General features: G+C 41.3%; 4 protein-coding genes and 1 long non-coding RNA gene across 10 annotated transcripts in view; 2 read left to right on the top strand and 3 right to left on the bottom strand.

The window, feature by feature from the left end:
- Positions 1-91,591: 91,591 nt before the first annotated feature.
- JAG1 (jagged canonical Notch ligand 1) lies at positions 91,592-127,501 on the top strand. Its single transcript, XM_042049295.1, has 26 exons — positions 91,592-91,695; positions 92,527-92,832; positions 103,600-103,651; positions 109,092-109,346; positions 110,346-110,406; positions 114,184-114,314; positions 114,620-114,739; positions 115,176-115,289; positions 115,843-115,956; positions 116,707-116,820; positions 117,225-117,271; positions 117,778-117,951; positions 118,437-118,587; positions 119,111-119,275; positions 119,785-119,898; positions 120,522-120,635; positions 120,741-120,854; positions 120,979-121,095; positions 121,603-121,630; positions 121,741-121,826; positions 122,624-122,737; positions 122,962-123,071; positions 123,153-123,389; positions 123,723-123,854; positions 124,309-124,459; positions 124,831-127,501. The coding sequence occupies exons 1-26, from the start codon at positions 91,624-91,626 to the stop codon at positions 125,286-125,288; spliced, it is 3,651 nt and encodes a 1,216-aa protein (XP_041905229.1). The 5' UTR covers positions 91,592-91,623; the 3' UTR covers positions 125,289-127,501.
- Positions 121,741-134,358, bottom strand: LOC121674732. The gene is made up of 2 exons (XR_006019806.1): positions 133,908-134,358; positions 121,741-121,992 (listed from the first exon to the last, which is right to left on the bottom strand). It is a non-coding gene; the product is annotated as an uncharacterized LOC121674732 (long non-coding RNA).
- A 1,097-nt stretch (positions 134,359-135,455) lies between these two features.
- On the bottom strand, positions 135,456-207,575 carry LOC121674725 (SLX4 interacting protein). 5 transcript variants are annotated; one of them, XM_042049276.1, is made up of 9 exons: positions 207,546-207,575; positions 206,135-206,295; positions 203,209-203,257; positions 171,634-171,723; positions 168,459-168,582; positions 152,819-152,896; positions 150,842-150,930; positions 138,271-138,380; positions 135,456-136,792 (listed from the first exon to the last, which is right to left on the bottom strand). In XM_042049276.1, the coding sequence occupies exons 3-9, from the start codon at positions 203,233-203,235 to the stop codon at positions 135,964-135,966; spliced, it is 1,347 nt and encodes a 448-aa protein (XP_041905210.1). In that variant the 5' UTR covers positions 203,236-203,257; positions 206,135-206,295; positions 207,546-207,575; the 3' UTR covers positions 135,456-135,963. The 5 variants fall into 5 exon arrangements, with proteins under 5 accessions (XP_041905210.1, XP_041905209.1, XP_041905208.1 ...); XM_042049275.1 differs by having other exon boundaries at positions 207,502-207,566; XM_042049274.1 differs by lacking the exon at positions 207,546-207,575 and adding an exon at positions 207,068-207,154.
- Positions 207,576-210,957: 3,382 nt separating this feature from the next.
- On the top strand, positions 210,958-215,807 carry LOC121674724 (McKusick-Kaufman/Bardet-Biedl syndromes putative chaperonin-like). Its single transcript, XM_042049273.1, has 4 exons — positions 210,958-211,948; positions 212,433-212,608; positions 213,254-213,364; positions 213,810-215,807. Exons 1-4 carry the CDS (start codon positions 210,958-210,960, stop codon positions 214,248-214,250), a joined length of 1,719 nt encoding a protein of 572 aa, XP_041905207.1. The 3' UTR covers positions 214,251-215,807.
- Positions 215,808-244,948: 29,141 nt separating this feature from the next.
- SNAP25 (synaptosome associated protein 25) overlaps positions 244,949-288,358 on the bottom strand; it is a 61,994-nt gene continuing 18,584 nt past the window's right edge. The window contains exons 2-8 of one of the 2 annotated variants that reach the window (XM_042049236.1): positions 273,956-274,090; positions 273,277-273,318; positions 265,019-265,067; positions 256,599-256,716; positions 252,714-252,839; positions 250,452-250,596; positions 244,949-246,270 (exon numbers count right to left, since the gene is read on the bottom strand). In XM_042049236.1, the coding sequence (XP_041905170.1) occupies positions 246,202-246,270; positions 250,452-250,596; positions 252,714-252,839; positions 256,599-256,716; positions 265,019-265,067; positions 273,277-273,318; positions 273,956-274,027 (621 nt within the window). In that variant the 5' untranslated portion in view covers positions 274,028-274,090 and the 3' untranslated portion in view covers positions 244,949-246,201. Of the gene's footprint in view, positions 246,271-250,451; positions 250,597-252,713; positions 252,840-256,598; positions 256,717-256,853; positions 256,972-265,018; positions 265,068-273,276; positions 273,319-273,955; positions 274,091-288,358 lie in introns of both variants that reach the window. The other variant, XM_042049237.1, reaches the window with a different exon arrangement.

The following is a 288,358-nucleotide window of genomic DNA, read 5'->3' on the forward strand; positions in this document are numbered from 1 at the left end:
AAAAGAGCTGGCTTGACTTTCCCCCAGCTAACTGGAAACATGGCCCAGGATCCCAAATCAGAGACATTCAACCAATCTTTAGGTAACATCTGTAGTGCCGTTGACAGCCCTGCTGATTGACAGAGCTCCCTGTCCCTGACAAGCAGGGAGGGATATCCTTTTAGAACACACAGGCCAGCAAAGCCATGATTAGCATAGCGTGGATTCCAGAGAATAAAGAGCATGATGTTCACCACTAGGCTTTGGTCTGCACACCACAGACTGCATTTGTGAGAACCAAATATTGCCCCCATGCCAGCATTTGTGTGCAGAACACCAGTGCAATTTTGAAGCAAATCCACCACCATCATCCGCATGGATGATAAGGTGGTGTTAGGTTGGACTTGATGATCTCCAAGGTCTTTTCCAACCTAGTTGATCCTGTGATTCTGGATCACACCCAGGTTTGCTTCAGTGTGGTTTAGTGTGGCACCTTCTCTCAAAGGTTTTAGACCACAGGCATTGAGATATATTTGATCCAGAGCACATTGCCCCAGCAGCACACACAGCTACAGGGGCTCCTGTAGCACCAACTGCTTTCATCTACTGATACTGCACCAGATTAACCACCAACAAAGTCACAGTCAACACAGCATGGAAATTACTGAGAATTAATTGCCCTGTTGATGTGAGCATTTTAATAAGAAATAATCACCATGAGCAAAGAGATAAAAGTGAAAAGCAAACTACAAAACAATTCCTGTGGTCAGAGCAGAACAGCAATATGTACAAACTGAAAATGTAAAATCTAAGTCACAGCGCTCAAGTCTTGTCTGAACTACTATGAAAATAGTTTTCACCAAGAAGGTGGTCTTCGGGCAACAGCAGTGTTCTGTTCATAAAACAGAACCTAGTTCTCCCTCTGAAAAACAGGTTCTAAATGGATGTTTCCTCCAGAAACACAAATTTCAACTAGTTTTGTATTTTGTTCTTCAAAAATAGAAGAACCACTGAAGTCATGAAGAGTCTGAAGTCAGAAGATGAACACTGAAACACAGTTTTCATTCTATCTAGATCAAATGTCAGACTGCTTGAATTTCTGCTTTACTAACTTTTCAAGTTTTTGTTCCATCTTACTGCCAACTCAGCCTAAGATAATTAACCTCTTACAGGAGGAAAGATTATCACTTACACTCATAGGAGAAACAGAGAGCAGGTATCACTCCTTATAAAAGTGTCAGCTGGTTCAGAACTTGTCAATAAGCACAAGATCCTCACACACATCTTTCCCCTATGTAATTGACCCAAAATCTGCAAAACGAAATAAATGTATACCTTAATAATTGCCTCAAATTTTTGCCAGGCAGCAGTTTGTCACTATCAGCCTCTTAAATAACAGTCCCACAAAAAGCAAGATAAGGAGAAATTCTGACTTTTGCATCAGTAGCCACAGTAATGAAGAAGGCAGAGTACAACTCAAGAAAATAAAAATTTAAAAATCTCAGCATCAAACTCCATGCCTACACTTCAGCCAAGGAGAAGGGAGGGTATACTGCTGCCCAGTAATCCATGATTCCACTGAATACTGTAAACACAGACATAAAAATCTCCATTTCAAAGATCCCTGGGTACAGTACATATGTGTAGTGGGACACGATAGCACTCCTGAGGCTTTCAGTCCAAGCTTTTCACAGGCTGTAATAAAAACCAAAAGTTTCTTCCATTGCCCAAAACAATAGACATGCCTTTAACCCACTGGCAAATAACAGACCGAGGAGAGATTCACAATGATGAATCAATTTTTTTTCCTGGCAGTTTAATGGGATCACAGGAGTGCCATGTTAGCCCCCAGAACACCGGTAGGGCTCCTCTTTGTACCTGTTTAGCAGTGAGAAGTTTGGATAGGTTTGGGGTTAAAACAGACACATGAGCAATTCCAACTCTACTGAACAGAAGAGTTACCTCTGCATTTTCAGGCTGAACAGAAGTTCCAACCCAGGAAAGAAACACCAAATGTTAGAACAGCACCAACTTGATCTAACACAAGTGGCATGGCATTATATTGCTTTCTCAGGAAGGGGAAAGAGTTTTCTCTCATGTCCCATTAATCTTTGCGGAGAGCCCAGTCTAGAGGTGACAAGGAGCAAAATGAGTAACAGTCAGCCATGCGAGGCAGAGCTTCCCGCCAAAATCTGCTTGCTTAGAGACAGATGGCAAATACAGCCAGTGCTCAGCAACTACAGCTGCGTGCCTCAGCTCCCTCAGATCTATGTGTGTGATCATTAAAGATTTTCAAATTATCTAATAGACCAGAGTCTCCTGGAGATTTGGGTTCCCAGTCTCTTGTTTCCTTTACAGAGGACCACATTAAACTCACCCAGAACAAAGTCAAAAGAAAACAGTTCTCAAGCTTTTCCATTTAAAAGTGTTATGCACACACAAACACTCTGAGTGGGCTTAATTTTGTCCTGTGAGTGCCATTTGCTTGCACTCTGCATGAGTGGGAACAGCTGGGAACAACTTCCAGCAAGAAGATCGAAGAGTTCTCACTGCACATTTCCAGCCTGGACACCACAGGTGGGCATCACCCTCTTCCTTCTCCTCTTGCTCTGGAGGACAGCTCCAGCCTTCCTGGATGCTCAGGGGCTCAGCACATGGACATCTACCTGCCTGTACATCTGGAGAGCTCCACAGAGCCCCTGAACACATTCCCAGCCTGCTGCATGCACACAATTATTGCTGGTCAGGTTCTGTTTAGCTCGGTGCAGGCACCAACGCCTTACGGCCAAGTGTAGAACGTGTCCACAGGCAGGGCTCACGGGGCTCACAGGTCACAGTAACTGCACTGAGACTGAGAAAGCTTGTGCTTCTTGTGCTTGTCTTGTGCTTCTTCAGTGGTGGAGGGGATCTCTCTCACCATCCCTCCTAAATACTGCAAATATCCCTTATTTTGCTCTAATAATATCTTTTTTTCCTTATGTAAATGCAAGTTCCTCAGGGCTAAAAGCCTGACCAGCATCCAGTCCCCAAGGTTGGGGAATCCCACCACAGCTCCTTATTGCAACCAGGCTGGCAAAAACCTGGCAGCACACCAGGATAAGACTGAACATTTCCTATTAAATCTCATCGAGCATCTTAAGAAGAAATACGTCTCTGGAACAAAAAACTTTCCTCTCTCAGGGTGGGAAGTTCCCATTCTGACCATGTTTAATAACAAAAACTTTGTTTTATTTCAGTTGTATCCTCCTGACTTCTTATTTAAAGATATTCTTTCAATAAATCAAAGTAAACCAAGCTTTGGCTGTTAGTTGCACAAAACAAAGTAAAATCACTTTATTTCTGCAATAAAGAGCTTCAGCACTTTGGAATCAATATTTTTACTGAAATATATACAGCAAGAGTTAAAAAATATTCATTTGGAGAAAGAACTTTTATTTTTCAAGTCCATATTACCCATGGTATGAAAATCACACTTCCTGTATGGATACCTGCGCTTCCATTACTTACTACTGGTTCCATCTATGAGGGTTTTTTGTTTGTTTGTTTATCTTTAAGTGCATAAAATCCACATGAAGGCTGTTGAAGGTGTGTTTTTAAAATGGCTTGAGACCCTAACTTCCCTAAAAGATCCCCACCAAAATCTTGCTTCAAAACATGCTCCATAAAAAATACTACAAATAAATGCAAATACGGAGTGATTTTCTCTTTTTACCTGATTTGTGACCATGATTGACTCTCTTAAGTGACTGGTATCCAGACCATAAGCCAAATTTTCCAGGCAAAAACAAATCTGAAAACAAACAGTACAAAAAGAAATAGTTGAGTTTGATACCTGGACAACCAGTTCAAACAAAAATGAATTTTCAAACAATGACATTCGGCTGTGTGAAGTCCCTGCCATCTTCTAGCCTGACAACAGAATAAACTCAGAGATATTTATATACACATGACCACAAACAGAGAAGGTCAGTGTGTCCCACACAATGAAAGTCTTGGGCAAGGAGTCCCTAGGAAAAGGTGTGTTCACTGCACAGAAACAGAACAAGTCAGTGAGATTGCAAAGCAACTTCTCTTTCTGGCTACGACTGATAAAAACTCATATGCATGCAAATCGAGGGAGGGCAACAACAACAAAACCCCTGCCTTTGCCAAGCTGCATTAACCTGTTTATTCAGAAACTCCTCCAGATCCAGAGCGTCACTCCATTCGATAGCTTTGTTCTGCAAAATTTCTGAGCCATGTAAACTACAGACACCCTATCAGAGCAGCTTGCAAAGTGAATCACTTGTATGTAAAGTTTATGCAAACAAGAAAACCAAAACAATCCATCTCATTATTTTCTTCAACCAATTATGTCAAATACAAACAAACAAAGATATCACTTATGTGCAGAGAACAGCCCAATGCTGGTTTCACACAGGAGTGACCGACTCCAGTAAATTAAATGCCCAGGGCTTCAGAGACTTCATCTGGTCCTAATTTTCAATCGGTAGTAAAATGATATGTTTTTTTCACTTTCATTGTGGCTTGTTTTCATCTAGGTTGAGTTCCAAGACGTCCTGTTTTGCAAGCTCGGATCTGCTACATTCAAAAAAAAAGGACTTGAAAAATGTGCAATAGCCGACGCAGCGGCACTGCCAAGGCAGCTGAGCTGCTGCTCTCTCAGCTGACTGAAGAATCCAGGTTCATGAGGCCAGCAAAAGTCTGGAGCAGAGCATTATAGGTGGAGGGAAGGATTTGGCATGTGTGGAAAGCACCCAAACTGCTTCACCTTCCCCAAAGATCATGAAAGCACCACCTCCTCCCATTCTCTGCCGGACTGGACTCCCCTGCACTGCATTTTGGGCATTCTGGGTTTGCCTAACACTGATCAACTGCAGAGAGCCTTGGGATCTATCCTGATACACTGTGCTATGGCAACACAGTGGGAGAGGATGGGAGAAGAGAAGAATGGTGTTGTCATCACCCCCAAGCCCTCCCTCTCAACCTCAGTGCTTCATCCTCTACCTTTCCTAGTGCCAGCAGCCTGCAGGAATCAATCCACTGCAAGCCTGTGGAGATGAGTCCATAACAGCAATTAACAGCACACAGTGTCACACACAACATCAGTTCCTGTGACCTGCATAAGGACAGCTACTCCTCTCACACCACCAGGAAGGACAAGCCTTAGCCAACCTCCCCAGTGGAACATCAGTAGATGATACGATCGTGTGTGCTCAGAACACCACTGTGGCTGAAGAACAGCTGCAAGATGGAGCTTGGTGTCAACTACAAAACCTTCCCAAAGAGGATAAACATATAGTGCTCAGGCTGAGCTCCATGTTGGTCCAGGAATACTGTCACCAGTGCCAGAGGGAGATGGAGTTACACACTCACAGCACCACGTTTAACTGTGGCAGAGAAGTATTCCAAGGATCGATTTGTTGCTCATAAAATCAAATCACAGTTTTACTGGTCCCATCCAGATTAAATTAGAACATTTCTAAAAGTCAATTTTGCAGATATTTCCCAAGCACCCTGTCTCTGTGCAACAGGCCAGGCACAAGGACACTCATCCAACCTTTCCCAGGAGATGCAAACTACTCCTCTACACCCAGTTAATTGAAAGGTCTTCACTGAAATAGGTGGACACAAACCACGTGCATGTGTATTTCATAAGAAAGATTCCACTCGATCAAATGAACACTATTATTCTTCAGCTTTCCCACTTCCCCTTTGAAATAAGGCCGTCTAATTTCACATCTTCTGGTCTGAAAAAAACAAATAATTAAGAAAGCAGTTTGCAGCCCCTCAGTCAGACAGATTTCCCAGGGTAGGATTGCTCAGCCTCAGCACTCCCATCACAGCTTTGCCTCCCACCATTTCTAACTTTAAATCCTGCTGCCAAAACATCTCTCACTGCCCCTCCATATATCCCTCGTTTTCTTTCTTCACTTGCAGGATCACATATCTGCAGCTCTCTCAAGACCCTGCAGGACCTTTCTTGGCTGGTCTAAATCAGAAGAAACTTTTTTTATCCAAGTAACAGCAATTTCAGCCTACAGCAGCAAAGAACTTGGCCTCTCCCTCAGCCCTTCTAGTCCCGTGTTCATTTCATGAGCCCATGCCTCTCTTTCCCTCTAGGAATTCAGTATCAGGACTCAGATTTTCTTTATTCACCATAGACCCCCAAATACACTGAAAATAACTGTGAAGTCTAAATCTGATCAGTTTCCAAGAGTCACATTTTAGGTTTCATTTGGTTTTATTTTTTTAATTCTGGCTACCTTTATTCTTCTCATCATCAGCATATATGATGGACAAGATAAAGTCCACAGGAAGAAGCTGGTAAAATTGTCCTTTTTTGTAACTATTGCCAGGCACAGTGAGACTGGAAAGAAAAAAAAAAGCTGTAATATCTGGCACTAAGAGTCTTTATACTGCTTCTAGACGGATCTACATGTTTTAGGAAAGTTCTGTCTCATCTAAAGATACATCCTTCCATTTATCTACCCTAATGGACACAACTTAATTTTTGAGGGAAAAAAATCCCAAAGGTTGCTGCAGGTTCACTTAATCCTATTTTGTCTCAGCTCTCACTGTGAAGATTTTGCTGCTCATTTTAATAGTAGCTAAAAAAGGCAAATTTAAAAAAAAAAAAGCTTTAGCATCACTGTATATGAATACTGTATGTAGAAGGGAGGAGAAAAAAAAGTGACATTACGTAAATTTCCCAAAGAATTCACAACATAGAACTCTAAGAAAGTTGTCTCATCTCTAGCAGTGCTATGCTTCAGTCACTTAAAAATATTTGCCTTAATTATTTTTTACAAGGACTCCTCTGTACATTAGCAGGTACACCTACTTAAGGTGCTAAGTTTTGTACTTTAAAAAGGGATGTAAGAACAGCTGCTCCATTTGTACCATGTTCTTCCTCTCTTTGCATACAATCTGATGGGTGAAAGAGACAGGGGGTGGGGAAGAATTCCACAACATAATCATTTGGCAACTTATATTATTTTCTTTCAAAGGGCATTACAATACAATTCTCTCACTTGGGGAACTTCAAGAGAAGATAATTATTCTTGTCTGCCTTGTAATATATATTAAAAATGTTCAAATGTGGCTTTCCAGGGAATTCTGCCAAATATTTTTAGGCACCAGACCCAGCTTTACTTAATTTTATGTTGCCTTCTTAGTCTATTATAAAATACCCTTCCATGCAGTTTGAATTTGGTAAAAAGGCTGAAGCATACTCATTTATATTAGAAACATAAAAATCCCTCTTTCCTTGAAATAGAGATCTTTAACTCCTAATGTGACAGCCATTCAGATGTACAGTAACTAAAGAGCTTAACACACATCAGTGAGCTTTTACTGCCACAAAAACCAAGAAGAAACAGAGAGAGCTGTTGGGGTTTTTTTAGGAGACAACACACCAAGAACAGAAAGTAGTTTTAAATAATTTTGTTTTATAAGCCCTTTATTAGTAGTATGACAGTAGCACCTTGAGACTCCAAAAAAAGACCACATCCCTGCTGCATGAAGCATTATAAAAGCTTCAAAGATGCAAATCCTAAATCTTTAGTGTTGTCATCAGCTATAGGAAAATATGGGATTATATGGTAGTTGGGGTAAAAAAGAGAAGCTGTTTGAGGTAGTAAGAGATTATTGTTACCTCAAATATTAGCAATGATGTTTATTATAAAGGATAAAACAATGACTGTGGGCGAAGCAATCTGCTCCAAGGACTTTACAGCCTAGACAAACAAGAAAGCCAAGCACAGACATACAGGCACAGCTCATGATACAAGAGTAGAATATGTAGAGTTGGGAAAAGATAAGTAACAGAGAGGGAGGGATAAAACAGATAAACAAATAAAAAATACTGAGCTGGCGGTCTCAGGCCAAAGAGCAAATGGGAAACAGAGGCAGAGAGACTTGCTCCGAACCACACAGAGCAACTTGCAGTCAGAGAAGCCTGACAACCAGATCCTCACTTGAGCATCCACCCAGTGAATTCTCACATCTCACTTTATAAAAATTCAAGTCTAGCCTAATATAGCCTGGGGAGAAAGGCCAGGCAACCCTCATCCTGAATTTCTAAAGAGTCAGACGTGATTTACACTGCTGCTCAGGATAAACCCCACACGATTTCCATCAACTTTCTGGATATGTCACTGTCTTCCCCCCACCCTTTTAAAAATCAGCATCAGAAACTGTAGATAATTAGCACAAAAGTCCCTGTGAAATGTTGTATTTGTTTCAGTGTTTATTTTGGCTTTCTAAAGTGGGCTGGAATCCAGCTCTTTTGCTCAGCCCCACCTCAGTTATATTTGTCCTGCTCATGCAACAAACGTGGAGCCACATTTAAATATGAAACACTTTGAAACTGTAATAATGCTACCTCTTTATCATTATTATACACTTTACCTCCCCTCACAACTGTCCAGAAGTTCATTGGTTGACCTAACTTGTTGGTTTCACTTCTTAGCTTCCCTGATAATCAAAAGGAAGCCAGCCCAGACTGCAAGTTGAAAATTGAAACAGCTGAGTGGACTCCTCCTACCTCCCCTCTCTTGTGTTTTCGTCTTTATGGTGGCAGGCCAGTCTGTGCCAGACAAACTAGGATTTCTTCTACTCTTCAGTCGTTTGGCTGTTCTTTCCCATAAATATTCCAACAGCAGATTAATGTCAAGCCATGCTGAGCCAAACACATGAATCTCTGAAGATTTCAGTCAAGCAGGAATGCTGCTGGATAGGCTTTTTTTGCTGTTAAACCAAGAGATCACAACTGAACATGGTCTGGTGTGTGTGAGTGAAGAGGAACTCTCACCAACATCAACTAACTGAGGTGTTTGGGAGGTCAAAATAGGGTCTCTTAAGTAGTGCCTAAAGAAACAGAGTTCCACAGGGAAGTGAAGTTTTCCCTCCTTAGTGTGTAGACACCGGCTCCACAATTTCAAAGTGCTGGACTTCACAAATACAAGGAAACAAATGACTGCCCCATCCCAGGAAAGCCAAGGGCCAGAGGTGCTGCTTCCCAGTGCCCCAAGGACCACGTCTGTTCCCTGCTCCCAGCATGCCCAGTGACTCCGTCCACAGCACACATACTTGGAGGACAGAGACAGCACACAAATGAAGCATCCAAATTCACAAGCTGGTGGGGAGCCCTCAGGATGCTTATTTAGGGCCTTGCCTTGCCTGGGAAATTGATTGGGTCAGTTTGCAACAAGCCTTGCATCCCTCAGGGCAGGATCAGCGGCCCAGGACACAGGGGCCCAAGTAGGCATCATTATTTGCAGGCTCAAGGATACCAGAGAGGAAGTAGTGATTCAGGAGAATGTTCCCCTTCCCACCAGCTCCAAACTCAGCGGCATCTGCCGTGTCTTGCAGAAATAACATTTTGGCATGTTCTTACCTCTGGAAGGGGTAGCAGCCCCCACTGGGTTTCTTCCCTCATGCTTAGTCTCTAATATGGGAAGGAAAACTCTGAGACTTCCCTGACCCCCTCAAAACGGTGATAATCCCTTGTTCAAACACCTCTAAATCCATCGCAGACACAGATGGGGGAGGAATTTCCCCTCCTCACAACAGTTACAGAGGAATAATGGAAAGGGGGAATAAACACAGCAGAGCAGCATGCTCCTCTTAATGCAGTTTCTATCCTAGAGTACCTGGGAATGAAGCACTCAGGAGGCACCTGTTGCATCTTTTTGCAAGAAGACCCAAACATTCTCTTTAAAATGAGCAAAAACCTTGTTAACTGTTGAGCATTTCTGTCAAGGCTGTTTACCTGGAGTTATCTTGCACGCTGCACTAGCACAGCCAGGCAGCAATACCATGACCTCCCCAGCCTGTGTGTAGAGTCTTTGCAGATCCGCTCCTGATGCTCACAAGACCACTGTGAGGAGCACACCGATCCCACTAAGGAGTCAGGGACACTCCTCAGAGGGTCAGTCCAAATCCAGCACCTTTCCTGCCAGCATCCCAGGCTTTGGAGAAGGTATTGAAGACCAACTCCTTGCAGTTCCAGACCAATCTGATCCCAGCCTGCCAACAGCCACTTCCCCAGGTCTACCCTAGTCGGCCTCTCTGCAGCTCAGCCCTCCAGCCAGCACAGAACCCACAGCTTCAGTGTAAACCACACAAGGAAAAACAAACAAACAAACAAACAAACAACACACAAAACCACAAAACAATAGATCGTCAGCAATTCCAGACACAGTACATCCAGGCTTTCAGCTTCTCTCCCCCACAGGTCAGTGAAACTACAAGACATTTGCTATCTATTCCAGCCATGGAAACTGCAGCCTCATATAGATTCATCTTAAAAAAACTTTCTTGTGCAAGAAAATACCAGGCTGAAGATTACTAAATGAGAATAAATTCTAATTTTCTTCAGGAGAAAAGGTCAGTCTATCATTAAAGGAAAGCAACACTGATAGGCAACTGATGGAAGAGATCACATGGAGGGTTTTTTGACTAGAGACATTAGAACCCACTAGCAGCTAAACATGATTGACAGAAAGTCATGAATTATTTGTGCCATCAGGAAGGGGGGAAAGAACCTCCAAGCTCATATAGCTCAAACTATGGAATGCAAGTGCTTGAGTAGGTCCATAATCAGCCCACAAAAACGCATGAAAGAACAAAATCTATAAATTCATTTCTGTGCAGTTGTGCAGGGGGTCTGCAAGACGGATCAAAGGTTGACAGTGGTTTGCTCTCCAAAAAGTTTGGAATCCAGGGCTCCAAGCAGTACAACTTATGCTCTTCATCTATCAGCAGCTTATGTTTCTAAAAAAATTATCCAAAAATTTAAATGCCAAATTACAAACTCCTCAGAAGACATTCTTAAAGAACTAAAGGAGAATTGGATACCAATGTTTTGCAGTTAAAAGTGCTGGCACTTTATAAAGAGAAGCCTTTTGTTAGAGACAGGAAGTTTAGTTTATTGCCTGGTGTATACAGTTCACCCACCACATTATTTTGGGCTATTTTCATTCCTCACACAGTAAAGAGGAAATTCTAAGAACGTTTCATTACTTTTCTTTGTTTGATGAACAGCAAAGGTTTGCAGTTTGCTGACCACTGTATTGCTTTGCTACTTTTGATACACAATTTCACTTCACGTAGATCCTCGGGAGGATAAAACATTTGTTCTCTATAAAAATCAATTGTTTCTGTCCCATTCACTTTAAGTCCATCTCTCACCCTCATATTTCATTACTTCATAGAGAGAATTCCTGAATACAAAACTAGGGGAAAAAAAACTTAGGTTGACTTTTTTTTTTTTATGTGAGCAAAACTTCAGGCTCAGAAACTACCAAGAGGCAAACTATGAAAACTTTTCTCCTCCTTGCAGTTTCCACAGATCTTTTCCAGTACGCAATTTGTAGCAGAGGAATAAAACCACATCTATAGTACAGCACTACTATTTAATAATATGGCTGCTCTTCTGAAGAGCATTAATTTTCACCCAGATAGTGTATCTTATATAATTGTCTCGGTTTTGGAGACAAAACTTCAGGAGGAAACACTCCGGAGTGAGTGTCTCCTCCAAAGGGAAAAGGGCCTCCCCTTTTCCTCCACCAATAAGACAAGTGGGTCACAGCAAGTGAAAGTGGAAAAAACCAAACTCTTTATTAACACCCAAACAAAACCGGGTAGAACAGGGAAAAAAAACACCTCAAAATACAACAAATTCCCAGAGAGGGAACAGACACACGGGCTTGGACCAGCCAGGGCCACCCCGCAGGCCCGCTGGCGCCACCCCCACAGGCTGCCTGGACCAGCGAGGAGGGAAGGGAGGCAGTGAGGCAAGGGGAAGGAAAGGGCAAAAAGAACAAGAAAAACCAACAGAACCTTTTTCCCGCTAGCCAGAACACAAAAGAAACCCAAAGAGCAGCACAGGGCTCCTGGCGCATCCCTCCCGAGCCCTGCCGAGCCCCCGAACCATTGGGCTGAGCCGTTCAACCGCCCCCTTGGGTCCGTGGCTCCGGCCCCAACCCCATCGTAAAGGCACAGCGTCCTTGGGCATTGAGCAGATGGTTAAGGAATAAAGCAGCCTCATAACATCACCCCAGGACAATAATGTTGTGATTCTCTTTGCACAACGTGGTTCTGTATAGCTGAAATCATAAAACAAAGAGCTAGAATACATGCTTGCCCATTTGTTCTCCCCCTTCTCATCAATTCACAAGGTTATCCCAAATGTTTTTTTTACTATTCTGGTCTAAAAGAAAAAAAAGGATTCCTTATAAAAGGCTTGGTTTCTAAAAATGCTAAGCATTTAAACATTTATTAGAAACAGTTTTAGTTCCTCATTAATCTGAAGATGAAGTATTATTGATCTACAATGAGCAATTCATCCGATATCCATCAGCAGCATATAAAAACAGAGCCTGAGAATTAAAAAATGGGTGATGCCTGTTTGGCAGCAGTTTCCTGTGTCCTGCCAATGGCACAACCTGTCCAACTGGATGGAAAACAGCCCTGCTCTTTCTGTGTGTGTTCTGCATGCTTGGATGTATATGTCCCACAGATCATAGGCTAACCTACATTTATTTTTATATTACAGGATCAGCAAGTATATATTAGATCAAGGCTTTGGGGACTTTACATATTGCTTAACCTCAGTCACCCAGGCTCTTAGTCACTGCAGCGAGGAGCACGGCAAAAATAGATAAATTGCACAGATAGATTGACACAGAGACATACACACATCTGTGCACATAGACATACATATCCCTAGGGCCTGATGGAACCACTCCAGTGCAGCACAGTGAGCTTTGGATCAGGCCCAGCACCAGTATACGATATGGACTAACTGCCTCTGATCTTTAAAACCAGTTTTAAAAAGCTTATACGGGGGGTGAGCCTCTATTCTGGGATGCTAGTTTTCTACCAGTGGAACTCTATTGGCTTTAGTGGAGTGTAAAACCAATGTAATGAAGTGGAGAATTATGCTCACATTATGTTTTTTAAGTAGCTTATTAGCCTGCATATTACACCCTTTTTAGTGAGTTGGCAGCTGTGCAAAGGACTCCAAGGACCTAATTCACTGCAGCTGATATGACTCTTCCCACTGGCTTTGGGTCAGGACCCTAAATCATTCTGAAAATTCTGGGGAGAGATATTATAAAGCAGTGCAGTAAAGGTAAAAGGGTGTTAATGAAAGTCCCTTGAGGAGGTCATGGCTTTTATTAGTTTGGAGGAGCTTTCCACAAGCAAAAGGGGTTTAAAATAATTTTCAAAGTATGCCAAATGTCCCCGTACGTGACTTTTTCTTCCTTTTTACCAATAAAAAAAATTAATAAAACCCATTCCCATCTCAGAATGGAAAAAAAAAATCTATTTCAGTCTAAATAGATTTGTTTATACCTTGTAACATGCAGTGAGTGTATGAGGTGGGAGTGGAAGGTAGAGAAAAACATGTCTGTGCCACCCCCACCTCCTTTGCTGCATGTTTGGCCCTCGGGGGGAATTTCCTGCCAATGTTGCTTGATCTTAACTCTTTGCTCTTGTTCCTTTCAAGGCTGCCTACCTCTCAGGAGTGCCAGAATCACATCTCTCAGCCTTTAGGGCTGCACCTGCTTTTCCCCTCTCTGCTGCCATTGGCCTTGCATGTCTCCCCCAGCAGCCTCCTGTCACACCCAGCCCTATGCCTGCCCTGGCTTCCCACACACACGCACTTAATGAGCAGGTACAGTAATTGTTTTCATAACATTTTTCCCACAATGACAATTCTTAGTTTGCTCAGGCAGGATTTAGTGCTATTGTGCCAGTTTCTCGAGTCCTGTCTCAGCCCAAGTTCCCTCAACACTATTAATAACTGCTATGGAGACAGGCAGAGAGAGCTGGGGTGGTTCAGCCTGGAGAAGGGAAGGCTCTGGGAAGACCCTAGAGCACCTTCCAGTACTAAAGGAGGACTTTAGAAAAAGAAGGAGAGTAACTTTTTACATTTGCAGATAGTGATAGGACAAGGAAGGACGGTATTAAACTAAAAGCAGAGAGATTTAGATAGGATGTTAGGAAGAAATACTTCACTGTGAGGGTCCTGAGGCACTATCACAGGTTGTCCAGAGAAGCTATGGATGCCCTATCCCTGGAAGTTTTCAAGGCCAGACTGGATGGAGCTTTAAGCAACCTGGTCCAGTGGAAACTGTCCCTGTACATGTCAGGGACATTGGAACAAGATGATCTTTAGGGTCCCCTCCATCCCAAGCCATTCTTTGATTCTGTGAATTACCAAATCCCGGTGCTTTGTCCCAGGAATGACTCCTGGAGCCTCTGCTACAAAGGGAACTGTCAAAGATTGTGTGTGAACCCCGGCTCCTGCACCATCTCCCACCACCTCTTTGTCCCCCAGATTTTGCAGAATGGGAACTAACAGAACTTGACCCTGCAGAACAAATATGGAAACAAATGCATCAAAGATATGTGACAACCAATGCTCAGGTCTATCCAAAACACCGCTAAAATACAAAAGACTGTAACCAACAACTTTCTGAAATTAGGTCAGCCCTAGGCCAAGGGATCGAAATAAGTCCTTCAAAAGAAGATGGGCCAGGTTCCATTCATCTGATATGTCAGGATCAATGTGGAGGCCAGGGGGAAACCATGGATTTCAAGCAGGATCTACTCAGAGCCTCTAAGCCATGACAAACTATTGTTACTGAACAGATGACTTTGCAATGGACCTGAAGATTCAGTGCTGCTGATCTGACTCTTCCCTCCTGGCAGCAGGTTGGGGCCCTCAGTTACTGGGAGGTGAGAGGCCACTTCCGGAGGCACAGCATGCCTGGTTATTTCCTGAGCTAGCAGCAGCTAGCCAGCAGCACAAACAGCCCTTGGAATAATGTAACCTAAAGCAGGGGGCAAGCAACATCCAGCTCAGGTCTCTGCCCCTCACTGCTCTCCATGCCTGAAATTAAAGTTACCTCGAGTGATCACTCTTGGTACAATTTCTTACTGATATCTGGATAAGTTCTTACTGAAAACCCCCTTTTCTTCTAATTTTCCATTTCTCCTATTACTTTTTTTTATGACCTTACACATTATTTTCTTTTCAAAGGATTGAGTATTAATCTACTACTCCATTGCCATACCTCTGTGACTCAGAATAATTTGCAAATGTTTAAAATTTTGACTGCATGATTTTGAACAGAGATTAATAGAAGGAATATAGCTATCCAAAATGGTTTTTTTCAGAATACTTATTGGATTCACCAGAGGAAAATATTTTCAAATTAGAAGATCTAGTCCAGAAATGCCAAAATATTTCATAGATATACTTATGAAAAAAGAAAGTAATGAAATTTCAATGTATTTTCATTTCAAGACAGTACCTTTTGTTTCAAAATATTCGTAGAACAAAAAGAAAGTGAAGGGTAAAGTCATACTTTAATCCAAAATATATATTCCACTTCATGCCAAAATATGGATGTAATTTGGGAGGTTCACATATTCTTGAAAGACATGGAAAATGTCTGCTTCAGTTCCTGCTCAATCAAATTGTTTTCTAATAGTTTGGAGTTTGGTTCAGTTAGCAAAATACGAAGCAGAGAGGTGTCCATTCCTTCACCTCTAAAAAAGAGATTTATGTCCCTAGAAAGTGATGATCCGAAAGCAGCAGCCTCATGGTCGTTGGAGCAACGAGGGAATTGCACACGACAGACATGTTCTGACAGCACACACTGGAAATGTGTTCTTTTTATGTGGAGCTGAAGTAAGTAAATCAGTAGTTGTTTCTGTCTATAAGAGTCAATGCTTGTCTCGTGTCACCAATGCCACCTAAATCATCGACCATATGCCCATTTGTTAAATGAAGATACACTGAGGGATGGAGAATTATCTCTCTGTTGGACTGAAAAAAAGTGACTAATCCCACATAATAATATGCCCATGTACTAATATCAAAATACTTAACAAAACCCTCCACGCTTCTCAGATTGATGTGCTAAAAATCAGAAAAAACATTTCCCTTGGAATGCCAAAGCCTCAGTTGCCGTATTTTCTTCATGAATCTCCAGGAGTGCAAAATTCATGAGGGTCTTCATTAGGAAAAGAAAAATTATATGTCCAAGAAATATTTATTGATAATATTTCGTGCATGTTTGCAACTTCAGGACTCTCTGCAACAATTTTAGGTGAAATTTGTCTTAATGAAATTTATGTTAATGAAGATGTTCCTGCACAAGCTTTTATAACTCAGCATTTGAGTCCTTCTCCTTTCAGGCATATGTCACTCTTCACGTGGTGAAAAGCAAGGGATAACCGTGCTTAGCTGTACCAGTAACATATGAAACAACTGGTGAATGAAAAGCTTGTGCTCCTGAGTTGGTATTATTTCGAATCAACTGCTGCCATTACTCACTCACTCAATAATAACGTTGCTGCGGAGGCTTAGTGAAGACAAGGGGAAGGAATTCAGCATTGAAAAGTGAGTCTGAAACACTGCCAGCCCTCACTGAATTTTCTTGAGTTAATGATACAGAACACACCACGACATGTCTTGACCACGCCGTGGATGACTTTCCATGGAGCACAAACGTCCAATCAGCATCACCAGACCCTGGGCCTTGCGTCACCCGTGAGAATGCAGATTGCTCCCATCCATGAGGGATTTAGGCTTCACTCAGCACGGCGGCTGGAGACCCTGGCGACGCAACACAGGATATGGAAGTGAAGCCATTAAAAGCCAGCACTGAGCACAGTTAGCACACTGGCATTTGAGGCATTATTGGGATGGAGGTCAGAATTTTCCAGCTGGGGTGGGAAGGAAACACACTGTCCTAATGCAGCTGTGTTTTAACTATGAAAATGCTGGGGTTCCTTGAAAATGACCCCTGGACAGTGCTGCTGCTGCAGGGTGAAGTTTATTGCAATGCAAAATTTTAACTGGCAGGATAATTATGAAGCAGGCCCAGAGGTCAGTTTAGACTGCTTTCACAAAAAAGGATTAGGCATTTTTCTAGGTCCAAGGTTTGGCATCCAGTTATTACTACTGAAATTATTATGAAGCATGAACCTACAGGCCGAACACAAGACCCACTGTGGGTGTTCCTACCATTCCTATCAGACTTTTCAAAGCAAATCAAAATGAAAAACTAGCTGAAAATAATCTGTGGCAGAGTTATACATTGCATCCATCAGTTCAGGTCTGATGTTTGATTTTCATCTATTGAATCACCCCAGATTTTTGTTTCCAGATGCATTTCCCAGTGGTACTGCATTGTTTCAAAGGTGGCTTAGGGAGTCTAATGGTCTCTTTGCTTCTGAATGATGCAGTGTCCTGTTCTTAGGCCTGCTAAGAACTGCTTTCCCATTAGGCAGTCAATTCTGGAGGGGAAAGCCTCCTTCTTTCTCTGTACACTGCTGTTGAACTACTAACTTCATCTTCCATCACAGCAAGTAAAAAGAGATTCTGTGACAAACATAAAACAGGCTTGAGTTATCATAAAATTAAATCCTTAAATCCCACTTAATCCTTGAGCTCAGAAGGGCAATCAGAAGAAGAAACTGAAATTATTTTCATATTGACCAGTATTGAAGCAAATGACATCCTCTCCTATTTTGTTTTTATTTTGAGCAGAGTAACCTGGAGATATGTTCGTTCTTTTGCAATGTGCCAACACTGTATTAGGCACTGTGTAACACAGAATATGCATTCCCCACTGCTGGTCTTATCTAGCATCCACTTTGTTTCTGTTAGCTCATTCCTTTCTCACAGGGGTCACCAAAGTAGTGGTACTTGAGCAGGACTCAGCAGCTGCGAAGTCTGGACGGGCACACTTTCTCATTCACTAACCAATTACAATTTAAATTGAGAGCCTGAGTGACCCAGTTTTCTCTCAGTGTTCTCAGTGGGTCTTCCAGATTATTTCCACTACATCCACCTGAAATTCCAAAATGGCTCACAAAGTTGGAGGTCACTGGCAGCAATGGATGCCTGGCTGTCCACCCTGAGGGACAGGGCAGGCAGGGGCAGTGCAAGCCTTTTTCCCCATGCCATGGTGTCCCCTCTGCTCTTTGAGAGGCTCCAGCTCTCCCTGACAATGTTACGTTCATCCCACTGAGCCAAAACATGGGCAGCGAAGTGCTCTAGGTTGTCCTCCATGAGGACCAATGGTCTGATCCTCCCAGAACATTTCAAATTTTGTTGTTGTTATTAAAATGAACAGTTGCAGGCCTGTAAGCCAAGCAGTTTACTCACTGTTCTATGTAGTTCTCTTATTTCCTGGCTAATATAATCCGTAAGTCCCCCAATATGTGTTAATGTGCACACCAAAATGTTGATTTTGCACTCAGTCAGCCTTTTTAGCTTGTTTAGACTTACATTGAAGACATCATAAATTTGACACAGCAAATAGTGCTTTACTTCAAATATCTTGGATAAGAGTGTGTCTCAGCAAGGCAGTTTTCTCTTAATAGGGAGAATTTGAGAAACTTTTTTTTCTTTCTGTGACATTAATCATTAAACTTCAAAAATGGAACAGACTAAGCAGTTTCCTCTTTGGTGGTGACTATCCTTTTCATGATCCATGGTATTTTACACCACCTATTCTTCCTCCCTGCTGAAAACATCCTTTATTTGGAAGACTTCCTACATGTTGCTTTTTCCATTTTACAACCAGTTGCTTGCCTGTTGGACAATCAGAGCAAACAGTAAATATTTTCAGCTTTGAACAAGCATCTGGGGAGTAGTCACTACAACTGTCTGAATTACCTCAAATTGATTGGCAATCAATTTACCTGAGGGAAAACTATCTAGCACAGAGTATCTGAAGAGGAAGAGCTGAACTCCCTAATGGTCCCAAGTGGTTTAGTAGTCAACAATCACAACCACTCAGGAGAACAACGGGAATTAGACCTGCTCGGTCTGTTAAAGCCGATTTGCCACCTCTTAAACAACTGGGCTTTAAGCGTCTTTAAAATGCCTGTGACAAGTTCAGATATTCTGATAGAGACATTTTTGAAAAGATGAGTCAGTTGTTCTGTTGGGAGAGTTGCTAATAACACCGAGATCACAGATTTCTGAGTCAGGCACATGCATAGGCAATAACGCTCCTTACCGGAAGCACAGCACTGATGGGTGCAGATAGAGCCAGATATAGATGCAGAAAAATGATGGCATGGGATGGCATAAAGGCTTCGTTGGCAAGGGTTTGGGAAAGCTGAATTGCTCACAATTAGTGAGTTATGCAAAATGTCCTCAAGGAGTGATGATGCTTTGTATTTCAGAAAAATTGTTACACGCTTACTTCAGACCTCTACTCTTCCCCTCACCTCTGCCTTTCAAGCCAAACACAGACTTGGCAGATAAGCAGTGAGGTTCAAACTCTTCCTACCATAATCTCAGGGCTTCCAGTTCCAGAAAACTCCTCTATCAACATCAGCAAATTGCTTATTTTTATGGGTTTTTTTAATTAAAAGTAAATTTTGGAATTAGAGGTACAATTTGGTGGCCAAAGTAGGAAGAGATCATTCCAGGAACAGGAAGTGCTCTTTGGAAGAAAAGGAATGGGGGAATGCAGAATTCTCTCCTAATTCAGTTGCTGGAAAATCTAATGTGCTCAGTGCCACTGAAATTATCACAAACTAATTTCCAATGCTGAAAAATTAAAAACTTGCCAAAATTTTTTAAATAGACTTGCAGGGGATTAAGAATAATTACAGCTGTATTGTTCAGGGGGCTCCACTTAAGTGCAATCAATTTGATTAGCTTATGTTTAACCTCACCATCATTTTACCATCAGTTTTTATGTCCTGCAGATTCTAGATGCTGATAGATCATCCCAGCTCCCCACTTTTTCCATTACCAAGGTTTCATTATGCACGTTAAGCATGTTTCCATTTGCCTGAGGTACATCAGGGGCAGGGAAGCATTTTTCAAAGATAACTCATTTAATATTAAATGTCAAAATACTACTCACTTCTTTAGCAAGATCATGCAGCTGCAACCTGGAGAATTAATTTGGGATGGTGTCTCTGTGGAGTTCAGGGCGTTGGTCTAAGCATACCTTTAGCTAAACAAAAAATCATTGACTTACCCAGAATTTAAAACATTGTATGGAACTGACTAAAGGGCAATAATGAACAACTAAACATATGAAGGAAGTGGTTTATAAGCCAGAAATGCTGTGATTAATTATGGGTAAAACAGCCAGGGGAAACTTCTCATTACACAAAGTAATGAAATAAGTTCATTAACATGATAACAAAAAAAGTGGAAATGGCTGTAGGCTTTGTTTTGAAGATTATCACCATAGCATTTTCCTTCTGCACAAGCAATCAAGAACCCATTCAATAAAGGATCATGAATAACCCCCACTTTACAGACAGAAAATCGATGTAGGAGAAGAAGACAGGCTGTTTATACAACACTTGCTTCCTGTGTTTCGTTGGAGGCAATTCTTGATTCACATTCATGTAAAGCAGCTTCCAGACAGCCCTTAAATGACATGTCCAAGGATCTGTGTCAACAGAGGGAACTGTCACCTGATCCTCCCCATCTCAGCTCTGACATTATGCAGCAAAGGCTTCCTCTTCATGGGAAGACTGAAATGATAATCTGACTTCCAAGACGAAGGGTTTCCCATGCCTGCACAGGTAACTGTTCCAGGAGCAACATACATCCATCCCTGAACTGTACATTTGTCAAAAGACTAAAACAGAGATAATAACTGATCAGTCTTTATGTGGACTTCAATGTTTATATTGTTATTTGGCGTGTAAGTCTTGACTATTGTGGGGTTTATTTCTAAGTTTTTCATTATGTGTTTTGCTAACTCCTTCCTTCTACATAGTATCAAACTAGGAAACAAATCTTTCAGGGTGGATTTTTTGAACTCACACTTTTTTAGGGATTTTGTACACATAAAAACTTTTTCACAGAAAAGGCAGAGTGAATTTTAAATACATATTGGTGAACAAAACCATATACAGATACTTTGATTTTGTATTAAAAATGTCCAAACTGGATGTCAGTCAAAAGCAATAATACTTGTTCCAAATTACATCCTCTTTTACCTTGAAAAGTTCCAAGAGTCTTTAAACCCAAACTAACTAAGCTCTCCACACTGCAGAGTGTCAGTACAGTTTGTAGTAGTCAAAACAGTCAATCTTTACTGACTCACTCCAGCTCATTCACTACAGAAGCCATATGAAAATAGTTTTGCTAAAAAAGCAATGAAAAGGAGATAAATTGAGTTTTTCCATGTTTCTTAAAAATGGCATTTGAATGTGGTAACAGCCACTCTTTTGCTTGTAAAACAAGACAAAGCCAAATTACTCTTTAAAATTATATGCCAGTCTGAAAGCCAAAGAATTTTAGTCCCTCTGCTTAGTTCTCTTATTTAGCAAAACAGTTGAAGTCAGCCAGGCTTACTCACAGGACCTGAAGTTACCTCCTGAAAGCCAAGACTTGCAATATGGCTTTTCAAAATGTTCTGTTCAGTCTTCCCTGCAAGTGTCTTCTACCAGATCACCTTTCTGCATGGGACTAAAACCCCAAGATTTCCTCTCAGGATCTGTATTTTGAAAATTGCTGCCTTTGAGCCATTAGGTAATTTTTGGTGCCCCAAACCAGCCTTCAACACATTCTTTTGGGTTCCTGTATATTTATTTCTTTGACCCTCTGCCTGCAAAGAAAAATAGACACCTCAAGAAGGCTCTTGAGGTTTTCTCTACAGCTCTCCTCTAGCACTGGCCATAGGCCAGACTTCTTAGGTGGGGCCTTATAACCCCAAGATGAACCAAGATAAATCTGTGGCACTAGCAAGAAGCTGGGAATGCAATACTTGCCTCCGTTTCAGAAAACGGCAAGCAAAAATAAAAACGGCTTTCTTGTGGCTACATGCAAATCCAAGATCTGAAGCTGTACCTAGTAACTGCCTGGTCTCAGCTGCTGTTACTGCACAATCCTACATGATAAGGTCTTTAGGCATCACAGTAATGGCTACAATAGAAATGCTTTTCCTGCAAAAATCATAACCTTTGGGTTGTACATCACAGACATCATACATGTAGGCACAATCACTTCCATACAAGAAATTACTTTCCTGCTTTTGAAAGGTCTCTGTTTTGTCTTTTACCATGATTTGGCTCTTGAATATTGCCATTAGATGCTCCAAGTCATAAAAATTTTTTACCAAAAGTGTCCCATTTCCAGAGAATCCTTTTCCCTAGTACACACTAATGATGAAATACAGAGACTCCTCTAGTTCCTCTGTAAAGACTAGGAAAGGAAATTGAGCAGAGGAGAACTGCTCTTAACACAGCAGAAACATTTCCACACTCTCCTTTCCTCTGTCCAACTGGCAGTGTTCTCATTTATGTCCAGTCCACAGATGCTTCTATAGGAACTGATTGCAAAATCCCTGAAGTTGAGACATATCTGTTTAACTTTAGTAATAAAATTAACATACTTTGGGGACAGGCACATAGAGAAAATGTTTGGTCTGAAGCACTGGCTACAGAGCTGTGGGTGTATCATCAGTCCAGCTTTCCAGGAAAAAAAGCTACATTTCCCAAAAGCCAACACAATCAAAACAGATTTTCCCTTTGAAATGGTTCAGTACTTCTTTATGCTGATCTTTCACACAGTTTTTCAGGTCATGTAAGGAGTGGAGAAAACGTAACTCTTTACTAGTTCCAACACTGTTAGGTGGCTGCTCATGCTGGCATTGCTCTTCTGGCTGACAAGAAATATCACCACGCCCTAGAAAATGCATTACACAGTACAATGATTATGCATGTTAAAGAAAGAATTATTGCTGCAGGAAAAAGTAAGCCTTAATTAGAGACGAGCAAATAAATTCATAATAGCGTCTCTCCCTTTAAACTTTCAAATACTGTTTATTTCCAATTTTTAATGCATCTTTCTCAGTAGGATGTGGAAATTTCTAAGTTTCTCTGACAAACACTTCTTTGTGATACTTCACCTTACTTCACCAGTAGCTGGCAATGCCCAGAATTACCTGGGACACTGTTTGTTTCCAAAGAGAATTTTTTAAGAACAGTTCTGCTGCCCCATAGGATTCGACCCAATCTGCTTGGAGTCATATGTTGTCTCTTAGAGGGGTCAGCATCACATCTTCCTGAGGAACTGATAAGGTCTCAGTTGCTGCCACATGAAGCAGTTTAATCGCCACAGAGGACTCATCCTTGTCTTTACAGTCAGATATTTCCTATTAAGCCTGGAAGCTCAGTATTCCTTCTCTAATGTTGTCATGATCCACAGACATCCTCTTTGTCTGTTTAGATAAGCAATGTGCATTTAAGCTGAAAACTCCACATGAGGAATATTAAAATTAAATAGAAGTGCTGGTTGGATTTTGATTCAAATTTTTTAGTTTAAAAATTTTAATTTAAAAACGAACATTTTTTGTTTTATTTGCTTCTGATAAATATTTTCCCTGGCAAACACTGGGCACTAAATATTGTCAGAACACAAATACAAATGAATTGTGGATATCACTCAACTCAAACTCAGTTTTGCATATGTAAACTAGTTTTTAATAAATTTCCTTCCCTTTTCTACTGATTGTCTAATAACACCATGTTTTTATTGTATTTCTTGGGATTTTGATTTATACCTTTCACCGTTTGACACTTCATGGCAAATCTGTCTACTATATTTTGACAAGGTGGTTCCACTGAGAATCTAGAGCTTAAACAATAGGATTTTATTCCAGCCACCATTTTATTTAATCAAGAATTAACACGACTTTCCAGCTTTTGCCAATTCAATGCTGTACACACCTTCCCAAAGACTTTTGCTAGGTTAATGAACATGTGGTTTGGCCTGAAGTACTGTGATACTGTGATTGTGTTTTTTGACATGCCTTAAGTTTTCTGTCATGTGTTGCACAAGCCTCTTCTAATATAAGGGCTCTTGCCGTCACAAAGATTGATAGCTTAAGATGATAAAACAATTACTGGGATAAGAATACCAGCTTTATATTTTCTGTATCTTAATAAAACTTGAACAGTTTAAGCAGAAAATTACACTGCAGAAGCTAAATTCTCCTTCAAATTCCATTACACAAATCACAGTTGTTTATTACCCACAGAAGTGTAGTGGAGAGATCTTTGTTTTGTAAAAGATTTAATATATTTCTGACACTTCCAATCCTTTTAATTAAAACTGTTCTCATGACTCATTGAAGTCACTTTAAAATGTAGACGTATATCAAACTAGGTTGTGGGCGTGCACTGATACCGTGATTTACTCTCAATTGCTGGCCAGACTTATCAGTTAAAACAATTTAAAACACATGGGAGTTTTGTTTTTCTCAACCACAGACTAACAGGCAAAAGCAAAATGGATTTAACCCCTCCAGTTTGAGAGTTGCGTGGGATTTAGCCACACAGCTGTCATTAAAGTCAAGAGAAGTTCAGTTCCATGGGTGTGGCATGGCACCCTTCCACCTAACTCCTGTAAAGCTGGAGGCTTTGTGTGTCTGTGGGGCAGGATGGTGGGCAAAAATACCTTATCTAGTGGGGTCACTGCCTTTACGCTGACTTCAGTGGAGCATCTGACTGGATACCTCGGCCAGGTACCACAAGGTGGACAAGCTGGTGGGCCAATATCCAAACGCTGATTTCCCACTGAAAATATGGAGCAAGCAGAGTTTATGCCACTTCAGAATAACCCACTGCTCGTACCTATCCTCAATAACAGGCCACCTGTGACACATGAAACCTGTGAGAGATCAATGTCACCCCTTTACAGCAGTGACAATCAGAGACTCAGATTAACTTCTTGAGGTCAGTAACACAGTGCCAGCAAAGCACAGGAATCAGTGAGACAATTTAGTTGGCCAGCTTGGCCGTAACAGCTGCTATGTTTATGCTCTGTAGAAGATCTGCTCCTGTTTTACATTTGAATGCAACTCGAGGTGTTGGTTGTTGCTCCTTAAAAGCCACAGATGGAATCCTGAGCCCATGGAAGAACATGGGAATGCTGCCATGGAAGACTTCACCCCACATGTGGTGGTGAAGATTCCTAAAACAAACTTTCCTAGAGGGCAAAGACATTTTGAACTGTTTAAAAGGCTTGCAGCAATGTTTCAACTTGTCCCAAGCTCTATTGCCTTTTGCATATTTTCTCAGTTTTGAAGAGAGCTTGGGAAAGACTTCCAGGAACTGATATGTAAAAACAGGCTCTGGCTCCTGCATTTCAGCATCTCCAGCAGTTCCTGCTGAGTTATCGGAGCATAGTTCTGGGCTCTGCCTCAAATCCTCTCTGTGACCTGGGGTAAAGTTGCTTATTCTCTCTCTTCCTTAGTTTTCCAATCTTGAAGCCCAGCTGATAATGCTTCCTTTCTTCTGTGCCATGTCCTGTCCGTAGAGACCGTCAGCTCCAAGAGAGGGTCTCTGCTACAAGGCAGTGTTTGTTCTGTGCCTACAACACAGGGCTGGGATCCCACTGAAGGCTCTGGGGGTACCCGGCTGCAGGCCAAGATTCGGATAAGCTTGGCTTTTGGTTCAAACAAAGGTTCTCTCTCCTCGCAGGCCATCACATTCATTTATTTTGCCCCGTGGTGAAGTTAACGCTCCATCTGTGATGTCACAGTTGTTCCCATGACAACAGGTTTATGACTTCAATGTAAAGTCAAATGGAAGGAGAAGCTCAGGGACATGAAGGAAAGCTCTTATTCAAATCAGAAACATCTGACACAATAACAGAGAAGAGAAATGGCCAAGAAGGTACATTTCTTTTATTGTTATACATGCCTGTGGTTTCTTCTTAAGTTTTCAACAACATGTACTCCTTCCATCACATTTTAATAGCTTCTCTTCCACTTACGTTTCTTCAGTTAAAGATGTCTTCTTTTTTCTCTTAAATAAAAAAGTAAATTTAATACCGTTTGTTTAACTAGTTAATGAATGTCTTTGCCTTTTTTCAATTATGTTTAATTTAATAGGAGTAAATTTGGGCTTCAGTGTAGTCTTCCTTCTGATGCCAAATAGGAACGATACTATTTCTGAACAAACAGGAGAACTGTTAAAACTGTGGCTTTCCATACTTAGCAGAATAGGCTTTCAAAGAAGAAAATTAAAAAAAAAAAAAAACACCACATCAAAGATTTTCAAAACATGGATTAAAAAAAAAATAAAGATGCAAGAAGGCAAAGCTATTATGGAATAGAAGTAAGTATTGGGCAGGGTAATGTGCAGACTCAGAAGCTTTTCATTCCATGGTTTTTCTTTGTTTGCTGTTTGCTTTTTGCTTGAACACCAATCTACTCAAACACAAACGTCTCCGCATGGATTAAGGTGCCACCAAGGTACAGACCACTAAGTGCCACTGATACGGCTCAGTGTTTGTCCAGTGTGGGAACTTTCACAGGAGCTATCCCTCCTGTAGTCTCAATAAGAATTCCCAGGAGCATCTAAAGGTGGAGATGATGCCTGAAGAAAGCCTGTGAGGTTACCATCCACCCTTGTTAGCAAGTCTAAATACATAAAGCAGTCAAAGACCCTGTGAGCAACACTAAAAAGAGGATGGATAGCAAAGCTGAAGTTACACATTGCAGTTTGCTTCACTGAAATTACTGGATAATGTTTGCCAATAATGAAACCTTTAAAGTTTCAGTTGAAAAGTGTTCAGGTAGCTCCTGTGCAACCCAAACTGACTGGATTTAGCATGTTATGTCTCTGCTTGGTTCACAGATAGTTGATTGAATTAGTTAATTAAGGCTGGAATTTTCAAAGAAGCCACAGGAATTAGGTAACCAAATTCAATGAGATTTGGGTACTTAACTCCCTTAGACTCCTTTGAAAAGGCCAGCTATAAATGTTCACCTCTTTAGTTGCAATTATTTGTACTTGCAGGATTATGAGTGCAGCTGTTTATAAATGCAGAACCAAGGTTGCAAAAGCAGACATGGCATGAGAACAGAGATCTGTCCATGCATAGCACAGTACATAAATGTTTACAGGCAGTGGCCATACATTTAAACCATCCTTAATGTGAAAATACCAGTAGAGCTAGTAATAACTCTGAAGCCAGTGAGAGCTTCTTAAGCTTACCTAATTAAAATCACCTAGATATACACACTCAAATATACATGTGCACAAACTTATAATATATATATATATATACATATGCACATATAAAAGTATATGCATGTCTACAAAGAGCCAGATGTGAACATGGGTGCAGACAGTTGTTTGTTTCTGTGTGCAATTTTTTCTTTGCAAAACAGTAAATTGTAATAGTATTTGCTCCTGGGAAAAGGGGTGGCTCATCTGCTGTGGCCATGTCCATGATCTTATCCAAGTATATGAGGAAACGCCTTTCTAACAGGTATAATACCAGCAGGATGGAGGCAACTCTTCTTTAGGCAACACAGGAGGAAGCAGAAGTATCAGCTGGAACGGTAACCATCTGATTAAGAAGTAAAAATAACAACCTACAAATACTGTAACAAAATGACCCTTTAATCAACAGAAGCAGTCATCCTGCTGTTGTACCTGGCTGCAAGGCCAAAGGACAAAACCACGGGCTGTTTGGTAAAGGCTCGGGGCGCTAATAACCAAATTATGGCACAGCCAACCAATACACCCTTGGTGCTGGCGCCCGCTAAAGCCATTGCCCGGTGGCATTTTGAGGTGAGCAGGTAGACCTTGACCTTGCTGAGGAGAATGACACAACGTGGGATTGCTTTTTCTGAATAGAGTCCAGGGCTTTCATCCCATGTCTGCGGCCTCCCTCCAAGGCCGCTGCCATCACCATTGCTGCCAAAGGAAAGGTCCATTTGGCTTAAATGAGGTAGATGAGCTTCTTATCCAGCAAAATACCCTCAGATGTGAGTAACCTTAGGCCTACAAATGATGTTGGGACTACCCATGAGCTCAGGGATACACATAGGCTTAGGATCTTTGCAATGAAGGGAGTCTCAAAAAGGAGGATATATCCTGAGACCAAACAAGTGGGAATGAGGAGCATCCAGCCAGATCCTATTCATTAGTGGACAGCAATTGTTGTTCTACTAAAAGTTGCCAGGACTTTAATTCCATGTGTTCACAGCAAGAGTGTTGGCCCATAAACAAATCCAAAATATACAGAAGATCAATTTCTTCGTATAAGGAGGGTCGGTGACTTTCCATTAGAGTGAGTCACTGAGTTCTCCAAACCCTTAAGGTGTAGTAGAGCAAATAAAAATGTGGTTAGCTGAGGAATGCAAACAGATATATACAGCACATATAGAACTTTAGCTTCCCTCCAGCATCCATATGTGGCCATAAAATAAGGCCTCTTAAATGTAAAATGTATAGATTTCCCTCTGCAACAAAGGCATAAAATATTTCACTCCCAAACAAGTATTTGAGCATACGAACATGATCTTTCACTTCATCTAGGACTACCCACCCAGTAAACCAAGCTGTATTCTTTCTGGGTGGCTCAGAGAATAGCATATTACAGTGGAAACACCCATTTATTTCATTTACTGCCATTTATAATATTTTCCACTATTTGCAGATAATGAATTCATCTACTTTTTGCCAAGATTATGCAGCCTGTTTTATAGCCAAAATTATCCAGAATCCTTCTAAAAATGTGTTACCCTTCATTTTCCATGATTGCTTAGTGGTTCTCTTGGAGCAGGACCAAGATCAACCATATTAACAATGCACAGCAATAACTGAACTGTCATGCTCCTACTCTCCTAGCAGCAGGAAGAGTGCCATCGAGCTGGTCCCTGAAGTACACACGGCTCCACAGCATAACTGTTCAGGTTAATTAAAGCCATTAGATGAGAAATGAGGAATTACTTTTGGAGTTCTTTCCTCTGCATATCCTACACTGGTCTTCTCATAAAGGTAGATACATTTCAGATTATCTGATGTCTTCTTGGCGCCGCTGCCTCTTTGGTTCTCCAGGATAAATTGTGCTTGCAGAACAGAGCACAGCACAGACCTGCGGTGTGTAGCAGCCCTGCACAGACCCAGCTGCTGGCCCTAGGAAGATGGACACACATCTGGAACATCACACACCACGAGGAGCCTTTTCCAATCCAACAGAGGATGGAACAGGCACACCACGACCAAGCCCATGCACAGGGCACTGCACCAAGGCACAAGCAAGGCAAGCAGGAAAAGGTGGAAAGGGACAAGTCCTTTGTGAAATGATGTGCATTGGGTTAGTGCTGATTTCTTAGCAGAGAACTTCCCGCTCCCTCCACTGGCTCAGCAGTGCTGGCATGCTATGGAGGGTGGAGCTGCAGCAACATTCCCTTCCCACTCCGCGAGGGAAGAGGAGAAACAGGCCGGCCACATCTGCTCTTCCCTTGTGCAGTGTCTGGCAGCCTGCAAATCCCATGCAGGGGAGAGAGAGGGCTCCTTGCCATCACCAGGCTCAACAGCTGGGCCCAGCATGTAAGATGAAGCACATGCAAATCTTTGCAGGAATTCCTTACTGCTCAGCCTGAGGGTTTGATCTTGGAGTCAAGGAAATCTAGCTCAGGACCTTGCATGAAAGAAGCAGTGCCTGCCCAGAGGTTCCAGTGGTCAGTGTTAGCAGTGATAACAGGAGGAATCACACTAAAATTAGAAAAAAAAGAAAAAAAGCTAAACAAAACAAACTTGTCTTCATTTTTTATAGTTTTGCTCAAAAGGAAAATGAGTGCAATAAATATCCTAACAGCCAAACAGTCCTTGTTTCTTAACATTATCACTATTTTCTTTGGCACCTCTGGGAATCTCTTAGCTACAGGGAAGGAGAAACTGTCTCAGCAAGAGGCTCTGTAGCAGGCAAAACATGTTCTTCACCCAAATCAGCTGCAAGACTGAAGCCGAGCAGCCAGTGCTGAACAAGTTAACCAGCCACCACGTGTGACTTGGGAACCAGGGAGGCAGGGGAACCTCACAGCAGGTTGAGTTACGGCCACTGGAACAAAAACAGGTTGTCATGGCATAACTGAAGATTTCTCAGCACTGACAACTGACAGCACTGCAATAAATATTAATGCTCCAAACTCCTACTTGGATTCTCATAAATACTCCAGACTTTGCCAGAAACTCCTTTCCCTTTGGCCACTCCATTGTTCAGTTTTACCACACGTAGATGGTTGGGGCCTTTATAATTTCTCCCTTCCTCCACAGGCAGCACCACTTTACCTCTTCATCCAGAGCAGGCTCTGCCACATCACCCAATTTGGCTTGGCTGAGACTTCTCCAGCCAACCCAAAACACACAGATTTTTTGGGCTCACTCCCAGTTACATCTTGAGGGTGAATACTCATCCAGTTGATCTCAATGGAGCAGGATCTCAGCTGATTAGCTTTATCCAGACAGGTTTGTTTAATCCTAATCTCTCTCCCTCCTTCTCTTGCCTTATTCTTTTTTTTTTTTTTTTCCAGGCACTTTGATTCCCTCTCTGGCTCTTCTCAGGGTCTCCAAGTTTCAGGCACTTCTCTAAACACCCTCTAATGTTTTGATTTTTGATGGTTAAATTTAAACAAAACTTAAAAGCTTTTTCCAGCTATTTTTACTCATTGTCTTAGTCATTTATCAATCCCATAGAAAGCCTAGATTCCCCCTATATAAATGGATCACCCTCTTCATGTGTAGCTAATGTGTAACCTCCTTTATTCCACAAAGACAAGAGTCTGGCCTCTTCCTTCTGGGTAAAGCAACTAGGAGGCCACTGAATCCTTCCTGCTCAAAACATGACCACTTCTAGGATAAGTCCTGCCAGACCTACCACTAAGGTTACAACCAGCCCAGCTCCAGGTTTTTGAGGCAGTTAGGGTGCCCTAAAGGATGTTGCAATGTATTCTGGCTGCAAAGGTAACCATCTGATTTGTCCTGGCACAAAAAACCCTGTGTGGTTGACACTGCAGTCAGGACAGCTGCATTCCGGCTCTTCCCATGTCCAAGGTGTACTTCCTTTCAAAGCCCAGCCACAGACTATCCATGCTGCTCCCCTCGTTGGTCCAGTTCCCCTGGCAGGGATTCTGACTTGCACTTCTTGCACTTACGGGAATCGCAGAGGCACATGAGAAGGAAATGTGTGGCCTCTCAAATCCTCTAAACATTGTCCAGCTGCCACTAAAAAGGTACCCTGACTTGAAATATTTTTTTATTTTATTTTTTAATAGACAACTACTCCGTGCTTTTGTACGAAGCCATAGGAATTTTATTCTTGGACCAGCAGATAACCACAGCACATCTCTCCCAAGTTTCCAACCCCACAACCATTTCTCTTAATTTTGAAACTTTAAAGGAAGAATGCTACTTTGGCTTCACAATTTTGCACAACTTGTTAGAACCAGGGGAGAATGTTACAATACCAAGCCACATGAAATGGAAACATTTGAACAGACCTTTGGGCTGGATCTCTTGCTTCCACCAAGCTGCATTCAACCCATGACTGAAGAGTGTCTGGCTTGAGTAAAAGACAGTTTTCAGCCTCAAGTCCTGGTGGCCAGCAGGAATGGTTTGACCTCCCAGTGCAATTAAGAACTGCCTCAAATCTACTCAGAATTTTGTCCCTGACTCAGGAGCTCCTAGGGACTTCCTGAGAACTGAAGATAGCTGAAGCCCTTACATGCTGTGCTGTACTCAGGGCCCTTGCTGCCATGAACAGCTCTTTCCTAACACCTTTGGCAGGAGGCTCCCGAATCTGGCTCCATGGGGTTCACTGCCAGCATAGCAATGCAAGGAGGCCACAACAGTTCCAAGGAACCATTTCCCCTAAGAGGAAATGAAACGAGAAACTGAAGGCACTGGCAAGCCATACATTAGACATTTTGGTTAAAGCAGCTAGACTGCACTTTGGAACAAATACTTTTTGCAGAGAGCTTTGTTCTCCTCCTGCATCCATTGTATCCCCATTATTCATTGCTCCAGCTATAGACAGTGCTTTTAGTTTAATCCTCCAAATTGTACTTTTCTATCATAAATTTCCACACCACAACAGGGCTAAAAATACAAAAGAGGCATTTAAGTGATGTTCTTCTCCTGTAGACCAGCTGGCTCAGACATCGCATTTCAGAAGGACACAGCCCAGTTATGAGAACAATATAGGAATGTGTATGGAGAAAATCATGGTGAGCAAGAATCAAAACCAGAGATTCAAGAGAGATGGACTTCCACATGACAAAACTGTATTGGCTTGTACACAGCTCAGATACTCTTATAGTGGAGTTGTTTTTGTGGGCACAGCCCTTGGCAACCTGAGCTACCCCATCTCAGGCTGATCCTTCCTTAGGCTGGGCTGCTCTGCTTCCCAGAGCAGAACGAGCCATTCCCTGGTCCCTCCTCCCTTGAGAGGAGTAGGCAGAAACAGACCAGTATTAGTTAGGTCAGGAGCTCATGCCATTGTGCTAATCCTCCAACATCACTCCAAATAAAATCCCCCAGGCCTGGATTTGAAAACACTTGACAACACAAATGCTATAAATACAGAGAGAAGCCAAGAGCAGGAGCAGAATGAACCTATGAAATGGAGGCAAGGAAAGACAGATATGATTTCAACTGAGATGGAGAATTGATGTGTAGATAAAGAAAGACTTCACAGGTGGCTGGAGCTGTAAGAAGCCTCTTGCTCTGAAGCTGGTCATACTGGATAAAAAGAGAAAAGGTTTGGGATGGTGATTGGGCTTCACAAGGACTCAGAAAAAAGTTCTTTGCAGCAGATCAGAGATTTCTCTCATGGAGAGGCAGACTGCAGGTGAGCCCTTAGATGATGCTGAAAGTGAGAAAGACCCTGCCTTTAAACCCTATTGGAAGTTGCTTCATAAAATACTGACAGTCACACAAACCACCCTGCAGGATCAGTGCCTGAGCACTTACTCAGCCATCTCAAGTGGGTTTGCAGCCTTGGCTGAATCTGTGTGGCCTCTGCTTTGTTGTGATCAGTACCCCAGACTGACCTCAGAAGTGTCCCCATGGTTGCAGTCACATCTATAAGTCACAGCACAGATGTACCAGTGACTTGGCAAATCCCCCCCAACAGTTACTTTGTCTTCCTTAGCTTTGCACGCTTGGAAATGGCTGAGAAAAACCTACAGAACAATGCCTTCTGCAATGGCTTTTAAGGGTTCCCTTTTGTCAGATTCCTCACCTGCTCTGTCAGGATGTTCTTTCAATGCCTTTCATATTTCCCATGAAAGACCATAAGCTCCCAAAGCCCCAGCATATCTGCCATCTCAGCGCTATCAGGAAAGAGCTGATGAGAAGATGATTGTCAGGGATGATTACAAGGACTTTACAAACACAGGAAAGCATGTTCTGCATTAATTGCTAATCTATTTCAGCCAATTTGGCACCATGACAAATGCAACTGGTTGTATCTAACAAGCCGGGGGATCGGGAATAATTCTGTTTCAGTACAGTATGTCCAGGGAGAAGAATCAACCACTAATCCCAGGTGACTAGTTCCTTTATAAATATATTAGCAACATAATGGAGGGCTTTTTAATGGGATTATAACCACACAAGCAGACCCCAAGCAGCTGCTCTACTACTCAAAAGGAACATGGCTGACAATAAGATTTAAGAAACTGAAAGAGGGGAAAAGGAAAAACCTCTGGCATGGCACTCTTAAATGACCTTGCTGCTTAAAAGGAATTGGAACATGTTGCATACATGAAAAGAAAATCAAATATGCTTAAAGCAATCTCTTTGGACATGCTCATCACTACTTTCTTCCACTGATCCTCTGTCAAAAGCAGAGAAAATGGCCAAATCAAGGAGAACTCATCTTTTCATATACTAGGGACAGATTTTAAAGCCAAAAAGATTTTGCTCACGCACAGAGTAACCAAGGGGGCATTGTCAAGGATGGCAGGGCCCCTATATTGTGAGACAACCTTTGTGTTATACCCTGTGCAGAGCTGAAATAACTCTTCATTCTGAGTACAATTTATCAGCTCAGTGCTGTGGAAATATGAGTGTGCAAGAAGACCTTTGGGGGTCAATGTGAGTATGTGTACATGGGTTGGACTCTGTGATCTTCATGACTGGACTAGACAATCTTTAAAGGTATCTTCCAAGTCCACTCATTCTATAGATAAATATATATAAACGTGTGTACAAAAAAAGGGACAGCCACGACGCAGCCGCTGGGAATACCCCTGTAACGGCAAGAGCAAGAGAAGATGCAAATGTCATTCAGAAATCCCTCTTGATATATTTTACAGGACTGTCAAAATCACAGCTCTAGATTCTATTCATGGTAACACCTGGATTGCCTTTATTACTGTCTCTTTAACAGAGAGGTATAAAGATGGCATTGAAACTTACTAAAGAAATCTTTATTTTTTTTAAAGTCGATGAAATAATGAAAGACAACTGTGTCTGTGTAAATGGCACATGCACCACAAAGTATAATACGTATCTATTTTTCTGAGTCCTCACTTGTTTGCAGTTCAATGGCTTGAAGCTGAGGCTGGAATTTGGCTCTGTGGCTTTGAAAGGAACACAGTATGGTACAAAACATAACTGTTATGGAGTACAAGCACTTGCAGCATGTAGTTGCTATGGAGTACAAGCACTTGCAGCATGTAGTTGCTCTAGCAGTGACTATTTAGGCAGCTTAACCTTAGCATGACAGAAGTCACTTCTGAAGTCCAGATATAATTTTTGCAGCTTGTAAATTCTGTTACCAGAGGCCCTTAGTCAGGGTGGCAAAATGACCTGCAAGAGTATTTAAGAATTCCTTTACCACCAAAGTACACCTTACATCCCTCTCAAATGCTTTTGTTAGAAGCAGCTAAAACAAAGGCCACTGGTACTTACAAAATATCCCCAGTGATTTCAGTGGCTTAACTGAAATCAACCACATGCTATTCTTGAACACCTCTTAAACTTTCGGGGCTTGACCTTGGGATGCCCTGGCACCAGTCCAGGTGACACTGTACCTCCTTTCAAAGAGTTGCATGGAGCACTGACCTTGATCTCCTGTTCCCGACACTGCTGAGCCCATCATGATGGCACAGGGATTGTTTAAGATACGTATTTCTGTCCATGTGCATCATTAGCATGGATACCAAGGCATGTAAGGGTCCAACTGGCTTCAATTTTCATGGGTCTGATGGCGAGTTAACAAGGTTCAATGAACTCTTTCTGTGCTCTGTGGATTCTTCATGTAACACCAAATATTGGCAAGTACCTAACTGTGTCTTCCAAAACAATTTCCAACTGTGTAAGTGCATCACTTCCAGCCAAGTAACCTGAGTGCCTTCCTGCCTTTTCTGTAGGACATTAATCACAGTTATGAAAGCGCCTCATCTTGAGTCTAGCGGGTGACAATGCTTCTGTAGTGCCCATCCACGATCCCCTGACACATTTACATTTTGCTAATGATAAGCTCTGACTGCCATGTGCTAAAAATACCGTGACTGTGGAGAGAATTAAGTGTATCTCTAGTGCCTGATTCAGGAGAGCAGTTAATGCTGTGATTAAGTCCATGGCTAGTCAGGACAAGACAGCTTATGTTAAAGAGAGCTAAGTATGTCCGGTGGTGCCATCCTGTAACACCAACTTCCAGAACTGGGTCTGTACTAAGACTGTGGAAGGATATCCTTAAGGAGCTAAAAGCTGCCAAAAACCCAGCTGTCTGGTACTCAAAGGATAAGAAGTGCTTCATCAAAAAATGTACCAACCCGTGTAATTTTAAATTTATATAATTTTTTAAAAATCTAAACACAAGGAGTACACTCTACGCATTTCTCCTCCTAAAGAAAGAATGAAAAAGTCTGCATGAGCTATTAGGCACACTGAATAACACAGCTGGCAGGACACTCAGAGAGGAGTTATAGGTGCCTATTAGAATCCATACAAAACCAACTAACAAATGTTGGAATTAAAAATGAAGGCTTGCAGGGAGACAGGGGCTTTGAGCAGTACAGTATTTCAGATCATCTTACTGAAAGCTTCAAAATGTCATCGGCTTTCAGTCTGAAATGCGTCAGCAATCGTTTCATTTTTATCAAAACACAATTAGGCTGTGGTAAATGACAGCATAAATCTTAAATAGGAAAGATACAGGATGAAAGACCACCAGGGTGGAACATAACTGTAAACCTCTCCATAAAACTGCATTTGAGTTCTGATCATATACACAGGAACTCCTTTAAATGATCCAGCAAGAGTCTTAACTCACTGACTTCCAAAGAAAGTGTTACCAATTAAGCGAGAGAAACTTTAACAGTCAATTTTAATTATGCTAAGAGATTCACCAATCAATTCCCAGCTCAAGCTGAAGTTTTTACTAGCAACGACTGGAACCAATTTACGTGCTTTTATGTTGCGTCTAGACTTTAATAAATGGTCTAAGCACAGCGCAATTCTATGCCAGTATTGAACAGTTTTCATGTACACTGAGAAATACACCAGGTTCTCTAAAATTCTCCAGTCCTTGTGCCTTGAAACATTCCCCTGAGGAATGGGTGCAGAGCTCACCAGCACCGTACATAAACACCACTGTGGGCATTGCTTACCATGCAGAGCAAGGTAGCGATGCCACAGAGTGTCCTGCAGCTCGTGGCTTCCACGTAACAGGCACGAAGTGTGCAGAGCTCTTCTCTTCGGAGTGAAATAGAATAGCTGTGCTATTGCTACAGGAACAAGACGTTGTTCCTGTTAGTATGAACCCACATTTATTAGACTGAAAAATATCTAAACAATATGGAGGCACCCAGTACAGCGACAAGTACTTAACTGATGGCCCAGAAAGGTACATCCAGGCAATCCTTTGAACACCAACAAACCTTATCCTTCTGTTCTGTCATCCCTTCTCTGGACCTCTCATGATCCTGATTAAGCTGTGGGCTGCTGTGCTGAGGGACCTGAGCATCCAGTCATCCCAGGAGCTCTGATACAGGAGAATAAAGCACCTGGTTGAGAGATGAAATGTTTAAGCACGGCAGAGCCTGCTGCAGCACACTCAGTAGTGCTCTGGCTGTAGGAGACTCACCACTGTGGCACCACTTTGATCATTGCTGTAGGTCATAGAATCACTCTGAAGCCAAAACAGGCTTGTTAAAAAATTAAGTTGAATTACCATTTAGGGAGCTCTGTTGCTTTTTTTTCCCCCCTTCCCTCCCTTCCTTCTTTTTAAACATGCCTGTCAGGAGTGTGAAATAGTATGCATTTATCACTACCCTGCTGAGCAAAGCTTGTTAAATTAAGAAAGACTTATTTAATTAAAAGGATTGATAAACATTCCTATACTTGTATTCAGAAGCCACTGTATGTAATTTTAATTTTTAGAAACTGAGAGGTTGCTGTAGTTATGCAGAGACTCTTAGGTTGTTTCCTAATGAATGAATGATGATGTCAGACTAATAAACCTCTAGACAGTCCTGCATGCCAGAGTTCTGACAAAGCTGGGCATCCTGTCTTCAAGAAGCAACACAATGATTTACCTGCTACTGTATTTTAGGAAGAGGAAGAAAACAGCTCTGAAAGTGCTGCACCAACTCAGCTGCCCCCAGGGGTAACAGCCATGACACCCAGGAAGGGCTGTTTTCCATTTTGCAGTAGCACAGAGCTCATGTGCAGCAATGGGCAGAGGGAGCCCCATCTCTGGTGGTTCTCCCAGCAGCTGGACAAAGAGATCCAGCCTGCGGGACCACATGCACCAACACAGCAGGCACCTGCATACAGGGCTGGGCATGCTCTGGAGGCCACTGCTTTGGCCAGCATGTCTTGAGCATTGTCTCTGAAGCTATTCTGAATCTGTGACATGAAGTAGGACTCTTCTCTTAAGTACAGTAAAAAGATACAGGAAAACCTCTATTTCGGGAACAGGACAGTGTGGGCAAACAGGACTAAAGAAAGGAAGGGAAGGAAAAAACTAATGAATGAGGTTACACATCTAAGATTAGCCAGCAGGCTGGTGCCAGAGCTCAGACCAGCACCTGCCAGCTTGGTTCCCTACTCTGTTCTCAAGAGTGGTTTATCCAAGGTGTTGTTCATGACTGCTGCCAGAATGAGCAAAGCAGACTTGTACTTAGGCAGCCGAAGTCTTGACTTGACAAGACACTCTTTGCTCTCAAGGATTAATTTTGCTGAATGGCAATAATAGCTTGTAAAAACCAAATAAACCCCAATGCACCGCATGTTGCAGGGTGCTGGGATTGGACGGGGAACTGTAAGCAGTGCTTTTTGCAAAGACAGGGAATGTTATTCATCGTGGCTGTCTGTGGTGGGCAACTTGGTCGCCTTTCAGGGAACTCACTCTAACACAGGATCCCTGCCAGCATAAAGAGCTGGCCAAAGCATTGTGCTTTTCGAAGTGGAAGGATTTTCTTTCCTTCTGTCTCCTTCAGAAAACATACCAAACTCTGGGCAGTCACAGCGTTCCTGTTGCTGAAAATAAATTACTAGCAATTAAAAATCTTCTGCTTCTTGCACACTTCCACAACACAGAATAATATACAATGTGAAGATTCACAGCCTTTTGAGGAAGCATCATGATCTACAGCCCTGACCTTCCGAATACCATAGGCCAAAGCACTTCGCTTCGTGGTCACTGCCCCCAGCCCAGATCCTGAGGCTGAACTGTAGCAAGTCATTCAGAAAGACATTCATCTTGATTTATGGCTACCAGTCCTGATGGGAGAATGCCACACAAAGCAGTTCCTGTCTTGAGCTTTGTGGAATGAATTGTAGAGTTAAACTGGTTCATGGGTTTGAAATGCCTGTAATCCAGAAAGATTCTCTCTCCGATTCCAGGCGGAAATAGTGTGTAGGTGGCTTATAAAACTTCCTTTCCACAGTGACCCCAAATCTAAGAAAATGCTCAGAATCCCTTGTGTTGCTTCAAAGGATCAGTTGTTACTCAGGCCAGCTAGTTAGCCATGGAAAAACTATATTCAGTTCTTCAGTCTCTGACATAGCTAAGATAAACATGGTGAAAAATTGTGATTGTTTACTCAAATTCTTCCTCTGCTGAGAGAAATTGTAACGCCACTTTTCAGTGCATTGATTGCTATGGTTCCCGTGCTACAGTTTTTAAATCCTAGGTGCTAGTTTTGCTGCCAGATACATACATGGGTAATAGATTCTCTTTATAGGAGTCACAAAACAGGTGGAGGATGTCCCGGTCCCAGTGAAGTTACCAGGAGTTTTGCCAGTCTGTATCCAGCAGGGCAGTCAATCCCCTGTGGGAACAATACCCATTCCAGTGCCAGCACAGGTACCAATTCCAGCACTGATTCAGGAGAGAAAATTAATCCTTCTACTAGCATGAGGAAGTTTTCTGTTTCATGACTGTAAATCCCTGTCAAGTACAACCTCTGAGATGTTCCAGTTGTATTTAGGAGAGGCTACATAAGCCTGCAGCCCCATACAGCCCCGGCATGCGGCTGCTGCTGTGTATGTGCACATGCCTGTGTCTAACAGCCCATCTCCTCACACTGCTATGTTATACGAGATACAAAGCGTTAATCATGCAAATGCCAGAAGGTCATTTATTAAGTTACAAGGCCCTTCAGATTCAGTCAACAGCCCTTCCATTTCAACATGGGGTGTACCTACCAAGCACATATATGCTCCATGGAAGTGTTCTTTACAATGCAAAGCATTGGCTGCAGCCTCATGTTTACCCTTCCAAGTGATGTAAACCTGAGAATAAATCCACCTGTTGCCCTATCTTCAATGAGGTCACCAGAAAACCTCCCTTCTATTTGCAAACAGCTTAGTGGCTACCAAGGAGCAGTCACCTATAAACTTATTCCAAACAAAGATTAAATCCTGATTAATCACTGAGAAGGGTTAAATCTAAGGAGAGTGCCAGCCACTGAAAAGTCAGATTATTCTGTAGTAATTATTGCAAACTTCCACGCTGGGGCTAACTAGAATTGAACACAAGAAGATTTAAAAAGTTGTAAAAAATAAAGTGAAAGGCTATAAAATTGAAGAAAGAAAATAATAAAGAGCAACAAGATAGGGAAGCAGGAAAGATAACAATAATGACTTAATCAAACAAAGTATGTATTTAGGTGATAACCTGGGGATGGGAAAAAAGATCAGGTCTGAATAAATCCTTTGAATAAAGATGAACACTATTAGAGATGAAGTCTTGTGGGTTTTTTTAAAATTAACAGTGTATCAAACTGCCAAGGTCCAGTTGAATTGAGAGCACACAGCTTACTCTGGGCTAAAATCTTCTGGTTTGAGGGAGTAAAAATGGATCCAAGGAAGCAGATGTTGCAAGAAGAAAGACTTCTTCCCAAATTCTCATGGGAAAGCCCAACTCCTCAGTAGGCAACAGCCTGGATGCTTTTGACTGGGCTAGTCCTAACCAGAGCTGGGTATGAAGTTCTCTTCTCTCTCCTGCCAAACTTCAGAAATGCCGCCTTTAATAAAGTCTAAGGAATATAAACCAGCACAGATTTTAATGAAAAACCAAAACAACTGTTGCCCTAGTCCAGTAGCTTTGAGCTACACATTCTACAGAAGTAACTCAATAGAATTATGCTTCTTGATCTTATTATTTGATCAGAATCAAACTTTTTTAAAGTTAAAAAAAAAAAAAAAAAGGCAAACACAAACTAAAGAAAGAAGGAAAAATAACCCAACACAAGTGATCCCTATGTTGACCAAGCACCATGAGCTGAGCTCTGGGTCTTTTTGGTAAAGCAGTTCCATGAGCAATCTTGGGGTCTTTCGCATTGTGCTGCACCACTGTAAATTGAATTGTTGGTGAACGACATAATACAACAAGGTGTTTGCAAAGCCACTGAGACCTGGATTTACGCCACTTCTATTACATCAGTAAGAGCTTGACAACTAAATTCAATAGTAGAAAAGGTGAACTACAGAGTCTGGTGGTTTTTTCGGTAGGATTTCCTAAATAAGACTGGCTAACACTGTAGGGACATGTTGTTTGCTGGAGCAGTTACAGTGACAATCTTTTTTATGATTTGACCATAATGATAAACACATCTGTCTTAGGCAGGGACTGTTATTTAAGGATTGGAGAATGATGCTTTTTGCTTGAAGCATTTGCTCAAACGATGTGTTTTTCTTTGACTTTTTCTTTCTATTTTTGATAAGGCAAGATCAGGAAGAGGAGAGAGAGAAGAGGGAGAGAGAGAAAGAGGGAAGAGGAGGGGGGGAAGAAAGAGAGGATGACAAAGAAAGCAAGCAAGTGCTAAAGAGAAAAAGAAAGACAAAAAAAGGAAGAAAGAAAAAGGAAAGAAGACAAGCAAAGCAAGCAGCTGGTGCTGAAAGTGAGCAAGACTCTTTCTCCCTCATTTTCTTCTGTCTTTTAATAAATCATTGTAGCAGCTTTGTGACACGTCTCTGTTAACCATAATGCCCAAGCAAACAGCTTTTCTTTCAGCCTCTATTCAGCTGGCTGCCAGGGAAGCAGGACTGCAGGCAGGAAACTTCAGTGGCTCAGCCTGCTCCCCTGTAATTCAATTAGAAAAGCAAGCATGAAGTCAATATTCATTGCGCCCGACCAGAACTGAGCAGCACAATGAAATGATAATGAGAAAGTTCACAAAGGAGACGGGCTTAATGATAAGTTTTTAAAGAGGTGCTGCAGCGGGTGACCCTCTGTACGACCGGTAAACATACACAGGCATATGGGTCTTTACCCTCAGGGATTTACCCTCATCCCTCACCATCTGGATCCAGGGCAGACGGCTGATTGCGAATCCAAGGGAATCTCATGATATACTGTCTTAGGTCACCCCATTCAGCTACTTTGCATCTCTGAAGGGAAAGAAGATGTGTTTCTTAAACACCCAGGCCCCAGAGGAACACATACAACTTGCTGGATCACAGGCAACGCAGTTTCAAGTAACACAGAGCTGGGACTCCCAAGCCCAGCAGGGGTGCTGGACCTGTGGAGCACAGACCAAGGAAATCACAAGAGAGAACTTCCAACACTTCATGGAAGTACAGGAGATGAAGAACTGCACCCTTGTGCTTTCAGAACAAGGCAGCACTGGGTCCTACAACTGTGAGAACTTGGAGCATTTGTGCTTTAAACTGATCAGGACTGCGTAAATAAATGCTGGACTTAATTCTGCAGCTCCCTCTCAAAGAGATCTCCCACTGGAGAAGGTGTCTACAGGATTTCCTTTCTTCTCCTTTTAGCACTTTTCTGGTGACTATAAAACATGTAGTTATTTATTTTGTAAACATCAGTGTATTTAGTTTTAAAAATAATGAATGATTGAAGTAGTAATTTAAAAACAGCATTGTGTGTACAAGCCCAGAACTGCCTTGTTCTAATTTTGCTTTGAGATTCAGCATTCCAGATATCACTGAATTTGTTTCTTTTAAAATTGCTTCTGTGGTAAAGCCCAGGGCCCCTCACAAAGAGACTTGGGTCTCATTCTTCTCAGTGCTCTACAGAAAGAACCAGTGGCCCCAACTCTAAGCAGGCAAACATGAGAAACAGAAAGTTTTTCTTTTCTTCTCCTTTAACAAAAGGCAAATAGGGCACACACAGCTTATATAAGTTCCCTGAGGTCACACAGGGTGTCAGTGACAGAGTCACAAATTGAATTCAGATTCTCAGGCTTTCAGTCCCAGTTCGTGTCATATTGTAGTTCAGGGCACTCCAAACTTTTAATGTAATTTTCAGAAACGTTGTAATTTCCCTAAATTAATCTCTCATCCTAATGCATGTTAACATTCCACACACCCCCAACATCTGTAACGGCTGCTTAATATGCTGGTAAATAATTAGTACAATTCAACAGCAGGATGTTTTCTCAAAATCAGGCGGTATTTTTCAACATTGCTGATGACAACACCCCATTTTTTACTTCGGAGCCCAACAAAAAGGAAGTCAATTTTGCCATTCTTCCTGATTCAAAAAGCCTCCAACTGCTAATAATAGAAGTGAATTGCTTCGTCTGCAGTAGGAAGCTCTTCATGTCCTATTGGGCCAGATCTTCAGCTGCTACAAACCCACAGAGCTTCACTGGAGGCAGTTTGGCTTTGTCAAGTCACACGAGCTGAGGGCAGATGTGTTTGTGTTTCACTGCCCACTGAATCTTCCTCTGAGACTGATCCAATCTCTGCATCTCAAAGGGAGGATGGAGCACTCCCCACAACTGGAGCTGTACCCAGGGATGGAACAGGTAGAACAGGTTGGCTGGATGCCTCTTACAGCCATCACTCTTCTCCAGAAATCCCCATGGGGAAAGGCAGAGGTAAATACCAGAAGTGGCGAGCCTGTCCCAACAAGCCATGCCAATGTCCTGGCCTAAACACCCACCCCTCTTGGGAATATTACACGGGATAACAGCAAAGCATCTTGGAACAAGCTGCTTTCTTCTGACACAGATCAAGACGTGAGAAAAAAGGGAAGAGTTTTAACTCTAAAGCTGCACACACTTAGAGCTGCTTCTGCTATTGACAATTTACAACAATTTTCTTGCCCCAACAGCAATTTTTTGGGTTTTGCCAGTATTTTGAAGGGTTAAAGACCCTTGGTGGACATGAACTCCTTCTCCCGGCAGAAGAGATCTGATGCACAGAACAGATCAGATCAGAAGAGAACGGATGTACATTCATTTCTCTAAGGAATTATGTCAACAAAGGGCCAGATCCCAGGACTTTTCCTTTTGGTTAATGTGCAACTGTCTAATAGACTAGAGAAAAAGGGGAAGGATAGCCACATCTTTCCTAGGTGTTTGTGTTCATTCTTACTGTTATGTAGAAGGCCAGATAAGATAAGAAAAGCTGGGCACTTTAGATATCTATTCATAACATAATTATACTCTCACTATGTTTTACCAAGCATATAAACATCAATTTTCACAAACAAGTGCAAATTTTGGGTACTCTCCGAAGGCCCAGTATATAGGATGGAGCCCTCACTCCTCAAAACAACTGGAGGTCAAATGCCCCTGTGTAACTCCTGCATGTAGCTGGTAGAAGCAAACACAAAAACTTCCCTTTTCTTATTTTAGAGGCAACACTCTCACTCTTATGTAACGAAGGCAGAAACTGTTGAGGTCAGGGATTCAGAGTCACCAACTTCATCCACTAAACAGCCTTTGCCTCTCGGTGACAGCCCTGGGAAGTTCACAAAACACTGCAGGAATATCTCTCCCCTCAGTTATCACTCATCCATGTCAGACCCCGCAATCCTGTTTTGTGCTCTGTGCTTTGACGGGAGACGTCGCCTGCACAGTATCCTCAGCTGAGAATTGGGTTTTGCTGGAGACATTAATGCATGTAATTGGCACATGCTTTTCTGGAGTATTTCTATCGCCTTTCAAAGATAGAGGCAGCCAAATCTCTCCTCCACTCATCAAGGAAATGCTTAAACCATCAAGTGGGGAATTCCAGGCCAGCTTAGAGATGGTACTTACTTTACATTTTCTCAGGCAGCAAGGTAATGTGGGACTAGGACTGTCATAGTGTTTATTTTGAGTTCCCTGGTGAGAAAAACATTTTACACTTGTCCTGTATGGTTGAAGCCTCCCTCCCCTCCTGGGGAACTCCGGCTATCTCTGCCACTTGTGCAGCTGCTGATACTTCACTTGGTCCATCCGCAGTGAACACAAAACTGAAGCCAGTTATCCCAGGCCAGGGGTCTAACTTTCACAAGGGTAAGGTAAAATCACGCTCTTTTCTCCCCGTAGGTCATAGTACTCATTAGAGCTCAAAACTCATAAGCTCGGCTCCAAGAAAAGTATTTGGTAAAGAGAGAAATCCTTCTCAAAGTTCTGCATCTCTCTAGTTCCTGACATACTGACTTCAGTCCTGAACAAGGTAATCTCAAAATGGAAGAAGTGAGAAAAATATATTCAAAAGAGAAAACGTTGTTGTTATGACCGCGGTTATGTAATTAAGTGATTAGCCTGACCAGGGTTTAATTTCAAACACTGACAGACATAAGACTGCTTTGCCTACGTGGGCAGGTGGAGCTGTGAGCTCTCTTCATTGTGCCATTTTAAGAATAAATGAGAGTTGATAACACTTTTCTCCCATTCTTTGCTTTGATTGTCTGTGTTTAGAGGCAGATGTTTTTTATTTGATCAGCAAGTAGCTTGCACAACAGCCCTTTCATCTTCAGAGAGATCGCTGTGCTGTGATACACCTTTTATTTGAGCACTGCAGAACACACCCAGATGACAAGGAATGTAACAAACCTCTAGGCTCCGTGCAACCTTCCAGCAAAAAGGATTGAATTTGGAGGTGGAGACAAGATGATCTAGGCACAGGTTATAGTTAAAGACCAACAAAATTGCATGCTGAAGTCAGTCCAGCAGAGAAATCACAGAAACACAGAATGGAGAGTCTATTTATGTTATTAATAATAAAGGTACTGCAACCAGTGAGCCCAGAGCTATGCAATTACAAGGAGACATGCAGTGTACACAATCAGGAATCCTTATCAGATTGTTTGGTCTATCTTTTCCATTTAAAAGTGATGTTTAAACTGTGTTTACAGACAAAAGAACTGATCAATGAACCTGTCATTTGGTCATGAGTAACATGGAAAAAAGTAATCAGGTGATGAAAATATTGCTAGTTCTCCATTTGAGGAATAGAATGAAGATACTTCAAAAAGATTTTGACAAAACTTTGTGCATCAGCAAAGTCAAATGTTACAGCTTTGAAAATTTCTCAAAAACAAACATCTCTAAAGTTATTCAGAAATGAGATTTTATGAAGGTAAAATAACTGGAAAAAAACAAAACAAAAGATTTACTATTATTTAAGCTTTTCAGCTGCTCCCTAAGAAAATAAACTTGGAGTTAAACAAAAACTTCGCTGTTTTTCTACAAAACAAATAACAGTAACATTATACCTACAAAACAGGAATCAGCTGTATAAACAGTTTACCTGCCTCTGACAGTATCAACTATAGAAAGAATTTCTGGGCAACTATATTCAAAGGAGAAATAGCCCAAGTCGTGGTTCTTTGTGTCTCAACGCATAATAAATGTGGTGCAGTAAGTATGAGGGGAAATCACTTTAAAAAGTTGTCATCTTGACAATCTTCCCATTTTATAATTGGTAACGATGATAATCGCCATGCTTTTCTCCTGTTTGTCACTTTAAACTTGTCCAGTAGTTGCTGTCATGAGCCTATGATTCAAAATTTGAGTGTCTTTAGCCAGATAATTTCAGTTCATTTATTTCTGAAACATGGGTGTCTGATTTTCCATTTCATTCCTTTCACCCGCAAATAGACAGATGTTACATGCCAACTGAAAAAATTTTGCAGCTTGGAAACAAACCCCTGTTTCTGTCATTTAGTCCCCCTGGATTCTTTGATTAATTTCCATAAATTAAATCTGACAAGCTCACGGGCCTCACATCAACCAAGCAAGTGAAGAAGATAAAAAAATTAATCAATCATATTCACTGTATCATTCTCTGCAAAGTTGAGCTCTAACAACTCCATGATCAAACAATTTGCAGTTGTGAACAGTAAGAAATGGGAGCCTTTGAAATATGTCAGCATGGCAGAAATCTATCTGCCCCCTACTCTCGTCCTTCCCACCAGCTCAGCATATGTAAAGTTTTAGGCAGGGCATGTTCAACTTGTTCCCACAATATAGAACTAAAAAATGTATGCTGCTGCAGAACGGAGGCATGTGGAATAAATATTTTATGTGCTCAATATGTGTATTACAGACTCGTGACAGCATAGCTGGATCCATCAGGTGCACGAGGGGAAATGATCCTGACGGACATGGGCGGCTTTCAGGAGCTGCGTCTACAGGCTTATTTATAGCAGCCAACCTGTTGGTGCTCTGGTTCAGCTCCTGACAAAAGGATATATGACCATCTCTGCTAACGGGGCTGCAGCTACAGCAGGAGCTGGACAGCAAATGATATTTGCAACTGAGAGAAATCGCCCAGCACAAATCTGGCATGAGATCTAGGGATAGAGGCTGGATGTGCAGCGATTACTTCCATTACTCTCTAAGGCAGTACTCTATGAAGAATGAAAAGGGCTTGACTCTACCTTGCCCCAAATTTTCTGCTGTCATCCTCATAAAAGCAACCACAATGAAAAACCTTCTCTCTTCAGTCTTGGATACTGATAGGTTTCACACTACTTTGAGAACAGCTTTGTTTAGTAAACAACTCCCTGGAAATAACAAACTTGCTTCCTCTCATACAATTTCACCTTTATCAACCAGTAGTCACTTGTCCTTTAGAGGATTTGCAATATGAACCGAATGCTGAATTCCTGTTCATGCTTCTTTGGACCAGACCCCCAACTAATAGAAACTAACTTAACACCCATGTCACAAAATATTCCCACACTTGTGCCAGCTGAAGATCCAGGATTCGTTTGCCAGTGTGCGTGTTGCTCTACAGTAACACTATTTCTGGTCCAAGTAATTCCTAACATTATGGTCATTTACCACACTACCAGGCACAAAAGGGAGAGAGTAACCACCAAGAGCAAATCTTTTTTTGTGATTCTCTAGAACATGTGCATGTAGCTAATATATAGTCAACAGAAAAAAACCAAAACCAACAGGGATTTGTCCATAAATATATCCTATAATTATCTTAACCTGCTGCTTTGGGACAGACTTCAATGTGCACTTCCCTCAGATGCTCTCCTGCCTCCTTTCTCACACCCTGAGCGCTGTCAGTTTGCTGTCAGCTTTACAGTATCAGGAGTGTGATCTCTCCATGGGTACCCTGCTCAGTGTCATTTAAACTGGCCAATCTGCAAGGCCACCAAGGTCAAGGAACTATCAGGAGTAAGGTTTCCTAAGTGCAACGTGTGAGACACCATCTGACACTGTTTATAGATAGACTTAGCCTCTTATTGACCACAAGATAGAAGTTAAAAGCATTGCTTTGGGAGTTCAAATGTGTTAACCTCTGAAGTGATGTTTGAATTAGGGTTATAAAGGGCCTAAAGTTTTGATCAGAGGTTTGGAGAATAAAAAGGATTTGGAAAAATGTTAGAGTGGGATCAGAGTAGCTACACTGAGTGTGCCAACTACTACATTATTGTTGATTTAATTGAGTCCATCTATCAGGTCTGTGCATTATGTGATCCAGTTCCAAAGATGTTTCCCTGCTGCAGCTGACAAAATACAGACTATTCACTTCAAATGCAGTTGTCGGTCTTTAAAACAGGCAGTTACAAAACATGCTGGCTGCTCCAGCAATCAATAATGGGAAGGGCAGTGTACGTTGGACTAACTCCCAAACAATTAAATACTTGCCAGTGTAAAGTAAAAAACGACGCGAGGCCAGGCCAAGAGCTTGTTCACTGTTTGGCAGCGTCACAGCATTACAAACACTGATGGTTTAATAATCGGGGGAAATTAACAGAGCTGGAACAGCAAAAGCATTTTCTGAGAGGTTTTCTGATGAACACACTGAAGAGATAACAAATACACCTTGCCTTGAATTTTATCCACACGACACCTGGAATTCCTGATGCAGTTTTCCTGGAAGATGACTCACAAAGGAGGAGGTTAGATACTTGTCATGGATTGCGTATACAGACTATGAAGACACCTCACCACCTTCTGCAAAAGAAGAAGTGCCTCTTACCCAGAGAGGAGGCACTTAACAGCTTAAATATTTTGGAACACTGGCCTTGAATTGAGAATGAACAATCCAGCCCAGCCCTGAGAAGAAGGGAAGGAAAGTGTAATGTCAGAGTGCAGCAAAGGCCAGTTGCTCCCTAAGGGACTGAGCCTGATGACACAGCCAGGGATGGGCCAGAGAGCTGAGCAGGGCAGATACAGGGTGACAGCCCAGGGTCAGTCCTGAGCCCAGACCACCAGCCAAGTACAGGGAGAGCTGAGGCCAGCCCAGGCCAGCAGACTGCAGGTAAGGCCTGGCACAGCAGTGCCAGAGGCCAGTGAGGGCACAGCTGTGACAAAGCCAAAGAGCAGCATCCTACGGCATCACAGGGGCAACAAGTGGCAGCCCCAGCTGGGCTGAACTGCAGCCCTGAACCATGTACAGGAATGTTAGTGGAAGCCTCAGGAAAGGCAGGCAGGGCCAATAAAGCCCATTAATGCAATTTTTTGCTGAAGAATTACACCATTTTTCAATACGAAACTACCTCTCTACCCATTCCTTGCTTTTACGAGAACCAAGTGTTAAACGTGTTGACACTGTTATTACCGAAGCACAGAAAATGCTGTGTTGGAAGGGACCCACAAGGATCATTGAGTCCAACTCTCAGCCCTGTGCAGGACACCTCAAGAGTCACACCATGTGCCTGAGAGCATTTTTCAAATACTTCTTGAACTTTCTCAGGTTGGTGCTGTGACCACGTCTCTGGGAAGCCTGTTCCAGTGCCCAACCACTCTCTGGGTGAAGAACCTTTTCCTAATACCCAGCCTAAACCTCTCTGGACACAACTTTAGGCCATCCCCACAGGTCTTGTCACCGGCCACCTCAGAGAAGAGATCAGTGTCTGCTCCTATGAATCTTTCCACACTTGTGATCTGTCTTATAGACATAGAAAAGAGACAGAGTATGAAAACTGCAGAGAAGCACTGGTAGAAAGGTCCATGCTCGATGCTGCTTCACTTGTTGTTCATGAATGAACATGAGAGTAACTGGATATAGAAATACCTATTACACCTATTATTTTTCATGCCTCTGGTAAAACATGGTAATGTGTGATTTCTAGGCATGTACAGAGAAAGAAGAAACAAAGCAAAGCATCACTCTCAATACACCAAACTCTCATTTCAGAGTGCCACGGAACATAGTTCCCTTTCTGTAACCCTGCAATAAAATGTGTGTCAAATCTCTGTAGACCAGACCCCAAATAGTTCAAGTTCAAGGCTGTGCAACCCTTCCATTTCCCACTCAGCTATCAGTCAGAGAACTGCCCCAGGCACGATGCATAAACAAATTGTCAAAGTACACCAAAGTCTCTGACTGATGAAAGAAAAAACTGATGTCAGTCAAACCAGGGAGTTCTAGACCTGGAGAGGACACCATAGGTATATCAAACAAAATCCCAGTCAACAGTGAAGAAAGAAGGCAGTGGCAGTGCAATGAGTGCTTCAGCAGTGTCAGGAGGTAGACTCTTAAGCTTAGTCCTGCAGCTGTTCAGGTGAGGCATGCGAGGAGCTCAGGCTGCCTAAGGAACTTTGACCACCTCACTGGAACATAAAACCAGTGTTATCTTCTTTTTTCATCCTTAATTTTCACTCAGAGGAAAAGGAAATGCTGCTAGAAAATGGTTAGGGCATAATAGTTTGCAGCAGAAGATACAACATTTTACTCAGTGCTTTATAAGGTAATATGCTGATTTGCAGTACAGTCTAACTCAAACTGCCTGCTGGCAAAGAGTCTGATGAAACCCTGGGAAAACCAGACCAACACTATGTACCCTGTAATAGAAAATCAAAATATACCTCTAGAGGCTAATTCTGACCCCAAAAGTTTTTTTGAGCTCTCTCATAATGCTAACAATTTTTTCTAAGCCAGGACCCTTTCAGATGGACATACAACCTGATCTGCAATTTGCAGTTATTCAGAGGACTTGCAATATGTCACTGACATTAAAATGGATACTTCAGCTGAGTGTTCCACCCTATCAGGAAAGAGCAAATATTTAGAAGAGAAACCTCAGATCCTGCTCATTACTAGTTTGCAGAAATTATGTTAAAAATCACACAGAAAAATTCGGTCTTGAAAATTTTTAAAAGTGCAATCTTGACTTCACATATTTTAAGAGCAGACTGAAACATTAGTTGGTTGACTTAAGGTAATATTTTAACCAGAAACCACAAGAAAAGAAACATCCTAATTGACTGAAAATCCAGCTGTGGACTTAAAATAGAAATTTAAAAAGTCACATTTTTCATGTTACTAAGTTCAGCACTGTCTAGTCTTTGAAGAAATGGATTGGCTCAGCAGAGTGAGCTGGAGCACTCAGCATTCACACGGGAACTCTCTTCTGCTGTCAAATGGCCCAAAAGCAGGGCTGTGAGACTGACCATGTCCTGGCTGCTCAATATTAAATGTATCTGCTCAGGCCACCTTCGTGCTTGAGGGAGTGGTTTAGAGATGAAGCTTTTTAAGCTTTTTGTGGATGCTTTGTTCTGTTTAAAAACATCTTTTCCTTTACTGGAGAGATTTTCAAAGCTGGGGAAAGAATCTGTGGGCTGGACTCATTACGTTTGAGTAGTAATTAAACTTTGTCTTCCTAAAGGCCCAGTGTCTTAATGAAATAAACAGCATAGCTCCCACTGTATGCTAGGGAGGCAGGATCCACTTCCATCTACTTAGGGATCTTCACAGGAATGCTCCTAACTGAGCGAGACAGCAGCAGATAGAAATCAAAGTGGAGCAAAGTGTTTGAAATTGGTACCTCTAGCACAGTGGTTAGTCTGTGTCACATTTTCCACTATCAGCCCCTTAATGGAAAGTCCAAAAACCATACCCGCTGTGTGTTACATTGGCATTCTGCACTCACACCAACCACCACCCTCGCTGATTTCCACGTAACACCCACCTCGCAGCCATACGCATTAAACCCCTGCAGTGCCAAGTGTTCCAGGGATCCTGAAATGAGTCCCTGCTAGCACTGACTTTTCCATCCTGCAGGCCTTTACCCTACCCACTGAACTCTCCCCTGTTTCCCTGCTGCCTCATGACTCACCGCTGAGCCATGCTGCCTGTGCAATGCAAAGAACCAATCTCTAGCTGTCGGGTCCCCAAACCCTCCTCACTCCAAAGCAGCACAGTAGCAGTGTTCTAAAATTCAGCTGAACTCGCAGGGCCTCTGGCTTCTCTTAGAACCAATACTCCTTGGAAAAAATGCTGATTTGGTGAAATCAAGACATTCCACAGAATCATTTTTACTTCTTTTTTCTTTATGAAGGGAAAAACCCAAGAAATGTTTCAATTTGAAACCTCTTTCGTTTCCCGACAGCTCATCTATCCAGCACATTGACAGCTCATCAGGTGGAGAGAGGCATCCAGCATCTGCACTTTATTACCCAGATGGAGCCAGGGGACCTCAGGCTTCCAGCTGATCACTGGAAAGCTCTGTAGTAAGACAGCATTTATCTCAATTTAGAAGCTTGAGGGACAAGGTTCTTCAGAGAGTGAAAAATCAGTGCAGCCTGACGGAAACTGGCAAGTGCCAGGGCATTTTCAGGAGCTGCAGATTTGGCCCTTGTTTTCTAATATTTGATTAAAAGAGACTTCCACATCCCAAACACTACACTGCCAAAGTTGAACATCAACTGCATGAACAGCTATGAGGCAGGATGTGGAAAACTACTTTGTGTTAATGATTCTGTGCTCTGATCAATATTCTACAGCATCCCCATAAACAAGTTAGTGTTTCACAGAAGACAACACAGTGGAAGCAACAAGTGTGGAATCTCTAGGTCACCGCCAGGTTTCATGCTGCTACTATCCCCTCCTGCAAGCATTTGGAAGGCTGTCTGGAGAAAAATAATAAAACAATTGCACAAAATATGGGGTCAAGAATCACACTGCTCTATGAAATGGAGCATCTGATCACATGGGGGGTTGCTGTTTGGAAGATGAGAGAGGGAAAGGACCCCAACCAATCTCTTCAATCACTGTATGGTTGTTTGTATCACATCAGGACATGATCATATGTCTGACCCTCATTTGGTATTTTTAAAAGATGCAAAGGTGTATAAATCCCATTATTAAAATCATTGCAGGGTGTTTGATAGTTGTAGGTTGTCTTTATAAATTATAAGTTTATTATGTGACCTAAATCTATGTTTTACAATAATTTTTTATTCAGTTGCCAAGAAAATCAACAGGCAATGCTTGCCTAATGGTCTGCCTTTGCAACTAGAAGGTTTCAAGGCTTTCTCTTATTTAAACCTTTCTGTCCGCCTTCCTTGGAATTCTGTGATGCTCTGCTGATAAGCCAGACAGGCCTCCACCTTGAACAGCCTGTCCCATCCATGATTACAAACGTGTTGCTCTCTCTACTGGGGCTTCACCGAGGCACTCACTCATAGGCTGAAAGTGCCAAACCCAAGCCCACAGTGGCCACAGATCTATACAGGCACCCTCTGCTTACCCACCAATCACATATGATTTTCCCCATTCATTTTCCAAATCCCACAAGCCTGTTCTGGGTGTCTGAGCAGTTAGTCTGCACCTCCTTAGTTTAGGAGGTCTGGAAGAGAATTAAGAACTGAGTGTGGGAAATATCTTTGGCACTGTCAAAACCACCTGTTAAAATGAATATATTTAACAAAACTTTATCTTTCTTGATGGCATGAAACACTAAGCACTACATCCCAAAGGTTTTCTCTGCTTTCATTTTTTTTTTTTCCTGGATCAATTTTCTATTCTACTATTTAAAGATGGTTTCAAACTGTTTCTGTCTGAAAAGTACCACCTAATTTTTCTTCCCAAAGACAGGAAGTATTCTGCTCCAGAAACTTCTTCTGCTTATGTGTTGTTGGAAATTGAAAAGGGTTAAATATCTGGGCAGGAGCCTATGACCAGCATAGGCCCAACAAGTCAGCAAAGCCCAGTCTTTTTTTAAATTTTACACAGGCAATACAGGAAGAGACTGATAATTAGAAGAAAAACAATGAAATTACTGTCACACTGCAGGAATAGAGATGCCTATGAAGGCAATCATGAATTAAAAGTTCAGAGCCCAGGTTCTTAATTCTTAATCTAGAAGACAGCTGGGGGACAAGGGACATCTGTTCCTAGAACAAAAGGCCAAGAGGGACAGGACGGGGCAAGTTCAGCTTGTTGCTGCACCTCCCCCTGAGCTGCCACGTAAGTCTGTTTTAGCCTGATGATTTTTAGCTCTCTTTGGAAGATGCATTTGACACTGTGCTTGTTCTACTTACTGTCACTACTAAAACCTTTTTATTCCTCTGCAGGGAAAGCTCAGTTACCAGATCTGTCTACTCCTTCTCCCATCTCCTTCCCTTCCCTCTGACCCTCAAAGCCAAGACATGAAGTTACATTTCTCTATTTCTTCCATCAGCTATTGTGGTATGAGAGTTCCACTAAGACATGGGCATGTTCCAAAAATAACATTAGAATAAGGACTTCTGTGTTTTTAAGACCTGACCCAAAATATTTATTTATCCAGAAGTTGAAATTCTCACGAGCAATGGGTGAAATTCTGAGGAGAGGAGATCTGCAGCAAGCCTGGACATAACTCTGAATCCCAGGGCAACAAGTGCTATAATAGAGGCAATGAAAGATAAGCCATAAACGAAGAGTCAGCAGAAATCCATATATTAACGCAATTTCATAACTCGCATCAGTTACTTTTATATTAGAAGTGAGAATGAAAACATAGATACACTTAAATAATAATAGAGATTCCTACAAATCCTGGAATGACTTGCTACTGCCAGGGAAGTAATGGATGGCTTATGGCAAATAGGAGATCCACAGTTTCCCAGGAGGCTTATTCCTGCCCCCCACTGCAGGATACAAATAATTCCCATTGACTTTAGTGCCTTTCCTGCCGTGAAGGACTAGGAATTTATTGGTTTCAGTGGGAGTTATCAATAACTTGCATGAGGAAAATGAAGCTCTAAAGAAACAAATTAAGAATGACTCTGTCTAGTTCTGAAAACTATCTCAAATATTTCTCTCTATGTCGGCTGGAAAAAAACAACAAACAGTCAGCTCAAACATCCCCATCTATAGAAACTAAAAATTCTAGCAACACTGATAAACAAATGTACATGGTCAGGGTAGAGCAGAAGTAGCAACAAAGGCCATAAGAAGCTGAAAGGTTTCTCATGGAAGAAGTTCTCTGTGAAGCATTTGTCTCCTGGGGAGGTCTCAGCAGCCAACAGCCAAGATGCCTTCACCCTGCAGATGTGACAGGATTCGCTCACTAACACTGTGTAGTCATCTCACTGTGGCTCTGTGCTTTGTTTCATTTGCCACTGAAGAGAATTACATTTAAAAATCAACACAAATAATAGGCTCTACTTTTTGGCAGTTGTGTGCTTACATTCCCCCGCTGCCCATCTGTATCACTTATCTCACGGAATATCTGGTGCAGAAGAAGAGAAGGAAGAAAAGCTCTTCTTTGAGAACTGCAGTCAGAGAAAATTCATTGCTTTGGAGGAGACATGAGGGCTAATATTTAATCTGGAGAAGCAGCAGATGGACAATCACACAGCTGTTGGCCTACCTAGTCAGGCGTATCACATTTCCACAGCAGGAAAGTGCTCTCAAGAAAGCAGTGAAATGTGCATATTTGGCAGCCAAGTGAGTGAGCACAGGACTGCTGTGCATTTCTTCCCACCTCCTCACAGCCATCTAGCTGGGACAACTCCCAGCAACAGGAACCAGTGCCAAAGGATCCAGTGTAGCAACTGGGATGGAAGGAGACCCTGCCACAATCTCCACTGGTATGGCAGCACTGAAGGAATCACTCCTGGAAAGGGGAATTAATGTATTACTCTCAGACACCCTAGGAAGTCTCCCACTGGTGTCAGTGAAACCTTGGGTATAGGCTGGGGAACAAACAACACCAAAAGGCAGGGCTTTCCAACAAAAGGAACACAAGACTAGAAGCAACATATTTGCTAGAACTGATTTGCCTTTGCTGTTGAAGAAAGTGTGGACAGCCTGTATGACTAAGTAATACAGGTTCTGCTGGTAGAGGATGAACTAAAGATGTAGTTTAGCAAAGGATTTAGAAGGAAGCACAAAAAAAGGGAGGCTTCTTTCTCTATTTAACTTTTTTTTTTTTTAAACCACCTGCCATGCAGTCATTCCCTAAAGCTGAAAAAGAAAGTATCCTTCCAGAGTATTTTCGTGGGCCCTGGGGCCAGGCAGTTGCTAATCTGGAGGAGACAAGAGCATCCACTAAGGAGGAAACAACAGCAGGAAGCATGGAAATCATCTCAGACTTTCCTGGGCTTTACTGACTTACCAGGGAGACCCCACCTACACATTTAATGGGGTCAGAGCCATAACCTGAGGCTATAGGGTACACAGACTCCTGATCATTCCCGTACAGTAATGAGGTACATTTCCAGTTAAACTCACAAACAATGCTGAATAGCTACAGAAGTTTAACAGGACCTCCCACTTCATGGAAACAGTGACTGTTTACATAATATGTAATGACAGTAAATCATAACAAATCCTAGGAGAAAACTCCAGTGAGAGATAAAACAACATGACCTTCTGATTTTTCTTCTTTTCTCAGTCTTACAATCCCTGCCTTTATTCCCCCAACCTGTAAGGAGTTTTGCAAATGCTTAATTTTCAGCACATCATTAGGCCCACAGGTTTTAATTAGCCTAATTAGGTGCAAAAAAAAAAGTGCACTCATAAGAGAATGTCCTTTTCCCCTTTGCTTATTGAACTCCCTACCACTGTGGTATCAAAAATGTAATTGTTCCACTTGGCAAGGTTAAACAATTAGCACTCTAAATTCAGGACTGCTATTGAGTAGCTCCACTATTGATCCCATTACTGTGCTGAGCCAGGCCAGCTGAGGAGCAGACCCTGCCTAAGGTGCTGAGTAGTTTGCAATTTGCAAAGGAATTAAACAAACTTCTGCAGGAGGTGGGATGAAATTTGCAACAGGACAACTGGTTTCTGAAACTCAACTGTTGGTTGAATTTTATTCCTGAAGAATGTCCCACATGAGAAGTTCTTGTGCTATTATTTGCTATATTATACAACACAGCTTTTGCAAGACAAACAGACTTCATTACTTTTCCCCTGGGAACTCCTCCACTTTTTTTTTTTTTTTGGTGCATGTTCATGTGAGCAGATCCATAATTACACAACCAGAACTCAGATTTGCTTAAAATGAACCAGTCTAGTTTTTATTCCCTGACAGGACACTCTTGTGAAAAAAATTACATATTTTCTGCAAAGACAACAGTGTCAAGGCAAGAAAAAATAAAAAGAAAATGTGTTTCTCTTCATATCTAATATTTACTTGTGATGCAGTTGCATCGGGAAGCTTAACATGTCAGGCCTGAAAGCCAGTCTGGTAGGAGTGGTACCAACACGTGGAAAACCAAACAGAATCTACTCCTGGAGCTTTCCATCAGGATGTGTCTGCATTACATTACAACACAGGACTTTTAAGCAAAGGAATTCCTAGAATCATAGAGTCACTGAGTGGCTTGGAAGGGACCTTAAAGATCATCTGGTTCCAATCCCACTGCCATGGGCAGGGACACCTCCCACTAGGCCAGGTTGCTCAGAGCTCTATCCAGCCAGGCCTTGGACACTTCCAGGGATGGAGCAGTCACAGCTTCTCCAGGCAACCTGTGCCAGGGCCTCATCACCCTCACAGGAAAGAATTTCTTTCTAAGATCTAATCCAAACCTACTCTCTGTCAGTTTGAAGCCACTGCCCCTTGTCCTGTCACCACACGCTCTTGTATTTGCTACAAGCTCTTGAATTGCCTGTAGCAGATGTGCAAGGCTTGGTACAAAAGCTCTGCCTGCCTGCCAGGGGCTGCAGGAATGCAAACCCTTCCAGTGTGAGAGGAGCTGATGTACATCCTGGGAGCACCATCTGCAGCCTTCTCCCAGCCCAGGGTGTCCAACATGGACAGACTGGAGAGTCCTCCTGCAGAGTGTCCCCACCTGGGCAGGGGTCGGGAGAGACTTCTGGATACTCTTTTCACATCATCAGTGATTTCATCATCCAACAAGGAAAAAATTCAAAACAAGGACTCTCACATGTGAATTCATTACATTTCAGGACTTGCCCAGCTCCCATTCATGAAGCAGCTAAAAGATCTTGTGGAAAAGAACAGCCTTTAATGACCATGCGTCCTTGTGCTCTGGAGTGTGGGCTACAGCAACTAATAATAGAGAAGGTTTACATGTTTTTCTTGTGTTTCTGCTGGGCCTGCTGTGTCATTAATTCAGCTTGTGCCTGGCTCCTTATGTTAAACATTCCCTTTGTGGCTTTCTCTAAATCTTAAATTTTGCATGTGACCACACGTAAATGTAAATGTGTATTTTTATGGTCCTGTAATCTCAGTGCTTTTAAATCCCGGTTGCCTGAAGGCATACAAGGAGCTGAAGCAGAAAAGCTTGGTCAGTTTGTGATCATTTAGAGCCAGTTTATTTGCTCTTTCTGAGTGGATTCAGTTCCTGTAGAGGTTTTTGCCTTTAGTGTAATAGAGTAAAGATAAGATCTAGAAACCTAATTAACCCTGCAGGGCCTGTGAACAAGGCTCATTAGAAATCAGTCAAACACGTTTATGCTTAAATACCTTATTTACAGGAATTCATATCGTATTTCTGAATGGCAGATATACATGCCACACTCTCATACCTTTAACCACTGCAAGCTATTTCCTCAAATACAGCTGAAAAATGTACGAAGTTGGAGCTCTGTCTGCAGGACACTGTAAGATAGAGTGTCCTTTCACCTGCACCCCAAAACCAGTGCAAGTGTTCCACAAAACCAGTGTCATTGCAGCCCACATCCTGATCAGTAAACACCACTCTGAAGCAATTTCTCTGGGGACTTTCCCATCTGTCCAAGGCGGTGACAATAAGATACATGTGATCACAGGCATCTCTGGAGGCTTCTGGAAAGACTTCATAAGGACTCAGAATGAGGTTATTACAAAGTTGCTTCACATCTCTGTAAATATCCTGGGTCTGACAGCAACAAATACTCAGTGTCCATGAATATACATGTAGTTGTCATACAAGTTCCAGTTATCTGAGAACAAAAGTATCCTCAAAACCTCTGAATTCTCCTTCTTTCCTAACCCTTCACTCCTTCTACCCCTGCCCCTCATCACAGAGAGACCAGAAAAGCTAAGCCAAGAGAGCTCTGATATGTTGGCGCATTAATGGGTGCAGCTCTACCTATGTGTACATAGTGGCTAAAAGCCAGAAGAATTAGTTATTCTTGCTTCTCATGACATCTTGAAGGACAGCCTGGATTCAGAATTAGGTCTGCTCAGTACTTAACTTTGTTGTGAGTGACTGCCTGAGCAGTGAGTAGGATAAATGATGCCACTGGGACTGAAATGTATCTTAAAATGAATCATTTGCTTAATGGTTGTCCTGGAGAAGGATGGGTTTAAATAAAAATTTAAGGGCATTTTCTGCTTCAAGGCTTGTGGGATTGAATATCCCATCAAAGAGAGATTCTAAGCAAGACAGACCTGCTGTGTCACCAATGTTTTAAAATCACAGGCATTATAAATTAAGTTTATTTTAAATCCTACATCCAAGAACAATTGGTAAATGCAAGCAAATCTGTAGGCTATAAATTTTTCAGGGAAAGGATAACTTTTGTTTGGGATTTATTGGCATTTAATACATCATGAACAAGTCTAGAACTGGGGCAACTGTGCTCTAATGCTATATGAATGAAAATAATTGTGGTTTTTAAAAAACCCTTAGCTTTAAGTTCTGCTTCATAGGCCTGAAATAATTATTTTATTGGCCAGTTTAAAAGCATGCTGTTTTTAAAAAGGCAAAACCTCTACCACTTCTATAAGTAGATCCATAACTTATACTGTGAATCACTTTGACAAGAGGAAAATCCCAAATCAAGTTACTCTTCAACCTGAACTAATAAATCCTGTCTTGACATGAATTCTTTTTTCAGTGCTTCATTTTCAAGGAGTCATGTGGTTTTTTAATAATCAGTCTCGTTGTTTCCTCTTCATCCTATTCAACAAAGCAGTGATAACTGCAAAAGCATCTCAGGCAACTCACAGCAACTCAGATGCAGCACTGAGAAATATCCCTGTGAAATCAGGTTTAATGACATATCAAAATATTACATCTGCAAGTCTTGGCAGCTGGACAGTACTTTGGAAAGCAAAGCCAGTTTCCCTAGTCCAGATTAGTCAACACCAGGTCTAACATTTCACAAAATATTTTCCCACATACGTCCGACTGCATTTTGAAGGGTGTAGCTGACAACATAAATGTGCCCTAAGGTGAAAATCCCAAAACATTTCCCCGGGCGATCTTTGCGTCTGGACATTACCAATGCAGATGTCTGTAATCAAGAGATCTCTGTGGACCCACTAATTATTCCCCAGGCTTTTCTACTGGCAATAAAAATCCCATTTGTCGCAGCTTGTTTGCAGAACTGCTTCCATTTCCACAGTGGTGGCATTAATTAGCAAAAACCTGTGAAAATTGTTGGAGTTAATAGGTTCAAAAAAACCCCAATAAGCATTGCTCCTAAATATTCCTATAAATTCAACCATGGCAACAAGTCCTGAAAGTCCAGCTTTCTCAGTTGGAACAATTTTTCATGCTTGTAGCAATAAGTGGGAAATAATGGGGGTCTCAGATTCACATTAGGAAAGTTGCTTCTGTGACCTCTTCATGCAGATGGATGGTGAATTTCTCAGATAATAAATCAAAGTTTCCTGATGGTGCAGTGGCATCTCTTGCTGAGGCCCGTAGAGCTGCTGGCTGCCTTCTATTCAAAGGCAGCAGGCCTCTGCCCGGCAGGAAGCTTTCCCTACAAATCCTTCCGTCACCATAAGGAGATATTAGGGCCTCTATAAACTGCCCAGGCATTTTGGGGAACAGCCAGCACCCTGCTGGGAAACGGACACTTTTCAACTTCATTGACATCTGTCACACATACAAAGAATAGAAAGCCATCAGGAAAAAAAGCCACATTATGACTTTCCCATCAGCGGGGCCAGTTAAGTCTTTGTCCTTAAAAGGTATTTAAAAGGTTCATCAGAGCTACCTTGCTTAATGCTATATTTAGGAAGAGAATCTTACCTTTGGGTTTTAAGGACCATGGAATGCTTCTCTGTTTTTTGATACTTTTTGCATTCGGCTAACTTTCCTGCAGGAATTTCGGACCAAAAAAAAAAAAAAAAAATAGCTGTGATGCTGGTTTTTCCATGCAGTTTTTATTAACTTTCTTCCGAATAAGTCCCTGCAAGGAAAATGACACCAATTTTTATTATCAGAAATATATTTATTAAGTGACAGTCTAACTCCCAGAATAGCAATGCATTCATTTTTTTTGGAGTTAAAGCTTTTTTCCCAAATGACCCTAAAATAAGCATGGGAAAGCAGCATTGTAAATACAGTAATGAATTTCAAGTGAATATACTTTTTTCCCTCAATGTATTGCCTATATTAAACACTGTGGGGGGGATAGTGCTGTCAATGATTAACATAAAGATAAAACTTAAAGGTGATGCTCTCCTGCTAACTGAAATAATTTTGAAGTTTCTTAAACATAGGTGGGAAATCTTCAATAGGAATTTCTCCCGCTCTGTCTGTGGCAGATATACATAACTAATTTTTCCTTCTTTATGCAAGTATTTCCCTCAAAAAGCAATAGGATCCAGTAGGTAAATGCACCCTTAGGGAAAGAGGAATTTTTAACTGTAGCTTTGACATGTTATGGGAGCATCGACACACTTTCGGCACTTGGTTTCTTCAAAAGCTGATGATGCCTAATGTAAGAGCTTCTATATGGCATTATAATAACTAATGGTAAAAAGGATTTTTAATTGCTCTTGCACTTATCCCAGAAGTCAATATAAACTATTCATTCTGGGTTTTCTCTGCTGACTTCAGTGGAGTCAGTGTAGTTTATGTAATGGTGACTGAAAACAGGATTTGGCCAACTGGCTTCAGTCTTTTTCCTTGTTCGACCAAGGCAACTCAATTCTACACTGAGGTAGTTGAAGGAGGCAGGACTGGGCCTTATTTACTACACAGATGTTGAGCTTGATGCAACAGAAGTATGGGAGACAATGTACTTACCCGAATAAAAACTGGGAGACAAACTCACTGGTCAGGCAGTCACTTGTCAACACACCTGCCCAGCAACAATGACAAAGCCCTGGCACTGCAGAGGCTCCAGGGGAAAGGGATTTAGCTGCTGGTGGCTGGACAAAGAGGAGAAGTGACAGGCTGGGCTCATCAGTCACTGCATGATGACCATGGTGTAATGGATGCAATTTAAGATGAGATGAGTAAAGGATAAGGTGGGCTTAGAAATGGGTCCTGGTGAGGCTCAGAGCTGAGCTCTAAGCCCAAAGCCAGCTGGTTCCCCAAAGCAGCGGGAGAGCCAAAGTCATACAAATGAGTCACACCTGCTTAAAGCCATTGCAACAGAGCCATGAGGGGCAACCCTGTAATGGAAAGCAGTCAGGATCCCTCCTTCTGGTGACAGATTTTTAATAGGCTTTTTTCTAAAGGCTGAGCCTGACTGAGCAAACCGAGCAGCAATGTCAAATTTAGCAGTCTTCAAAATTTTGATGGAAAACACTATCAAATTCTGTTGGGCAGAAAATGTGCTTTCCATGAAGAAAACCTCTTTGTTAAAAATTAACATGCTGCAAGCATTAACACAGTGTTTAAAAGACTAGCTCATTCTGAACACCTTAAAACAAAAGTAACTACAACATTCCAGAAACAGGTCTCCATCGAGTCAGGAGTTTAACAGTTAAATACCTTTAAAGGTCCAAAGTTTAATGATGCAGACTCTAGAATGAGTCTTTTAAACTGCCTAATTCTACTAAAGCATGTAAATTTTTATGGCAAATGGACTTTTCTGAAATAAAGCTGCAAATTTCATCTTTCTTATTATGAGTTCCTGAACTGCTCAGAGAATGTAGTTCACTGAACATTTCAGTTTTGGGTGTCTGTGAGCAGGCATGAGGCTGATGGAGCTCAGCTTATCACCATCAGTCCTACCTGTGCTCAGAGCTCAGGTGTGGAGTACAGGACTGCCCAATGAAGTATTTAAGCGTACACTTCATGCTCTAAGAGTCAAACAGTGAAACCAAAGCCAAAGAGACTGTTTGGATGCTTAAAAATACTCAGCCTCAAGCATTTCGATGGAAGAGCCTAAAGTACTCCCTGGTTTCCTGGATCAGACTCTAGTGTAAGGACAAAGGTGTAAAATCACAAAATCAAGGCAAAGGCAGCACTGAAGGCAGTCATTGGACTTCCCAGTTCATCCTAGAGATATTCCATACAAAACACTAAAAATGTCAACGCTTTTTTTGTGTACAGACTCTGCTTTCAAAAAGGGAAATGGTCCAAAACAATTTGAAAAATATCTTTCTATTTTTGAACAAGTTTAAATAATGCGAAACTGAGATTTGCAAAGTACTGTTTTATTTTTTGTTCATTTTCTGGGAACTGTCAAATAAACCATTGTCCTTCTCTCAGGCTGTACCTTTCGCTGAACATCTGCACATATACAATTCTATGTAGAGGGAATTTTATCACTGAGATTTGAAATAATCAAGATTTTATGGAATATAAATGTTCTAGAAGTGTCCTTAACAATCTGCAAGCACTTATATACAGTAGAGAAGCACATTTAATACTGACAATCAGTGCGCAGCTAAAGGAAAGCACCACAAATTCTGAAACACGGGCACTTGTGGTTTTTACCCTTACATCATCAGGTTCTCTTTTGAGCATTATAATAGAGCTTCAGAAATAATCTGACACAATTTTTCCCTTGTGACCTATCTATAAGAAACTCCCATCCTTCTCTTACCTATTGTCTTATTTCACAGAGAGTCTTCTGGGCTCTTGTTTCCTATAGGAAAATCCTACTGAATGCTGGACGTGCCTCACTGTCATTCAAGCACATTTAAAAGCTAACGGATGTCTCTCCTCTGTCTGGATCAAATAATTTCTCCTGTGTAAACATGTCTAACATTTTAATACTCCTGTTAAATGAGAAAAAATCTGGCAATCTTTCCCCAGGATTTTCTGAGGAACATGTGAATACTTCATCTTCCAGTGCTGTAAAGGGGAAAATTCCTTCATCCTCTGACATTTATCCATAGCAGTTACTGCAGAAGATAAGCTAATGATCCAAGATTTGCAAGGGGACTGCCCCATGCTGTGACTTTCAGCTTTGCAAAGGCCACACAGAAGGTTTCATTTGTCTCATTAACTTTCCCACTGTACCAATCTGAAGTTTATTATAGAGTATTTTTCTCTTTTAACTTTTACAGTCCATATACCTCGGCAGGAGCTGGGACACACTGACCCAGGACGCCCCTTCCAGTCCTGGCTTCCTATGAGATGCAGGAAAACAAATCACAAAGGTCCAAAGCAGTATTTTTGCAAACTCTAGATTAGATGAAGCACAACAATGGAACATATGATTACAACAACAACAACCTTCAAGGTAATATGACGGACACAAACCATATTGTGCTGTATATAAACTATACAAACATTTCCACTTGATTTCCTAGGGAAATGAGGCTTATGCAGTCATGCCTTCTGCCTGTTCATGTCTGCCCCTAATAACATTCAAACCCACTGCCACATTTCAATGCAAGTTGTCAGGGGAGAAGCAAAAGATTTGGAGATAATTATGTTCCTACAGCTCTTGTCATTGCACAGAAGAAAGAGACCTAAATTAGTGCCCCCAGCTGAGGAAAAACTCCTGGAAGGAGTGGGATCAATGGCTCCTTGTCCGGTCAGTACAAACAGCTTATTTCCAGCCTTCCAATCAGCCCAGTGTGGGGCTCCACAGCAGATGCAGCAGGACTTGCCTTTTGCCCTTCTGCTTATGAGTGGTCCTGGGATCTGGGGGTCTCACAAAGGTCCCTACAAGGTGCATGGGAGACCAAGGATATGGTTCCCTAGAAAACTGAGCTTTGGTTGCTCCAGGAACAGCCCCTGATCGTTTTCTCACAAAATGAACCGGGTAGTTTTGGATTTTAATTCCTTGGCTGGACAATTTCTGCTCTGTTCATTCTTACAGCGGCCTCAAAGGGCCAGGAATCCAGCACACAGGCATTCAAGAATGCTTGGTCATATTAGTGGCTACATTTTTCATCTGAGATTGAGAAAATTTTTACTGGGCTCAGGATTCCCTCAGGCCTTCCAAAGACTCTTCTAGAGAGGACATGTCTCACTGTCCTAACCTTCCAGTAATTTATTAAACAATAGGAGTCCCTGCTGACATGCAAGGTTTGCTCTCTCTCACACTGAAGTTCAATCTACCTGATTTGATTCTTTTGCCACGTTGCTGCATTAGCTGCTCTACTTGACATTCTCAGTGGCTTGGAAACCGTGTCAAATGTTTTTCAGAGAGTTAGTCCTTTTCTTCAGGGTGATTTTTCTTGAGGGTGTCCTTTGGAACCAGTTCATCTTCCACTGTTCCCTTCCTTCCCCCCACACCCCACCACCTTTTCTTTTTATTCTCAGATCAGAGGCCTGCCCTGCTCAGAGGCATTCCGAGACACCTGTTAAAGTCATGCTAAGTGGAAATCAAAATGAGAATACACTCCTTGAAGCTGTGCTGCTGACATGCATCATATGGAAAAGCTTTGTGAAAGCGGCTGACTTCAGCATCCTGTGGAGAATTCTAAATCCTGTCGCTGTACTTTGGGAAAAAAAAAACAAACCCTAAATATTTTAAATTAATACGTCTGGGTGCAAGAAAAGTCACCCTGAAGAAAAGGACTAACTCTCTGAAAAACATTTGACACGGTTTCCAAGCCACTGAGAATGTCAAGTAGAGCAGGTAATGCAGCAACGTGAGATCTGAGCAGAAGAAAAAGAAAACTTCAATCCAAATGTACCTTGAAGTATAATACTTATGGATCCAGAAAGGTCTGACCTTTTAAGTTAACAGTTATTAAGTAGTTACACACAGGGAGGAAGAGGAGATTCATTGCTTGTGAGATAAACAGAATACTGATGCCAAACCAGGGAGTCTTTTAAAAGTCAGATCAATTCAGTCAATAAATTAATGACTGCAACGCTTTACACACTTGGGATGGAAAGCTTCCTCCCCTGCCAAGTTATCTGACGCTTTTTGAGGAATTATTATGTGCATAAAGCACTTCTAGAGATTGTGATTTTGAAAAAGATTTACACTTTTATTCTTCACTGAAAGAGAGTTACTTCCTGGGGATGTAGTCATATTTTTAAAGGATTCACCAGCAGACCTTATTTTTAGCAACTAGTTAACCATTCTGCCAACAGAGCATTATTCTTAAGAATTAATGAATGAGTACTGTTGTTAAAATATTTTTTTTTCAAGAAGAATCCAGCAAAAATGAAACTGCAATCAGGGCAACTGAACAAACAACACAACAGCTTCCAAACCCACTGTTCTAACTCAGCTGGGCACTGCTGCTGAAGTCAGCCTGTTTATTTGCATGGTTATGAATTGTGAGAATTGAGCTTTTTTCTTTTTAATGAGTTATTGATTTTAGAAAATCACTCAAGGCAGAAAATCCATACGTTAACAGGCTGGCTTCACTCGCCAAGACGTGTTATTTTATAGCACTTCTGAGAAAATTCAATGCATAAAGTCCTTTGAGCCACCGCAGACAAGACAAATCGATGTGGCTCCGAGACAGAGATCAGCGCTTTACGGGACTGATCCATACGGAAATACCTGGGAGACTCCTCCCTCAGGGGGATTAAGTTGTTCTTCAAGACAACAAAGACCTGAGATCCAGAACTCGAGGGTGAAGTAGGTCTCCTGTTTATTGTACACAGAGTTTTTATGGATTTCCGGCAGATTTTCTTGAATAAGGAATTCCAGGTTTCAGAAACTGTGACTTGTGAGACTGTAAAGGAATATACTTTCAAACTCAACAGAGGGGTTTTTGAAGGGAAAAAAGGAGAAAAGCAACAAGATCCCAGAAAATAGATCCCTTAAACTAATTGAAGCACACAAGCTGTATTTCCAGTTCAGGAAAGCATCCCTAAACAGAACAGGGGTTTATGTACACAGTTACATGTTGTCCATAAGAAGGATGGATTTCAGTATGTGTGTAAGTGTGGTCAGAGTCTGGATAGTCAGCCTTCTCCAAAATAAATGTGCTCAAGTACATTTAGAGAATATTCCTGAACTTAGGAAATTCAACGGTAACAAAGCTCAAAAGGAAGATTTTTTTGTCTGTGTTCACTTTTTTTGAATACACTCCCCACTCAAAAAAAGAGTAGAAATTAAGCATAAAATAAATTCCTACTAGGTGCTAGAGGCACTCACTTCCTTGTGACTTGTTAACTGACAAATATTTCCAAGTTAAACATTGATTTTCCTTTGCTTCATTTCATTCCTGTCTTGAGCAATCCCTCGGATTGTGGGATTACGAGAGGAGTACATACATACAGCTCTCACTTCATGTTTCATGGACTTCGGAACCATTAGGCCTTTCTACAGTAAAGCTGCTACAGCCCAGTCAGAGAACATCTCTGGAGAGTGCTTTGAGACTGAAGTGGTTAAAGTTAGCAGAGGTGAGATCTGGCCCACTATCTGGCAGGAAATAATTTTGCAGAGATAATTGAGTGGAATTCTATGGCATGCAAAATACATATGGTAATATTAGATAGTCTTAAGTTTCCTTCTCCTCTAAAATCCATTAATTTAGTGAAGTTTCCTTGGTAAATGAAGGAGTAACTTTTGACAGGACCCAGATCTACTAGCATCTTCGCTAAATTTCTGCTGTACCCCTTGAACTCAATATTGTCCCAACTTTGGACTAACTTCACTGTGATTTACTTCTTTCCATATACGAAAGCAATCAAAAAAATGAATAAGTACTACTTCTCATGAAAAACATTTAAAAAGTAAAATGTCAGCGCCCTAGACAAAGCCCAGAACAAAAATCTTCTGAATTTTGGGTCTGCTTTGCTACTTGCTCCCAGGAGCTGAGATACTTCATTTTTCTGCCTCTTTTTTTTCCTAACAGTAGGAAAAAAGCTGTTTGCTTGCTTTTCTCTCAAGCGTATTGTAAAAACTGGTTCTTTTGTGCTTGTTCTGTTTATTTAGTTTACTCAAATTTAGTAAGGCCCTCATCCAGCAAAGTTCCTTAGCATATATTCCACAAACACAAGCATAGCCTTCTGTAAGAACAGAACACCTTGAACCTGACCTTCACAAGTATGACTTTTTGTCTTGCTTTCTGTGCACTCCCTAAGGTTTTCCAGTACATTTAGGGTTTCCTAAATGGATTTCCTCTTCTACACTTGCAAGGAAACCACCTCTAAGAGCAAACCTGCCCTTCAGTTTGGTTTCTCTGGGTAGAGTGGAAACTGCACCAATGGATGCAGGGAAGAGAAGAGCTTGTTCAGAGAGATGTAAGGCAGATGAACAGGGCTTTATGTTTCTTCTTCTTCACTGTTTCTTCTTCAATGAGAAGAGTAATAGAATGACAGAATCATAGAACAATTTGGGTTGGAGGGACCTTAAAGATGACCCAGTTCCAACCCCCTTGCCATGAGTAGGGACGCTTTCCATTAGACCAGGTTGCTCAAAGCCCCATCCAACCTGGCCTTGAAAATGTCCAGGGATGGGGCAGCTACAGCAATAACAAAGACAATATTCTGTGTGGAAGAAAGAAGAAGTTAAAAATCCCACCAAAGTCAAAGCCCTTCAGAGAGACAGAGTAGGGGTAAGAGACGCTTAAGCAGCAACTTTCCTTCCCAGCTAACAGGATCATGTTCTCCTTCCAGGGAATGTCTGATTCTGAAGCCAAAGATGATTTATATAGTTTGGTTAGCCGAGGCAGGGGAGGCAGACTATTAAACGTGCAGGAGTACTAGACTGAACCAGGATAGACAAAAAAAGATGGAAATACTCTGTTATTAATTGATAGCTGAAAACATAAGCTGGTATGAGGGTCAAGCTGATAATGTAGCATAGGGGTGGAGGAAGAGACAGAGAAATACTGCTAGAAGATTTAGGAACAACCCTACTAGAACTTGCCAAGAAAAGAAAGCCACTTTACCCAAAGTGAAACTTAGAGTGCAGGGACAGCTCTGACAGATATAAGAGACAAGACATCAACAAAGAGAGATCTGCAACAAAAATATCAGAGTCTGCAAAAACAAGACATAGTTTGGGAACAAGAGAAGCCAAGACAACATCTGGTATTTGCGAAAAGATACCAGAACTGCAATGGCTCACATCATCTTGGCATTTGCAAGCTCTTGAAGGGAGATACTGGAGAACCTCCAGTACAAAGTCAATGGCCAGTGCATGACAAGCCTGGAGAGGTTGTAGGACATGAGATAATGCTGCAGAGGATCCGCTGGTGGCTGAGAAAATTGATCGTTTCGTTCAAGTTGGACAGAAATGTGCGAGACAGCTCAATGCCAGAAAAAGCAATATTAGTTCTACTAATATTGCCACTCAATATTAGAAATATACACAGAAAACAGCTGACAAAAAGACAAAACTCTCCTTTTTACTACGGAAATGTAAATTAAGCATTGAGGTAGACAAAGTAGAAAGATATATTGTAGTACCAAGAGAAAGTAACTGCTGCAGTAAAAAACATGTTCCCCGCTCTTCTTAAGAGTGTAAATTCACCGCAAGGTTATGGGACAGGAATAAATAAAGACTTTGATGCAAACTTTTCAGGACAAGCAACTTCTCTGAGTACACAAAACTTAGAGAGCTCAAACGCGTGATATTGTACATTCCCTGGAAGCTAGTAGAACATTTGAATATTATTGTTTGAGAATAAGCAGAAGAGCCAAGAGTCAGTTCAGCCGTCAGTTCAGCCATCAGTTCAGATTGAGGGGGAAAATAGTTTTTCAGCTGTGTATGGGCACCTCCTTTTTCCTCCAACAAAAAAAACCAAAAACCCAACCTTCAAAGGTGCTCACTCAAGCACTGGAAGAGATGAAATCCATTGGGAGAGAAGTGTGTGATGTGAAGATAATGCTCAGTCAAACCATCCAACCCTGATCTGCGAGGACAATGGCAGGGAACAGACACAAGGGCAAAACAACAGTTAAAAAACAGGAAAAACTGAAGGGACAAGTTAGAGGTGCCAGATCCAAGGTGTGACCACAAACTTAAATCTGATTTCCCTTGGAAATTTCTAAAGCGGGCACCTCCATGGCCTTGACAGCTGGATGCTGAGGTTTTTGAAGACTCACAGAATGCTGCAGAGGCACAGAACATCCTGAGCACTGAATGAATATTACTGATTAGCTAATAGGTATTTAGACAAACACACACGCACAAAAGTTGCTATGTTAGGTCAATGTTTTGTGGTAAATAAACATGATTTCTTATGAACAAGTTGGAATTTCATATGTCACACAGTCTCATGTGAAGAAAAGCTGAGTCTGTCAAGGCGCTGGCTCCAAGCAGTTTCTGCATGGCAGAGGACTGGATGCTGCTCTTGTGTTTTACATGTTTCTCAGGGATGAGAGTCCTCTGCCAAAACTTGCAAGGTTGTATCTATCTCAAGTTCATAGTGGATGAGGTAAGGCCCTGCTCACTCTGATGTAATCTGAAATAAACGGGATGGACAAGGGATCAGATTAAAGAAGTGGGTCAGATCTGCTGCTGACGCTGCTCCACTGACGTCAATGGAACTAAGCTGATTTACACCAGCTGAGTATCTGTCCTGGAGGTTTCCATGCATTTGGACAAAATAAATAAAAATGCACATTAAAATCTCCCCTTGGTAGATCCCATGTCCAAACCCGTCATTCCTAAATAGAGTAAATAAATTACAAGAAACCAGTTACTGTAGACATCACTTGTTACAAGTCAACAATGACCAGAATAAAGGTCAGGCCACGCTAAATCTTTAATTGGTCCTTACACCCCTCAGTGAGCGGGAAACTGAAAATTCAGCACAAAATCACCTTAACTCCAACCCAAAACAAATATCTTAGCAGTAACTGCTCCTGGAATGAACAGGTGCTTTCCTTTGCCTCATAAAACATTAACTTCAATCCCCATCAGGCAACTGAGGCTACAAAATAAAGTTTAGCTTCAGTCCAGAACTGGGTCATACCTTCATTGCTGAAGAAAATCAGTGTTCGTGTTCTATAGACAGGAACGCAAACACTTTCTGAAAATAAACCTAAATGCACAGATAATTTTTCAGGTGTTCCTCAGACTTACATTCACACCCCCACAATCCTTATCCTAACTCAAATACAATTTCCTTTGGAAAATGTCTTTATAATTGCTGTTCTTCTAAATAATACTTTGGAAATGTTACAGCCAGACAACACGTGTGCATTGGCAACACTTTGTAACTTTGTCCCCAAGGAGGAAATATTTAGCTGTTGATAGTGTAAAACCATCCTAAGAAATGGAAAATCAGCCTTATTATAATGAAATTACAAATCATACAATTTTTTGCATCCAGAAAAAATAGGCTATATCCTCAGACTGTTGGACATTGGTGTTGTCCTTTGGAAATTACGTTGCTTTGCCATTCACACCAAGTGAGTGTTTGCTTTGGTGCATTTATCATACCAAAAAGTAAACCATACCTTATTTAGGGAGAGTGACCTACACAGGTGGAATTTCAGACAAGTTTAGAAATCCTTGTGTTCATGAATGACCCCAAGTTGTGTGTATTCCATACAGAAGCACTCTAATCTGTGTTTCCAGTTTACTTCAACCTCAGCAATTCTGAGGTGCTTCTGGTCACACTATGTTGACTTAAAGCACAGATGTTTCTGCTGAGGCCTGAAAGAGAGCTGAAGAGTTTTATCGCATTTTAAAAGTCCATCAGAAATCCTACATTCAAGCAGCCAAATTGACTAGTTGGATATACAAATTCAGTCTGGCATCTCCCAAGTTTCTACTGCTTGTGTTTCACACAATAAACTTAGGTGTAATCTACATATAAAATCTCAAAAAGAAAAAAATTTACTAAGTAGATAGATTTATTTGTTGTTTATTCTCATGGTAAAATAACTTTTCTCCACTTCTACTATCCAGGCTCAGTTTTGAGGTCTTGCTGACGTTCCAGCTCCAGCTTTCTGCTATCCTGGGGTTCAATCCATACCTGCTTTGTGCTACAGAGAGATGAGTGAGGATGCAAACCTGACAAGGTTGACTTGCTGCTCTAATCCTTCCTCCTCTACCTGCAGTTATAAAAGCCTTCTGTGTGTTTGTGCACTAGAAACCCCTCCTCTCCAAACACCCACCCTGGGCAGTTGTATGCAAATAAGCCTTGTGTTGAATCCATGCCTCCAGCATTCCTAAAATGATACAGCTAAGCACAGAATTTGACCTATAGCACAGTGGAGGAAAAGTTCAAACATAAAATGTCATATCCATTCCACAATCTGAATTCCAATAAGTAATTTCCTTTTCCCAGTGCAGCACAGATTCTCAACAGATAGGGAACAGTAGACAGAAACTTTGCCAGTTTTTATTTTATTTTTTTACAACTGGTAAAATTTCTAAAAGCAATTGTACAGATTTCAGGCTTCCCTTTGATCACTCTTTGCAACAATGACTCCAGGCCTTTGCCTAGGTATGATTCCTCAATCCCAACACATACAATGGAAGTGTCCTAGCCCACAGAAAGCCTTCTCATTAAAGCTCTAATCTGTTCCACTACATTCTTGCAAGACAGAATTATCCAGCTTTAAAGCATGCCTCAATAGTGAGCCGTAATAAGACTGATAGAAACAGCTTAAGTAATTGGATTGCTATATGGTATTGAATGTCTGACAACAAAAGATATCAATCTCTATTCTACTACTGAATCTTTGTTCCAGCAATGAATTCATTTAGTAATGCACTTGGAGGCTTGCAGTCCCTGCAGGAGAAATAACAGACTGCAGACACAAAGGCAGGGCCATCTGATGAGCACAGAGAAAGCGACTGTGCCATTCCAAGAAGTTAATTACAGTGAACAAAAGCACAAGACTATGACTTGTTGACCATTACCATAATCACATTACTACAGTCTTCTTCTATTCCCAGCAGCAGAGGGTCTATTCTTTCTTTCCATTTGGCACTGTGCATCATATTTGTGTTTTGTCACCTGAAATGTATTGTTGAACAGATCTCCCTCTAAAGATAGCTGGAAATGTTGCACAGTTTCTTTTACAATTAATTCTTTGGAGGCTGATTTATAAATGCTCTAAGTTGATTACTTTTTTTTTTAAAACTTTGAACAAACACAACGGCTCCCGAGGTTTTCTGCAAATGAAAATTTGTAAGAATATTTTTGCCTATGAAACCTGGTGCTTGTGACACACGATACTTGTATGATTTCTGTATATTCTGGTAACGCAGACACAATAAAACGATTCATGACATAGTGTTTACAACCTCACCACTTTTGGAGTTAAACCTATCCCATGCTCACATATAAAGTAAAAGAGAGTAGATTCAGACTGGATAAAAAGAAGACATTTTTTTACAATGAGGTGGTGAAATACTGGCATGGTTTGTCCAGAGAAACTGTGCTTGCCCTACCCCTGGAAACATTCAAGATGAGGTTGGATGGGGCTCTGAGCAACCTGATCTGGTTGAAGATGTCCCTGCTCATAGCAAGAGGGTTGGGCTATGTGACCTTTAAGGTCCCCCCAACCCAAACCATTCTATGATATTTAGCAATTTAACAAACCTGATTTACTCCACAGCAAGGCCCTGTCTAATAACACGTAACAAATATTTTGCTTCAGACAAAAACAAGTTCTAAGGCTTGATGACTTGATGGAAACGGCACTGGGACCCGGTGTTTCCATATCTATTACACACAGTAACAAACCCAGGGGCTGGGGTACCTAGAATTGAGGGGGCTTGGTGGAATCTGTTCCTGAGAAAACCCTCAGCTTTCAATCCCATGTGCCAGGGGGCACATTTTTAACCAGTGTACATCAGCCTAGCTCAAAATTAATATATCTGGTTCCAGTAACTCCACACATTTCATACAAAATACAACCAAAATAAAACGTAGCTAGATCTCTTCTTCTTCAAAGTAGCTTAAATGGCACAGTGAATTAATTTCCAACCACTTAAAACTATTCAAATGCTGCTGTGCCAAATGCTGTATGAATTTATTTTTTAGCACTACAATCAGCTTCAAAGGAACAGTAAGTACTTCCCAGTTTAGAAGACAGGGAGAAATGGGATTATTTGCAATGGAAAAGACTGGACCAGTGTCCATTCCTCCTAGATTTTCTCCCAGAGACAAAATCTTCAAGTGAACTCCAAGAAAACAAAAAAAACCAAAACCCAACAAAAATATGGGAAAATATCAGGATCACCAACTTTCTCTGGCGTTCAACTACTGGACAGGAGAAAAATGGTTAAGTAGCAGGAACTTGCCTGCAATCCATAATGGATTAATGCACAAATGGCCCAAATTCCCTGCTATTAAACTTAAGTATCATAAATTAGCAGGACACCTTTTAACTAGCCAGCCAGGGAATCAAGAGTGCAGTCATAGGAGCAACTGAATTGCCAAGAGCTAATTGAACCCTCAAGCCTCGAAAGAAGCTGTAGTGTATCCAAATCCTACCTCACCCGTCGTTGGAACACCTTAGCTAGTCATTCCAGCCCACATCCTGCCTCTGCAGTGAACCACCTCTGCCCCAGCACAGCTCCCAGATGAAGGACAGAGAGGTTTAGTGAAGCACGACTCTGCAGACTTCAGCTGACCAGTGTAATTTCTGCTTTGCTAGAATGCGTCTCACCCAAACTGATCCTTTTCCACCCTCAAAAAAAAAATCCCCTGTGGACCAGCCAAACCCTGAAAAATTTCAACCAAAGCAGGACATGCTATAGAGGAGCAACTGCCCAGCAGAGCCCTGGGGAACCCATGGGGTGACCACAGGGCAGTCTGATAAAAATCACCCACCATTGACTGGAATTGCTCTCTGTGGTACAGCCTGACACACCACAGCACATTTCCTGTCATACGCAACCCATATTCCAGCAGCATCCCAGCAACACCAAAAAAACCCAAATATCCATCTTTCCTGGAGCACGTCTCCCCTCCAGAATGCCAGTGCACTGCAGAGTGCTGGCCACAGAACCTCGTGTTCGGACACGGTAACTGAGGCACCAAGTGGCAGTGCAGCTCCCCAGTGAGTTAAACCCAGAGAGAGAAGGGGGGTCTCTGCTCACCAAGCCACTTCTCTTTCAGCTGTGAATCCAGGAATCCCCAAAAAAGCTTAGTTTGAGTTGGGACAGCTTCTAAATCCAGGCCTGACTTTTTAATAGCAGTACTGCTGGTTTGGAAACACTAAGCAGTATAGACACTTCCCTATGCAGAGTAATGATTAAAATCAGCAGTGCTGTAGGCTCTCTTGAAACTTGCTGAAGATTTATTCTTTAAACCAAAGAATGATTTATTTCAACAATTATCTTCAGGCGGATTAAATTATGTGCTTTCAGGGCTCTTATTCACCACAAAATTAAGAACACTGGGTGCCAGCCATGGAAGCCCCATGATTCTTTGAGACTCGGCACTGACGGAGACTCATCCCGACCCAGGAGAAAGAGCTGTCTCTTTCCCATGGCCACAAAATGCCATCCCTGACCTTCTGCTTGGCTCCACCATTTGCACAAATCCTTTGGCTTCCCCCTACTTGACCTCCTGCAAGTTGCAATGGACATATAAGGCACATGGCTCCCTAGGACCTCACCAGGCATGCTCTGGGTCGGTGTCATGACGGAAGAGTTAGACTGAAAGGATTGACTGATTACAAGCCAGATGCCCCACAGCAATTCAGCATTTCCTAAGAGTATGTTTTAAAATGCTCTTAAAGACTAAAGGTTTTTCAAGAAAGCAGTAGCTTCCAATAAGTGGGAAGTCTCCACCAGGAATGTTGAGTGCATTTTTTTTAAGAATAAAATTTAAGAAAGCTTTTCCTGCAATGGAGTTTTTCCTCTTACAACAGAGAGCCCTGGCTTCAGCTGGCAGGCTGAGAGAATATTTATCATCATGTAAAGATACTTTTTGGCTTTGATGAACTGGGCTGAAAGTTGAGAGGGAGGGAAGGTGTTGGGGAATACTTGCTGATAATTTTCTCCCCTCCAAGAGTCTCAAATCCAAACTTAAAACAAGGGGTCCTTGCATCAAAAAGTTTTGGAAGAATGATTTGTGTCTTTCCCCCACCTCTGGAACCCAGATCTATGCTTTGTACAGAAGAACCCTCAAATGTTGATTCTCCTTTTCCATTCCCACTCCATTATTTCTACGTCCCTTGATTTCAGCTTTTGCTCCCTTTATGGTTTTACAGCTTTGACTCAGTAAACAAAAGCCAGCTGTTCTGTGTGTACTGGACTTGTTCCTGTTCTTTCACCACAGACCAAGATCCCTTGACATGAGCCATTCACACTGCTCAGTGCTCAGTGTCAGCAGCAAGACACTCTGAAATATGGAGAGTGAAAGCCTTCCTAAAACACGTACTCCAGAATTAAAGATACCCAAATGTACAGGAAACTTTTAAATTGTAATGTGATCATCCTGCAGAAGACCACAGGCCCCTGAACCAACAGATTTTCAGTACCACCATGCTATGACTCACTGTGAACTTACCTCCAGCAGCAATATGAAAGATCGTGCTCAGGCTGAAAAGTCACGCTCAGTGCTGCAGCTCTTCTGTCATTTCAATACCTGTATTTTTCACTCAGACATAAGTATTAAGTAGTAGCAGCATAAAACACCTGCCTGGCTCAGCCAAGCCACTGCATTCCTAGCAACAGAATTCACTATATTTGTACTTTGATAGTCTAAAACCTAAAAAAATAAGAGCCATGGATGAGAAAAGTGTTGTAAAGTCTTGTCTAGACAGTTGTTTATAATATGTGGGCATTTAGTGTACATTTTATTACTCTCCTAGTACAGTAGTGTCCATATATAAGCTCCTTGTCTGAAATCCTGAATCCACAGGAAGGGGAGAAGAGCAGAAAAAAGAAGGGTCCAGAGATGGGCAAGTGAAGTTCCTAGGAAGCTTAAAGAAATGTCTGGGAATAAAAGCCTGAAAACACCAATATTATCACTATTAAAGAAAATTAGATGAGAGTGGCATAACAGATCAAACATACAGAAAGTGAGCTGTGTCCTCTTCAGCCTCTCTACTAACAAAAGACAAAGGTTCTGTCAGTGGAGTAGAAAGATAATATTTTAAAATGATTTCAGGAAAGTCTCAATATGAATAATTAATCCATGGAACTTTCTGCCAGAAAAACAACCAGGAAACCACAAATGCTGCATTTCAAAATGAATTAGTGTTATTTATGACAAGGTACAACTACAGGGTTATCAAGCTCTGTGATTCTCATCCAAATTACTAACAAAAGGCTTGGGATCCTTTTCTCATTTAGGAAGATAATTAATTGTTTTCTAATTTCTTTTCTCCTTATACTGACCAATAGCAAATAACAAATGTTATCACACTGGATATCTTATCTGGTATGTCAGTGTTTGTGTTTCCCTACTGCTTTCCTCCTCATGTCATTGACTTCTCTATAGTATGGTGATATTAACAGCATTTTCCTTGTTTAAAAACTGTCCCTTTCAAGCTAGGAGTTGTCAGAAATCCCTTGAATGCAGGACTTGAATTGTGAAAACTGCTTGTACAAAATTTTTTATGATTATACCTTTTTGTTGCCAAAAACCCAATGACTATTTTGAGTGAGAATATGATTCTTGTGCTAACATAAGTAAGCATAAGAGACACTGTGCAGGAACCACACTGTAATAAAAGAACAGCTATATTAACACTTCTGTAAAAGCAGCTGTTCCTAATTCTTAGGGATCTTCTTTATGGACTTCTGAGCTTCTGGAAGTTTGGGGGAAACTGTTTACTTACTTTATAAAAACCTTGAATTAAAGACTAATCAGTTTTAATCGTGGTCAAAGTCATCAAATATTTAATCATGTGTTTTAGAAAGCCGGGTGCTGATGAAAAGTGTGTAAAACAAAGACCCCACAGGTCCTTTTGGATCAGTTTTCAAGCTATGTTTATCAACACTGTTTGAGTCACCAGAATGAAAGACCAGCCTTGAAAGCCTTGCACACAGCAAGGTATTTCAGCAAAAGAACCTCAGACAATTGATGTCTTCAGTTTCATGTCGAAGTATATATTTCATTTCCTGCCTGTTTTTGTGTAAGGTCCAGGTTAAGTGCTTATTCCTAAGCAGGTTTTCTTACTCACTTTGGTTCACTTTATCTCTCTATGCCACTTTTCTGCCTCAAGAACTTAAATTCAGTTTTAAGGACTAAGGATTATCTCCTGATTGATGTAGTTGATTTCTGATCCCAGTTATCAGTGCAAAACACAACCATCATAGTCTTACTGGAAGCTGTTTGTTTGCTGTCCTTAAAAAAATTCCAAGGTGACTTCCCATACATCTGAGGCCAGCTAAACACTAGGACAGTATAAAACCTCTTGGACTCAGTGAGAGATTTCCTAGCAACTTTGAAATACTCTGTATAAAATTACTCAGAAACTGTCCAGTCTGCTTTAGAGCTGGTCTACTCCACGCCTTTCATCACGGTCTCTTCAACTTTCTCCCACCAATGAACTTCCTCACAAAACTGGGCAGGCCCAGCCTTTTCTCTTCTGGTGACCAGGATCACTCAGCCACGGAGTTCTGCCCAAATTTCAGATCTGCTGTACATATAACTACCAAGAACGAAGCAAGTCACACATGGGAATTTATTCTGTGTTTGGAAGGCATCAAAGGGAATAAATTTTTAAAAGCTAACTTGGGCTTGGGATAATCCTCTTTCAACAAAACAACCCACATTTTTTGTTACCTGAAGTCACAAATATAAAGACCACATTTGAACAGAGTAACAGAAGTCACTGTATGGACATGCTCTTTTTGGAATGCCAGCTCCATTTTGCCAGGTCAGGTCTGACAGCTTTGCATTTTGTCACTTGATGTGGATAGGTTTAAACAACCTAAAACCAACCCATGCACAAACTTCTGGACAGCAACAAATTTTCCCAATCCCTTGCTATCGATGACTGCAGTGCACTCACAGCACCACAGGCACTCTTTCTCAGGGAAACATCATGCTTAGAATCACAGCACAGTGAACTGTCAAGTCTTATTTCCTTTCTTGATGGGTTAGCAAACGGGCTGATGGTTTTTTACAAGCATCTAACTTGTGAATTGATAGTGTTTACCCCTGGCTATTATTTTTAAGGAAGCTTACTCTGGCCACAGTACAAACATCCCTTTTGCTGCAGGCTGTCCCTTTGTCTGGCAGTCCTAGACTTGGAGCCTATTGATTGGTCCAGGGCTCATGCAGAGAGGAGCTTCCCTGGACACAGAGCTCAAACTTTCACTGGTCTCCATTCAGGCTAAAAGTGGCCACTTTAAAAAAAGTTCAAAGAACGGGCAAACAATTCCGGAGTCCTGGAGAAATAAAAAATTGCTAGAGGAAATCTCTGTCTGGTGCAAACAAGGCTCAATTGGTACAGTGGGAAAGCATTGTTTTCCATCCACCCTCAAGCAATCTCAGTGAGAGCCTTCAGAAGAGCAGCATTCCACCAGTTCCTCTCCACAAGGAGCAGGCATCATTTGTGCACAGCCCAGGGGAAGATGGGAGGGTGAAATGTATATCCCATGACCTGCACAGGATGGGTGCAGCGGGGCCAGCCCTTCCTGATGAACGGCCACTCTGCAAAGCAGAGAGAAAAGGGGCTGTCTACCTAAAAATTAAAAAAAAAAAAAAAGAAAAGAAGAAAGAAATCAAATCTTTCCAACTACCAGGCAATGTCAGTCCAGCTTGTGTCCTGTCCTTGCATCTCCAGAGCTCTAGGAACTCATTCTACTCCAGCAATATGGACCAGGGTGCTTTCAAAATGTGTGTGGCTGCAGAAGTAAGAAAGGGGGGTGAGAGGTAAGAGACACATTTAGCTCTGTGTAAAAAAATGTGGCTCATGAAGAATGATTGCCTTTCCACTTGCTGGCCTAGATGAAATAAATTACGTCCTGCACAAGAAAAGAGCTGTTTCCTACCAAAGGTGAGGTAGGTGCAGCACTTGCAGCTTCTTCAGCTGGAGAGGCACATGGAAGAGCTGGCAATACAAAAGGGAAATGGACATGTCTGCAGGATCCACAGGAGGGAACACAGTTAGCCCAAAAATCCCAGCTCCTCTTGGCTGTTAGACAAAAGACCCTTCTCCCTTCTGCAAGGTGCTTCGTCTTGCGTGGAGAATTCTGTGAATCAAAACCCTGAGGAGTTCAGGAATTATATGCCCATCACTTCATGAAGATGCATCCAAGAAAGGACTGGACCAGTCATTCAGCTAAAGAATGACTTCACTACGACAATTACCAAATCCCTATCAATTCTATTTTTACAATTGATTATTGAAGCAACATAGTCATTTATATGTAAGTGAAACAACGAGTTTAAAAATATTCAGCAGTATTATATTTTCTATTAGAAACAGCTCTGAGGTAGATTTGTACTCTCATACATTAAATCTTAAACAAATGCATTCTAATTGAAACAGCTAATAGTAGATACATTCAGAATTGTTCTGTTCAGCAAGTATGAAAGCTAAACTACCTAAATAGTGAAAGTTTAGTCATGGAGGATGACCTGATGATGTGCTTTAAGAGTGTTATGGGTGAACAGTGAAACAAACAAGTTTTGCCACAGACTTCGGCAGAGGGAGGCTCAGGGAAAACTAGGGAGAGAAGTAAAGTAAGAGATAAGGTAGGGTGGTGAAAGGCAAAAGTTGGTATCAGTGAGATCTGCTGCTGAGTATGCCCCTTATTTGTTACTTTGCAAATACAATGGAGATGCAAAAATAGGCTGGAAAATTCCTCTGAGGAGAAAAATCTATACCCTTATATACCCCTCTCCAGTATCTTCTTTAGCAATCTTGCCTTTGGTTTCAGTGAAATATGAACAGACCTATCTACTTACAAAAGCTCCCCTCTTCCCACCAGTCTTGTTTGTTATTTTATGTGTTTCTGCATCATTTGCAGAGTTTGCTTTGATCTACATTCCTCCTGGATGTGCGGTTTCCTTTTCGGCTACCAAAAGGAAAACTGTTTGGTTTGAGAATTTGCTTATTTTGAAGCTCTGCTGGCCCAAAATACCTATTTTTAATCCAAATGAACACAACTCAGTGCTTTTAGCTCTTCAGCACTGGTTGCCTTCCTTTCAGGAAAAATCTCTTTGAACAATAAGTGACCTCTTCGTACTCTAATAAAATGTCCAAATTGTAATCTCAGCTGGCATAAATGAGAGCATTCTGTTTGCTAGAGCTGGGTTATGGATATACACTCATACCTAATCTGATCCTTGAATTGCTTTTATTTTAGCATCATCCTGAAATGGTCAATATTTTGTTCCACATCAGATGCCAAATAATATATACCATGCTGCTCTAAAACATCATCAGAGCAGGTAATTAGGAATTCTCTCAATATTTCTTTATTACAGACTCAATCTGTCTTCCACCAGTGGCAGAATTCCTGCAGCCTCCACGGGTTGACTGGACTTCGGTGCAATTGTAAAATGACTGTAAATCCTTCTGCATAGATTATGTGATGTTGAAAGTAAAGTCTGTGCCGTTTTAATCCTTCCTCCTTCTCTAACAAGCATCACAATGCCACTGCACTAGGAATAGTCCATAGACAAAACACAGTTCATAAATAACAGGTAAACAATCTTCAAATGAGAAGAGAAGACAGAACACATCCTTGGATTGACTCTTTGACTGGGAAACAGGATATATTCTTCAAGGACCTTGCAGGGATGGTCCCAGAGGACAATCAGAGATTAGATCTTCTCCTCTTTGGGGTTAGGCCACAGGAGTTAACTTGGGAAACAATTCACATAAACAAAGTGCTAGCAAGAGGAAGGGCACTGTCAGATTTCGCTTCTGTGTCTTTACTAGACACGGGCCTTCATGTCAAGCTCCACATTAAGAACTTGGTTTCAAATGGTAACAGAGCATTAACTGACATCACCAGTACTGGAAAGGAGCAACCCCCTGTGATTCTGGAGATTAGTTAACTATTTTTGGAAGATTCTTAATGAGATAGCCTAGAATTAGAGTATCCTGATCCACTGACCGAAAGTACGGAAGTAAAATGTGCTTAGTATCACTCAACGGATACTGAGCTCCTTCCAGAAGAGCAAGTGCAGAACCTTGGAGATTCATGATCTTTTCATCTGCAGCCTGGTCTATTATATGCAGTCAAAGCCAGAATTGCTCTCTATGGGTAATTTTTGTTTTAAGAAAAAAGTGGTGAGGGAAATTTGTATTTGAATGCCTGTGTACACACAGGCACCACCAGAGCTACATAAGCAGTGGGGGAAAGTGTAGTCCTACTTTGCAAGAAGAAAAACATTCCTCATAAAAACACAGCCATGCCCGTTGTACCAGAGTAAATACTAAGGAAACTGTTATCAGGGATAAATAACTGAAATATCTGAGAATACCTTCCCTTTTTCACACAAATACATATATATATATATATATATATATAGATGGAGAAAAAAGCATATACATGGAGCAATGTATATGACCACCTTTGTATACGAATTATGAAGTCTAAATACAAAGTCTATATGAATTATGAACAAGCTTTGCTGGAAGAGGAGACACATATATGGGACTTGTAAACTGCTCTGTATTCAATCTAAAATTAAGCAAATGGAAGTTGTTTCCTGCTAGGTATATGTGGATGAGGCTATTGCTGATTCTAATGAGAAATGTGGTTGTCTGTACACACTCTCTTGAAACACATTTTTCTGTATCTTTAAGATATAAGACTTTAATAATAAAGATACATTAGAACACAGTGATGGTGCTCTGCATAGTTCTTTCTGCAAAGCCAAATCCTCATCTAGGAAAGTAAGAAGATTAAAATATCACAGAAGGAAATTATTACTTGCACCCATAAAGCAATGCCAATGGACAATCCAGGAAAACAGTTTCTTTTTTTTACTGTTACTTATTTAAAGTATCTAGAAACATATAAAAATTGTAAATCTCAGATAAATAAGCTAAAGGCAGGAAACACCCCATATCCCAGCTGGCAATGCATTGCAAAAGCAGCACATCAGGGTTACCCCAAAGCAGAGCCCCCAGAGCAGTGCCTGCCTCAGCTGTGCTGCCTGCCATCTTCTGCATTGTCAGGACCACAGCTTGCATCATTAAGGCTTGAAACTGATCCACTTCACTGATTAGGCTGATCCAAGGACACAGACAGAAGAGCAGGATTTAATGGGCAGGCAGGCAGGAAAAGTCTTTTAACACTTTGGAAAACATTGACTTGGTGGAAGGAATTGGCTAGCTCAAGGGATTAGTAATGAGATACTGAGCCCCTTAGCTCTAGGTCACCACACTGAATCTGGTCCAGGTCAGTAGAAATCAAAAGCTGTTGCTGTTCAGTGGCCTTCGGGAATCAGTTGGTGGTCCCACCCCAGCCACCTCTGGCAAGATATCTGTACCAACACTAATGATAACAGTTGGCAGCACTCACAGGAAAGGTTCAGGGCTGGCACAGTACAGGAAAAGTCTGAGCAGAGAAAGATGTCCCTGCAAACACACTAGGCTGGGACTCAAGAAAAATGAGAAAACAAGTTCCCTCATCTTCTGTAGATTTCCAGTGTGACTTGGGGCATGAAATTGAATATCCTGTTCAAGAAAACTTTATTTGCTCACTGCTACGGTCTTCAAAAGGCATTTAAGGCCTAAAAATCTCTGAAACTCAGACCCCCACCTTTTAAACGAGAGTCATTATCTTACAGGGCCACTGCAGGGAGATCCTCAGTAAAGGCGATACAAAAGCTGAACAAGAAACCAAGACAAGGGGCAAACCCTTTCCAAGTAAAATCAGCTCCCCTACCTCCAAAGAAAGGCATTTTCTGAATATGCTCCCATTCACAAAGCTCTGTGCTTCAGGTGCTTTAAAAAAAGAAAAAAACCAAATTCCCCTTGTAGCAAAGAGTGCCCCCAAAAACCCCCAAATTTCCACTGCTGCCTAGCAGAGCGGCATCAAAGAATCCAGCTGCTCACAGCTTTTATCCCACCTAGGATGAAATTCTAATGCATTGTGCAGGAGGTCAAATAGATTATCATAATAGTCCCTCTGGCCTTAAAAACTATGAAATTGGAGAGTGAATCACAAGACATCAGTCACTATTGAAGGCAGGACGGTAGGCGGCAGTGACAGGGTATGATATGGCAGAGTAAATCCAATGTTCTTAGGCCCTGTGAAGCTGGGAAACTGACATTTTGCCTTCTTTGTTGCCCCTTTGGGACACGAGAGAGATGCAGGTTATTATAATAATAAGCCCAGTCCGCTGTCAATGCAGCCTAAGAATATTGCCTCTTACGAGAGTGAGTGCGTGAAGGATTGAGAAACACTAGTTATTTTCAAACTGGATTAAGTCTTTCAAAAGCTAATAGGTTTCCAATGAGCTGTGGTGTTGCTGCTGCAGCTGCTCTAATTTGAGAATAAAAGAATGCAGGCTTTGTGCCTAGGGACCTGTTATTGATCTGAGCATGAAGGATGGGAAGGAAGGGGGTAGAGGAGGGTTATCCTCCTTTCAGCTGGGGCAGGGGCGTTCTTTTCAAAGTCACATTATCTGCTAGTAACAACAAAACCTAACCCCATGACATGCTGCTCTATACAGGATTGCACTTGTTGAGAACTAAAAGCATTAGAGAAAAAAACCTCCACTGGCAACCTCGTGCAGCAAACTTCATTGAGGACCCACGAGACTCAACAGATGGGTCTCGAGACTCCCTCATTAGGAAACGTGCCTGTCCCTTTGCATCTGCTGCCCCACTCTGCTCTGTGCCACACACTCATTAGCATTGCAGGCTCACAGATTCCTTAGCACGTGCTTCCAATAAATATTGGAGAGAAAGGAGGGGATGGAAGCCACAGCTCGGAGCAGCAAGATGAGGAGTCACCCACTAGGCTGGGAAATCCTGACATGCACACACACACACACACACACTGCCCTGCAGCCCCAGTGAGGGGAGGACAATAAAAGACAGCCAACCACAAATGTGCAGTTAAAGGGACAGGCGTGGAATTGCTTCTATTCAAGTTGTGGCAGATCCTAATTCGTTCCTCTCTGCCACAGTAAAGAAAAATCATCATTATATTTAGGAAAAACCCCAACAATTCAGGGCAACACACAGACTGTGGATCTGTGAGAATCTGTGGCCCCTTTCAGACATAAAGCTGGGTAATGCCATTACCTTCAAAGAAATTAATAGGTTTTAGGGGTCCAATTCTACAGCCACGCTCTTTTTCTTTCAGATCTTCACCAAGCTGTCTTGCTGCCACAGTGCCACAAATCAGGGATGTCCTTCACCACACTTGGAGTGGTCCATGACTCAAGGCTGATATCAGGAGCAATTGAAGAGAAAATCGTCTCCCATGTGTTTGAAAATGTTGTGAGACAAAACAGCTGTCAGGGAGGCAGGAACGTAAAACCTTCCAGGTACTGTGGAAAGAGAAAAGACAAACCTTTAACCAGAGTGGCAGAGTGACAGGGAGCTCTATCATGCTCAGACTCCCAAGGATAAGTCCCTTTATTTGCCACCTCTCCATGATGCCCTCGACTATTCTTATTCCAGTCCTTCTCATTTGCTCTATTTTCCACTACCCTGCTGGAAATTAAGGCATTTTGATGACAGCTAACTCCAGAGTGGGACGGGAAGAGTCTCAAGTGATGAACTGTGGGAGTCAATACGAATCTTGTCCAAAAAGCAGAGTTTTCAACACCAAAACTCCCAAATCAGTGCGGAGTCTGATTCTTCCAGATGCTGTTGGCTCTAACACCCAGTCCTGTCACATCTCTCACTGCATGATCAGTGACAGAAAAGTCCTCAATGTACATCTGCATGCCAGTGGCACTGCTGTGACATGCAGAATGGTCAAGAGGCTTTTTACATTCTTGTGTAAAGGATGAACACAGAAAAAGCAATTTTTATCTCCTTTAGGGCCTTGTCTTTATCTGTACCACCAAGGATGCCAGCCACTCTCTCTGGCCTGTGCTTTATCTAAAAACATATTCTGATACAAAAAGGTTCCTTCCGCCAGGGAGTCGGCAGTGCCAAGGGACCAGATAAAACCAGGCCACTGTGCACATCCCTAACTCCCTGGAGAAAGGTTTTCCCTTGCAGATCAGCAGCATCACTCCCATGCACTCAACTTTGGGGCCCAAACTCACTGGCAACTCCAGCAAGTTACCTGAACATATCCCTAACCTAAAGTTTTTTGTTCCTTGATTTAGGCACATTTATATTTTGGGCTGAATCTGGATTTTAGCAATCTTAATGTCTCTAAAAGTTTATTCAGGCCAAATGAAGCAACTCCCTTTATATACCACATGCAGGAATAAGTAAAGTCAAGGCCCAGAATATTAGATCAGCCATGGAATTATGGCAGGCAAAGGCAAGAAGTCACTGTACACTCAAATTTAAGTCTGCTAATCGCAGGTCTCTTCTTTTTAGTCATTTCCTTAGCTAAATGACACCCCTGTGTACTTCAGTCTTGCACCCTCAGGATAATTTGTGATTGAGAATGTATTGAACACATACTCTCATATGCAATTGACAATGAAAACAATCTGCTTGAGAAGTTCAGGCATTTTGATGCTGTCACAACAAGAAAATGAAACTTGGTCTGAGCAATTCCTCAACAAAATTGGCTCAAAGAAGCACCTTTGCAGTGAGCTGTGAGGAAAACCCTACTCAAAACTTGGAGCTCTCTTAAAAGCACCCGTTGCTCATTAGAGATAGGGCTCAGCCCAGGTTTCAGCGCAGCCTCTTCGACAAGAATAGCCGAGGTTGCTGCTTATCAAAGGAAAGTGTCATCTTGTCTGTGACAGACGTGCCAGCACTGCTCAGTGTCACAGTCTTTGCACCTACTGGAAGCTACTCCACCTTGATAAGCTGTACCCCTACCCAGATCTAAAACTGTAGTCTCAGCTCTTCCCTGTTTTTAGAAAGCAGGGATTTGAGATCAAATCACTGGTGCGGAGGAATCCCACCCCTGGGGGGGATAAGTGAAGGGCAAAGCAGTTGGGTTCACAGGTTAATGTGGAGGCATCTGATCCTTGAAGGGTTAACAGAGAAACAGCCAGAGAGCAGGTTCTATGTGCATATAAAAGAAACTGAAGGAGAAACAGCACTATTTTCTGGACTGGAGTAAAGTCTCAATTTTAAGCTGTGACAGAAAGCAATAATGTTATGGATTCACTTAATTACAGCTGGATAAAACTTAAAGGCTCTACAATAGACATGTTTTTTGGTTCTACAGCTTTAACTCTTTCAGGGAGTTTACTGGTTCTCACTGCAATAATTTCTGAGTACCCCAGAACCTTTTTTTTTTTTTTTAAATTGTTCTCAGAGTATCCTCTGAAATAGATTTAGTGCCTCACTTTCATTCTGGGGAGCTAACATACAGAAAAAGTAAGGTAGGAATTTCAAAGTGACAAAATGCACATGCACAATAAACACAGCGCAGCCTTGAAATTTTAGTTCTCTTCAGCAACACACTCCAGGGAAAGGGGATAGTAAGGGCTTGTGGCAACAAACTGGATTTGGGGCTCTGGTTACTAGAGCATCTTCTGCTCCAAAATCTTTTGTCACATTTGGAAAGCTTGCCTGAACACACAGCTTTAAGAAATTGCCTGACTGGGAAGAACTGAAGCTTACATGGAAGCAGGAATGCACTGCATTGGGTGAACTGTGCTCTTTCTCCTAACCTCTGCCACTTGCTCAACTTTCTCATCAGTGGTAGTTTTCTCCCCTGCTCCATTTGTGAAATAGTCTAACCCTGGGTGTGGCTTCCCCACAAAACGCTTCCTAATTAGCTTCTAAACATTAAATGATTATGGAAGCGCAATTCCTATTCCACTCAGGTGATGAAAAGCTTTACAGGAGTTCAGTCTCACTTTGTAATTAGAGAAATTAGCTTTCCAAGTTTAGATCACTCAACTGTGCAAATGGGTTCATCTGCTGGAATGTGTTGCTCCGAAATGTGTGTCAGCCAAGCAGCACAGCGCGCTCCCTATCTCTGCTCCGCGACACTCGCCCAAGTGGGGAGGTCACTTCCAGAACAGCGAGAGGAAAATAAAGTGTTGTGGGTGTATTATAGGAAAGGCCTTATCTAAAAGCTCACTCATCCGTGATTGACTGTGGCGATATGTCCTTCTCCTTGCAACAGGGAAGCTTAACTCCTAGATAAAGGATTATCCACGTGGATGAAATTTCACTCTTCCACTCAGATTGTCCAGACTTATATCTAAAACTGCAGGAAATTTATTTTATTGGCTAATTTCGAGGAGCAAAACTACTTTTATAAAAATCTGGAGGAACAAAGGGCTCCTTTTGCCTCTTCATTTGCTGTGAAAAGAGGTCACTGAGCTGTATGAATGCTTTATGATCACAGATTCCACATGTCAACAGATTCTTCTCTGGTAGTACCTTTAAGTGGTTTATTGAAGGCTGATGCAGGATCGGTCCCCTATGATTACGCAACTTTCTTGGTCTGCATTACAGTAGTAAACAAAAGTTTAGGTACCGTCTTGAAAATGAGATGCATCAGGTCCCCGAAAGAAGAATTTTTCCAGGGGCGCCATTCCAAGCTTACCTTCAGGTATCACAAATCTAAGGAAATCCTGTGGGATTGTTCACAGCCATGGCTCAATGAGTCACCGAGCTTTAAAAGGAAATTACAACTTTCCTCACACAAAGAATTGACTTCACGACACCTGACCCTCGTAAGCCAGGCACTCCCTCTAAACGCTGTGATCCTCGTCCCACCGAGGTCCTGGGCAACCTCCCAGCGGCCTCAATGAACAGCTCTATATTAGGGAACTGATTCAGGCCCAAAGCGAAGCACTGCCTGTAATGCTGGACTTTGGCACACTCGATGTCTGTAACGGCTTCTAATGTGGATGTGATCTAATTATGTCGGAATAGGAAGATTAGCAGGAAGTAACTTTACGCAATGTAAAAAGCCCAGTGCCAGACGCCGAAAAGTTCTTCACCAGCCACAGAGGAAGACACGTCGGCTCCACACCTCAGGAGACGTGCAGGCAGAGCCTTGCAGCAGGGATTTTATGTGTACCAGTCTCGGGCTACTCAAAGCAACTGCAGTTCAGGCCCCCGCGCACACACAGCAATTTGCACGTTGCTGTATCCGCAGTGAAAGCAGCATCTTGAAAAGATGCTCAGGCTGCAGGCAATGCGCTCAGCTGGCTTTCAGTGCTGCTGTGCACTGCTTCAAGATCTGGCCTTGACAGCCTAGTGAAAAAAGGCAAGAGACAGGACTTCAAGGGTGAAATTGTGGACTAAATAAGTTAAAGGAGATTTTACTGCTGTCTTCTATGAGATCAAAATTTCTTTCAGGGCTGCAAGGGTTTGCAATGCACTTCTGCACATGACTCATGCTCTGCCTTGCTTTACCTATCACTAATACTCTCCATCTCAAGACACTGGAAGATTAATTCATTAATGCTTGCAAAGCATTTTAAGTTGTTGGGCAAGTAATTCTGTTTGAGGGCAGCTACACTGCTGAGTCACAAGCACTGTGGGAAACAGAACTCTGGATTTCCTAAGCAATGGAGTCAAACAGGTGGAGTAACCTTCTACAGAAAGGCCAACTCCAGACCTGCCCTAAAGGTACGGAGCATAGCAGCAAGCAGCAGGGTATTTAAAGGCCCAGAGGAGCAGATGTGCGGCACTTGGGAATGAGTAACGCTTAACCAGGCTGTGGAAGCTGACCAACACCCACTGGAAGAAAAAGAAGAGAGGCACTGCTATCACCAAACTGCAGCCACGTTGTGGGTTAAACACCATGAAGGTTTACCAGCCTTCGAAAAGTTAATGACTCCAATAAGGTACAACCAATGCTGCTGGAACCTGGGGCTGAGCAAGGCTGGAAGGAGTATTTGGCAGCTGCGCACCTCACAGGCATGCAGAAGTGTGCAGTCCAAGTCGTGAACTCACAAATGGGAACTGATCTGCAGGAGTCTAGTGGAAGTCTGAGCACAGTTCCAAGGTGAGGGGCACAAACATCACCAGCTTTCCAGCCTGGGGAACTCCAGAACGGGACAGACCTCACCACAGCCAAGAACAGGCATATGTTTTGCTTTTGCCATAGGAAATGAAAACAAAGGATATAAAATTAGGTCAGAAATCTTGTTTTCCTCTGTACCACTGACTCTGGTGTATAAAATAGACATTCACACATCTACTCTGTTAGATCAGGGTGGAATAGATCAGGACATAAGAATAGCCGTTCTGGGTCAGACCAAACGTCATGTAGGCCAAGTTCCTGTCGCCAGCGCCTCAGGAAGAAAGGGACAGTGATGCAGCGAGTTCCCAGCACAGTTACCCAACTTCTAGACCCACAGCCCAGGGACTTCCCAAACCAGACACAAAGTTAGGGGTGGGGTGGTTTTGGTTTTCTTTTTTTGTTCAATACGCTTTGATGTGTGGGTCTTCCTCTGGGAACCAGTCTGAACTCTTTTTGCTACAGTGCAAACTTTTGGGCTTCTCAGTAGCCTGTGACAGGGAGTCTCTTAAGTAATCACCTGTCTGTGTGGCTCTGGAGCTTGCTCCTGAGAGGATGTGCGGCAGAACAACCCCAGCACCCACTTGAAAGCTGGGAGGAGCCTCTCCAGCCGGGGGACGGGGTCCCTGATGGTCTCAGCACTCCGCCAGGATTGTGATACCGGGACTGATCAACTGAGGGATCTTTCCTCCCACTTGAAGCGCGGGAGGCCCTCGGCGGCACGACCTCGTGTTGAGGAGGGCACAAGGAATCACACGGTGGCGACTGCCACCTCCGCTTCCCTGAGGAGAGCCGCTGGCCGGGGCTCCCTCAGAGTCCCGGGCCGGCCGTGCCTCTCGTCCCCTCAGGGCGCGCCGACCCGCTCCCGGCAGCACTCCCACTCCGTCCCGCCTCTGGTACTGAGGAGCGGGAAGGGCGGGCGGCCGTAGCCGGCCAGTGGCAGGGGAAAGGTTTCACGCCGCAAAAAGTGTCCCCCAAAAGGCTTCGTTCTTCCTTCCACCAGCGGCGAGGAGGAACAGGCTGCGGCTCCCGGGCAGGCAGGACCCGCGCGTCCCCTCAGCGAGCGGCGGCGCGGGAAAAACTCTCAGCCGGGAGCGCCGCTGAGAGAGCGCGGGAGCCTCCGAGGGAGCACCGGGGCCGCCTCAGCGCGGCTCCTCCTGCTCCAGGTAGCGCTGGAAGCACCTGCGGAGCGGCGCTTCCCGAGGGACGGACCCTCGGGGCGGCCGGGGCGCACCACCTCCCTCAGGCAGAGGAGCCGCCAACCGGCAGCTCACTCCATCCCTGCCGCCGCCTCCTCCTGCCGGTACCTGCCTTCCCCTGCCCGTGCCATTCCCCTCCTCTGCTCCCTCCTCCTGCTGTCCCCCTCATGCATATGGATGAGCGCATGCGCCTGCCGCCCTGGGCTAGATGAAGCGGAGCGGCGGCGGCGCCGCTCCCAGACGGGCGGGCGGCTGCGGGGCGGTGCGTGTGCTGCATGTGCGTGCGTGTGTGAGTGAGTGAGTGAGTGAGTGTGTGTGCGTGTGTGTGTGTCTCGGGGGGGGCGAGGGGCTCCGCCGCAAGAAATAAAAGGATTGGGATAATAATCGCCATAATAAAACAAAAAAAAAAGGAGAGAGAGAAAAGAAAAGGGAAAGAAAAGAGGGGAGGCGAGAGAATAAGGCGCATAAAAGGAGGCCGGGCTGCTTTGCATTGAAGAGCGGGGCGCTATTGAAAGCGCTTGAAAAGCGGCGTTGTCCGGCGCGGGTGCGCCGCGGTATATTAGAGCGGGGCGGCGGCGGCGGCAGCGGCAGCAGCAGCAGCAGCAGCAGCAGCGGCGGCGGCGGCGGCGGCGGCACCTCCTCCTCCTCCTCCTCCACCACCATCACCACCACCTCCTCCTCCTCCTCCTTCTTCTCCTCCTCCCTCCTGGCCCTCCCCGTCCCGTCCCGACCCGGAGCGAGCGGCAGCGGCGGCGGCGGCCCTGCAGGCGGGCGGGCGGGCGGGCAGCGCGGCGGCGGCGGCATGCGTGCGCCCCGGCGGGCAGCCGCGGCGGCGTGCTCCATCCTCACCCTGCTCCTGGCGCTGCGGGCCGAGGTACGTACCTGGGCACGGCACGGGGGACGCGGCGGCTCCGGCCGCCCGGAGCGCGCTGCGGGCGTTTTGGCGCTTTTCTGTAGTGCTTGCGGAAGATGGGTTTGGAAGATCCCGGACGGGCACTTCTGCACAGCCTCTCCAGCCGGAGCGGAGCTGCTGCCCTTAACTTCTCGGAGATGGCAAACGCGGGAGTGCTCTTTGCAGCAAGGCTTAATTACTGCAAGCCGCTTTTATCTCGCCCCCACCGCCCCCCGAAATTACTTTCCCCCCCCCCTTTTTTTTTTTTTAATAAACTTAGTTGCAGCACTGCTGGGGTGATTAATGAGCGGGGTCTGAGTCTCAGTTGGGCAGCTCCAGCCTTCCCCGGCGCAGCTGCACCCCGGAGGAGGCAGACGGGTGATTGGGTGCCTTTCCCGGCAGTGCATTATTAGCTACATCGTTTTGCTGGCTTTGCCTCTCGCGTGTGCACTCTTGGTTTGGTTTAGTTTTATTTCCTAACCATTTGGAAGCCTTCCTCACGCTGTTTTTTCGGAGCTGGCACTTAAGGTTCTTTTTTGGCATTAATGGCGTTATTTAGTTGGGCTGATTTATGAGCTCTTCTCATGGATGTCTGATAGGGAAAAGCTTGGAGTGGTTGGCTTTGTTTTAATATTATGCATGTGCTTCTTGAAAGCACACTTAAAATGACTTTTTCCTGTCTTCAGAGTTGTTGTAGATTGTGTTTGGGGAAAAAAGTTAGGTAACTGTCTGTCTCTTGGTTTTTTTTTTTTTTTTTCCCCCTTCTTGTTTGTTTTGGTTTTTTTCCCTTCGGTTCTTTTTTGGGATTAACAGGTGACTTTAGCGTCGGGACAGTTCGAGTTGGAGATCTTATCCATGCAAAATGTGAATGGTGAACTGCAAAATGGAAATTGCTGCGATGGCACCCGAAACCCAGGAGATAAAAAATGCACCAAAGACGAGTGTGACACCTATTTTAAAGTTTGCCTGAAGGAGTATCAATCGCGGGTCACTGCTGGCGGTCCTTGCAGCTTCGGATCCAAATCCACTCCTGTCATCGGTGGAAATACCTTCAATTTAAAGTACAGCCGGAATAATGAAAAGAACCGGATCGTTATCCCTTTCAGCTTCGCCTGGCCGGTGAGTTGCTTGAGCTGCTCTGGCTCTGTTGGATGTTGCTTGAGATGTCCTTAGTGAGCTGAACTCTAACTTCTTGTGCCAGGGGAAAAGGGATCAGGATTTGGGAGGGAGCAGGCATCTTGGCAAGAGCGCCGGGAATCCGCAGCACAGAAATGAGTAAAATGTAGTGGTGTTTTTGTTTTTGTTCCCTGGGGCTCACAATGCACAGCCTGTTAAATTTGAAAGTCAGATGTGCAGTGAGGGGGATCTAAATGGGTCAGGGAAGCAAACCCAGTATCTCTGCACTTTACAGCATGAATAAGTCTCTTGAGACTTAGAAGGTCAGAAGTTCATTTTTTTTTCTTTTTTTTCTTAACCAGTGAAGTCTTGGGCTTATGCCAAAAGAGCAGTGGGTTAGGGGCTGTAGAGGGATCCCGTGTGAAAAGTGTGTGTCATAGCTGGCCTCCTTCCCTGGAGCGTGTTTGGGAAGGCTTCCTGCTTCTCCCAAGGGGAAATCTCACTGCACTGCTTGGTGTGGATGGGAGCTGCTGTTGCTGTTCTTGGTGAAGTAGTTGCCAGCTTCCCTGGGAAGTTGGCTGTGTTTGGGGGTGCTTGTGGGCTCAAGAAGCTAAAGACTGGGAAAAGTCTGGCTTTAGCTTTTGGTGCACTTCCCTCACTCCTCCCCACAGCACACCTTTTCCTGGCTACCTGCCTCTGTGGTCCAGAGATTCTGGCTTCCCTCTAGTTGTGTGCAAAACTCGGTGGCTCAAGGAGGTGGGGCTTTTTGCCAGGAACTTTTCCAGTGTTGTCCACTCTAGTAAATACTGGTCAGCCCTGTAGAGCGGAGAGATGGAGGATGGGTGATCCCTTCTTTCATCAGTGATCCTGCTTTGTTGTTGGCCGTGGAAAAAACACTCAGACATCACTGCTGCTTGTTTCTTCTGGGCTGCTTGGGAGGGTTGACGCTTTGGCAGCTCTGCAGGGGAACCCTCAGCTCCCTGCACAGAAAGTGAGGACCATCTTTCCATAATCGCTATCATGCAGGACAGACCCACAGAGACAGGCTCTAGGGCCACAGGATCTGTGGAGATGGAAGAGTGCCATGGCCTCGGATGGCAGGAGGTGCATGGTTTTTGTGCCCGGCAGTGCTGTGTGCAGGCGAGCTGAAGCGGGGGGTGACTGATCTGGGGGACTCCTGTCTGGCTTTTAAGGTGCGTCTCTGGGATGCTGTGGTATGAGCGCTGAAAGCTCCCAAATTTCTTCTCCTAAAACTTTTATTTTGAGATCACCTAGGAAACACAACTGTTCCCCCCCACACCCCTTCTCCAAAGGCGCTGAGCAGACAATTTCCTACCAACTGCCTTGGGGTATGTTGATGCTCAGCAGTTTTGTAAATCCAGTCAGGCTAACCTAGATGCCTAAGGTCATTTTTGGGAGGGGAGGAGGGCCCTGAATGTGCATGCAGGGGAGGGGTGAATCTTGTTTCCTATCCTCTGCCACTGTCGCTGCTGGTGAGGTGGAAGCATATCTAGACCCTCCAAAGCTTGGCCCTTCCTAGTCAGATAAGGGCCGGTTACTGGGACAGCCTGGACTTTTTCTGAGGGGAGGAAAGCCCGCCCCAAAACCATTCCTTCTCTAGTGTAGACACCCACTTTGTAGTCCTGCCGCCAAGTGCTGCAGGCAGCCATGTGTTCTTGAAATGTCCTGTGCTGCCTCCTACCTGCCTCCTCCGTCATTTGGGACTTCTGGAATATCGAGGGCTGAAGAGGCACAAGGGAGAAATTAAGTCTCCATTTTTAAGGAGATAGTATTACAAAGTACAATAGCAGAGTTAACAAAAGTATTCTCTGTTGGAAGTACAAGTCTGTCCTTTCTTTCTTTCTCTTTTCTTTCTTTTTTTTTTTTTCCCTAACATGAAATGAGATAAAACTGTTATCAAATATGCCATCAAAGGGATAAAGGGCTTTGTAAAAATCTGAGGTATTTGAAGCTCTGCCAATGGCTGTAGTGCTTGTGTTGCAGATTTTGACTTTTGTCAGAGAAGTCAGGTACATCAAGGATTTTTTTAAACTAGCTCCCAGTAATTTGAGTGCCTTGAATCTATATGTGTGCATATAAAAATGGTGTGAGAACTAAACGTGTTTCTTCTAACAGCCTCTCTCTTCATAGGGTTGGGAAGGGAAATCTGTGTGTAGAGGGTGGTTTGGGGGGGGGGGGGTGGGGACCCTGGGAGAAGTCTCTTAAGCTTGCCTGCATCTTAGTAAAAGAAATGCTTCTATTGTCCTGCTGAATCTCATTCAGTACTGGAATCCTTGAGCAGCAGCAGCAAAACTCCAGTGCAGCCTTTGAAATGGGTAAAACTCGACAACTTGAGACACTCAGTTCATAAGCCTGGAATTTTGGAGTAATCTCTTGCATTTTCCCAGGCAAAAATGCACTTTTTGAGACTCTGATGATAGTCTGTGTGCAATTATCAAGCCTGCCTCCCAGCTTTAGCTTCCACAGGACACAGCTTTTATGCTAGCTATTGTGACTTCAAAATGGCATTTGAACAAAAGAATATCTAATGTGGCAAAGCTCTTATTCGTACTAAAATTGTGTACACAAATCATTTCAGGCATTTTCAAAGCTCTGTGGATAAAGTCGTAAACTTAATTTAGTCAGCTCAAATCTGATGCTGAAATTTCAGAACTTGAAAAACTCTTTAGGTGGATGAATACTGTTGACTTCAGTAAGAGCTTGCAATTAGCATTGCATTTACTCGTGGCTAATCATGAGAGATACCTTTGAATACATTCAGCTGAAAATTACAAGAGGTAATAAGAGCTAGACTAAAATGTTAATCATATTGCACTTGAAAATTCATGCCCTTCTCTGAATTGTGCTTTGCTCTCTGAGGGAGGCTTTTCTTGGATGTTCCAGCTTGAGTCAGTAACATTAAGAAGTCTTGTTGCCTTGACTACTTAAAAAAAAATAATTGAAAAGCAAAAGCCTCTTCCCATGTCAAGCTGCCCCCTTATGCCATTTGTGAAAAATAGTTGGATTGCATTAGAGGCCTTTATTCATCATGCAGGAGAGGAAGGAGAGAGAATGAGGTGCTTGAAAAGTATTGTTAGAGGTAGCTTGCAGTTGTAACGTAGATTTGAAGTGTCAGAGTCTTATTAATAACTCATGTGGTTTGCTCTTGTCAGTTTTGATACGTACCCCTGTGAGTAATGGGTGTGGAGACGGTGGGTCATAAATTAATTTAAGTGATGGGAGGCTTGAGTAAGTTGCTAGGAAACGGGGCAGCAGACCAGCATAAAGGAACTGGAGTGGATCAGAAAGCTGCCCCTGCAGTAGCTGGTAATTCTTCAGTAAATCGAAACAGTAGTGATGATGATTAAAAAAAATAAAATGCACCTAGGCTTGCTTCTTACATTCATTTTGAGACTTCATTGACTTTCTTGACAGGCAAGCTTAGCTTTATGAAGCCATATAAAAAAGTATGGAACAAAAGCATTTCCATGTTCCACTTGTCAAAGTCTGTCTGAACAAGTTTTGTTTCAAGGCAGACACATGCTCTTCTCTCACATGAATCAAATCTCTGGCCTTTCTTAAAGAACCCCGAGTGTGATGTGTGCTCTACCTTAAGGGAGCTGAGCATCAATTAACTAAGCAAAAATTAATACTAAACTTTGCTTTTATGTAAAGAAAAATCTTTTGGGGGTTTGGCAAGACTGAGTAAGAAGGTCAAACTTGGCAATTCCTTTGGTATGCATAGCTCCAATTTCAAACAGCTTGTTTATCCCGATATTATGCCCGTTGTAATTATTTAATATTGGGGCCAATTGCACCAACACCCCAGGAAACTACTGAGGTGGAACTAAACCCTCCAGCATCTCAATGCGTTTAACATAAAATACAATTAAAAAGAGTTTTGAACATCTTATTTCAACCTTAAAATAGAAATAGTCAACCTTAAAAAATAGTCAGCCTTGCCCCTGTTTAACAACAAATCTTAGTGCTGCTGATTCCTGAAGATGTAAAATATGTTTTCTAGGTAGGCATTGTTTTCTGTGGCTAGAGAGGGATAGTAAAAGAGCTTTAGTGTTTTTTAAGCTTTGTGAACTTTTTCTCTCTCTCAACACAAAAGGCTTCCAAAATACTAATCTGCAGCTGATATTAAAGTAACAGCCTTTTGAATCTGAGGAAAAAAAAAAAAACACTTCATTCATCTGCTTTTTTTCTCTTAAGCCCAGTATGTCACAGTCATAAGACTAAAATTTATCTTTTGATTTTGTTTCTTGTCTCCCTCCAGTTAGCTTCTTGAAAACTTGTAGAAGCAAATGCTAGATATTGTTCAAGATTTTCTTGAACAATGCATGATAAGTCATCTTGGAGGATGGGCAGATCAGAAGAAATCTTTATAATAACAAAATGCATATTAATCAAATCCATACTCTGTCATTTATTGTTGAATTAATAATATAAGAATAAATCTTCACTCAAAGTGCAATGTTTGGCCTAGGATTACTATGCAAACGGAGCTGGAGGTATTAAGTGACGTCTGAAGCATAATTAGCATCACAAGGCTGTTTTTTTTCCCAGGGCTGGAGAGAAGTGATGCAGCCATTCAGAGATTTTGAATTTCTTACATGTTTAAATTAGAGTTTTTTATGTTCTAGCCAGTTCAGAACTTCATCTTCCTGGTAAATCCATTTGACTATATTAACATGTCTAAAAATAAACCCTCATCTTGCCTGCTCCCAGAATTTTTGTTCTTGTTATAATAAAAGCCTACTCCAGTTTAGCTTCAGTGGCAGCTGGATTGGGCCTGGCACTGAAGCTTATTCCTAAACTTTCTCAGACTACACACATCCAGTACTGTCAGCTTGTTTATGCAGCTGGAAGTCAGCATGGCTGAAAATGAGTTACATAAAATTGGTGCTTTATGCTTAAAGTTGTAGTTCAGTCAAGGAAACATCGCTCCACTGTGGGCTGGAGGCTGGAGTAGATGTCAGCTGGTTCTAAAGCTGGTGAACTCGGGTCTAAACTGTTTATTCCAACTTCAGTCCTAATGGAGTTGTGATGCCCTGCAAAGCAAAAGCCTTAAGCTACAATTCTTAAAAGTACTTCTCTGTAGATAAGGAGAAGTATCTCTCTAGATAACACAAATGACAGGATTGGTTTTGAAAACTAAACTAAGCTTGCCTTTGAATTTCTCTTGATGAACAGAAGTTTTGTATGGTAATTGACTCAGTTCTAATAATTTAACTGGTAACCCCTGTGTCTTAACACAGGGAAAGATGTCAAAACTAGAAGCTGTTGCATTTGTTTCTTGTTAGTCTTTGGAGCTCATGGTTCTGTGGTCACTATTCTGCAGCATAAATTACACTCATTATTCTTGTAGTGTTCAGAAGAAACTGCAAAAAGTGGATAGAAGTGGTTAAAGTGGTTTGTAAATAGTCAAACATCCAGAGTCCTTTACCAGCTCAACCCAGTTCTTAGGCACTTAGGTAAATAAGTAGAAAGGCTTCTTGTTCGGGCTTGCTCCATGTGAACCTGACTGTTTTGCTTGGCTGGCTACTAGGTATTCTGTCTATTAACCTTGCCACCCTTTTGTAACTGGTGCATTTAATTATCAGTGGGATGCTTTAAACAGGTAGGGGGACTGATAAGGGCAGGTAATCTGCTTGTTGGGGAAGGTTGAAAGCAGCCATTGACATTTTGGCCTATCTGCTGCTCTTTGACAAGTGGGGCTCCGTGAGAAAGTAACTCTGTAACTAGATAAGCTGCTGATTAAAATACTGCTGTTGTGTGAAGCACCCTGGTAGCTGAGATCACTTAAAATCGTTAGTTTAAAAAGAGAGAGAAAAAAAAGGGTGGGGGGGGGAAGAAGCTGCTATACTTTTTTAAATTTTTTTTTTTTAAAGGAGGGGAGGAGGGAAGACCCCAAGTCTCCCCCCTGTGCCCAGTACATTGTCTCGTTAATGCATGCTAGTTTTATGATTGGAATACATTGTAGTCCGGCCACCCAGACAGAGGCATTGACTGCTAATATTAACCAAGAACAATAGTGTGGCCATACTGACTGCAGTGAGGATTACAGAACATAATGGGGCCTATCCAAAAATAATGCTAATACAGGACAAGCAACAGGAAGCAGCAGTAGACTCAGCATTGCTCTGCTCTCAGACAAACCATGGACTTACTTCACACAATGGCAACTTCAGCACATTATGTATTCACAGGATACTCATTATTCCAGCAGGCTTGCCAGATCAGAGATCAGCCTGGTTTACTGGATGCTTAAGCGTATGCATGGTTTGGATAGCGGTACTTTTGTGTCCTGCATCATTTGGCAGGAGGGTGGCCGTTGTAGTGCAATGAAAGTCTTGACTTCGGCTGCTGCCTTCCCTGTGCCAAGGCAAAATGGGGGGCAAGTCTCTCCTGGAAGCTGCTAATATGGTTAAATTTGTTTTCATGTCTCCTTTCTGTGGCAGTGCAGAGTTTACTGGCACTAACAGCAGCGAAGGAGCTACTCAGAATGAAGCCTAAAGGAGCAGCGTGCTGTGTTTTCATGTGGGCATGTTCTGATGAGGCTCTTGGCTGGGCTGCCTGCTTGGGGTTCAGCTGAGCTCTTGGCCATGGGCTTTGAGGTGTGAGATTGCCATGGCTTGGGCTGTGTTTATATACATGGGCTGGAGGGAGTAGCAGCTTTGTAGGGTGTTGCCTTGTCCTTACATAGGCTATCCCAAAGAGGAGCTTCCTGATGATGTTCCATTTCAAAAAAGGTTAAGAGGGTTAGGTGGTTTTCCTCCTTTTCCGGAGTACGTTCACATGTCCTCTGGGTGAGGAACCAGTGCCTTTAACTCCTTTGAAGGCTATTTAGTTGTCAAAGCTGACTGACCACAGCACGATGTTGTGAGGCACCTGTATGGTGTCATCGTGGAGTGGCAGGGTACCCCAGTGACAGTCCTGGTGATGTTCAGAGGAAGTGGGTTTGTGACTAGCATTAACCCTGCTCAGAGATATCCTCCTCCTGGCCCTTGGGCATGCTGAAACATGCCTCAGTTTGCCTCTTCCATGTCTCACCCCCTTCCCAGCTGTTGCTGGACCCCTTGGTAGTGAGCTGTGGCCTGCTGTGCCAGTGTCCTCACCACCCTCCCTGGATGCAGACAGGGTGTGAGCACTGTTCTCAAACTGGTCTTCACAGCTGTGCAGAGCGTGAGGAGAAGGTTGCTGGGCTCAACCTGCTCTCCTTGTTTGGCAGAGGAGGAGCGGGCGCAGCACTCTGAATGCAAAACTTCCCACTGCATTTGTCTAGTCATGGTTTCACATGCTCAGCAAAGCTCTTGCATGCTTTAACCACAAGGATAGGAGGGAAAGGAGTTTGACAAGTTGCAAGCCCTTTGAAAACGGAGGCAGTGCTTTCGCTAAGGAGCCGGATGTTTTAATCTTGCTCTGGCCCACTGACTTGCAGAGTGCCTTTAGAAGCCAAAGTACAAAAGCGCCTCTTTTGGGTGGATGTCTGGATGAAGGGAGGGAAGAAGGTAATCAAGCAGAGAGCTTTAAACACCTGTTTACCCGCAGCTGCCAGGATTCATTTAAATAACCAGAAAGCAGGTTGCATTGCCTGTTCAGACCCTTAAAAGGGACAGTTTCTGATGGGTTTTGGGTCTTCACAGTCACTTGAGCTGTATTATAAATGGATCAAGACACGGTGTCTTGTTATTGAGGGAAACAGCTCTTGCACTCTGGTGCTGGCTTTGTTTTTTGGAATGTGGACTTGACTATTTCTATCCTGTCCTAGCTTAACTCAAAGAAGTTTTGCTTAAATTTGGCCGTGCTGCCTTTCAGTCCTCTGGGCTGTTCTGCAAAGTGTAAGGACTTGCTGTTCCTTTCAAGCTGCCTTTCCTCTCAAGCCAGAATCCCTGCCTTCTGGTCAAGCTCAGGTTTACAGTGGCTAATTGGGTGTGACTCTGGAAAGTTCACTTCTGCCTTGTTGCCTAGGACATTGCTTTGATGGAATAAGGTGCATGATGTGGAATTCTTGTGTCTGGATATATATATTTATTCAAAGATGGGCAGAGGTCATCTATGGGCATGGGAAAACTTAAACCTCCACACTGCAAGCAGTCATTCCTGAGATATCTGAATCCTTGATCTATAGAGTGGGGATGATACGCACTTCTAAAAAATCTCAACAGTGCAGCTTTGCACAGAGCTGCTTTTTGGGGGGGGCTGAGGGAATTGGCTAGAGGTATGTGATAGTTGGATTGTTGAGGGGGCTTGCTACTGGTGTGAGGCTCTGGGTGTCTGTGTGGCTTTTGTTTAAAAGTGTCCCATCTTGAACACAAAGTCTTGGGTTTTTTTGGTTTTTTTCCCCATGCTGAGAGAGACAGAGCCAAGCGTTCAAATGGCATTCTTTGTATCATGCCTTTTCAGGACAGGGATTCTTCATTTAAAATACTCAGACGAGATGAGAGGGGGCACTTAGAAACAAGGGACTTGCCAGGGTAGGTCTGTTCCCCCTGCATTTTTTTTTCCATCCAGTTATGCAGAAGCATCTCCTCTCTTCTAAGCAAACTCTGGTGTGGTAGTGTAAAGTGGTCACACAAGTATCTAGCAACAGTAGCACTCATAGCTAGGATTCAGCCTTTCCTTTCCTTAAGGGCTAGGTGTGTTGGTAAACAGTCCTGAGAACCAGCAGGGAACTGTTGCTATGAGTTTAGACAAAATATCTTCCAAAACAATTATGCAAGGCCGAAAGGAAAACATCCTTAACTTTATTGGAAGTAGTGTCAGTTGCCATAATTCATTCTCTATATCATAATATTTTTTTTCAAGCTTGCAGTAACATGTTGAGCTTGTGCTGCTTAATGTTGGTAATTAAACCAGTGAGGAGGCACCCAAGATAGTGCAATCTGCATCTGTAATGTGGCTCAGGAGTTCTATTCTGGTTTTGTTTGTTTGTTTTGATTCTTTTTTTTTTTTTACCACTGACTTCTGCAAAGACTTCTTGAATCTGTTTTAAGCAGTGTTAGATGTCTGAGTTGCACTTTGGTTTATTTTATTTTCAGAGTTTCTTTCAAGTTGTCACACTTGGTCTAGAATAGAAACCAATAACATAAAACTTTTCATGAAATATTAACCAAAAATGGTTTGGGCCAATAGAGTCTCTGCATAGAAGTTTGGGTGCATGTCTTGGCTTGCCCAGCTTTGCTTACTTTTGGAAGCATTTTCCCACAGTTATCAGTGAACAGAATGGAATCCTGGTCTGCTTTGAATATGAAACATATTTAGGCTATACAGCAAGCCGGTGTCCATCACAAACTGGGTTTTCATTCAGAGGCTCATGCTGTGTCCAGTCGTGAGAAAGCAGTCTGCTCCAATTCTTGTTCTCCTTTTTTTTTTTTTTTTTTTTTTTTTTCCTCCTTTTCTGTTTCCTCTCCTCTTCAGGAATCTGAGGTCTGCCTTACCCCCTTGCACCTTGTAGCAGCTCACTCTCGGAACTGCATTTTGGTTTCTGTTACAGAGAGTGTGTGAAGCGCTGAGACCACAAATGAGCAGCCTGTGACTGAGCATGGACATAATTTAGGAGAAATAAACCTTGCAGTGCACAGCTGCTATGGCAAAGCATCAAAACTCTTCACAGAGTTTTTATTTGTACTATATTTGTTCTACTCTCCAGAAAGATGTTACATTTGTTGCCTTATCTGTAGTTATTAGTATATATCTTACTTTGCAAGTCATATTTTTTGCTTATTTTTCCTCAGCCTTTTTTTTTTTCCTTCTGGAGAGAAGGTGTTTTGTTTTGGTTTTTAATCATTGTGTAAGTTTGGATATGGCTGGCTAAATGGCAATTTTGAAAGATACAGCCTGGATAATACTATCTCAGGGTAGAGCTGGAGGAGGAGATGTTTTAATGGGTCTTGTTCTCAAGTTAGGGTTGAAGATAAAGGTGGCTTAGATGTAATAGCTGGCATCTTTCCAACCCATGGAGTCACTTCAGTCAGTTTATGCTTATGATTATTATTGCTGGAGTGCTACAGAGCTCATTGGCAGCTTCGAGCATCTGTAAAAGTGACACGGGGTGGATAGCGCGGCTTCCCTTTCCCTGCTCTTCCAAAGAGGCTGATCTTAGCCTTTGTTTTACAATGCTTCTCTCTCACCCCACCCCCTTCCCATATCCATCAGTTCTTCCCTCCGTTACCTGATACTTGTGGGAGCTGCGATGGCCCTCATGCAGACAAAGCTTTCAAAGGGGGTGCTGAAAAGCAAAGTCCCTGGAGATTGCGCTGTCAAGGCAGGGCACAGTAATCTTAGCAACACTTCTTGCTTTCAGGATGGCTGGGGGAAGGGACATCAAGACTATTTTTCTGTAACTAAAATTCTTTTGAAGCAGTTTTTGAGAGCGGGGGTTTGGTTTTGGGTTTTTTGATGCTGCTGTGCTATCCCGGTGCTTTCTGTCTTCCATGTGCAGTTGTTCCACACGTGCTTTATTTCGGCTGCAGTGCAGTGTCAAAGGCTGTACTTCCTGGTTAAGTACATAAGATACTTTAATGATGACAAAGATGAGCTATCCAAGGTGAAAGGTCTTCTAAGTCAGACTGGATAAGGTAGCTTACGGGGTTTCAAGAAGATCATGTTTGTCTCAACCATAATCTTTTACCTATTTCTGTTTTCAAGTATTCTGCTTTGGGGCAGAGACCAGAATTTTTCTTTCTAATTAAAATCGTTTTCAGGTTTTTTTTTCCTTAGACATGTGTGGCTTTGAAACTAACTCCTGTTTCTCTTTTGCAGAGATCCTACACACTGCTTGTTGAGGCGTGGGATTACAATGATAACTCCACGAGTAAGTATTCCTTCTGCTGGCTTATTTACTTCGGACACCTCTGTGTCCTGGGTGTTGAAAGGCCTCTGGGAACCTCACCAGCTTGCTGTGAGTTAGAGCACGAGGAGAGAGAAAAGCTGTCCCCCAAACAATTTGAAGCAATTCCTCCAGGCTCTGCAGCAGCCTGTCTCACTCACATTGCCTGCAGAGGATGAGTAGCTTGCTCACCTAGGCACCAACAGTTTGATGCCTAAAAATAGATGCTGTTAATTCCTTCTTTCTCCTTTGGGAGAGTAAAAGCCAAGGGATTTCTTCAGGTGTCTTTGTTTGGTTTTTTGGTCTTGTTTTGTTCTTTTTAATTAGGAGCAATATTCAGAAGCCTAAGTCTTGTCCACCTGAAACCTCTCTACAAACTACTTCTCAAAACAGAATGTACTGCTTTAAAAAAAGAAAAAAAACTTAAAATCTGCATAAAACTTGATATCAATATCTGTCTAATGACTGTAGGTGAGAAATAGGAGTGACTGGAAGCTCTTGGGAGTTGGATGTCGGGGGGTTTATATGCAGGGGCTGAAAAAATATTTACCAGACACCACCTGGTAGAGCTGGCTGGAAATCGAGGGTGGGGATCTTTCTCCTGGCATGTTTTTGGTTTCAGAAACATTCTGCTAAGCTTTTCCTGTGGCTAGAGGAAGCTGTACAGGGTCTCCTGGCACATGAACTGTTCTGCTTTTTGCCTACTGTTACTGAAGGAGGTGGGCAAAATTAGCTCTATTTCAACCTAGGGCTTTAACAGTGTGTGTGGTAAAAGCCACAGGAGAGAGTGTGAATCTGAACTCATAAAGCTTTTGTTGACACAACAGGCCTTTTCCTTCAGCTAGGAAACAGCAGCACTGTGGTCCATCTTACAGAAATCTTACAGCAGCTCCTTGCAGTCTGCTTTGGAATGCCAAGGCGGCAGCCATGCAGGAATGAAATGGGCTTCATGCCTCACGAGAGAAGGGCCTTGTAGAAGTGTGCACAGTGCTGTGCTTTTATGTTTTAATTGGTGAAGAGTGCACGGCTTGGGAACTTCTCTGCACAGATCTGCTCCTTATATTTTTTAAAATATACATGAGATATCCTGTTAATTCTTCATTCCAGAAAAGCAGCTGTCCCTTGAGGTGAATCATGTAGCCTGTCAGGGGTAGCCACAACCAACCTCATTCGGCATTGTTGCAGTACCTGTGATTTCAGGCCCTATTCCAGCACAGTCATGGAGCAGTGGCAGGGGGATTTCTTGGATATAGAGTGTTCTATGGAGGAGAAGAAAGTAGATGCTGCAGCAGCAGTGTTGTATTAAAAATGGAAGATGCCTGAATTCAAAATGAAGGTCTTGTTTTATAGTAGGATCTGAGAGTTTTTTCAGACTGAGTCTCTGCCACTTCTTCTATTATTAGAGCTCATCTTTTTTCATGAAACAACTGCATTTCCAAAGCTACACAATGAACCCTTTCTTTGCTTTCATGTTCTGGAAGTATAATTGTCTTCAGACAAAATTGCCTCATTTCTCAGCAGTGCATTTGACCAAGTGCAGACATGTTCTTGCATATGTTCCTGATCTGCATTCCTGCTCCAGCTTTGCTGTCACTTATCCATCTGTAGGTCACTTCAGTCACTGCACTGCACAAAACTTTTCCTTTGTGTGCTGCGTGGCTTGACTTAGTCAGCTTTCCCAGAGATGAAGAGTAAGGCTTGAAGAACTAGTTAAGAAAACAATTAGAACTACACAATTGTTGTCATATAATGTGAAGAGTGGGGGGTTTTTGATGTCCAGGATTTTCTTTTGCCCTAATTGCCACTGAATTGTGAGGACCCTGTGAGAGCTCTCCACAATAAAAGTGGGTTTAGTAGGCCTTGTGTGACTTTTCAATAGCTTTGAAAGCATCCTCTGATCAATGCAGTTGTTAGAAGATCCTGGAGTGGATGCTTCCTTCCCCTCTCTACATTCCGCTCCTCCTACGTTCCCTTTACCACATACTCTCTCTTGTCTCACTTCCAAGAGTGGCTTGCAGTTAAGTTCTGGCCCTGTTGAAGTTGATGAGAATCGTGCTTTGTTGGAGCCAAGATTCAACTCAAATGGTTTTCTTACTCTGGTTCTTGTCTGGTTGCCATCTTGCTACTGTTGCTTCATACATAAAGCTAATGGGCTGACATTGCATCTCAAACTATGTCAAAGAGCAATTGTAAATTACTGGTATCAGTTGCATGTGAATTCTAGGCAGGCATAAAAGACTTCAGCACAATGTAAACCAAGCCATAGCTGGAAGTTGTCTGAAACAAAGACTTTCAAAAATAACTGTGCTGTCCTTGGCCACCCAAACTGCTCAGAGAAGTCTGGACTTTTTCTGTTGTTGTTTTTGCTTCCTGATGCTGCATAGTTATAATTTCCAGACATTGGAGCACTGAAAGGCAAAGGTGGGCAGTCAAAATAGCTCATTTCCATGTGTCTAAAACCTTTGATACAGTTGCCCACTGAATAAAAAGAGAGATTCATAGCTTTGAAGTGTAGGCACAAGAAGTGAATGAAACCAAGAGTTTCTGACAGCGAAGTGCGAGCGGAAGCTTGAGATGTACAGAAAGCCTCTCTCTTCCACTTCATCAATTTCTAATGGGTTAATGCTTCCTCTAACCTTTCTATCAAAGCATGGGGTTCTGAGTCAGATGAAGGCAGGGGAGTTCAGAAGATCCCTTTGTCTCAAGCTTGGCCGACTGCTGCTTTTTTATTTGCTTAACCATTCTGCTGTGTTGGGATTGCTTCCTATAAAACTGAAACTGTGGTTGGTGCAGGCTAAGAAGGGCAGAGTTGTTGCAATGCCTCCCCTGGAGTCTGGGTCAGCACCCTTGTGTAAGTGCACACTGACAGGTGGGAATAAGCAAGGGTGGAGGAGTTTTTGTACAAGAAGGAACATGCCAGCGCTTCATTGTGAAAACTCTGGGTGATGGCTAATGGAAAGGAAGCCTAAACCTGTGAGACCACGCTTGCATTTAGGTGGATGGGGGTAGCTTTATAACGTGTATCCAATGGAAGACATTTTATCCATGATCCAGAGTGAAATTGCAGCTGGATTTCATCTGAGCCCCTGAAAGAAATGAAATGCAGTGGATTTAAAAGGGTGTTTCTGTTTGAGTTCAGCCTGTGGTTAAGGTCTCCAAAGAGCTGATGGCTTGAGTGAGAGGTCATAGACAAACAGCAAGGACAAGCTTCCTAATGAGCTGGCACATAGGAGAAATGATAGAGCAGAGGCAAAAGGAAGGCTCACTTTTCCAAGGCAGCTCCTTTTCTGGTGCCAAGCTCCGAAATAGCTGTCAGTGGTATGTTCCCAATGGGGAGCAGGAAAAGGCTGGAAAAGCAAGAATGAGTGTGGGGGTGGAGGTGGGGGGCTGGTTTGCAATACTAAATTGAGTGTCGTTCTCCTTTTCTTCTGCCACTTACAGGAGAGGATAAAAGTTGTTTTACTCACGAGGAGCAGTATGTCTTTATGCACACTCGGTGTTTGGGGAAGTGCCTTTGCTTTCCAGCTGTGCTGTGGATGGAGTGCAATCTTGGCAAGTGCAGCAGAGCCATCTCCAGCATGCATGAGTGGAACTATAATTGCCAGACTAGCCCCATTCAAGACCAGCAGATATGCATCTGCTTCAGTACCTCTTAGAATTAGTCAATAACCTTGCTGATGAGATCTAAGAGCCTTACACCTGCACAGCACAGAACATGATATTGCTCTGGATGTACCAGTATGGAAAGGTCCTTAGGCATCCACATTACCTGTGAATGGGATTTAAATTAATAAAGGCCTGCATGCATTTGAAAGTCTGACACATAGTTGTGGGGTTGGGGGCTTAGTGCCAATGAATAATAAAAACTGATTGAAATGGAAAATATTATAGAACCAGAAATACCAGAAGGTGAATAAGAAATTGTTCCCCTTAATTTCACACTGTAAACATGTAATGAATGCTGTAGTCTCAAGTCACAAATACCCCCAAAAATGGGCAAATGCTCACAATGTCTGAGTATTGACACTCTTATGTGGTTGTGCAGTAAGAGCTTTGACTTCATTCCAAACTGCAGACAAGCAGGCACGACCTAGTGGTGGATCCATAATGGGTATCCGAGGCTTGAGAAGCCTGTTGGGAAATTTCTTTTTTGAAAGCTGCAAATCAAAGGTCCTTAGCAATACATTTAAAAGCATTTTAGATTAAAAATTGCCCATGTGTCATCTTAAGGCTTTAGTAGCGACTTCATTAGTCTTCAACTCTGCCTCATGTATAATCCCAGAAGGTTCTTTTGTAGTTGTTGGAAGGACAAGCAGCACATCAGTACATTTTAATTCTTAGCACTCAGAGGTGCCAATACTTCACACGCTGCTAACACACCATTGGCAAACTGCCTTCCTACCTAAAATTCTCCTGCTGCTGGATTATGCTCCCGTGTGCTCACTGTTGGTTTTGAACTCTGTCTGCAAGGATATTTTGGCTGTTTTACGATAAACTTTCACTCAGCAGTCAAGTGCTGGGTAGCAGCAGGTCGTAAGGCAGTGTCAGATCGTTTGAGTCACAAGACCTGGACTACAAAGTGAAATACCACAGATATATACAATGTTCCAAGCAAATGTGAAATATTATTTCAAGCCATAATTTAGACGGTTGTATGGCTCTGGAAGCCAGAAGACTTTACTTTTGCTAGAGCTAAATGTCAAGTGCAAACCTAAACTTTGAAATGCTCTGTAGAGAGGAAGGGGATCTATAGCACATATATGCAGTAGTTTGGGTCTTCTGCTTTGAGCTCTGGTAGTTTTGACTTTGTATTCTCAGCTGCCGTCTGAAGACAGAGCTTCCATGGTATTTCTCAGCCAAAATCTGGTGAGATTGCTGATGTCATCTGAATGTTGGAGTTGATAGTTTTCAATTTAGTGTTTGCACATAAGGAAAAGGCTGCAAACCTTTTGCAGTGTCTTGTGTTCAGTTTGTAGACATGGCTTTATTAGGCTGTTGTAGTATGTTGTTTTTGTAAATGCTCCAGTTGAAAACAAGACTAGTGCCATTAATGGAGAAGCAGGGGAAAACACATTTTGTACCAATCTGTTGGAGCTGGAAGTAAAAGCAGCTGAATTTTCTTTAGTCATGAACTGTATGAATTCTTAGTGGATGCCCTTACACTGCAAAAGGGATAAGTGATTGGCAGTAACTGAACAGTCCCTTTTGATTTCAAGCTTTGTTCTGTTTGATAATGCTGCATGCGTGTTTCAGTTAATGGTTTGTAGCTCCAGGGCAGCCTTATCTGACTGTCTAAAACAGAAAATTAATAAAACCAGCTGGCTGCCTCAGATAGTCTTGCCTGTGAAGCTGGAGAGCTGTGATGTGGCAGTCAATGATGAGACCCAAATGAACTTTTAACTCTGACATCTCTTGTGCCTTGCAGACCCCGATCGCATTATTGAGAAGGCTTCCCACTCCGGCATGATCAATCCCAGCCGCCAGTGGCAGACTCTGAAACACAGTGCAGGGGTTGCCCACTTTGAGTACCAAATCCGTGTGACCTGTGCAGAACATTACTACGGCTTTGGCTGCAACAAGTTCTGTCGACCGAGAGATGACTTCTTCACTCACCACACCTGTGACCAGAACGGCAACAAGACCTGCTTGGAAGGCTGGATGGGACCAGAGTGCAACAAAGGTTTGTGACCGATGCTCAACCTGCAAGGGACCAGTGGGATTGGGAGGGATTTGTAGGCATCGTATCCAGATTGCATTCAGTGGTCAGATTGTGTAGATAGGGGGGCTGAGGACTGATGGGACAGTGACCAGCTCTTTACACAGGGAGCTGGGGGCAGGAGAAGAGTGGTTTCTGCCTTGTGTTAAAGTCTTGGAGAGGTCTGCCGAGTGCTGGGCACTTAGCAGATGTTTTCTTGCTCTGATTATCCGCATCTTTGCCCTTGGGAAGAAAACCCAGCCCACTAACTTCAATGGGAGTTCTGCTGCTGACTTCAAAAAGGATTTCCCCTTTGGTGCAGAACTTCAAGACAAGCAGGAAGGAGAGACTTGTTTTAAAGCTGACCTGGCAAGTGTAAAGCTTTGGTGTTTGAAAAGTCCCAGGCTTGTTTGTTCTACCCGAGATCATGTTCAACATGTTTATTAGGGAATGGTTACTACCTAGGTAATTGGGGAAGGAGAAAGCAGGACCTAGAACAGAATATCGGCCTGTCTTAATGACTGAGTTTACCTGCAATTTGAATTGTTGCTCATCTTGATATCCTATCTGTTCAGAGATACAGCCAGAACTAAATCCAGAGTAGTTACAAGTTGGTTTGAATTAGGTGTAGAGCCAGGGAGAGTGGCCCAGATCACCTGCAAAAGACAGAGAAAGGAAATCTGTAGACTTCGAGGCAAGATGGTTTCTCCCACATAAAAACAGCTCTTTGAACAGCACTAGGGACAATTCCTCTGCAAAGCCAGAGGAATAGATCTCCTATAGAAAAGAAAAGCTGATAGATTTTCTATCTCAGGGAGTCACCTACCTTGGTTTTCCTTCTGGTAGACTTGATGCGAGACACTTGTTAAAACCGAGGATTTGGCAGGATTACAATGCTGGTTGAAGATTAAAACATTCTCACGAGTGCGAAGGTGCTGGAAGCGGGCAGCGTGCTGATACTCTTCTTTTTTGTTGTTTCAACAGCTATTTGTCGTCAGGGATGTAGCCCCAAGCATGGTTCTTGCACAATTCCAGGAGACTGCAGGTAAATGCTTCCTATCCCTCCTTGCTTTCCCCCCACCCCTCCCCAGCTAATTAAACGAGTGATGCTAAACACAGTAGGACTGGGGTGGGAGGGCGTTTTGGAAGTTGTGGTTTTGACCAAGACACATTTTTCATGCTGACTTGCCCAGAATAAGAGGGGAGCAGGCTTTTAATGCACTGATAATTTTAAGAAGCTTTTGGTTTGTGAAATGGTGGCACTGAGGGAGAGGGGAGTATGGGATAAATCGTATGAATGCTGCCTAATGAGCACTAACTAATTGTTTCTGTATAAATAGTGCAAATGTTTGGTGGGTATGTTTTTTCCAACAGCCTGATTAATAGGCTTTTTCAATTCCAAGCTTGAAGTACAGTGTGGCTTTTCTCTCTTCTTCTCCCTTTCACTGTTTCCCCCTTCTTCCCTCCCACCCCCTGGTTTCTTCCATCAGTAGGCAAAAGTCAAGCATTCTTTAGAATGGGATTAGTTAAATCTCTGGGTTCCTTTCCCATTGTGAGCCTGGCTCCAAGTGCTGAGAGGTTAATGGCTGGGATGAAATCTTGTCAGTGGGCTCTGATGAATGCCAAATTTTGTTGCTGTGCTTTGAAGTCCCTTCTGTCCTGGCAAGGAGACAATGGAAAGCAGATTTTATCCATAACCCAACAATTAAATATTTGGAATGCCTTAAAATATGCAGCATATATTTACAGCACAGGGAAGTTTTGTCCCTTACTCTTAGAGGGGCAGTAGATATTAAGTGTGGATATTCTTTATCAACAGACAGGTTCCAAGTTGCTGCATGTAACCCTTTATCATTTCTGTTTACAACTGAGAGCTTCTGAGGTTACAAAATGTTGATATTGATCCTGTGTGAGAAGGGTTAAAAGTGGAGTTTGGGTATTCCTGAATAAGACTCAGAAGTCTGAAGGAATAGAAAGTAATTTTTCCGCCCGATGAGCGTGTTGGTGGATTCTCTGTTGCTGGGAACCTTTGCCTGAAGTGGACTGCTTGATGAGCTAGAGTTCTAACAGGAACTGAATCTGGAGTGTCTGACAGACTGTTCTATAAGAATTCAGCCTAAATAGCCATAGTGGCTCACTCATTTTCTCTACTTCTGTAATTCATGCTTTAAAACAAAAAAAAATTACCAAGGAACCTTCTGAAAGTGAGGTGGGAAGTAAAAGTAACCTCTCATCCTCACAGAACCATGGCAAAGTGAAAGTCCAGCCACAGGATGGACTGCTGTCCTGTGATTTTAATGTTCAGCAGCACTGATATAAGCTGGTTAACCCCCAGAACACCAAATCTAAATCTTGTTTTAATTAAAAAAAAGCCTAACAAGCAGTAGGAAGTATCGGGGGGCCAGATGCTGAAAGGAGCATATCAGTCAGGACTACCAGTGATTTGTGCTTCTGTCATCAGAATAAACATGCCTTGTAGGGGTTGCTGTCTCCTAGTCAGAACAACAGGCTTTGTTTCCAGATTTTTTTCTTCCCTTTCTCTTTCTAAGTCTCTTGCCTCCCACTCACTGCCCAGACATGCACTAGTGCTCTTATTTACTTAAGGTGCAACTTTCCCACACTTGATTTGCATAGTCTTGAAACAATGCTGTCCTTCTGGTGCTTTCAGATAACTTCTGCTTGCCAAGTTAGACCACTATCTTTAAAGTGAACACAGAAACAAGATTTTATTTTCTTTTAAGTTTTGATGAGTCATATAGCCTGTATGCTACAAATGCAACAGGGTTTAAAAATAACATCCGAGCAGAAACTGCTCTGCGTTCTGGTACAACAGACAACTTGCAAATGTTCTTAAAATATCCTTTTCCCTTTCGCTGCCAGTCATTTTCTTCAATGCAGGCCAGCCAACTAAACCATTTTTACTCATGAATCACTATACAAGGAAAGTTAACTTTAAATTTCTCATGAGAAACTGCTGCGTACATATTATTAAACATGAGTTATTGCTGTGAATCTTTTTCTGGAACTGATATCTCACTCTTTTTTTCCTAAATGCCCATAGCCTTATCCAATTTTGTGTGTTATGTTTTGAAGCTGATGTTTGAAGTAGTACCTTTGGCTCTAAAGCTCATTAATTTTTTTTCCGTGTGGTATGGGGGTTTTTAAATTATTTTGCTTTCTTCACACTTGTTCTAAAGAAAACAAAACCCACCACCACTTTGATTTGACAGAAAGGAGTAAAATCCTTAATTTGGATACCTGCTTTTGCAGGTGAGGTCCCTTAGTTGGGCTTGTGTGCAAGCTCACAGGCAAGTTGCTTTGAATGCAATACAAATTAAAAGCATACGGTCCTAAATCTTGATCTTTGTGCATTCTCATTATATGCCCTATACAGAAGGATTTTCCAAGGATTTTCCAAGAGCCACTTGAGGGAGGTTGTTTTGCCTTATCTGGGTGTTTTTCTGTTCTTTGCACTGACTGGCTTTTTTTAATACACAAACTAATAAGAATTTCCCACTGACTTTGAAAAGGCTGCTATTGTAATAGCTGTTAAAGGAAAAGAGTTAATTAGGATGCAGTTTGTCACCTGAGATTTTTAGAAGGGAAGTTGGACTTACCACTGGCTGTGTGTGATTATCCATTGGATAGATCCTTCTGGCTTTTTCCCATGAGAAGAAATTGCCAGCAGAAGAATGGTGGGGGGTTTAACAAATAGAAAGCTTAGCTGACTTCTGTAGAGCTGAGGTTTGTTTTCATAATTTAGTGACAGCTTAGTGCATAATTGCTGCTGATCAATTACTCTCAGGACCTGTTAATGAAATACAGTACCTCAACAAAGCCTTGCTTTTCATTTTCAACTTGTTTTGCTTGTTTTTATCTATAGATCCACTTTAATTTGAAGGATCCTTGGTCTGTCTTGCTAGTGAGAACTAAATGAAAGCCAAAATAAGCTTTCCCTTAAGGGAGCTTTATTTTAAAAGAACATCTTCCTTTTAAGTAGAAAATTCAGGTAGCTCATTGATAATGACAGTAAAGAAATCAAATAGTGATAAATTCTTCTTCAGACATCAGTGTTTCTCAGAATTGGATATGATTTAGTTATTCCCTGAGAAGAGGTTATTAACATCAATCAAATTCAGAAACACACCGACAGCTGATCTTTGAACATGTGCAAAATCCTGATGTGCTGCTTTCTTCCATCCCTGACTGTGGCCCAGTCCATACTGGCTGTGTGTGTGTGTCTCTGTCCAGAATAAGGTTGGCTTTTGATAGAGCAGGGAACTCCTCATGTTTTGCCACTGCCTTGCCAAGGCCCAGAGTTGGTGGTTATGGTTTTGTTTGTCTTCCTGCAAACCCAGCATGGCTGAAACGCCTGGAACCTTGTATTCATGAGGATCTCTGGATAACTATTGTTTCCACAGACTTTTTCGTCCCCCCTTCAATTTATAAAGCACCCTGTCAAAGTCCAGAGATTGATTTGTAGTGCACACCCACCCTCTCTGCCACATTTATATGAGGCTCCAAAGGAGTATTATTGTGCTGAATGGCCTCATGCTGGTTTTCTCAGAACAGTTATTCTTTTGTCAGGAGGCCGGCTACAGAGACCTTGGCAAAACTACCAAAATGTTTGTTTACAAGAAACCATCAAACAATCCTTGAATAGCCTCTCCCCTCCCCTCATCCTGCCCTTCTGCCCCACTTCCCCAGCCTTTCTTCAAGCTTTGGAGTTGCACACTCATATCTACACACAGCAATTACGATGGGGTTTGGTTTGTTTCCCTGTTCTGATTTTTTTTTCCTTTTTTTCACCCTTTAACTGAAGGTGTCAGTATGGATGGCAAGGCCACTACTGTGATCAGTGCATTCCGCACCCGGGATGTGTCCATGGCACTTGCATTGAACCATGGCAGTGCCTCTGTGAAACCAACTGGGGTGGTCAGCTCTGTGACAAAGGTATGCTAATCCCAGAGGGCCATGTAACACTTGAATGTCAGCGCTGGCAGACTTTGCACTGAGGGAGTGCACGCGGGGCTGAGTGAGCTCCTGAAACGTGCTGGGAGCGTGCTGGCCCTCAGCTGCTTGGCCTTGTCCCCACTGCTGTTCTGGCATGGTCAGCATCTGTCCTTAGCTTGTCGCTGTCCTGTCCCACTCCTGTGTGGGGATGCGTTCTGTAAAGGCTCTGGGATAACAGAACAAAGCATGTGGTGATGTTCCTGTTGCTTTCCAGCCATGGCTTTAACACTCCTCCCCTCTTGCAGATCTGAACTACTGTGGAACCCACCCACCCTGTTTGAATGGTGGTACCTGCAGCAACACTGGCCCTGACAAATACCAATGTTCCTGCCCTGAGGGCTACTCAGGACAGAACTGTGAAATTGGTAAGTTGGATGCAGCTGCTGAGCTGCCACCTGACAGTTCATTTGTGCCAGCTTTTGGTGGCTGGTTTTGGATGCACTTTATGAGATTGAGGAAAACTCCGTTTCTAGTGTATCTAGTCAGGGCTGGGTACAAAGATCTAGCCTTTCCTGTTCATGCTTCATCATGAACATTTAGTGTCTCTGAAATCAGCCTTCTGCTCACTGGGGAGGTCACTCCAAGCCCCCCTGTCTGGCTGTGGCTCCAGCAGGTGCCAGTCAGTGTGCTGATGAGGTTAGCACGGAAGGAGACCTCCTGCGAGCCAGGAAATTCCTGGTTCTTGCAGGAGCACAGTGCAGCAAGATGGTGTGTCCAGAGCAGAAGCATGTGGAGGGAGCAGGGGTGGCTCTGGTGGCATTGCTGTAGCTGCTGCCATGATGTCCTTCTGTCCCTGTGCAGCGGAGCACGCCTGCCTGTCTGACCCTTGTCACAACGGGGGAAGCTGCCTTGAGACATCCACGGGATTTGAATGTGTGTGTGCTCCTGGCTGGGCTGGACCAACTTGCACTGACAGTGAGTCCTTTTCAGTGTTTATTAAAAATGTGCCAGTTTGCTGGTTTTGATCAGTCTTTCTAATCCCTCATAAACTTACAGGGCAGACTACTTAACCTTTCCCAGCCTGAGCATTGGTTTCTGGCAGCCATTTATACCCCTGTGTACTCTCTTCCCCTCTGCTTTTACCAAGGTTTTTCTCAACTACCAGGGGAGGGAATAGCCAAAATCATCTTGAAAGAAGCAGAGTGCTGAATTTTTGTAGCATTCTGGCATGTTATTTAAAATGCTTTTTAGACGGACTTGCTGGATCAAAATAGGACTTCCACTTACAAAAAGGCCACAGCGGTAAAATTTTCCCCTATGCTTTGAACCCATTTGTCACACTGCTCTAATTTTTAAAGGAGGCTTTTGCTGAAATCAGAGATGACCTAGAAATTCCAAGTAGAAGTCCTGTTGCCTTTCTGCTCCTCAGGGAAAACCCTGGGTAGCAACAATCCATTATCAAACTTGTCAGTTACTGCCATTGCCAGTCTGGGAGCGGAGCTAAGTCTTTCCTTACTCTGCATTACAGATATTGATGATTGTTCTCCAAATCCCTGTGGTCATGGGGGAACTTGCCAAGATCTAGTTGATGGATTTAAGTGTATTTGCCCACCTCAGTGGACTGGCAAAACGTGCCAGCTAGGTAAGAACTGCTTTCTCTTCATCCAGTGTTGTTCCAGAGCCAGGAAAGATAAATGCAAAAGGGATCATGGTCCTGCATTAGTCATGGTCATGTTTCTGGAGCGTGTGGATGTATTGTGGCACATTGAAGACATTCAGTGTCTGTTTGCAGGACTGGGGTCTAGGACAGTGACTAAGAGTAGTGTGGCTTCCATCACCTTGCTTTTGCGAGCTGGCACTTGAAGGAAATAGTTAACCAGAGACATCTCTCAAACCAGAACTGCCCTGAAGTGGGGAAGGGTGCATGTTGTGCCTCCCAGTCCCGCCCCCACATGTGTTTCTCCCTTTACCCTGTGAGAAAGTTGCTGTATCTCTTCAACCATGTCAACTCCTCCAGACCCAGGAGTTCACAGCTGGGTTCCAAAATGTGGATGATCTCAGGGAGAATGAGCTGGCTGCATTCTTTACACAACACACTCATCCCAATGAACAGGCTGCAGCATTCCTCCCTCAGAACGCTCAGCCGAGATGTGTGTGTGGGGGCAAGTTGCTCCTAATGAGTGGCTGGGTAATTGTGAAATAATTAGCGTAGCCTGTACGTTCTAATTGCAGAGAAACTGAAAGAGCTTGAGAGGCTGATGTATGATTGACTTTTATTCTTTCAAGTCACGCTAATCCCTGTTGTCCACTGCAAGTTCCTCTTAGCTCTGTAGGAACTTCTGGGCGCGTGGGCTTCTCCCCTCCCCGCTGAATGTTCCTCTTGGTTTTCCAGATGCGAATGAATGTGAGGGCAAGCCCTGTGTCAATGCCAACTCCTGCAGGAACCTGATCGGCAGCTACTACTGTGACTGCATTACTGGCTGGTCTGGCCACAACTGTGATATAAGTAAGTGTCCATACCCTTGGGTTTGTTAAAGGCCAGTTCTATGGGCATGTGTGTGTGTGCCACTGAGTTCTAAGCTCAGATTTAAACACTGGGCAGAGCCCCAGCAGCTGATGTTTTTAGAAAGGGAGTAGTTAGTACGGAATGAAAATATACAATTTTATCAAAGTCATTAGCCTGTACCATAGCTATATTCTGATAAAGGGACTAAAACAATGATGTGAAGTTTTACTGCCTCTCCTAGAAGAATCGTGAAAGGTTTCCCACCCATTATAATAACCTTATCTCAAGGAAGGCATGCAGGAAACTTGACAAAAGGTTTATCTAGCTGCAGTTGTAGAGAGAACTGAACTCTCTATCTAGTGTAAATACATTTTTGCCTTCTAACCATGCTAATTTTGTTGCAGATATTAACGACTGTCGTGGACAATGTCAGAATGGAGGATCCTGTCGGGTAAGCCATTCTTGTTTTGCTTTGGTTTCCCCACGACTTGCAGCAGTAAGTGAAACATTTGAGTCTAAGCACAAATAGTTTGGAAAATAGCAATTAGCTGGTATAAATTGTCATTTCTTTAAGTTGGGGGGAGGGCCTATGTCATGCCACAGCACGTCGAGATATGTCTGTAGAACAGTAAGGGCAAAAGAATATAACTTCAATAAATGACTCATTTTCACTGTCAGTGTCACCAGTGAATGGGCTGGTGGTTGTGCAAACTACTTACTGGAAATGCAGGCACTTGTCTTCAACCTGTGGATTGATGTATCCTGCCTGGAAAATTAGGAGTGTAAGCTGGGACTGGGTCTCTGTGTGTGTGTTTTTTCCCCTCTAAATATTTTTGCCTTGTTTGGACACAGTAATACGATTTTTCTTTTTTAACTTTTTTAAACTCTTTTTTCTTAATAAGAATGTATTGAGGGAGGAAAACCCTTAACTCTAAACTTTTTTTTGTTCTTTCCCAGGACTTGGTTAATGGTTATCGGTGTATCTGTCCACCTGGCTATGCAGGAGATCACTGTGAGAAAGACATCAATGAATGTGCAAGTAACCCTTGCATGAATGGGGGTCATTGCCAGGATGAAATCAATGGATTCCAATGTCTGTGTCCTGCTGGTTTCTCAGGAAACCTCTGTCAGGTAAGAAGCCTGGGTGAAAGGCAGGCCCTCAGCCAGTGCCGTTTGTTCCGACGCTCCGGATCTGAGCACGGAATGCCTTGCATCCAGTGAAGCATAGTATAAAGTTGTACTCAATATCGCTGTCAGTCTGCCAAGAAAGTGCTTGATTAATATATATTGGGGGGGGAAAGAAACCAACAAACCCCTGACAGGCTGCAGAGGATTCTCTTTGTTAAGCAGACTGCAGGGTTTGCACGTCAGGCTTTGTGGAGCTCTAACTATTTACTCTGGCAATTTAATATCAAGAGTTGTCTGCTGAAATAGTGGCAAGTCCGACTAAACTCTGTGTGCTATGAATGATTCTTTGAGACAGCAGATAAAAAGGTCAGATTCCACAATGTCAGCATGGTGAGGGAAGGCCGTGATAAACCTCTTTCACTCAGCTTTCCCTCACTCCCTTTCCTCCCCCTTCCTATTTCCCTTCCCTCTCTGTGCACTACTTACAGCTGGACATAGATTATTGTGAGCCAAATCCATGCCAGAACGGTGCCCAGTGCTTCAATCTTGCCATGGACTATTTCTGTAACTGCCCTGAGGATTACGAAGGGAAGAACTGCTCCCACCTGAAGGATCACTGCCGCACCACTCCTTGCGAAGGTTTGTGTTGCCTTGCGGGTCAATGGGAATGTCTGGCAGTGGTTCCTGCCCCTCCCCTCGCTGGAGCCCTAATGCAGCTCCTGCAAGGGAGTCACTTGAGTAGCTCTGATGTAAAGAGGCTGAATTTTGCCCTCTGCCTTAGTTCTCTCTTTATGTGAAAAGATGAGTGATATTTGTAAGCATCAGCTATTGAAAGACAGTTTTATGTCAATGTGGACAGAAAGCACAGGTAGCAAACAGCCTGATGCATTTATTCCAGGCCATGGATGTGGTCCAGCAATCATCAGATAAGATGCTGTGGTTATTTTATGCACAGTTGGCAGAGTCCTGTTATTTTAAAGCAGCAAACATATTTCCAGTCATATGTTCATGGTTTCACTCGATGATCTTAAAGGTCTTTTCCAACCAAAATGATTCTATGGCACGAGTGTCTTCTAAACATCCATGGCTGGAAGTGAAAATGTTGTTCTTAAGGAATCAGGTCACATGGGCAATTCTCATGCTGGTCTCTGCTTTTCTGCAGTAATTGACAGTTGCACCGTGGCAGTGGCTTCCAACAGCACACCCGAGGGGGTTCGCTACATCTCTTCCAATGTCTGTGGTCCTCACGGGAAGTGCAAGAGCCAAGCGGGTGGGAAATTCACCTGTGAATGCAACAAAGGATTCACTGGCACCTACTGTCATGAGAGTAAGAGCAAAAAACAGAATGTATTTTACTGTCCCCCACTCTTACGGGAAAAAGGTTCCATCCTTCCCTCCCAAACCCCTTTAAGGTTTCTTCATTGAAACTCAGTGAACCTTGGAACTGCTGTAAGTTTTCATATCCCTCATGGGCGAGGCAGAGTGGAATTTGCTAGGCCTTGGGGGAAGTTCATAGTAATGAACCCTGTGGCCTTGAATCGTATGTTTTTAAAAACCTTATGTATACAAGGTCTGAGGGAGTTAATAGTAGGTTTTAACGTGGATCTTAAGGACTCCTGATATTTTTTCTGGTTTTAATAGTGACAGGTTCATCACCTTACACAGTTTTTTACCCTTTTTTCATCTTGCTTATAACCATTCCTCTCCAAAGGGTATTAGAAATGGAAGTAGCACCAAACAGTCTGTAATAAGATGATGACTCCTAGTAGCTGTACTTTTAGTTTGATTTTTTTCCCCTCTTTTTTTAATCCTCTTTTCTCTTCCCAACTGTTGCAGATATCAATGACTGTGAGAGCAACCCCTGTAAAAATGGTGGCACTTGCATTGATGGCATCAACTCCTACAAATGTATTTGTAGCGATGGATGGGAAGGAACGTATTGTGAAACGAGTAAGTTATTCATCCTTCAGCACACAGAAAGATCTCTTGGGAGAACACTGGCTGGCACTGTCTTTAAGATTACAGTGACCAGTGTCAACAAACTCTGCTTCAAAGGCCATGGAGGACCAGGTACTTCCACCGAGTCCCAAGCTTTTGTATTGGAACTAAAGCCAAATTACAAAATTGGACTGGAATTAGAACCTGGCTCTCTCACTGTTCAGTTTCCTGCTCTATCCTTTGGAATAGGGATATTCCAGGAAGAAACCCCTTGCATTAGTAGATGCCACTTTAGGAATGGCTGTCTGCATGTCACACTTGTATTTTGTCAGTCTCGGGAGCAGAAGAGCACTCTGCTCCCTTCCCCTGACTAACAGGGCAGTTTATGTAATAGGCCTTTTCACTGCTTGTTTCTGAAACAAGATTACAAACAAAATGAAAACAAACTGGAGGAATATGGTGAAACAGTCTTCATCTCTGCGACAGTGCCTAAAGCTTTAAAATACTGACTTAAGCATTTAATCCACGATTGAAACACAGGCCAAACTTGGGGATGGGTTATGCTCCTTTCAAGCACTGTGTTTGTCAATTCTGTAAACACCACTGAGCCTGTTTTCTCTCCTTAACATATCCAGATATTAATGACTGCAGTAAAAACCCTTGCCACAATGGAGGAACTTGCCGAGACTTGGTCAACGACTTCTTCTGTGAATGTAAAAATGGGTGGAAAGGAAAAACTTGCCACTCCCGTAAGTTCAGCATTTCCAAAACATTAGAGGCATGCTCTGATAGGCTGCTTGAACTTGTTGCCATAAGAGAGCACCAGTATTAAGGATAGTTTGGGTTTTCCACAGGTGACAGCCAGTGTGATGAGGCGACGTGCAACAACGGGGGGACGTGCTATGACGAGGGGGACACTTTCAAGTGCATGTGTCCTGCGGGATGGGAAGGAGCCACTTGTAACATAGGTAAATACCCTGCATAATCGCCAGGAAGCAGATGCAGTGCTGCAGCTCTGACCTCAGCTGTTCCTCTTGGCTCAGACTTGAGGGCTTTCTAACCACTGAGCGGCAAACGTTGTTTGTGTTACAGCGAGGAACAGCAGCTGCCTGCCAAACCCCTGTCACAACGGTGGTACCTGTGTAGTCAGCGGGGACTCTTTCACTTGTGTCTGCAAGGAGGGCTGGGAAGGACCCACATGTACCCAGAGTAAGTCAGCTCTGCTTGAACTCTTCCAGAGTGTTGCATGATGAGAACATGAGCTCATCCTGTCACCCTTGGAGTCAAGATTGAAACCAGAAGGGAAAGCTTGTTTGATGTAGGCTTTAGCATCACCTGAATCTTTGTTTTTAATGACTTTATGTGATAGAGCCTTGACCTGGGCATGAGAAAGTTGCAAATGAGCTAAGTGGAGACAGATGTTGTCTTGTTTTCTCCTGCATTCTTTTTCTACAAGCAGCTCTGTCTGCTTCCACTTTTTTCCCCCGTTAGATTCTTTACAAGGATCTCTTCCTGTGTACATGTGTTCCACAATGTAGTTAACAAATTTTGTGGTACAAGCCTGGAATCAATTTAGTAGAGAATTTCAGCATATTTTTGTAAAAGTTGAGCTAAGTGTATCTTGGGCATTCGGGGAAGTTTGATCATTCTTTACTGCCAGTAGAGCTGTATTAGCCAAAGTCTGCATGCTTAATGCTGTCTGTCTTTGCTTTGCAGACACAAACGACTGCAGTCCTCATCCTTGGTAAGTTTGCGATGTTTATCCTTGATTTTTTTTTGTTGTTGTTTTAGAATTCTGGGTTCCTTTTATCGGTAGCAGTTTTTAATGTCTGTAATAATGCCTTTTCTCTGCAGTTACAACAGTGGCACTTGTGTGGATGGAGAGAACTGGTACCGCTGTGAGTGTGCTCCAGGCTTCGCCGGGCCCGACTGCAGGATCAGTAAGTGTTCGATGGCTCTCTGCCTCAGTTCTTGTCTTGCTTGGATCTTGTTGGAAGGCAATCATCTTAATTGAGTTAAGTGGTAGATCAGATGAGTGATAGATGTCTTGTGTCATCTCTATCCTTACCTGGATCCGTAGCAGATTTGGAGAGGGCAGGAATCACACTGCAAATGAAAGAAATTTAAAGTCATTCAGCTGGAGCTGAAACCTCTTGGTTCAGCTGAGTGGGCAAAGTACCCTTTGGGACTGTCTTCCATGTGTTTGTGTGGCCCAGGCTTCTGCTTGAGATGAAAGTGTGCCAGCCAAAAACCTTGTCAGTTAATAAGCCACCTCCAAGCCCTGAGGTGATGTATGCGCTTCCCTGTAATTTAGTAATAATTACAGGTAGGAGGACACTTTTTTTAATAACAGCCATGGCATAGAAGTCTCGCAGCAGCAATAGAGCTGGGAAGGGTTTAACATTGACATCAGTTGAAGAATCTAGTGGGGGACAAAACTGGAACACATCAGAGGAGAGGAAGTGTGTCTGTGTAGGAAGGAATTTGTCCTTGCCCTGTAAAGCTCAAGTAGCCACAGGGGTCAGGTTTTGATCTTTGTTAGTGCCACACAGCAGAAACGTCAAAGGACTTTCCTGAGGTTATACTGGTGCTGCAAGCAGGAATCTTTGTCCCAGGAGACACTAGAAGATGAACATAAAGCTCCAGTAGGCAATTCTATCCTATGTTTGCCTTTTTCCTGACAAAACAAAAGGATACTATGGAGTAACTGTTCTATTTCCTCTCCTTCCCATCATAGATATCAACGAATGCCAGTCCTCGCCCTGTGCCTTTGGAGCCACCTGTGTAGATGAAATTAATGGGTACCGTTGCATTTGCCCCCCGGGTCGCAGTGGTCCAGGATGCCAAGAAGGTATTCCAGATGCCAGAGCTGCTCCTAGCACTTGCAGCAAGAGCTGTATAATTGCATGTTGATGGGTTTGTGGTTGTATGGGATTGGTTTTGGGGTGTATTATCTGTTGTTTTTTAAAGCAAGTGTCTTTATTGAAGAAGCAAACTTAGTGGGAAGTTTAGATGAACTTAGAAAAGGGGTTTTTTCCTATTTTAAGCTTATAATTCTGTTCAATCTCTCTTCAGTTACAGGAAGGCCTTGCATTACCAGTGTTCGGGTAATGCCAGATGGGACTAAGTGGGATGACGACTGCAATACCTGTCAGTGTCTGAATGGAAAAGTCACCTGTTCTAAGGTACAGCTGTGCTGTGCTGTGGGTTACACCATTTTCTGTCCTCTAACCAGTGGGTTCTTACCAGTATTTATTCTCTCCTAGGTTTGGTGTGGCCCTCGGCCTTGTGTCCTGCATGGCAAAGGCCCCAGCGAGTGCCCCGCTGGCCACACCTGTGTCCCTGTGCGGGATGACCACTGCTTCACCCACCCGTGTGCTGCCGTGGGGGAATGCTGGCCCCCCAACCAGCAGCCTGTGAGGACCAAATGCAACTCGGATTCCTACTACCAGGACAACTGTGCCAACATCACCTTCACCTTTAACAAAGAGATGATGGCCCCAGTAAGTAGCAGCAGCTCACTGGGCTGTGGCACACATAGACTCACTTCCCAGAGCACAGAATGATGTTCCACCTAGGGAAAAGTGCAGTAAAAGCTGACACTGCCTTATTATCAAAGAAAACAAAAAGCAGAGGAGGATTAATACAGCCTTGCAGCCTAAATCCTTTTGTGACTAGAGAAGAACAAAAGCTAGGTTGGAGGAAATTCCACCTCCTTTTCCCTTGAGAACTCTTACTTCAGGGCAAGAAAAAAAAAAATCCCGAACAAATCTTATATCTGTGTGTTCGTGTGCATATGTATTTTACAAAGCCAACATCTTTTTTGTATCCTCCAGGGCCTTACCACAGAACATGTTTGCAGTGAATTGAGGAATCTGAATATTCTGAAGAATGTTTCTGTTGAATATTCCATCTATATTACCTGTGAACCTTCCCACTTGGCAAATAATGAAATCCATGTTGCTATTGTAAGTATTCCTGGAATATTTTTAAATATGTCTTAGTAGTTAATTGCTTGGATATGTGTGCAACATGTGGATTTCATCAAAATCTTAATTCCTGGCTTGTCAGCACTTCTTGTGGTTTAGTTTCCATCCTGATTCCCTTTAAGAAAAGGAAAGGAATTCTGGTTACATGTGCGTGCGTACCTGAAAGCTGCCATCTGGGGGCAGCTGTAATAGGGGGAGTAAAACATTCCTCTGTTACATTCTTGCTTTTTTGGAGGTTTTGGTCTTTTTAAGGATGAGGACAAAAATTCTGAGTTCTTAGTTTCTGCCCATAGCAGGCCTTTTTGCTTTGTTTCTGTTTTGTCATCTATTAAAAGTAGCAAGAGCCTTCGCTGCCGGTGAAGGTTTATAAATAGCAGGTTCCCCTGTGCATCTGATGTGGTGCTTGGTGTTAATTGCGTGCCTTCTCCTGCAGTCTGCAGAAGATACTGGGGAAGATGAAAAGCCGATTAAAGACATCACGGATAAGATCATCGACCTCGTCAGTAAGCGCGATGGGAACAACACCCTCATCGCTGCCGTTGCTGAAGTCAGGGTGCAGCGGCGGCCGACCAAGAACAAAACAGGTGAGCTGCTCCTTGGCCCCAGACTCCTGTACCTTGCCCTGACTGGAACACCCCTTCCAAGGGGGAGGGGCTTTCCTCTCTTCGGAGACTTGTAGCAAGTTTGGAATCTCTGCTTCTTGGCCCTGTTCATCAGGAACAATGGGGAGGCTTTGCACCAAGGTCTTTTTATTTCTAAAAACCCAAAAAAAACTTTCCAAAAGTTCTCTAAACCTGTGGCCTGACCTGGCAAAAGGGCTGCTACCCTTCCGTGCTCCTCATGGAGAAATAAGTGAAGAAACAAAGTGTAAAAACTGAGGTTTGTTTTCTCTGTAGACATCCTGAAGTGTCCCCTGTGGTTTGCAGCAGGACTAACTCTCTCCTCTCTCTTCCAGATTTCCTTGTGCCCTTGCTGAGCTCAGTCCTAACAGTAGCCTGGATCTGTTGCCTGGTCACTGTGTTTTACTGGTGCATCCAAAAGCGCCGAAAGCAGAGCAGCCACACCCACACAGCCTCTGACGACAACACCACCAACAACGTAAGGGAGCAGCTGAATCAGATCAAAAACCCCATTGAGAAACACGGAGCAAATACTGTCCCCATTAAAGACTATGAAAACAAAAACTCTAAAATCGCCAAAATAAGGACACACAACTCCGAGGTGGAGGAGGACGACATGGACAAGCACCAGCAGAAGGCCCGATTTGCCAAGCAGCCAGCCTACACTTTGGTAGACAGAGATGAAAAGCCCCCCAACAGCACCCCTACAAAACACCCAAACTGGACAAATAAACAGGACAACAGAGACTTGGAAAGTGCACAAAGCCTAAATCGGATGGAGTACATCGTATAGCAGACGGTGGGGTGCTGCCATGCAGGGCCTTTGAGTATCATTATAAAGGCACTCAAGAGCTTGTAGTTCTTAAACTGTTGTGTAATATTTGAGTCTAAGGCTATTATTTACTTAGAATCCCTGTGTTAATTTAAGTTTGGACAAGCTGGCTTACACTGGCAATGATAGTTGCTGTGGTTGGCTGGAATACCAAGTGCTGCATTTCACATCTATGCAAAACTAGTCAAAAGTGCCCTCCTGTAAATTCAGCTGCAGCTGATCCATCACGGAGACGTTCCATAAGGTATTACATAGCCTTATTACTCTTCCTTAGTGTTCATTTTTTTTCTGCCAGATGTTCCGATTTATACAGTTTCTTTAGAATAATACATTTTATTTATATTTATTGAATTTGAGTTTTTTGTATATTGGTTTTATGGTGACGTACAACTAGTTCTGTATTTGAAAGTGCCTTTGCAGCTCGGAACCACAGCAACTATCAAAAATAAGTTTATTATTTATTTTTTTATTGTATTTTTGTTGGGGGTGGGTGGGGGGAACTTGTCAGCAGTTGCTGGTAAATGAAGAATTTAAAGAGGAAAATGTGTCAAAAATAGAAGTTTGTATAGATATGTAAATAATTCTTTTTTTATTAATCACTGTGTATATTTGATTTATTAACTTAATAATCATAAGCCTTAAAATATCATTCCTTTTTATTTATATGTATGTGTTTAGAGTTGAAGGTTTTTGATAGCATTGTAAGCTCGTGGCTTCTCTATTTTGAATTTATTTTCTTGTTACATGTTGCCTATATGCCAAAACTAAGGTGTTCTAAAATAGTTTATTTTTAATAGGATGGGCTTTCATGCCTTGATGCTGGTTTTTGTACAATGTCAAACGTTTGAAACACCTTCCATAGTATCACTTTAAGACTATTTGTAAGTACTGACTGAGGCAGTTTAGAGAATTAGACTAGAAAATTTTTTTTGCTGCTTTAGACTTGAAAACCGAGTGAAAGGCAGATAATCTGCTAAGAAGCAGTTTAAGGGAACAAAACTGAGCTATTACTTTATGTAGATGAAATGTGAGTGGTTGCATGTAATTCAAAATATCAAATTAGCGTGTGAAGTTGGAAACACAGCAATCTTATTTTGTAAATTCTAATTATTTTCTTCTCACCATGAATATGTAATACTGAACCACTTGTAGATTTGACTTTTTTTGTAATCTACTGCATTTAGGGAGTATTCTAATAAGCTAGTTGTTGAATACTTGAACAGTAGAATGTCCAGTAAGATCACTGTGTAGGTTTGCCATAGATTACACTGCCCGCCTTAACAAGTGAGGAAATCAAAGTGCTATTACGATGTTTAAGATCAAAAGGCTTATAAACATAGTCATCTCGGTGGTTAACCATTGAGATCATGAAGATACCTTGTATTGTGATATTAGTGTTATATGAAAATGCATCTTTGATGTGTTGTTCCTGGCAATAAATCTTGAAAAGTAATATTTATTAAATTTTTTGTATGAAAACATAAAAGAGCGTGGAGATTATTGAGCTTGGAGGCGCTCCCGGCCAGTCAGTTGTGCAAAAGCAGGGGCAGGTGCTGCTGGAGGTTTCCAGGACCTGCCCCTGCCTTTGGTGGAGTCAGTTTTTTTGTTAGATGATTACATGTTCCCCTCTGGCTCCAAATGGCGTTGAGGAGGTTGGAAAGCAGCATGTCCCTTGTTCTCACTGCCTCTTGGCCAATGTCCCTCGGTGTTCTCCTGAGAGAGGATGGTGTGGCTGCACTTGTGCAATGAGTTTACCCTGCACGGGCCAATGAGCTGCCCCCAGATAGGAACCAAATCTAAGTAGCTAGGCAAGATCCAAAGTGCTGACCTGGATGGGAAGGGATCCATAGATGATGCTGATTTCTAGTGGGCAAAAAAGCGCTTTGTAAAGCAGAAAATAAACTCTGAAAGTATTCAACACAATGGCTTCGAATGCTGAACTAATGCTGCCCCTCCCACCTGTGTGCAGGGGGTTGCTGGCTCAGGGGCTGCTCTGGTTTTACCATGTTCTGATGAAGCTGCAAAGTTGTTCTGGTAAAGGGCTACTGCAAAGCTGAAGGAACAATTAAATGTGTAACAAGTTCATTGAAAAATAGTTAAACCAGCCTGCTGCAAGGTTAGGCCTTCCCATCTGTATTTGTTTGTAGTAAATAAACAGATATTTTATATACAGATTGCTGCGATATGAATAATGTTGGGGTTTTAGGAATTCTCCTTTTGGTTTTGTCCTCTTAAGGAATTTTCCCCCATATGTGGTGCTAGGAGACAATAACTGCATACTTAAGAGAGACAAAAGATCTGGCCACAGCTCGGGGACGGGTCCAGATGGCTACTCTCTTTTACCTGGGGTTCCTCATGGAGGGCAGAGATGCCACGAGATTTGGACTGGGGAAAAGGAGTTGGGTGGAGGCCCTAGCTCCACTTGTTCTCTCAGCGTTCGGAGGGGAGAGAAGCTGTGGTCACTGTGGGGAGAATTCATCACCACTGCAGGGTTCTGCCTTCTGCTGCCTTTCTTCTACCATGAATGGAGCTTGCTCCCTGGAGTGGCCATTGCATTGGGACCTTATTTAACACTACCTCACTAAAAGAGGGACTTCTCACTGTCTGGGTGCCTCAGGGGAAAAACCCCAGGATCCCGAGCCTGATTTTCCCTAACCTGCTGGGATGTGGGCCACAGCTGCCCCACCCCCACCATTCCTTTGCCACTGCTCTGAGTCTTTGCTACACTGTAGCTCCTCACTCCCGGCCTGCCAAGACATCCCCAGATTCCCGCTACAGCTGTGGAGTTTGATACATCCCTTCTACCACCCAGGATTTTCTGCTCATTCCTGCCCTTCCAGTTTGCTGCTCCCAAGGGTCCTGCTGGGGCACCGGGATCGGCTGCCCCTGGGGGTTTGTGAAGCTTTTCTTCCATCCCTTCCCGGCTCCATCTAGTCTGCCATCACTGTGTGCTCCCCGAGCTCGCGCCACAGCGCCCCCTGCAGGCGCGGGGAACCATCGCAGCCGCCCTGCCCGGCCGAGAGCCCCCAGCGCCCCTGCCGGCTGTGAGCGGAACTGCACCCAAGGGGAAACCACCTGCAGCCGAGAGAGGCTGGTGCTGGGCTGCTGCTCTGTTTGCTGCTGCTGCTGCCAGAGTTGGTGGTGTTTGTTTGCCTTGTTTTATATATATATGTATTAGTAAAGAACTGTTATTGCTATTCCTCATATCTTTGCCTGAAAGCCCCTTAATTTCAAAATTATAATAATTTGGAAGGAAGGGGGTTACATTTTCCATTCCAAGGGAGGCTCCTGCTTTCCTTAGCAGACACCTGTCTTTCAAACCAAGACAATACACTGAATGCCAACAAAACCTGGGAGTGAGAAATACTTTCTTCTGTACTTTTTTTACACCTGTCAAAAAAATTGATGAAATCTTGTTAGTGTTAATTTTTTCATTTTAAACTCGCTTTAGAAGGTTTCCATCGTGGCTACTCTACTTTGGCTGGCTGCTGCTTTTACTCTTCACACTCACACGCCACACAGGGCAAGTACCGGAGCCTGTTTAGTTTACTGCCTCCTGAAGGGGAAGTCAACAAGATTAGCTTCAGCTGACCACTTCAATAATTCCTCATCAAACAAATCCCATGAGTATTTATTTCCCTTTGTTCCCTGACTTCTAAATCTGCAATAAAGCAAACACATCCTGTCCAAAAAAGCCACTTAATAGAATCTTCCACCTGCCTCCAAAGGGCAAAGCCAGGCTATTCCCTGACTGCTTTCCCATGTTGAATTAACCATCTTCCTGCTGTCTACTGTTAACATGGGTCTCAAATTCAGTGATACAGAAACCAACTACCTCTTCCAAAGAGCTCAAACATACTTGAACTTTTAGGAATTTTTAAGAGTCTGCCTTCTATTAAGCAAAAAGTAATTAAATGAAAATAGGGCATTTGCTGTTTCTGGGAACATGTATTTGTCAGGCTTCTCCAAAACCTACTGAGGCCATTTCTATTTACAGACTTAATCATTTAACAATGTAAATTTAGTGACAAAGCTGTTTAGGTATCTGAAGACTCAGTGAAAGCAAAACCTGGGTTCCTCAAGCTTCAAAATGTGTCAAAGCCCTGAGCCCAGAGTTCATTTATTTATTTCCAGCCTTTCCTGTGCTCCATGCAGAGGTTTTGTTACTGCAGAGCTGCTCCACACACCCCTGCTTTTCCCCATTTCCCCATGGATTTTCCTCCTTTTGTTGCTACCTCATGGTGTTAGAAAATTAGAATAATGCAATTTGTACAGGGGGCAGTCAGAAAATTCTGCGCAATTTTCATAATGGTATTTTTAATTAATCCTCCTATCTCAATGGTACACTGTAACACAAGAACAGTCCCCCAAAGCCCAGATCCACCACCAGGATGGGGGCTGGTCTATGAAGTGGTTTTCATTGCCATGAAAATAAATAGAAACGTGAAGTTTAGGGCTTCCCCCTTAAGATACCAAGGCACATTTATTTTTGTGGAAATCATACTTTGCCAGTTCACACTTTACTACTCAGGGCAGATACATTCTGTTTAGTCAGGAGAAGTTTCCTGCTGCTACTATGTGTCTGTTCTTTGGATCCTTCTTCATCTAAGAAATAAAAAATGTGTGCTTCCTGAGCTGCCAGTTAAGCACAGGAGCTTTAAAGATAAAATAAAACAAAACAAAATAAAATAAAATAAAATAAAATAGCTCCCCTTAGCACTCTCAGCTTTGCTCTACCTACAGGTAATTGAACCTGCCAAATCTGGGTTTGGTTCAGCCTGAGCTGAACACGGCCACATCAAAGCTCTGCACCTCCGCATGGAAAAGGCCCATCTTACGTAGAGGTACCTGGGAAAGGTGCTGATGGTGCAGGTTACATCAACCTTCACACCATCATATTCATGTCACCGGGAATGCCAGCCTTGGGAATGGCTCCCTCGCCATTGCTGACAGGAGCCAAGGGCAGCTGGTGAGCACTGAGACCTGAAGCCCCTCAGGCCAGGAACGTGAACCGGGTTGGGGCCCAAACGTGCGACTGCATCTCCAGTCATGTCCTGGTGAAACCATTTTCCCCTGCACAGACACACCTCCTGTTCTCACACCAGCTGACACCTGCACAGCACGAGTTAATGTTATTAATCAGCTCCCTGCCAAGCTAAAATGTACAAGGTTATGCTCCCTGCTGCTCCTTGAAGACTGCCTGATTCTTCTCCTTATCTTCCAGCCCTCGGGCTGGAATCCAGCCCTGCCTCCCAGCTATCCCAGGTTCAGGGTGCTGGCCTGCCATCTGTGGAGTCACAAGGCAGAGCCTTCATGGTTTTTAGGAGTTCCTGCAAAGACGAGAAGTTCTGACAAGGGAAGTACCAAATTCAGCCTTTTCCTCCCCAGAAGATGGAAGTGATTGCGTAACCTCCCCCTCCCCTTCAAACGGAAGTAAGAATATTTGAGTATATTTAAGAAGTTTTTGGCTTCCTCTTTTTTTCAGCATTAACAGCAGTGGCCATCGTGGTAACTGTTTGCCAGTGCCACTGAGTTTGCTTGCAAAGGTCAGTGATTGCTCCCAGAGAGGGAAAACGCAGTAAAATAGCTATGCAAGGATTAACTCCAGTTTCTGGGGCAGAGGAGGAGGAGGAGAGGGGTGCAGGCTCTGTATGGTTCAGCAGCTGCCTCCCTGGCACTGGGGCAGCAGCAGAGCCATGCGGGATCAGACGGCGTCAGACCGGAGTCCCAGCCCAGATCTGCCAGCGAGCACCTTCTGTGATGTGCAAATTGTTTCAACCAGTTTCTCTACAGGGTGGAGAAATAAATCTCTATTCCTTTCATTCTAGCACCATGAGATCATATTAATATTAAAAAGGGGCATGCCCAGCTCTAGAATTAGAGCTTGAGACACTTTTCTTTAAAGATCTGATGCATAAATAAAAAAGAGAATTACTATGCCAGCAAGCAAGGCAGTTATGGAGCTAGAGTACCAATTCCTACTACTGTACTAAAGGATTTAACTTGGACAGAATGGGAGCAAATCACTTAAAATCTCATTCACAAAAGGTGCACTGTCAGCTCTCACAGGAACAGAGTCCCAGCTCTGGACTAATTTAAGTGGATAGTAAAGAAGGTAGGACAGTTGTGGCTAATTTCCTGGACAATTTCCAGGTTACATCTGAAATGCCTTGCGACACTCCATCATTTCCACAACTTTTAGGATTTCTCTGCATAAGACAACACCAAATAAACAAAAAGTCCCCACCTGAAAATGTCACCTTATTGCCACTGTGGAAAGGACAAGGTCACACACTACCAGGTTCAATTTTAATTATCTGGGGAAAACATGTGGACAGAAGGAGTTGTGTGAGTTGATGAAAGAATTTGCTGTTCCTTAACCAGCTTGCTTTACCTTGGACGCACTGCTTCCCTCAGTGCTGCCCCAGCTGTCAGAATAAGCACTTCCAGCTCCCTGAGGTTCAGCTGCTGAGCGCTTTTGATATCCCTCTGATGAAAGGCTCTGTGCGTGGCCGTTCCCCTCAGCCCACATCTTCTCCTTCACTTGGGTTACTGGAAGTGAGTTAATGTTTATTAAAGGAGAAAAAGCACAACGCAAAGAAGTGAGGAGTGCCTTTTATTAAAGCTAATTTCTGAGGCCAACCTGCACTTCCCACTGCTGGCAAAGAGGCTCAGTGCTATTGCCTCTGTTTGCTGCAGCTGTTTAAATAGAGAACAAAACCTTTCCCTGGGTACTGATAAAGCCAAGGAGATAACTATTCATAGTATGCAATCTGGGAGAGCCTATATTTCACATCTTTCTTATTCCAATTGCAAACACAAAAATATTTCCTTCATTTTTTTTCTTTAGAAAGAAACCATTTTCCAGTCAAAGCCAATGAGATGATGATACAAAATGCCAATTAAAACAGCCAATGCAATCCACATGCTGAGCAGTGAGAGGGAAGGAAGTTCACACTGACCAAATAAATGTCTTTGGAAGCTACTTAACACCTTACTTGGGCAAAACTTTCTGTAGGAAAGGAAGTGTGGGTGCCTACCTGGCAGGTAACACCAGAACCAGCACAAAGCTCAGTACCCACAAGATCTTGGGTATGATACTTAAAACTTTCCTACCAACAAACGCTGGGCAAGGGAGAATTCACATGAGCTGCTTCCTCTTTATAAATGATTATGTAAAAGGCTGGCCTAGCTTTTGATACATGTTTAACCATAAAAGTCCACTAATAAATATTTTTAACTGCTTTGATGTAAAGAATAATGGCAATGATCATCTGCATGCAGCAGAAAGTGTTTCACTAGGAAAGCACTGTTCACTATCAGCAAGCAGCACAGACCAAATGAACCAGATGATTCATTAAAAATAATAACCCATCAAAGCTGGCTGGTTTAGGATAAAAAAACGAACCAAAGGCATTGTTTCTGTGCTCCAGTGGCTGTTTCAGAAGAGAACAGAGGCTTAAATATTCATTACTTTTACAGAAAGGTATGCTAATGCTGTGCAGAAGCAATTTGGTAATAGAAAGCCAGGACTTGCAAACTGCTAATTTTACTCCAGCTCAGTTTCCAGTTCCTTTTTTCCCCCTAAACCTGACTTAGGAAATCAGGTTTGTGGTTCAAGAGCATGTCAGACCACACCTCTGCCAGCCCTCTGGGTGCAGGTGGATGGGTGATAAAGAAAAGTGCTAAGTGTGAGGTGACCCTGGGCTAGAAGCAGAGAGAGGAGAGAGACACGGACACAGCCTGGGTGTCCCAGCAACCCCAAAGCACCACCAGGTTTGCAAAAGGGAAGCTGGTATAGAAGTCCTGCCGCACAGACAAAAGAAAGCCATTTTGAGCTGCAACACCATCTAAAATCCAGAAATGACCATGAATTCAAAGCTTTTTCCCTGAATAGTTGCATTTCTGAGAGGATCCAGGACACAACTTTTCATAGTAATGAAGCTCAAAAATACACAGCTCCAAAGAGCCTAGAACTTATCAAGGACAGAAGGAATGATGCCACTGTGAACTTGTGAGAAAGTCCACCGGCCTTTGTTCTGACTCTCCAGGCTCTAACACCCTCAATCACCCTACATCTCTCACTGTTGCAGGATCACTGCTTTGAAAGTGAGATGTTCCCAGGCATCAGAGAGGAGATGAAAACAGCATTTTAAGTAACCTAACACAACATCCTAAAGGAAAAATCAAGTGTTCTTAGCTAACACAAACAATGGTTTAATCTACCCAAGCCCCCTATAAATGTATGACATTAATTTGAAAGGGTGCAGGCAGGTATGTTATTCAGTTAAGATTAAAACTAAAATGTAATTATAAGGTTAAAATATACATATATATGTATATAGAATAACAGTATGGGATGATAAAAACCGTATGTGGTTGCCTTCTGGTTTCTGACACTTGAGTTATCTATGTTAAGACTTTAATATAAATTATCAAATTATTCCAACTACTCTCATTTTTCTGATAAATACTCAATTAAATATCCCTGTATCTCTTTCAAGTCCATCAAAAAGGGGTTTTTCACTCCCTTCCTGGCCCAGTATCTCCAGCACATAAAAAAGACAACAGTGAACATACCTCAGGCTCTTCTTCCTCCAAACCAGGTTCTTTGCAGCCTTGGTTTTGCTGGTACTGGGAAAGACCTTTTAGCAGAACCTGGAGCTGGGTAAGGATTAGCAACCTGACTGCAAAGCACTGAGAAACATCACCCAAATAGCAGAAAGAAAAAAGAGAACATGTCTTCCAGACACATGCAGAATCTTTTTCATTTGCAGCAAGAGCAGAAATTATTTCCAGCAGGAGGAAGCTGTACAATCAGCAGTGTCTTGGTGTCAGCTGCAGAGCTGCAAACTCTCATCAGGACCTGGGTTACACCACCAACTCTAATGCTCCTGGATGTGAATCATCTCCTTAACCTCAATGAGGATATCCACAGTCATAAGTAAATGTCACTGAGATTTTTCTAAATTACTTCACATAAAATCATAGACCACAGAATATGCTGAGTTGGAAGGGACTCACAAGGATCATCAAAGTCCAGCTCCTGGCCCTGCACAGGACACCCCAACAATCCCACCCTGCACGTGGGAACATTGTTCAAATGCTTCTTGAGCTCTGCCAGGCTTGGGTGTAGTGACCACTTCCCTGAGGAGCCTGTTCCAGTGCCCAAGCACCCTCTGGGTGAAAAACCTATTCCTGATACCCAACCTAAACCCTCCCTGCCACAACTTCAGGCCATTCCTACAGTCCTGTCACTGGCCCCCAGGGAGAAGAGATCGGTGCCTGCCCCTCCTGTTCCACTCACAAGGAAGTTGTAGCTGCAGTGAGGTCTCCCCTCAGTCTCCTCTTTTCCAGGCTGGATAGACCCAGTGCCCTCAGCCGCTCCTCGTACAGCTTCCCCTCAAAGCCCTTCACCATCCTCATGGACTCCCCTCTGGATGTTCTCTAACACCTTTATATCTTTTTTATATTGCAGTGCCCAAAACTGTCCCCAGCACCTGAGGAGGGGCTGCCCCAGGTCAGAGCAGAGCAGAACAATCCCCTCCTGTGCCTGGCTGGCAATGCTGTGCCTGGTGCATCTCAAGGACATGGCTGGCCCTCCTGGCTGCCAGGGCACTGCTCACTCAGTGTCTGTGGTCACACTGATCTTAAGAATGATGAAAGAAAATGGCTTATAAATTTATTTTACACATCTAAAAAAGATAAGCATTAAATAAAAAAGGTATGTTTCTTTAGCTCATTATCATTTAAATTTAAAAAGCAGTATGAACAAGCACTATGAAATTAAAAATTATCTTAAAATAAGAATTAACTTGGGTATCACTAACACATGAACACCAGTGTGTTGCCCTTGCACACAAGCAAGGCCTGATTTTGAAACATGTATGCATGAAGATGTGTACACGTTTCTATATGAACTTCACCCAAGAGCAATGTCTGCACATCCAGGTGGAAATATATAAATCTAAATATATAAAAACAATCTTCATTTTTCCCCAAAATGAAATGCATGATGACTTGTATCCACAACATGGGCTAGAAAGAAATGTTCATATCAAAACTACACAAGCAGAAACTATAGTTATTTTGAAACTTCTCTGAAAAAGTGGGCCTCAAATCATCAGCTATTAATCCTGGTTCAAGATTTATTTTAAATAACCTCAATTTGCTTTATTGTTGTAAAGATCAAGTAAGTAACCACAAACTTTCTAATATAGAGAAAGGGTTAATTTTTACTAAAATAAACTACATGTTCAGAAACAAGCAAGATACCAAATAACTGTAGCTGCTAACTAACGGATCACACAAGGGGTTTTACCTTTTGCTGTCACCAGCTGATAGGACTTTTTAATAGCAGTGAATATGCATAAATATAAAATTTTGCTTAGTAAATATTATTTTATAAGAGGTATTTCTTTCTATAAATATGACGCTGATTTGTGCAATAATAATGTCTAATTCCTAAAGACTTAAAAGGATTATCATTACTAAAGTTCCAAATGACTAAGATCCTTAGTTAACAAAATTTTCTTAACGTTCTCTAATTTTGATTTTGTATTTATATTATTTTCCATCATTTTGAATCGCTACCTACTATTTGCTTATGCAGAAACTTGGCTGACCACCTGTGCCATCAAGGTAATATTTCAGATTGTGACTTTTTAAGCCTTCGCAGTTTTAACTTCCTGAGACCATTTTCCACTTCTTTTTTTCTTTTTTGGGAAAGCTCCTCTGAAGACACAGGGTGCAGTTCTAGACACGATGTTGGCACTGCAGGCAACTCTTCAGTGGCTGTGCTTGGCTCATTTTGGCTTGCCTGCACTCCACTGCTGATCGCCGACAGAGACCAGGAGAGGTTTTTTCTCAATGATTTCTTGTCAGCCACAGTCTTTGTCATGTCTTGCTTCGAAAACAGCCTGGAATTAAGGGGTGTCTTCTCCTCCAGGAACGGACCCAAACAATTATCATCACATTTACTAATTTCTGTATTGATAGAAGTTAAAGGAGTCCCTTCGGAGGACACTTTTGTGAAATACTCCAACTCTTCCTCTGAACCACAGGTCTTTAGCTGAGCCCGTGTTTTGGTCACTCTCTGACTTTGTTTTGGAGCCGGCAGCGCTGACTCAGAGCTGCAAGGAGGGTTCTCGAGTAGAAGACTCGTCTCCAACCACTCCAGAGAGTGAGGTTTTTGCTGGCTGCGAACATCATCTGGCTGTCTCTGATTAACACAATTTCTCTGCTCTAACGCAGGAAGCTCCAAGGTGCTCTCAGCTGTGTTTGTGCAGTCCTTCAGCAGGCCTGGACTCCTACGTTTGACATCAGACCAAGCACTGAGGGAAGTCTGACAGTCGTTCTTTCTGTTCTCTGTCTGCGAGTCCCCCAAGCCAAGATACACTTTCTTGGAGTCCTTGCTGATTTGAGGTTTGCTTGCACTACTTCTCCTTGGTTTTGTCCTCTTCACACTGCAATAAAAAGGAATTTTGTTTTTTAAAGAAAAAAGAACCTTTACTGCCTCCACCTACCGTTTTTCCAACTCTGAAACACCACTTGGGCCACCCTCTTTCTGAACATGGAAAAAATCCCTGCATATCATCTTGACAAGCAGCAACGTTTGTCTAGTGTGGATAGTATCAAGCGTTATCCATCTGATTTTCCACTGCACTAGGGGAGAACCCTATTTATTAATGACTAAGCCATGAAGGAGTGAGTTCACACTCTTTTCCAAGAGGCAGAACTGGATTCATTACAGATGTTAAAGGTCAACAGAGCAGAAGTATATTGAATTCCTTTCTGAACCGGCTAGATAAAATAGCATTTCCTAAGTGCCTAAATGATTGCAAACCATTCCCATATATCCACATGCATAATGCATATCTACAGGACAGAGGGGGCAGGTGGGGAGAGGCAGCAAGTGCGCCTCTGTGTGAGAGTTCCTAATCTCTATTTTAGAATGTTCCTCTGGAATTTTTCCCAGGACATTTCAAAGCATTACTTTAAAGTTAACCACCACTCATCTAGTATCAAGCCCATTCATCTGGCAAGGACTTAGGTAATGCAAGTAGATGATATTCTAAAAGGAATTATACAGGAAAATGGCATCACAAGGGAGCTGATGGAGTGTGAGTACATAAACACTCCTCAGCAGTGTGGTACCTATGGATCTGGATTTCACACAGCCCATAAGATGAACGTTATGCCCAAGTACTGAAGCTGCACTTTAAGTCCAAACATGTTACTAGAGATGGCCCCAAGCCGAAACCACTTTCTGCTGCCCAGCTGCTGCCGAGTAACTCCCAGGTCAGTGTATCTAACTCTTCTCAAAGAGGGCTCACCCAAAACAGGTAGAGCTGGCACAGCTCCAAAGCTAATCTAACTTCTAAAGACAACACAGATGAGACAACACGGGTAAAAAGAAAAGTTGCCAGGGCTCACAACAAATCCCTGATTTCACAGGTGATTTGGAGCTGCTGGGAGCTCACGCAAGACTGAATGGTGTCCTGGTACCACAAGGAGCAGTAACATGTTCAGCTGATCAGCTCACCCTCCCCATCCATTCCATCACAATTCTTTAATTGTGATCAATGATCCAGATGCTCAAAATTAACAAAAAAAAGTATTTGTGAAGTGTTTTTCACCCAATTCAAGCATCACATATTTATTTTGGCTGAGAGCTTAATTCAAGGAAAAACAGCCTGTTTTGACTCTGCCTAGTGCTATGTGTGATATCTGTGTGGGTTGTAATAGCTTTCTCTATGCTGTAAAAAACAACAACAATCATTTTATGTGCTTATCCACACCACAGCAGTAATCTTTCAGTAATTCAAAACAATCTTTTGTAAAGTAGTTTATATTATTTAAAATTTTATTACATAAGCTAGATTCTACCAAACCAAATTTTACCACTTATAAATTCAAAAGCTTAGAAAGAACAGTGGCATACATTTTTTTCAGGATGTCTTGCTTTATTTGTTCACTCAGTCTAATCTCAAGCTTCTTGTTCTCAGCAGATTCAGTAATATACTCAGACGTCCCACTGGAAAGTTCTTCTTTCTGCTCCAGAAAAAAATACAGGTTTAAAACATGACACATCAAGCTATGATTATTCAACAGAAAGCTTCATTTCTAATACTAAGATTTACAGCTGTTCTTTATTATTTTGATCTGAGCAGTCTAAGAGAAACAATTATTTTTAATCTTTTAATATTTGGGAGTCTAGTCAGTTCCCTCCCCTTGACTCCCAACCAACATATTTTGTATGCTAAAATACACCGCAAACAAACAAGACTGCAATGTAAAGGATGTAGCTTTCCAAACCATCTGAGGAAACTGTTGGCAAATATTTGACATCTTTGTGGCTCAAACTGTGACAAATGCCAGGAATCTCTCTTGCAGACAGGAGCATGCTTGTCAGTTTTTTTTCTAAAGAGACTGACTGGCGCAGTGGTCTATACACTTATTCTCAGAGGAATTCCCATAATTTTCCATACTTACAAAAAAACATACACAGCATTATTTGCTCATTGAACAAGGCAAGGGTTAAAACTTTTAATTCTAACATTTAAACGCTTGCAGCTTGTAGTGGTTGGCTACTACAGGACAACAGGGGAATTCTTTCTGGTCTCAGCTAACAGCAGCACCATCCTTTTATATAATACGAGGTTGGGGCGAGCGGGAGGGAAGGAAAATGCTCTTTTTCATCAAGCTGTGAGCACTTCCTTTCACAAGGAAACAATCTCAATCAGAGAAGGGCCATTTGCTGATTTCACTATTAACTACTACACACTCCAAAAAAGTATTATCTCCGAGGCTATGGAGGAGAGGAAAAAGAAGTGGTGAAGAAGAGAAGAGGCTTTGTGCATCTCTTTGTCTTTGACAGCACTTTTCTCCCTCAGCCTCCACGATGCAGCCTCTGACAGGGGCTCCCCGAACACAGAGAGTGCTGCTTTAGCCCATTCCTTGGTGAAGCAAGGGCACTGGAACCAGGTGATATGGAAGAACTGAGGGACACAGAGAAAGCCAGCAGAGGCACAAGGCCAAAGCCTGTACATGACCCCTGCCTGGAACACCCCTCGGGAACCTGTCACTTAGGGGAGATTAAGCCCTGTCCATTTTTATTTCTGTTTTAAAGGAGAGGGTGGGGGGACCTCCATGCTCTTTCCAGAAGAAATAGCCAGTGAAAACAGCTTCCTGTTTTGCAAGCAGAAGGAGCATAGTCAGGCAAAGAAGCAAAGCCATTTTGGCACTTAAAAAACTACAGCTGTTCTGAGCCTTCCTTTCAGAAACAAGTTACACAAGTGTGCGCACTGAGCGATGCATGAAGCTCTGTCCACTCATGGTGCAACCAGTGTGCTTACAGCAGGCAGAAAACACATGGAGCATACATGCAGTGTGATCCCAACCTCAGAAATCAAGCTTAACTAGTTTAATCTCAGGGATTAATTGCTGCTTGTGTTGTTGTTGGAGGTAGATTCCCCTAATTTGACTAAATATATTATCATACTTTGTAAGCTATTAAAGACAGGAATACTATTAAGATACTTGAGCATTCTGCTAATTTTAAGAGAAGGCAGAGACTGTAAAGTCTGTAGAAACTGTTTTGATTTCCAGTAACAGTCACACAATTTGGAGGCTGAAGTATCTTGCACAATCATCCTGCATCAAAGCAGCTGGAGAGCACTCATACTTGGCCAGAGAGCCCATCTGAGTTCCTGCTGGGTGGAACCGGGTAAGGTTAATTCTGTTAATTTTCTTCAGTCCCCAACACACCGACCAGGACAGGATCAGCAGCCCACTAAGGCAACTCTTGTTGCAATGTGTGGAAAGTAGCCCTTAGTACAAAATCCAGGGGAAGACTGGGGATAAGTCCTGTCCACACGTATGCCCTACTGCAGATAAGCAATAAACCCCAGTTCTAACTTGCATCCGATTCCGAACCCTGCAGGACTGGGATGGTCCTGCCACGGTGTGAGGAGCAAACCCTGCAGAGAGGCAAGGATGACGAAGTCATGGCACTTGTGAGTTGAGTCAGGCTGGAGTTAATGGCCCCAAGTTGCAGGGCTAACACATTCCCTCACTGCGCTGTCATCAACCCCTTGTTTTGCTTTCAAATAACTTATCACACAAAGCCGTGACAGAAAGGGTTAAGGCATCAAAAAAAGTAAAAATCAAAATGATTTATATGTGAAACACTTCTGAACATGCCCTCTAAGTACAGTAGATTTTCCCCTCGGAACCACACCCTGTAAGTGCTGTATTTTGAGAGCTGAACAATTAACATAAGGCATATGAGTCAGTCTTTGAAAGACTCTGTGGGAACCAGAGAGCCTTTTGCTATTAGGAGTGATGTAAACTCCCTAAGGCTGGAATAAGTCCACAATAGAAGCAAAGAGAGTCATAAATAACAACAATGGGCACTCCATATACTACTAAGACACACAGCCATTATTGGTGATACTTCCTTTATTTTCTTTATTAGACTTAATAATTTTAGTTAATTAAAAAAAAATAAAACACACTGTCTGTTTTGGGAATACTATTTATTTCCTATGGGAACTTCAGGACTTGTTAAAGAAAGAAAAAAAGCTAATCTGCTCTCATCCTGTCTAGTAATCCCAAATTCCTTTTAGGCAGTGAAATAATTAAAGAAAAATATTCCAGGCATAAAAGGGAGGACAGCAGAAGCAGACATCATATAAACAATGACACCATGACAGAGAAAAACGTCAAAGCACCGCCAGACTTGCGACTCGACTCTGAAAGAGCTGCAGGGAGTGGGATTGCTGCTAACAAATTAAAACCACATTTCTTGGCAAATTGTTAAAGACAGACATATTTACATTTGTATAGAGACTGGGTGGGCACAAAAGATTAAAATGCTTCTCTAGCCCTTGAACTGCCAAGTTCTATTAGAAATATGTGCTCTTAAAATCCCAGGGTAAGCTCAGTCCTTTTTGTCACTAAAACTGCAGAGAATGGCCTGCAGAAGTGAAGCTTACAAAGTCTTACCAGCCTACCTGCTCCTGACAATGGCCTCCCCAAACCTGATTTTAAGATCCAAAATACTTATCCAAAGAGATGTCTGGGGGAATAAAATCCTCTATCAAAACTTACAGAGAAATACGACTGTTAGGCACTGAACATACTTCCTTTAAGGTTTATCAAATTGATTTTTCTTTTTTTTTGCCATCTTACTCAACTTACTACTCACTCAAGCTGAAAAAGAAACCCTCAAAACTGTAAAAGTGGTCACTGCCATCTCCAGCTCTCTCCCGGACAGCTGAACTCAGCAGTACAGCATTAAATATCTATTAAAGAACTAGCCATGGATGGGCACTTGTGAGGAACCCTTACAACTCATTACCCTGAAGCAGAGTGAAAGCTTTGGCCTTTTCAGCATGACAATATGCTGATACAAATACCCATTTTTTTTCCAGTCTAATACTGGGTTGAAAGAAAACTTTCGAAGTGAACACTGCTGCACCCCTTTCCTACCTCTCCGGTGTCATGCTTTCTAGTTGTGTCTTACTCTTCTCAGTGCCACAAGCTTATGTACCAATAAAATAAGACTAAGGGATAATTAAATTTTATGTCTGGTTAACAAAAATAAACCAACCTCATAATAAAAACACACCGTTTTTAAAATGCATTTATCAATGTGGCTCATCAAAAATACTTAATAGAATATATCAACAGATTCAAGAAATCAATTTTTATATCACAGTGGCAAATGGGAAGGGACGATAAAGATAATAATATAGGCAAAGCTATGAACTAAACTATTACCCCCCAGGCACACACAATAAAACTAAAATTATTGAAATGATTAAGACAGAAATACTTATTTAGGGGAGCTTTATAGAAGCTTGCAATTGCATGATTTCTCTTAGTGTCATTGTAAGCTGCATCATTAGCTCAACCATCAAAGATAACCTTTAGGTTTCAGAGGTGTCCTAATAGATGACTGACAGATCACAGAGGTCAGACAGGACTCCTTCCAATCTGATAAACAAAAAGGGCTCCTTAAAGCAAGTGAGGAGGCTTGTGAGGGAAGGATAAATCAGATACTACAATCTAACTGATAAAAAAGTGACAGAGACAGGACTTTGGGTCTGGTCTCTTGCCCTCTCCCAACCCACATGAAGGAAAAACTTCCCACAGTTTCAAGATGCAAATTTTTTTGCATTTCCAATGTAGTGATGCATCAGTCCTGGCAGTTCTACTTAGGAACTCCAACCACATCATAAAACACTTGCAGAAGTTTTCCAAGTACAGAAATGGATATTATTCTCAACCTGAAATACAGTTCCTTGATCAGATTTCTGGAATATTGCTCTCTACATTTTAAAGTTGACTGCCCTGCTCTAAAAGTCAGTAAATTCCAGTAAAAACCATTCGGATCATTCCACGTTACATTGGAATACTGGTGTTGCCTTTGAAATAGGTATTTTTAAGGAATACTAGTGGTTTTCAAAAATACTCCAATTTCAGTCTTGAAAAGAATGTCACAGCCAGAGCAAACTGCAACTCGCCAGCAGGAGCAGAACTGTTCAACCCACCCATGACCTAGCACAGAAAAGTAAAATCAAACTCCTGGATCAGTACAGTCTTCATTATCTACCACCAAAATTCCTTAGAATTTGACACAATGGATCTTAAGTTTTGCTGGTCAGGAGACCCAATGGTCTGTACTATTTAGTCCAAGCACTGGCCCAGTCTATTAAAAGCCCCCGTGATACACATTTCACTTTCTCAAAACACAACGTGTGAACCCAAGTTTCTCACTCAATACATAAGTCCTGGCAATTACAAACATTTCAAAGGTCCCCCAGGCATCACCAGATTAGCTTAAAGCATATGACTTCTCTGAAGAAAAAAGCCTTCTTCCTTTTGAAGTGTTTGGTTCAGATTTTAACTGTATTTCACATATAGGAGGAAGCCCAGATGGTTCTGAGTGTAAGAAATTCAGAGCTCTCTAGATTTGCATTTCAACACTCGCTAAAGAAGAGAAAATAGAAGAATTCCTGCTGTAAATAACATAGAACAAATGAAATGTGATTCTTCCTAAAACCTAAAGCTGCAATGGAGTGTTTTTATAAATTCAACCTATGTGTAACACACAGAGCAAATACTCCCATCACACTTTCTAGAGGCAGAGAAGTGCTCCTGAAACAACCGATTTATTTACATACTGAGCAGCACGTGACACAGGCTGTGTGCATTTGCTTGAAGGCAAGAAGTGCTAAAATTAATGTTAAGTAATTGAGCTATTAATCATTCTGATTTTATATACTGATGCTACAAGACTCAGATTCTATCTTCAGAGAAAGTATCCACTGATAAGAAATGCAGTAGACAACAGCTTTTCAACCAAAATAACTTCTCTCAGTGACACTGAAGAAAAATTTAAAGCATATTAACAGTCAATTTTTACCTTTTTAAAGGAAGCCAATGCCTTATAAGCATGCATCTTCAGCCATCAATTCCCATCAATTTTATGTTCTTGACTCCAGTAGTTATGAAAGAGGACATGCATGCAAGACACACATTTCATACTTGAAAGAGATTTTTATAAAATAAAGGAATAGCAATTTTATGTGGTGCTCGACCCCTTTCTCCAACTTACAAACCATGAGCCAATATCTGAGACAGGCCTGGCATGAGGATCCTCTGTGTGCCTACCAAATCTCACTGGGCATCAGGGCCAACCAGTGCAGATGCCCATCAGCATCACCCACCAGCAACACTGAAGCGAACTTTGCATTTGCCCTTGCAGACAAAGCATGGGTTATAGGACATTAGAGAATACTCCTTAGAGTACATGATGTATACAATGTGATTCAGATGCTCAACACTTTTAATACTTACAGGAAAATAATCTGGAAAAAAATACATCAATTTTATGCTCTTTTGTTCTTTTTATGCAATTACAATACACAGTAACAACTGGAGGAGATCTTGTAAAGAATAACTAATACTCTTGATCTTGCTGGTTATACAGAAGCAAAAAATGTAAAACAAGAACTGCACAGCTCAGGAAATAATTACTGTGCAACAATTTAATGTTTTAGCTTGGTTTCCAAAACAAACACCAGTACCACCACCCCAAAAGCTCCCAAGATTTCTGAGCTCACACTGGGGATCTGTCCCTCCAAATAATTTCAAATCATTACAAATTGTTCAAAAATCCTGCCATGAACTTTACACCATCATATATTTCAGTTTCCTGTTCAGTCAAGTTATGAACTTCCTATTAGTTCTAAGAGATTTCTGCTGAAGGCTGATTGCTCTTTAAAACAATTTTTAAAAATCCTGTCAAATAGTCTTTGCCCAACAGGAATTTCAAGAATTATTGTCAAAATCTGAAGTAAGTTAAACCTTTTCAAGTCCTAGAGCCATCAAAATCTCACAGATGCACCACAGCTAAATAGAACTTTTAGCTCCCTGACGCTTTAACGTGATCTCTGCCAGCCCTCCCCCTGCCCCTCTGCCAGGGGTGCCCATCCTCTCCAAGTCTGCAGAGAGGAAGGAGCAGAGGATCAGCTCAAATCCACATGAAACACCAGCATAAGCTGTGACAGCAAGAGTGAGAGGGGAGAGGAAAATGAGGGAGGTGAAAGGATGATGACAGATGATAATATCTTAAATAACCACAAGGCTTTGACAAATGGGAACTTGTGAACGCTGCTAAGTAGTTAGATTTAAATCAACTGGAGCACTCATATAAGAACCAACTACCAAAATGAGTAAAAGATTGCTCAATTTGTCCCTACTTTTTGAAGATTGGTTCATATGGAAATCATTTTATGAGCTTAATCATTTATACTGCAACTACAGGACCATCTGTATTTCTGCTCTGCTTCACCTGATTTTGTATAGTGAGGTACACTTTTATTAAGGATGTATTCCACTTACTGTTGGCTTTAAGGCAATAAATAAGACTTTTTATTTCATTCCATATATACTCTAATATTCTGTCTGCTTTTCAGATAAATAATGCTACGATGCTACAAAGTTCCTTGCAGCAATATCTTGGCCTTTTTCCAGCAATCCCACAGTTAATTCACTCAGCAGTTTGCATGAGCACTGCAATTGCTCTTTTCACTAAAAATACTGTGCATTTATCAACAGATTATTTTCATTTACAGCCCTAGTGCCCCTCTACCCAGCTCTGGGAGGTTTCTCTGAAATGCTCCAAAGCCTTCTCTAGTCTTGACTAATTGAAATAATTGTGTCAGTTTTCATTTCATCATTTGTTCACTTTTCTGGATAGTTAACGCAGCAGACAGCTGTGAGACTTTTGCCATGCAGAAAATAAATCAGTTTGGAAGCTATAAGAAGAAACTCCGACAAGTTCAGACAAATCTCACTGAGGCAATTCACAGCATCACTGCTCTCAGGTCTCCTCCCTCTCCTTTTGCAGGAGGTTCCTGCCCCACGCAGAGCTGGCAGGAGGGAGCACACACATGCCCCAGCTGCTCCCACCCGCAATTCAGTGCGCTAGCCGAAAATCCAGGGAAGTTTGGTGTGCATGAATCTGCAGGACTGTGATACACAGCAAGATGAGATGCAGGCACACAGCCCTTTTGGCAACGCTGCTGCAGGAGTGGTAATCTCCAAGGAGAAGAGGTAGACAGCTGGAACAAAAGGGAATATTGTAAAGCTGCTGTAGCTTTCTTTTTATAACCGAGTCAAAGCCTTCAGGATCATTACTCTGAGATGTAGTTTCTCAGGGACAGCAGCCTAATGATTCAAGCTAATTTAAAGCTAGACCAACAATGAAAGGAAAGTCTCAGCCTTACCCAACACGTGGTCCTGCCAAGGATCAACACTGAAGGGATCTGGCTGAAAGTGAACCACACAAACGGCAACAAAAAACCAAAACAAAACCACCTCTTGGCTTCAGAGGGATCACTGAATGAGCCCAGCTCCCCACACATGCCAGCACTGACAGGCACTGAAGACAAGAATGCTCAGGGAAGCAAAGGCAGGAGGAGAACAGAACATGAAGGATGAATGAAAAAAAGTGACAGAAGCTTGAAGTGGCGAAAGTGAAAGCTCACCAAAGCAGTTCTTTGCCTGTTTCACTAATGTGGTATTAGGATAAAGTTCATTAGTCTGCAGTTTCCCCTCTCTACCTTTTTGAAAGAAGTAGTGAACCCTGCTCATATCTACCAACTACAGCGTAATATTTTTATCCTGTTTCCTGTAATGACTGAAAAGAATTCAGCACATTATCTAAAATCCCAGAAAACTAGATTTTATAAAAATTTAAAAAGGATAGTGACATAAAAAAACCAGCAACAAGACAAATATTACAACAAATGTAACATTAAGGTGTTGTGGATGTTACTTCCAAACCCTCTCAGCCGCTACCTAAAGGGTGCTTCTGCTCCATTCATCCAAATCCTAGCTGCTTGCTCCTGCAACATTTTTTTTTTACATCACAATTGGCAAGCGTGTGGGTACAGGATGAGTTGGTTCAATGAACTGACATGATGGAAAACTAATCCTCCAATGAAAAACAGAAACTTCACAAATAAATAATTTTCTGCTAGATCAAGTCAATGAACTAATTCATTCTCAACGGAAGAATCACTTGGTCCATTGTAACCAGAAAGGAAAGGAGTATGTGGCTGGATGTAGAGGGGACGTGGACTGACCTTCTCAGTAGTAGCCCACCAGCACAGCAGTTTCATTATAATATTTTATACACATATATAGATAAACACACACATGCCAAGTACTTACAGTGTGATTTGTGCAATTCTATTTCACAGCATTTCCTTCTTCCCCTACCCAATCTGATATCACTTAACAATAAGTCTTTAAAGCATTTAAGATAACTAAATTCCACATAAAGTCTTGTACTAATCTTTACAAATTGCTGCTATCTGAAGTTTTCATTCTACATTCCAATAGACACACCATTCCAGCAGCACACACCCCAGTGGGACAAGTCTCCTGTTAATTACAGCTAAGTTTCATGTTTGCATGAAAGAACCAGGAGCCTCTTGCCAGCATAATCAAAACCCAAGCAAACCCTGCCACTAATGCTCTTAAGAGTTCTAAGAATGAGAATTCTCTAATGCTCCTGAAGTATATTACAATGACACAATTTACAAATCGCACATGTATGAAGATGAAATAGTTTTATTTCCCTACTGGGGATTTAAAAAGCACTGGGCACATCTTTAGCACTTTTCTTCTCTGTGTGCACCTATGAGGGGTTTTTTTATTTGGTTTGGTTTTTAAAGAGCAATATTCTGATGGAAAAAGATCTTTATTTTTGTACGACAGTCTCTGTAACTTAACAAGGCTCAGTGGAAACCCTGAGACCCTTTTAATCAAGCCAGGATCTCTTACTCCCCACTTTCTTTTCTGATTTCAAAGAGTAATTTCAAATTTCCACTTTAATACCATCTTTAGCTTAACCTCCTTCATGCTTTCCCTAGAAGTGCTTCCTCTCATAGATTCTGGTATAAAGCTGATGTGGTTATCAACGAATACTCCATTGTTTGCACATTTTCAAATGCTCATAAGCCTTCCACCCATTTCCATTTCCACTTTTATCTGTTTCTCCAGATAACCCATTTCCAATTTTCCATTTCAGCTCTCTACATAATAATAATCGAGAAAATGTCGTCACTGACAAAGATGACTAATCTCTCCAGAGCTCTTATATATTTCCCTGGGTTTCCTCTTCTGCCATGTTCCCAAAACTGTCTTCTTTTTCAAGCTAAAACTATTCAAGATTACAAACATAGTTTGGTAAAACAGGAAACAATAGTTTCATGTTTAAACTTAGCATTAATCAGCCAGCCTATTCTTCCATCTTTTCCTTAAGACTTTCAATTTGCTTATGTAATTTCAATAACTTGCTATATTGTTTCTTTAACAGGGATTTCCCTTCTTCCAAAATGCTTATTACTGCCTGCAGCCTGAGTTTTAAACATAACCACAGACACACCCATTTATAAATACATCATAGAAAATTAAGGGTCGATAGATTTTCTTGTATTTTATTTAATCTCTGCTCCTTAGAGGCACTCTCAAATATTTTATTAGTTTATGCTTAGAGCTAATTTGACAGACTGTCTAATCCAGTCTAACCTTAGTCTTACACGAGGCATCATTGAAGGATTCAAATTGGTTCTCCCAGTAACTGATGCTGAGGTTTGTGCTTGTGAATATCTCAGAAGCAATCTAATTATACTCTTTCCTAAGGTGCAGGACATGAAAATTTCATTTCATAGCTGGCTACATCCCCTGAAACTCATGGTTTAAGCACAGCCTATTTCAGAGATACACAGAACAGCCTAAAAAGCAGTGAAAAGGCAAAGACTAAAGGGCTGAAGACAGGTGAAGGAAGAGAGCTGTGGTGAGTGGAGGCAACGTGCACCAGGCTGACATAGAACTGGTTCCAAGTAATGGGAAAGGGGAGCACTGAGCCTGATTTGTCTTGACAGAGCTCAGGAACGAAAGCTTGACCCAGACCATAAACCAGCATAAAAACAGTTTAAAAAAAATAAATAATCACCAAGTCTTGACTAAGTCAATCACAGTCACAGCAACACAGGAAAGTGACAAAGTCTCCATTAATGTATAGTCAACTGCTTTTGCAAAACACAAATATGCCCTCAAATCCAAGGGTGTGAGCTGATTAAAGGTTTAACAGAACTTGCATCCAACACTGTGGCACTATTCAAACCCAAACAACATACAGAAGAAAACAAAACACAGCCTCATTTCCAGCCCCTGACAGAATCTGCTGAGTGTATCAACAGAAAGGTCTTCTGGGTGGTCTTTTGTAGGGCAGAGTTTAGAATTCCAGCCTACTCACGGCTCAACTGCATGGAGAAAAGCAGACACACACAAAGTGCAGATCCTTTGCCTTTCTTCTGGAGTGCCAAAAACTTGAGAAACTCTCAGTGGCAATCAAACACTCCCCCAGTTTGGCAAAGTACTCAACTGGAGTATATGACAAATCTGGTACTAACATGCTGTAGGAATACCAGAACAACAAAACAGTCTGGAGTGGACCCTTTAAGAGAGAGGGAATTAAACAGATGCTCCAAAACATTTGCTGAGGGTCTGCTCTCATCTTGCCAAGTTCTTCAAATCAGGGACGATGCTTAGGGGTAACTTTCTCTTACTCTCTCTCCAACACATTACACTGGCCATCCCAGCCAGATCTGTGCACACGCATTGCATCTGTAAGCAAAGCAAACTCTCAAGACTTTATTTCTGATTAGGTTATCAGCCTACTAAGAGATATTTTCTTTTTAAATATAAAAGTGTTTTAACTTGCCTTTTAAACAACAAGGAGTTTCCACAGATCAAGATCCAATTTTGAAACAGTAAAGCCAAAGTCCCTAACATCAAATTTTTAAATTTGCCTTCTCCTTCCGACACAGAATCACGTGAAAAACTAACGAAAACTTCTCAGCTCTCATTTTATGGAAAGATTAAAAATACCAGATGAGGGAATTGGATATTTCATAAGAGTTACTTAAGCAAGAAGAAAAACCCATTATTATTTCTCAGTCAAAATGCAGAGATAGACTTTTCTACTTAAAGCATTAAGTAGTTTTCAAGACAAAACTGAAGAAGTAATACTTTTCAAAATAGCAAAGTACGTCTAGAGCAGAGAGATAATCTTTTCTGAGAGTGCAAAAAACATTTGCTTGATTCTTTGACATTTAAGGGTATGTACCAAACTAGGAATTGAAACAAGAAAATCTGCATTTAGCATTACAAATATGAACACCCAGCCTGGTATAAAAAAAAAAAAAAAAAAAGAGTCGAATGAGTAAAAGAAAACCCTTTTTTTCAAGGGTCAAATATGCTTTAATACATGTAAGATCAACTACTAAAATCCACCCAGACCTCAGGGTGTAATTGTGACCCTCGGTGTGAGCCACAGAGCAGCACCTGGGCCCATGTGAGCACTCCTGAGACAATCAGCACTTAACTGCAGCATAAAATTCAGAAGCCTTTGACCCTGATGAAGCCTTCAGGATGAAATATTTAAGGAGAATTGCTTATGGTATTTAACCACACACCAGTGCCTTTTCCTCCATAAATGTTTGGGGATTTTTTTTCCCAGCAGGGCCAGCACTGATCCGCTTGAGTTGCTGCGCAGGACAAGTGCTAAGAAAACATACAAGAAACCCGTGGACATTACAAACAGCTACAAGGACAAAATATAAAGGAAAAAAAAGATCCTTAAATCAGGGTGCTAAAATCACACCCAGCTTTCTAAATACCTTTTTTTTTTTTTTCTCCAAGTTTTACAAAGCTCAGAAAATGCTGAGCTTTCAAAATTCCCCTTTTTGCCTGCCTTAGGCTCATTTCAGGATGTCCTTTTGAATACTTTGGCCCAACTGTTAATGTGACTTTCTGCTTCCAAGAGGACAGTAACAAATACTTGAATAACTACATCTATATATATAAACATTCATCTTATTGCTATTAAAAAACCCCCAAAATTTATAGAACAGTTTTGTACTTACCAATATACCATTGTCACGTGTCCAAGCACTTGGATCAAAGTCAAGTTTACTGACACAAACAATAAATTTCTCTGGAAACACACGGAGCTCTACACAAAAAGAATTGACAAGAAGATTACAAAAATCATAACCACTTTCAAAACCACTCATAACAACAACATACATACATGTTATTTTAGTAAGCAAAATTATTTTTTTAATTGCACACTAACTCATTTCATGCATCCCTCTAGCTTTTCACCTACTCTCTTCAACATGCCACTGCCTCCTTTTGTTTTGTTTTTATAAAGCATTCCAAAAAATCAATAAGTAGAATAAATTGAGTTCCCAAAAGGACAGTCAGGGCTGCAAATTAGTCCACCTGCACCCCTGGACAGAAAGACCAGACAGAACCAACAGACAAACCACTTAACAAGGATTTCTTTTGTGCTATTCTGGTGATGAGTCTTTTCATCACAAAAGCTGTAAATTAGGTTTGTAGCCCAGAACAACATTCAATCGGGGCTTGGCATCAAACCTCAGTGTAAGGCCAGGGCAGAGTGCTTCACATTCTGACTACAGAGATTTTTGAAGTCATTAAACAAACTGGTTAACTCCCACTGAATTACACACTTTACTCAAGATCAAATGGTTTGTTATGAACACAACAAAGTTTCTATTTACAAAGGATTAAAAAATGAAAAGTTCTCAGATTAGAACAGATGAGACAAAGCTTTATTCAGTACCTGGCAATGCTATGGGAAGAACACAGCTGGATAGTTTCTTGTTTTACATTATGGAATTATTTCCAGATCAGTATCTTCATATTTTCAGCCCTGCTTTTTTGTTGTTGGTTTTTTTGGTTTTGTTTTTATAAAAAGATAGTTAATAATTTTTAAAGTTAGTTATATTTCAGAACGAAGCCACAACACTATTTTTGTGGGACAAGAAAGCGACAAGGCTTGCAGGAAAAAACCTATGAGGTTGATCTCATAGATGTTTTATTGTAGAATTGAAGCGTAGGACAAGTTGCTTCCAGGAACATGTTTTTATTGTTACATTTTATAACAATCTCATCTGCTGGCTAGCAAAATGCAGGTGTCTTTAGGCATTCACTGATGCTTCACAACAGTTCAAATTTAATAGACAGCAAACAATGTTGAGATAGCAATGCAGACACTGCTATTCTAGTCTAACAAGTAGACTACTTTGATGAAATATTTAAAGTCAACACTGATATCTTCAGCCAATATGGACTTAGAAAACAACCAGTTAGCATTTGAAGACAGATTTAAACATTTATGAATATCATGAATTCCTATAAAAACAAAAAATTATTTTAAAATATCTATTCAAGTATTCAGTATTTTTAAGGATTTTGCTCTTTTTTTAATGCCACAAGGTCAGCGCAAAGGGCAGTGATCATTATAGCTCCTTTGCATTGCTGTTGCCAGGACAGGATTGATATCACTTCCTTCCAGAGCATCTTGGCTTGAGAAAACATGAAGAGAAGACCCGGTCCCAATGACATCACCTACGTCAAGATTTTATAGCTGTGAGGTGAATGAAAGCCTTTCCTGCATACACTTGTACTGTATGTTGATGTCACAAGACACTCGAGCAATAATGAAGTGATTCATGCTGCAACCTCTGCTTGATTCACCCTGCAGAGACTCAGGAAAATGCTGAGTCTCGTCATACTTACAGAATTTGGTGTGGCTTAGCTGATAACCCTGGGGGCAAGGCATACACAAATTTAAAATTAAGTTTAAAAAAAAAAATCCATCTTATCTCAAGAAACACTTCTCCTTTTTTGTCGTTTTTGGGGGTTTTGTGGGTTGTTTTGTTGTTGTTGGGGGTTTTTTTGTTTTCAGGAAACCTTTGAAAAAAGCCCAAGTTCTGAAAGAAATTTTGATTAAGTAGACCAAAATTTGACAAAATCTTAGTTATGTTCCCTTTCTTCCTCTTGTAAGTAACTGTAAGAAACTGATTTCTTACCACGATAACGTTTCCCTAGAGCACAACGGAGATTAACCCATCTCTTCATAAAGTAGGCAGTAATGTGCAAACTGTTGGCTGCAACATAAAACAAAGGGATAATATTAAGTATAAGGGTTTCTTGGGCATTCTGGTCTCAGTGTTGCACATCTGCTAAGACAGGATTGAGAGAAAGGAGCAGCAGCTCAACACTACAAAGGAAAACGTAACTTTAATGGAATATTTTCCAAAAGAAACTGCTGAATTCTCATACTGAGGTCTCAAGAAATTAAAGTCTGAAACGGGACAAAAATCTACACAAATTAATAACCACTAAGTTCTGGAATCCAACCACAGAAATTAAATTAATTGATCAGAGGTGTCGTTTGCTTAATAGTGTGGTGTCGTGGTCACTAGGGCTACTCACAGGGTTTTCATACATATTCTACAAGAACACTACAGATGTCCATTATCTTAACTATCTTCTAGAGGAAGGTGACAGACCTGGTAGGAAAATAAAAGATAACTACAAAGAAAACCAACCATGAGAGGGCTTAATTATCTACAATTCCATTGAATGAAGTGAGAAATGCCCACATTTGAACTCCTCAGTATGTTCAACAGCCAGAGCTGGCCTGGCTGACTAAGCAGGTACCTGCAACCTCCAGAGGCTTTTTCAGTTTCTATTTCCAAGAATGACAGAAATCCTTGTGCACCAGGGGCATAAGAAAAGGGCAGAAAGGATTATATTATGACTGAGAGAGTATTAGACCAAGGAAATCAGCTTTTACTTTTGTTCTACTTAAATTCCCAAATGACCCTGGTAAATCAGTTAGCACTTCATTCATGAAGGTATTTAGCAACTGACTCCCACAGAAAGTGTAAAAAAACCTGACATCTGTGACTCATCCTCCCCAATCTCCCTGTGCACCTCACTGAAATGAAAGTGTGTAAGAAGGTTGGGTGTTATTTCCCCTAACTTGAATGGGGTTTGCAAGACTTAAATTATTGATGCTTTTAAGACAGTCAGCTACCCTAGGTGCAGTTAGCACAGATAAGTTAGAATATTAAGTGCTCCTGTTGTTTTTATAATCTAACCATTTAAAAAGAAGGAAAGGTTGCTTGTTGCAGTCTCAACCCCTACTGAGCAAGTGTCAAGGCATGCCTTATTTTCAAGTATAAATGCACATCCTCTCCTGTGGGGTCCACCACTCTCCTATTTCTACAAGATCTTCTGGAGCTCACCATCGAGCGCTGTTGAGCCTCAGCTCTCATTAAGAACTACAGTTATCAATCATAACCAATCCCTTTGAAATTTATCAGCCATCTTTTTTCCTTCCCCTCAGGAAGATACTCAAAATTTGACTTCCTTTTAGAGATCGAGTCAAGATGTGACAAGTTGAACCATCCCTTAAAAATGATGAGCGCTAGAGAAAAATTTGGATGTAATCCACCAGCTTTATTAACTGTTTACTTAAAAGAACAATTAAGGAAAATTACTTTTAGCTATTTCCAGTTTGGCATCTACAATTCTTTATCACTGCTAGTAGGCTTAGTCCAATCAAAGAATTTGCCCTGTATATAAATAAGTTATTAGTGTGATAACAACATCCTCCACTGTGACCTTGGAATGCTGAGAAAGTAGCATTCCTAAAAGCACAACTTGGAAAACAAAACTTCAGACAGTAAATATTGGAAGTTTTTCTTTCTACCTTCATCTGTTGGTGATATTCCACATGTTTTGGGGTTTTTTTGAAAGGAATCTAAAATGAAAATGCGCGAATCTTTGTGTTTCACAGGAAAAGCAGGATACTTCGTTCCTGAAATTCTTTTATAAATCAGTGGCATCCATATCTGTTTGTTTTTCTTGCTATCCTGGTATTCTCTGAGAGCTTAAGTGTTTAATTGCATGTGATTGACTGAACAAAGTTTCAAATTCTCCTTAGAAACCCTTGATTCAGCCAGCTACTGTTCTGTGGAAGAGAACATCTACCTCAGATCTGACAAAAGAAATAATTATGTAAGAGATCAAGACACCTCTACAAACTATTTTTGCAGCACCAGCTTAAGTCTGAAAGTCTTATAAAGCCTTCACAGAGAATTGCACCTGAGCTAATAAGCTTAGCCCAGAGGGACTAACACCAGAAAATCATTTTTGTTTCCATTATTATTTACTACTTTGCTGAAAAGGCCTTAACAGATATTTGCTGTTACTTGTTGCTAACCCTCTAATATGAGAAAATATTAAGATGCACTGCATTTAAGATACCTGCATTTTGAAAGTGTCACACAGCTACACTCATCAAATGCTTTGAAACCCTCTTGTACAGGACATATGATCTACTCTGTAGTCAGTTTTAAAGTTGTCAAAGTTACTGTAGAACTATAAAAAATGGTGATATCCTCTTTCAGCTTCCTTCTGGGGAAATATATTTTCCAATTAACTATTCCGCTTCATGAAAAAAAGAAACTTAAAAATAAGACCCACAAGAAAACCTTCTTATCCAAGAACCCCATGCGACTTGCAGCTTTTTAAACTTTCTACACAGTTACTCAGCATGAGTTTAAATTTGTTCATGATCTCATGGAAGAACAGATCAACTGATATGTACCAAATGCTCCATCCCTAACTCCTTCTGAGCACAACACAGAGGTACCACAGAGAACCTCAAGGTACAGACAATTTTGCTTCCAGTAATGTAGAAAATTCACACATCCTGGGCTCAGCAAACCCAGTTGATCCCATCTTCAATTTCCTCTTCACCATGCAATACAGACAAAGCTCCATTTGTGGATTACCAGTACACAGGCAGAAATAAAATTGTGTTTAGTGACTTGAAGTTTTGTTTTTCTTGTTTCAAAACTGGGCACTTAAATCATCAGATTCAGGGTCCAAAAACAAACAAGAAAAACAAAACCAAACAAACAAACCAACCCCAAGGAAATAAACAGACCCTGGAACCCAAAAGGAGACTGCATAAAAGTGGTTCTAGAAAAGCCACAGCTCAGTTTCAGCTGAAATAGGCACCAGTGAGCACTGCCTTTTAAGGGAACAGTAATTTGCCCTGCTTGTTGTATTTCAGAGTCCCACGACACTGAGAGGAAGTATCAGACACCAACTCTCCTGTAAGACTATCCAGCAACACTTGTTTTCCAAAGGAGACACAGCCAAGCTGACTTGAGCTTCCAGAAGGCTGCCAAGAGGCGGCTGTGGTGCAGCGTGGAGCAGTGGGAAGCCGTCTCCCACGGCTATTATGGACCATTGAGTTGGGAGCCTGGGAAAATGCCTCTGAGCTGCTGAGTTATCTGGAGCAGCCTGGCAGGTGTTCACTCCCCAGCACGATCTGGCACCTGCCCGGCTCCCTACTTCACTCCAGACTTGTCCAAAGCCACAGCACAAGCCTAAGGCTGACTGCCCCAAAAACATTTCCATATCTGACAGGCACCTATTTCTCATCACACAGTATTTTTATATCATACCATTCTCCCTCCCAGCTTAGACACTTCACGTTTCTGAAAGGTTATTGTGGATTAGAACTGACTCTACTTTTGAAAAGTAACAACAAAGTAAATCATTGCAACACACATTAAAAATATAAGAGGATAAATTCCTAATGTTACAATGTGGAAGTAAATACACAGGTGCATTGAACTTTCTGAAACACTAAACTGTACATTAAAATAAAAAAAATCTACACTTAGCTCATGCTAGATTAATTTTTCCACACAGATTAGGCTATACCAATAATGATGTTTACAGTATATAGAGCTTTTCATCTTCAAAGTGCTCCACAGACTTATTATTACACTGCTTTTTAGCACTCATATTTCTCCACTTAAAATTATTCACCATGGAATCAAAAGTCCTGATCATTTGTAAACAACACAAAAAAAAAGGAACATTTTATTCTGAACCTACCGTTAATTGTGCAGTTTTCCTTCCCAAAACAAATACCATGTGCTGCAGAGTAGGCTGCCATTTCTAATTTAGAAGAGATTCAAATAAAATATTGGCATTTAAGTTTAAAGCCAAGTCTAAGATAGGGACAGCAGATGCAAGACATCATATACAAAAAGCTGCTGAAAATTCCAAAGCCTTTTCTGGAATCCACTTGATATTTTTTAAACAAGACGCATCTTCAGTTCAAAGTTTTATACAGCAAAGAGTGGGCTTCAAAACAACTGCAACAGGTCAGATGGCATCCATTCTTTCCATACAGTCTGCCTTCAGCTCAAAGAAAGTGATTACTGTAAGCAAGTACACAGGAAAATGCATACTGAAAAACGTAGCATCAAGCCCATAAGCTTTTTAAAAAGAAGTTTAATAGCTAAGGAAAAGCATTCAGGCCATTAAATCAATACACTTGAAGAATGGACAAAAAATACTTGGGTGCAATATTGAGTGAGTATTGCTGCAGGGTCTGTCCTTGCCAACTCTTATACCTGCAAATAAATTCAGGGATGGAATTTGCCTGTGTCTTTTTCCAGGGTGCCTCACAGCAGCTGAAACCAAGTACAGACAAAACCAGATTGCTGATTTTTTTCACCTTACTCTTTCAGTAGTTTTTTAGCATTACTGCTTCTGTTCTATCTGCTAAATCTTCTGAACACAGGCCAGTTGCCAACACAAATAGGTAAGAAATCCTTCCCACCAAGGACCTGGGGACGACATTTAGCTGCCATCTGGGAACAGGGTCTCTGACTGGAAGAAAGAAATTAACCTTTCAAAGAGTGTGATCAAGAGAAGAAGGGATGGGCCTAGACAAACCCTTCCTGCTACCAGAACCTGGATAGCTGGACACAGCACACTGTCTAAACCATTCAGAATATGAGCCACAAAGTGCAAAAATGGACTGAGCCATTTTGTGAAATCCTAGAGTAGGTTTGTAGGGCTCTCCTCTAGCAGGAGAGGTGGAGAATTCACTGCAAAATCAGAACTATCCTGCAAAACCAGGTCCAAGATAAGGCATTTCTTAGCCTCGCTGTTAGTTCTGTTCTGGAGGAAAGAATGAAGAAAAGCACATCTGAGACCATCTGGCTGCAAGATGATTAATGCCCCTGATGGAGGTCCTGGGAACACAGCAGCCCTGAAGGAAAAAGACCATCTTCTCCTCACTAATACTTAAGAACGGAGAGGAAGGCTGATCCATTCCTGGAAAATCCATATCCATCCATAATGTATGAGCAGTAATATCCAGCAGCACCTGCCAATGCATTCAAGCAGGTAAATGTAGAGCAACAGATTTGATGGTCCGTGCACCTTTACCACAGACAACTGTTTTCTAACAGGAGACAAGATTTGATTTCACCCTTTTGTTGGTCTCAGACTCAATAACCACATTATTAATTGCATGTGACGAGCACGAACTGAAAGCTATTTAGGAACGCTCCCTGTTTTGAACATCTAAACCATATTCCAGAGAAAGCCACATGCCTGGACTTCTTTAACCACTGGAATGAGCACAACAACCAAGAGAAAGGCTGAAAAAGGCATCTGTTGCTACCAGCCAAAAGGCAGAGAGAGCTGGAAAACAAACCCTGTGGTAAACACTGTCTGACAAGTCAGCAGCCCAGGAGAAGCCGAAGGATTTTCGAAGTGTCTGTACTGCGATGGAGTTCAGTTAAACTGGCCGGTGCCACTTTTGCACATCAGGCTGAGTACATCCCACAAACTGGACAAACACAGCTCTACCCAAATGGACCAATCACTCATAGCACTGAACTCCTCACAGCGATAAAAGAAAGGTAGATTCTGGCTCAGATGAGACAGACACTCTGATGGACTCAAGTTTGACTCACAGGGCACTAGGGAATGCCTAACACAGCACATGCCTCTTTTACAAAATATGTCCTTTCAGCCTGTCTCTGTGGTTTTTCTGTGAAGAAATCCATGAGCTGCAGGAAATCTTTGATGCCATGAAGTACTTGAAATGGAGGATTTTGTATTTTAAGTGTGATGAATCTCTACAAAGCTAAGTTTTTTCAAGCACAAAAATTCAACCAACACGTGGAAATTAACCTCTTGGAATTCATCAGCCTAGACTGGTTCCCCTTACTGTTAATTAGAACAACAAAATCACTGGTGTAAATACTATGATGCTGAAAGATTTTCAAATAAAGTCAATCAAACCTTTCACAGGTCTCCAGGCCCCATTTTTTTTTTCCCTGGCAATAGGAAATAACTTCTGCAAAACTTTTACCCCCAAGAGGAAAGGGTTTTAACCCTAAAGCTCCCACAGCTGCCAAGACTTTCATCTTCGACCATTAACAAGGTCTCTAGGCAAGGGTCACTAAAAATGTCAGGAATATATTGTATCACAGGGCTACAAAAGCTCTGGGTTTGGTGAAAAAGCCCAACACTGCCACTGGAGATGTGATGGGAGAGAGGGAGATAACAACCAGGAGCAGGTATATTCAGCAGAACTTAAAAAAAGTGGCGTGAACATGAAACGGTTTCTTCAAAGGTGATCTTGATATATAGCAAAAAATATTCTTATATTTAAATTTTTTTTTTTTTTTTGAGGATTCCTGTTAGGATATCCCAGTGGAGCTAGGAGGTAGATGGTGATGGCCATGACTCCTCTTCTATGCTAACATCTAGAGGACACTTCAAAAGAACTTGAGTTCTAAGAGGCATGTGTGGACTTGAACCTGCAGTTTCATCCTGTTGTCTGAATAAAGCAAGTTGTGCCAGAGGTTCACAGGTTTTGTCTTTTCACACAACAGACTCTTGTTAGATTTGTAAAAACTCAGAACAGAAGGAAATTCTGGGGCATAGAAAATAGGTGGAAAGTACCACAATAGAGCCTTCTGTATCTTCTCTTTTTAAATGCTGGCAAGCAGACCATAATTAAGTCAGCTGCTGAAAGGCTCTATTTCCAAATAAGTCTCAATCTCCTTCTGCTCTCATAAGCTCTGATGCAAAGAGGATACCACCAAAAGAGACCAAGAACAACTATGATTGTGATCATCTGCTCACTGCCACCAGCTCAGCTCTGGTTCTGGTGCAAAGAGCTGGAGACTGACTGCAAACCGGTTTGTATAAAACCACTCATCTTAGCTCACTCAAGAATACTGTGTTGTAAGGGACCACCTTGAATGGCACAGCTCAGCAGCCTCCATTTCCAACATCAGCTTAACAGATGCCAAGTGCAAAAAAAAAGTAAACAGGACATCCTCTTCCTCAAAACTAAATATCAAAGGTAAGGTCCTTTATGCAAAAGACCAAACTCCACAACCCTGTCTTGTGCCATGGCAAGTAAACAGCAGACAAAAGACAGGCAGTACCCATATTCTATGGACAAACTTCTGGTTGCCCACACGCATACACATAAAAAAAAACCCCACCAAACAAAATATCTTAATTAAAGGAATTAAGAAAAAGATGCTTAGTAAACAAATACAAAACTGCCATCTTCTATTCCTTCTAAAGCAAGTTTTGACATTTAAACTTGGATTTGTACAGTGACTATTGAATGTTTCTCCCTGAATATGTGTAATTTGCTGTGCATTACAACATCTCTGATCTGTCTGAAGTTGATGGAATACATCAAGTTCAAAGTCCACAACACAGTCAAGATTACACTGAACTTTTTTCCTCCTGTTTTCAAGTAAAAGTCTTTATTATTTGCTACACTACTCAATTTTTATTTAATTATCTCTTTTTTTACAAATTAAGGCACGGGCCCTGCAAAGCTTTGCTGCATTGCTTTTGTTTGTGGTCTGCCACTGTGCCTTTGTAGTCCACAGAAATACTTAGTGTGCAACAACCACAACATACCTGGTACTTCAGTGGTGAATCAAACACCCAGAACTGCTCCCACTGAACTACTTACATGGGGAAAAGAGGCACAGTTTTTTTCAGGAATCGGGCCTCCATTTCTACCTGGACAGATTCCTATAATGGCTAATAAAAATTTTCCAAATATGAATAAACCCACAAAAATGTTTGCAATTTTAAAAGCTGTAATTTCTACCTTGGTCATATGATAATGAAACTTAAGAACAAAAGAACAAAGGAGAGTATTATTGTATAATACGGCAGCATGGAAAGTTTAAAAGAAATTCCTATTCATATTTAACAGTGAAATTATACCCCCAATTACTTCCAGTTAAAATGAAAATAGAAAGGACTTCAGTGCTCAACACATAGATGCAATGATTTTTTTTTTTCCTTAAAATATCATGATGATTTTTCTTTTGCTGGTGATTGTTTGCAGACTTTTACTGAGACTTTTATTGAGACTTTTAGGGAAGGCAAGGGTTAAAGATGTATAAAAGAGATTTTCTCACAGTTTAAAGAGAGCAAAACAACACATTTAGGAAGCCAGACAGCTAAAAGGTCAAAACATTACACTTCCAGGTCAAACTTCTGGTTGCAATTAAGTGAATTCCTCTGAACATTTCTAGGGAAATCACATTTCTTTCAGGTATTATTTCAAATCCCTATTCTTTCTTGCTTACATTCTAACCAAAACAATATTGCTCTCTTTAGATACACTTAATAAAGAACATTTTTAAAAGGAACCCAACAGTTAATTTCAAAATAAGAATCAATCCTTGGGGTTTTTTCCATCTCATTTAATGCACAGTTGAACTAAACACAAAAGACACTGTAAACCTAGTTAATTTTTAGGACCAAAACATTTCAACCAAAACAGTGAGCACTCAAAAAAACCCCAAACCTATCTGCCACCTCTTCCAGCTGTGCCTAGTGCTAAAACAGGTCCATGGGCTGTACACTGAGAATCCATCCTCTGTATTCCTGATTTCAAGGGACTAGAGAAGCTGTAAAGCCCATGGCGAGCACACATGAAAGAGCACCTTCAAGAGGAAAATACGTTGCAACGAAGAGTAAGGCAGTCAAGTAAGAAATAGTGCTTAGGAACAGATTTTCAAATTCACCTCATGTGCCCTCCAAAAATGCTGAATTCCCACTCGGAACAAGCATGCCAAGGGCTCTTTCCAAAGGTATGTTCCCTAGCCTAGATGAGAGTCACTTTGATATTCTCAGGTGAGTATCAAATCAGAAATTAAAGGCGGGGTTCATCTTGCCTAACTTGAAACACCTGCATCAAACTAGTACCCTAAACTTCATTTTTAACTGATGGAGATAAATTACCTATCAAGTTCCAGCCAACTTTGAGAGACTGAGACACATAACTCCACTTTGTAAAGACACATGATTAATGGATGCTGATTTTTTTGCCTAACTATAGAATGAAAACACCAAAGATTAACTTCAAATTTGCATAAATTAATAAATATATGTGTCTTTGCATAAACTGAAATACTAACAGCAAAATCACTGCAGAAATACTTGGATGATGAAGGAAGACCTTTATAGTTCACACAGATGTGTAAGAGTAGCTGTTTGTGCATACAAACACTATTTTTTTTGCACACACACAACTAGGGGTCCTTTTCATACTATTTTTTCTTCTCATAAAATGAAGAAAATCATATGGAAACAAGAGACAAAAAATGGAAACGATGAAAGCAAAAGAAAGCAATACAATGCATTAAGGCAGAGATTATTTTAAGGCTAGAGGTCAAGACTGTTTTCAAAACCAACAGCAAATTCTTCCTTTTCACAAAAATACACCAAATTAAACAACTCTTCTGTTGTTTTAAATAAATTATATTTCTTTTCAATCCAATACTATCTACATAAAACACTTTATTAAGGAATCTTTAAAATAAGTACAACATTTCATTTCTTACCCAAGACCATAAATAATTTCACGGGGAGCTGCCACCAGGGAAGAAGTAAAATAGGAAGATCACATTCAACCCACCTGGTGCTGCAGCTGCAAATATCCCGTGTAAGACAGAGACAACCATTGCTGAAGCCTCTGCCAGTATCAGTGCCACGACAGAAGATCCTTCCAAAGGTAGATGCTTCAGTCCTAGACAGTGCAGAACTTCCTCTGCCAGTCTCTAACTCCCACTGACTCTGACTGAATGAGGTCTTGTTTTACAGAGGAGCACGGTGGTAAGAAAGGCCACACAGGGGAACACCAAAGGTCCCTAAAGCCAAACACCTTGGCTGTAAAATGCCTACAAGGAGACACTAAATACAAGAGCCAAGTGCACGTGGTTATTCCCCTGGTAACTGCCAGGCTCCAAGCCCTCTCAACTCAGGCCTTTAGTGCACCAAAGGAGATTCTGTCCCCTCGCTGGAATACTCTCTCTTGCTGCTGTGGATGCAGCACAAGCCTTTATCATGCCCATTATCCTTTGGCAAAGAGTTTCACAGTTCCCCTAACTACCACAGCATTTCCAATACCTTCATTTGATACACCCTTGCTCTCAAACTGGAAAAGAATGAGACAAGAAATGATTTCATAGATCTTGGTTGTATTCCCCCTAATTTATATACTTCCCAGGCTGAAGAGTCAGGAACACTCAACTGTTCCCTGTATTGCATTTCCTCATCTTAGATCATCTCTGCTGCCCTTCTTGGCATTTTTCCCAATTCTATTGTATTACAATCTAAGGTAAGATAGAAAAAAAAAAAAATCACAGAAAAAGAAAACACCCAAAGAGTGTGTAAGTATGGACATTTCTTTTGTTCTTGTCAAGTATCAGTTACCCTGAGAAAAGAACAAAACCAAACAACAACAACAAAAAGTTCAGATATATAACCTCAATCTTCTAGAAGAAAAATGCTTTGGTGAAAAAAAAAGTGCCCTTATTCCCCCATTATCTGGCTGTAAAAATGGGGGGGGGGGGGGGGGGGAAAGTAACCTAAAGCAAATACAGGAAATATTAAGTACGTGATACTAATCAAAACATTTTTCATAAGTTATTGCATAAGTTACTGCATACTTCAGGGAGCTCTGTTGTCACAGACAGATGAATGTAAGTTTAAAGTTCACACAGATTTGCAGGACTTGGCCACAAATCATAAATGAGCCCATTGTAGAGAAGCTGCAATGTAATTCTTTGGAGAGACAGATATTACAATGTGCAACTGCAACTATCAAAGTTCATTTGAAAGACTCCTTCTCAGTCCCCTATGGCTGCTTATTCTCCCCTGTAGCTGCATCCATCAAAGCGTTGTAGAGTTGCTGTTTGAGCAAGGCAAGTGAAAAGATTCTAGTTCAAACCAAACCAACAGTTTCACAGCAGAGGAGTGTGACTTAACAGCTGGGAGAGTGGGAATAAATCAGTTTTGCTGTTACAGGATTATAATGTGGGACATACCCTACAAGCATTTCACACAATTCATGTCCTACAGCAATAGTGAACACTCCTAAAGCAAACTGGGGCAGTCTGAAAAGGGTGTTTCCCTTAAAAACATCATAATGTTCAAATTAAAATGCAATGCCAAAAGAGTTTGGAATATTTACCATCATGATTTATTGTATATTTTTTGTGTGCTTGCAGGAGCCAAAAAAATCGTTTCATAAGCAAGAGAAAAGTATTTTCTTATGAAATTGCATCTTATGCATTTTTCTTTACACTAAATGAGACATGAACTTTGACTCCAGATCTTTGTAAGGCTGAACTACTCATAACAGCTCTTATATCTCTTCCAGTTTCTCATTTTAGTAAGCTTCTCAGAAGTTAATGTCAGAGAATGTCAAGTCTGAGACTTCTACCTGTTAATAAACTACAGTCACATTTGCAAAAACACCTGGATGAACAGATGAACACAGAAAACATGACCACAGTAAGCCCCATTTCATTAGAGAAGAAAGTTAAAAATATGTAAAAAATATACAGAATCCCAGGGAAAGCAGAAAAAATCAAGCTAGGAGCTCACTGTGCCATGTGACAGCATGATCTCTAATTATTTTCACTGTAGAAGAGACTGTACAATAAAAAGATCTGAAATCAGAGCAAAAATGTCCCACCCTCAAGCCAAGAAAAACAGCAAGGATGCTAGGGAAGGAATGAGAATAGATCTGAAAATTACTTGTAGGAAAAACATAGTTAACTTTCTCCTCCCTCAAGAGGGGGAAGAAGGTCAGTTTACAATATACCCTCTTCCTTCCTTCCATTTCTAACACTGACATTTCTATCAGCCATATTTTTTTTTTCACTTCTCCTTATTGTTTCCTCTGTGCCCATGTAAACCTTACCTTCTTCCTTATTGTTTTCAGTTCATCCTTTGTCATTTCTCCTGTATTTAATATCTCTACTCAGTCCTCTGTAGTCTCCTCTTAATTCTCACTGCTCTTGATCAAAACCAGCCACTTTCTGTGGAACATGAAACTTCAAATAATGCAGTCACAAGCCATACCTGGCCAATATCCTTCTTGCATGATTTTGGCCATGCAGATGTGATGCAGGCCAAATTCAACCTTTGAAAATCCACCCCATTTTAAATTTCTCTTTAAAAAAATAAAATAAACCAAAGTCAAACACGTTTGGACATTAATTAAACACAGGAAACAGAGAGTTTATACCAAAGCCTATGTCCAAAGACTAAATTAAAGCTTACTTTGGCAAATTGTTCATACTGGCCATTTGGGAGGGGTGTGGAAATTGTTCAGACAGAAGGAAGAATAGGAAGAACTTGCTTGTCTTGGCTACTTTTTCTCATTTTTCCATTCTTTCCTTCTTTCTTTCTTCTCCTGTGTCTAACACCCACAGATTTCCTAATGAGCTGGTATGCGACCCACCACACACTGTAGAGTGGGTGGAACTCAAATGCAAAAGAAAAAAAGAAACGTAAATTAACGAGTAACTTGCATGGATATTTACATTAAGTGCCACAAAAATGAAAGGTAGTGTCAAATAATATTAATATTAAACAGAATATAACATTAATACTAAAAAGAAGCTGTGATAGGTGAAAATTTTCTTTTCAAAATAGTTATAGTAGTAAGGAAGTAGAAGACTTAACAAGTCTTCCCTGCTCAACAGATCTTGCAGGATTAGATCTGCTCATTGAAGTAAAGTAGCTTGGCTTCTAGTTCTGAAATGAAACCTAATACAACATACCTTCACATTAAAGGTAGCCTAAAATCTTATTAATACTGGTCTAATAATTCTCTTTTGAAGAAATTTTGAATACATCCCGCAGTGTGTACAGCAAACTAGCTAAAATTGACTTGAAAAGATGCATCTTCAGACAGGGATGGAATGCTGACCTGGGACACTGGAAATAGTAAGTAGCCAGTTAGTAAGCGTGTGGAGGTTCCTTCTATAGATACACACTTCCTTACAATAGCAGGGGTTTGAATACAGATTGAATAACTTGGAGCAAAAGAAACCACTCAGAGTTTGAAGAACTCAAACTCTTCATAGCCTCCAAATGCAACAATAGCTGCAGCTGAAGCCTTTTCCCAGCAGCACCTCTGTGGAGCAAGTACCAGGCTCGTGCATTCCTTTGTGTACTACACAACACTGCCAGCCAAGCACTGGCCTGGAATGAGGCACTTCATTGGTGTGAAAAACACAAAACCATCTCCCTGCAGCCTACAAACAGAACCTGTGATCCTAGAGAGGAAGGCAGAACACAAGAGGTAACTGGTGAAGACTCCCGGCCCTGTGGCTCACCTCAAAGGGTCAGTCCTTAGAAGCAGGGCCCGGTTGCCCCAGTGAACACCCACCTATTCTGTTATTTCCTCCCCAGGTAAGAACAGACTTGAATAGAACTTGAAGAAACTTGATTCTTGGACCTGAACAAAGCACTCCTTTCTTACAAATTACAGCCTTGAGCAAAGCAGGCTGAGAGAAGAAGAAAGAGCTGGCTTTGGAAATGAAGCTTAACATGAATGTTCGTTATCACAGCCTGTTTTCTTCCTTTAATTCTTTATTGTTAATTAATGACGGTGAGATTAACTGCAGAAAACTGATGGAACAGTCATTCTGCCTCATCCAAAGTAAATATCCTTTAATCTAAAACTGTCACTGATCTTACTGATGACCTCCTCAAATGCATATCCCTAAGATTTTAATTTTCAGGAAACAAGGGGAAGAGTCAAGCAGAAGATCAGTTCACAACCCTGGGACAGCATACCAGTATTTTTACTGAAATGTTCATGATACAAAAGAAAATAGAAGACCCTAAATTCTCACAAACACCCTCAGATCAGTGTTGCATCTGCCCACATATATAAAACCGGTTATTATGTCTGGCAGTTTTACCTTATAAAATCATCATTTTTCAAAACCTACTTTTTACTGAGGCAGGAAACTTTAAAAAAATAAATGATAAAAAACATCCCTTGATAAAAGAAAACACAGAAGAATCTCAACAAATCTTAGAAATTCTGATCCCACCATCTGTAATGTCCCTCTGCTTTCACTGAAGAAAATTCTTTTTGCTCACTCACAATCAGAAAAGTACAGGGGTCTGAAAGTTCATGTGCTTGACATTAGTAATATTTTAAAGGGATAAAATGTCGTTACTACTTGAAAGGAAAAAAAAGAGGTTGAAAATACTTTAGTGGCCTGAAGCACCCCTTGCTTATGTGGTATTGTGTTCTTGGGGGTGAGAAAAAGGCCATTTCATGCCAGAAGAACCTGGCTCCCATATATGCCTAAAATTTTGCAATAATAAGCCAACCATACAGCATGTAACCTGTGTTTTCTCATTAAAGCCACTCATTGTTATTGACAATAGTGTTTAAAGCTGCAACCATCTAATAGAATTCTATAGGAATATACCTTTTCCATAATGGAAAGCATTTCAAGAGGCAAAGAATTTGTGCACTATTAAAATTGTTACTATAACATATGTTGAATTCTAAAATTTATGAGTACAGTGATCATATATTGTAAGTATGTAATTACATGCATTGCAGAAGTCACACTTCAGCAGAGATTCCTCAATGTATTTAAGGAAATGTGACAAACCATGGCCAACACAGAGCTTTACTACTGCAGCCCTTCTTTTCTGTGACAAGTTTATGACCTGCTCCAGGCTAGTAACAAAAATCTGTAATTTTTTGCCCAAGAACTATTTAAAAATAAATTGCTGGTATGATAAAAGACCAACAGATAAGCCTATCAACTGTAAACCCCACCATTATGCTATTGGTGCAATGGTATCAAACAAAAACTGGCAGCCAATTAGCCCCAAAGCTGCTCTAACAGCAAGGTACAAGCTACAAGTGACCGTGATCTTTAGTTTCGAATGTAGATGTACTGAAATGGCACCCGTTGGTCTCAACCCTTACACAAACACAAAAAAAGAGCTCCGACGGGGTGAAGGCTCTTAATGCTGTTCTCTTCTGCACTCCCAAGGTGATGGGTGCTGCTGCCGAGCCTGCAGCAGCACTGGTGGAATGACAAATGTCATTTATCACACCACACCAACTTTTTAAGACTGAACAGATTGCCAAAAGCAGGAGAAGTAAAGATATTATTTCTGTATTTAAAAATTCTAAACTAAATGTTTGAGTAAAAAGGAGACTTAACTAACCAGCAAGATTTCAATCAATTTTGCAGGACCAAGGGTTATATAAGTTCTTTTTCTAAATTCTAATAATAGGCTCTTGGACTAATAGTACCAGCACTACATTCACTTTTAAGTAACAAAGAAAATTAAAATCCACTTAATTTGTTCACTAACTGAAGTAATTCCATACCCAAACATCAGCTATTTCAGGCCTTCCTGATGGCAAGTTTCTCACAGAAAAAAACGAAGAACAGTATTTTCCCCATGACTTTACTTCACACTAAGTTAAATAATTTCTTTTACCGGTAAGAAACAAAGGCCCAGATGATCCATATTCCATGGCTTTCCACTGACCACGCTGTTTATGTGCCTCCAAGTAGTGTTTGACCCTTGAAGCAACAACTTCTTCTAGCAGCTTGCAGACCTCCTGAAAGAGAAACCACCGGCCTGGTTTGATCTAAATTTACAGAAATGCCCACAGGCACACAGCAGAAATCAATACAAAATTACCCCCTCTCACATTAAAAGGAAAAACATTGAGAGCAGAAGCACATCAGTTAGGAAATGAATGGGAAAAAGGAGGGGAATCAAACCATTTTTCTGCAGAACAAGAGAGGAAAGTACATTATGAAATTCTTACTTGGCAGATGAAATACATTATATTACAATGCTAACTTTTTTATCAGAAATTAGTTTCATATGCATTCAAAGGAGGAAAATGTTAAAATGTAGGATACATGTTAAAAATGTATCACAGCATGAGTTATTTAAGCAAAATTTTAGTATAAATCCTCTCAGGAATTGTCAACACACTATTTCTCTACAAGAATCCTTATAAACCACAACAGATATTCTGCTTCAGTGTAATTTCAGGGGGGAGAGGGGGGTGGAAAGAGAGAAGACTCTGAACAAATTAGGTCACAGCGACTTAATTGCTCTAATTAATTTAGATTGTTCTGCTCCTAAACATAAATGTTCATATCTTTCATACTTTCTTCAACAAAGCACAATAAAACCACACACAACTCCGGAAGAACAAAGCCTTCAGCCAGAATTACCCAGGAAAAAAAATACTTGGAGTAAAAACAAAAAATTCATCTCTTGAATACCAGAATAAGTTTTAAGCTTAATACACACATACATATTTGAGCCCTTTCCTCAGTGTTCTCGTTTTCCATTGTTCATAACTATGTGCTCACAGAAGCGATATTTTGTGGCACACAAAAATATAACTTTACCTCTGTAATGTGTTTGGGTAACACATAAAATTATATAAGTAGTTTCTAAGCTATCTTGGCTTGAAATTTCCTTTTGATTAATGTAGAAAGTACTCAGAACAACAAATTTTTAGTGCATTGCTCTAAATAAAAGCAGGGCACATACATTAGTCAATCACAACCAGTATTTTCTCTTTACAGTAAGAAATATATTTTCCTTTCTGCTTGTAGAGTACAATTATAAATTACTGGTTTTGCTTTTTCTTCTGTTTAACTCATTAAAGTGCTCCCATTACACATTCCTTCATGGGCCTGTGTTCAGGTTAGAATGAAAAGGTCTAGAAAGCAGCAGAAACATGGTTTGTCTTTGGTTCCTTCTGCAGCAATAAACATTACCATGCACTTCTTTCATTTACATGGAACATGTTTTACTTGTTAGGCTTATGGAAATATTATTTAAATGGCTTTCCACAAAGTACCCTACAGACCTCAGAGTGCAAAGATAAAACTTTGACTTTGCTATTCCAGGGGAAAAGGGATGTGGAAGAAAGGGCAGGGAAACTGGAAGGGCAGAAGGAGGACAAAAACTGCAGCATCTCACAGCAATCCCAAGAATACACTACATCCAACTGGTCACAGCAATGTGTCACAGTGCTGGTGGTCATTCCAACACCCAGCTGTATTTCCTTACACCAATCCCATGCTTTGGGCACTGGTGAAGTTCCCATCCTGCCCTCCATGGCACATGCTCCAAGGAGGAGCTGGCAGCCAAAAGGCCACTGGGACAGCATCACCAGGGTCCATGAGCTCAAGCCAATGCATTTCATCCAGGGTAAGCAGGGGATCAGCAGGAACTGCATTTGTTACAGAGGCATCCACATTTCCCACAGACAGGCAGAGAGGGCTGCACCACCACTAGTATTTTCCAGAAACCACTTGAGATGAACATGTAAAAGCCCTCATAAAAAATATGTCAAAATAATCTTTCTTTGGGACCCTTCCTCCCGTCACTTACACAAAGATTCTGCATAGGACTTTCAGGAAGTGAATTGCAAAGCTATTGGACTCACACTTCTCAGTTGTTGAAAATATGCAACCTTTGTACTTTTCTCGAAACGTGCAGTCACAGAAATGCACTGAATGCTGTCCTGTCATGCCTCTTTATTAAATCAATCATGATCTAATTTCCTGAAATTAATCTCTTTTGTTTTGGCTGTCTTACAAAATACATTTTGAAAACGTTTAAAACTCAGATAACCAGGAGCGTAAAGCTGGTTATAAATAGAAAAGGGAATGAGCATTCATTTAGTCATAAAAAAGAAATCTAAAATATTTTCCCTATTTTCTTATTTCTCTGCTTAATAAACCACAAATCGGATGAACCACAAACTGCTAAATATTCGGCTTTTGCTCCCTCAGGATATTAATTTATTGTTTCTTTTAATTTCACTTAAATGTATTACTCTGAGATGTCTGGGGACGCTGTGCAGTGACAAGTTAATGATGGCATTATTAGGGAAGCTATCTGCTGAAAATTACCGTAACGGAGACTTGCGGGAAAGTCCACAGGCATCCCAAACATATCCTGCCTTCGTTTTCAATAGGGAACTTCTCAAGTTCCCACACAGAGGAGAAAGCTCCAGCCAGGAACTCATCACAAGATCATGTGTGATTTCTCTATATTCTGATGAAAGTTACAGGCAGAATTTTGCAGCTCACTGATGCACTGATTTTCCCCAGTTTCATCAGCTTATGCACATGATACACTTAAAAATCATGGAAGTTTCTTTTCATAAGATGCAACAGTTCTACTATGGTTTATCATGCATATTTATGTTTTCTTGTACCCTCTAAATGCAATATCATTTACACTTCTCAGAATGAAAAAAGAAAATTAATAGAAAGATATTTCACCAAGAAAACGATACCTGGCACAATCTGGTTTATATCACAGAAGATAATTTACAAATGTTCATGAGAAACATATTTTTTAAATTAAAAGCTAAGTCAGAAGAATCCACATTGCATGCATGCATATATGTGCACACACACAGAGTTTAAAAATTAAAAAGCAAATTTAAAGTGGTCATTAGTGACCCAAAAAGCACATATGGTTGACTTAGGGGTCCCACAGCAACCACTGATGCTTAGGTATAACTAACAATATTCTCATAACACTGAAAAATTCTGAACAGTTCAAGGCAATCCAACATTTTCCCTGCAGCCACATGCTTTTGAAGTAGAATTGATATTTGTTGTACCTCTTTCTCATGATCTGAAAACCAGCTGGTGTCTTTACTGGAGCCTTGAGGCAAAATATGAACATCCACCAAGACAGCAAAGTTCCCACACTGGAAAAAAAAAAAAAAAAGAAGAAGAAAAAACATGTTGAACTGTAGCTGCTAGGAAGCACATGTTGAGCAGACGGGGAGATAAACAATCAGGTAAGCACATGCATCTGATTCAGAGTTACAGCAGGCAGAACACTAAATTGTGGAAGTTTATGAAGTACGCAATTACAAATTTATCATTGTTTGTGGACAAGAAACAAGAGCACCAGACCTATCTTGGATAGCTCACTGAAAAATAACAAGCAGAAGTATGTGGAATTTTCTTCTGCTATTTAAATGCCACTTTTAAATCTGAGTTCAAGCAAATTTTAATGTGTGAAAAATTAGCTCTTCCTTCACCAAACTCACATCATTCTATTTTCTGAAAATTTGGTACCACATTAATTATCCAGTTGGTGTTTAAAGTTTATTCAGTACTCAAAAATTCAGCATCTTAGAAGTCTTTTCCTCTCTCCAAGCTGCCTAATGTAAAGAACAGCAAGTTTGAAGGACTTGTCAGTGGATACTTGGTATATACCACATTTGCCATTTAGTCATTACTGTACTTTGAATGGTTAAATAATAAGGCTTAACTATTACCAAAGACTACATAGAGATAGTAGGGTGATATAGGCTACATCCCAAGACACATCAGCTATTTCTGAAATTCCTTGATAGGTTTTGATTGAGGACAGTGTGACAGACAAGGATTATTTTCTTTCATTGGTACATCAATCATTACAATGAACTAACACCAGGAAGAGTGAATGGCATGAACACATCCCAGTTCCACTGGGCATTTATTCACTGCTGCCTCCTGTACTGCACAGAGATATGGGGCATTACAAGCTAATGGGTTCCCTTTTAAACCCAGCACCAAATCTCACTCAGACACCCTTTAACTAAATAACATGCAAGGTAAAAGCCAATTTAATCATTCTGGCTTGGCTGCTTGTGGTGCACTTGTGATGCAATGAAGTCACTCTGTGAGAAGACTGGACATGTGCGGTCATGGCAACTGCACATCCGGAATGTCTGACGGAATAGAAACAACATCCTGATCCCAGACAAACCTCCCATGTGCACGGACCATCCGGCGTGAGATTGGGCTCGTTTCAAGGGATGTTGCAGTGCTCACCTCCTGTCCTCACTCACTCTCTCCATATCTGCTCTTCACTGCCAAACATCTGCAAAGCCCAATCTCAGAATTCCAACTGCTAACAGAGTTAGCTCTACAAATAGTGGGATATACGGTTTTAGACTCTAGTTTTACATCACCTACAGTCTAAGGGATACATCAATATCTCAGGCTTATGGTATAGCACAAGTACAGTTGCTGAGAGTACCCTTACCTATGCCATTAGCACTAAGAGCCACAAGATTTAGCATTGATTTTATTAATCATAGCAGCGTATTTGGTAAATTAAAAACCTCTTGGTTTATAGAACACTTGGATCTGTAAATCAACTGCAAACAGAAGTTTCTAAATAATGATGCAAATATAATTAAAATGTAATTCATGGCCAGTGTTGTATTGTAGCTAGAATGCAAAAGTTTGGCAAATGAGACAGGCGTTGTGAAATCATTTTGAGAAACTTCTAAGTTACTTATAGGTATCAGTCACTGAAAGAGCAGAATGCTTTGATCTATTGTATCAAAAGGCTTCTCTTTTCTCCAGAGAACCAAGAATTGCCAGATGGCTGCAACAGCAAACCTTTCCAAGCTTTAAATGGATGACAAAATATCTCACAAAAATCTCTGGTGAATCATTAGTCAGCTCCAGCAAACTTTAAATTGACTACTGAACTTCAAAGTTAGCAGACACTGCAGATTAAAGTGAAAGCCAGTAAATTATTCATGGTTCAGCACTAATAACAACAAACAAGTAGTTGATACATCAAGAAAATTCAAATTATCAAATGCTCCATGTTAATTGGCATCATTTTCTAATGACTACAAAACTTTATATATAGATACAGATGCAAAGTATAGACCTGTTTTTCAAGGAGAGAGAATGCTTGCAATTATTTTCTTCTGAATGGCACTATTTGTCTCAGTTGCCAATCTCAAAACAACTGGGAAAAAAGAAAATAACAAACCACATTCAAAACTACATAACGGTACAGTTAGAATTATCTTTAAAATTTTACAAACACACCTAACATTTGTAGTACTTCAAAGAAAAAACAAATACATATAAATAGTGCATAAATCCTTATAAGAGACAAGGTTTCCCCATGGAAGATTTTTATCCCTCTAAGCTTTGGAGCACTCTTCTTGTAGACAGCACACCTGAAAATATTTCAATAACCACAAGCCAACAGTTTTGCCACACAACCAGAACAGCTTTGGGACAGGACACAGGGATGCACAACTGGCACAGGCAAAGAGGAAGATGATGAGTCAGAGAATACAAGCACAAACCTTCATGAGCCTCACTACATCCTATTTTTCATAAGTCCTGGACGTGATATGAGCGACAGCTCCCACGCAGGCTCCCCTGCATTCTTGAGCTGCACAATACCTGCTAGAGCTACACCTGACTTATGCTTTATGTGCCTTCACACGGTACAGCTGTAGGGATGATATTTATACTGAGCAGCTCAATAAAACTTTGGCTGCTCCAGCAGCAAAAGACAAGTACAGACTAAATGCCAATACAAATAATTGCAGGGAACAGAGGCAAGTGGAAGAAAAACGAACACAGTTTTATATTAGCAGATCTGATGCTCTTATAGAAGTTTCTATTTTTATTTTTACTCTGATGACATGCAATTCCATGAAAATACTAGCTTTTATTTTAGTGGAAATGAAGTGTTTCCAGTCAGCATGGCTGCCAGATGCAACTCGTGACTCCTAAGTACCACAAATGAAAGGCAAACAAAAAGAATGGCAACTTTTAATTTCATGCTTTCAACATCCATCTCAAAATTTGCACTGAAAATTGTTTTTTGAGGTGTGATTGTCAAAACTGAAACTTGAATGCCTGATTTGATGGGAAACACATTTGTCAAGAATCAATAGGAAAACATTTCACTCAAAAATTAAAGACAGAAGCAGATGCTCCAATTTGATATCCCCCATAGTTCTAGATTTCAAAAACTCTTCATTTTTACAAGCTGTTTTTAATGTTCACATTCTTACTCTAACAGTCTAATGACATTCATTGTGTTACTAAACAAAGGGCTTAAAATGATCTCAGAATGTTGTTAGTATATTGTCGTACAGCAATGGCATCTAATTCAGAACATCTTTTCAGAAATCAAATTGTTTATACGACTACATCAAACACTTCATAGCCTCTGCAAATTTAAAATATAACCAGACACGTAACGTAAATAGAACGAAACCCAACACAAAGTGGTCAGTCAAGCAAATTCATCTGCTCAGAACCCGCTGAAACCTTGAAATAAGCACATATTAGACAGTGAACTATTATTGCAAATCCCCAATGAATAAATAAACCCAAATAAATACTTTTTATTGCTATACTCATTTTTACAATCAGTGGGTTCCTACATGGGTACTCTTGTTTCCTTAAACTGCATCACTTGAACAGCATAAAACTAGTCCTTAAAAACAGAAAGTCCTTGGGATGCTGGAGACGAGCATGGTGGGTTTGTATTCAGTTACACCACTCCAAATGTGCTATATCATTAAAGCAGACAGCACTGGAGAACCAGCCTCCCAAGACACATATTAGGGTTTCCCATTTCTGAGATTACGGATGTGGGCTGGAGGGTCAGAATTAATTGAAGCTGAGTTGGAACAGAAACATCTGATAGTTTGGCTGATTTTTGGAATGGGTGGGAAGGAGCCGAGCTGCAACCTTTACACACTCAAAACTCCAAAACTGCTCCATGATGAACACATAGGAACTGTTTACTTACTGTTCCCTCTTCCCTGAGCACTGTGCTACTTTGTTAGCTACAGAGAGAATTTTATTCCAGTCTTAGATTATATCTAAAATTAAAAAAAAAAAAAATAGACTTGATCCCAATGACCACTCAAAAATGCCACTGGAAGCCCTTTGTGGCATTGTGACAAAATTGATAGGACGTTATCATCTCCAGTCTCCAGCTGGCAAAAGCACAGCCAAGAGATTTTGTGGGAAAAAATAAAAAAAACCACACATAAAAAGCTTATGTGAAATATCTTGTCTTAAAATAAACAGGAGAATTGAAATATTTTCCATCGTAAGTTCTTTCTGAAAATCAGTAAGTGTTCTGCATTGAATCAAGCAAGTTCTAACATCTGCAGCATTAAGTATAATTATGTATTGTCATTGGTCTATACACTATGGCAACTGTATTATGACAAAATTCACGTTTCTGGGCTTATTAGAAGTTTATTCTCCTCCTTTATCTTTCTGATCCCAAAGAAAATGACTTGTTTTCTTTTGTTTATACTTTTAGCACCAATGATTTATAGTATCTTGACTTTTTCTCTTAAATAGCAAGAGGCAAAAATCACTTAAGCAAGTGAGCATACAGTACAAGAGATTTATCTGTCATTATACAACATTAATTTAACTTTCATTTACAAGCATGTCTAGGACCACAATGATTGGAGGTAATGCAGAGTTTCCCAAACCATAGAGGACACTGTTCCAGTACTTAAATGCCTCAACCTGTATAAACACAGGAGTCAGGATAGTTATTTATGCCACCACCACTGCTGACGGCTAACAAGGGACAGAGGAACTTTGGTGACAGCTAACACCGTACATTTCTCATTCTTTTAAGTAGATGAAGTTACAATTTGATATGTGTATGACTTTTCCACATATTTTTCTCCAGAATCTCCAGGGGTTTGCTCATTTTTTGTTTCTTTTCCTTTTCCTTTTTTTTTTTTTTTGGGGGGGGGGTGTCCAAGGGAAACAAAAAACCCCCAAACAAAACAAAAAAACAAACAAACAAAAAACAAACAAACAAAAACCCCAAACAAACAAAAAACAAATCAAAAAAAGTACGGGGGGGGGGGGGGGGGGAATAATAGAATTTTTTTTCACAGGCAGCAAAGTTGCACAGAAATAGTGTTTCACTGGTTAATGCTCAGAGCAAGGTGTTTTTCCAACTCTCTATTTCAGGGGTTTTCAGGAACCAAAAGGCCACCAGTGAATGGTTTTACTGTCACAAGATTAATCAGGAGCTCACCTAACAAGAGGAACTTGCAATTATAGAAAGATTTCTAAACAGCTGATTCAGAAACAGAGCAGAACAAATGAGAGAAGCCTCCAGAAGAAGCCAAAACCAGGATCCCTCTAGAAAATCATGACATAAGTCCACTTTTCAAAATGCTCAAGAAATACAATGCAAATGTCGGAGTGGGGATAAAAAAGTTACATTCCACTTTTGACCTTTTTTCTGAATAGGAGCTGCTTGGTTCTGGAAATTGTACAAAGCTTGTACTTTGTTATAAATTTATATACTAAAGTTGAGAACAGTTTCAATAAATAAATCCTTCTTACTGAAGAAGGATTATAGCCATCAGCTAACATCACCTAGATCTTTTAAATTCCCGGCTTTCAAAGATCTGTGGGGTCACTGCAACAGTAAAAAGGGAGAAGCAGATCAAGATCAAGTTAGAACGGGGTCTAACTTGAAAATCTATCCTCAAAGATAGCTGTACTCAATTATACACAGATTCAGCAGGAATTGGACAATCTAAAGTGCATTCAGACTTTCCAAAAGCAGGGAGGAAATTCCCCGTTTTATAACCTGCATAAGAGTTATATCTAAGTAATCTTTCACAACTGGTTGGCTTGCTTTTTTTAGAAGTATAGCTTATGTATGAAAAATTCCTGAAGGGAGGAGTATTTAATTTTCTGGTGTTTTAGTGGAAGAGAAGAAGCAGTTATCTGAAAAGTCAATCAATAAGTTATAGGCACACTAAGATCACACTGAGAGGTTCCCATGCCAAGCAAAGAGGTGTAAGCAGAGAACAAGCCTTTAGAACACACCTTTGATAAATGTGGCCTGACAACACATGAAACTAGGATGCAACATCAAGGCAGCATTTTAGACTCTTAACAGATGCAGATGGACAGGATATTAAACTTAAGAAATTACAGGAAAAAGAAAACAAGAAATACTTGTGAATTATTCAGCCCTGAGGAGAACATTGAAAAACCGAAGGAGTTTCAGATCTGATGGAGCTGTGTATGACACGGGAGACTTTCAAATTGAGGACTAACACACTGTTGTTAAAGCACATAATTGTGAGCGATCCACCCAAATCAACAGATTAAAATAAATTAATGAAGACACCTCCTTCAGAGAGCCAAGCACCTGCCGAGGTAAAAGAGCTGCATGTTTTCAGCAATGTAGGAACGCTGCAGTGCAAACAGCGCCTTCAGTTCATCACCCACAGTCAGGCTAAGCAGTAATTACTTAATCTAAACATCTGAACTGGTCTCGGAGAACTGCTCTATCAGGAACAATGTTGAAAAAGAGGCCTAAATTGCATGAGAGAATTAAGCATAATTTAGGTTGTCAATCTGTGCTGGTCTGATCCCAATTCCGTAGGAGGTTTTGTAGCCCACATATTGAAACGAGTCGTGTAGCTGGAGCTCAAACAATTGCAAAAAGCAAGTTTTTCCTTAGGGCAAAATCTCCAAGTAACAGTGCAATCTCACCATTGTTTTGAAAGGATATACACCATGTCCCTGCCTGTGTCAGGACTGATCCAGAAAAACAGAAATAGCAGCACAGTATTTGTTCAAGATAATAAAAAGATAATTTGAGATTCCAACAAGCTGCTTTCACCCTCTTGTTGTGAAGTATTATTCTAAAAACTATGGTATTTTTTAAATCATTGCAAGCAAGCGATGATGAAATACCCATGTCTGCAACAACCTGTTTTTATGCCACTTCAGGCTGGGGAAGGTGAGCGGCCGTATTAACTGGAGAAGTGAACATATTCACAATCTACCCAAATGCAATTAATTCTTAATTTTAAGGACACTTCCTAGGGCTTAGCCACACCAACGGAGTGCCACAGGATAACACATTATTGTGTATCACCTCATCATTGGTAAGTGGATGCAGATAAAGATTATTATCTTACCGAGTTCTTACCCTGCGCTATCAATAATAAAAGTTTGGTATTATGAAAGCAATTCATGAGAAGAATTGCATTGCCACTGCTGTACTAAACTGGAATGGGGGACATTCTTTGGGGTTCTACAAAATCAGTACAGGGATTTCATTTCTTCCCCAGGTGGAGAGACAAAGGCACTCATACACACCTTGTACAAAACACCCTGCAAGGCTGAATTACTCGGTGTGTAGTCATCAGATACTACAGCAATAGGTATCAAAACAACTGCCATGATTACTAAAGCTTCCAGAACTCCTAAAGATTGCCAACTGTAACATGACAATATAATTTTTTGAAGAAATTACAGCCAGTAATAAAAAGGTTTGAGGGCCTTTTTCAGACATTCAACTTGTTAAATGATTTTCACAGGTTTTCCCATACATGCTTTACATGCTGTATTTTAATATTAATCTGCCAGACTTTAAAGCATCAACCAAAGATCACCAAGTATGTATTGGCAAGTTATGGATGGATTTGTTCAGCATGAAAAGAACCACCACAGAGAAGGGCTGAGGAAATTAGCAATGTACCACCTGATTTTATGTATTTCTGCATATATCAGAAAACAAAGTGCAATAAATATTAGGTGAAGACACCACCCTCAGTATCTTCTGATGTAAACTCTGTCAGAGGAAATAAATCCAGCCATCAGATAGCATGAAAACACAATTTACAAGGTTCCCCTAAGGTGAAGCAGAGGCAAACCACAGTGTTTGTTTCACAAGTTAACGTGCACATTGCTGGGGTGAAGGAGCAGAGGTTTTCCAGCACATAATGCACCCATGACTATCTTTCTGAGTTATTTGTCCAACAGCTGCAGGGATGGGCTGACTTCCCTCTCACAAAAACAGAATGGGGATGTGAGGGCAGGTCCCACGCAGGAAATTGTTCCACGTGTCCAACTTTGCAATTATTTCAGATTCCTTTTTTATTCTAAGAGACAAGGTCTTACCTGCTGTGGAACTCCCTTCCTTCCCTGCCTCTCCTGAAAACGTTACCTACCGCAGCACGCGGCTACTGAACGGGGAAGCAGGAGGCAACACAAAACCAAACCCAACATCTGCAGCCCATGTTTCAATATAAAATATTTGCAGATGCTAAATCTTTATGCCAAAATAATTTAACAGATTAAAGATACATCAATTGCACATGATCAGACTTTAAGACAAATACATAAAGCAAAAGTATTTTTATTGGCTAAAAAGGTATACCGAGCCAAACTTCTTAATATTGTTAAATTTACTGAAATGGTTGAAATGTTGCATTTTCCAAGTATGTAAAAGAAGTTCTTTTTAACTCTGTGTTTTAACTGAGTTGTCTGAACCCAGCCAGGAAAGTTTCCGAACAGCAACAAGGCTTTTTCAGAAAGAGCGTAAGAAAAAAGTGACTCACTGCTGAAGAAGGCATATTACAAAAGTGACACCCTTTGGACAAAATCCTTCTATTAAGTGGGAGCATATTAAGTCAACACAGGGCAGAAGAAGAGGAAAGTTCAACAAAATATTCAATGCTTTATCTACAAAGGTACAAGGGAAGAAACAGATGAGTCTTTCAAATGAACAAGTGATGCTCTAAATTTTACTGCTGAAAAAGCAGAATCAGATGATGGAGAATACCTCATATTTCAAAATGGAAACAGATCAGCAAAAACCTCAAGGAATTACAAGCTGGCAAGCAAAGGAATATAATTTTTTTTAATGTCCAAAAAAAAAAAATCATTTCATCTGGCATTGAACAGAGTATGTAATAAATAGACTTCGTGCTTAAATAAAAAAGAAAAATGGATACAAAAAGAATAGGAGCAACAAGTAATTTATAAAAATATGTAAAATATTAACATAGTTGAACACTGAGGAGCTGGTGAAAAGCAAGAATCAACTGTGAAAAGTACCTGGTGGAGTGTTTGTCACCAGAAAGGCTCCTGGGACTAAAACACAACCTGCTAAGGAAGCACTTTCCCCATTTGTCCATCCTTGCCCCAGACTGCCTCCATCTCACATCTCCCACAGGTTACCACCAACCAGAGCTGAACAGGTATAACTGTCCCCTACCTGAACCACTTTTGATTCAACATCTTTTTGAAAATGCATCCTAAAATCTACTGAGTTTGACAGAAATAAATAGGAAGTGACTATTCATATATCTCTCCTAAAAAACTTAAGTGGTAACTGCTGGGAGGAGGACAGGGCAATGAAAAGCAGGTGGTGGATGACAAGACCTTAACTTAAATCAGATGCAGCTGAAAAAGTGCACCTGACTCTGCTCCAACCTCAGGCCTTCAGGAGGCCCCAGTAACCCATCCCTGACCTTTAAGGAAGGCAGGTGAGTACAGCATTAGGTTGCACAGGTTAATCAGTATTTATTTACATGCCCCCACAGCAGGCTCACCAAACAGTTCTAATTCGTAAAAGTGAATCCTTCTGCAAATATTCCTCTTCCTGCAACTCAGTTTCTGAGGTTGGGAAGTGTTGACCATTTTTCTTCTAAAAATTTATAAAAATCAGTTAATTGACTCCAGTCTCTTCCAATAGTGGAAAGGAAAATCCAAACAAAGTGTGATTGTTTCTAACATGAAAACAAACATTTAAAGAAACAAATTCAGTACTTTGCATAAGTAGAGCCTAATCTCTAGCTGGCTTTGCCAGTTTTTATAATTCTTTTTCATACTACATGCACTGATAGGTATGATATTCACATGTGGTCAATCACATCATGAAAACCCAAGGAAAAACACTTGTGAAAAACAAAATGTACAGACATTATGGGTAACACATAGTTCATTTTCACCTATTATGAAGAATAATAGAAACAACATGCTCTCAAGATTTCAGAGAAGCTCTATTTTACAGATGGAGAGGGATGGAATGGCAAGAAGCATTGATTTATTCTCAAAAAACCATTTCTCTGTTTCACTGGGATCAAAAAAGCTGTTGCCTTAAAGAAACAAGGACATAATTTTAGTACAGTCAAAAAACACTACCAGTACCTAGGATTTCAACTGCTATTTGGGAATGCCTTTTTAAAAAGTTTTACATTTCAAAGCCTTTGTATTATTTTTTTTTCCAAGTTTCCCGTGGATTATGTTACTAATTGGGAATATGTGGGAAATATTTCCCACAATTATGTTTAGAAAAATTCCAGTGATAATTAGCACCAATCCTAATACACGTGGAAAACATTAAAATCACTGAAAATGATAAATAGTGTTGATTTTATGCAACAAAATGTAGACATTAAATATATACAATGTTATATTGGGTTATATACCGACCCGTATGCTCTGACAGAAACAAGAAGTCTACAGGAAAAGGTTAAAAACATAAGCAAATAATGATACTTTCCTCAGCAGATACATTAGACTTTTGTCAACATGAGACCCTGGGTTTTATATCTCATAAGATGCATCTGTATTTGGAAGTCATCCGTGATTGTGTTCTCCCACAATTTGTTAACTGGTTCATAAAACTGCTTGAATATTTGCATCTACAACATCGTGTGGCAAATCCAGTCACACATGCCATTAGGAATCACATGTTCTAGTTCATTTCAAATCATCATGTCACTCAATACTTTGAGATTTTTTGCACAACTGCATTTTAACCTTTTGTAACTCAGCTCCCTTCTCAGGTCCTTTACAAATACAGCATCTGCTCCAGAGTTCCCTGTTCAATGCCAGTACCGCCTTCATCCACCTTCATCCTTCAGCCAGGGAATCTGTGCATGGACCTTCTTTTCCAGCTCACTTCAGGAGCCTTTGGTGAAGCACCTTGTCAATCCCTTCTGGAGAACCTGAATGGGTTATGGCAACCAGATTTCCCTGTTCTTAGACTCACTCCTGTAAAGATGCCAGAAGGCTGTGATGCTTGACTCCTGTTTATAATGGGTGTTTTGACTTTTTCCCAATGTATTACACTAATCCTGATATCCATTTATTCTGCCCCACTGGAGTTTGTGCTAATTCACCCAACACAGACGTCAGATATTGAACTGACAACTTTCTAGTCCCATCATACAAGGCACTCTCACATACATGGAGCTGGGACAGTTTAACAAGAGCAACATCTGCCAAAGTTCATTCCTCACACATACTCTAAAAGGTGGCTTTCTGTGTACTTATTCCAGCGCAGAGTACAAATTAACTACAACAAAATAAAATTAGTAAAGTGTATTAATACCTATTGTTTCTTTTGCAGCTGAGAACATTATGATTCCAAAGTTAATGCGTATGTTTCAAAAAGGTCAGCTCTTTAACATATTAGTAAATAGCAAAACTCTACAAATGCATCTTAGCACCCTGTCCTGTTGTGTGCAAATATAGAGAATCATGCGTAAGCTAATGGCTAATTCTGCTTCACTTGTCTTCCATATTTCCCCTAAAATGAACCAAACTGCTGGAAAAAAAGCCCCACCTTCTGTAAAACAGTCTCTCAAAATTCTTATTTTTATCATTTTCTATCCAAAAATACACATATTTGTACATTCACTAGATTCTTTTTCTCCCTGCTCCATCTGTAACCCTATTGCAAAAAAACTGTCAAAGGTCTCCTAATTCTTCCATGACATTTTTCCTGAATTTAAATACAAGACTTTCTCGACACCTGCCAAGGTCAAAATTCCTCCTTAATGCATCTTCTAAACAGGCAAGGGCTACAGTAAAACTGACAGGAGAAAGCAGCTCAATAAATTCAGCTATGCCATCTATTATCGGGCATCTAAGATGTCACCTGGCTGAATTAAATCCTGCTTAATTGCAGTGTTTATGTCTACCCAGCAAGATGTTAAAATGGAAAATTAAAACAGAATTACTTAATATGTCTGCAGCACATCTAATTTTCCATAACCTGTATCCACCTGCTTAGCTCTCCAAGGGTGAAAGAAATACAGTTTAAAGGTAAAAAACTTCCCTGTTTGCTGTACTGAAACTTAATGCCCATGATCAATAAAAACAAGAGAACCATCACTGTCAACTGCTTCATCTCTCCTGAGGAGTAAGCAAATAATTTTCATCAGTTCTAATACTGCTTCTCTGAAAAAATGAAATTTGGAGACTGATGCAGCATTTCACATTAATAAAACCAGTGCATTTTACTTTATACGAGGCAATAATCAGTTGCTAGAGATGTAAAAACTAGGCCCAGATTACACTCCATGCCAACAAAAACAACTGCTGCTTAGCTTGCTAGTCCTTTTAATTTATTGCCATAGCATGGAGATATAACTCCTATTTGTAATCAACAAAAAAAATTACTGGTGCATCAGCCTAAGAGAAGACTTTTTCCCCAGCTTGCTCAAGTTCTGGTCTATATCACTCTCAGTTCCCAAGCCTCTTTCCACCTCTCCTTATCTCAGTCTTCATTTTCCCACTGTCAAAGCCTGTTTTTCCAGGAAGGAAAGTTATGGTAAAGATGAGGAATATTGTTCAGCACCTCTTTGCCCTTTGGCACTGCTATCAAACACTGGGATTTTATCTGCCACATTAGCAGAGATCTTACAAAAAACACATTCCTTTTTGTATAATGTACATGGTGGTCACTCAAACAATAACCAGTAACAGATGTCTGAAGTGAGGAGAATGGACTATTTAAATAGAACTTTATAAATTCTGATGATCCTTTCCCAGATTTGAAACCTTGACACTTAATTTATAACTATCAGTATGGCCCTATCCTTCCCTTTGTGTGTTTATTTCTAGTTCCAACTCGGTAAGGATACTTTGCCCATCATGCTTGAAGTTTCTCTCTGACCCTGCAGATAATCTTACCCTCAACTTCCCTTCATTTAACAGTGTAAAGATAAAAATGAAAAAAACCTCTGCAAAGAATCCAGCAGCCAAATAAGGAATTCTGACATAGCTATGAACTTACATGCTTACATAAAATTACTGGTTTCATTCAGTACCCTGCAATGACCATCTGGGAAAGCTTTTCTTTCAAAGGAAACACAGAAGTATGAAAGAAATGTAACCTGCCAGAGTCCACTGAAGTTTTGATGTTACAAGATTTGTATTTAGGTCTGCTTTCCAGGGGCTTTTAAAAAGTGCTCTCACTCAATATTCATGGGAAATTAAGTAGTAACTGCTTTAAATATCCTTATGGTTCAATATTACAAGAAAGTGTTGGAATTTTAGAAGAAAATTCTGCATGAATCTATAGCTGTAAACCTTATCTGCCAACAGCACTTTCACTCATATGGAAACAGCAGAAGTAAAGATCCATTTGGCATAATACAGAACCAGATTTTAAGACTACAGTCTTTCTAATGCTGCATTATGTTTAATTACCTTGTTTTCACAGTCCCTTTTAAGATAATAAAGATTCCTGTATGTACTTCTGGATACAGATGCTTAAGAAAAAAATATTTTCAAAAAAACATTATTAATTATCCATCTTATAAAACCAAAGGATATCACCGATAGTAGAAGCAATGGAAAAGCATAGATTTTTAGAAGACATGGTCAGATTCTGCCATTGTAACACCTCTGCACAGATGCAGAACAAGTTTACAGACACACTTAGAGACTCAATTTGTTGTACTTGAGGACAAAACTTATCCATCAGTATCTTTAAGGTTGTAGATCCAGTAGAAGTTTTACATTCCCAATTAAATTTTTCAAATAGTCAAATAAAATTAACAATAATACCAGAAGACATGCAACTCTTAACATTTAAAAACTTTGCAATCAGCTTCAACAGCAAAAATCCACGTGCATTCTGCTGAAGACTTTCAGAGATGAATTTCAAGATCACTTGTAGGAAATAGACTTCCCCTTTCTTCTAGGCAATGCAGCAGTGGTATTTACCCTGGCGGGCAGCAGATAAACAGATCTGTGAAGCATTTCTCCAACTGACAGATCATATTACAGGGCAGAAAGTTTCTTTCCTTCTGGGTACAATACTCACCTGTACCCACTGCACTGGAAATCCATTGTGCTCAAGAGACCAGGCTGACAGGAGGAAAGGCCTCTTCTTTGCATGCAGCAGTAACATTGCTGATGGAACCTAAGCAATGCCTACCAGAAGTCACAAATTTTATATTAAAATACATGACAGCAGATGCTACTAATATAATGTGATTTCACTGGTTACAGAACCCACCCCTGTCATACAATTCTAAGTGTGAAAACCACAGGAGCAAAACCCAAGAATGAACCCTCACATGCTGCAAAAATCACCTACCAAAGACAGGGCTGTGCCAAGTGAGGAACTTTAACAATATCTGCAGAGCTAGAACAGCTGTGGCTGAGATTTCACTTCCTACAAGTCTGCATCTTTTTTAAGAGCCACACAGGAAAGAGTAACCTGGTTAAATTAAGTTTAAAAACCTACCTTTTTTTCCATTAATTTCAACATGGGAAAAAGAAAAAAAAAAACAACAAAAAACCATACCTACTTTACAGATTGAGAGGGAATTACCCTTTGGAAAGCAGCAGCTCATTTTTTAATTTAAAAAATTGATAGTATGCTAGCTGCACAACTGTCTTTGGTAAAAGCAATGAAGGAACAGAGATGACAGCACATGACAGATTACAGCTCCTGGATGTCAAGAACCACACAGACAGTTCACAGGCAAGTGAACACACCATCCATTTCATCTGATTCACATTAATAAGAGCAAGACAAAAAAGAAAAAAAAAAAGATGACTTGGTTTTAACATGTCCAAGAACACTATTAAGCTTCATTATACTCACCTATATCCATGTATTTATATCTTTATATTATTTTTTGCTTGAATTTAGTAACAAAGCTCCACTCAGGGCTTTTTAAAAAGATGGAAAGACAAGCATTTGTATATAGCAAAGGCAGCAAAACCACACGTTATTCAACAATGACTAAGACCTACTGTGTTGCTAAGGGGCACAGGTAAATGAAGAGGAAATATTTCCTTACTTGCCTGATATGAAGAATGAACTCATGATCTACTGTAATGTAATTAACATCAAAGAGAAGAATAGTGATCAGGGTGTGTAAACATTTTAATTCATTAATATTAATGACTATAACATGGTAGGAGGGCTAGATGTTCCAAATCTTGCTGGCTTTAAGGTTTTTCAATATGGCCTTCAACCTCCCTTCATTAGGTTTTCAGAGAAACACTGAAGAACAACAGCCCACAAAAATACTTCAATTTTATCAACCAAATATTTCTCAAAAACTTCAGGTAAATATAGAAGTGTTTAAAAGCCGTCATGAGAAATACACCCTTTTTGCATGAAATATTTTATATAACTGTATAAAAACAGAGTGAAGCAATGCTATAATAAAACACAATCACAATATCCTACAGAAAGACTTCCAAAAAGGCCAAGGACACCACACATGCTCCTTGATGACTGCAAGTACATTTATGAAGTTAAACAGTCTCTGAATATGACCTTGGTAAGGGCAGGTGGAAAAGTGATTAAGGAAAATCTGCCATCTGGTGACATTGACTCCCACAGGGAAATGGGCAGGATTGGAGGCCCCACAGACCTCTCCCCCGACTGGATCAATACAATTAACCTGCAGTAAGCCATCAGCCTTTCTTTGGATTAGCACTAGGGAAGGATAAAACGTTTTGGACTCTGTGTCCCCTCAGGGGCCTTAGGTTCTCCTTCTGGGGTGCAAAGGGGTACATAAAACAGACAATTGTGCCCATCATCCCTCAAAATTTAAGCTTTCCAGCATCTAGATATTCCTGATCTCTTCCCTGTTTCAAGCCACTGAAAACAGTTTTTCAAGCAATTAATCTTGCCAGTCGAGATTTTTCATCAGTTTGAGTACCACCACTCCTAATCCTCATCTCATTATCAAGCAGCTATTAACTCCTGTTTTACTCCTGCTGCTCCATACCTTGTCTTGTTCCTAACCTGCTCTCCACCTTTTAGCTCAGTTCCCAGCTTGACACAGCCTGCACATCCCTGCTCCAGCATTGACATCCATCGTTCATTTTTTCCTCATTCCTGCTCCACTGCTCTCCTACCATCAGTCTTTATTCCTCACACAAACTGCTGAATATCCCTGTAGCCCATTCCCGTGCCAGCTACTCCCAGGCTCTGCTCCATAAATAACAAGAATCTTCAAACAGTTTTTTGCTGTTTGCAGGGCTGTTTTCTTTTTCTTGTTTTGTTTTATTATTATTTTTTAAATTTTGTTTAAATAAATCATCCAACCCTTTCTCTTTACTTTCAAACTGGACAGGCTCCATCTCCCCCCTTTCTCATCTCCAGTGCAGCAGAGGCCACCAAGATCACAGGAGATTCACTCTCAGTAGAGGGTTTTCCTAAATGAAAAGTGAATCTAAAAACTGATTTTCCCAAAGCTGTATAATTTGGTGGGGAGATTTCCAAACCAAGGGCAAAGGGCTCATCACAAAGCTCCATCACAAAACTGCTGCTTCTTAAAGCCTGGGATTTGTTACCATGCAAAAGACTTGGATACATAGCTGGTAGATATGTCCAAAATAACACCTTTGCAGGGAGTAAATGAGTTAAAAGTTCTGTTCCAATTATTTTACTAAACCAACTTATCTGCATGAAATTTGTAATTTAAGTTAAATACTTAAAATCTTGGAAAACAAAACAAATATCAAGAATTTAGTTTTAACTAACTGATAGAAATCATTTGCTGCCTCACTTTGTAATTTGTATTTATCATTTTTTCATCAAAGGAAATGAAACTGGGCCAGACAGCAGAACAGGAATGATGAAACATCGATTCTCTTTGTTCATATGCTGTTTAGGAGAACAGTATTTTAGGGCTTTACTGGGCAAAAGACTCATTCCAATTTTAACAAAACATCTGGTTTGAGTGGTGCTAAGAAATGGCAATTGAATTTAAGCAGCAAAGAGCACTTAAGTCTTAAAAATAAAAAGATAGTGATCTACAAACTGAAAGCTTTATTAATCTCCAGCAGTAATATTGACACATTTATTAAATACCTTATAATACTGACTTCAAAAATGCAGGTTTGCCTTTTAAGAGTTTCACATAAAAACTCATTCTGTCAGCTGACTATCCCTAAAACTGAACTCCCCTAACAATTTCCCTTATCCTTGTTGCAGTATCTGCATTTTTGAGATCTTTAATCCGTCTTATGTACTGGTGTGCCATTATTTTTATCTTGTAAATGAAATACTCATAGAAAAAAAAAGCACTTCAGAATTGTACAAAGTCATAAGCAAAGCTCAAGCGAAGTATTTTAATCAAGTGCCCCTGAGATCACAGAATTAATTAATGGCAACCTTCTTAGGAGCAGTGGCAAGTCTAACTGATTTTACAGCCTACTTCTAATTAAACAAAAAAATCCTTACCAAAGTTCTGCACATTTGTCTGATAAGTTTGGGGGACCATTCTTTTTGTTACTTGCAAAACCTCAAAAATACGTTGAAACTAAATTCATAAATATGCTAACAAATTATCTTTGAGAACAGAGATAAAAGACACTATATAAACCCAAACAGTTAATATTTGAACAGATACATTGCCCATTAAAATGCTTTTATGCCATCTTACTCTTATTAGCTCCATACATACATATCCATATGAAGAACTTGTCTATCAGAACTTGTAATCCTCAGTTCTTTGTGATGAAAATGATATGGCACTTAGGTAATATTGCACATGACCACTGCACTTGCAGTTCCTGCCAGTAAGAAGAATGCTGAAAACATGCATTAATTACACAAAAATAAGGAAAACAAAAATTCCCAGCTATTTTGAAGCCATGCCAAGTCTCACAATAACTGAGGCTGAAGGAGATGTGCATTCCTGTCCCTATAGCTAAATTCATGTCAAACAGTAGCTACAGAAGGTTATTTAATGTATTGTACCTGTGCCTACCAATATCAAAAAGGTGTAAGTACAATATTTATGAAAATTATTGCTCCAATAATTGAATAATTTTGAAGGTCCCAAAGCCAGCCGGGAAGAATAAAAAAGTCCTCTGTTTTACTAAAACCACAGTGATGATGCAAAATAACTGTTTGATCTATTATATATTTGAAAGCACTAAGCTAAATGCAGACAGTAATTGCTGACAAATCCCAGTAGTAAACAAACCAGTCTCACATTTTACATATTATCAAGAGGCTACAGAATTAATGGTTACAGCCAAAGAAATGTTGACACAGTTGCAGATTGAGCCTTAACATGCTGATCATGTTAAAATGCTGCACAAGAAATATTTTTCCACTTTGTAAAAAGCCAGACTGTTTACATGCGTAAGTGGCTGGAGATCTTGTTGTCTGTGTGTGGTCTTAACATTTCAGTATCATAACCATGAATATAAAGAGAAGCAGCATGAAATAACCTATTATACTTACAATCAATGCCAGACTGCACATATTAGAAGCACTGAGATTTACGTTTCTGAAAATGAGCATTACAACACACATACCTACATACAAAGCTTTTATTTCCTTTTCTAAAAGGAATTAATAAATTGAAACAAAGCTTTTCTAAAAGTAAAGAGGACTCATATTTCACAAAATTAAGTTTTCTTCCCTTTACATTGCTTACAAAGGAAAAAAATCAAGAAATTAAAAATAATAAACATCATCATTGCTAAAAGCTGAGACATTCTGTAACTATGGTAATTTCACTTGTATTGTTTTAGCACATAAAATGTATTAAATTGCCCTAATTTTTATACAAATATAGCATATATAACAGCTCTAGCTCATCAATGTCTTAAACCTCTAATCTGCTGATTCTTAGCTGATTTTTGCTACAAATTGCTGTTACTAATTTACTTAGGAATCACTGGAAAAATCTCCTGCAACAATTTTTTTTTCCTTTTAATAAAAAGCAAAGCCTTACTGAGGAAAGAGAACACTGTGAAATCATTAAGGAAAAGAAGATGCAAGCTCCCTGTACTGCAGGGAGACCAATTAGCAGCTTTACCATTCACACACAGCCAAGGACTGCCAGTGGGTAGGTAAAGTGTATCAAACTGTCCCACCTTCCCACTCCCTATGTCTAGCAATCAAACATGTAATTTTAAAAGGCAAGTATGCAGAATAAATAGAAATACTTACTTCAATCACTTAATGCAAGAACTCACAATATTTTTCACACTAATTGAGACTTCCTGCCACAGCCAGCAACAGAAAACAGAGGCCCTCATCCTTCCAGCATCTATCTGTGAACCCCACTACCCATGGCTGAAATTCCTAAGATTTCAGTGGGAAAAAAAATGAAGGCTTGAAAGTACAAGGTTGTATCAAGAATGCATCTGTCCAAAGGTTTGAGACAGATTTCTGGTCCTATTGTTCATTTGCATATGTGGTAAGCTGAACGGGGAAGGAGGAATAACCTATTAAGTTTCCCACATTTATACCCTATTGATAATTTAATGTGTGCACAGGAAGCAAAGTTCTTCAAAACAGTTTCTTCTCTAAAATTACAGGATTGAAGTTAGAAGAGAAAAAATCAGGAACATAATGGATGAACAGAATTAACACTGCGGGATCATTCTAATTCCATTTGGGACACACATGCCCCCATGAGGTTGCGTTTCTGTTCCATAAGCATTTAAGAAAAATAAACATGTCACCGAAAGTCTTTAAAAGTACACTTCCCAAATTAGAGAAACGAACAGGGAGCCAATAGAAAAGAAATATGTATGAAGGGTAATTCACTGCAAAAACAAACAGTAAATGACCCTTGAAAGGGGTCCTTCTGAGTTTCCTGGAGGAAGCAGCATGGCTCTGTAACCAGGCAGAACTGCAGTGCAGTATCCCCACTTTCCACTCCGGTCTCACAGGAGGGGGCCTCGTTGGCTGAAGTGTCCTAGGGAGGGAGATCCAAGCAGCCTTACGGGATTTCCATGGCTCTACTGGCCTGTCAGCCCGGCTATTGGAGCCTGGCTGCTGGAATCTGTATTTTTTGGTAAATAAAGCATTACGCTACACATTTCTTCAGTGTGGAATTATTTGTAAACATTCAGCTTTTGCTCTAGTCCAGAAACATTAATGGATTGGTTGAAGACAGCTGCAAACAACAAAGGAAGGCCTGAGAATTTATTTTGTGTAATGCCGGACTGCAAAACCTTCCTGTGGAAGTCACAGAGGGAAACTCCAGAATACACAAGCATTCGGTGGCAGATTGCCTTTCTCTTCAGGTAGCAGAGTACTCATTCCAATCCCATCACCTGTTCATGTGCAGTCTCTTCCTTAGGAAGCTAATGGCAAATTTTTGCATTTTTATGCTTATTATCTGCATTTATCTGCAATTTAACAGTTAAACAGGCTCCCCTGCTATTCAACAGCAGTTGTACAGGTGACAGCTTATGCCACAGTTGCTCCCACCCCATAGGACAGACTTTCCACAGCCTGTTCCACGACCCTGCCACTTTTTACTTTACTCCTTTCCCTAGTTCTGTCTGATTTTTAAGCCTCTATACAGTGCTGCTGTAAACATGAAAATAATAGCAAGGGAGATCTTTGCTGCTGTGAGAATGAGCTCTCACAGAACGGAATTTTCATAGTGTTTTCACTTTGTGGAAAAGCCTGGAATCCTCACCCTGAATACACAGGAACCTCCATCACACAGCCCACAGGAAAACTACAAAACCTTGCTGGTTTTCACCACACTAGTAAGGTAATAGATAACACAGCATTTAAACTGAATTATCTTTTAACTGATTAACTATTTTAACATTTAAACAAATAGCATATGGACATTTTGAGGAGATCCAAAGCATTACTGAAAACACAAGGGAACAAATCTAAACATCTTAAGGGTCACTGAACTGACTTGCAGATGGTCAAATGAGAGAAACGAGCAAGCCACTTGTTGATCAGGGCCTAACCACCAAATCTGTGTGGCAATCCAAAGAGAAAGACATATTTCAAAACCAAGTACCAACATGATGACAGCCAGCAGCAGCAGAGATGATTTGGATTTGGCCATTACTACAGAGTAGATGCTCCTGGCGAATGAGCTTACCTTCTTAAGTACCATTACATTGCCTATTCTGAAACTACCACTTGTGTCAATTTAAAGCCACCAGTATCTCTGTAGACAAAATTTTTGAAGTATTCTCTACTTCTAAACTAGTTTTAGACTTGTAGTCCACAGTGAAGACCAAACTTTCTACTGGGTTTTAGGAATCTGTGATCATCACTGGTATTCCTAACACTTTGTAACAGCTCGAATACCCTGGCCTACTTACAAATCAGGAAATTATATTTTGCCATCTTCATTTTCTCGGCTTGGAGTGTGAATGCTGCCTCATAATGGTACATGAAAAACAGTTACCTCACCTTGTCACAGCACTGGCTACCAAGAAGAGAGCTTTAAGTGACTTTCTAGGTGTACAGCTTGAAATACTGTGAGATTCCTTGATGCTTGGAAAAGATAAAAAAGACAGGTTCTAACAATATCCAGGTATCATTTCACTTCTGAACTTACAATATTTTTTTATTGTATTCTTCATCACTGGATTTTCCTTCCCAAAACCTGTATCATAGTTCAAATAGGAATTTACAAAACCAGATTACATCCCAACAGTTACTACATGCTTAATAATGAAGGCCTCTCCAAAACAGCAACAACAAACGAACCATCTCTAATAACCCTACGGAAAATGGCTTCAAATTAGCAAAAAGTTTTCTGAACTATGTAGAATATGCTGAGCATCTGTAATTAAATCTCTTTCCAGTTCATAATCAAAAAGTACCCCTAGTTGTATCCTCCACATATTCTACAAATCAAGATTCCTGCCAATTATCAGGGTGAAGGGATAGAGACAAAGACACATTTTCCTTAACATTTTTTTGTCCTTTGAGGTCATCTCTAAACACCATCCTATTTCCACCAAACAATAGAAGCAAAATTAAATATTCAATTCAATTTACTGAAACACGCATAAATTGACATTAAAACATTTAAAACTAGTGACAAATTCTATCAGTTTTCTAAAGAAATCTGTAAACCGATGTTGCTCTTTTATTCCAGCCATGGCAGCCAATGATGATTTAATCACTGCTCTCTGCTATTCAGCTATTTTATGTTATGCTACAAACATTCAGTACTCACTCTTTGAGATGAGAATATGTTGTTGTTTGATTGCTTTTTTAAATTATGGGCTTCATTTTCAACTTTTGATGTGTCAGGCTTAATCCTATCATCCAAGTTGTTTGTAAATTCCCTGAGCCATGGATTGTGACTGTGTCAGTTTAACACCCAGGCAAATGAGAACCAGAGACTTGCAGACAATACCACAAAGGGAATGAGTAACTCTTTGGAGGCTTGTTTTCCACTGCTGAAGATTACCTTATTATGGCAGGGCAGCACACTCTGGTACAGCTCAAATGATTCTCCTTCCTATTTTTATGCTACAGGAATGTCAAAATAAAGAAGGGAAAGTTATATTCTGCATGAGCCTACTAACTGTCACATCCTAGGATCTTGGCATTGAACAGATCCTCTTTAATGGCCCAAGAATTAGCTCTTTCCCAACTCTTTGGTTCAGCAAATATTTTCTGTTCAGATCTAGACGTTGCTATTCTCTCAGCCTTTATCTGTATGATACAAAGCAGGATAAACCACAGCCATGTATATTTGGTCCATTATGAGTGCTATTAAATCACTGGGATATTCAATGAACAAAGACAATCCTCAGAGTTTACAACAGGAGAATATTGGCTCAAGCTTGAAAGGCTGTATTTAACTATACCTTATATAAACTATTGTTTCACCAGCACAGTGGTGTCAGATATGCCAGGCAACGTACTAATTCCTGGAAACTAAGCAGGGACTTGCAAAGAGGACCTTGCACACAGAACACAGCTTAGTTTAGCTCACTTATTGCATAACTTTTTTGAGTAAAATGAGGATAGAATTATTGAAGAAACTTTACAAGCCTCAGTCATCAACAACATGAAAATGCTGAGAAAATGTTCTGTGGCTATGACACATTTTCTTGGGTGGAAACCACTGTGTCATTCTTCCTTATCTCTGTTCTCACTCTCCCTCAAGACCAACAACTGACTGTTCTCCAACCAGCTTTGATGCAACATTTTTACAGTGATTCTCCACTTGAATCCTATCTCATAGTACATGGCAAGTTACACAGAAAAAGGAAAAAATCTCCATTTTGCTGAAGCGTGGATATTAAGGATTTCCTGCACAAGGATCTGTCTGCAAAACACACCTATAGCAAAAACAGCAAAGAACCCTCCGTGAAGGTCAAAGACAAAAAAAGTACAAACCCAAGAAAGATGGTACTTGCCCTTAAGGCTTCATAAATGCACCCTACTTCCCTAGCAAAGTGTACACAGCCAACAGGAAAATACTCAAATCACAGAAGTGAAGATTTTGGTTGAAAACATCTGCACATGATCTAGACCACAAACTATTTTTTCCCACTTTCCCAAGTGAAAAGCTTTCAGTTAGTTACAAACACTGTTTGGTAGTAAGAAGGCAGAGTTGTCTCTTGTGCTGGCCTCATTCAAAGTACTGCATTCCTTGAAGCAGGGAAATAAACAATGGGTGAGCTTCACATGTGAAGGGCCAGACACCATGGCTTGGCAAGACCCAGCTTCACTCACCACACCTCTGTATGACTAAATGAACATCCACAGCTGATCTGACTCCTATTCGATACAGAAAGGTGTTTATTCCTTCTTTCATTTTGCCAAGCAACATCACACGAAGGCAGAAGTTGACAGATCCTGCAAAAAACACCACCACACAACAGCAGAAGGGCCCCAATACAGACACACTGTGCAGAAGTTGCCTTCTGCAGTAAGAGTTCTGTCAATCAAGAGACCTCTTCCCTCCATATTGGGGCTTGTATTTCAAAGGGGTTTTTAACTTATTACTAAATGTCTTTATTATATCTGCAACACTTTGCCTCTCCATTACAACATTGCTTGTGGTAATGAAAATGGTGGAGAGGTATTCAGAGAAAAAACAAACACCACAACACAAACAAGCCATGACGTTTCCATATGTAATTTGTTGACAAAGTTTGTATGACTGATATTAAAACATTCAAGAAATCTCTCTTATTTCTACATTTTTTTAAATATCTGAAGTTAATTTTCAATTCTGATGAGACCATTCTTTTTCAAACTAGACAAGTTTTTGGCACAAAATAAATACATGATGTTCATAATCTAAATTTAAAATGAGTCAGCTGGAAAATAAATAGGAAAAAAACCAAAGCAGAAGCGAAGATGTAACTAAAAAAATGTAGGAGTTTGCATGTTAAATTTTAAAGCATGAATTACTTAGTCAACATTTGTTTATTTTATATTAGTCATTATTGTAGCAAGTTTCAATCACACACATTTGAAGCAATTTAATATGTTGACTTTCTTAAGCATTGTGTGTCAGAAATACTTCCAGTCAAAAGAGGGAAACTAGATTAAGACAAAAATCACCAGTTGAACCCCTAATCACATTAGAGTGAATGAGCCATCCCACACTACCCTACATTCAAATACTGGTTGAGAACCTTTTTCTGCCTTACAACATAAAATCATATACACCTAAGCCTAATGTAACAGGTCTTTTCATAATTCTATTTTAATTCACGCATCCTTTCACAGTCCCTGGGGAATCGCAAGTCAGCAATGCAGAAGATTTGATTTTACTCATTTCATACTGGAATTAAAATCAATTTATGTTTTATTATTTGGCTGTATCACATTTCCATATTTTTCCAACCTAACTTCCTTACACACTGACATTATCGATGAACAAAATATATTAAAAACACAGATAAACTGGACTGAGGAAGTGTGTCCCTACTTAAGCTACAGCATGCTACCAATATACTCCTACAGGCTCTGATCCAAAGCCCATTGACTCCAGTGAGGTTTGGGTCAGATCTACTGTAAAAAGAACTTAATTCGGTAGTGGTAAATGATATCCAAAATATATAATTTGATTAGAAATCACTCCAAGTATCACTGTGAAGAATGTTGGTGACTGCTTCACAGCTCATACAGATTTTAGCTCCTTGAACTATTATTAAAAGAAGTCTGGAATTCCAAGTTTTTGCCAACCACACTGTTGCAGCTTAATTGGGCAGCTGACAACTCTTAGAAAATAACTGCAGTATCATCTCTTTTAGAAGAACTAGTGTGGGAAGTGAAACACTTTCATGGGAGCTAAACTTTCTGGAGTCATGGTAATGAATCTGTTTTCATCAGGTGACCATGAGTCATCATTTTATCAGCAGTTTAAAGGACTTTCACAATAGTTGAGCGTCATCGGTGCCCATGCACAGCAGTGACTGCAGCACAACAATGAAACGGGGCCATGTGCTGTGGTACCATTATTTAAGGAAAAGTCTGGCTACTGACTCAAGAAAAATACTGCAAAGTCACGGTGGAATAAGTGCTGCAGGGAACACAAAATGTCCCCAAACTGGAACACAAAATGTCCAGAAACGAAGCTTTTATTTGAGAATTGAAAGTAAGCAATAATTTTGCTATTAAAAATAGATGCCTTTTAAGGAAGTTGTGAACTATATGGATGAAACATCGGGAAAGAATAAAAATGTGTTGTCAGTCACTCTTCCCCCCTTTACTCCATAGGCCTGTCAGAACACACTCTTATACCAACTATTCAGACAGCTCCCACATACTAGAATCCATCTACATTGTCCTAAGTAAGGAGAGGCCACATAAAAAATTACCAAAAAACATTATAATACATTTTCATTATCATAACATCAAGAGCAACAACTGCATCACTGCATCATGAAACTGTTTTTACCAGGTACTGCATAAAACATGGATGCCTTTACCTCCTAGCCTACTAACCTCAATCTGAACCCACTGGAAAGAATTGAAGAATTTCACCTACAGTCTAAGCTGAAGCCTCTCCCAGGACCTAAAGACACTCTGTGATCCCACGCAGCATCGCTGCTAAGCCCTCATGTTTTGCTGGACTCAGAGAGATTCAAGTCTGCTCCTAAGTTTCCCATCCTTTCCTCCTTCAGGGCTGGACTCCGAGGTCAAGCAGGCAGCACCACCAGGATCTCCACGAAGCAGAACAGTGGAGGTGTAAAATCTGGTAGTGCTGGTCAGAAATAAAGCACACGGCAAGTATCATGGAACCTACAGTCTTTGAATTAATTAGATTTAAAAAATACCATGTTACTTAGTATGGTGGGTATTTAGAATCCCATATCACTGCCACAGTAATATAGTGCTCACAGTTAGCAAAAAACCTACTTTTCAGGCACAAGTGGTACTTTAAAAACTAATCAGATTTGAATTACCAAAAGAAGTAATGCAAGTTGAACCATCCTTTTATTCTTTATTTGAAGTGATCCCTGTGAAAGCAGTGTTTCCACTATTGTTGTTTATCCCTCTGGCTTCCTATTCCTTTCTCCTTCTGCTAACACTTTAATCTCTCAACTCTTCATCCACTCATCATTTCCCTGGGCTTGAAAATTAATCCTCTGAGGTCAGTGAGGAAACTTCCACTGACTCCAGGATTTAGAATTATATTATACACTTAATTTTCCTCCCCCTTCTACCTCCCAACTTCCTCTTTTGTTTCTTCTGGAACTTATTTACTCATCACTTTAGCCATTCCATATCTGGTCCCATGAAATTGGGAATTAAATGCAGCATTAAGAGAGAGAACTAAATAGATGTCCCTCCAGCCATTATTATTGTTTGCACTTCCTACTTTAAATCACATTCCCTCCTGCCCCTTTTTCATCATCTTCTTTAAGACTTCTAAGCCCTTTTAGACAAGTATTCTATTTTATCCATTTATACAGAAACAAACATGACAGCTGAGTGAAGTGTGATGGTACTTGATAATAACAATTTCAGCCACCTGTATTTCCAGTTGTTCTAAGCAATACCACTTCAGGAAAGCTCCATCTCTAGAAAACCACTATTTGATGGTTAACATAACTATTTCTTAATTTTTAAAGACCCAAAAAGCAAATACAAGAACACACAATACATGTAAAACTCAACAACCCCAAATCTGTTTGGAGAACACCAGTACCTTAGTTTTAGATTTACAATACTTTAGAAAATTCTATTTAAATCACAGAAACCTAATCTTAGCATGTTTCTATTGAAACATTTGTGAGTACTCCAACCACAGGAATTTCACATACAAATGTCTTCATTTTACAGTGAAGGGGAAAAGAACATCAGAAAAGACTGTATTTATTAGTTAATTTAACTAAGTACTCTCTAAAAAAAACCTAACTCTCAAACCAGAAATCAGAATGCTAACAAGCTCACAACTATGTACATAAAAAAGCAGCTGCAGACTCAGTCTTATGGCTCTGAGCAGTCACAATATATAAAAATTTACTCTAAATACAAACAGAATTCCTTATCCTTGCTCTCCCCTTGAGAGCACTGCACTCATGTATCTGTGGACTTAATACAGAAGTAAACACATCTGTTATCCTTTATCACTCACTATATGGGATCAGATAAATAAAAAGTCAGGTAAGAAAATCTACTCAACGCCATAGTTTTTTTCTTTCCAAACAATTCCCAAGAAAGAGGAAACACATCACTTTCTCACAAAAATATTATGACTTAACCACAAATATTTACAGAAATACTGATCAGCTAACTCAATGGACACACTTCACAGAAATGTGAACTTCCATCTGTCAAGCCCACTGAGATGTCACCTAAGAATCATCCAGACAGGCACAACTGGTGGAGAAATCTGTGCTGATGTACTGTCACTGTATTACATTTCAACTGGTAGCTAAAAAACCCATCAGAAATACCAAAATAAACTTCAAAATAAATGCTCATCTTGTTATTGCAGACCCAAGACAATCCACAGGTGTGTGAGCAGACCCTAAACTGACCCAGCCAGGGCTGCCAGTCCATACTGGGACACTGTCTGACAGGAAGATGGCTTTCCATTTCCTTCTACCTACTGCTACACACACCTTCTTTCATGGCACACTCCTAAGATTCCAAAGACAGATGTTAGGATGGCTTTGGTTATACGTCAGTATCTTAATGATTACATTAAGGTACATCAATATAAAAAAACCTAAGTACACAAACTGATCATATTAAAATCCCACCATCATTTTCCTGGCCAATTATATCCAGTATTTTCATCTTTGTTCCCAATATAAAACAAAAAGCTGTGCTTGCTATTTCAAATGAACTTGCCACTTCAAGCAAGCAAAAAATGAGTAGGAAGGATAAAAAAAGGTACATATATGTCCAGCATGCAATAATTTAAATTGGTAACAAGGAGCAACAATGCTGAAAAATCAATTGTAGAGTGAGCTGGATGACCAGAGGGAACACTGAAATTACAATTATCTTAATCTAAGGCCTACAAATCTGAGACAGAACAGTGCTCAAAGTAGGAAACAAAGTAAAAAAAGCTTCCCTTTGAGCTGAGCTATTGAAATGTAGTAACAAGTTACTCTTCCGTCTTTGGCAAACGAATGAATTGCAGAAAACAGTAAATGAAATTTTTCTATTGCAGCCATAAAAATTACTATATTTAGTTCTGCAGCTTGGGATGAATAAAGTCAATTTACACAATTCTGGAAGAAAAATTCTTTCTACTTTGTCCAAAGTTTTAAACAAGGCCCTAGTGATATTATTTTTGAAATCCATATAGAATTCATGATTTTGCTTTAAGCCTCACCAATTAAATTTAAGATTTATTTCTCAGAACAGCAGTAAAATATTTTAGCAACACACAGAGAAAGATTAATTAAATTCATATGCTGGGGGTATTTTACCATGCAATGCTTTATGAAGTATCAATATAAAATAAAATTGAAAATTGATGATCAAATTAACTTGCACAAAATATTATCTGTTGCAAATCACAACACTGTATCGTCCAGCTGCTTGGTAGGTGAAGAAAGTGTGTTTCGGACCTAAGTGTAGTTTTTGTATTAAGGTTTAAAGCTATTTTACTGCATCAAGTAGTTTATTTCAATCCCTCTTAACTGCCCATAAAGCTAAGCTTAAGATCGCCTCTCAAAAACAGACCAATTGCTCCCTCCACTGGAAGTAACAGACCATTACCCGGCGTGCAGAGACCGGCAGATAAAACACACATTGGTAAGAAGGGAAGTTAAACAAATTAGAGGGGGTTTCCACTTAATTACTTGACAGTCAGCTAAGATTTGATGGACTGATAACCTGCACTTTTCACTCTTTTACTGAAAAGATTCACAAACACAAGTTTGCAAAATCTAAAAAGTAAAAAAACTTAAAAGTAGAGAATGTGTAAGATGAGGCGAGGCACCTGAAACACGGAATCATGGCACCACAGAGTGGTTTGGGTTGAAAGGGACCTTAGAGACCATCCTTCCTCCAGTTCCAACACCCTGCCAGGGGCAGGGACGCCTTCCAGTAGACCAGGAGGGACTGGATGGGGCTCCGAGCAGACTTGAACACTTCCAGGGATGGGGCATCCACAACTTCTCTTGGCTGCCTGTTCCAGTGTGTCACCACCCTCAGAGGGAAGAATTTCTTCCTAAGACCTAATCTGAACCTACTCTCTTTCAGTCTAGACCCATCCCCCTTCTCCTGTAGGGGTATATACCCTTGTAAATAGTCTCTCTCCATCTTTCTTGTAGGCTCCTTTCAGGTACTAGAAGGCCACAATTCAGTCACCCTGAAGCCTTTTCTTCTCCAGGCTGAACAATCCCAATTCTCTCAGACCTTCCTCAAGGAGAGCAGCTCCATCTATCATCTCCATGTCCCTCCTGTAGACTTGTTCTAACACATCTGTCCTGAACGTTTTCAGACTCGGTAAAATGCCCCCATCAATTTAAACACAAGGAATCTACAATCAAGAATATAGTATTTTCTGTACTCCCTCTGCAGAGACAAGCAAGAATAGTTTTTAATGGAGAATCTTCTGCACAGGGACCTTCCTTGCAAAACTTAAGTGAAAGCTGAACAGTCTTAGAAAATATTCACATGAAATACAAATCCAGTGAATGTAAAGAAACAAAACTTTACCTGATCTAACAAGAAAATGTTACACATCTGTGCACAAAGTGAATTTCAATCAGGTCAAGGTAAAGTTAATTTTCAGCATTTGGTACATGCAAAACTTACTCTCATTTCTCATATACTGTAAGAACGAAAAAGTTGTATTTTATTGCCATTCTCAAAAGCTTTATCTGTGATACTGTTTACCAAACACATCCTCAATGAGAACCCAGCCCTTGCTCAGGCAGTCAAGGATGCTAAACTTGGTGAGTGCAAGGCCCATGCTGAATACCAGTAACACATCTATACTGAACAATGAAGCTGTAATGATGCAGGTCAGAAACCAAGTGTCTTCAGGCTTTTTACGGAGTAAAGACATTCCAACTCACACCACTTGTTTTCTTGGGCGCTTACATGAATGTTGACGATATCAAGAGTTCTCAGCTGAGAAAAGCAATGCCTTCAGCCTCAGCTCCTGTTGTTACCCACATCAGTGGTGCACGGACTCACAGTATCAGCTAAAATGTGCTCAAAGATATTTCTCCTTAAGTCCTCTATCAACTCAGCAGCACTGAATAATACAAACATCATACTGTTAACTGAAGGTTTACAATCCTGTTAAACAGAAAGAATTTAAAGCAAACATCCCACTAAATGACAGCAGTTTTCCTTGGAAAAGAACACGTAGCACACAAAAATTAAGTGCTTGGTCTTCTCAAAAAAACAAAACCAAGCTTCAACAGCTTCCACAGTCTGATCACTCAGGAAGGGTTTTGTAGCTGCCCTCCAAAAAAACCCCAAGCATACCCACAGAGGAAAAATCTCTTCTGTTAGGAAAAAAACATTTCCAAGAAAATAATATTTTGTGCTAATCACAAGTAGATATATTTATTGATTAGCTGGTATAGTTACAGTAGAAGAATTATGAAGTGCTATGTTTATTATAGAATGTTTTGAAAAGCTTTGCTCTTCAGCACATAACCAAAAGTCTGGGACTGTTTGCAAAATGTACTTCAACAGTATTTTATTGGACATGAAACAACTAATTGCTGAAAATGGAAAAAGAGGCTAAAAAAGAGACAAATTTAATGTCAAGAGTGATAAATAGTTTAAGAACACTGCTACACCTTAAACCAGGAACCCTTAGACCTGGGAGGTACATAAATAATATTACAAGATTACCATAAGAAAAGAATCCACCCAAAATTTTACTTCAGGGAGCAAATAGTGTTTTTCTGAGAATTCATGTTTCTACTTCTAACTGCACAACGAATCACTTTGAGTTACAGCATTTTAATCCTCAGCTGACCCCAGACGCACTCTGCCATGATACAGCAGCAATCCCAAGTTTGCTTCCAGAGGGAGAGAAAAGCTCATATAAAGCCTGCTACTATGACCAGAAGGCTGAAGGATGCACTTTTAGTATCAACAGACACATTCTAAGCAGTATTACAGATTTTTTTTTTTTTTTAAGCTATGACATTCCACTTACCTTAATGACAAATTTGTTGGATGCCATGATAGGTCAATGTGAGCTGGTCCTATAAAAATACCAATTAAAAGTGATCAGCACTGGAGAAACACTCAGATCTCAACACCCATCGAGAAGGATTTTTACACCTGTGGTTCATTTTTTCATTACTGCTATTCTTCAAACCTACACTCTGCTTTAAAAAAACCAAGGAAAACTCTTATTTAAACGAGAATTTCTTAGCTACCTGTGTTGGTTTCTTTTAGTGAACCTCATAACTGCCCAGGCACTTTCCATTCAACACAGGAAATACAAAGTTAGAACTCTTTTAAGTAAGAAACTATAGTTTTTGGCTCACCTGGTATCCATTCATACATACACACGTTATGCACATTTAAAATTTGAGACTACTACACACATAAAGCAACATAACCTGAGTTTTACGGTGGTTGCACAAAAGTAAAGTGAGCTTTGGACATCCTCTTCTCTTTCTTATCCCAAACAGGACCTGAATTACTTACTTGGGGATCCTGAGTGAAGTACATTGAGCTGCACAGACTCTGACCCTGCCTCAGACCATTCCAAGTAGCTCAGGAAGTGTTAACTTGTGCTAGAAGTTAAACACTCCCTTGGGCTCAAGAAAAAACCCTCAATTAATTGCTAAGATTTTTTTCCAAACTGACATTTACAGTCACAGCACTGAAGCTACTTGGGAAGCCCATCATCCTCCACATAAATAGGAGCCCAAAACTGACTTGTCAAAAAAGGAGAAAATCAGGTTAAACTCATGAAAGTCTTTCCAGCTAACTCCACAATGCTGGGATTCAGGAAAGACATGCAATGGACCCTATGGTACCAATTAATAGCTACAAGAAACAGGAATACAAAAACTATGATACATTCTATTTTCACACAGGGTAGGAAGAGAGCCAACAGACAACAAAGAGATTTGGATTGGTCAGAAAACCAGGTGAAGCAGAGTCTCAGTAAAGTGGCAGGAGGCAGAGTATCCAAACCATACAGCTTAAGCTTCAAAATGAAGAAGGAAAATGAGCATCAGTAGCTGCTGTCTGCAATAAATGAACAGCAACAGAAACCACACTAAGAACAGAGCTGCCTTTTGTAATCTAAATTTTCCTAAAGGATTAGTCTCTTAAAGTGGAAAAATCTGGTCAATTTTGTAGGAGATGGTATAGGAAAATACTAAAAACTGAGGAATATGTACACATTTGTCATTGCATACTTCACGTTAAGTACTACGACAGAGCTGTCAAAATTTCAGGACACAAATCAGGTTGGGGATATGTGTCTGTCAGGCACTACACTTACATATTTCAAAATGCACTTGTTATCATTACTCAACTTCAAAAAAGTGCAAAACAAGATGAACACCCACTTTACAACAACACAGCATAGCACAGATGATTTTAATCCTAAAATACTTAACAGTCCTGCACACAGAAACTGGAATACCATCATGCCTTGCGCCATGCCACTGTCATTCTCCCTTGCACCAAAAAGCCCTGGAAACTTCTCCATCTTATCAGATTAAACCCTGTCAACTTTACTGACAGCAATTTTGAGAAACACAATGCAAGGAACAGTGCTCTGGATCATTTGAGACATCCTGTTTCAGTTCAGTCATGTAGTAAGTGCTACTCTAGAGAAGTAAACATAGTAGAGAAACTACATGAGAACTCTCACTAGGATATAAAACCCACACATTGTTGAAAGAGCAGCTGCTAGAACTAGTTCAGAAGAGATGCTGAAGAGAAATTGCAGCCACCAAATCAAAACCAAGAGCTTCTCAGTTCCTCAAAACATTGCTTCCAAGAAACAATACTTGAACTGCTAATGTTTTCTCATTAATCCTTACAGTAGCAATAATATAAAAAAGAATTGCAACAAAACATGGCAGAGCATCACCTCTTCTCCAAATGTTCTCATGTTCTCTTGAGAACAAACAAAGCAGGTGGATGAATCTGAACTTATCCCGGGGTCACTGATCTCTTTCTGGTAACAATTTATCTTCCAGAATACTACTTGTGCAACACATCTGCTACTACTCACGTGTGAGCCACTGGCAGGCAGAAATACCCTCCAAATACAATTTACAAAAATAATACAAGAAAACACATAAAAAGGAGAAAGATGCACAAGAAAAGTTAGCTTTGGTTCAGTTTGCTCTTCCTGGGAGTAAGCTGACTTTGGGAGTTTGCCAACTACCCCATTCTTTGCACTGACCTCACAGATAAGACAAAGGAAATACAGCAGACAGACAAAATGTAAGCAAATCCTCAGAAAACAAAAAGGAAAATATTTTATGTGTGAACCATCAGGAAAATCACTGAAGTGACACAGGCGAAAAAATACTCATTACTCAGACATCAGAAGATGAGGAAAACCACTCATCAATTGTCCAAGAAAAAAAAAAAAAAAAACCAACTAGCCCCAAAATACTTTGCCATTTCCTGTGTTTAAAAAAAAAAAAAAAGGGCAGCAAAAAACCCCACCAAAAACACAGATCTATTACAATTGCTACTGTCTGACAGCAAGATTCTGTTTCATGTTCTTTTTCAGTTGCAAACATCTAAAGTAAACTCTATATAAGGATATACAAAGATAAGAAAATACAGCAGAAAAACTCCTCTCACAAGACTATACATATATTTTTTTTTTTTTTTTTTTAAAAAGTCCTGATATGGGATGTGTAGTATTTCAAGACCTAAAATGTTGATACAACCTGTACAAGAAGACATGATTTAGAACTAAACACATAGGTTGCGTGTAAGTAGAGTGAGATGCACTTGAAAAATAATGTGGCAAAATATCTTCCTTTCCTAAATTTGAGCCCAGTGGAGCAGTGGATACTCAGGAGAAGCCAGAAAACATGGTCACCCAGAGAGCAAGCTCAAGTGTCCTCTACCAGCTATGAACAGCATCTTACCTTAGCAAAGTAGCTTCCCGTGGTGAGGAAACTTAGAACTCAGAAGGAACGAGGAACTGAAAACTCCTGCCACACACTTGGAGACACAGCAGCAAACTTCACACACTTGCTCATTGCTGGATGCCTTTGCCACACCCGGGGACAGGGGGCACCTGAAAACGCTAGAAACAAACAAACGCTAATTACGGAACTCTGTAGGTTAACTATTTTTGTAGTTCAAAATGAGCTATCACAACATAAAAGAGGAGTTTTCTGAACTTCCCAGTCCAGCACCTGCAGTTTCTGGGACCGGATCCTAAGCTTGGGATGAGCAGGGCAATGCTCAGCTACTCTCATATCCAGTAAAGCATCTCTGGTTCTGAAAAGACACACCAGAATCTTCCCATGTTTGCCATTCAGGATTTTTATGCTCACTGTTGTCAATTACTCCACTTAACCCTTGAAAAGTACTCTTCCAGCTAGTCAGTACCTATTCTCCTCGTTGTTATTCACACTCCTTCATTCATAAACTGCCCATTCACCTTTAAGGTTCAACAACTCTGTTTCAAAAACATGACCCACTTACCACAGAACTGCCTAGAACTAAAGGAACGAGATGTTCTGAAGAGCATGAGAGGGCTGTCACAGACAGGTACTATTATCTTTTTGCACTGGTAAGTGCCTTTTTAAACTTTTGTGGAACAGCTGAATACAATTAACAATGAAAAATTACTGTACAATGAAAAATAATTATACTCCTTTCTGCATGGAGATCAGGCATTAAATACTTCTCTTTTGGCTAGTTATAAACTCTGCACCTATAAATGAAAACAAACCCATTCATTAACACATTAATATAAAACGGGATATTCCTGACAGTGACTGCAGGAATAGAGAGAAGAGTGAACACGTGAAAAGTATTAATGTATTCACAGAAGTATTTCTTGTACTTACAGGAATGAATACAGGAAAAGTGAATACAGGAAAGCAGAACAGCTAAGGAAAAGCGGAGGTCAGGGAACAAAGTTATTTGAACTTGTTTTGGCCAGGGCACTTCTGCCCGCCCACAGGAAGCCTCAGAGACCTGGGCGCAAGTGTAAGGCAGAGTGACTGCAATGGCAGGTAAGCAAGGAAGAAGAATCAGAGATATTATATACGCATATACATATTTTTAAGCGCGGCCAGTGCCTGGCCGGGCCGGGCAGGGGTGAGGAACGGGACACAGCGGCTGAGGCGGCACCTGAGGGAGGCTCGGTGGGAGCCGACCGGCACCGCCGCCAGAGCACCGGTTCTCCCCGAGCATCCCCTCACAGGTTTAACTGAGGAGAAGAGAGGGGCTGGAGCCCGAGGGGCGACCGCAAGAGCCGGGCGGCACAAGGCGGCCGTACCTCTTCCCACGCCGCGCCCGCCTCCCGCCGCTCCTCTGCCCTACCCAAAATGGCCGCGCCTGTCGCCACCGCCCGCCCCGCGCTGCCCGCACGCAAAATGGCCGCCAGCGGCCGAGGCGGGTCCGGGCCGCGAGTGACGCGACGCTCGGCTAATGGCGAGCGGGGAGGAGCGGCACGTCCGGGGTCGTGCTGCTTTCACTTCCTCTTCTTCCTGCCGGGCCGCGTTTGAACGCGTGGTGGGCGGGTGAGTTCTCGTCGCCTCGGGAGGGCTCTTGGGCAGCTGCTTCCTCGGGCCCTCCTAGAGCGGGGAGAAGCCTCAGGTGCGCCGCGCCCGCGGTCTGTGCCCGAGGGAGCCGCTGCCCCCTCAGCCGCCCGCGCTTCAAGGTCGCTGGGACCCGGGGAAGGAGGAGAAGGAGCGGGTTGTGAGGGCTCCGGAGCGCGGTGCAGGGGTGGTTGGCGGAGCGTGTTACACCTGTCAGGGGCATGGCGTTGGGCGGGTGTAGGAGCATTTCCTCTCCGACTTGTAGCTTCGTAGCCGCTCAAACCAGTGAGGTATTTTGGTAGGAAGCTTGAGTATACGTGCGTTTTCTTTTTGAAGTAGGTACTTCTTGACGAAATCCCATAGAAAGTAGTGCTTTCCCGTTTCTTATTATATAAGGATTAATTTATTGTCTTTGTAATGGTGCCGCTTCTGAATACCATAAGGTGCTCAGGCAACGCTGCACGAAGATAAAGTGGTGTCAGAAGCATCACACCTTGTTTTGCCTGCAGTTTGAAAGTTCTGTATTCCCTTAGGAGCTCAGTTTGTCATTGAATTTTATTAATTAATTGGGGGGGGGAGGGGAAGGTGTATTTTGCATCTACTTTTGGGCTTCAAATATTTACCATCTGAGCAGTAGCGCTTGTAATTAGCTAAAGCTTTGTTGTGTTTAAGATTTAGCATGCCAAAGCTCGAAGCAAATGCTGCAATTAACATTTCAAAATGTCTGAATTGAGGTTATTTTTGTAATTTTTTTTAGGTTCACAAAGTAAGGCTTTTTTGTTTAGTGTTTTAGTCATCTGCTGCAATGCAATTAAAAATATTAACATTCAGCTTCATCTGTTCAGTGTTATTATTATAGAGTAAGAAAAAAAGGATTTCTAGACTATATTCAAAATAATAAATTATCTTTACCTAGGTAGATGCCAGTTTGCAATGGGTCTTAAAACCTTCTGGAAGGACTACAAAGTTCTGATTGTTGTGGGAGCTGGCCTTGGGCTGGTGCACGGGGGCTGGTTACACATGAAGTCCAGTCCTATCTTCCAAGTGAAGACAGAGGATTTTGTTCCAGAACCTGGGATTGTGACATTCATGATGCAAAGTGATCGCAAAAATAAAGAAAAGTAGCATTAGTACTTTGTTTTTTGGGTAAGTTGCCTAATTAGTTGTATCTGTGTCTTTGAGGGAGAAGATGAATTTATTGAGAATTTTCAAACAGGTACAGCCTTGGTATTCTAACTTTAGTCTTTCAGAGTTTTGTTCTTCTTTGAAACTGAGTTAATTTTTTGTACCTACGTGGACCCAAAAAGCGCATCATAAAATCTCAGAAACTACTGCTAAATCCCACTTGATGGGCTCAATTAAGTGAGGGTATTACATGTCTTAAAGATATCTAAAAACAAACTCCAGTAACTTCAAGAGAGTAATCGGACTCTATAACAGTATCCCTTCAGGCTCAAAACTGCCCAGAAATAATTGTGACTTGTAACATATTCTGTGTTCATAGGGATGGTGATTACAATAGAGAATGAAACAAAATGAAGTACAAGTGTAAATACTGTAGAGTTTGCATAGAAATGTAAATAAACATTGATTTAAGTTTTACTGTTTTAAGAACTGAAAAACTTTCTTGGTTGGCATCTTGAAGTAAGAAACCTTTGTTTGAGCCAGATTTCTTAAAGTTGTTTGGACATCAAAAGCTGTTGTTTCTGTTGCCTGGCAAGCACTGCTGACTAGTTGAGTTCTTTTGTTCTTGAGTAAAATCAGGTGAATATCGCTGTTGTTTTGATACTTCAGTGCAATTCAGTGAAGTTTATGGTAGCCTGTTACTTATAGACCTGCTGGTAACAGTATAGACCAGTGGTCAGAATTGAAGTTATTAACAAACGGGTATAATTGGTGCACTGTGTTTGTAGTAAAATCATATTAGTAGATTTTCTCTGTTAAAAAGCATTTTAGCATATGTAGGCCAGTTGTACGAGGTCCAACGAGGCCCAGTGCCATGTCGTGCACTTGGGTCACAACCCTGTGCTAAGCTACAGAGAAGAGTGGCTGGAGAGATTCCTGGGAATGCTGGTGACAGCAGCTGGACGTGAGCCAGCTGTGCCCAGGCGGCCAAGGGGATCCTGACCTGGATCAGCAATGGTGTGGCCAGCAGGACAAGGGCAGTGATTGTCCCCTCTGCTTGGCACTGGTGAGGGGCATCCTCTTTCAAAGAGGACACTGAGGTGCTGAATGAGTCCAGAGAAAGGCAATGGTCCTGTGAGGAGTGGCTGAGGGAGCTGGGGGTCTTCAGCCTGGAGAAAAGAAGGCTCAGGGCAGCCCCATTGCTCTCTACAAGCACCTGGAAGGAGCCTGCAGGCAGATGGGGGTCGGTCTCTTCTCCGAAGTAACAAGTGATAGAACAAGAGGAAGTGGCCTCAGATTGCACCAGGGGAGGGTTAGATTGGATATTAGGAAAACTGTCTTTACAGAAAGGGGTGGCAAGCACTGGCACAGGCTGCCCAGGGAGGTGGCTGAGTCACCATCCCTGGAGGTATTTAATGGATGCATAGATGTGGCACTTGGGGACATGGTTCAGTGGTGGCTTGGCAGTGCTGGGGTAACAACAGAACTCGATCTTAAAGGTCTTTTCCAGCCACAATGATTTTGTGATGCAGTGTTTGTCCTTCTGTGACTTTTTTTGGTGAAAACTAAAATAGGTCAAGCTATACAATATCTTCATAAGATTATTCTAATAGCTTTCTGGTTTTTATTGTAGGTATAACTAACCTTGAAGGTTTTCATCTGTGACTGTTGCCAGAAAGATGAAGAAAACTACCTGGAGTAGAAAGAACTTTCTGCTTGTAGCAGGACTGTCACTTATAGGTGTTCATTTAGGAAGCATGCTTGTAAACTTTGTTGCAAAAAAGTCTGCTCAATCTCATTCGGAAGCTAAAAGAGATCGTCATGAATGAAATGGCTTCCTGCTGTCACTCTCATGTTTTGCAACATGATATAAGCCTCATTTTAAGAGAGCTGTGATGAGTAATTTCAGGAATGTTATGTTACTGTATGTACTGTTTCACACTGAAAATAATAATTCCTACCTGCAAAGAATTAAAAGCACTACTTTTAAAATTTAAAATTGCTGTAAGTTATAGATCCAAGTAAAAATGAATTGTTTTGTTGACTAGAATTAAAATCTTACCTTGACAATGTCTCGCCTTGAAGCTAAAAAGCCTCCGTTATTTATTAGTGAACCTTTAACTAGAGATGCGGTGAGTCAGTCGCTGTCTTTGCTGAGTGGAATATTAAAATCTTCCTATGGTCCTGCTGGCCGACTCAAACAGCTCCACAATGGTGTGGGGGGTTGTGTTTGTACCACTTCCCAATCCTCAGCCCTCCTGGGGCACCTTTCCACCAGCCAGCCTGTGCTGCGTGTCCTGACAGCCTCTGTACAGAACCATGTGTCACGTTTCAGTGACTGTGGCTTATTCACTGCCATTCTGTGCTGTGGCTTCATTGAAAATTTCAGGAGCCTGAATGTTGCACCTTTTACTATCATTAAAATAAGCAAGCATCTTTTGAGTTTGTGCATGGACCACCTGAAATCTGAGGCTTGTGGCTGCCGGGTGTCCGTGGATTTTGGCAGTGTTGAGACTCTTGTTTGTTTGGTACGTAGCATTTTAACAAGCAAACCTGCTTGCATGCTTAATAAAACAGAAGTTGATCATCTCACCACATTGGTTTTAAAGGCTTTTATATTTACTATTCCATGTCATGTTCAGACTAATGCTGTTTTAGGGAAGTGTATGATAGTACCTGTGAAAGGTAGAAGAGTTGTGGATTCTACAGTTCTTCCTGGACTGCTGATAGAAACGCCAGAATTTCAATTGGGAAAACCACTTGCTGTCAAAAGGACTGGTTCAAACACGATCAAGACTGCACTTTTCAGTGTGTCCATGTCAGGAGATGGCTTTAACGCCGAGGAAGGAACTATAGCAGTCCATCACGGAGTTTCTCTGGAAATGTCAGAGCTGAATCAGTTGCTTAATGTGGGGAAGCAGCTGGTTAAGGATGAGGTGGGCCTTGTAATGTGCCAGAAAGTGATGCATCCATCCTTGAAGCAGTACCTGAAGGAGAACGGTGTCATTGCTGTGGACAGGGCTGGGCTGTCTCTGATGGAGCCCCTGGGCCGCATGACAGGTAACGAGCCAGTTCTCTGCTCTGAACCCTTGGCCTGGAGCTTTCATTGTAAGGTGAACATTACCTGGGGTGGTGTCATTGCAGAGGAAGGAGTCTCTTATTTCACTCTGTATCCTACCTTAGCAGCTGAGCAGGAGTTGTTCTTGTCTAGTCTGAAAACCATTTTTTGAGGTGAGACTGGTCTTCTGCAGGCCATAGGTGTTATTACTGCTTGCTGCATGAGGGATATCCAATTCCAGTAACTTTATTTTCAAACTCTGATTCAAGGCAAATGAAACAATTACTTTATTTTATCTCAAACTACCACCAAGTCCTGCACTTTGAATGTGTTGGTTTCTGTTCGTGATTTCCTGTGAAATCATAGCTATTGGACAATGTATATAGTTTTAAAAGGCAAGAGGAATAAAGTTTATACTTTATGAAATGTATCTGCTAGCTGTTATGATGGTACAGCATACTGTTTTCTGCTTTTTTTAATTGACAGGTTCACAGCCTATAGCTTCCATACATTCGTTGTCTCCTGCCTGTTATGGCAGCTTGAAAGATTTGTGCCTTGAGAGTTTTGCTTCAAAGCATTTTCTTCATCTAATTGCGGAGGACACGGTTATCTGCAGCCTGATACTCTGTAACAGAAGTGAAACAGCATGGGATGAGCTGAAGGTAGGCAAGTTTTCTTCAAATCTTTTCTTGGAAAGTCACGTTTTTAATGGAAAAATAAAATACTGAGAAATATTAAATACACTGAGTTTAGAAACATAATTTTTTTGGTACATAAATGAAATTTGTTTCTAGGATTTCAAAATCCTTGAAGGGGTCATGTTCGTTTAATGTGTCTTTTAATACTGGAAGTTGTTTAGGGACAGACACATCTTTCACCTGTTCTTGATGCCAGTGCTGGATAAATATTTTCATTCTCATTACTTGGTCTATGAGAACATAAAAATAAAAACTGCCTAGCAAAAAGCCAGCAGCAACACCTACAATGATAGTCAAGCATTGTTTTGCATTGAATAGTTGGCCTGGAAATGTCATTGATACTGATTGACTTTTTATATATAGCCCTGTTTTGAAAAAAAATGAATAAAATGCAGCTTTTTATTTCTGCTTTTCCATAGTGTGGACAAATAAAGAAAATTTCTCATTAAGTGAACATGGGTTTGGAAATCACTCAGCAGCTTTATATCTACGTGTAATTCAAGTTTATGGAATCTGTACCAGAAACTACTGAAAATTTGGGGAAATTTTCAATGGGGAAAATTCCTATTAATCATGGTATGTCTGACAAGAATTTCATATGATTTTCAGCGTGTCTGTGAAACTGCAGAACACGTGTTACAGTTAACAATGAAGGAACCTTTGGCATTATTAGGAGGGGGCTGTACAGAAACTCACCTGGCTTCATACATAAGACATAAGGTATGTAAGACATCAGGGTTTTAAAGATGCTTAATATACTTGAGAAACAAGAATTTATGTAGAATCACTGCAGCAGTTAAAACACTTGTCTCTTTCTGGATTAATGTGGCATTTTTGCTAACTACTAATATGAAATAAAGGCATCTGTTTGAGGCACTCCATTTTAATTATGTCTTTTTAACACTATTTTTTACTCGTTAATCTTTAGGTATCTATTATAGTAATTGCATGTTTTTAAGTGTTAAAAATATGTAGAGTTTTTATATTGAAAGATGATAATACATCTTTGACTCCTATTGTGGAATAATCATGACCTAAACATTTTTAGTTAGAACTGAACCATCTGTTTCGGGGAAAGATGCAGCAGCATGATACATAAAATTTAAAATTATTTCTGTAAAACAGTGTTCTAACTTTGCTTTCCTGGTTCTGGTTTCTTTTTTAGAGTTCCACTCTGCCTGACAGCACTTTCAAAGACCTAGATTGTTCTCAGACGCAATACCAATTGGTTGCTGATGGGTTTTGCCGTTCCCTGGAGTCTGTAGCTCACTCTCTGAGTCATGATGATGGAGAAATTCTTACAGACATGGTTTATGGACACTGTTGGTTTGTTCCATCAGGTTCTCCCTGTGTCTCAAAGTGGTCAGATTTAGTTTCAAAATGCGGCTGTGGGATGAATGGTAACACAGAGGACCTCAGCTGGAGGTTTTTGCAAGGCCAGTCTGGGTCTCCTGTTGTGCAGGGCTGCCCTCAAGAGCCCTCAGTAAAGGTTACTGACCTCCTGACTCTGGATTGCTTTGCTGCCAAGTGCAGTGGCCTGCAAGTAGCTCTGGAGACAGCCAACCTGATTTTGGATCTTTCATACATAATTGAAGATCAAAATTAGCTCTGATCTAACGTGATTTGTGTTGTATAGCAAGACACTGAGTTGAAAGCAGGATAATGTATAATGTGTTAAAACACTTGAATTGGTTAGAATGTGGATAACACACAGAAATTTTAAATTCAACCGTTGGCCACTGAGTACTATTCTCATTGTTAATCTACTGTGCTCTCAAGCATTTTCAAATGTTCAACCTGTTACCTCTGCATTAAGGAAAGTTTTGGATGTTTGTTAGCTCTGTGGCATCTTCAAAGGAAAGGGAAAAATGAATTCACTAGCTGAGAAAACATGTTATGTATTAGAATTTATATAGTCTCAACAAAAGCTTTACACATTCAAAGAGACGTATTGCAGCAGAATTTTGTCACTGAAACTTTTAATTTTATAGGTAAAAAAGGCTTGGCTTGGCAGATGCCTTGAGCCCCTTGTTTTTAATTTTGTTCTGAATTTTTCGTCACCATACACTGCATGCAGTTTCTGTTTCTAAATGGCTGAAAGATTTTAATTCATATATGTAATTTATTTAACAAGTTATAAAAACTTTAACCTGGAGCTCTTAAGGTAGCAGGTAGCTAATAGAAGATTTGAAAAGAAATGACAGTCTAGGTGGAAAAAAAAAAAGTCAAATGGACCTTGATTGTCTTCTGTGGGATACAGGACAGTCTATAATGAAGTTTCTATCATTTAAGCAAAGCTGCAAGAAAGAATGTCCCACTTACCATTCAAGTAACTGACTATGCATGGCTTCTTTTAATGAAGTAAGGCTTTAAGCTGCTGAGGCTTGTTTTGATCTTTAAATAAGACTGTAGACTGAATGATCAAAACTTTTTCTCATTCTCAGCTTGCATGCAAGATCAAAAAGGGTGTTAGAGTTTCTTACTTAAGCTCATTTTCTCTACCACTTTTCTTCTCCCTTTTTGTTTTCAGTCTCAAGGGACAAATTGTTCATGGTGTGTTTCCAGAAAACATCCGAGTCAGTTGTAGTCTAGTCTGCTTATGTTTTTCCTGGTCTCTTAAGTTTTAATATATTTATTTAATATAAGCAGTAGAATTGTTATGTATAACTCAGTTTTGAAATATGTAATTAAAAACAGATCTTTCCAGACCTTTTGTACCAAGTCCTTTTAATTTTAAGAGTATAAGTAATCATTTTCTCACTGGGAAATAATGAAGAGTTATTTAAAGTTCTTTATCTTTTTATGACCTGAAATGATTGCTTCAGTGCTATAAGGCATCCTTTGGGGACTTGTGGGAGAATGTTACAAGGGTTGAGAATGGAGGCTCTTCAAAGTTGGTTACTGAAAAGGCTGCTTTTATATCTTGATCCTCCCGTATGCCATGAACTATATGAAAACATCAGGAATAATGAAGCCAAATGATGGTGTGTATCTTAAGGCACAGAAGAATCTTGGTAATACTTCATCTAATTGTGATTCTCCAGCTCAGTGCTGAATTATACTATTTTACTTCCTATAATAGCAGCTTGTTATGCAGTGTGAAAAATGTTGAGTTTAGTGACTACAGCTGTGAAGTGAAAATTAAAACAATATTCAAGTAGAAGAAGTTGAGAGCGTTCTTTTGTCTTGGTATCTGAAGGTCGGATCACACCTCTTGAATTAGAGCTGACAATGGTTTTTATTCTCCCCCAAAGAAATTTGCAGATTAGAAAACTGAAAAAAATAAATTTAGTTTTTGGTAAGTAGCTAAAATTTCATTTATACCTGAGCTAAAAGATCGTTTCATATATAGATAATTTTAATAACGATGAATTTTTTTCTCCTACTGTGATTAAAAATAAGCAGCTTGCTGTGCTGTTTGTGGACAGTTCTTAGTTATACTGCAGTATGCTTGAACCTTTAGTGGTTAGTGTTGCCTCACCTTTGAGGGGTAACATAGGAGGAGTACAACTTCGGATACTTTTTAAAATCCAAGTAGAAAGAATTTTGTCTCTCATATACAGCAACATAAAGTAACTTTTTTGAACTTTCATGTTTTCTGATAAAATTTGGGTACAAAAATGGTTGGGTTTCTCCCTGTGTTTTAAAGTTGACAAAATGAAGTATAATGCCTCTGAGAGGCCACTATGGTTTTATTCCTGTTCCTCTTGATATTTGAAGTTTGTTCAGTGGGAAATATTAGCATTACATAGGTATTAAGAGACAAGTGTTTTCTGATCATGACCTCAGTCATGTCTGATTTCCACAGATTGCTCAGAGGCTGTTAATTTAAACTTCAGTAATTCTACTGATAATGCACAAGAAGTATGAACGTTCATTTCTCAGCTGTGTTCGTGCTCCAGGCTAGAAGGAGAAACAAAGGAGTGCCGATATTATAATCACTCAGGTCAACATACTTAAGTAAGATGCCAGTGTAATACAGCTGCTCCTCAGTTCAGTATTTGTTTGCTATTTCAGTTCCCATTTGATACTTAAAACTTCAAAGTGAAGACTTGAAAATGCTGATTAATTAAGGGATCTTTTTTCCTACTATTGTGACCTGTTTCAAGCAGATGCACCATTAAATAATATTATTTTGGCATTGGTTAAGAATGCATGCCTGTTTTTCATTGATTCTGCTTCTTTTCTGTGACTTTGTAGAGTCACTCTGAGCCATATCTAAAGTCTTTTCCTGTCTATTCTATCTATAAAATGGGAACAAAGATTTGTGGGTGAAGAGTTCTAAGATCCAGATGTAAAGTGAAAAACTACTTGCTGCACAGGAACAAAGAAAAAGATATTTTAAAATAACTCAAATCCTTGATAAAATATTAGAGTAATTTCATTAAGGGAGCTTTGATTAGGATTTCATGTAGACTCCTTAAATTATTTTGCTGGGTAAAACACCACGTTTTTTTTATATTGAACCTGGATGCATTTTCTTGTTCTCTGAAGTTCCAGCAGCAGTATATCACTGTTGCTACCAGTATTATGATTTATTGCTTTGCATCTTCAGTACAGACACACACAGAAATGTGACCTTAAAGCTCTGTGCAGATATGGTTGGAATTCAAGATGAGCAATGTCAGACATGTCAGCAATCCTTACTGTGTCGTGTCTTCAGAGTCTGTGCTCTGTGTTTCAGAGTAGATGTTCAAATGATGCTAATCCTGTCAGACAGGCTAGAAACAGATTTGTGAGTTTGGGAAACCTAACCTTACTATATTGTTAGTGTAACACTGGTTTGTTGGTTTATAACCTTGAATTATTTTTTTAATTCAGGTGTTTGGGCTTTTTCGGCTGACCAGCCGTTTACAGTGTTAATCTGTCCCAGTAAGGAAAGAGAATATTGGTTGCTGTCAAATCTTGTAAGGAAAATAGTGCCCAGAATATCACAAGCACAGTAGAGCATGTACAAAATAATTCACCTTACCTGAAACCTCAATTCTTGAATTTTACTTGTGCCCTTATGTTGCTGTGCTGGTTAGCAAAATGTGGTATTTCTCACATTTTCAGCAGTGCCATGTGAACTGAGTCATGTAAGTATTACACTCTTCAATCTCAGGAAAATCAATATCTTTGAGTCAGTCAATGTCGTAGGAAGAACTTTTACTGGATCTGCATTTACTGCTGTTCTGAAGATGCAGAACCAGTTGGACTTCATTGCAAAGGGACTGCCTCCAGCATGCTCACAATCTGCCAGCCAGGCTTTTCGAGAAGCCATATTACAATGGTTAGTTCTAGAATATTAGTAGCTTTTATCCATTATTGTAAATATGGGTTATTTCTATGTTTGCCAGCAGAGACAAGATGCACAGTACTAATAACTGTTTGACTGGTAACACTGTGATCTTAAATTCTCATTTAAGAAATACCTTTACTTTTTGTCTGTATGCATAGCCTGGTTTAAATTAGTCTTGCACATAGTAAGTTCAAAAGCATACACAAATTTATTCTTTATGCAGAAGCAGAAATGTAGTCGCAGTGTATGTAAGTAGAGCCACCATGTCATTATTCCAGTCACCAATAAAATTAATTGCAGAATAGGTTCCAGGATTGGGCTGGGAACTTTGTAGTTTAACTCTGCTGACTTCCGTTATTCTTGACCTAACCATTAAACACATTTTATTTTCATACCTTACTGCAAACGTCTCTATAAACTTGAGCTTTTAAATCTGCTTGCACATGAAAAGCTTTTATTCAAGCTTTCATCATGTGCCTGGAAGGCCCCAGCTGTGTGTGTCTGCCTTGTGCAAACTGATTACTGGTGTCCTTGTTATTTTCTGTCCTGACAACATCAGCTCTCTTCAGGTACACATTAAATACACATTAAATACTAGCTGCTTATTATTTTAATACTATTACGTGCTGTCTGCTAAGCATTTGTGTGGCAGCACTGTGATGTCAACAGCTATTCCTCATGGTAACCTTTTTATAAACCATCAAGTCTAGAGTCTTTTTCTTTAAGGCTTTATGATATTGATAGACTGTTATGTTATCCCTGGTAAAAAAAATGTGAGTTTTGGGAAAAATTAGTTCCCTAATCTGTGGTGATGACTCGGAAGGATCCTGAGTCACCATTTGCATGTGGGCTGTGCAGGCTTTGCTGATGGATGGTACACTTGGGCAATGTCCGAGTGGTTTTTTCAGGGAATTGTAGGGATGGTGGTACTTTCAGTTCTTGGAAGACTTTGTGGCTTTAAGAGCCATAAGCAAAACTATTTCCCCCTCATTTATTAATCTTTGTAACAATATTTTTCCTGCAATGTGCCTGCCCAGCCGCTTGCTCACCCCTCACCTCAACAGAGGGAGAAAACAGGATGAAAAACCTCCTGGGTCAAGATAAACCTCTCCTGCCATTTTTCCCACACTTTTCCTCTAAATTCCTCGCTGCCAAGTGGCATTTTGCCCTTTTTTAGATGTGTTTAAGCAGAGCTGCCACAGTCCTAGGGCTGAGGGCTGGGCTGTGCCCGGTGGTGCAGCTGCTGGAGCTGGGCGGGAGCCCCCTGCTCCCCTCAGAGCTCCTGAAGTACCTCACAGGGAGCCATTTTGTGAGCCCTCACGAAGGCTGCTGAAGGGTGTGGGAAAATGGCTGCGTTTAAAAACCTGGAGCCAGGGAAGAGCACTAGAGCTGTCAGCAAAGCCTAGTCCTGGGGGAGGTGCTGAGAAAATGGGGTTTTTCCTTGTTCAATGAGTACTTGAGGAGGGATAGGCACCAGAGATCAGCTGGCCAGAGAGCTGACCTCAGATAATGGGCAGGGGCAAAGAAAAACCCGGCTTCTCTTTGACGAGGGTGATATAAAGCTGTGGTTGCTGGTGCTTCTTATCCAGGCCTCCTGTGACAAGCTGCCCTGCTCCCCTCAGAGACAGACCCCAGGGAAGTACCTGTGGAGAAACAAGGGTCGATGGTGTGCCTAAGGACTGGGGAGCTTCCAGAACGTGGGCATTTCTGAGATCACTTCCCAGTATCTTTGGGAAGGGAAATGGCCCAGCAACACTTCATGAGCGAGTTCAGATGGGAAGACCACCTACCCACACCCATAAAGGCCTTCTCAGGAGTGGTCTGAGGATACAAATGTGTATGGGATAGAGACAGAGGATTGACCCACGGCCCCTCCATCATCGTGTGTGCTGCAGTCCATGAGATGACTCCAAAAAGTGAGTTTTTCTACATTTACTTTGCACCAGCACTGTGCCTGCTAAGCAGGGAGCTGTGTGACATGGCTGGCTGTCTATGCCAACCTTTTTTCTGGTTTTTTTGCCTTTCATTTTTAAGCAAGCAAGGACATATTTCTCCTGTAACTAACAAAGGCAGGACAAATTCTTCACTTGGTTTTACATGCCTTAACCCTGGTATGCTGTATTTCTTCTTTGGGATCACTAGCAGAGGCGAAGAAAGGAAAATTAGATTTTTAGTTTTTAATTGAGTTCTTTTTGGGTATTTAAAATCATGATCCTAGAAAGCATGACCTGAAACTGCCTGTCCCTGTATCACTCAAGTGTCATGTAGTTGTGATCAGCATTGTACTGACTTCCATGCTTTGTGTTTGACCCAGATATCTTTGCTGAATCAGGTTTTGAACTGTCCTGTCATGATACTTTACTTGCAAAAGTGAGTTTGTGCATAAATTATTCTTTTTTGTTCCATAAATTGTTTGGTCTGGCCAGTCAGATGTGTTGATGTTCTACAGCTGGGAACATTTCTAATTGAAAGGTGTTCTCCGCTGAAACATGGTTATTTGGGTAGTAGCTAAGACAGCTGAAGATGGCCTTGCTGTTTATCTTTGAAATTAACTAATTAGAAGAATATAATACAAAATGCTAAGAAAGTGGAATACTTGAACCCTGTATTGAATAATCTGGTCTCCTCTTTTTTTTATTGGTATAGTGTGAGCTTTTCCAAATAAAGAACTGATCTCCAAAGCAAAGCAGCAGAGAAATTAGTTTAGATTTCTAATAACATAAATTGCTGTGCAAAATCTTCCTTTGGGTACTGAAAATATTATAGCATCAAATAAAATTTTTAACAAGCTGTATGCACGTGATGTCTTTGTGAATGTAAAATCCCTTCTAGGAGTTCTTTATATGAGTGTTCCACAGAAGGGAAAAATTCTGAGGGGAGTGTGAGTGCACGTGTCCTGGTTTTAGGTGTTAAGAGGATCTGTTTAATCAAAATGGCTGCTAAAAGAAAAATCTTACTAAAGCTGCATGCGAAACAGCAGATGTCACTCCAGTTTTTATGCTGGGGCCAGAGAAGAATTTGCTTCACTGCAAGAATAACTCATGCATGGCATTATCGCTTATGTTTAATATAGTGTGTTAAGGAATAGATGGAATACATCACAGAATTTTTGAGATTAACTGTGGATTGCTGGAGTAAATACCAGAGAAACGCTGTTTCTGGAGTGTCTCCATTTGGAGCTGTGTATGCTGGCTTGGGGTGGAACCAGTTTGTGAAGAGCTGTGGGCAAGGAGTAACAACACATGCCTTATGCATGGAGTATGGTTAAAACAGCGTGGTTCTCTGTTAACTGAGAAAAATATACAGCTGCATGCCTGAACTGATCTAAGTGTTTTAAGGTTATATTATAATTAAGTTCATTTTAAGCAAACTACAGCAAATAGTCTGAAGGAGCAGTTTGTTTCAGTGTTCATACTTTGGTCATAACAATTGCTAAATTTATACTAAATTCATGTAGGAGCCCAGAATGAAAGTTTTAAGTTTTATGAAGTAGTGCTGATTGAAACAGGCACATTTTATATGACTTTATATGTATTGTGTTGCAAAATGTGGGCCAAAAATCTCATGGCAAGGTAGCAAAATTAGTTTCCTGAGCACAAAAAGAAACATAAGCATCCACAAATGCCATAGTAGGTTCTGTGAGTACTCAGTGCAATCTTAAGAATGTGGTTTTGGTTTGATTTGCACACTGGTAGGGGATCTAAAACCTACCTTGCTATTGGCCCTAAAGACACTAGAGTAGAAAGCAAGATTATTTCTGTATTATAGATTACTTCTAGTTGCTTGAAACTAATGACTTACTGGCATAAAGTCATCCAGAGCTACATCTGTCTGAATCTAGTGCCTGTAGAGAAACAAAGATAAAGTTATTTTTACATTGGAGGAAGAAAAGAAAAAAATGTTTTATGATATCAAAATGCATTTTAGGGGAAAAAGGAATAGTTCTACCTCTGAAAAAAAGCAGAGGTGAATTTACATTTTGCTGACAGACATTTTGCTTGAAGCTTTGCATAGTGAAAAGCGTTGCAGATAGTTATCTTTGTAACAAGTTAATATGAATGTCTCTTGAATGTGCATACCAGTCTTACAAGGATGACTTGCAGTATTGGGAAATAGAGATTTATTTGCCACGATTCTTTGGTCATACCTAGCAGTTGCTGCAAGGTGCCAGGCAGGTGATATTAAAGGACTCAAAATAAAATACTTATCTGTATTTATAGCTTCAGATAGAGAGTATTTGCCACCCTAAGTGATGACTGGGCATCGTGACTGGCAAAGGCAGCAGTAATTGTAAGGCACAAAATCAATTCCATAGCTGTAACAAATATGGTTTAAAGAACAGCCATGAAACACAGAGGAGAGTGGATTTGGAGCCACAGGCCAAGAGATTATTTCTCTACAGGGTGGAAAGAAAACACTCAATTTTGTCATAATTGTGTAGTAAGGCTCCCTGAATGGAGAATTAGGTTGATGTTTTCAGGTAGTAAAAAACACAGAGTAGTTTGGCAAGGATACTACGGTCTTAACTGTGTGTGTAGTAGAATGAATACCTGAAAAAAAAGCGCAGTGTATTGCATATACAAGCTTGAACTTTATTGGGTAAAGATGGGCAAACTCTGTCCCATATGCTTGTCCCTTGTGTTCAGTAATGTTTAATCAAGAATTCATTTGAATTCCTACCCAGACATGCTCTCTATAGTTGTCACAGGAACAAAAGATTGGCCCTACCCAGGGCTCTGGCTATCAGCAGAAGTCCAGCTGAACACAATGTTTATCTCTGTTAGGGGCAAATCACTTAGATGAGAACTTGTGCCATAATGAAACACCCAGAAGCAGAAATGCTGTGCTTCAGCCTCTTCCTGGCAGAATCCTCAGGGACATGTTGGTAATGAATAGAGTTGACGAAATTATCTCAACAGAAGGTTCTTGGTGTGATGAATTTGAAGGTCTGTGTGGGTCTGGTTATTGTCAGAGTGAGGCAGGCTGTGCTCTGCCTGTCGACCTCGAATGGAGAACCTGGAGATTTTCTACTGGAAGTGCCTGGCTTCCAAAGAGCTCCAGCCAGATGGTGAGTGTGGGATCTGCTGCCTTCCCAGAGACCGCAAAAACACTCACTGGTTTCTTTTGGCCTTGAACAGTGTGCCAGGAGGTTGTTGTCATAGTGCTGAGTACTCAGCTTAGCTTGGAGGAGCTGGAGTTGATGAAATTCCATCCTTTTCAAATAGTGTGCTTATTTTTACTGTGATTGTCTGCGTTAAGCTTTTTTTGTCTCCTCTTCATTAAATGGTGGGATTACAGTGACTTGTAAGGCAAGAAAACCTGAGAGTCTGATTTTATTGCATTTTTTAAAAATTGGAATATTCAAAATTTGGGCCAGATCCTGGGAATGTCTGTTTCTTTTTTGCTCCGGGATATGAAAAGGTGTCATTTCCCCACCACCATGTTGAAAATTTGGTCTGTTTCTTGACAGTGTTTGAATACAGGAAGCACAAAATAAGATACAGACCAAAAAGACCATTTTCTCTGCCCTCAAAAGATATGAGTGATGATGAGACACAAAGTAAGGACACTTACGAGATAGAACTATTGTCATTCTCTATAGTGGCCTTTTAAGTGCTGAGGGAAGAACAGCAAGAACTCTCCTGGACGGCTGCTTTATCTTCTAGCAATCAGCAATTTAAGGACTTCTGTGTCAGGCTACATCTGGATTGTCAGTTTTAATAGGCACTCGTAGGACAATTTCTCAGTAATGCCTAAATGTGAATTTCTTTAGGTTTGTCTTTATTTGGAGCAACTAAAATCCCGCTCAGAAGAAAAGAAGTGGACAAAGCAATCAAGTCCTGAACTGATATTTCAGATCTGTGAAGGAGTATATCTAGGGCTGAGCCTTTTTGTGTGAGTTTTAAGAGCAGTGACTAAAAGACACGGTGAAATACAGATGTGGCAGGATGAGATCCAGAAGTGTTTATATGGACTGTCTCTGAGGCCCTGGATCACACTTTAGTGAGAGAGTTTCAGGCTCTGTTTTGGTCAGAAGAATATGAGCTCATGGAGGTCACTTTTATCTGCGTCAGGGACAGAGCGGAGGGCTGAGCTGGAGAGCCAGAGAGATTTATTGTATGAAAGCTGGGAAAGAAAGATGAAAGATGTGCATGTCCTGTTCTTGAGGTCTCTCAGTGTCCCTGTTCTGCCCACCCAGGCTCAATGCCATCTCTTCTAGAGCTCCCAGAATCAGATGGTAAGTCATAATACAAATTACTTAAAAATAAAAAAGAGATTTACAGGTGAAGCTACCCAGGGCACTTTCTTCATAGTGCAGGCACTCCAGACTGGGGTTATTCTGTAATAGCAAATATTTGAAGTGGTTTATGTTCCTGATGTCTAAATGGTCCCATTGCTCTGAGTAAACCAACGCAGTGAGTTGTTACAAGCATGCAAAACACAGATTAAAAAATAACAACTGCCAAGTGCAGCGTAGGCTGGACAAACCACCTGTGATGGAGTAGTGACCTCTGTGGCAGGAGCAGCCTTCAATCATTCATAATGGGAGTGTCAGTAGTAAAAGACCACAACCTGAATTTAAAACATCTTTTAACCCACACTGGAGACATAACTTTGGACTTGTTTCCTGTCATGGTAATACAGTAAAATAAGCCTTATTTGTTTGGTTTTTTTAATGGGCATGAAGGAAGTGAGTATGGTTGATAATGCATAAAATCCTTGTGCTCCGTGGCAGCATCCCACAGCCCATGGGAGCACCCTAACTTCCAACCTGAGCCTTATGAGAGGAAGACATACATGTTTACTTCTGGGTTTTATTAAGAAAAAGGAAACAAAAAGTACTCTTCAGTCAGAACTGTCTGCATATAAAAGAAAAGGGGCACAGTGACCCTCACTTAGATAATCCCTACAACAGAGCAAGTGTAGGGAGATGTGGCTTCCTGATGGGTTGGAAGAGGAAGCCTAATTTAGGATGCTGTAGGTCACACCTTACGCGGGAAGAGGTGGTATTTGATCTGTTGTCTCAGGAGTCCTAAACTCATGTCTTGCCTACAGAGGGCCTGAAATTTTCTACTTTACATCCACGTCCTTATGAATTAAAGAGTTAAGTGTTCATTTGATCTGGGCATTTGGGATTTGGCAGCTTTATATCACAGTTCTCCTATACCTGTGTGTGAAGTTAATACTGAAGTCCAGGTTGAAACCTTTGAGATGCCCGTAATATCGAGGATGAGAGATTCCATTCTTCTAGACTTAGCTTCTTTTGCAAATTGCTTGACTAGGGAAACCATTAGAGAGGAAATCTGTGCCTTTTGCTGAATTTATGCCTGGAGAAACTATGCAAATCAAAGAAAAGATTTGCTGCTCTGCTTTTCTTCCCTCTTCTATTTGTATCCTTTAACACTTTTGTCAGCTGCAGATGGGCAGTAAGTGAAGGACAGAGAAAGTGGCAGGTGTTCAATCCTTCCAAACCCTATCTCGTTTTAGTAAAAAAAAAAAAAGAATTTGAAGAGTTTGGTTGCTATGATAAAGCCAAGTCATCCATTACTCTGGCTTGCTGCAATGCTGTCACGGAACTGCAGGCAGGCTGCTGTGGTAAGGAACCTCAGCCCTCATTGTATTGGGACCTCAGCCCCAATCCTTTGGTTTAATTTGCATGAAGTGCTTGTAAAATTTGGAATGCTGGTAAAGTTGGGTTGCAAATGTGCATTTTACAGTCCTCTTGGTACTGGACATTTCAGAGCAGCTTAGGCCTTAGCAGTGTTCCTCCCTCAGTCCCAATACACCAGTGAAACACTTCTGTATTGCTTATATTGGTAATATTAAATGCACAGAACACGGCTGTTGAACTTGAGTTCTCTAAATATTTTAGTTTTGGCTGGTGGGTGGGAATAGTGAGACCAAAGAGGTCAGAACCCCTGGTGCTCTGGTCTGTCCCTGTGCTTTCATTGCTGAGCTCCAACAGTTTAACCCACAGCCTTTTAATGCACTAAAACAATACTGAGCTATAAACTGGGGATTTCAGTAGCTAATTTGTAGATGTTTCAGTCCATTGTGTAGTGGGTGTGAGTCAGCTGTTGAACAGATGTCTTTGAGCCATTGTCCATGCCAGCAGTCAGTCTGTCCTTCATCTTTCCCCTTTGGAATAAACAATTGTGTTCTCAGTGGTTGTGGGTTTTTTTTGGTTTGGTTTGGTGGGGTTTTATTGGCTTTGCTGGTTTGTTTTGGCCAAGGACTGTTTTTGGAAAAGAGGAGCCAGAGCAGTATGAAGTCAGTTTTAAGCAAACCATAATGACACTAATATTTTGCACTAATACTCAGCCGTTGGCTATCTGTGTGGTACGCTGTGCTTGAAGGAAGATCTAGCCTGGATAAACAAAGGAGGTAAAGCTGGACAGCTTTTCTGACTGAAAGCTGTTTATTTGGCTCTATATTTATAACTGTTTTCTTTAATAAATACCTCTGTTTAGGAGGTACTGTTATGCCATATGTTTCAACAAATCGCATCTCAAGCAAGTCCTGATGGATGAAAAACATTTTGTGAAATGTCTAGGGTTTTTTGCCTGAAAAGGGTGAAAGTAATATATGAAGTCATGCACAGTGTATCCAGATGTTCTTCCAAGATCTACTCAAAAAGCATGTATTTTCCATGGTTTTAAAAGCAGAGAAGATAGAAACCCACTTCATTGGTCTGTCCAGTATGAATGCAAATAGCTCTTTTCCTAATGACAGTGTGGTATGAGTTCCATCTTTTTTTCCTAAGGTTCTACTACTTTCGGATGACAGGCACTATTTCTTGCACCTGAAGTTTTGTATCTAAAATGAGTATCTTACAAGTTTAACTTATTTTAAATGCAGTGTATAAAGCATCTTCCACCAAAAGCATCTGTTTTCCCTCCATATCTGGCCATGACCGTGTCTCAAGTCTTCTGTTTTAAAGACAAAATTTTAAAGTGACCTTGCTTATAGAAGCAGCTGTGTCCAGGACTATGTCTGAAAGTGTTTTCATGCAATTATTTTCTAATATATTTTCTTGGTTCACCTATTTATCTGTCCTAGCCTTTGCAAGGGGTAGAGTGTGTGGGGAATTACTTGCTATTCCATGAAATTAACAGGAGTGATCTCCAGCAGCAGTATCCAGGGGTGTGCTTTGTGTACTTGGAGAAATTGAAAAACTTTATTCTTTAATGCTTGCTGTTGATACTTATTTGAATTGCACCATCAAGAATGTCATGACATTCGGAAGACAGTTACATGCCACATCCCTGGGACTGTTCAAGAACAGGTTGGATGGGGCTCTGAGCACCCTGGTTTAGTGGAAGATGTCACTACCCATGGCAGGGGGGATGGAGTCAGGTGATTTTTGAGGTCCCTTCCAACCCAAACCATTCTGTGATTCTGTGAGTGTTCAATGCTTCTGTCATATGCAGGATAATGATTCAGCCTTGGAGCAGTGCCATATAATATGCAGCCTCTCACTACTCCTGGCTCAAGCAAACCAGTAAAGAGAATCATGGAATGGTTTGGGTTGGAGGGGCCTTAAAGCTCATCTAGTTCCAAGCCCCTGCTGTGGGCAGGCACGGATGCCACCCACTAGATCAGATTGCTCAGGGCCCCTTCCAACTGGTCTTGAATGTTTTCAGGGATGGGGCCTCCACAACTTATTCTAGGCAACATGTTCCAGAGTCTCACCACCCTCACAGTAAAGAATTTCCTCCTAATATCTAGTCTAAACCTATTCTCTGTCAGTTTGAAGCCATTCCTCTGTCCTATCACTCTATGTCCTTGTCAAAAGTCCCTCTCCAGCTCTCTTGTAGTTCCCCTTTAGGTACTGACATGCTGGTATAAAGTCTGCTTGGAACCTTCTCCAGTCTGGACAACAACCCACCTCATGGAACCCATCATTTTTCCTGTTTTAATGTGCATGTTTCCATAATAAAAATGTCTGGGGTCACTTCAATATAGGTACTTGTTACTGTAGTTCAACACTTTTATATTTGCATGTTGATCACAAAGGCAGTAGCTGGCCATGGACTCTAAGTCACATCAGAACTCATCTCATATTGAGTCATTTTGACCTCCTGTATTTCACAGGTAAAGTGACTGTGACTTTACAGCCACCTGCCACAGCCAAAGGGACACAATCTCCAAAAGGCTCCAACCATTATCTTTCTAAAAGAAAGCATTCAGGCATCTGCACTAGTCACAAACTGGTTCAAAGCAAAAATCACCAGTCATCTCTGACAGTCATCCCGTGGTAGGCTTGTGGTTTTCTAACTGCTTCACACCCACTCACAGCTCTCTGGTGCTGTGACTCAACTGCAGGAATGATTCTGTGCCTGGCCTAGAGCTACACGTGTCACTGTGCTGTTGTCAATCCACATCCAGGCAGTGCTCTTGGTTCTGACAGAGTTTGGTTACTTGGTGTGAGCTCTGAGCAGGGCAAGCCAGGGAAGCTCTGCACAGGCCCCTGCTCATCCTGAGCCTTCTGTGAAAGGGAAGGTATTGGCTGTTTTGTCCTTGCTGAGGTTCCTGTGTGCTCCAGCCTCTCTGCTGGCTGACAGGCTGTCCCTACTGATTTTTCTCAGTTCTCTTATAGCTGGCAGAGCCAGAAACACGTAGTTTCCTCTGGAAAAAATAAGCACTCCGACTCTCCAATTTCTTGCATGTTTTCTTTGTGCGCTTCTCCTTTGCCAGTGGTGCCAGGGTGTCTTATCACTGTAGCTGATCCAGGGCTTGGGTGTCTTTAGTGTTTTCTGTCTCAGTGCATTGTGTCAGCAGAATTTCATTGGAATAAGAAGAAAACTGTCTTTATGTTTTCCCTCAATATCTTGTTCAACCAGCTTTGTTAATTGAATATAGGAATCTTGAGGGCAGAATTGACAAAAGTCAACTATTCAATCAGCTCTCAGAAGTCAATGCTATAGTCAATAATCTGCTTGCTAAAAGGAAAAATTCTGGGGAAAAGATGTATTTTTGCTACTGAAGTGTTCTTGTAATGAAAACAAGGGAGTTTTGCACAAAGAAGAAAAGAAAAAGTAAAACAAAATACCAAAATCCTTTTTGTTGCTGCTGTTTTAGTAGCACAGAGCAAATGAATGTTCAACATGAAAGAAAATATAGATAAGATTAAATTAATCATTAATTAAACCAGCTTCACTGCAGAACTTGATTGGATCCATTTGAGACTACTGCTTTGTGATATCTGCCTCTTCAGACTGTGTTCTGGGTTAAAATACAGTGAAACACTCCTTGATCACCCAAGGATATGAAGAAAATAGGATTACTGCAGGGGCTTTGAGGAAAAGATCTGGTGTTCTGTAATTTGTGTGTTTAGATTTGTGAATGGGCTCATTAAATTAAAGGTTGCTTAATATGATAGAGAGCATTAAGTGGCTGCCTAAATTACTATATACCAGTTACAAGGATTTTTAAGAAATATATTCTATAGGTGTATTTGAAGCTAATGGAAAGTGTTGGTATGATTCTGTTTAAAATTCAAGTAAGAAACTTGTGGAGACCAGAACTAGAAGGAATATCAAAAACTGCAGGATACAGATTTGGTTTCATTTTTTTACCTTTCACAGGACTCCCTAATGTGCTTGGTCAAGGAATTGATCAAAAGAGTTCTAGGCTTAGCCAGACTAAACAAGGGTGGGATTGTTTGCTGGAGACCAAAAACACCAAAGTAACCTCTGCCACAGTCTATGCTATTGACTTTTATTGTGTTATTTTATCTTAAAATATTAAACATTTCAATACAGATATTTTACAAACACAGGGGGAATTCTCTGTTCAGACTGCTGTGCACAAAGACACAAAATTCCTTGGCTTGCATCCTCAGGAATACAAAAACAGGCAGTCACAGAATAAATTACCAGGATTTCTGGCCCAGTGATTTGTTGGAGAAATGGCTGTTGAGCATTCTTCAGTCTTTATTGCTTACAAGTGGTTACCAATGTTGCTGCTGCTTTCTATCCAGATTAATCCAACCTTTTGAAGTAAAAATTTCAAAACTACTCTTTGTCAGTGATCCTGTGAATTTAGACATATTTTTAAATCCTGTAGTTTCTTCTCTGAAATAACTAAGGTGTTTTGTCTGTATTTTGAGGCTTTGGTAATTCCCATCTTGAATCCAAAGTCAGCGCCCTTCTTTTTTTCCCTCCTTACATTGTTCTGACTTTGTGAAAGATATTCAGAAGTATAGAAAGCCTGAAAACATTCTTAGATCTCTATGAAGATCTGATTCACTTCATCCCAGTAGTGGCTTGACTATTATTAGTCCAAGCCCTGTTGTACTCATCTTTGTCCCTTGATGTTTTTAGGGAACAGCTTCTAGTGATGTTCAGTCTCTCTGGATTCTCAGATGCCCGTTGTGCACGTACATTGTTGTTCCTAGGGAGGCCTCTGAACCATTGTGGTGGCAAACACAGCAGAAAGGTCCTGAAAAAGTCTGATGAAAAGGGCAGTAGTGTGCAGGCAACTTTTATTTTATACACAACAACATCTGAGGCAGTAAACGACCCTCTTTGGCTGTGACTGTACAGTATGAACCACCAGAAGGCCTCTGAACATTAGACTGCTTTGAGAGTTAGGATAAAGAGTGAACACTGAGCCTCTGAGATCTGTATCAGAAAATTGGGAAATCTGTGAGTTTGGGTGAGATGCTTCTCTATTCTTTATGAAAATTCCACTTTGGAATCAAACCGCAATAAAAAATCATAGCTGCTGTACTCGGAGGTAAACTTTTAAAAAGCCTGATTGCTTAAATGATAGAAACTAATAGTAAAGATCCAAATCAACCTCAAAGAAGTAACAAGTGAATTAATTTGAATTCTTTCTTCTCAGTTAGGAGGATTCCCTCCTTTTCAGTTGGACTGCTTTACTTTACCTGTGTTTCGTCTTGTCCTGTCAGTCTTCACAACATCAGCCAAATGCATTCTGGGAAGTCATCCACTGCAGTGGCCTTCCTAATTTTTGTTTTATTGTGTTTTTATATATATGCATGTATAAAAATGTACATGAATGTTTTTTGGATTTTTGCTTGGAGCTCTAGTCAAGAGAAGCAGTGATCAGGAAATGTTGATCGCAAGTACAAATCATCTCTACAGCAGAGATTCAAATGAGTACTCCTTTATTAATCTGCTAAAAAAATCTGATATTTTTGACATATTTAGATCATAAACAAGGTCTTCCTTTACATGTGTGGTTGTGGAACTAATAGAATTATAGTAAGGATATTGTATGTGCAACAGAGGGTAAATGCAGCTATCATACAGCAAGAAATCTTTCCCAAATTCCTATCTTTTGGATAATCTGTAACCTTAGTTACTAAAATACACATATATTCATGCCTGTTTCCTGATCTTGAGTGTCCTCTGGGTTGTTAGAGCGTGCATGAAGAGCCACAAGCAGTTGCACCTTCTGATGGCATTTTTATTCTGTATCTTGTTAATGGCTTGTAAACCATGGTGCGGATTTCCATTCTTTTTGTCTAGGAATTCTGGAATATGGATCTAATGCAGTGTTAGATAATCAGATAGAATGATTTAACTTGGGATACACAGCATTTAAGATTTCTGTTTTGAAGCAGTAGAAATAGACATACCTATACTTCCTGCAAAAAATTCAGTGAGCTTGGCTTCTTCCTTCAGTTACACATACTTGGAGTCCCAGTTTTCGGTTTAAAAATAAAAAAAAAAACCAAAAACCAAGTGTAGTGAGTGCAGTGCAGAGAAGCTTGAAAATATGAATCTGACAGTTTCCAAGCAAGCAAAACATTGTAACTACAAAAACAGTCTTTTGTTCTACCTTATTATGAAATGGGCACTGGAGGGAGCTTAAAGGTTTGGCATGACTAACATTGGTTTTAAAGCTGTGGGTAGATTTTGTGTGTGTGCTGGGGGACTCAAGTGGGGAGTCATGATGAGTTTTGTCCTAGTGAGGCATAAGGAGCACGTCCTCTTTCCCCACTGATGTGTAGTGAGACACAGCACTGCCACATCTATTTGCGCTGCAGCTGCTCTGGGGTTTTTAATTCTTTTTATTTTTTCCACTTCACACTTTCCAAACTTGCCATGTCCATCCCAGCTTGAGGAATTGGACAAACCACTTTTTTCCTCTCCATGGGCAGTGAGTCCAATTCTTCCTGGAAGTGTGAGCCATAGGAAGCCTGAGGAACAGGCTGTTCTCCTCTGCTGTAGTGTTACATAAATACCAGGCTCCTGAGACCTCTGCCATCTCTGCAGTGAGAGGACCAGCTGACTGACACACAGCCAAAGCAGGAACTGGATTGTGTGGGGGGGGTGACTGAGGACCCTGCTGTTCTGGAGGGGATGGCAAATGCCGTTGTTACCCTGATGCTCTCAGACAAGAGCTCTGTTTTTCTTAGGGCCTCAGCAAATAACAGGCACGTAGTCTTTCACGTTTTCTTCTGGACATGAGGAGATTAAAAACAGAACAAGGAAGAAAAACAGGCAGATCTCAGTAGCTGTCCAATGTCAATCCTTGCTGCTTTTCCACATCATCTCTGTGGCAAGGGAGAAAGCAAAACACAAGTACTCAAATCTGCACTGGATTTTAAGTCTCCTCTTTCTTTTGAGGGAGAAGTTGCTAGTTGTTTAAGGCAAAAATGGGTCATGTAGCTGCTGCATCTTAAAAATAAAATCTTTGGCAGACTTCCCCGCCTGCAATGTAGTGTGCTGAATTTCAATGAAAATCACCCAAATGTACAGAGCTCATAGGCAGCTCCAAATGCTGCAATAGAAAATGCTGCAGCACACATTTCCCGGCAACTTCCGTGCCATTTGATTTGCTTGTTCATAAATCTTTTCTCAATCAAAGTACTATTATTTTTTGCAGACAAATATCTAGATTCTGAACTAAGCAGCATTCATAATACTCTATTTCGTCTTCCATGCTCATACAGGGGATGTTGGTTTCTTTGAAAATATAAAATGCATTTTTCTGAAAGCAGTGAATTTGAAAGGCAAAAACCAAATCCAAAACCTAACGTTTAGAAGGGGTAGAAAAACTTTGTCGCAATGTATTGATACAGACAGCTATGAAGTCTTTGTCTTGCTCAGGCTGTTGAGCATTTTCCTTTGGATCTTGTTTTCTTTTTTTGCAGTGCTTGTGTCAAAATTGTCAAAGATGTGTGATAGCAGTATAGGATTATTGGATTATTGCTGTTAACCAGGAGGCTGTTAAGCAGCTGCTGTGTTGATGCTGGCATTCTTTTCCCTGCTGGTTGGCCATTAGTTTATTGCTGCCATGTTACACTTCTAACATAGTATGGTGGAAAGTAATGGGTATAAACTCACGGCAGAGCGTGTGTGATCATGTCTAAACCATCAGCCAGGCTGGGATGAAATCTCCAGAGCTTCTTGTGGATATCTCTATCAACATGAAGCGCAATGGAACAAAGAAAGCATTTGTTTCAATTCTATATTCTTCTGAACAGCCTCAGAAAACAAAAGACTTGCAGCAGCAGTAAATTGTATAATCCCAAAGAATAGAATGTGTGCATATGGCTGGCAGTGGAGTCTCAGTCTGTGTACCTCTTCTAGTGACTGAATGTAAGTGCTGAAAGAGCAGGTAGAAGTTTGATTCTGGTGTGATCAGTAATTGAATTTCCTAGTGGAGGGTGCGCATCCTTTCACAGAGAGGAATCTCTCCAGAAAGGCTAAAACCACTTCTGTACATTCCCCTAAAGCCCTGCCACTTGTGTCTGGCAAACACACAGCAAGTTCTTACTTTTCCTGCCACTGGATAGTGCAGGAGCTTCACAGAAGATGAAGATGGGTGTGTGTCTTCTTTCCTCTGACAGTCCATTAACGTATGCTCAGTTTTGTGTCTTAACCTAAACCTAGGCAGTGGCAGACCAAAAGTACAAGCTTTACAAGAACTGGTGGCTGTGCTTTGGCAGGATCATTTGTGAGATTGCTCAGGAATGGAAATCTCAGTAGTGGTCAGAAACTGGGGAGGTCCCTGTGACCAGTCCATCTACCAAAACTGGAAGTAGAAGGAAAGGGGTCTTCTCTGACTGCTCAAGTCATATGATTTTTACCTGTCTGTACAGAGTGTCTGTCTGCCTTTTCCATTTTACCAAGTCACTGCAGACAAATTATTAATTGTGTATTTTTACATCAATTAGCACTTGCTCGTGTGAAGTTTGCCTATGGAAAGAAATGTCTGATATCACTGGGCTCTGGTTCATATTATCCAAAATTAGCATTTTCCTGTGTAGTATCTAAAGGGGATGTTGACCACATTTCAATCTAAATTAATCTCATTTATATTTGTTTTGAAAACATTAGATGTCCTGTCTTTCCTTCTTCCCAATGGTTAATTTTCCCATATTTATCCTTGCTGGCTTGTGACTGTCTCTGTGCTAGTTGTTTAATTGGCAGCTGGGTTCATTTAAGTTGATAGAAGACCAAACTCTGAAGGGAAGCATGTTATCAAAATGCAGAGGCTAATCCTATTAGGTGAAAGCATTTTTGTTTAAATGGAAAATGATTAGACTGTATCTTCAGTATCTCTTCAGGAGTGGCTGTAGCTGATTGCTGTTCCTGGAGGCTCATATGGTATTTCCTGAGTCATGTAACTGTGAATGGAGAGGCAGAGGAGAAATGCTTTCCCCTAATTGTAAGTGGGGAACTCGGTCTTGCTTCCCATGCTGGAATCACTGTAGTGTTGTTTTCAAATATCACTGCAAAAGCAGTAGGACACAGTGCATTTTGGGAAATAAATGAAATTCCCTTCCCCCCCCCTTTTTATCCTTCCCTAACTGAATCCACTCTGTTTTATTCCTGGCTGTGCCTGCAGCTGAAGTCATGTGGCCATACATCTGCTTTACACTAACAGGCCCATTTTACATAATTCATTATGTGCAATCACAATGCCCTGCTGCTAATCCGGGCTAATCCACCACTTTCCTGAAGAGCTGCATTAACAAGTGTTGATTCAGCCTTTCCAGCTCAGCCCTGGACAGCTCTGGATCCGCTGGACACTGCCCGGAGCTCGCAGGAGGTCAGGCTGGGGAGTGCAGAGCCATAGCCACCAGTCCCCACCTCTCCCTGGTGTATGCAGCCCCCAGGGCTGGAAGCCCTGGACATGCTCCTCATCCCTCTGTCAGGGCAGGCTCCAGCAGCTCAAGGAGATGAGGTGCCTGGGAGAGCTGGCACTGACAGCCAGGAGCTGATGTGCCAAGACAGGCAGAGCCCCTGGTCTGCATCAGTGACTTCCGAAACAAATCCTGACGAGCATGTCTCTGGGGGAGTGCAGGCTGTGGTGCCTGCTGTGTCCTCGTGTCCCTGCACAGCCAAATCCAAGGCCCACCCAGAGCTCCTGCTTGTTTCCCTGATTACAGTAACTTCTGCAAATTGGAAACGTATAGTTTAGGGGCAGGGGGGTGAAAGGTGAGGGAATTTTTGTTCACTTTTGGAGGTTTTTTATACCTGTGCTGTCAGGAGATGCCTCCTGGCACCTGGACAAAGGGAGCTCTCCTAAGTAGCAGTGGACACCTGAACAGCTCCTGGAGCTGAGGCCTCAGCTGTACTCCCACAGTAACTCTTGAATTTCCAGCTACGGCTTCAGAGACTCTTCTTTTGCTATTACATACAGGTCTTAGCACCTCTTCCTTGAAAATTACAGACTTGAAGGTGTTTTCTTTCCTAATTTCCCCCTAAGTCCTTATTCCTCACTGAATTTTTCTTTTCTACCTGTCCCTGCTTTCCTGGTATAGACTACATCCTGGCCCTGCCTGAGAAAAAAAAAAAAAAAGAAAGAAAAGAAATTTATTACTTTTAACTTTTCTGTTTTGGCAAATACAAACATTTTAGGTCTGATTTTTGTCTCGAGACTGCTCTGATGGAGATGATGGTGCTGTGAGCATAGTGAGGCACTGGAACATTTTCCCCAGTGAGGCTATGGATGCCCTATCCCTGGAAGTGTTAAAGGCTGGATGGGGCTCTCAGCACCCTGGAAGGTTTCCCTGCCCATGGTAGGGAAGTTGGGATGAGATGATTTTAAGGCGTCTTCCAACCCAAACCATTCAGTGATCTTATGTCCCCAGAGTCAAGAGAGCACAGCCTGGCATAAAGCTGTGCCGTGGATAAGGATGTGCAGAAGCTATCCCGGCCCTACTCTGTCTGCTGTAGGAGCAGCTCCAGGTCAATTTAGGGCATTTTTGAATAGGATTTGGCTCAGAGCCATATGGATCTCCAGAAGGTATTCCTTGTCGAAGCACCAAAGTCCCTTGGAGCAGAACTAGATGCAATATCCCTAAATATTTTCTCAGTGTTGCTGTTAATTATCCTTACATCCACATGGTTGTGATATGCTGCAGCATGTGGGGGTCAACATCAGAAACACATTGACAGCCAGACAGTCTGCTGCCACTTAAAATACACTGATTTTATTGGGGATGCTTGAGATGGGGAGGAATATTTTTTCCCTTTCTGAAGTATTTGTTCAAAGAGCAGCAACAACAACAACCCAAGCCACAAGCTGTGGAAGCATGACTTCATCTTCTCGGCTTTCTCCACGCTGTGCTGGGCAGAGGAGCAGCAAAGGCATTTGCAGATGCACAAACACACTTTTGGGACTTCTCCCTGTGGGAAACCATTGCTTCACAGAGGGGTGATTTAAACAGCTGTAGTTTGTCTTGACAGCATATTTTCTTTACTCTGAGCTGCAAAACAACCTCTTTGCTAAAGTTACTCTGCAGTATGTGCCTTTGCAGGTGTTGGCTCTGTCTCTAAAGAGACAGAGATAACTAAAAATTGAGGGACGCTGTGAAAAATAAAATATTTTTTCCTGCCCAAAATCCCAAAATTTGAAGTTGAAAGAAAAGTTTAATTCACTTAGAAAATAAAATTTACAGGAGATAAAATTTACAGGGGGAAAAAAATCCCACAACAGTATTTGATCCAGAAATGCTGGGGTTTTGTTGCATAGGAGTTGCTGTCTAGGTCTTTTTGGCACACACACTGGGTTGGGGCTGTGTTGGACTCCTGGTTTTAGAAGGGTTTTGTTTGGTTGCTTGCTTGCTTTTATTCCTCATTCCCCATTCCATCATCACCACTGCATTCCCACACTCTGTTTCCCCTCTTCTCTCCCTGAGGATAAGCCTTTTTTTATCCCACAGAACTTCCTATTATTTATGACTACACCAACATGGCATTAAATCCCCTGTCAGCATTGAAATTCAGCTCAGACAAAAGAACAAGAACCAGGGGGGGTACTTTTAAGTTTTGAAATTACTAGACTTTGTTTCAGGCTTGTCTAAATAAACTGTTCAGTTTGGGTTTTGTTTGTTTTAATAGAACAATGAAAATTCTTCATGGGGAAATACTTCTTTCAAGAAGACAAATAGCTGAAAGGAATTAATTTCTTTAGTGTAAAAATAGATTTAATGTGGCTGGTCATTCAAGTAAGTAGAAAGAGACTTTCTATAAAGTACCACCCCTGGTGAGGGGATAGAAGTATCTACAAGGATATCAAGGATTTTCTGTAAGAGATGGGCCAAGCTCAAAGACTATACCAGACCCAAGAGATTTGGAGTTTTTGTATTGTCACTTCAGTGTTCAGTTCAGGCTGAAGTTCTGCCAGCCACATCTTAGTGAAAAGATGGACAGGGCTTGTTTAGAGCTATCCCTTCCTCACCTGGCCTTCTGCCTTTTGGTTTTTTTGCCTTGCCTCAGTCATTACCATTCCCCATGTTTGTGTAACTCACTGGCAGCAAGTCACTCTCCGTGTGTATCCCTCAACCACTTGTAAATTTCCATCATATCTAATTCTTGTAACCTGCGTGATGCGTTGACTTTGTGTGCTTTGGGAGTCACAACTTCATAAAAAGCTGATTGTATCACAGTGTTATACAACACATTAAGTAGATTCCTAATCCTAGAGAGTTTTCCCAGGACACTGACAGTTATTCAGAATATATTTTTTTAAAAGATGCTGGTGTGGACCTGCACCCTCTTTTCTTTTCAGATTAATTTTGCTGTTACCTGTACACTGCATTGGCTGAAGTCGTGTGTCCTAATTAGTGGATTGAGTAATCCAATTTCTGCTTTAATATTGGAATTTCAAATTTAATATTGAAACTACCTAGTTGGCTGTGCTATATCAGTTTTAAATACTTGCCCAGCAGTCCCTGTGAGAAGACTTGTGAAATAAAGGAGAACAAATAGTCTTCTTAACGTTCTGTCACAATTTCACAAAACCCATAAAATCTCGAATACCATCACCCTCATCTTACATCTTCTGTACATTAAAAAGCTTTTCTGTATTTCAAAGGTCTTGTGGAAATAACTTTGCAATTGTATTCAGGTAATTCCTACACCTCATGGTATTCACAGCTTCAGGAGCTTATCTTAGGCAAGACCTATAGAACTGAACATTTCCAAGCTGTGCTCTACAGGGACCAGCAAGAGACAGAGTACACCTCAAATATTTTACAGTGGCTGAAATCCCACTCATCATTTCTCAGGTTTTCCTTAGTATTTTATCCAACTTGAACTCCAAATGACTAATAACATGCTTAGTTGTTTCGGACAGTTAAACAAGGGATGAAAATCAAAGCCGGTATGCAGCAATGATGTATTTTTATGTATGTCACTCCTTTAACAATGAGCTCCATTCTCAGCAGCCATTCTCACTTTAAAACTCTGCGGAAACATTGTGTGTGTGTGTGTGTGTTTGACCATAAATAGCAGGTGGATTTTGTTTGGCGTAGGATGACTCGTATTACTGCAGAGTCTCGAGACAGCCATGAAAAAAGAACTGCGTTCACTCAGGCTTCTGCCCTGTCAACACATTTACCAGCCAGACTCAACTAAGATGAACCTTTATCGTTAAGAGACGGATGAAAGAAGATATTCCTGTGCCACTTCAGTTTCTCCCCCTGATGTAAGGATATTGACTTGTGAGCAGACGTGCCTACACACAGTTCCTTTTCCCCAACTGCATCTTTGCCTGTTGCCTGCTCAGGCTGAAGCTCGTGGGGCAGTGATGGGTTGTACGTGCCTGGACCAGCAGGATGCTGACCTCAGGAGGAGCCTGGAGGTGCTGCTGTGACACAGGCGCTGCTGCACAGAGCATTTGATGGGCAGGGAGAACATCTGGCTGGCACCTCATGCTTAACAAGTCAGGCCCTTCCCTGCAATAAACTGCTACTGACTGAAGTTGAATTAAGACTTTTTAGTTCCCCTGCTTCACTTTAAACACGCATATTTTAAAGGGAGTCAGAAGCAAATATTTTGAATATGTTATCAAGATACTTTGGTTGAGTTTTCTCCCCTCCCCCAGATTGCTTTTCTTGCTTTATTTTTACCATTGAGCATAATCAGAAGTAATTAGAGAGTTATGTCATAATACAGTAATCTGCAATCTATAGGTCTCCAACTGAGTATCAGCTGAGGCCCTGATCTTACTCAAGTCTTTGCTCACTAAAGTAATTAGACATGACCTTCTAGTTGGTGGTGTCCCTGCCCATGGCAGGGGGATTGGAACTCGACGATATTTAAGGTCCCTTCCAACCCAAACCATTCTATGGTTCTGTGTTTACAGTGGTCTCTGCTATCCAGTCCTTGCTGTCTGTTCTCTCTCTGTGCCTTTAAATGAGGTCACTGCAAGCAGAGCAATGTCCCAGGGCTGTGCCTTGGGTTCTCTCTGCATCCTCGCAGCCACCGCAGCCACTCTGCTTTGCAGCATGTGTTTTACTGTATCCATTTTCAGCTTGGATTTCTTCTCCTCTGCACCCTCCTCCAGCCCCAGCCCTTTCCTCTTCTCCAGCTGTCTGACTTACCAGTGCTTCTGGTGGGTGTTTAGGGGTTTAAAACTTAATTATACATTAGTTGGAGGGCAAATAGACTTTCTTTTTAACCTCAAGGCCCAGAAAGTCAATTAATACAGGTTGACTTCTGAGGGTAAGGCTGTAAGGGTTGCCTGAAAAAAGCAGCAGTTCATTAAATGTTATGTTTCTGGTTAATTTCTCCTCATACTCTAATTTAATCCAAGAAACAGAAAAGTGCAGTAGGCACTGAAGATGCGGCTTAAGATAAAGGCTTAAGGCTAAATGTCAGAATGATAGCTACTGTTTCTTCAAAATTAACTTTTCAGCATGTGTTTTTATGGAGATTATAAACTGACTCTAAAGCAACCCAGGCTTTTGGGATCCTGTCATCAGCTGGATTTACTATTGTTGATGTGGTAAGGTCCAGGAATCCTGTACAGAGAAGTTAAAATAGGTAAGGTTTCTTAAAAACATTTTGCTCAAGTTTGTGTCCTGTTGGTTTTGATACCTAAAGATCCCCTTAGTGCAGTGGGATTTGTGCATTTGTGCCGCTTCGGAAGTCTCATCAACCCCCCATGAAAGTGGAAATGAACTGTTTTGTTCCTTCTAATGAACTTCTGATCAGAATTTGGATAGAAAACCTACTGTGTTGTAAGTAGAACTTACTGTATTTAAGGTAGCATTTAGCAAATTAACTTAGGACTGCCTATAGCAAAGTTTACTAAATAATTTCTGATACAGTATTTTTTTTATGCCAACTTGAGGTGTTCTGCATTTAGATTAAATAAACCCAGCACTGGATAGTTATCCTAGGTGGGAGTGAGGGAAATCTACTTCCTCTACCTGCTTTTTAAAAGCACAGGTTTTAAAAGCTTCAGTAAAATAGAATTTTAAAAAAGGCAAAAAAAACCAAAACCAACCAACCAAAAAAAAACACAAAACCCTAAGGAGAGCAAACAAACCAACCAAAAACTGAGGTCTTGGTAGTTTTAATGAATGAAATTTGTGGAAGAAGGGCAAGTGAGTTGTTTTGCCTCTGTTAGGAAAGATTCTCCAGCTGTCTCATGGAGAAACACTACTTGTGCTGTGGAACAGAGACATGAAATTTAGCAGCTGAAGGGGCTCTCATTTCTTGCCCTTCTATGAAATACCTTCCCAGTGCTTGCCTGTCTGTGCTCAGCTATCCAAACATCTCTGTTTGCATCAGCCTGTGGAAACCTTTTAGACTTTTTTGGATAGATTGTCTAAAATACTCCTCTGGCAGAATGCATTTTCTGGCTTCTTGGACTGTTGGGGCTGAGCCAAGACTTCCTTGCAGGTGTCCTCCAGCATGACACTGGCATGGTGTTTGGCTGTGGAGTGAAAAGCCAGAGGCTGTTTGTTTCTTTGGAGCTTCTCCTGATGAAGTCATGAAGGAGAGAGCCTGACTGAAAGCCCAAGGGTAAAAAACATGCAGGGGGAGGGACGAGAAGTGAGCAGAATGAGGGACAGCAGTGGAGGCAGGTGAATTCAGCACCAGAAGAACAGTAAGGGAACAAGCAGCTGAGTGGGTGCTGGGAGTGAAGGAGGGAGTGGGGACAGCCAAGAGAAGCCAGGGAAGATGGACAGAGGTGTGGGGTGCACTGGAGCAGAAGCAGCGTGGAGGGAGCTGTGGTCTGGAAGGTGTGGAGCAAAGGCAGTGCAAGGCTGGAACTCAGCCATGAACGACTGCCCACAGCACTGTGTTTTGGCAAGGCAAGGATGGCTTGATCCCCCAGCCACCACTTTTCCCATTCAGCAAGGAGCTGGGAAGCCCACCAGGCAAATGAGCCCCCCTCCATCTGCTACCCACTGCTTGACCAAATTGGTTACCCATTATGTGCAGAATTTGCATGGGCAGCAGTGATCTTGGAATAGATCCCAATTGTGTGGGAATCAGCATGGTCCCACATAATGGTTTATTTTGATTTCCCTCATCACCATCTTGTAGGGTTTGGTTGGGTTTGATTTTTTTTTTTTTTTTTTTTTTTTTTTTTTTTATGTTTCCGTTTTTTGAAGGGGGAGAGGGTATTTTTTATTTACAAAATAACATTCAAAACTGTTTGGTACTTTTACAACACAAACATAATCCCTCTTAATACTGTTTCAGAGGGATCCAACACTGGCAGAGTAAATCATCTGGAACCTGCCCCCCCCAACCCCATCCAACCAGCCCAACGCCCTAATTTCTCAGCAGGGTTTCTCTCCTCTGCCTGCATTTTGTGTAGCTGTTTGCAGGTTTAAAAATACTCTGTGTTCCACTAACTTCCAAACAAACTGTCCTCTTTCTAGAAAGGCAACTAAATGGCTCAGCAGACAGCAGTCACATCCTACACACCTACGCCCACAGGCACACACAGCAGCCGTGCACATACTTAAGCTGTCTCTAACACACATAATTTTCCATATTATCAAGTACTTATCTCTTCCCTTTTCAATGCCTTTAAAATAAAAGAGTTATATGTGCACATGCACACAAAGGAGGAGGAGGAAAATAAAATGTCTGTGGATTGGTTCATCTGCTTCCAGATGCCTTAAATATAAGTCTTTGGTGATCTCTGCATGTTCAGGTCCAGATCCAAAGCCTGTGGAGGTTAGCAGTTAGTGTGGCACACAGAATATTTTGGAGAATAATTATCATCTGTATTTCTAGATATAAAGTATATCTATAATAAGTGTGTCACATGGCACAGGCATCTCTCTCAGGGGGCGCTTTACAGTTTGCTGTGCAGACTCTGGCATATTTAGTTTTCTTCAGAAATGAAGGGTGCATTTAGTGCATGTAAGCTAATAAAATTTACTTTTCCTAAAAACAAATTAAAATCAAGCTTCATGGATTTTTTTTTAGTTATAATTTTCTGTTATATGCAGTAATATCACCAAATCTTCAGTAATAATAATCGGTTATATATCACTTTAACTTTGCATCAAATCCATTCACTTTTCATAACACATGCTCTGTCAAACCACAACATGCTGAGTGTTATCCAGTTTCTTTTCTTGCATTTGTGTCAATCCAGAAAGCTGTAACACACTCTCTTTGAGTTCAAAAGTTCTGTGTTTGTCCTAAGGTTGGGAACCATTAACATCCTAAAAGTGTTAAGGTTTCTTAGAGGTAACCTGCTTTGATTTTTACTTACCTTTTTCAATATTCTTTCTTAGTTTCTCCCCGCTGAAATCAGGTCAGATATTTGATGAAGGTAATTTTTCTCTTTTTTCATGAGTATTACACTAGTTATGAATTTTGTTCTGTTGAGGAATAACATTCAAATATCCTTCCTTGGGGTTACTTTTATATTGCCATTTCTCACCTAGGCTAGGAAAGGAGGAGAATGCATGAAATGAAAGAAGTTATTAATTGTGGATTTTTAGAGCTCAACAGACATTGTCCTTTTTGTTCAACGTTTCCAGCTGAGTGGTTTATTCAGCTATGCCCTTTGTGAATATTAAAAAACCTTTTCTGTGTAACCACCTCAAACCAATACCAACATGAGGATTTGCCATCCTACAAACCGTTGGTGAAATTGCATTAAAAGTCTAGAAATAAGTGATATTTTATTGAACTTTGTGTCTTCCAATATGGCCTCTTTATCTCACGGGAGTTTTAATTCCAGCTGCTTGGTGTGTCCCATTCCCTCTAGTGAGCCTTGCCCTCAAGCAGGTAACTCTGCACTGTGCTTGTGCAGCCTCAGAGAGAGGCTGCAGTGTATCAGGGACCCAGGAGCCAACCAGAGGGAGAAAGGGGGCAAAAAGGGAAATGCTGCATTTGAGGCAGTGTTCTGGTTAAAGCATCTGGGGTTTCCCCCTTTTGAGTCAGCTGCTACCTCAGGGATTTGGGGTGCACACAACTCAACAAACAAAAGCAGATTGTTGTAATGACAAACTGCAGGAGATTGAGGCTTTCCTTGCATTATTTCAAGAATAATTAATCCTAGAAAAGTCAATTTCAAAAATATCAGAGAAATGCAATATATTAAACATATTTACTGAAGTAATTTTCAGCCAGCTCATTGAAGACCCTGCATGCAGTGGAGGAGGACACAAAGACAGCTGCAATAAAACATTTCAAAATTTCTGTCCTTTAAGCTTCCCACTTGGCAAAACGTTCCAATAGTTTGGGTTTTGATCTTTGTTCAAGACAAAAACAGATGTCAAAACATGTTCCTTCACAGCAACAGTTATATTTTTGATCAGCTTTAATGGCTTTTGGAAGTATGAGTTTCTTCAGATAGAGTGCATTGTTGTCAAATACAAAAAATAAGACCTCCATTAATATCTTCATTCCTTTCTTATATATTTCTCCCCTTTGCAAATATCCTTGCATTTGTATGTTCCCATCATGATGCGTTTTCCAATATGATTATTGCCCTCCCCCAGTAGGCTTTGACATTGCAGAATGATTGTGCTGTCACAAATACTGGAATGCCCGAACAGACACGATTGGAAATGGTCAGCAGATTAAAAGTGTTTGCTTGAAGTTTATTCTTTGGTTTGAAGTAGTGGGGGGAAATATTTGCATAAATGAATTTTTAATAGATGCCAAAAATAAAAAGCTGCTAAAGAAAATGTAGCTTGTCTGCATTATCATGCAATTTTAATTATGCAAGCATATATGTTCTTTGTGTATTTTGACTTACGGCCATGTGAGACACATGAGTGAACTGTCACTCATGCAGAATTAATTCTAATTTGTCCATATAGGGGAAAAAACCCTGGGAAAACATGATAACACTTTTCATTGGCAGCAAACCCTAGCTGTTGTTAGTCATTTGAGAAAATCATTGTTAGCAGACTATCCAAATTCTGTAGGTCAAAGCCTTCTTAAAAAGAGATGTATTAGCACATGACTAAATCCACTACAGGAATGGATTTTATCTACTAAGGAACTGTACCCTTCTGTACCATAATGTTTATTTCAATTTTTCTTTCCCTTGAACAAGAGAAAAATATTTTGATTCAGTGTTTGGCAATTCAAGCCAGGTTATTGAAAATAATAGTCACTTGGAATGTACCAAGTGCTATTTTTAGTGTAGTTACTTTTCTACAGTATTGCAAACCAAAATCTTTAGTTTCCCACTAAATACAATACAAAAGTAGTTTGTAAAGAGTCTTTAGACTTTGCACTTCTTGTCCCAGGTAAGTGGCAAATAAGTAGTTGTCACTGACATGTAGGGCAACAAATGGATAAAGCAAGCATGGATTCTGAGATCTATAATTTTTAATAATCTTTAAACTAGCTACAAAATGTCAATCACTTCACAAACTGACAGGAGACATAAGGAATTTTCATATTACATGCTGTAAATGATATTTATCTCACAGTTTATCTAGAGTTCATTCGTTTAGGTTTTTTAATTATTTTTTAATTGTCAGCTACTAAACATCTCAGCGATTTGGTGTGCATAGCTCTAGGTAAGCAACAGAGAACTGTACCGATAACAAACCACATGGGGATAGCGACTAGTAAGAGAGAGCCTTATAAAAATTACATTTCTTTGCACCAGTTCATATGGTAGTTGTTTCCTCCAAAAGATAGTCTTCAAAAGCAGCAGACAAACCCAATATATTACACTTATTTCTTTTTGTCTTTGACATATTTTCAGCCAAGCTTTTATTTTGCTGGCAATGGCTAAATGGTGAGTGCCAAATCCCTCTTTATTTCATAATTAAAAAAAAGATCATGATTAATAACTATATATATATCAACAAGAAAAAAGTGGCACAACTGCAAACTTGCTGGTATAACATAGTCCCAAAAGAGTCCGAATACTGAGCATGCTTTTGTTGTCATCGTTGGTGTGCTACTGCCATGGGAAAATTCTTGTTTAAGTAGGAGTCTAAAAGTCTATTTATTCCTCATGCATAAATGCATAAATCACATCACTTTTTAGTGCAATGCTTGTTATAGTAATATAATTCCACATTGTCTAATCATGAAATCATAACAACAGATAATGGCAATGAAGAACTGAAGACAGCAGGTTTAAGTGCTTAAACATCATGATACCCAAAGACAGGAGCATGGCAGTAGCTCTGTGGAATGTCACAGTTTTACAAGAACAATACTGTATATTTAAAGGTTAACAGCACGTTTAGCATTCCAACAGTGTTGTCATTCAGCAAACATCATTAAAAAAACAAAAAAATGAGGAGAGGGGAAAAAAAGGAAAGGAATCCAAAATGGAAACAAGGAAAGGAAAGGAAAAACCCCAAAAAACATCATAGTGAGCTATAGCCATCAAATCAGCACTATGTACAACCTTTGGAAAGAAAGATATCTAGAAAAAAATAATTACAAGTATCATTTTTGGAAAGCTGACAAACTACACAGGACAACATTTACAATGGGGCTGATATGTGCATGTGTGCAAACCTAGTAGATAAATACCATGATAAAAGCATGAAGGTGCTGCCCTGCTGGACAGCATTAAAAGGAAATGCACTTCTCTGCATTTAACCGCTGCCCAGCATCTTTGTTGCACGCTGGTTGGCTTCATCAATCCTGGTTTTGTTGGAATCAGCCTGGGGAAACACAAAGGAAAGAAAGATGAGTACAGGGAAGAAAGAGAGTATGAGAGAGAAAAGGAGTACAGGGAAGAAAGACAATTCTTTGTGGGTACCTCCATAATTTTGGCTAGGTTACGGAAAAATGAAGCTTGAAAATACTGGAGAGCTGCTTTTTATAGTGGCATTAGGGACTCAAAAGGAGATTTACTGGTTTCGTGACACTTCATGTAGCCTTTGAGCAGAGCTTTTCTGTTTGTGATCAGCTCTGCTGAACTCCTGTAAATGCTGTGCCAGATCTGTAGCTGGTGCTGATAATAGCAGTGGTGGTACTGATGGTAATGGATGACAGCATGAGAACTGGTGGTGTGCATCTGCATTTTGCTGGGGAAAAGCTTCAGAGCCCTCTAAGATTCAGTGGACCTGGACTCTGGTCTAATTTAGATCATCAGGCACCAGTCAAAACTAAAATTTTGGTCAGTGTAGAGATTTGCTGGAGCAGAGAAGCTGGATCATCTGATGTAGGAAATGCTGGCAAAGATAAATTTCTTTGAAAAGATCAGCCTGAATATCTTTGGTCTACATGTGAAAGGAAAGGAATATGTGGGAATGATGCCAGTACTCCACAGTTCACCAATGTAGTTGCAAGACAGAGTAGCCTCTTTCCTTGGGCAGCAGCATAAACAGGAGTTAAGGAAAGGCCGGGATTCTACTGTGATTTGAAGCAATCAGACTGGAATTTAGTCCTGCACAGACTGAGCCATTAACTGCACTGTTTTCCCTGGGGTAACACCTGTCGTGATTATTAAATGCCATTAATAAAATGGCACCACTTGGGAGGTTTGGGAGTTCTCTCTGAGTGGGAAGATGCTTCGACCATGACTTTCTGTAGCTCTGCTGAGGTTAGTTTTGGAGACTGAAGACACTGTTTTAGCTGACAAAAACTGGCAAAGCTCCACTCAACCCCACGTTGCCATGCCGACTTATTCTAGCAGAGGCACTAGATAGAAAATGGTTTCAATTTTTAAAATCAGACCTGTGGGAAAGGTGAGAATTGTGTTGCTGCTTTAAAAGCATGGGCCCCAATAGCAAACTCTTTCTGTGGTTTGATGGCTCCATTTCGTTAGCTTTGATGATTGTTCCCACATCTCTGCGGTGTATCCAAATTGTACAGATTTATTTTAAATCTCCAATTTGCAAAGACAGAATGGTGAAGCAACTTTCCCACATGCATTTAAAAATCCTTTAAAAATGTTTATACTGATGTGCAATAAATCATTCTGAAATATCATGGGCTTTTCTCCATAATTGTTTTGGAAAATGCTATATAGATGTGCATTTTTAGTGCAGCAGCATGTGCCAGCTCCTCAACAAAGGTAAATCAACAAAACTACTCATTGCAAGCCACAGTCCCTTATTTTAGCCATGAGTTTGACCTTGTCTACCACAATTTTGTGTGCTTTTGCCAAAAGGTTACCTGAAAAGTTAATGGGTTTGGAAGCAGTTACCTTTGTCATGAAATGCATGAATATTCACTGAACAGTGACAAAATATCATGTTCCTAATGATGTTTAGACCTTAGTATCTGGTGAATGACATTGCATTGAAGGCAGCGAGAGTCTTGTGGACCTTCCCACTTAAGACAGAGTGCTTTGAGCTGTTCCTACTTTCCTCCCAGCCTCTCATTTATGATAGATTTTAGGGCCAGGCTCTTCTGGTGATGATCTCTGTGCCATTTGACCTACTCATCCTATCCTCATTTTGGTTTTTGTCCCTTTCTCTCTGATCTGAGGAAAGGATAAATAAAGCCTTTTATTCATTGCTGTCCTGATTACTGTGCATAGGTCAGATTACATCACTGCACTATGAGATTGCTCTGGTTTGGGTGCATGCATCTAGTTTAAGGTAAATCCTTTAGGAGCATTTGTGATGCACTCTGGGGTACTTTGGGTTAGCTTTGTGATGTACCCCAGCTTTCACAAACTGTGCCAGCCAAGAGTCTTTCTAATGATCATAACTGACCCAAAGCACAGTGCCCCAGCTGGTCAGGAGAACAGGCCTGGCAATGCTGTCAGGGGAATGAGGGTCTGTTGGCATATTTCATTGCAGACTGGATGTGCGTGCAGTTGTGGTTTCCCTATTATCCAGCTAACCATCATTTCTGACTTTTATAGAGGGTTTTATTAATACATTGTGTTCTTTTTCTAGTACCTCATTACTGTGTGTCTTTACTCTGGGAAATTTGGCTTATTTTTCACTAAGACTGAAGACTGTCTTATTTTTGTGCTGCTCTCATGACAACTCCTCTGTGTACAATGCAAATCCATCTTTCACAAATGTGTCACTGTTCCTTAGCCAAGGGCCCTGGGTGATTTTATGAATCCCATTCACTGCCAATGTTATTTTGCCATTGCTGTACAAAATGCCAAGGTCTGTAAGAAGACCATGTAGACTTGGAAGGCTGGTCCCTTAGCTCACTGCTCTCAGCATGCACTGCCTAGAGGTTTGGCCCATGTGCTTTATGTGCACAGAGGGCCTGGTCAATGTTTTCAAAATCCAGATGTTTGCAAGCCTGAGCTGGTAGGAGAACAGTGACTTGTTGGGCTTGCTGTATTTTGGGATAGGATCCTGCAGGCACAGGTAGGATGCCACTGATTTCCGTCCACAGGGCACATCTCCTGCCACTGTGACATGAACAGGGGAGGTGGGAACACAATAGTGCACATCCTCATCGCTTTGGGAAAATAATGTATATAATAGGCTTCTTGTTTAAAGGTACTTATGGTGTAGGCTGTATAAACTCCCAGTCCCTTCTCGCAGTATAGAGAGATGTGCTGCTTTCTAGTTCTTTTCATATGGATAGCAGCAGTAAATCCTTCCCCTGATGCTCCTAGTTTTCCCAGAAATATGAAACGGTGCAGAATGGCATCCCAGTAATACTGTGCATTTTCCAATACAGTCAAACACATGCAGCTTTATAAAACAAGACTTTTGACCAATGCAAAGCCACGTGCTCTGCAGTGCCAGGTGATGGCCTCTCTGTCAGGGATGATCTTCCCACCTTTCAGACAATGTGTACTTCACCCAGTTCTCTCTGGAATCCACCTCCAATAAGGAAAGCTCTTGGAGTGAATCCCTCAGTGCAGTATTTTCCTTAACTCTTTTTACTAGGCTCTGATATAGTTAACTGACGTGAAAAACAGGGACGGACATCCTGCTTGTGTGCAGAGGCTTGCATGTGTAAGAAGGCTCAAGAGCACCAGCTCTACCACTTGAGGTCAGAATTAACTCTAAACACCATGTCAAGTCCTTGGGTTACACCCTCAGGTTGTGTAAATCTCAGCGGAAGTGCAGAGTTGTGTTGATTTTACACCAGATGAAGATCTAGCCTCTTATGTCACTTCAGCCTGGCTCTGCCTGTGCCTGGAGCTCTGCCAGTACCAATGCAGATGGCTTGCAGATCTTGGGATCTAAGGATGGCAGTGAGCTCCGAGCTGGGCTTGGAGGGGGCTGCTCTCTGCTTCAGAAATCTGCAGTGCAGGTCTGGCACAGGAATGCCGTTTTAGGTGGTGATTTTGCAGAACTAATGCTGAGCTTTTTTATTCCGCTGGGGCCATGCAGGGCCCAATTATGCATAAATAACTATATATATATATATATATATATACATAAACACACACCCTCCCCCAAGAGAACAGGTAGATCTCTGTCCTAATGTTGTTTTAAGCAGCACAACAAAACTGGCTGCACTGTTACCATATGGCAAAGTTTTGCTTAATAAATCCCCATCCTCTTTTGGGGACTGGTCCTCCAAGCAGGTGATCTAATCCTGAGCTGCTCATGAAGTTTCAGAGGAAGGAAAAGCCCAGGAGGGTTTAAAACTTTCCAGGAAGTTCCAGGGCAGTCAGATCCATGCCCCACAGTTCCGCATAGCTCAGGACACTTGTCCTTTTTCAGAGCAATTGCAGAAGGAGCCTTGATGTCAGCCAAGGGGTCCCCTTGCAGTTGTGTGGCAAACTCAACAGCTTGGGTTCAACCCCACCTGCACTGGAGGCTACTGCAGATTCACAGCAGTGAGCTCTGCTTTGGCCCAAGGATTCGGAGGGAGGAGAGAGGAGCTATTTCTGTCCCTTGTCCTCTCCAAGCAGAAAGGAAAACACAGCCCCTTTCGGGGTCTTCTTCGAAATGGCAGCTCTTACCTTCTCCATGATCCTGTCAATCTGGCGGTTCTGTGTGTCGATCTCGTTGCCCATGTCCAAGGCCATGTGACGTAAGTTGCCAATGATGCCGCTGACCTGCTCGAGGTTCTCATCCATTTCATTTTCCCGGGCATCATTTGTTACCCTGGGAGCAAAACACCAATTCTTTAAAGCAGAGACAGGAGATTTCCCCCTGAAACCGTGATTCACCCGAAACCTCCACTGCATCCTCTGTCACTTGTCACCTGAGGAGCAGGTTGCTGTGCTCAGCTTTGAAGAAAAGGGATTAATGAGTTGATAACCTGAAAAATGTTACGTGCTTATTTTTTGCATTTTGGGCTCAGTTATCTGGGTTATCAGTGCTCTGTTTGTACTGCTCATGTCTGCTGTTACTGAGTGTTGCTGTCTGAGCTGGCAGTATGTACCACATCCTGCACCTCTCTGCAGTGATCATCCTTCCCAAAGAAAGAATGAAAGGGTGCTCCATTTGGATCTGTGTGTGGTTAGTATTCATGGGAAGTGCTGGAAGGTGGTGGAATTACAGCTATAGTAGCTCCCCTCCTTGAACTGCAGATAGTTAATGAATACTGTGCAGTCCTTGTATGCTTGGGGCTCACAGAGATATCGGGGAAGAGGTGCTTCAGCTGTGAAAATCCTGACCTAACATCCTATTTAATTAACTGTATTTCTGGTGAAAGACAGAACCAGCTTCTCTCAGATTTACTGGCTTCAGTAAAGATCATTCATCTCTCATTCTTAGCACCATCTTTTGCAGTTGCTTGCTCTTTGGAAGAAAAAGCTTGTGCTTGAGCCAAGGCCCAGATCAACTCTCCAATGACTGAAGAGGCAGGTGGTGACTGATGCTGGGAAAAGCAAACTCTATGGATCCCACTCAGAAAATTCCTACTTTGAGCCTCTTACACAATCTGTGTTCATGTAGGTGCCCAAGGGGTGCTCCTGGTTATTTGCAGAACAGTTATGGTGTAGCATAACTTCCTTCATTGCTATTCTATTATCATGCCCCAGCCTTCATTTTGGTGGGGCTGCCATCCAGAAATAAAAAAAAAAGTGAATGGCAGACCCATCAAACTTAAATGGCAACTCCATCCCATGCTCCAGATTGTATGACAGCGTTGTTTCTATCACACTGACTTCCCTTTATCACAGCAGCCAAAAAAATAAGTGGATAATAGTTTTTGGAAAGATAATTACTTATTAATCTAGTGTCCTTAATCTTCAGAGATCAAAGCTTTGCCTACTGGTATGCTGTTATCCATGCTGATAGCATTGTCATCTAAATACATGCCCCATAAGCACTGTAATCAGTAGGTGCTTTGTGCTGGATCCCTATGTGATGTGGGAAGTTTGCAGTGCGGTTGCCATTAATATAGCTGTGTGCATCAGACTGGCTTTCATTTGAGAGCCCAGGCATTCCCACTGTTTCTCCATAGCTGTGGCTTCCCAGCAGCTGAGGAATGGGGCATCATTCCCCATGCAGTGAGGTTTTGAAGATACTCATGAGCAGGGGAGGGATGCACCTCTAGTTTAAAGCATTTTTCAAGTTCTGCGCTTGGCTCTAAGCTTTGGCAGGAAGCCTGAGGCTTTTTTGTTGTTGCAAAGAAGGGAAGGGCTGCTTGATGCTTTGGTACATCTTCTGGCAAGGATGGATAACGGGCACTACATGCCTTGAGACATAATGGCAATAAGCTAGTATTTATCTGACACTTCATTTCTAAGGCGTTTGACAACTGTCATTAGTGAGACCCATAATAAGGCCTCCAGGAAAAGTGTTCACACTGGGAGCTGGAGTGCAGAGGACAGTTCTGGCTGGCCATGGCTGTCTGCACCCTCACGGTGCTACTGTGAAATAAATAAACAGACATTATTTCTAGTTTATTATTGCCCAAATCTGGGCAGTCTCAAAGAGGAAGGTTGGGGGTTGTGTTTTCAAGCATCTTCTGGTTCTCAGGGCCAAGACCCTTACTTCCAGGATTTCCAGCAAGGTAACCATTCTTTTCACTAGAGCTCAGGTGACCCTCAGGGCCAGGAGAAGTCACTAGATGCAGCAAACCTTTAGGACGTGTCTTAATCACCATCAGCCTGAATCTGAGTACCGCTTGGTGGAAAACCCTGGCTCCATCACATTACCCGGCACCTCTGAAGGAGTTAATGAGCACCACAGAACTCATGACCATATGGAAGAAATCTAAATATACCAGTGACAAGGAGAACAGAGAGAAAACAGTGGATAAAAAGGCTCACCTGCGGATAAAGCCACCACTGATGGCCATCTGCTCCCGTTCATCTACGACACGTGCAGGCTGGCTGGCTACAACACCATCCTGATTATTGCCCCAGGCCTTTTTGTAAGCATCGCTTGATTTAAGCCTATGCGAAAAAGATGATGAGTAAAAAAGCATCGAGTGCACAAGGACAAATGCAAAACTCTTTACCTCTCCAAGCTAAAAGCTGAATCAAGCAAATGAATTTTCAGATAGAGGGTCATTGGTTGTATACCGATATATCATAACCCTGAATAAAAGGAGGGGGTGGGTTTTTGTTCATTTTTTACTTTACTGCCACAACAGTGATGGTCAGAGGTTTAGTTTCCAATAGGGTGAATTGCAATTGCCAGGTCTACAACACTGCACACAGGTTTTTGGATGTTGACTTAGTTTCCAGAAAGAAGGAAAATTAAAAAAAAAAAAAAAGAAAAAAGAAAAAAGAAGAGAAGAAATACAGATAAGTAGAAAACATTGTTTCATTTCAGTGACACATATGTTTTGACATCAAACACAGAGAACGTACTGGCAGACAGACATAAAAACAGAACTGCCAAGTATAGTGTGTACATCACATCACAGCAACACACCCTCTTAGAGAAAAATGGATTTGGCTGGAATTTAACATTTTACCATGCAGAATATTTGGCTTCTGTTGATATTTTTTCAATATGTATGTGGCATAATCGGCATTTAAAGCCACTGATCTTTCCCAAGGTGATTTGGGGATGATTTTATCATAGGGTTCATTAGATTTTTCAAATAATATATCGGTACTTGAAAATAGTAATCATACATCGACAGTTGATGTACAAACCTTTGTCCACAGAGACAAAAAGTAAAATAGGCAGAAGTGAAATGAGTGCAGGAGAAAATAAAAGATACGAGCAATCTAGCATCAGAAAGGGAAATTTTTCTACATTTTTCTTCATGCACCAGCTACAGGCATGAATAAGAAGTAAAGCATTCTCACTAGCACAGTTGCCCCAATAGTTCATCATACCCTTAATGCATCAGCAGTAACAGCCTTCACAATAAGCAAGACACAGGCAAAAATGGATCATCACCTCCTTCAGGAGTTTTAAACCACAGGACTTCAAAAACAGCCTAGCAACTTGTTATATTTGTATTTTGTGGCAGTCACATTAGCTTTCAGAGAGCCATTTTTAACTGAGCTGCCACGGATAGAAAATTAAAATCCAGGCACCCCTAGAGTGGCAGACTGACGTGCAGCCTATTTAGGGCTGCTGTCATTGGGGTCACCAGGCAAGACTGAACATTTTAACAGGGGAATGTGAGGGTTTGGGGTCCACAGGTATAAGTTCGTGATTTTATTCTGGAAATGGGGCAGCTTCCAACAAAACCACAGGGAACTGCAAATATCTCTGGTTTTGCTGTTCCGTGGTCAGCTCCAATCAGTCCTATAAACAGCCCTGTGGCTTGGATTTTGGGGGAGGAACTGAAGGTGCTTCTGGGGGATTTGGGAAAGGACATGGCAAACCCATTTCTGGTGTTGTGTTCTCTCCATGCCCCCTGAAGCAGCTCAGTTTTAAATGAGCCTGAAGATGTGTTGTATGCTCCAATACAGAATTAAAATGCAGATTAAAAGAGGATCTTTCCTACTCATCTGTTTTGTTGCTTATTTCCTATTAAAGTTTGTGAAGACTTAAAAAGATTATGGTTGGCTTGTTTAATTTTAGTTCTCTGAAGCTATACATCAGCTTTGGCATTTCTAGAAATGAGTGGAAGTAATTCTCTTGCTGCAGATACATTTACAGGGTTTTGCCTGTTCTTTAGACCTGTGCAACTTTGGCAGTGAGATAGTCTCTGTGTTTAAGGTAAATGACTTTATACACCCAGAATATGATCTCTTGTTTTCTTGTGGACTTCCAATTAAAGTCAACAGACGGAGTCTGGATCTGCTCATGGTCAATAGCAATTGTCCTTTTGAATGCAACCCGGTCAAAGTTCCATGCCGTGGGCATTTTGGGTCTCCTAAGAATGTAGGATCAAGCTTTACATATTTTTAGGGCTCACAGAACTGTACTTTCACTATATATCAGGGTAGAGTTACATGTGAAATGTTAATCTTTTTTAAATATATGCCATTAATCTCCCAGCAGCCAGAAGAGCATTAAGGGATCATGGTGATTCTGATGCCCAGAACTGTATGGATTTCTCTCCCACACTCCACTCCTCAGAACATCATCTTATCTGTACCAGTGGAGTCCTGGCTTAGTGACTCAGGGAACAGCCTCTGAAAGCATTGTTCATCCATACTCTGAGCACTGGTTAGCAATGCTGACCTATGAAATCTATCTGCAGACTGATAGGGTCACAATGCCTTAGAGAAGGGAAGAGACACCTTTACAAATTAATGCCCCCTACAGCACCTGCAGAACCGTTCTGTTCTTGCAGCATGACGCTGCAGTCGTAGCAAAGTGGCAAATGTTTTAGTGCCACATGCCAGGTGCTAATCCCATCCCTGTCACATGTCTGGCTGTCAGTTCTGAGTTTTACAGCTTGCACAGTGTGGGAGATGTAAAGTTTCTGCTGTATTCATACCTGCAGCTCTTGTGCACCAGCTCCTCTGGTGCAGGGCAGCAGGGCTAAAGCCTGTCAGAGCTCATACCACTTGCAAAAGGGGTTTATGCAGCTCTTCCCATTCCTCCTGCCCTCTCTCCCATTGCTCTTCAAGGCAGTAATAATTCTGGGCAAAATGTTTACCTGAAAAAAGTATTCAGGGCTTGGTACAAAGAAGCAAAATAGATTTAAAAAAAAAAAAAAAACCTGAGGCAGTATCTGCATTGTGTCCCAAGGGAATTAACTTCAAAATAAATGTGACTGATAAGGCAAAACCCCAGTCCTGATGTTCTGATTTTTCACAAAATACCCCCTGAACTCTATGACACCTCTCTTTCCTTTGGTCTTGATAACCAGGGTAGGACCTGGCTTTGGCTGTGAACAAAGTTCACCCAGAAAGGGAGTTTAATACTACAGCAACACTATTCTCTGTTTTGTTTCCTGCACAGTCTCTGGCCAACCATTTAGGAATGTTTTCACTGCAACCTGGCTTCATGACTACTCACTGCATGCTGGATTTGCCATTCCTCAAGGACTTGGGATTGGTCCACTTTGTCCCCGATTTCCTACACCCACATAACCGCACATCACATTTTCATTTGGCATTTAAAACAAGCTTTGCATTACTTGGAGGACGGTTTCGTTCAAGTGTGATGGCATGCAAGCAAATTTGATTTCAACATTTCTGCTTAGTGTACGTGCTACCCAAACGAGACAAATTTGGCATGTTGAGGTTTTCTCAAATTTGTTGCCTGTGGCAAGACGAAAACCATTTCAAGTTGGCTTCCAATTATGAAATGTCACATCTCTTTCAAGATATCAACGAGGACTATTTCTGTTGAACAACAAAAAAAGGTGTGACTTTCATTCACAATTTTGAGCAATGTTTAGTATGACCTCTTCTGCATTTTTCAGCTCTTTTCTTTATGAAACTTGTTTGTGAAAATACATTTCAAAATTTAGGGTGTCCAGGAATAAGGTAGCCCCAGAGTTTTTTTTCACTGGAAAATGGAACCACTCAGTACACTTTGTGTAAAATGTTGAAACTTTTACCATTAAAAGGTGTCGACAGTGAAGCTCTCACTGCAGTATGCCTGATTTTAATGCATCTACAGTAATTCCCAGTCAGTTGTCTATGCTATGAGATGAATGCATTTGAACCAGAATCGTTCTTTCTGCATGCCACATGCTCATCCTGTCCATGTGCCTAGCAAGGATGAGCTTCACAAGGCCTTTGGGATCAGCCTTAAGTGCTCAAAGAGATGAGGCAGGCAGCACCTACTTGTTACATGGACAGACACAAAGACCACAGAATTTTCCTAGGTCCGTCAAATTCTTTTCTGCTTCTTTCATGTCCTTATTGATTTGGTCCATTCCCTCTTCGATGCGTTCCAGTTGTTCTGATTAAACACAAGTATTTTATCCCCACAGAATGAAGCAGATGGAAAAGGACAAAGAAAAAAAAGACAAAAACTTCAGACATTCACTGTGACAAAAAACTGGACACCACATAGCAGAGCCGGTACCCAGTACCTACTTGTTACAAGGACATATGAAAAGGCCACAGCATTTCCCTAAATCTTTTAAATTTTTCTCGGCCTCCTTCATGTCTTGGTTGATATGGTTCATGCCTTCTTCAACACGATCGAGTTGTTCTGGTCAGGACAAAGGGATGACAGTGTGGAATGAATTGTATTTTTGTTTGTTTGATTTTGTCTTCAACAGAACATGAAAAATGACCATGTAGAACTGAGTTAATAATGACATTACAATGCATTAATCTGAGCTGATGCATTGCTGAAAGGATGTATGCTGCATTGGATGCTGAAGGTTTTTTTTACTAGTATGGGAAGAGTAAAACAAAGGAGGAATTTATTTGAAATATATTAATATAAACAAGACGTAATGATGTAGAAAGGAAGGGTTATAAAGTTCAAGGTCCAGAAACATAATACAATACATCAACTTACTATGACACAGTGACATCCAGGAGAAAGAAAGAGTTATTATTTTGCATTTATGTATGTTAATATTAGAGAAAATATGTTGTTCCATGGAAAACACTTCAGTTACTTACGCTTACAAATGCCTTGGAATTAGGTGGATTTGGGCAGCACAATTGCTTTGATTAGTGAGTGAGAGAGCTGCTAGTTAATGGCACCAGAAATGGAGTGAGCTGTTAAGGGCTTGTATCCAGGTACCCTTTTCTTCCAGAGGCTGAGGAAACTGAGACCTGCCACTTTGACTGGCGTTGGATATTGATCTCTAATCTGACTGTGGCCTCAGGGCTGGTTTTCTTCCTGGTGTGGGTGCTGCAAATCAGGAGTAACCTCAGTGAACATGGAACAACTGAAACCACTCCAGGAGCCTGATGCTCTCCAGGAGAGGGTCACCAGCTGTGATGTTCCTTGTCTCTGGCCCCAAGGGACCTTATGGAAACAGCCATTGAGTGAAGACTCGTGTTTTCAGTGGGGTCACTTCTGCTTTGCTCCAGGGCAAGTTAAGAAGCACCAGGCCCAGAAACCAGCCATATATAGACCCTGTTTCTCTGCTGGCATCAAACAGAATTTGGCATATTTCCACCTAAGGCTGGTGGTGGTTTAGGGTTTTTTTAGCGACCTTGTGGCTCAGAATAACTTAATGTGTTAATTTTTTTCACTTTTAAAGCTGGGCAAAATGTCCTAGAGGAGCAGAATGCCACGATGTAAAAGTGTAGGAATGGATTCTCCACTGATGTAAACAGATAGGGATCCAATGGGACCAAGGGTCCTGTGTGGAGTCTGGAGTAGGGACGGCATTTTATATGGGATTTACATTTTACACGGGATTTACATTTTACACCATTTGTTCCTGAAGGATAAACTCAAATACTACCCAGGATCAGAAAGTTACTTGGAGCAGCATTTCAATCCATTAAAAATTTTAAGTGTACCTAAACAAGGAAAAGTAAAGCAATCCCAGTAAAACATGAATACCTCCCTATTCCCCATATGGAATAGAAAAAAAACAGAATTAGACTGTAGAGGAAGGAACTAAAAGCACTGGTTGTAGAAGAAATTTAATGTCATCCCTGACATTAACTGAGTCCTATCCAGGAAAAAAAGGCATTTTAGAAGAAAAATCATATGCATATTGACGTCAGTATAAAGCTCTTCTTGACTTCTTTGAGAACATGAATAAGCCTAATTTCTTACTTGGGTTTCTAATAACAATTGAGGTTCAGCTTTTCAAAGCTTTCTGGGGGGTTTAGACACCCAGTTCCCATTAAAATTAATTAATTTTAATGGGAAACAGGAACCTAACCCCTCGAGGGCCTAGAAAATCCTGGGCTAAATTATTCAAGCTGGAATAATTCAAGTATTGAACTTGTGCTCTTTGTTTAATTTTTGCATGAGACTGGGCTTTGAGAAGGAGAGGTGCCATGTCAGTCTGGTGAGACTCATCTGCTTTTCAGCTGTCGGTTCTCATTCTCCTCATTGGATGGGCCTCTCTCCTGATACCAGGCGAGTTATTGATCCCAAATTCAAGGATTTATTTAGAGGATCAGAGTTACCTGGCACTGTCCTCTAAAAGGGGCACATATTGTGTAAGCAAAGGATTGGGAAACTAAGAAGGAAACCTGACAGAGAGACTGCACAAGTTCTGCCAGATAAACAGCTGAGCTGAGAACCAGAAATGCAAGGTTGGATTGCCTGAATGCACATTGCAATTTAGGCTTCAGCAGAAGCTTTGGTTTGTGTCCGTAGGCACAGACTGTCGTTCTCATCAGAAATGTGAGTCTGTGGTAGAAGGGGACACCCCTCCCTGTGCTCCTGCTCCTCACTAACCCCGGGTCCTGCCTGCTCCTGCAATTGGGCAATGCTTACTCTCGCTCTGGGAAGCAGCTGTGGGAGTGGGAGCTGGCTTTTATGCTGGTTCATGCAGCATGATGGGATTTGCTACGCTTCTGTCACAGACCCCGAGCTCCTGCTTGCGAGAGCTGTGCTTGCAGAGCCCCTCTTCAGTTAAAAGCAGGCTGTACCCACATGTGCATTTTGACACTGAGGGGAATGAGAGGCACTGACCTTTCTTCCATTGATTTTCCTGCTAGTGCTTCTCTAACCTTGTCTGTCCAGTGGAAAAAGCCAGGTTAACACTGCATGGGTCAGTCCTAGATCTGGTACCACTGGTGGCTTTCAGTCTAAGCAATTCTCCTTGCCCCCATGCACATTGTCTGAAGCCATGTATGTAAAAGGGCCTTTTGAACTTTCTTTACCTGTTTCCTTTTCTGCCTAAATAAATGTGTATTGAAGAGTATATTTGACACAACTCAAAGACTTCCATTTAAATCATAGCCCTCTCTAGAATCCTGACTTTATCCTGCTTCAGAATTTGTGTTTGATGCCTGAGCTATTTCTGAATAGGAAAGGGAGCCACAACTAATTTATCTTCCATTAATGGAAACCTCATCAGTGTAAAAAAAACCCCATGTCATACTTGTAGCCCAGAAGTCTAGACAGCTGGCTGCTGGTCCTGAAACCACTTGGTAGCTGTTAATGTTGTGGGATGGATTATTAACTGGTTTGAATCAGCATAGTTATGCTGGCTTCATGGAGCAACACCAATTTATACCTGTCAAAGATCCGGTCCCACAGGCAAGAAAATAGATTCATGAGTCTAACCACAATTATTGAGGCATAAATATTATAGTGGAATTAACTTAATGAGGTCACACTGGATTTGTTTTGGTATAACTGCTATTAAAATGTGGCCCAGAATGAATCACTGCTGGTAGGAAATCAGATGGCTATTGAGAGGTTAATTTAATGTCTGTTTCCGTAGATCTTCCCTATTCCAACGTTCTGTGCTGTATTAAAGGTTTTAGGGAAGACAGTTTGTTTGCATATACTGCCATGAACCTACGCAAATTCACGCCTACAAGAGATAATGTCTTTTGTCTTCCATTTAGAGAAGCCCTTCAAGGTCAGAGTTTGAACATCGTTTGACAGTTTGTTGCAATATTATTTGAATAAACTGCATCTGTATGTTTATGTATGATATATGATATATACGTAAGAGAATTGGTGCTGGCTGGAAGCAGAATACACATCAGAGATAAGTTTCATTGAGATTTCCTTCATTTTTTTCCCCTCTGGAAAACTCTGCTAATTATTAGCCCTTTTTATATATTGATGTCTGAGAACACCACTTTCATTTCAAGGTAATGACCATAAATCTTCTTCCAGATCTTACAGCAAACCAACAGAAGGACACAAACAAGAACAGTTTTTTACCTGTATCATTCTATTTGTGAGTTACTTCTGTAAGATAACTGAGGGCCCATAAGCTAGCCCTGTTAGTTTTATCACAGCATTGTGGCCATTTGCCAGTGGGTCTTTGCCAGGATCTTCCGTAACATCCTGGCAATTCCCCATCCTGTGACTGATCTGGGTTAAGTGGCTGGGGCAGGGAAGCTGTAGCAAGGGCATCCCTCAGCTGTTCCTGTGGTCTCCTGAACAAAAACAGCTGCAAAAGCGTCTTACAAGGCATTGGTAGCAAGACCAGCACAGAGCAAGCGTGGTGTTGCTTCACCTTTGCATCCCCATCTGTAATGTATAACAAATATTCCTTGACTGATGTCCAGGATCTGGGGCCTGTGCTTGAATGTCAGTTAAATGCCTGTGGAGATCAGAACTTGCTCCTTTGCCTGGAGTATTGTGCAGTGAAGCAATTTCCCCTAAGGACAATTTTAATTGGAGAAAAAAAGAAAAGAAAAAGGGCATATTGAAGAACACATTGTAATCATAATTGCGTACACGAGGGTTTCATTTGAAAGTCAGCAGATTAACTATGTCCAATGCTACGCCATGATCCCATTTTCCATAGAGGAGAATCATATTGGAGCGTAGTATGTATCTGGGACAGCCTTTTCAGAAATCCTGAACCCTGACCTAGCTGTGCTCTGAAAGGCACTGCTGGGCACAGATACCAATGGAAAAAAGCTGGAGGGGAGAGCTGTGAGCCCACATGTAGCTGTGCTAAAAATAACAGTAGACAAAGGCACAACCTGCTTTGTGTGGGTTCATTTGTCTTTTGTTCTGTGCTACAATTTCAGCGTAATTAATACCAATTCCCCTGTGGAATCAGGAGTAGTTGTGAGTTCCCTTTTATTTTGCTAATTAGCCATAGCATACAAAACTGCCAAACTCACAACTCCTGCAAAAGGAGTGGAGGTAAGCTTGCATGGGTACCATCAACTGGTACCAGTGCTTTTGTTTGTAGGATTGCCCAGTTATCTCCAAGTTTTATCTCCTTTTTAAGCTTGATTTGGAGTAAGATCTGCTGGGTAGGTTAATCTCCTCCCCCTGTTCCCTGGCATTGCTGGTTGTGCATTTGTGGTACAAGGAGAAAATTCCAATTGCACTGACATTTTCTTAGTGTCTTATCAAAGTTGTGGCTATTCCTCTATCTTGTCTTGGATGAAAAATGACTGTGCTGCTACTGTTGTTATTGGAAAAGTTTCTCCCCTCCACCTCATTTGGAATACAGGAACAAAATTCTTCTGTAATAAACTGCACGAGGACATCATTACACAAAAAATGTCCTTGAAGGTCCAAATCTTTGACCATGCTGATATGCTGATATGATAGGTGATGGGAGTTTCCTTTGGATGAAGACAGCTACCAGTCTGGGACCTTTTCTGTGTTAACACTTCAGGTTTACCTTCATATCTTTACTTTGTACTATTAGGTTTATTTGTACAGTCTGTTTTTAACCAAAATGCATCCAAATATTAACATTTTTCTAAGTTAGCATGCTTTAAAGAAGCAGAGGAATTGCCATTGCTCAATAATCCTTTGCAGCATTAATTTTTTCATGTAAATACAAGTATTTTTGTTTAAAGACTTCTATACATACTTTTATTTAAATCATTAATTAAGGGAGCTTGACTCAAAGCCAGATTTAAAAAAATGCAAGCATTATGGATACATATGGGGGCTGGGAAAGGCTCTCTTAGTGAGGGAAAATACCCAGCAAGGAGAATCTAAACTCCTAGGTCCTTCCTGTGGGCTCCCTGGGGGAAGAACTGTGTTGAACTGGTTTGGGTGACAAATACCTGACCCAAAAAATGATAACTCTTGATATTGCAGAAGGACTACTCAGGTTCCCATTCTACAAAGGACGCTGGAGGAGGTCTCTAGTTTTTATGGGAGTGCCATTCTCTGTGAAACAGAAAGCTCTTGTGAAGCTCCAGATCTCCGAGGGTCATGACAGACTCTGTAACCTGCTGTGCAGCCAGCTGTGCTAAACCTTCGGGCAACAGCATCTATCCAGGCTGGCTTTGTTGTACAATACCTGGCACTGTGAAATTACCTTGACCTATTGCCTGTTATGATCCCAGAGACTACTGCTTACTGATACCAGAAAATAGTTCTGCTTTGCAGTATTTGGGTTGAATCAGCTCAGAAAGGTTTTTCCATGTAAGGTCTGTTTAACCTCAAAACAAGCAATTTTGTAAGGAAACCTAGAAATGGAGCTTCAAGCAAGTGCAGAGATTAGATCTTCTACCTGCCGCCCACTGGAAAGATCAATGTCATGTTTTCTGTATATTTAACACCTAATAATCTTAAGTGACTTGTGCAGTCAGCTGCAGAGAGATCACATGGCAGTGTTAGCAAATTATGTCCTTAATCTGATAATCTGCTGAGACATCCGTGAGCTGCACACATTGCACTAATTACAGAGGGTTCAAAGTCATCATTAGTGTATTTTGCCCAGTAGTGTCCTTTATTGCTAAAATGAAATAAAAAAATTAGCAATTACTACATTTACATATGGTTAAAACGGAGAAAACTTAATTAAACATTTAGCATAGTACAAGGTTACAGTATTTGTAGGGTTTGTAACATTATTTGGCTGTTTTCCTTGAGAAATCCACACTGTATAGTCATAAGCTAAATTCACTGAACCACTAAAGGCATGACCATAACCAATTTAAAGAGGCTTCAAAACTGTCTGATTCTTTCCTACAGGTATTGACTAACTGCATCTCTGGCTGTACAATAAGCATTTCAGGTCTCACTGTCAATAAGGGTTTAAGACTGAGTTCCCTGGACTCCAGAGAGGTGAGTGTGTCCAGCCTCAGCTCCTTGGCTCACCCAGACTGTCCTTCCTGTCATGGCTACAGAGTGAATCAGTCAGACATACTGAATACAGGGGTTTAGCAATAGTAGAATTCCAAAGTGAAAAAAACCTACCAAAATTCAGGATTAAAATCAAAATAAATCTCCCTAGAATTCTGTGGGAAAATAGCAGTTAAAGAACAGAAACATATGTTCCCAAAAACCACTAAAGTTTCTGCTGCTCTGCCTGTGAATTACATTGCAAGACACACCTGGGTATTCCCAGACTTTCTTTGACAATATTTGTGATTTATTACAACTGTATAATTCACTTCTGAAATAAACCACATTATTTAGACAGGTGCCATGTCTGTTTCAACGTAAGTAATTTCTGGTTCTTTGTATTCAGTGGTAGTTCTTTTACTGCCTTTTTTTTTTTTTTTTGAAGACAATGAAATATTCTCTGTAATATTTTTCTTGTCAAGACAAATCGATGTGACAAAATTTGGTTGGGTTAAATTCTCCTCCCTAAAGAGGGGATGTTGGGGGAAAGCAATGAGACATACATAAAAGAGCAAATAGAAGAAAATACTTTCCATTTAGGTCTTGTTATTACTTTTCACTCATTATAGTGTCAGAGAGGAAGGGACATTACAACTGGAAAGGACCTGTCTGGTTCTGCAGTCCGTTCCTCAACAATTCCATACCCTTGTTTATTATCATCATCTGGGTTTGATGAGTAATACAGCATTACCTCTGCAGAAAACATTTCCTAATAATAATTTTGTGTCATGCCACATAGTAAATAATAACAGGGGCCTTTGGGGGGCTGGTCTGATAGAGAGTAGCAGAAATTTATACTCTGTTGATTTATTGGAGCCACCATTTTGCTGGGGCTGTGGGGCTACAGCAAATGAAGACTTATTAGTTATATTGAGAGGGAGAGAAAGCTACCTTTTCTATGTAGTATTATGAAGGGCAAAAATGTAATTTCCTGGAATGTAGTGAATATATCAGGCTCTGTCTTTGTCACTGTCATCCACAGGAAGGTAGTCTAAGCCTGAAACCTCTTATATGGACAATTGTAATGAACTGATTGTGTCACACCTTTTAATGCTAAAATTCTGTCATCCCCACCACCTCACTACTGTACAAAAAGTAACTGAATTTTACACAAACTAAACCTGTTTTACCTTTTCTTGGGTTGCATTTATTGCATGTCTTTCATTTGTGACTTAAACAAGTGGGAAAATTATGTAGCACCTGCATAAATAATGCTGGATTTTACACTTATAGAGACAAATCTTCTCATCATGTATCTGGATCTTGACCCAAAGCTTGCTGAAATCAAATGGTGATTTGGATGAGTTCAGCCTGCAGCTCTCTTTGACATTAATGGGAAGCAGATCAAAAGAAGTACAGACTCTCAGGCAGCTGTTGTACATTTTTCTCTGTTGGACAACAAAGCTAAAGGCAAAGAGGTTTTGGGTTCTCATGCACAACCACACGTATTTTCTGTCCCTCATTTCAAGGGTTGCACACAGTCAGTACAGCACTTTGAGAAAGGTTATACTTCCTTACTGAAGCAATCTGAACTTACCTCCTTGCTCATCCAACATAACCAAAGTCCTGATACCAGCATCTTTACTCTACATCCCAATAGTGGTAGCAAGGTAAGGAGAGAGAGGGGGAGAAGAGAGAGAGAGAGAAAGAGAGATCAGTGAGGCAACACTCAGCCCTTGGTATGGGACATAGGAAGACACAAGAAAAACAGTGAAAGGAATGACAAGGGGCTGATGGCACAGTCCAAAGACATTATGTGTCTGGACACTGTGTAAGGAACCAGGTACTCTCCATTGTACCATCAGTCTCCTGGATTCACTGGGATACCGGACTTCTGCAGAAAGCACTAAGCCATGGACCTTGCGATTAAAATAAACACTTTGCACAGGAGTAATTTCTAAAAGGAGAAGATTCATCTCCGAGTTAAATGAAGCAGGAGAAGGGAGGATGGGGGTGTCGATATTGTAGGTGGATGTTAATCTCACAGGAGAAATTCCCAGGGAAAACAGATATGACACAAACATGTTTGGGAAGGAGGCACAGTGGTTTGTGCACAGCTCTTGCTGCTGACAGAAGTCAGAAGGCTTACCTACTTAGGAAATCCAGTTTAAAGCAGGCTAATATTTAATAGGATTAAGCCATATTTTTTGGCTCAGTGATCTAATAGATATGGGTTTGAGCCAAGTTTTAATACAGTCAACAGACACCTTTAGCAATAATGGACTTTGAATTGGGCTTGAAGGTAGGATTTTCAAAACACCTACACACTGAATCTGCCTCTGCTCCCACAGCTTAGTGGGAATCTTATCACTGCCTTTACTGGATACAGGGTTTGAGCAAAGCTGAGCCATTCACAGCTCCCACCTGCCTAAACCAGTGGTAGGGCATCTTTCACAAGTACAATTTTTAGTATGCGTTATCATCACTCTGGGATGTGATCAGGTGTCTCCGGTTTCTGGGTGCTGTGGTACTGAGCTATATCACACATCAAATTATCTCCTTTTTAATTACAAAGGGGAAACCAGCTCCATTCTGCTTGGAGCAGTGATAACATCTGTGAATAATTAATGGCCTGAATGATCTCCTGACTCTTGCATGTCAATAACTAATGCAGTAAGTCCTCTGTGGCCTGACAGCTTGACAGCAGAACTACCTGGACATGTGCAGCAGTAATTCACTTGTTGCCATGATCATAAAGCTATCCATGCTCCTGTGAAACAGATAACCCCACCCCAGGTGGTGGTGTCGATTTCGCAGAGGGCAGGGAGAAGCCCACAGTTGCACGGCTACATCAGGAACAGAAAACTAAAGTCCTGACCATCCATCTGGCTTTTCAAGCCACCCTCCCACTCTTGCAGGCAAATAAAGGACTCCATGTTATCCTTCCAGCCAGCAGCCCTGCTCACTGCTCATCAGTTTTTGTGGGAGCAGAAAAGTGTCTCTGGCCATCAGCTGCCCTGTCCACGCTCACAGGGCACTCCCAGGCTCCCACAGCCCACACTGGTTCAGCCACAAGCCCAATCCTGCCATGCTCAGGGCTGTTTGCCTGGTGCAGCTGGCACTTCTGAGGATCCTGCTCAGCTCAAGAGGGACATGAGGTGCCTCTTGTGCCCTTCTCTACCTCTCCCTGCACTCCCATTCTTGTCTTTAATGTCTACATCACTGCAGAAACTGGGAAAAACATCAGATGTGTGCAGGCTGGTTTGCTTCCTCTTTTTAGAATGTCCCTGTGTGAGTTGCCAGATGGACAGAAAAGGCCTCCTGCCTCTCCCCATGGTCTGCTGCAGCCTGCTGCCCTCGGGTCAGCCATCTACCAGGCACCCACTGCTCTCTCTCCCTTCAAGTTCACACTGCATTTACTTGAATCCCAACCAGCTTTTATTTTTGCAGCCTTTAGAAATTTAGGGTCCAAGGGTTATCTTAGGTTTGCCAATTTAGAATAAAGAAACCACCTTAATTATCTTATATTTTCTTAAGCACTGCTTGTGCAACAGTCTTTTATTGGGTCTTTCTATACTGTTGGTACCCAGGGAGGTTTTACCCCCCCAGATTTGTATGTATTTTAACAAACATACTCATGCAAACATAAGAAGGCTGCTTGGGTCCTGAGTCACCCTGTGTTTCAGTAAATATGGTGCAGTCTGACATGGGACCCTTCCAAATATTGAACTCAGAAACCTTTAGTTGGTGCTGTGATAGTTGATGGCTTTTGGTGAATCAGACATAATCAGGCTGAGAAACATTTACTGCTCTTTAACCCTTATTTTCCTACTGTGTTTAACATCTAAGCAAACTACCTTTACACAGCTAAGATGTCCAGTGACCTGAACAAGACGTGCTGAGAAATGAACTCAGCAATTAGACCCTATGGTTTGTATTTCATATCAAATCTTTACACAGAGAGAAAGAGGTGAAATTTTCTTTTATTTACCCGATCATCAGTGCCTTTTAATTTTATCAGGCAACACTGTATCTCTCTTAAGAACAGCCTGCCACGGCATTAACACAAATGTGAAAATTTTAAAGGGTCTGCAATGAATAAACTTGTCTGCATCTGTGGTCTAATCCAAAGCATATTGAAGCTAATAAAGAGGTGGTGACTGAAAAGGATGAGGTGTGATTCAGACATCAAGTGACAATCTCCTTCTGTTCAAAATTTCTATTAAGCATTAATTTTCAGCTTTTCCACAGAAAGAATTAAATGTGTAAAGTCAATTAAAAAATAAATCACATTCATGCATTTAAAATAGAAAAGAAAAAAGAAAAGCTCAGTATTTCCATTATGACTGATATTTTAGATAGCTCAAACCCCAACCTGTCTGTAAGGCAGAACTATTCTAAAAATGTCTTCATCATCCAGATGTCTGAGCAGGAGAGAAACACTTGGTGACTGACCCCAGTGACAACAGACTGAGGCATCTCTGGAAAGTACAAAACCTCAGCTAAAGGAATATAGAAGAAGAAATGTGCCAAACAAGTGTGTTTGGGGGGCAAACACAGAAACTCCCCTTGGTCTCAGCGGAGCAGGTGTCACTTGAGCTGGTTGCTGGGACAGTGTGTAACAGGAAGTGATGAAAGCTCTCCTGTGAAGTGCCAGTCCAGGAGAATATGTTTTACAACCTCTGCCCCTGAATCCTTGATGACAGACCTGCATCACCATGGGCCCAGTGGCTATGCTTGGGTTTGTCTGGTCCTGAGGGCTCAGGAAGGATTCCCACCCACATCCAGTGCTCTCCAGCATCAAGGACATCCTGTGTGGGAAGCCATGAATGGGTAGAACTAGTGGGGTCCATCATGGTTTGAAATTGTGTGCTAAAGTTCCACCTTGGCCAGGATTAGATTTCTTCCTTCCTGTGCAATGGAGGAATGTGTTCAGACCCTCCACAACTTGTACAGGCAATCCTGTTTAGTTTGCAGCAAAATAAGGGTTCTCAAAAAAATGAAATGCTTAGGGGTAGGTCAGGCCAGAGAGATGAAAAATGCATCTTTCACAAGACCCTACAGAATTCATGAGCACATGCCATTTTCATCCAGTTCTTAAATCTGCAACAGCCATCTGTTTCCAGAACACATTCTGACTCTCTTTGTCTTCTCATTGCACTTGAGAGGAGAATTTGGACTGCTGGATTTTGTCAAGACACAGCAAACTTCTCACATTCTTGTCCTTTAGAAGAAAATGGCACAGCATGAATTGCTTATGTTGAGGCATTAAACTGGCAGCTCTGGAGTTCCTCTATTTATCCATAATGCAGATATTCTGCAAATGGTAAAATATATAATATATATATAATAATTTTGCACATTAGATGACCCTTCAGAGCAGGAAGCCAACACTTCCAACTTAAAAATGTATCACATAAGGTGAAACAGACCCCGTAGATTTTAGGAAAGTTGATGTCTTTCAATCTTTCATCTAGGCTCTAATGTTTAAATAAAAGCAAACAAACAAGCAGTGCTGATTTGGGTTCTGCATCATTTATATGAAGCACATGCCCTGGTTCTTCATTTGGCCACTGGCAAAGCTATTAATCAAAGAACCAGAGTATGATTTTAAACCCCTGGGCTTAATTCAACTCATAGATACTTTAGTCTGTCAGTGCTTCAGTGAAGCCAGTTTAACAGCATAACTGGGAACCCTTTTGGAGGCTTTAATATCCATTATCCTTAGTCATCAGTAATAGCTTTTTAAAACTTTTTGGTTGGTTTTTTTGGTTATTTGGGTTTTTTTGCTTTTTTTTGGTGAGGGTTTCACTCAAAGCAAGTCAGCAACAAAACATTCACCCAAATTTGCCCAGCACTTTGGAGGGGAATTGCATTGCTGTATCATTTCTTGTTATTGCCGTTACATAACTTAATCTCCCAAGATGGAAATAAAAGTAGGAAGAGAATTGGAATGACTTCTCAAAGGGCTCATCAGTCCCTCCAGGAACATGGTGTGTTGGGTCCTATCCTACCAAAGGCAGCTACTCAAATTTTGGTTTAGCCTGAGGGAAGATTTTCCTAACACTATAAGAGGATGATGTATTAGGTAGAGAATCCAAATTCTGGAAATCAGTTTCCCTGCATTTCAGGAGATATCCTGAAAAACATATATACACACTCTCAGTTATGTGAAGAACACGTAAACTTCCACTTTGATGAAGAATTTTGCTTTAATCAGAAATTATAGAGTTTGCTTTGAATGAACTAACACAGACAATTATGTACCAGGACAGGCTGACATGGCTAGCAGTTCCCACAGACATTAAAGAGAGCTGCCAACAGCCTAAAGACAAAAATGTGGTCAAAGAAACATTTTTCAGTCATCCATAGTAATGAATTTGCTCAGCTCCTGCTCCAGGTTCCCTGTCACCCTGTTAACGCTCCGATGTCTCCCTGTGCCTGATTAAAGAGCCACACACTGCTGCTCCACCTGTTAAATCAGATCCTCAGCCCACATGAATCTGCTACCCCCTGGTTAACCCACACAAAGGGGTCTAATCCTACATTGGAGGAAGTGAGACCAGAGTTATGGATCACATTCCTTTGTGCCAGATACGCATTTCTGTGGAATTACACTGGTTAAAAACACTTTGCTGAGGGGAACTGTTCCAATAGTTCAGTAGTTCCAATAGGTCTAATGATGTCAAAGGGATTTTTCAAATTAGCTTTGACAAGGTTTGGGCCAAACTCTAAATTAATAGAACACTTTTTCTTCTACTTTTCAAACTAAGGAATGTTTGCCTGTGATAATAAATGTCAGGGTAAACTCACAGCTGGTAAAATGGCATTCTCTGTGTTCAGTGTCCTGCGTATGGCAGCATCAGTTATCAAACATTTATAGCTCACCATTTCACCTTTGATACTTCACTCTAACCTCATATGAAAGAAGATAGTCCTGCCTGGATTTAAACGTACAAAACAGCCCTTTTGTCTGTACATTCCTAAGTGCTTTCTTCTGAGCTTTTAGCACTACTGATCTTGTTATTTTTTCCTTGCTGCTTCATAGCTACAAACCATCTTTTTTTCCCCATACTACCACAATTGATTTTCCTCAAAGGCCATAGTGGTCACACTGAAAGATGGGAGCAAACTCCCAGCTTTTCTTCCCACACGTGATATTCTGCATTGCATAATGTTGCCTCAGAGGTAAAAAGCTGGAACGCAAAAATAAGAAGGTCAGCTACAAACTGTATTTAGTCTCACTTGTTCTGCCTCAGTTCATTTTCATTTTATGTTTTGGCCCAAACATTGCACAGCATCATCATAAAATACAGGTATTTATAGCACTGAGTGGCTCAAAAGAGCGCTGGTCAGTGCAGATTAGCTGCACTGCTTGGGTATGATGGGCACCATGGAGCAAACTGGGGTTTGGAATCTGTCATTCCAGTACAGAGCTGCCTTGGGGCAAAGCCGTGGCTGCTTTTGTAACACTTCTTCCTTCCCTTGTTGTGCCAGAACTGGAAAATCAGCTTCTTGCAAAGCTGGGTTATAAAATCAAGAAGCAGTAACATAGTTGGCTTTCCTTGCCCATGTTCCCTGGGAGCAGCATCAGGGCTTCATCTCCAATCTCTGAATAGTCCTCTGGGGCAAGGAGGGCATGTCCCCATTGTTCCCCCATTGTCCCCCCATTGTCCCCAGGCTATGACCTGCAATTCAGCCTTACACGGCTACGGGGCTTCCCTGGGTGGACAGCACTCTTCTGGCTCTAGGATGGAGTCCAGTCAGTCTGTTTATTCTGTATTTCCTGACAGCAATCCATACAAATGTACACAGTAATAATGCTTAAACATGGAGGCATCCTTTTCCTAAGAAAGGAAGAGAACAGAGTAAAAAGCATTCTTTCCCTGAGTATTTCCTGTCTCCATCCACTAGACTTAGGTTCTGCTAGGTGAGGAAGTCTAATTGGATTTTTGGGGTCTATTAAATCAGAGCAGTGCAAGTTCAATTTCAAATACTCTCACCATCTGTCTTTTCAGTATAAAATCTCTCACTTCCTAAATGCTTCTCTTTTTTTTAAAGTACCTAGGAAAGGGGATTGGAATAATCAACCAGTTGTTTAGTCCACATAAGAATTTTAATGGTCTCCTGTAGTCACATTAGTGAATACAATATTCAGCTCATTTTAGAAGAACTCCCTTGACTACTCAGTGCTAGTTTTAGCAACTTCTCTATTTGGACAGGAAGATACTGTGGCATCTGAATAAACGCCAGGTCTAGAGAGATGCTGAGCTCTTCCAAGAAGCGCTATAGACCTACATAAATTCATTGGTGGATTCAGCAGTCCCAGTTCTCCTCCCACTTTGCCATTTGCTGTGATTTAATACTGAAATTCCAGTGGCATTCACAATATGCTGGTTCAATATGTTAGGAAGATTCAAGCAGTGCATAGGCCACACAAATACGGCTCAGGAGAGACAGGGCTGATATTTACTGATGGCTTGGCCCCAAGCAAATCACTTCCCTTTCTGCGCTTCTCCTTCTTCCCACTCATCATCTGCCTTGTCTATTTAGATCCCAGGCATTTTGGGGCAGCAGGCTCTCCTGCCTTGTGTTGTGGGGGTACTCATATGAGACTCTCTTCCATGTTGTTGAACTGATTTCAGCGGGAGCTGCATCCAGCACAGAGTTGACATAAAGTGGTAGTTAGAAATGGTGTGTCCAGGGAACTGAGCAGCAAAAACGGACAGATTGCTCGTGAGACAAGAGCATTTTACGGCTGCAAGGGGCCCCAATCTGAAGTGTTTGTGGAGGAAAAGTGATGCTGACTATGCTCAATGACCTGTCTGTCTGTCTGTACATGGAAATTTAATTTTTTCTCCACTGGACTCCATTGATCTTCACAGTGGTGATTGATTTCGAGGCCATAAAGCCTACGGCTGGGGTTGTGCTTGTTCCTGAACACGGGACCTGATGTAATTTTCTTCCCATTGTCTCTGCTGGAGACTCCTCTGGTTGTCAGGAGTACTGGGACTGTCAGTGCTGATGACCCTGATTAAAAATGTCACCAGCTCCAGCACCAGGGCTCACATGGTGTCTGAAAATAATGCATCCTGTCAGGTGGCAGCAAAGTTTTCCGCCACCTGATGGCTGAACACTCAAAACTAAACTGAGTTGAGATTTTCCAAATTTTAAACCCCTTTATTGTGAAGAGGATGAAATACAGCCTGATTCAATTGGTTTTTTCCCTCCAGGCAGGTATTAGCTGTGAGGACCAAGCCAGCAACCCCTTCCTTAGCACTGTGGAAATCAGAGTGCTTCCTTTTCCAAAGCAGTCAATCTAGGACATCTCATGAGCCTTGAAATCCTGATAAATATTTCAGAGGTACATAAAGAAATGGCATTTACATGCTGTGCTGACCAATGTTCTATAAATAACTGCAAGTGTTTATGGAGAGGGAAGTATTTAAAGCAGACTGGGAAAATGGATCGAGGGCCCTTCTCACCTTCCCCTCTTGCACTGTTATGCCAAGGACATGAGAGTGGTGCCGACACGAGGCACCCAGAGCTCTGCAGCAAACTCAGCCACTTGTCCCTGACTCCAGGTCACCTTCAGAGGCCGTTTCCTTCATTTATCTCCAGAATCCTGTCTCGGTGAATCCTCAGGTATGGGCAAACCAGTGCCTTGGCTGCACTTGGCATCCAGGGAACAGTGTCTTGCATGGTCCTACTGAGGGGTAGGGATGAGCAGGGACGGTGGCACATAAAGCTGTGGCAAGGCCCTACCAATATGAGTTTTAAAAAAAACATTTCCACTGTCACACTCTCCATCACTTTTGCTCACAATGGAAGTGCAAATAAAATGCAAGTCCTTACCTCTTCAACAAGCTGTAGCATTCGACGGGTGCTCTCAAGGGACTGAAAAAAATCAGGAGAAAACACTGAGATTTGGCAAGTTACGCTTTCCAAGGCTAACATGTAGGCTCATGCTGACAGGACGTTTTTCCTGCACTCTTTCCCTCCCCTCCAAATCTGGCCATCAGCAGGGCACTGGTGATCTCTCCATCTCTATGGATGGCTAATGCAGCAGTTCCCAGCACACCTCGAGGCAGCTGCAGTCTCCAGGGCTTGTGCCCCCCTTGCTCACACACTGCGGTGGTGCTGCTCGGAACAGCAGGCGTTCCACTTTAAAAATAAAGCCTGTGGTTTTCAGCTAAGACTCTTCAGAGACCTAATTGGTGACTTCTAACAGTTAATAGGTTTGACAAATCGAAGGAATCCTCAGAAAATATTAAATTGTTGCCTTTTGCTCTGACGCCAGTCAAATTGATGCACAGTCTAATACCTAAACCAAACTCACAATCAATAAATGCCCTAATCTAGACTAAACATGACATTAAATTTTAGCCCAGCTCATTTCATTTCCAATTCTGCTTTCAGTGTAAAGCTGACAGAAAAGAGCTCTAGAAATCCTTTGCCGGATCATCTCCTATTTCTGGCTGTGTGTTTCACACCAACCCCAGCCCCGAGTTCCCAGTTTAGCTACTGGTCTCACTTCATCAGCGAGCTGGTCGGCACGCCGCTGCATTTCTTCCAACTCATTGCGCATATCCGCGTCTTCCGCCATTTTAGCTGTGGGGGTGTTTGGGGATGCCGCAGATCAGGATTTGTACTCAGCTGCTTTGTGAGCCTGAAAGACAGTGAAAAGGAAGAGAAACAGAGTGGTTAGGAGCCGTGCTTAAAGGTTAGTCCCACAAAAGTGCCTTTATTACATCAGTGTCCTCACCCAAACTCTCATTCTGGATAGTAATTCCTATGTAGTAGAGAGCAAATCCTTCCTTTTTTCTTAACCTTTCAAATGCAATTCATATGGAAGCTGGACACTCAGGAGATGTTATTTGCTGCCAGAAAAAATCTTGGAACCCATTCATTCTTCTCTAGAATTAAAAGGCTTAATGTGAAGCAGGTCAAGGTCAAGCCTATGCCACTCAAGTCCTATGTTTCAGCTGCCTTGCTTGGAGGGCTGGATGCTCAGCTAACACATCTGCAATTAAATTAAAGACTATGAAACTTTGAGGATTTTTATCAGCTAATGACTTGTCCACCATGATATAGTTCAGACTATGAAATGATATTTACAGCTAGACCGGGAGAAGTCTGCCTGGGAGAATCCTTCATTTTGGGGGAAGCGACGATAGGACCTACTGGTATTTTCAACTTCTCCACAAAGTGGGTCAGATCCTGCTCTTGGTTATTCCTCTTGATACAGAATGACACCCCTGTGCTCGTCCTAACCTGAGGTCAGGATGCAGTCCATTAATGCTCATTTGGGTAGGGTTTCTTTCTTGTTACAAATTCAAGCTAGCTCTGATTGCTGAGCATGACTTGATTAAGAAAGGCGGGCCCTCCTACCATCTGTCAGGTCTTTATAACAACAACACTGGCTTATTTCTTTGCTTGATTCAAGCACGGCACATTGCAAATTACTGCTCACTGAATGTTAGATTTGTTCATTGCAGGAAAACCTAATTGCAGGTGCAGAGCAGGTGGGGAAGTTGTGGGGGACTGCAAGTAAACAGCCATAAAGCAGATGCCATCATGCTCAATTACAGAAAGAGGACAAAAGCAGACCCTTTCGGCAAAGCTGCTCTGAGAAGGCAGGATCCCGGGGGCTGTTTTCTGTCCTGTCTTTGCGGTATGTGCAGCCTTTATGAAACAAAATAATTCAGGGCAGAGCTTGGCTCTAAAATTTTAGCAATAACAACTCTGTTTAAATGGAAGTTACTATATATTGGAGATTAAACCATTCCTCACTTTGATGGTGCTCTCCATCAGGACATCAGGAGTTTGGGCTGAGCAGGTACATCTGGGTGGCAGTGACATTTCCTGGATCACACCCTGTTTGCTTAGAAAGGTGTAAGGAAAGCAGGCAGCTCCTTGCATTTCCTCTGCAGCTTCAGCAACAGATTTGCTGCTTTTCTTATCTAAGAGGGAATATGTGACCTTCATGCCTTCACATTAGCTGTGCCCTCACTCACGGTTGCTTTTCCTCCTTGAAGCTACAGCAGGAAAAAATCCATCTCGAAGAGTCAGCCCTGCAGCTACTGGCACGGCATTCTACTTTCATCACTGAGCACATCGCCACATCCTTGTCAGAGGGAGGCTGACATTTTGTGATGGGTCACACCATGTGTAGGAGCCCAAATGTCTGCTGGAGAAGGAGGCCACCTGGTCCTGCCAGCTGCGTGGTCACAGCAGTGTGAAGGACCAAGCTTAGGCAACTTGTCTGCAGCCCCAGCTGATGCAAAGGCAGAGCTTAATTTCATGGCTAATACTCAGGCTGATATTGAACACTTCAAGGATGCTCACAAACAGCAGGAAACAAGCTTTACAAAAAAATGGTGCACTTGGATATTTAGGAGGAAAAGATAAACTGGGAACTGGTCTCTTCCTGAAGGGCATGTGAAAATGTGGGGATACTCTCAAGGCCACCCCAGCCTTCCCACCCTGCTGCTGTGCTGGTGTGTGTGCCCTTTATATCACATCATGCAGCGCCAGGAAGACACTTCTCCTGGCCAGCAAATGGAGCATGCTCAGGTAGGATAAAAAGAAGATATTTTAGTAAAGAACCATGCTCCAAACTCCTGTCCCACTTGGCACAGGCTGTCTCTAGCACTGGTCACTGCTTCACAAATTGTAGGGTTTTCCCAGACTGAGGCACAACCCAGCACTGAAATATTTCTGGCATAGCCTCTGTACCAGAACACCAAGATTAAGCCTGTGGACCTAGTTTTGGATCATCTAGTTAAAATATTCTCCTCTACCTGGACCCCTTGCTACACTTGCACTGGCAGAATAGCAGCACTGAGCTTTAGCAAAAATCAGGATAATTTGTTTAGGACTTTGAGACTGATCTAATTGGTAAATACATATAGATGTTGAGGAGTAGGAAAGTGGTTCTGTGCTGTGTCTGTGTGGTAGCATCTCACTGGCTGTGAAGTGGGAGGTGATGCATCAGTGAGAGGGTGGAATGCTAACAGGGAATTTGGTTCATTCTCTAAGCTTCTCCAGTGTGAGCTGAATAATTACAGACCTGTAAGTGAGTGGAGGTGACATGAGGGCTTCTACTGACAAGAGCAATTTATGTATTCACTGTTGGTCAGTCTCTGCAGATACAAAAAAAAACTGCACAGAAAATTCTGTTCTCAGGTTGATTCCAGCACGACTTTTGATGTTTTCCTTATTAATTTTTTTGATCATGAGCCAGCAGTGCTAATGGGTGGTGCAAAAACAAGAAACAATGTGGAGAAACTTTCACAGAAGCACAGAATGGTTTGGGTTGGAAGGTTCCTTAAAGATCATCTCATTCCAGCCCCCTGACATGGACAGGGACCCCTTTCACTAGACCAGGTTGCTCAGACTTCCATCCAACCAGACCTTGAACACTTCCAGGTATGGGGCATCCACAGCTTCTCTTGACAACCTGGTCCAGTGACTCACCATCCTCACAGCTGATAATTTCTTCCTAACGTTTAATCTAAACCTACTCTCTGTCAGTTTGAAGCCATTGTCCCTTGTCCTGTCACTCCATGCTCTTGTGGGGCTTTTTTTAGTCACCCTTCTTGGTTTGTTAGAACCATCAGTTGGCATCTTAGTGACAGACGTGCCTTATTTTGCATCAAGCTAAAAAAAGGGTCAGAGCTTGTAACTGGAGAGATGTTGTGCAGCAAGTGATTGAACTTGACAGGTTTATTGAGATTGTTTGGTATTTGTAAAGCACTTAGAATGTATTGAGAAATAGCAAAAAGCGTTCTTCCAGACAAGTCATTTTACATCAAGTTTTAGTCATAAACAGAAGTGTCCCGCAGCTATGCTGATTCAACTTTATTTAATAGAAAACCGTGCCCAAGAATCAATAAAGGTTACTGATTTGCACACAATATGATAAACTACATACATTTTGTAGATGGCAGGGAATGAGTTTAATTTTTTTTCAGATTTTGCAATTTATAATGTGGAATCGGACAGATTAGAGATAGGATTTTCCTTGAAAAGTCCTGTTTAGGCTGAAATGCCATTCCACTGTCATGAATTTCCAACAACAAACCCTGTTATCAATAAAAATCCTGTAGAGAGAAGAATTATGTTTTAAAGGGAATTATTGCTCTAAAGTACAAATTAATGGTTCTCCCTCTGTGCTGTTTCTTAGGAACACCTATAGTTCTCCTGAAGTTTAAAAACATGGAAAATGAATTATTTCAGGAATGGTCAAGGAAAGTTAAACCATGATGAATTTTATCTTACTGATACTAGACAGACTTTCAAAAGCATAGGTCTGGCTTAGGCCCACTGAAACCCGCTCTTGTTTTAGTAGAACAGAAACAGGCCTAAGACAGTATTGAGGACTTGGCATAACAAATTCCTTGCAGAATTTATATTTTTGGTACTAGTTGGTATTTTGCATTCTGTTCTCATTCAAGTTAATTTGAATCAAATATCAAAATTCTATGATTGCCTTAGGAACCTCTAATATAACTACAATAAACTCTCCAAAGTGTACTCTGTACTTTTAACTTAAACTACATTTTATTTTATCTACAGTCCCTGCAGAGATGACAGATCAGAAAACCAAAGTAGGGATGTAATATGTTATGCTCTTTAGATCTGAAACTTTGATAAAAAAAAAGAAAAGGTTGCTACAGAAGTTACAGGCACTGCATTCACTCAATTTGTGTTTATACTTGCTGTAATTGCCTATACAAATTCAACCTCAAAATTTCACGAGGATCTTGGTTTTCCCATTTCGGAAAAGGGAAAGGAAATCCTCTGGGTTCACACACAAACATCCACGGTGCTCTTTGAAAAGAAAAAAAAAAGGCCAAACATGGCTACAAAATACTGTGTACAGCATGTTCCAGGCTGTGCTCTGTCTCCTACACAATGCAAGTAACTCCAGGCTCTTGGGTGATTTACATCAAATTCCCTGCAGATGGTCTCCTACCTTATGCCAGTGCTTGTACAGAAGCACAACAGACTGAATGTTAGAGAGAAGTACAAAGAGAGACTGGCTAATGGAAAGACATTTCCTATTATTCTTCGAATTCTGCATCTGCTATTTCAGTAGTGCTAAGATGCAATGAAGAATCCTATAGCAAGTACATTATATAATCCGTATGGAGTTATACTGAAGGGTCAGAGAGACCTATGTCTATCCCCAGAAGAAGAGAGATACAGCAAGTGACCTTTGAAAGCAAATATTTGCTTCACAGTGATATAAACACTTCAATGCAATAAATACAGGAAAATGAAAATGCTGCAATTTACTGGGGAGAAGGCAACGCAGCAATATAACGTTCTTTTTTAAGCACTCTCCCTGTTATTAAAGGACACATCTACTCTTCCCATGGATATTTGTAGCCAGAAGACGACTGCATTGGCGTATTTTACTAAAAAAGTCAGAGTCGATCCATCCCACTCTTTGTGCCTCTTTCTTGTAGGACTGAAAGTGTTACCATGGTGGCGTTGTGTTCGTAGAGCCACGGAAAACCCAAGGAGAGACACTTTGAATCAAGTGTCTCAGGATGGATGTTGGGCGGGCCATTTACAGGTGGAATTTGGGTTGCTGCTATTGCCTGGCTGTTGGTAGAAGAAGCACTGTCAAAGAGGGAGATGAAACGCAGCTACAGATGAAGGGGGTCATCCTTGCTCCCCGGTGTCAGCCCTCATTTGGCTTCCCGTGTGCCATCCCAGGGGTGTTCAGCCTCTATGGGGTCAGGCACAAGGCAGCTCTGGGGCTCTGTAGGATCCTCCTGTCACAGGACACATTCTTTATCCTGTTGGACCTCCTCAACAGTGACCACTGCCCAGTGGGGAGCTCTCTACAGCTCACCTGTCCAGCACATTGGCTGTGTCATTCACCGCCTTCACAAGCCTTCTGAGAGGGGCTCCTGGTGGCTGGATTATAGGAAACGCACTGGCATTAACCCCAAAGCTCAGTCTAGACCAGGAACTGCCTGCTAACACCAGCAGGGAATGAAATTACATGGAAAGTGTGAACGTGCTGCAAAAGGATGCTTAGAAACCATTACCTGTGTGTGTGCTACTGACACCACAGGCTCCCTCTGAAACTGTGTTGAGGATGGAGCGTTGGAAGGCAGATCCCAACAGAAAGCCAGGAAAGTCATGTGTGTGCTGCCCACAGTTGGTGTGACAGGCAACAGCTGGTGAGACATTTTAGGGAGTTGGGAACATAGTTTTTATAGATTGTGGGCTCTCAGCAACAGCCCTCACAAGCTCCAGCTTTTATGACTTCTGTCATCTCCATCTTCTTTGACCCAGAGCTTACCACAATTAATACTGTCTATAATTGAACATGCCCTGCTTTTGCTCTTACTGTGTTTTAACTGATCTGAAAGCACTTGGAGAAGAACTCAGATAATTCTGTAATGAAAAATCCTATTTCGACATTTTACACTGTAGCATAAAATGCAACAATGAAAAATTAGTCAGGATTGTTATTTATATTTAAATTCTAAATAGATTTGAAATAAAGTCTTGAGGAAAGTCTGCCTTTTGCCTCAATTCTTCAGCACATCCTATTGCATGGATCTAATTTATTCACAAGATTTTCAGCAAAGTTCTCATTCCTTTGGAAACACCTCTGTAACGTTTGTGTTACAGATTAAGCCAAAAAGCTGGAGCTGTGCATCTGTAAGGTCTGTCAGCCTTAACCCATGGCACAGACACCTCAGTTCTTTCCTGCTGCTGTCCCACAGCATTTTGCTGCAAACCTTCGGGCTCACTTCCACAGCCCAGACTGACAGAGTGCAGTGATAATAACCAATTTCACTTCATTCTTGCTTGATACTCAGTAAAGAGTAATGGCTACTGGTGAGGGCTTTTCAGGGAGTGACTTTGGAAAAGACAGGTGCTGAGATGTTGCAAATCTGAATTCAGGAGAAGCCAGTAATTCCTAGTTTATTCCTGTCTTCTTGCATCGCCTTAGGCAACTTATTTTACTCTCAGGGCTTGCTTGCCTTGCCTGAAGACAGGTCTCTAGAGCTGTGTGAGGTGCTACAGGTGTTTGATTTCCTGCTGCTGGCTCTATCCATCAGCACCGTGCAAGTGTCTTGGATACCCTCTGATGGGACTGCTTGTCCATGTTTAACAGCTGAATCTGTTTCCCCTCTACACAACACAGATAAAATCCTTCTCTTCCTTCCTATCTTGCCCTTGTTTTGTCCTACTTCAATTGCAGGTGTTTCAGGGCATGGACCGGCACCTTGCCTGGGGTCCAGGACAGCTGGGACTTTGGGATAAGTGCTGGTGAGCATGGTGTCATATTCTCCCACTGCACCTCTGCCACCCCACCCCGATACAAGGCAAGTCACTGTTGTCCTGTCAGCTGTCAGACAACACGGCTGCTCCATGAGGCTCCTCCAACACACGCTTGTCGCTTCACCAGGCTCCCACACCGAAAAAAATGAAAGCACAGACCAGCCGTTTTGTAACAATATCACCTCAGAGTAATAAAAACTTGACTTTCTATCCATTTTACTGCTAAAAGAAAATAAACCTCTCAATGTGTTATCTCTTTGCAGTCATTTTTACACCTATGTACCCACACGTTTTTCCTTCTTTTTTTTTTTTTTTTTACTTTCCCACAGAAACAGAAAAACATTCAAGGCAAAAATGTTTGCTCTGTTCATCCGGGAGAGTGACCAGCCAGAGAGGTGGAGGGTGAAGAAAGAAACCTTCTTAGGGGAGTGGGCACCACATCTGCTGGCAGCACAGAGCACAGACCTGGACAGAATAGGCTGCTGTAAGTGAAATTCCCTGTTATTGCAGCTCCCTGTCTCATGCAGCTTCATTTATAATTTAACAAGCTATGTCCTATGATTCACTAAGTTTATTGTATTTCCACTAGTTCTGAGTCCAGACCCTCACTTCTCCAGTACCAAAAAAACATTTTACTTTTAGCACTAATTGATTCCCAGCTAGGAAACAGCAGCTTGTTCCTGTGCTGGTGTTGTCCTGTGGCTTAAATAGCTTATCTTCTTCCCTGCTCTCTCCTTTTCTCTCTCTGAGGTACAGAAACAGGACTTGTAACCTTTCCCAGCATTTCTTATGACGTGAAAGATGGGCTCTGTTAGTCCCTTCCGGGTAGACAGACTGTTTGTCATCCTGCCAGCTCTTGGTTATGCCAGTTCCATTTGAATTAGTCTTCTCTGGAAAAGAGTGGCTGGCCTTTCACACGGTATTTTAAATGAGGGTATGGGCTTTGCTCAAAGGGCTTAGTGCTTCCCCATCCTTCCAGGATATACCTGCTCCAAAATATCCTACAACCTGACTTGCCATTTGCATAGCTGGATCTAGATGGCTCAGAACAAGAAATCCAGGTATTAGTAGAGGGGATTAAAGAAAACGTCTTGACTTGTGACAAAGCTGTTTGCATTCTCAGGCCAGAATCTTGGAGAAAAACTAAAGGCATCTGCCTAGCTGGAGGATGAGATCTCTGACTGTGTCATGATTGCCAGTAGAACTCAAACCCTAAATCTGTTCAGGTCTTCAAAATATTCACTGGCCATCACTGCAGCAAAAATGAGCAGTCAGCCTCTCTTCAATTTCATTCCAACCTGGGTTTCTTTACACTGTTCCTAAGCCACTAAATCTGATTAATGGTCAATTTTAGAAGCTAGTGGTGAAAGTCACGCCCCATTTCAAGTTGGAGGAAGTGTCACCACTGCCATTAGTGGGGTCAGAATTGCAGGTAGAGCTACAAGCCAGCGGCGACGGTGCTGGGAGAGGCCAGCAGTGTGTGGAAGGGCGGGTGTGAGTGTGGAAACACCAAACAGGAGTGTGTGGCATCTTAAATACTTTTCTGCCAGATTTTCCTGGGGCTCTGCGTTGCTCCCTTCTGTTTCTCTGAGATGGAATAGAAATGTAAAATGGAATTATTGCAAAACATTTATTGAGGGATTCAAGAGACAGCAAGGAATAAGAAAACTGCATGGCTAGTTTTCCTGGGGCATTCCCACCAGGCTCCATGAGGCCTGCTGCATTTGCTGTTCCTAGGTTTGTAGAAAGAAGCTGTTCCCTCTGCACAGTCTTCTCAAGAGTGCCAGAGCTCCTGGTCCAGCCCCCACTCCATATACGCATCCAAACCTCTTCCAGATCTCCTGGTTTAAGTTAATCATCACCCCTCAGCATTCCAAACCATAATGATCCATGGGTGAAGAGTCTCCTTCTGTACCTTCACAAACCAAGAGGAGCAGCCCCAGTGGCAACACAGAAATGGAGCTGAGCTTCTGCAAGAGAGCATTAAATGAGTAGTTGTTCAAAAGGCCTCGCTCCACATTGCCTCAGCCTTTCCTACGTCTTCTCTGCCTTTGCAAAGTCAGCGCAAAAGGTCAGAAGAGTTCCACACTCTTCTATTACACACTGATCAAATCAATGGCAGCAAACGCAAACCAGTAGAGATCATCCTCGAATTTCTTAAAATGATCCAAGAAGGCAGACTGACAACTGAAGAAAGACATTTTTAGGCTAAATGCATGATGAAAAGGAAACCCACAAATTGGAGAAAGATTTTTTTAGGCTAAATGGATGATAGAAAGGAAACTCGCAAACTGGAGAAAGATTTTTTTTTTAGGCTAAATAGATGATGAAAAGGAAACCCACAAACTGCAAAAAGGTATTTTTAGGCTAAATGGATGATAGAAAGGAAACCCACGAGTATTACAGTAAGAAAAGGGAGCATATTTGCATTGGCCTGTCACAAAGTAGAGCTCATTTCTGCTGCAGTTTTTGGAACTCTGCAAGTCAGGAGGAAATTTTGTTGTAACTTTGTTTAATTTGAAAGTGATTTTTTTAAAAGTTAATTGAACAGAACCAGTAAAATAGATGTGAAATTCTTCATTTGTATGTTAAGAATTGGTGCTATCCCACCTTCACTAGTCCTTCTAGGACAGGATGAGACAAGCTGTGAGTTTAAGCAGCACTTTTACAAGCTTAGTGTGGAATTGCTGGTGATTTTGATAGACGGCAAAAATATGGAAAAGCATTTTGTGGTGAAAGAACAATAATTCTGTATTTTAGTGTAAAAGATTGGCAGTGACACAGTTAACCCCATCAGCAACAGTGTTGTCAAAGCTTTGACTTCTAAGTGATAGATGGGAATAAGGTGTTCCCCTGACGGTTTGTTTGTTACGGGCTGTCAGCACACTCAGCTGACATTTCACTTCTTTCTGCATGGTTTGCATTTGCAAGATTTCTCTGCAGCCCAGGACTCACACCTACCCCTGCCCCTGAGCTGTGTACCACCAGGAAGGACCTTCCACAGAAATGAAAGAAATTTAATTAATGCAGCACTTGCTAAATATAAACCTTTTAATAGGCGAGTAAAATACACTGCAATCGTGAGGGCATCAGGAATGTAAATAGACAACATTTCCCCTCTTGACATGTATTTGTGGTAAACAAAGCTATTCATTATGTTTATAATACTCATCCTTTCCTTTCATTTCTGCCTGGTGGTAAAAGCATTTCAAGCAGCGGGCTGATATATTTTTAGCAGAAATCTTCTTTAACTAAGTCGTCAGAGTCAAATCAGCAGCTGACAAAATATAAGCATTATGAAACTGGGCTGATGATGTTATTTGTAGAATTGGTTTTTTAACTGAAGGACGATTTTTTTCCAGCTACGAGGGAAAGCAAAAGGAGATATTTAAGAAATTATCTCACTGTCTTGTTTATCATTGATTGTCCATGTTCTGTGTGCCCAGCTGCCTGTTCATTGTATCATACAGCATCTGAAGCAGGTAGCAAGGAAGGGAATTTGCCAGCTTGGGTTTTTTCCTGTGTGCATGCAGCCATCTGTGGTGAGGGCACTGTCACGTCAAGATGCAACACCATCAGTGAAATAGCAAAGGCACAAGAGGTTATAGGCCTGAGTCAAAGCCCACCACCTCAAGGAACTGCTATCTAAAATGAGTCTTCCTTCACCTCCCCACAATGGCCAGTGGGTTTTCTCTAAGGCAAAGGAGCTTTTCAAAAGAACAAGCAAAACAAAAAGAAAAAGGTTGACTTTTCTGAGGGTGCTCTGGGTGACCCCCGAGGATGTCTTGTGCCTTGCCACACTCTTGGTTCAGGGCTCACTTTCTGCCACTTCCTACCCCTGGCTCCTCTCTCCTCTCCTTTGTGCTGTAGTCTCCACTGGGAACTTAAACTGTGGAAGCAGGATTTAAAGCTGAAGAAGAGTTCATGAACTTTGAAAAGCTTACTTCCTTTCAAGAAAAAAAGAAATAGCTACAGCCATGTTATAAAAAGAAAGGACCCTACTTAGGTTTTAAGTCCCCTCCTTCTCTGTTTATACACAGGTGACACACAGATAGACGTGTGAATATATAAAATGTAGCAGGCACAATTTAAGGACACAGCAGAGTATCTTTTTTAAATGCAGTTTATGTAACGAAAAGGGCTGGGAACCCAATTCTAAACCACTAAACCTTTTACAAGTTTAAATTTTATTATTTCAAGGCTCTTTCGTAGAGCCACAATAACAAAAAATCCTGCTGCTATCAAACAGCTCATCTCCCTGAACGGAAGCTGGACCCTTGACCAGTCCAGACCCATTCCCAAAACCCTGCAGCGCTGCAAATGCTGTTCAGAGAAGGGAAAAGATCTGGCTGCTCCCTTCCCTAGGCACAACTGGAAGATTAAATGGGAAGATCCTTGGGTCATATCCACTGTTTGCTACTGGAGAATACTTGTATCAAAACCAATAAATTGAGAACAACCATGTAAGGTGGATACTTAAAATTCACTTAGAGTTGTACAAGTCAAATATTGAAGGCATCTGACATTTCTAGGCTAAGTAACAAATTATATTAGCCACAGGAATGCATAATAGCAGCCCACGGATATGCCAAACTTATTCGCTTGTTTTCAAAGGCCACTGCTGCTTTCTGATTCACACCTACAACTAATTCCTGGCTGCTACTCATTTTCCAAGAATCAGTAATACAAACTGGAAGAAGGCTGATTTAGAAACCTCTCTTTCTTCAGAAGTCCATTTCAGCCTTCACAGGCTGATGAAATAAACCCCAGCACGCTCCTCCAGTGAAGATTACCCAGACTTGCAGGCGAGGATTTAGCTGTACTAATACAAGAGCACAACTTCAATTCTTTTTTTTCTCCTTTCTTTTTTTGTTGACCAATCAATTCAGCAACAGGCTTGATAGTGCCTCAAGGGCATCGCTATCAACCACGTGATCAGCAGATTAACAGAGAGGCTGCAAAATCCTTTCCACTCAAACTGTTTTAACAGAGGATCAAAATCTTTCTCTTTGCATGGGGATTTTTATTTAGCTAGTTCTTTTTATTCAGTTTGCACATGTTTGTGAAGGAATTAAGGCCTGCAAGGGCATGCAAGATGGTCTGGTTTGGCTTTAACCTTTTCCTTTCTATTTGTGTTTGGGAGTAGAAAGTCTTCCAGTTCCTTATGGGAATGTTGTCCTTTCCCCGGCTCCTACACTTGCATTATTATTGCAAGTGAATCTCATCAACCCACAGATGCTGGCCCTGACAGGATGGAATTTAAAACACTTTGAAAGAGCTCCCCCTTTTCCCTGCTGTAGTTCTTGTTCTCATTAAGGGGGATGGATACGTTGAAACAGGCTGTGATACAATCTGCAGGGGAAAGGCTTGGGAAAGATGGGAGCTGGGTAAGTCCTGTGGGGTCACACAAGATTTACAGAGCTCTGCTGAACAATAAAACAACAGATTAAAATTGATCATGTAAATAAAATAAACAACAATTAACTGTTTATTGGCCTCAGCAGTCTGGCTCCAGGGAAGCAACTGTTTGCAACATAGAGGTACATGGGAGCTCCTGCTGAAATCCTTAAGATTCAATGCCCAGATCCCTGAGCTATGCAGGTACTGGTGGTGGCAAGAGGGTGCACACAAAATACCCTGAAACAGAGCAGAAAACCAGACTGCCTTATATCCGTCTAAGACATAAAAGCACACCTGGAGCTGCAGAGATTGAGGATCAAATGTAAAGGTCCACACAAAGCATGGCCGAGAGGTTTCTTTGGCTCTAGTACGTGTTGAAACAAAACCGACCCCCTCACTCAGCTGCTGGATGATGAACCACAGCAGTGAGCTGGGACAAGAGCAATTCACATACTAACAACAGAAACATCAAGAATAAACTCAGCAAAAAAAATTAATAGCTGACATTTGACGGCAAGCAAAGTCTGGTCACAAACAAGTCACAGAATTCAGCAAATAGAGGCTTTTCCCAGAACTGTGCCTGGATATTCCCACAGTCCTCCTGTCAATATCCTACAGCTCCGACTTCAAGCTGGGGAGCAGAGTGTGTGCACACAGCTGAGGGCAAAGGGATTTTGCCTCGCTGCCTGGGCAATGAAAGCTCTAATTCTATTTTCATTTAAATCCCTAAACCTTTTTCTGCCTTTGCTGGGACCCACATGAGGTGACTTGGGGTCTTTAAGACCAGAGGCTTTATAAAAAGCCATGCCAAAATGAAGGAATAAGTTATTCCTTGCAGTGGATGAGCAGTGACAGTCAATTTGATTCTTCTAAACATTAAAACAGTGCTTGATTTGCATCAGAAAAACAGGATTTGCCTTCCAACGTCTCCACCTTCGGAAGACTCTCACTTATTTAGGCACATCTGCATTCATCCACCTGAGTGTAAATCCAGAGAGTTTCTGGGTATCAGCTGAGACAGGCTGTTTTTCCAGTCCTCTGTAGGAGAGCACAGCTTGTCCCAAGGACAAGGGACTCTCAGCAGTGCTGCCTCCAGAGCATCGCAGGGATGACTCACCCAGGCTGGGAGCAAGAGGCACCACGGCTCGCAGAGCTGCAGTGTGACAAGGACCGCAGGGCACGGGCCGCGGCGGCACCGAGCTGGGGCTGCACACTGAGCACACCTGGCCCTGCACGGCCGGTGACACGGAGAAAATGTCTGAACAAGAGGGACGTCTTCCCAAAAGGTGTGTTCAGCTGTGGTAGGTGGCTTCTGGAGATGTCCCCAACAGGGACTTAGGGGTTGGAATGCTGTGAAGCTTGTGAGATCAGGCATTAGAAAATACTCTACCCAACAAGGTGTTTTTACACTTTTACGTGGCCAAGCCATCAGTGTTCAAGGTGAGGTGTCTCAAGCAGATGGTGCACCCAAGGGTTTTGCTGCAGCTGTTCAGGGAACAGTAGATGTTTCTCTCCCCTGAGACCCACCAGTATAGAGCCATCTTTTCAGGTTTGGGTAGAAGTGCTCTGGTCTTTCAGTATGAGCCCAAATCCCTTTATTTTTTCAGCTGGCTTTAGTTTGGAGAGCTTTCTCATCACTTCTATCCCTCCTGCAAATGTATGAGGATTTTTCGAAATGGAAGCATTTTGAAGACAAGAACAATACTTGCTAATGAAGTCATTTGTAAGTAAAATAAGTTCCAATCAAGAATATTGACGTGCTTTACTATATATTTATAAATACTACTCCTGTAAGTAAAGACAGCAGGATGGGGCATGAACTTCATTTGAATGTAATCCAATTTAAATCTAAAGCAATCATTGTTTGCTTGTGTATTTTATGTAATTTAAGTTCCTGAAGAACCTGTGGTTCTTCATTCTTGACCTAAGAATAATGTGGGAACAATTCTGTGTCCGATATAGAATTTGTTTTCTGTAAGCAACGTTGCCTAGTTCAGATATTTCAGACTGAACTGCTTTCACCATGCTGACAATATTTTTCAATAAGTGAATAAAGAGGGGGAAATAACTCCTTCCTTCATGAAGCCCCAGTGGCACATACAGCAGAAAATACATGTGGTGTAAGAGATCTTGGAGTGCAGCTGCTGTCTTCACACTTGACCCAAGGGTAGACTGAAGGCCATGGATTTAAATGAAGTTATCCTTGTAAGCTTTGAAAATT

This window comes from Corvus kubaryi, unplaced genomic scaffold (genome assembly GCF_017639235.1).
Source record: "Corvus kubaryi isolate FWS band 111438036 unplaced genomic scaffold, C.kubaryi_AGA036_p1.0 70, whole genome shotgun sequence".
NCBI classification, from domain to species: Eukaryota; Metazoa; Chordata; class Aves; order Passeriformes; family Corvidae; genus Corvus; species Corvus kubaryi.

What these genes read in the sequence shown, in the direction of transcription:
- JAG1 (XM_042049295.1), top strand. Translation starts at nt 91,624, where the DNA reads ATGCGTGCGCCCCGGCGGGCAGCCGCGGCGGCGTGCTCCATCCTCACC. An exon ending in GGGACCAGAGTGCAACAAAG is followed by an intron (nt 109,347 to 110,345) that starts GTTTGTGACCGA and finishes TTGTTTCAACAG; the next exon opens with CTATTTGTCGTCAGGGATGT. An exon ending in TGGCACCTACTGTCATGAGA is followed by an intron (nt 119,276 to 119,784) that starts GTAAGAGCAAAA and finishes CAACTGTTGCAG; the next exon opens with ATATCAATGACTGTGAGAGC.
- LOC121674725 (XM_042049276.1), bottom strand. Translation starts at nt 203,235, where the DNA reads ATGGCATCCAACAAATTTGTCATTAAG. An exon ending in TTTCAGATCATGAGAAAGAG is followed by an intron (nt 168,583 to 171,633) that starts GTACAACAAATA and finishes TTTCTCTTTCAG; the next exon opens with GAGGTCTGCAAGCTGCTAGA. An exon ending in TGGGCCTTTGTTTCTTACCG is followed by an intron (nt 152,897 to 168,458) that starts GTAAAAGAAATT and finishes TTTATGTTGCAG; the next exon opens with CCAACAGTTTGCACATTACT.
- LOC121674724 (XM_042049273.1), top strand. Translation starts at nt 210,958, where the DNA reads ATGTCTCGCCTTGAAGCTAAAAAGCCTCCGTTATTTATTAGTGAACCT. An exon ending in CAGCATGGGATGAGCTGAAG is followed by an intron (nt 212,609 to 213,253) that starts GTAGGCAAGTTT and finishes TATGATTTTCAG; the next exon opens with CGTGTCTGTGAAACTGCAGA. An exon ending in CTTCATACATAAGACATAAG is followed by an intron (nt 213,365 to 213,809) that starts GTATGTAAGACA and finishes TTTCTTTTTTAG; the next exon opens with AGTTCCACTCTGCCTGACAG.